The 288,358-nt window shown below is 46.8% G+C and overlaps 5 protein-coding genes across 8 annotated transcripts in view; 3 read left to right on the top strand and 2 right to left on the bottom strand.

The window, feature by feature from the left end:
• The first annotated feature begins 89,896 nt into the window (after positions 1-89,896).
• Positions 89,897-253,904, top strand: FAM169A (family with sequence similarity 169 member A). Of its 4 annotated transcripts, none has more exons than XM_075325404.1 (13): positions 89,897-89,958; positions 161,356-161,492; positions 169,880-169,979; positions 174,344-174,429; positions 186,211-186,382; positions 192,178-192,357; positions 198,104-198,232; positions 202,902-203,035; positions 213,063-213,117; positions 214,075-214,186; positions 216,908-217,085; positions 226,153-226,350; positions 253,049-253,904. In XM_075325404.1, exons 2-13 carry the CDS (start codon positions 161,358-161,360, stop codon positions 253,580-253,582), a joined length of 2,013 nt encoding a protein of 670 aa, XP_075181519.1. In that variant the 5' UTR covers positions 89,897-89,958; positions 161,356-161,357; the 3' UTR covers positions 253,583-253,904. The 4 variants fall into 4 exon arrangements, with proteins under 4 accessions (XP_075181519.1, XP_075181525.1, XP_075181531.1 ...); XM_075325410.1 differs by lacking the exon at positions 89,897-89,958 and adding an exon at positions 90,194-90,268; XM_075325397.1 differs by lacking the exon at positions 89,897-89,958 and adding an exon at positions 90,233-90,380.
• On the bottom strand, positions 174,476-184,531 carry LOC142303504 (uncharacterized). Its single transcript, XM_075344905.1, has 3 exons — positions 184,288-184,531; positions 177,882-179,051; positions 174,476-174,484 (listed from the first exon to the last, which is right to left on the bottom strand). The coding sequence occupies exons 2-3, from the start codon at positions 179,043-179,045 to the stop codon at positions 174,476-174,478; spliced, it is 1,173 nt and encodes a 390-aa protein (XP_075201020.1). The 5' UTR covers positions 179,046-179,051; positions 184,288-184,531.
• Positions 243,407-244,600, top strand: ROPN1L (rhophilin associated tail protein 1 like). The gene has a single exon (XM_075325421.1). The coding sequence runs from the start codon at positions 243,495-243,497 to the stop codon at positions 244,152-244,154; it is 660 nt and encodes a 219-aa protein (XP_075181536.1). The 5' UTR covers positions 243,407-243,494; the 3' UTR covers positions 244,155-244,600.
• Positions 253,905-269,700: 15,796 nt separating the features above from the next.
• On the bottom strand, positions 269,701-276,114 carry NSA2 (NSA2 ribosome biogenesis factor). The gene is made up of 6 exons (XM_075342245.1): positions 275,976-276,114; positions 272,967-273,154; positions 272,728-272,878; positions 272,466-272,645; positions 269,967-270,159; positions 269,701-269,869 (listed from the first exon to the last, which is right to left on the bottom strand). The coding sequence occupies exons 1-6, from the start codon at positions 275,976-275,978 to the stop codon at positions 269,802-269,804; spliced, it is 783 nt and encodes a 260-aa protein (XP_075198360.1). The 5' UTR covers positions 275,979-276,114; the 3' UTR covers positions 269,701-269,801.
• A 277-nt stretch (positions 276,115-276,391) lies between these two features.
• The window catches only part of GFM2 (GTP dependent ribosome recycling factor mitochondrial 2), a 121,693-nt gene continuing 109,726 nt past the window's right edge, over positions 276,392-288,358 (top strand). Inside the window, exons 1-4 of the mRNA XM_075325388.1 lie at positions 276,392-276,435; positions 278,761-278,849; positions 284,936-285,023; positions 287,064-287,109. Coding sequence (XP_075181503.1) covers positions 278,799-278,849; positions 284,936-285,023; positions 287,064-287,109 — 185 coding nt within the window. The 5' untranslated portion in view covers positions 276,392-276,435; positions 278,761-278,798. The remainder of the gene's footprint in view (positions 276,436-278,760; positions 278,850-284,935; positions 285,024-287,063; positions 287,110-288,358) is intronic.

Genomic DNA, 288,358 nt, shown 5'->3' with positions numbered 1-288,358 from the left:
AATTGCAGGGAACAAGCAAATAACAGTGAAACGACAGGTATTGTTATGCAGTATTCTACAAAAATGCAGGAGGGGCTCTTTGTAATAGACCTGAAGGTTAGGGGTAATGCTTCCTCTTTAACCTACACCACACACTCTGCTGACTACTTACAATCTACCAACTAACAACTGCAGCCTCACAATTGACACAGTCCCAAATTGGGGCCCCAGTTGCCGCGGATGTCGGCGCGCTTGCAGTACGTTGGCGCGCTTGCAGTACGTTGGTGCACTTAAAGTAATGAAGGCAGTATTTCCCCAGGGCTGGTCCTATACAAACTCCCAGTTAGTGCAGTCAAAAGTCCTCTCTAGCAAGGCCTTGTAATTTGCTCCAGCACACTTCTCAAACTGTAGAACTGCAAGTCACAGCAATGTCCTACTCACTTCTGTCTGCAGCAGGTCTGTTCTCTCAGACTATTCCACACTGGGGCGTCTGGATTCAATGTCTGGGAGAGAGTTGGTACAGCAGGCAAAATCCTTCTTCGGTGTGGTAAACCTGGAAGGCCGCAGCTCCTACTAATGGTGCCTCCTGTCACTTTCTTAGACAGTCTCTCCTCACCCAGAGTTGCAGCTTCCCGCCTCCAAGATGACTCAGCATCCTTCCACCCCTCCGTCCTGTTTCCTCCTTCCCCAGATTTGCAAGGCACTTTTGGAATTGTAGTATTCTCCAGTTCAACCAAAGAAGCAGCATCTGTAGAGGTGAATGTGGGTGGAACACTATAGATCGCTCCCAAAGCAGGTGTCACACTCTCCCCCTGGTGAGTCGCTGTAGGCTCCCAAGCACAAAATGAAGACTCACCACCTGGAAGGAAATTTTGTGTTAAAGCATCCTGACTAACACCACAACTCGTTACACCCAAATCACTAGCAGGCCACATAGCTGTAGGGGGGAAATAGGGCCACGCATAGTTGGAATAGGGGTGTACTACTCTAGGAACCTCAGTGACTTGCCCCATCTGGTCATATGTCAGCATCATGGGGGGTCTAATGTCCCGTTTTGGACGAGTGTGCACGGCAGGGACAGGGACCCCCTCGTCGACCCCTAGCTCTTGACTTTCAGGCTCTATGACATCAATCTCTTCACTTGGCAGCTCTGCATTTTCTAAACTCTCCCCCGACTGATCGCAACATGGGTTTGGTGCCGGACCACACTCGTCTTGGGACACTTCTTCAGCTGGTTGGTCTGTATGATCTGGAATTACAGAGCCTGTGTCACTTGTCCATCTGAAGCATGGTCCACATTCATCACTGGAATCACTCTCACTACCTTCAGGAGGGACCACAGGATGGGTCGCTTGCGGCGGCCGAAGACTCCTTCGGTGAGATCGGGTGGTTGCATGGGCTTCGGTGCGTTGTGGCGACTGGAATCGGACATTCTGTCCTATAGGTAGCAAATGCTGACGATGATAGGTCTTAACACCCCCCCCCGCCTTTCTCAGGCTTCACTCTGTAGACTGGGATGCCATGCAACTTCTCTACCACCACATAAGGTTCTGAACGCCATCGATCAGAAAGCTTGTGTTTTCCATGGAGGCCCAACTGACGGATGAGGACCCTATCTCCAGGTTGCAGGACTTGGTCCCGGACTCTGCGGTCGTAGTACATTTTGTTTCGCCTCCCGGATCGACCAGAGGCCTCATCAGCCAACTTGTAGGCCTCCTTTAATTGTTCCTCCAGCTGTGACACATACTTCAGGTAGTTCTTCCCAGATGAATTGCCAGGGGACACTCCAAAACTAATATCCACAGGTAGTCTGGCTTCCCTTCCAAACATGAGGAAGTAGGGCGAGTACCCTGTTGACTCATTTTTGGTGCAGTTGTAGGCATGAACTAATTGACTTATGTGTCGACTCCACCTTCCTTTCTGTTTTGAATCCAAAGTGCCCAGCATGTTAAGAAGGGCACGGTTGAATCTTTCAGGCTGAGGGTCTCCTTGCGGATGAAATGGTGTGGTCCTGGACTTCTTGATCCCACAAACCTCACACAACTCCTTAATTAGCCGACTCTCAAAATCTCTCCCTTGGTCAGAATGGATGCGTGCTGACAGCCCATAATGCACAAAGAATTTCTCCCACAAGGTTTTAGCCACAGTGGTTGCCTTCTGATCTCTAGTGGTGTAAGCTTGAGCATATCTTGTGAAATGATCAGTGACCACTAGAACGTTGCTGACGTTTCCTTCATCAGGCTCAATGGAAAGGAAGTCGATACACACTAAATCAAGGGGGCCATCACTGGTTATGTTGACAAGGGGGGCGGACCGAGAAGGTAAGGTTTTCCTTAGGATACACCGCTTACAAGATTTACAGTATTGTTCAATGTCAGCTTCCATCTTTGGCCAATAGAACCGATCTGCTATGAGGCTGGTGGTCTTTTCCACCCCAAGGTGTCCATGATCATCATGCAGTGCCCTTATGACCATCTCACGGAACTGAGCAGGAAGCACCAACTGGACACAAACTTCTCGATTTTGGCGTTTGACCTCGCGGTGCAGCAATCCATTTTTCATCACCAGCAAGTCTAACTGTCGGGTCAAGAGAACAGACTCTTGTGTCTTCAGAGCATTTCTCTCAGGCTTTTGGCCCCTTTTCACCCACCATCGAACAACTCCCACAGAAGGATCTTCCTGTTGAGCCTTTTCAATCTGGTTTTGAGTCAGTTGAGGCAGGGAGCCGGCATCAACGTTGGTCAGTTGACAGAACAATAATGGAAGAGCTTCCTCTGGAGCCCCTAAGAAGGTAGCACAGCCCCCTGATTGAGCAATCCTTCCTTGATGTCGATGACACATAGCTTTCACCTCTGGGGCTGGAACCTCAATCCAGGCTTCTTCTTCTTCATTCACCATCTGCCTGGGCAGGCGGGACAGAGCATCTGCATCGATGTTGGTGGCACCAGGTCGGTACTTCAGGCTGAAATCATATATAGCTAGCGCGGCGAGCCATCTATGGCCAGTAGCATCCAGCTTTGCTGTAGTCTTCACATAGGTCAGTGGATTGTTGTCAGTATGAACTTGGAAATGCACTCCATAGAGGTGGTCATGCAGCTTGTCCACCACAGCCCATTTCAAGGCCAAGAACTCCAGTTTATGTGCTGGGTAACTGCGCTCACTCGGAGACAATCCACGACTGATGTAGTAGACTGGCCGCAGGACGCCATAGTGCTCCTGGTATAAGACTGCTCCAAGTCCATCAAAAGAAGCATACACATGAAGTACGTATGGCTTGTTGGAGTCTGCATAGGCCAGTACAGGTGCCTGGGTCCAGCAGGACTTGAGTTTCTCAAAGGCTTCATCACACTCTGATGTCCATCTCTCTCCGAAAGGCTCATTCACCTTGAAGTAGGTTTTTGTTGCAGGTTTCTTGTAGCGAGCTGTCCCTCGAGGTGGGGGATACCCTTGAGTGAGGGCTGTCAATGGCTTTGCGATCTTGGAATATTGTGGCACAAATCTTCTGTAGTACCCGCTGAAACCTAGAAAAGATCTAAGCTCCCCCAATTTGGTGGGTTTGGGCCACTCCATCACAGCTTCTATTTTGGCTGGATCCGTGGAGATTCCTTCTCGGCTGACAATGTGTCCTACATACTTCACAGATATCTGGCAGAACAGGCACTTGTCGAGGGATAGTTTTAACCCAGCTTCCTCCTGCCGGTCCAACACCTTAAATAACCTCAGGTTGTGCTCTTCCAAGGTGTGGCCAAATACAATCAGATCATCCAGGTAAACCAGGACCTCACGAAAGTTCATGTCTCCCATCACCTTGTCCATACATCTCTGGAAAGTAGCAGGGGCACCGGTCACTCCTTGCGGCATCCGTTGAAACTCATAGAAACCGATAGGGCAAATGAAAGCAGTCTTCTCCTGATCCTCCTTGCTCATGGGTATCTGGTAATATCCACTCCGAAGATCTAACACAGAAAACCACTGGCTTCCCTGCAGGCAATCTAAAGCTTCGTCAATCTTGGGCACAGTATACTGATCAGGCACAGTGCGTTCGTTCAGGGTGCGATAATCCACACACATCCTAATAGCTCCATTCTTCTTCCGAGCGATCACTATCGGAGATGCGTATGGGCTGTTGGACTCTATTATGACTCCAGTGTCCAGTAAACCCCGTAAATGCTTTCGAACATCCTCCACATCGGCGGGAGCCAATCGTCGGGATCTTTCTCGAAATGGCTTCTCATCAGTCAGCCGGATGTGATGCTCCACTCCTCTTGCAAGGCCCAGGTCCCAATTACCCAATGAGAAGGTTCCGGCACGCTTCATCATACCATTTATCACTGACTGCTTTTCCTCCTTCTTCAGATCATTACCTTCAAAACAGAGGTCAAAATGTTCAGGACGTAGTTCCTTCCTTTCCTCTTCCTCTTTCTTCTCATAAGCAGCCAAACAGACAGGATGGATTGTGAGGGCCTGCGAGTATCTATTACCTCCAATTTCGCGACACCACTGAGCAAGAGTACGGAATAGGTTGGCATTTGTCCCTACTATGGCAGGCACTGTTTCCTGGTCTTCATCAGTGTCTGGACAGACTAATGCAATGATGGGAACCTCTCTTTCCACCCCAGCTATAGTCTCTGGGAATCGTAGTGTGACAGCCACGTATCCTTTGTAGGGGTAACTGTTTTCACTCAAACCCCAGACTACAAGTCCAGATAGGGGTTGCAAGGGCACGTCTGACAAGTATTTTCTGTACCACTTCTCAAAAATGATGGACACTTGTGAACCACTATCCAGTAATACAGTGCATGGCTGCCCATTGATACAGGCCGGTACATGTGGTGCTGGTCCTACGAGACCTTTAGGAAATTGCTCTGACTGGACAGGGTTAGATGGAGCAGTAGAATATACCTCTGATTTTGAAGGGGGGCCAGTATAAAACTCTACTGGCCCCCTTTCCCGTTTCCCGTCTGCCCCTTCTTGTTAGGTGGGGGGTCCCGAGATCTCTTCAAATTCCACCTCTTCGGACACTGGCGAGCCATATGATGGGTGCTCCCACAGACAAAACATTCTTCTGGCTTTGTATCTTCTATCAGACTGTGGTCATCACTTGCCACTTGCAAAGGCGGTCTTTGACTCTTGACAGCTGTCTCAACAATTTGCTTTAGCTGGTCAACCTTCAGAGCCTGGGCAGCTAGAAGTTGGGCAAGCTGTTCCCCTTGCCTCTCAATGACCTTCAAGAACTCTCCCTCTCGATGGCTGGATTCAAGATGTACAGGGGCAGCAGCCACTCGCTGGGTCACTTGTTCTCTGGCGGCCAGGAGAGCTTCCTCTTGTCTGACTTCTTTAAGCAACTGATGGAAAGAACAGGGAGTCTGCCCTTTGTCGCAACACCTCAGTCGTTGAGCAATGGGATCGTGAGTCAGAGCTCCTCGGAGCACTTGTTCTAAACGACACTGATCAACTTGTTCGGGCCTAAGTCCCCCCTTGGATACGACCCTATGCACCAATTTGTCCAATCGATAAAGATAATCTGACATCTTCTCACCAGAGTTTTGATAGGTGGTGCGGAGTTGATAAAGGAGATCAGTGGCATCCTCTGGGGATCCAAAAGCATCTTCAAGAGCAGTCATGTAATCTTTAGAAGTTGTCTCTGACTGACTTCTCCAAGCAGCCTGCACCACTTCCATAGCAGGCCCCTTCAGACTCTCCACAATTCTCTGCTTCTTCACTGCATCAGTACACTGCCATTCTTCCAGATATTGCAGAGTAACATCCCTCCATGTGTCATACCCTTCTTCACCAGCTCGGACAGGAGTGACACCCGAGAAGGTTCTCAGACGACGGTAGGCCCCTTCAGGTTGCAATTTTGTAAACTGGGTGACTAACTTCTCCATGGCTGCCACTACCACGTCAACCATCATGGTTGTTTCTTCAGATTTGTCCCGAGTAGGAGTGGAAGGTAGACATCGACTAGATCTCCTAGGCTGTGAACTTGCACCCGAAGATGATGTCCCTGCTTCGGACCTCACAGGCCAGGTGATCTGCCAATGTGGTCCATGTTTTAATGGCACAGCTATGACAGATGGAAAGTACCCTTTATCCAGTGTCCCCTCAGTAGTGATTAGAGCTGCTGATAATGGACTCCCTTTATCAGTCCTTCTGTCAACCACTCTGGGATGGACAACTCCATGAACTTGGTTCACAATCTTCAGTACTTCTTCATCCGGTACCTTGGAGAGTTCACCGCATACTGCAAAACTGTGCTCTTCAAGTATACTTCTTTCCCCACATCATGTGGACACCTGTGCTTCAGTTAAAGCCTCCATGTCAGCGATACCTGTCTTGATCGATCTCAGCAGTGCCTCCACTGTAACACCCCTTTAATTTGCCGCTGGGGCAGGGTGTTCGGTAGTTCTCACCTTGATATGACGCAGTGCCTCCACCCGAATCTTGCTAGGAGCTCTAGTGGAATGCAGAAGGGTCTTTGTCTTCTGCTAGGGGTCGACTCGGGAAACCCCTACCCACGCTCCGTACACACTCACAATAACTGAGGTTAGAAATCTTAACAGGTTTATTTGCAGGAGGATGACAATGGTAATTGCAGGGAACAAGCAAATAACAGTGAAACGACAGGTATTGTTATGCAGTATTCTACAAAAATGCAGGAGGGGCTCTTTGTAATAGACCTGAAAGTTAGGGGTAATGCTTCCTCTTTAACCTACACCACATACTCTGCTGACTACTTACAATCTACCAACTAACAGCTGCAGCCTCACAATTGACACAGTCCCAAATTGGGGCCCCAGTTGCCGCGGATGTCGGCGCGCTTGCAGTACGTTGGCGCGCTTGCAGTACGTTGGTGCACTTAAAGTAATGAAGGCAGTATTTCCCCAGGGCTGGTCCTATACAAACTCCCAGTTAGTGCAGTCAAAAGTCCTCTCTAGCAAGGCCTTGTAATTTGCTCCAGCACACTTCTCAAACTGTAGAACTACAAGTCACAGCAATGTCCTACTCACTTCTGTATGCAGCAGGTCTGTTCTCTCAGACTATTCCACACTGGGGCGTCTGGATTCAATGTCTGGGAGAGAGTTGGTACAGCAGGCAAAATCCTTCTTCGGTGTGGTAAACCTGGAAGGCCGCAGCTCCTACTAATGGTGCCTCCTGTCACTTTCTTAGACAGTCTCTCCTCACCCAGAGTTGCAGCTTCCCGCCTCCAAGATGACTCAGCTTCCTTCCACCCCTCCGTCCTGTTTCCTCCTCCCCGAGATTTGCAAGGCACTTTGGGAATTGTAGTATTCTCCAGTTCAACCAAAGAAGCAGCATCTGTAGAGGTGAATGTGGGTGGAACACTATAGATTGCTCCCAAAGCAGGTGTCACATGTAAAAAAAGGACCTCTAAACTGCGCTGTTCCTTTGCAAATTAGGTCTTGACTAATCGATGGGGCATTAGTTTCCCAGACTAGTCGGCTCGCTTTCCAGGTTATCCCGTCCCTGTCGGTGTAATAACATGATTTTTACGAGCCGGCATCAATGCAGGTCCTGGAAATCTTGCGCATGCGTAAGGCTTTGTTTCCTCACATCGAGCCTCTTCTAGAGCAGGTGTATGCATCCCGGTTTCAGAAAGGCGAACTGCGCATGATTGGAAGCACAGCTTCTGCAGTTTAGCTGATACATAGTGCGCCTCTCTGAAGCCGGAACGCGTATACCCGCCTTCAGAAGGACATCAATATAAGTGAACAAAGCCACGGGCATGCGCAAGATTTCCAGGAGCTGGCGGTGATGCCAGCTTGTGGAAATCATGTTATCACATCCACAGATGGGGAAAGTGTTGCCAATGTATGTAAAGCGCTGTGGAATTAATAGCGCTATATAAATGAATAAAATTATTATTATTATTATTATTATTATATGAATGCTGCTGTGTTGGAGGGCATAGGGGGATCTGACAGGTTCCCTATAAAGAGAGAATCCAAAGATACAAGGCCACAAACTGATTTGAGACAGTACCAGGAATAGGGCCATCCTGAGGCTGAATAAAATGAACAATACTGGTCAGTTGCCTTGGAAGAACTAGAGGTGTGTTGGGCCTGTGCTGTAGAGGTAATTGGTAAGAGCAGTGTGCAAGCATGACAAAGGAGAAGGTGGCAGGGAGAGGTGATGGTGCAGGCACAGATCCACCATACTTCACTACTAGACACTGAATATATTTGTGGAGGAACTTTGCTGCTGTGCAATGTTTAAAATACAGATCAGATGACTGTAAATAAAACCATGCTGAACTGTTCACTGTACACAGTACAGAGGTCACAGTGCAATCTCCACTTACACTCCCATATTATCATCAATCATTCCATTCATTCATGTAGCCTTTCATAGCAGTTTGTTGCACGTCTCACATTTATTGCAGCATTAACATGACGACAATGTAGACATACAGTATATGTATATGCAGTACAGTGCTTTGGAAATGTATTCATACCTTATGAATTTTTCCACATTTTTTCACTTTACACCCACAAACCTAAATGTGTTTTATTGGGATTTTATTTGATATACCAACACAAAGTCGTAAGTATTTGTGCAAAGGAAATGATATATGGTTTTCTAATTATTTTAGGAAGATAAATCTGAAAATTGGGATGTGCATTCAGGGCCGGCCTTAGCCTGAATGGTGCCCTGTGCAAAATTGCCCTTTGGTGTCCCCACCCTACTAATTTTTTTACCCAGTTTCCCAGGAAACAAACGAGGACAGGAGGCCATTTTTTTTTATATCTTAAGAAAATTGATCTCTTGAAATGTACAATAAACTCCAGATTTGTGCTAGAGAATCTGTATCTCAAATCCACATTAATGTCATCACGTCTGATCTCGTTCTTATAGGGGTCTTCTGATTTCAACAATTTATGCTGTATCCCTGGATATTACATCATTGATAGTACATGTGGATCTCACCAATGGGGCCACATGTGTGCCGCCCCGTGCTCGGCAGCCGAGACGCTCGGGTCCTGACCTTCAGTGGGTGGCTCGAGGGTCTCCGGACTTGGGGTCCTGCGGTCACTCCGATCAAAAAGGGGTTGGCGGTTTGGGGACGTAGGTGTACAGCTGGAGCCGTGTTAAGTTCGTGACGCCACCCACGGGATGTGGTGAAGGTGGACACCACCGCTGCAGTTACGGGGCACCCGGGGGAGATGTTGCGCAGCAAGTTGTTAACCCCTCCGTGGGTAGGGATGGTGGCCAAGGGACCCGTTGGGGGAGTTGGGCGGAGCAGGGAGATGGGCGGACGGAGGGCACTGATGTACTCACTAGTAGTAAACAGACGAGACTCTGGTAAACCAAGGTGATGATGGTCGGTGCCCGGGCTGCAGTCTGGTCCCCCACCCGGTTGGTGGTCTCTGTCTTTCTCCCGCACCTGTTTTGTGATGGTGGACTACCTGACCTGCGCTTGCAACTTCAGGAGTCCGCTGCCCGCCTTGTGGTTGCCTAAGGAGCCCTTTGCCCGCAGACGCTGGACCGTGGGATCTCTCTGCCGTGGCAGTGGCTTTCTATCCCCCTCGTTGGGCTGTTGTCTTCAGTCGGGACTTTGGGTGGGACAGAACCTGGCCGCAATCAGTTAATTAGCTAGCCCCCAGTAGCTTCTGGACCTAGCTTCAGGGTCTGAGTACCCCACTTTGTGCTCCGATTTCCAAGTCGATTCCCCGGGTCGGTACCGGCAGGCCACTACCCTGTCCCGGTCCACCTCGGTTCCACCGAGCCGTCTTCCTGGCTCCTGCAGACAGAGGCCTCCATATGGCTCCTACCCTGGCACCTGTCAGTTAGTTGCAGACCTGACACACAGGCCTACTTCCACTTTACTTCACCTCCACTAACAGACTCCCAGACTAAACTAGGAAATAGGAATAACGTTTGGAACACCATTCTGTCCGATCTGGGTGCAAAAACCTAAAAAAACATCACTATGGGGAGATAAGGTATGTACACCAGTGACTATGTAAGGGGAATACATGAAATAGCAGAAACTTCTGTGTGAATACTGACTTGAAAAATCCAATAGCTATATGCAAGAGTGAAAATGTGAAAAATGGAATCTGCATTACTGCCATGAACATATGAATCAAGAGAAATTTAGCTACTGAATTGATCAATGCAATAGAGCCCCAACACTACGCCAAAGTATTTCTCTACGTTGGGGTCCCTAGCTTGTGTGTGTCCTCTCATGCAGTTAAAAAACTTACCGTGTATGGGAAGCTGAGACCCAGGCTATCTATGCGTATGATATGGATTGGCAATAGGTGTGGTTGGGGAGGGTTCACAAACGAAAAAATACTAACAAATTTCTCTTGATTCATATGTTCATGGCAGTAATGCAGATTCCATTTTTCACATTTTCACTCTTGCATATAGCTATTGCATTTTTCAAGTCAGTATTCACACAGCAGTTTCTGCTATTTCATGTATTCCCCTTACATAGTCACTGGTGTGCATACCTTATCTCCCCATAGTGATGTGTTTTTTTAGGTTTTTGCACCCAGTTCGGACTTAGAATGGTGTTCCAAACGTTATTCCTATTTGTTAGTATTTTTTCGTTTGTGAACCCTCCCCAACCACACCTATTGCCAATCCATATCATACGCATAGATAGCCTGGGTCTCAGCTTCCCATACACGGTAAGTTTTTTAACTGCATGAGAGGACACACACTAGCTAGGGACCCCAACGTAGAGAAATACTTTGGCGTAGTGTTGGGGTTCTATTGCATTGATCAATTCAATAGCTAAATTTCTCTTGATTCATATGTTCATGGCAGTAATGCAGATTCCATTTTTCACATTTTCACTCTTGCATATAGCTATTGGATTTTTCAAGTCAGTATTCACACAGCAGTTTCTGCTATTTCATGTATTCCCCTTACATAGTCACTGGTGTGCATACCTTATCTCCCCATAGTCCCAGACTAAACTGACTGTGTTTCCTGCCTCAGGCTCTCTGAACTCCTTAGTGGGCGTGTCCAACCGCCTGGCTCCGCCCCCCGGTGTGTTCATCAAGCACTGAGGGGGGTGACTAGTGTTTTAATGTTTGGCTGATGTCACCTTGTTAGGGGACTGGTGTAATGCGGGGCCCTATCTATAATTACCTGGCCCGGCCAGGGCGTCACACATGTATCTGGAGAATGAGGCTCTGCCGCTCTTCATGGAGAGATGGTATCAGTCCCTGTATACTTGGAAGGGAGTTCCGCATCTCTGTACTTGGTTAACCACAGACCGTCCGCGGGCTGTCCAACCACCACCGTTTATTTTTCTTGAACTAGAAAAAGATAAAAATAACATATTTACAAGTATAATAACATTTATACAATTTTCAAGCATGCTTAGTTTTCTTCCCTTACGGGAGGCATTTTACTTAAACGTTGCAGAACATTTTATTAACCGGGAACGGGACCGGGTCCTTTCCATTTTGCCCACTCAAGCAAACCTAGCCCTGATGCTGCCTCTAAAAACCAGGTCAGCACCCCTTTTCCCCAGTCCAGGAAACAGGTTCGGGTCCGGGTGTTGCCCACACGGGCCGGGTAATAAGTTCCTTACCCGGCAGTCTCTCAGAGGCCCCACGTCCAGGGGACCCCTGACCCGGAGGGTAGTCACCGGTTTCCTTGGTGACGGGACCCCGGCCTCCTCTGCCGCAGGCCCTTCCTCCAACCAGCCTCTCCGGAGACTGCAGGACATGGAAAGGGTGGTCAGGGACTATTTACAAGGCTCAATAGTTTTTGGGTGGCCTGCTAGTTCTCAGCTGTGTCTTTTTTTTGTATAACTGGGGGGTAAACAACAGAGAATCAACAAGTCCAAACGGGGACGGGCAGGATTTTTGCTGCACTAGTGCACCAGGTCGAGCCTCTCTCCCGGCTTGTGGGAGGCGGACTTTCCAAACGAAGCGCCGTACATCCCGGGGTTCAGGGCTTGCACGGAAGTCTGGAGTGGCTCCACAGACGACGCTGTTTTCTCCGGGGGTTGGGCCACCCGGGGTTCACCGGTCTCACCGTGAGCGGGTCCTGCCTCCTGACGGCTCGGCGGGTCTGGACCGGTCTGCGTGGCTCTATCCTGCCGGGGTACTTTCCATGAGGCGGGCCTCTCGTTTGCCCACACCACGGCCACCATCTTCTGCATCTCCTTCTTCTAACCCAAGGCTTGCTGCATCGACTCGACCCATACCTGGATACAGAACTGCACCAGCTTCCGTTCCAACCAAGCCACGGTCCCCGGCGGCAACCGATCCCATGCCGCCTCCGCTCCAGCATCCAGAGCGGGAGCCGCGGCCTCCTTGTCGGCCGTCTCCTCCGATTTCGATCCGGCGACTACGGGGTCCTCTGAGTCGGGCATCGTTCCCGTCGCGGCCGGGCGGACTGCCGGGGCCGACATCCCTCCTGCGGCAGGCGGGTCACCGCCAGCTGTCGCACGGGGAGTCACCACCGGAACCTCAGGGTCCGCCGCTCCTGCGACCAGAGCGGGACCTGCAGCTTCCTCGCCGGCGGCTTCCCCCGTGGGCGCCGCCGCTCCAGCCATAGGCGCGGGGACGGCATCGGGTTCAGGAGAAGACATCTTCCATCTGCTCCCCCTTGGTCTTTTCGCGGCACTCCTCTCGCCGGCCGGTAAGTTTCGGTTTGCGACTTCCGGCTTTGCTTTTGGCAGGGTTACTAGGGCTTTCGCGCTCTTTTCGCGGGGAAGAAGACTCTGGCGGGAATCTTCGTGCCAAAAGATGGCGGCAAGATGGCGGATTTTGAAAATTTTACAACGGATCACTGCTGACTTCACCTCAAGGCGCACCTCCACAAGGTAAGTGGATGGGTAAGTATCCTGTTCGTTACGCCAAAAATCGGGGTGTGCCGCCCCGTGCTCGGCAGCCGAGCCGCTCGGGTCTGGACCTTCAGTGGGTGGCTCGAGGGTCTCCGGACCTGGGGGTCCTGCGGTCACTCCGATCAAAAAGGGGTTGGCGGTTTGGGGACGTAGGTGTACGGCCGGAGCCGTGGTTAAGTTCATGACGCCACTCACGGGATGTGGTGAAGGTGGACACCACCGCTGCAGTTACGGGGCACCCGGGGTAGATGTTGCGCAGCAAGTTGTTAACCTCTCCGTGGGTAGGGATGGTGGCCCCGGTACCCGTTGGGGGAGCTGGGCGGAGCAGGGAGATGGGTGGCCGGAGGGCACTGATGTACTCACTATTAGTAAACACACGAGTCTCTGGTAAACTAAGGTGATGATGGTCGGTGCCCGCAGCCGGCTGCAGTCTGGTCCCCCACCCGGTTGGTGATCTCTGTCTTTCTCCCGCACCTGTTTTGTGATGGTGGACTACCTGCGCTTGCAACTACAGGAGTCCGCTCCCCAGCTTGTGGTTGACTAAGGATCCCTTTGCTCGCAGACGCTGGCCCGTGGGATCTCTCTGCCATGGCGGTGGCTTTCTATCCCCCTCGTTGGGCTGTTGTCTTCAGTCGGGACTTTGGGTGGGACAGAACCTATAGTCCTGGCCGCACTCAGTTAATTAGCTAGCTCCCAGTAGCTTCTGGACCTAGCATCAGGGTCTGAGTACCCCCTTTATCCTCTGGTTTCAGAGTTGGATCCTCGGGTCGGAACCGGCGGGCCACTACCCTGTCCCGGTCCACCTCGGTTCCACCGAGCCGTCTTCCCGGCTCCTGCAGACAGAGGCCTCCGTATGCCTCCTAGCAAAAGGTACCAGGGCTCCTACCCTAGCACCTGTCAGTTAGTTGCAGACCTGACACACAGGCCTGCTTCCACTTTACTTCACCTCCACTAACAGACTCCCAGACTAAACTGACTGTGTTTCGTGCCTCAGGCTCTCTGAACTCCTCGTGTGCATGTCCAACCGCCTGGCTCCGCCCCCTGGTGTGTCCATCAAGCACTGAGGGGGGTGACTAGGGTTTTAATGTTTGGCTGATGTCACCTTGTTAGGGGACTGGTGTAATGCGGGGCCCTATCCATGACTACCTGGCCCGGCCAGGGCGTCACACATGTATCTGGAGAATGAGGCGCTGCCGCTCTTCATGGAGAGATGGTATATGTCCCTGTATACTTGGAAGGGAGTTCTGCATCTCTGGACTGAGAGCGGCGGAGGTCGTGGATCAGCATCTACTGTACAAATCCTGCGGATAAAAGTACCAGATGATGCCAGACAAGGCACCATGGAGCCGGTGGCCGATGCTGTGTGTACTCCGGACTAAAAAGTCCAAAATACAGATGTTAAAGGGGAGTGTAAGAAATTAGAAAAAAATCTCTGCTTTCTACATAATAAAGTCCTCTGGTTATATGTGTTGCTGCATCTCAGCTCCACTGACCTGAACATACTGAGGTGCAGTACCACATACACACCATAAGGATGGGGGCGCTGTGTATGTGTCGCTGCCTCTCAGCTCCAATGACCTGAACAGACTGAGTGCAGTACCACATACACACCATAAGGACGGGGGGTACTGTGTATGGAAGAACACTCCTTGGCTAGGTCCTTCCCAGAGGGATATCTGGCTATTTTCTGTGTCAAGACTCCTAGCAGAGGCTCCACAGACCTTTTTTTATTTGTATACTTCCCAGGGGGCAATGCACCTAGGATTTCACTGTGTTGAGCGCCTTTGTTGGCTGCCGGCAGTGTTTTCTCTGGCTGGTCTCCCCAAGATCAGTGATTGTTTTGTCTTGCTGGTCTACTAGGCATTGCTCCCACCTAACCAGAATCCTACTCTACACTGATGAGGGGCAACACCCCGAAACAGCTGTCTGTGGATGGATACTTGGCCATGGTATTTCCCTTGTCATATCTATAAACTCATCAAAGAGTTGGATATTGACTTAAAGGGCCACTTAATATGGTGGTTATGGTGGTCTCCTAAAAAGAGCCACTACTTATCTAAGTCCTTCCAGGAGGGATATCTGGCTATTTTCTGTATCGAGACTCCTAACAGAGGCTCCACGTACCATTTTTGATATGGAAGAACTATGGAATTTATACTGTAATCCCTTTATTAATCAGTCTGGGCTCACACCAGCTGGCAATGCTGCAAATAATTTTGTTGGAAAATTTGTAAGATTAATGCACACCGAATCATGTGATATTCTGCAGAATATTCTGCTTCTCTCTGCTCTCCTGCCCTAGACTGACCAGTGTCTCCCCTGGGTTTGACATTCTGCCCATTGACTGCCGGATCTCCAAAGTGCATACTATGTATACGCTGTCAGGATTGTATTTGCCAATTTAAGTGGTCATGTGATTACTCACAAGTGATTTGCACACACGGGGTGATCTGCAGAATGACGTCTCCTCCTCCTTCTCTCATTGTTATAATTTTCAATTTGAGAGAAACAGGAGGAGACGTCTTTCGGCAAATGACTACACATTGCAAATCGCATGTGAGTGATCAGATGACAACTCGAATCGGCAAGTGACATCCTAACAGAGAGCATATCACACACCTTTAGAATATGGCAGGTCAATATTCAGAATTCCATTACATTACACACTATACGTGACAGATTCAGGGCATACAATTAGGTCCAGAAATATTTGGACAGTGACACAAGTTTTGTTATTTTAGCTGTTTACAAAAACATGTTCTGAAATACAATTATATATATAATATGGGCTGAAAGTGCACACTCCCAGCTGCAATATGAGAGTTTTCACATCCAAATCGGAGAAAGGGTTTAGGAATCATAGCTCTGTAATGCATAGCCTCCTCTTTTTCAAGGGACCAAAAGTAATTGGACAAGGGACTATAAGGGCTGCAATTAACTCTGAAGGCGTCTCCCTCGTTAACCTGTAATCAATGAAGTAGTTAAAAGGTCTGGGGTTGATTACAGGTGTGTGGTTTTGCATTTGGAAGTTGTTGCTGTGATCAGACAACATGCGGTCTAAGGAACTCTCAATTGAGGTGAAGCAGAACATCCTGAGGCTGAAAAAAAAGAAAACATCCATCAGAGAGATAGCAGACATGCTTGGAGTAGCAAAATCAACAGTCGGGTACATTCTGAGAAAAAAGGAATTGACTGGTGAGCTTGGGAACTCAAAAAGGCCTGGGCGTCCACGGATGACAACAGTGGTGGATGATCGCCGCATACTTTCTTTGGTGAAGAAGAACCCGTTCACAACATCAACTGAAGTCCAGAACACTCTCAGTGAAGTAGGTGTATCTGTCTCTAAGTCAACAGTAAAGAGAAGACTCCATGAAAGTAAATACAAAGGGTTCACATCTAGATGCAAACCATTCATCAATTCCAAAAATAGACAGGCCAGAGTTAAATTTGCTGAAAAACACCTCATGAAGCCAGCTCAGTTCTCGAAAAGTATTCTATGGACAGATGAGACAAAGATCAACCTGTACCAGAATGATGGGAAGAAAAAAGTTTCATAGTACAGATGGACAATGACCCCAAGCATACAGCCAAAGCTACCCAGGAGTTCATGAGTGCAAAAAAGTGGAACATTCTGCAATGGCCAAGTCAATCACCAGATCTTAACCCAATTGAGCATGCATTTCACTTGCTCAAATCCAGACTTAAGACGGAAAGACCCACAAACATGTAAGACCTGAAGGCTGCGGCTGTAAAGGCCTGGCAAAGCATTAAGAAGGAGGAAACCCAGCGTTTGGTGATGTCCATGGGTTCCAGACTTAAGGCAGTGATTGCCTCCAAAGGATTCGCAACAAAATATTGAAAATAAAAATATTTTGTTTGGGTTTGGTTTATTTGTCCAATTACTTTTGACCTCCTAAAATGTGGAGTGTTTGTAAAGAAATGTGTACAATTCCTACAATTTCTATCAGATATTTTTGTTCAAACCTTCAAATTAAACGTTACAATCTGCACTTGAATTCTGTTGTAGAGATTTAATTTCAAATCCAATGTGGTGGCATGCAGAGCCCAACTCGCGAAAATTGTGTCACTGTCCAAATATTTCTGGACCTAACTGTATATGTATCTATTACCTCCGACATATGCGCTGCACCCGCCACAGCTTCAGTGCCCACTGGCATCACGTCACAGGCTCCCCCTGATGTCATTACACCTGTCTGGGATCCACAGCTACAGAGCAAGTGCAGAACAGGGAGCCAGTGGCCATCTGCTCCTCAATGGTGTTCAACCATGCATCCAAGGAAATAGCAATGGCCCCCATCACCCACAGACCCAGTCATTTTTCCACTGCATAAATTACATCATATACATGACACACATAGATACTATATAAAAGATAAATGGATGCAGGGTCGGACTGGGGTGTCTGGGGTCCACAAGAGTTAAATCTAGAGGCCACACCACAACTATATGCAAATACCTGCAGGAGCCCCCACACAGCCTCCTATGCACAGCAGGAGCCCCCACACAACCTGTAGCAATCTGAGGCTTAGGATACGGGCAGTGATAGATTATGAAGGTCTTGCGCCGTGCTTTGTCAGAGGATTGAACTGTATCAGGGCAACGCGATGCCGACACAGTTCAGTACGGTGGTTGCAGAAGATTCAGGGCTTTGGGCAAGACGTTCTGGGCTGGAGCCCCGCAAGATGCCAGCGGTGCCCCTGCCGGTGGGTCCCCTCTATGTTCAGTTGGAGAGCCCACCGGGGCATTCACCAGTATCTCAGTGTGCCAGACCGACGCTGTATAGATGATAGACAAATACATATCAGACAGACAGATTGATAGATAATAGAGCGATAGATAGATACATAGATAGATAGACAAGATAGATAGATAAGATAGATAGATATAGATATAGACAGATAGATAGTTGGATAGACAGACAGATGGATAGAAAGAAAAATAGATGGATAGATATATAATAGAGAGATATATGGATAGACAGATAAATAATGGAGAGATAGATAGATATATAATAGCGAGATAGACAGATAGAAAGATAGATATATACCGTAACAGAGACATAGATGAATAGACAGATATATAATTGAGAAATAGATAAGACAGATAGATTAGATTGATAATAGATAGATATATCATACAAATACACAGATAGATACAGTATAGACTGATGTATAATAGAGAGATAGATAAACAGACAGATAAATAGCAGGTACAGTAGATAGATAATAGACAGAGGGATAGAGAGATACAGTAATATGTAGATAGATGATAGATAGATATACATAGACAGACAGCCAGAATGGATGTATAGACAGACAGACAGTTAGATATTGCACAGTATAGAGGACACACGCATGTCATACATAACACATACAGACAGCACATAATACATTACAGATATGATACACACAGCACGTTACACTCACATACACTTACTTTCTGGCTCCAGGATTTCAGTGGGGCTTCAGCAGCATCTCCAGCCATGTAGACACCCTTCCCCCCTCTCTCTCTGGTAAAGACGGGAGAAGAGAGAACCCCGAGCCCAGAGGAGGAGAGGGCATACCCTGCTGTACACTGTGCAGAGTGGGAGGAGACCAGACACAGGGCAAAGAGGAGGGGAGGATGCCGACTGCTGGAGGGTGTGCAGAGCGGGAGGAGACCAGACACAGGGCACAGAGGAGGGGAGGATGCCGACTGCTGGAGGCTGTGTAGAGCGGGAGGAGACCAGACACAGGGCACAGAGGAGGGGAGGGCTCCTTCTGCTGGAGGCTGTGCAGAGCGGGAGCAGCAAAGTGAAAGTGAATTGCTGCTCCCTGGGTGCTCCCTCTGCATTCTGCCAGCCAGCGCCCTGTGCAACCGCACCAGTCGTACACAGGTAAAGCTGGCCATGCGTGTATTTGTATTGAGTCAATACTTTATAGGAACATCTTTCACTGCAATTACTGCTATAAGGCTATGTTCACACGTGGCATCTTTTATGTCACGGCATCTTGAGTGCATCTTAAAATGCACCAAAAATACACCGCTGCAAAAACGCATCAAAAACACAGGGTGTTTTTGACACGGTTTTACCGCGTTTTACCCAATGCATTTTTTAAATCAAATATATTGATTGGAGGGCTCAAAAACGCTGGAAACACTCAAAAAGAATTGACATGCGGCATCTTGAAAAATGCAGCCAAGATGCAGACAAAAAAAGATATACAGTGTGGACAGCATATTAGAAATCTCATAGACTTTGCTGGGGGAAGGAAATGCATGCATATAGGTGCATCTTTGTGACCTCAAAAACACACCAAAAGATACACTGTGTGAACTTAGCCTAAGGGGCACTTTGCACACTGCGACATCGCAGGTGCGATGTCGGTGGGGTCAAATTGAAAATGACGCACTTCCGGCATCGCATGCGACATCGCAGTGTGTAAAGACTGGATGATACGATTAACGAGCGCAAAAGCATCGTAATCGTATCATCGGTACAGCGTCGGCGTAATCCATAATTACGCTGACGCAATGGTCCGATGTTGTTCCTCGCTCCTGCGGCAGCACACATCGCTGTGTGTGAAGTCGCAGGAGCGAGGAACGTCTCCTACCGGCCTCACTGCGGCTTCCGTAGGATATGCGGAAGGAAGGAGGTGGGCAGGATGTTTACATCCTGCTCATCTCCGCCCCTCCGCTCTGATTGGCCGCCTGCCGTGTGACGTCGCAGTGACGCCGCACGACCCGCCCCCTTAACAAGGAGGCGGGTCGCCGGCCACAGGGACGTCGCACGGCAGGTGAGTGTTTGTGTGAAGCTGGCGTAGCGATAACTTTCGCTACGCCAGCTATCACCACATATCGCTGCTGCGACGGGGGCGGGCACTATCGCACTCGGCATCGCAGCATCGGCCTGCGATGTCTTAGTGTGCAAAGCCCGCCTAAGTCTTTTGGGAATGTTTCTACCAGCTTTGCACATCTAGAGGCTGAAAATTTTGCCCTTTCTTCTCTGCAAAATATCTGTAGCACAGTGAGATTAGATGGAGGCGTCTGTGAACTGCATATTTGAAGTCTTGTCACAGATTGTCAATGAGATTTAGGTCTGGACTGTGACTGGGCCATTCACACACATGAATATACTTTGATGTAAACCATCCATTGTAGTGATGTCGGTATGTTTAGAGTCACTATCCTCCTGGAAGATGAACCTATGACCCAGCCTCAAGTGTTTTGCAGCTTCTAACAAGTTTGGTGTTTTCAGGGTGATGTGCAACGTTAGATTTTCACCACACATACCATTTTGCATTTAGCCCAAAAAGTTCTACTTTGGTCTCACCTGACCAGAACACCTTCTTCCACATACTAGCTGTGTCCCCAACATGGCTTTTTGCAAACTGCAAATGGAAGTTATGGCTTGCTTCCAAAAATGTCTTTCTTCTTGCCACTCTTTCATAAAGGTCAGATTTGTGGAGGATAGAAGTAAAAGTTGTCCTGTTGACATATTTTCCCACCTGAGCAATGGATTTTTACAACTCCTCCAGAATGATCATGGGCCTCTTGACTGCTTCTAATACTTTCCTTCCTTGATATGTCAGTTTAGGTGGACCGCCATGTCTTGGTCTGTGCAGTTGTGCCATACTCCTTCCATTTTTGGATGATGGATTGAACAGGGTTATTTTTTTATAACCTGACCCTACTTTACTCTTCTCCTCAACTTTATCTCTGACCTGTCTGATGTGTTCCTTGGTTTTCTTGAGGCTGTTTGATCACTAATGTTCTCAAACAAACCTCTGAGGCCTTCACAGGATAGATGAAGTTATACTGAGAATAATTACATACATGTGGACTCAGTTTACTAACTAAATGTATCATCTTCTTTACACTTCACAAATACATGTTACTTAGTGTTTGTATATCACATACAATCCTAATAAAATGCATCTATGTTTGTGAGTGTAGCGTGAAAAATGTGGAAAAGTTAAAGGATATGAAAACTCTTTCAAGGCACTGTATATCATAGGGCACAGGAGTGCCTAACTGAACTAAGTATGATATTATACAACAATAACACATTGATGGCACACATAGCATCATACATCACATTATTTGGCATATAGCAGCATAACTATGACATTAGAACCATACTACAGATGACCAGGTGGTATCTCCACTGCACCACTCATGGTACCACAATGCATTGTACTATAAAAGCAAACAGACTATATTTCCTATTTTATTATGTAAAAAAAATAGTAAAAAATAATTGATATTCCATTGCACATTCCATATGACATACATAAATGTTATAGGGATGACGTGGGCAAAGGAGCTGTGGCTTTCCATGTACAACATAAGCCGGCAATGTGCATTCCTGGCCAATTAACTCCTTACGTGCCGCTCCCTCTGTCAAACCATTGACATACCTTACAGTGAGATTTCAAAGCACTAATAGATCTTACCAAAAGCTGGGGTTTTACCAATAAGCTGCCTGTCAGTATAACACTAGTAGACAGATATAATACACTCAATATATAAGTAGTGCAGTGTACTATCTAAGCAATCAAGTATCTTTGTGAGACATAAATAGTGCGTAAAAAAAAAGGTTTAAGGCCTCGATTCATCAAACCAATTTTGTCAGAATTCTTCTGTAAATTCCTTTAAAAAGTCACTAAATTTTGTTGCAACTTAAAGTTGTGTACAAATTTAATGACCTATCCTGAAAGTTTCTTCAGGATTCGCCAAAATGGGCTGAGCTGGGTTATGATGGTTGTGTGATGCCACGGTTCATCTAATTTACAGCAAGCTGTGGAGTTTATGCCAGAAACCTTATACCAGTCATCATATGGTGTAAAATTTCTGTCTTAGTGCACAGGGGTACATGGCGCTTGTCAGATGCTCCCGATTCTGAGCGTCTGTCTCCACTGTCCCCTCATGAAGACTGGCAAAAAAAAAAGTCACCAATCTTGAGAAATCAGTGCCATTGTGTAAAAAAAAACACCTATAAAATAACCACACATACTTATTATTGACTCAGCACCAAGTTTTATTATTTTTCCTGGATGATGATCGCCATAATATTTATCCAACCATGCAAAAAATGGAGTAATAGTTGATCAAAAAATCGCAAGTACCCAAAAATAATACCTTTAAAAACTACAGCTTGTTCTACAAAAAAAGGAAGCTCTCATAAAGCTTTGCAAACAGGAAAATGAAAAAGGTAGGGTTCAAAGATACGATGAACAAATATTTCTTAAAAAAAAAAAGAGCGTTATGATGAACTGGATGTGAATGCCAAAAGATTAGTTCATTCATTTCATGCTGCCCATCTGGATAGGCCTGGTCCTGAGTGTCCTAAGACCACTTGTAAAAGGGGGGTACTGTCACAGTACTGTAGTGTCCGGCAACAGGAGGTCACAGTATTTGCCTATGCAAAATGCTCCATGACTTTCTATTGTTCCTGCTGTCAGTATTCAGTGTACAAAGAAGCTCCTCTGCTGCGCTCTCACTCTTTTCCCTTTAAGACCCAGTGGAGCCCATCTTCCCTTCAGCTGTTAATCATCTGTATTTCCCCTTGGGTTTAAATACTCTCCATTTCCATGGACTGGTGCTGGTGATATTCCGTTCATTCAAGCTCTGGATGCAAGCAGATGGCCTGCACTCTTCTGTGGTATTGTTGCTGAACTTCTACCAGAGTCATCTATGGATAAGTAGTTCATGCACTATTTCCCTTGTGTGTCCTCCTTGTGTCTTTTTTAATGTTTAGCGGGGTTGACGAAGAGTTCATCCCACCCATTCCCTATTTAGGGCCCAGCACTAGGGATACCAAGGGTCGGCTCGGCGTCTTGGTGCAAAACCTATCTTGGGTGGTGAGGGACCCCAGGCACCTGTAGTAGGCTTGGTTAGGGGTCACCACCTCCCCCTTCCCTAGACACAGGGTGTCCCTTTCTTTTCACCGTTTAGTACTCCATACCCAGTGGGACATGAACAAAGAAAATAAAATCCGATTTAGAGCTTGTACAGATCAACGTATATTCGATGAGTGTGTTCTCTGTGTGCTCAATAGACAGAAGATTGAGCCATTAATAACCTCTGTGCCAGTGCTCAAGGGAGATTTTTTTTATTTGTAAGGACAGATGGTCCCTATGAAATAAAGTGCAGCTTACACTTGTACAGTCCGTTTTACAGACCCAGACACCTCGTACACCCATCTGCCACATGGGAGAGCACAGGGAGCAGTACAAAGAGCCGGTCACGTCTGCAGTGCGGATGTGACTGGCATGATTTTTATTATGGCCATATGAACCCAGCCTTGAAAAGTGATTCTTGTGTGCAAAGGTAATAAAACTGGGTACCTCTTATCATGCACCAGAATAACATTAACTTATCAAATATATTGCATGATGAGCACTGCAACAAATAAATACAAAAACTATTCCGGTTTCATTTTTTTTTTTATCCTTGGTACCAAAAAAAAATGAACTAAATGGTACTAATGAAAGCTACAAGGCAAGCCCTGATACAGGTCCATTTACAGAGACGTAAAAAAAAGTTTTTATTTGCACAATATGCCAACCCCCCCAAAAAATAGTTATTTATTTCAAAAGGTAATTTTTTGTGCTATTAAATAAAATGGAAAAAAAAAAATCTATAAATTTAGTATTGCTGTAGTAATAGTGACCTGCAAAATAAAGGTAAAGTAAATTTATCTGAATGGTGATGTGTTTAAAACTGATGTAATCCAGAACTGAAGATTTCTTATTCATTCTGCCTCACAAAAAGTATAATAAATAGTGATCAAAAAGTCGGATGTCACACAAAATGGTACTAATGAAAAATACACTAAAAAAAGAGAAAAGCCTGCACACAGCTTTGTTGTTGGAAAAAGATAAAAATTCTGGCTCTTCAAAAATGATGACACAAAAACAAAATTTATTTTTTTACACTCTATTTAACCCTTCAAGGCATATATGTGTCACGCTCCCCGGTTGTGGGGAGGTGGCCTGGGGGGGTACTGTCACGCTCCCCGGGTCCCGACGTCGTTCCTCACTCACCGCTCCGGTCCCCGGGTCCCCTGCCTCCAGCCACACGTCCTCTTCGCACCGCTCCCTGCTCTGGCCTCCGGCACCCGGGCGTCGTGCATGCACATTAGGGAGCACGCACGGTCACTGACCTCTTCTTATAGACCCAGCACTCCCTAACAGGATATTGCATCAGTCAGGGTCAGGTATATTAGGAGCTTCCTGCCTGGAGGGCGTCGCCTGTTCTACGCATTCTATAGCTAGGAGTCCAGGTCCCGCTTGCTGTGTCTTGCATTAACACTGTGTCTTCCACAGAACCAGTTCTACCAAGTTAACCTCGTCCTGTCCACAACCTGTCCGAGAGGTCCTGCGGGGACTGTCAGCTGAGACTCCACCATCTTCTCCAGCCTGAACCCGCTTCCTACCCTCGGCTTCACCCGATGACCCCTGCCTCCTTCTGGTTGGACTCTGCTCACGTCTGCCGACTCTACCTGGCACCAGTACCTGGGCACTGGCATCTTACCTGGCACCAGGAACCCTGTGTCCTCAAGGACTTCCTCATTCTTGCTTCTAGAAGGACTCTGCCCTTGCCCCGCCTTCTGCTCCAGCAACCGTGTCCCTGGTCCCTCTGGTGGGATTGCAGGACTATCCCAGTCTAGGGGTAGCTCTAGCTGCTTTGCCGGAGGTGACAGGGGCACGGTCCAGAGGATCCACCACGCGGGCGTAACAGATAGAACAGGCCATGGATCCCGCCAAAGCATTAGCGCCCCAGTTGGCCGGAATGCAGCAGGAACTGGTCCGACAACGCGAAACAGAATCTCGTATGCTGGCTTTCATGACATCAGTGGACACCCGCCTAAACACGCTGCAGATAACCGCCACGTCCCTGTCAATCCCGGCCATGTCCACGAACCCCGTAGGAGCCCCCCCGGGGCCTCAAAACTCTGGCTTCTCCGCCCTGGTACGCCGGGGATCCCAAGACCTGCCGGGGGTTCGTGAACCAGTGTAGCTTCACTTCAAGCTGCTGCCGCACCTCTTTGCTTGTGACCAGGCCAAAGTGGCCTTTGTAATGTCCCACCTGGAGGGCGATGCACTGGCGTGGATGAATCCCTTGTGGGAGAAGGAAGATCCCGTAACCAACAACATCTGGGACTTCCTACATACCTTCCGAACCACCTTTGATGAACCCGGATGCGCCTCCGCGTCGGCTTCCTCGCTACTCAGACTACGACAAGGGACTTTGACAGTGGGACAGTATGCTATCCGGTTCCGTACCTTAGCCTCTGAGCTAGGGTGGAACAATGAAGCCTTGACTGCCGCCTTCTGGGAGGGGCTTACCGGTCGTATCAAGGACGAGCTGGCCGGCCGAGACGTCCCCTCCACCTTGGACGCCCTGATCGCCCTCGCAACCTGGATAGACCTCCGCTTTCAAGAAAGGTCTAAAGAAATGTCATGCGAGCGTTGCCCTGTAAGGCTCTCCGCTTCTCCACAGAAGCCTATCCTCTCCTCATCCGCGCTCTCTGGCGCCTCCATCCATGAGCCCATGCAAGTGGACCGGCTACAGTCCTCCGAGCAGCGTCGAGCGGAACGAGCCGCCAAGGGTCTCTGCTTCTATTGTGGAGATGGCGCACACCAGGTGCGTGCTTGCCCAGAAAAACCGGGAAACTCCAAAGCCTAGGGTTGGTAGGAGAGGCCACCCTAGGTACTGGGAAGCTCTCTGACCTAGTGACATGGACTGTATAGGTGACAACAGGAGAAACGCGCTTCACGGCAGAGGCGTATCTTGACTCTGGGGCAGCGGGTAACTTCATCCACCAGGCCACAGTGGACAAGTACCAGGTACCTGTCACCCCGCTGCAGACACCCCTTGTGATATCCTCTGTGGATGGGGAACCCCTCTCTGACACCGTCCTGTTCGTCACCAAACCTGTGAAACTGCGTATCGGTGTGCTACACACCGAAGAAATCGCCTTCTATGTTCTGCCACGCATGTCTCATAGGCTTCTGCTGTGTTTACCCTGGTTACGGGTACATGAACCTACGGTCAGCTGGCGTACTGGAGAAATCATCCGCTGGGGCCCGTCTTGTCATGAGAACTGCCTCCAGTCAGTCTAGCCCGGCTGTCATTCTTCAGTCCTGGACTCCTTACCTGGCCTTCCTCCAGCCTATTGGTCTTTCGCAGATGTGTTCGATATAAAGGAGTCGGAGGTATTGCCTCCACATCAACCCTACGACTGTGCCATTGACCTTCTGCCAGGAACCACACCCTCTCGGGGACGGATATACCCTTTGTCCCCTGCTGAGACCCGGGCCATGTCTGACTACATCACCGAGAACCTGGCACGGGGGTTTATTCGAAGGTCCTCGTCCCCGGCTGGTGCAGGCTTCTTCTTTGTCAAGAAAAAAGAAGGAGACTTACGACCCTGTATCGATTACCGGGGACTGAACCAGATCACAGTGAAAAACAAATACCCCCTGCCTCTCATCCCTGAACTCTTCGATCGGCTCCGGGGGGCCCTTATATTTACCAAATTGGATCTCCGTGGGGCCTACAACCTGGTTTGCATACGCTCCGGGGACGAATGGAAGACCGCCTTCAACACACGGGACGGGCACTATGAATATTGCGTGATGCCCTTCGGTCTTTGCAATGCCCCGGCAGTCTTCCAGGAGCTGGTGAACGACGTGTTCAGGGACCTCCTCTACGTCTGTATAATCGTATACCTGGACGACATCTTAATCTACTCCCCAGAACTACGGACCCATAGAGAGCACGTGCAGATCGTGCTACAGAGGCTGAGGAAGAATCGCTTATACGCCAAACACGAGAAGTGTGTGTTCGAACAATCATCCCTTCCCTGTTTGGGCTATGTGATATCGGACACCGGTCTGCAGATGGATCTCAGGAAGGTCACTGCGATCCTTGACTGGCCTACTCCTACTGGACTAAAAGCCATCCAATGTTTCTTCGGCTTTGCTAACTACTATCGCCAGTTCGTCCCTCACTTCTCGACCCTAACTGCTCCGCTCTCTGCCCTGACCAAGAAGGGGGCCAATCCGAAGGCTTGGACACCCGAGGCTGAAGCCGCCTTCTGCTCTCTGAAGCAGTCCTTTGCTTCTTCTCCCGTCCTTCACCGACCTGAGTTGAACCGCCAATTCACCCTGGAGGTTGACGCCTCCTCCGCAGGGGCTGTACTTATGCAGAAGTCCGCCACCGGGAAGATGGTCACCTGCGGCTTCTTCTCCAAGATCTTCTCAGCCCCAGAACGCAACTATACCATTGGTGATCGAGAGCTCTTGGCTGTTAAGATGGCGTTGGAGGAATGGCGAAATCTCTTGGAGGGAGCGGTTTACCCGGTGATCATCTATACTGACCACAAAAACCTGGAGTATATACGCTCTGCTCAAAGGCTGAATCCGCGCCAAGCACGTTGGTCTCTCTTATTCGCCAAGTTTGACTTTCTGCTACACTACCGGCCCGCGGACAAAAACGTGCGGGCGGATGCCCTGTCTCGGTCCTTCATTCCGGTGGACCAAGAGGAGCCAAACCAGCCCATCATCTGTCCTAGCAAGGTCATCCCGGTGGCTCCCGTCTTTCTGGCACAGATCCCTCCTGGGAAGACTTACGTCACGGAGACTGACTGACTCAAGGTCCTCCAAAGGGGACACTCCTCGAAAGTGGCCGGACACGCCGGCCAGAAGAAAACCTGGGGCGCCATCGCCTGTCACTATTGGTGGCCGTCTCTTCGTACGGATGTCACCGCCTTCGTCTCTGCATGTTCCTCCTGTGCCCGGAACAAGACGCCTAAGCATCTGCCCTTTGGTCCTCTTCTCCCTCTGCCGACTCCTTCCATTCCATGGCAACACATAGCCATGGACTTTGTCACGGACTTGCCCTTGTCCTCCGGTCATACGGTCATCTGGGTCGTGGTGGACCGGTTCTCGAAAATGGCTCATTTTGTTCCTATGGGCGGATTGCCCTCTGCTCACGAGCTCGCGGACGCCTTCATACAGCACATCTTCCGGCTGCACGGCTTTCCTGCCCATATTGTGTCCGACAGAGGAACCCAATTCACCTCACGCTTCTGGAGGGCTCTCTGTGAACACCTGGGGGTGTCTATGGACTTTTCCTCTGCCTACCACCCTCAGTCAAACGGACAAGTGGAACGAGTCAACCAGATCATGACCACCTTCCTTCGTCACTACGTCAACGCCCACCAGGACAACTGGTCCACACTCCTTCCTTGGGCTGAATTCTCTCATAACCACCAGGTCAGCGAATCCACCTACAGTTCTCCCTTCCATGTTGTCTATGGTCTCCAGCCTTCTGTGCCGTTACCAGTCTCTCCAGCTTCCGATGTACCTGCAGCAGATGTCCTAGCCAGAGACTTCTCCGCTATATGGGTCTCAGTCAAGACCTCCCTGGGACATGCTGCTGCACGAATGAAGAAACATGCGGACAAGAGACGTCTTGATCCTCCTTGCTTCTCTCCTGGGGACTTGGTCTGGCTTGCCTCTAAGTCCATCCGCCTCAAAATCCCATCATACAAGCTGGGTCCGCGGTACATCGGTCCCTTCAAGGTCCTCAGGAAGATCAACGAGGTATCCTATAAGTTGCAGCTTCCGCCCTACATGCGGATTCCCAACTCCTTCCATGTGTCCTTGCTGAAACCTGTTGTCATCGGTTCCTTCTCCTCTGATGCCAGTCCTCCTCCTCCCATAGCCGATGATGACATCTATGCGGTGAGAGATATCGTGGCCATGAAGACCGTCAGGGGACGGCAGTACTTCCTGGTTGACTGGGCAGGTTATGGTCCCGAGGATAGGTCCTATGAACCCCGGGAGAATGTGGGTACTTGTCTGATTTGTGCCTTCATGTCCCGGTTGTGGGGAGGGGGGCCTGGTGGGGGGTACTGTCACGCTCCCCGGGTCCCGACGTCGTTCCTCACTCACCGCTCCGGTCCCTGGGTCCCCTGCCTCCAGCCACACGTCCTCCTCGCTCCCTGCTCTGGCCTCCGGCACCCGGGCGTCGCGCATGCACATTAGGGCGCGCGCGGTCACTGACCTCCTCTTATAGACCCAGCACTCCCTAACAGGATATTGCATCAGTCAGGGTCAGGTATATTAGGAGCTTCCTGCCTGGAGGGCGTCGCCTGTTCTACGAGTTCTATAGCTAGGAGTCCAGGTCCCGCTTGCTGTGTCTTGCATTAACACTGTGTCTTCCACAGAACCAGTTCTACCAAGTTAACCTGGTCCTGACCACAACCTGTCCGAGAGGTCCTGCGGGGACTGTCCTGCCAAGCTATCCTGGCCTGGGCCACAACCTGTCCGAGTGGTCCTACGGGGACTGTCAGCTGAGACTCCACCATCTTCTCCAGCCTGAACCCGCTTCCTACCCTCGGCTTCACCCGGTGACCCCTGCCTCCTTCTGGTTGGACTCTGCTCACGTCTGCCGACTCTACCTGGCACCAGTACCTGGGCACCGGCATCTTACCTGGCACCAGGAACTCTGTGTCCTCAAGGACTTCCTCATTCCTGCTTCTAGAAGGACTCTGCCCTTGCCCCGCCTTCTGCTCCGGCAACCGTGACCCTGATCCCTCTGGTAGGATTGCAGGACTATCCCAGTCTAGGGGTAGCTCTAGCTGCTTCGCCGGAGGTGACAGGGGCACGTTCCAGAGGATCCACCACCCGGACGTAACAATATGATGTACATTTACATCATATGTCGTGTCCCTGACTTTGATAAAGGCTTGCATGCCGAGCCCACATCTTTCCCAGCAGACGATGGCTGAATTATTCAGCCATCATCTGCTCTACCCGTGGTTTTTTACATGTTGAAAGCTCCTGTTAATTTCTGACAGCGGCATTTAAAACGCGAGATGGGGGTGCGTCATCCCACTTGCCATCGGCACGTCTGTGATGTTATCACAGCGTGCTGATGGGTTGCAATGACAGGCAGCGGTCTGCTGAATAGCCCCAAGCTTGTCATGGCAGTTTTCCTGTGAAAGCCAGCATTTAGTTGGCATTCATAGAAGACTGTGATTTTCTGCACTGTTGTGTATAGCACAATTGATCTGATGATCGCAGGTTCAAATTTGCTTGGGAGACTAACAAATGCAGTAAAAAGTTAAAAAAGTTTTTAATACTTTGAAAAAAAAAATATAACAGTACAAATCACTCACTTTTTGCCTTATTAAAACTAAAGTAATAAAAAAAAACATATATTTGCTGTTTCGGCATTCGTAAAAGTCAAATAATAATATTTATATAGCACCATTGATTCCACAGCGCTTTATATACATCAGTAACACTGGCCACAATGTAAAATCACTATCAGGATGTCTTTGCAGTGTGGGAGGAAACTGGAGAAACCCACACAAACATGAGGAGAACAAACAAACTCCTTGCAGATGTTGTCCTTGGTGGGGTTTGAACCCAGGACCCCAGTCCTGCAAGACTGCAGTGCTAACCAGGGTTGCCATCAGGGCATTACAACCATAACTGGTGTACCGGGCCCAGTGAAGAGAGGGGGCCCGGTCGGACTTGGGGTAATTACTTAGCTTCACAGGGCCCACGGTGGCACTGTACATTTAAATCTTCCTGTCTGGCCACTTCAGACGTGGCTACGCAGCACATGCGTTGTCAGGTCCTGGCAGATCAGCTGTGTGAAGGGTAGATGCTAGAGTGCATAGGCTCCAGACAGGTATGACGTAACTTGTCATGTGATAAGGCGTGTTCAAAGTGCAGCCTAATGTTTCCAGCCCAACCTTTCCAGACAGAAAAACAATGTTTATTCTCAGTCAGCGGGGGCATAGAGTTAATCAGGATAGAAGCGGGGGTCTGGGGGTAAGACTCTCAGATGGGGGGGTACAGGGGGAGGCGAAGCCCCCTCTTACATGATTACAGTGGACAGGAAAAAACATCATCACGCCCCCAACCAAGCCAGTCACGCTCATGACCTGACTGCAGTCTGTACATTCTAGGCTCAACCCTGTGTGAAGAGGATTCCCGGCCTCTTCTCTGCTACAGAGCAGGACCTGTGGAGCTCAGTGCAGGCTCCGCCCCCTCCTCCTCCTGTGCTGTGATTCATGGCTTCTCTCCTCGACATGGAGCTCTTGGCCAGTCAAAGGCTGGTAAGATGGATGTGTGGTGACAGCTAGTGACAATGGTCTGAGTCTGCTATACTGTGCACTGTGGTGAGCTGGATGGAAGACTAATAGAGGGGTTTTAACTGTGTATATTATTAAATGGGGCTGGGGGCCTGAGCTGTGTATATTATTATATGGGCTGGGGGGCCTGAGCTGTGTATATTATATGGGGATGGGGGGGTCTGAGCTGTGTATATTATTATAAAGGGCTGGGGGGCCTGAGCTGTGTATATTATTATATGGGGCTGGGGAGTCTGAGCAGTGTATATTATTATAAGGGGCTGGGGAGCCTGAGCTATGTATATTATTATATGGGGCTGGGGGCCTGAGCTGTGTATATTATTATATGGGGCTGGGGGCCTGAGCTGTGTATATTATTATAAGGGTCTGGGAGGCCTGAGCTTTGTATATTATTATATGGGGCTGGGAGGCCTGAGTGGTGTATATTATTATATGGTGCTTGGGGGGGTCTAAGCTGTGTATAGTGTATATTATAAGGGGCTGGGGAGTCTGAGCTGTGTATATTATTATAAAGGGCTGGGGGATCTGAGATGTGTATATTATTATATGGGGCTGGGGTGGTCTGAGCTGTGTATATTATAAAGGGGTGGGGGAGTCTGAGCTGTGTATATTATTATAAGGGGCTCAGGGTGTCTGAGTTGTGTATATTATTATATACCTATATACCAGGAGGAGTACATATATACATACCAGGATGGGCCCAAGAGGGGGACATATATACAAGGAGGGGGACATGACATATATACAAGGAGGGGCAGTGAGTGTGTGCATAGGGGGATAGTATACAGAGTGGTAGTGTGTGGGGAGTGTTAAACAGAGGGGCAGTGTGTGTGGCAGGGTATATATAAAGAGGGGCACCTTGTGGGAGAGATATTATACACAGGGGCAGTGTGTGGGGATATTATACACAGGGGCATTGTGTAGGGATATATTATACAGAGGGGCAGTGTGTGGGGGATATTATACAGGGGGCAGTGTGGGAGAGATATTATGGAGAGAGGCAATGTAGAGGGTGTATTATGGAGAGGGTTTTTTGTGAAGAGGGGCGGTGTAGGGGTGTATTATTGTATTATGGAGAGGGGTGGTGTAAGGGGTGAATTAATGTATTATGGAAAGGGGCGGTGTAGAGGGTGTATTATGAAGAGGTGTGGTGTAGGGGGTGTATTATTAATTTTCTGACCAAAATACTTCATTTACTGGAACAACTTCAAGGGTGCTAGTACTTTTGACTGTGTGTTTGTGTGTAAGGCTGAGCACACACGAGTAAAATGGAGCGAGTGGAATGCGATAAAAAAATCGCATTCCACTCGGACCAATGTTACTCTATTTCCCCATTCCCATGAGCAATTTTTTTTTTTCTGAACATTAATTGGACCGAGAAAACAATCGCAGCATGCTGCAGGTGGAATCCGATTCGTTTTCACTCTCACCCTTACAAGTCTATGGGTATGAGAGAAATATCGCATTGCATTCGCATTATACTGATGTAACGCGAGTGCAGTGCGAGAATCGCATCAGCTGACAGTGGAGGAGATAGGAAGATTACTCCCTCTCCTCTGCAGCGCCTGCCCTGTCCTCCGTGACTGTGCTGTGATCGCAGGATTGCATCACAGTGGCATGACACTTGCATAACACTCGGCTTACATGCCAGCAGAGCGGGAGCCGAGTGTTATGTAATTGACTTGCAATAAAACCCTTGTGTCCCCAGTTTAAATGTATGTATACATATATACACACACACGCGCGTTTTTCCAAGAGTGGCGGTGATGCTGTGGAAGGTTTAAGAGGTAGAGGCAGAGCTGGGGTGGAGCCTGGGCGGAGTCTCAAGGGTGCCACAAAATGTTGCCATTATGGGCCCTGAAACACCTAGTGGCGGCCCTGGTGCTAACCCTTGAGCCACCATCTATCAAAATCTATATACTTTGGAGTTAGTGGCAACTTCCCTAACTGATCTCCGCTTGCACTTTATTATTGAAGCTGTCCCCTGAATGAGATCTTGTTATGTTATTGATTATATATAGTGTGATGCCTGCTTTACATGAGTCGACCGATCGTGCGATTTCACGATCGATCGTATCCGCCTCCGTCGTTTGTGCGTCACGGGCAAATTGCTGCCCGTGTCGCACAAAGTCGTGAAACCCCCATCACATTTACTTACCTGCTGAGTGACCTCGCTGTGGGCGGCGAACATCCACTTCCTGAAGGGGGAGGGACGTTCGGCGTCACAACGACGTCACACAGCCACCGGCGAATAGAAGCGAAGTGGCGGAGATAAGCGGGACGTAAACATCCTGCCCACCTCTTTCCTTCCACATAGCCGCCGGGAGCTGCGGGACGCAGGTAAGCTGTGTTCATTGTTCCCGGGGTGTCACACGGAGCGATGTGTGCTGCCCCGGGTACGATGAACAACCGGCGCCATTTTAATTAAACAATTTTTTAAAACTGAGCGACGAGTACACGACTCATGATTTGTGTGTGATACTGTGTCGCTTGGAGGTGTCACACGAGACGACATCGTGAACAATGCCGGATGTGCATCACGAAAACCGTGACCCCCGACTATGCATCGCACGATAGCTCGTCTTGTGTAAAACCCGCATTAGTGTAACCCCAGCCTGGATCCACAGACTCAGGCTGTAATAAACAGGCTAGAGGGAAGCCACTCACCAAGCAAGACCCCTAGAACCCTGAAACCCTTTAACCCCTATACAGGGATTTGGAATTACACAGGGCCCAAGGTGATCACTACCTGTGGAAGGCTGCAGTCCGATGAGAGTAGTAGTCAGGCAGGGTCGAACTGGGAAATGCAAAACAGGGACAGAATCGTAATCAGAAAACAAAGCAAAGGTGAAATCCGGATCGGGCAGCGAGGTACATAAACAGCATGCAGGAGGGTAGTCAGGAAACAAGCAGAAGTCAGAACACCAGAATAACTAAACAGAACAGGGCAGGACAGGAACCAGGAATACTGAACTATCTCTGGCAGTGGTCAGCAGACAGGAGGGGAAATAAGAAGGGTGTGGTGTCTTCCCATTGGTTGTAGCTGAATGATGGTAACTTCAGCTAAAAGACACATGCCACCTACAGTCAGCCAGTGGTACTGCAGATCTGTTACGTCACCGCCGGAGTCTGCTCCAGCGACTTCTGCTCCGATCGCCAGGCGACGCCGTGTTCCTGCCGTGGATGGTGCTGGTGATGGAAGAGGAGTTGATGCCAGCTGTGGGCGCAGGCTCGAATCATCCACTGGGCTGGGATAGCTTGGGATCTGCAGTACCGCTGGCTGACTGTGGGTGGCATGTGTCTTCCAGCTGAAGTTGCCAGCGTTCAGCTACAGCCAATGGGAAGACACCACACCCTTCTTATTTCCCCTCCTGTCACATGACCACTGCCAGAGATAGTTCTGATTTTCCTGGCTCCTGTTACGTCCTATTCTGTTTGGTTATTCCTGTGTGATGACTTCTGCGTGTTTTCTGACTACAGTTTATGTACCTCGCTGCCCAATCCGAATTGACCTCTGCTACGTTTGCTGACTACGTCATTGCCTGCCGATTTTTGTCCCTGTTCCGCAATTCCTGGTTTGACCCTGCCTGACTACTACTCTCATCAGACTGCAGCCTTCCACAGGTAGTGATCTTCAGTTCCCTGTGTAATTCCAAATCCCTGTAGAGGGGTTAAAGGGTTTCAGGGTTCTGGGGGTCCTGCTTGGTGAGTGGCTTCCCTCTAGCCTCCCCTTTACAGCCCATCTGAGTCTGTGGATCCAGGCAGGCGTTACATTATCTCTGGCCGTCTAACTAGGAGAGAAAAAAAAATGGATTCTCTCCATGCTGTGCTAAATCAGGTGCACACCCTTTCTGGCCTTGTACATGGACTTACACAGCAAGTGCAGGATCTCAGGTCTGCTCAGGTCCAAGCCCCTGCTGCAGCACCTATCTCAGCATGTCCAGAGCCCTGTCGACTGCAAGAGAGCAGATCACGTTGTGGAGCCGAACATGGAGTGCCTGGATCAGAAAGGCAATCGCTTCCAAGGCAGCAGCACCACCTGAGCGGACCCCAGGATGCCCGCTCAGGTGCCCAGGTACTTCCTGCAGACCCTATGAGGTTAGTTACCTGTCTCATTGTCTCACCAGGGAAAATCTGTACGGCTGCATACCTTTGTTGATTGTGGCTCTGCTGCTAATGTTATAGACACTATTGTAGCAAAAGAGCTGGGTTTGACTTTGCTAAAGTTAAATGCACCTATTCGAATATCTGCTATTGATAGCACCCCTCTCACTCAGGGTGTGGTTACTTTTGTAACTCCAGAGATCTCCATGCTTGTTGGTGCTCTGCATGTAGAATCAGTGTCATTTTTTGTTCTTGAGAACCTGATGTCAGCAGTGGTATTGGGCATGCCATGGCTGCGCAACATAACCCGGTCATAGACTGGCACCAGGGTGAGATTGTGCGCTGGAGCCCTGAGTGTCAGGAGACATGCATATCTTTATCTGTGAACCTGACTAGAGCTGAACCTATCTTCATACCTCATGCATTCAGGGATTTTGCTGATGTGTTTTCTGTATCGGAATCTGAAAAATTACCTCCGCACAGAGATTATGACTGCCCCATAGATTTGGTCCCCAATTCCCGACTCCCCAAGGGTAAAATGTATAATCTTTCTGGTCCGGAGCGTCAGGCCATGAAAGATTATATAGCAGACAGTCTGCAGAGAGGGTTCATCAGACCATCCAGGTCACCAGTCGGCGCTGTATTCTTTTTCGTTGATAAGAAAGATGGTGGCCTCAGACCTTGTATTGACTACCGTGAACTTAATGCTATTACTGTAAAGAATCAGTACCCTCTGCCACTCATCACCGATCTGTTTAACCAGCTCATAGGAGCCCGGTGGTTCACCAAGCTGGATCTCAGGGGAGCATATAACTTAATCCACATCAGAGAAGGAGATGAGTGGAAAACAGCGTTTAATACTCCAGAGGGACACTGAGTACTTGGTAATGCCTTTTGGATTAAGTAATGCGCCGGCTGTGTTCCAGAACTTTGTTAATGACATTTTCAGAGATATCTGTGGTCTATATTTGGTGGTCTATCTGGATGACATCCTGATTTATTCTCCTGATGCTACGTCACATGTCCAACATGTACACACTGTACTCCAGAGACTCAGGGAGAACTCCCTATTTGCTAAATATGAGAAATGTGTTTTTTTTGAGGCAGAGGTTAATTTCCTGGGTTATATATTGTCTGCAGAAGGCTTCCGCATGGATCCCTCTAAGCTTCAACCGATTAAGGAGTGGGTACAACCCAAGTCTCTGAAGGCCTTCCATCGTTTCCTTGGGTTTGCTCATTATTACCACAAATTTATTAGAGATTTTTCCAAAATTGCCAAACCCCTCACCGATTTGACTAAAAAGGGGGCTGATGTGGTTAATTGGAAGCCAGAGGCGATCTATGCCTTCTCAAAATTAAAAGAATGTTTCTCCTCAGACCCGATTTCTGGTTCAGCCTGACCTTACGCGTCCGTTTATTGTGGAAGTTGATGCATCCGAGGTTGGAGTGGGAGCAGTGCTATCACAAGGTACTCCGTCTCTCACTCAGCTTCGTCCTTGTGCCTTCTTTTCCCGCAAGTTTTCTCCCACAGAGAGAAATTATGACATTGGTAATCGTGAGCTGTTGGCAATTAAATGGGCCTTCGAGGAATGGCGCCACTTCCTCGAAGGCGCCAAACATAAGGTCACAGTCATCACAGACCATAAGAACCTCACTTATCTGGAATCTGCTGAGAGACTCAATCCTAGGCAAGCTGGGTGGGCATTGTTCTTCTCCAGATTTGATTTTGTGGTAACATTCCGGCCCGGTACCAAGAACACCAGAGCTGATGCACTTTCCCGTAGCTTCTGTTCCTCTCAGTCTGAAAACTCTGAACCAGTGCATATTTTAGCTAAAGGCATTATTATGTCATCTGTTTCCTTAGATTTGATAGAAGAGGTCCATAATACCCAAGACCAAGCTCCTGAAACCACTCCTGTCCATAAACTGTTTGTTGCCCCCTCACTTCGCCTACGGGTACTCCAGGAATCCCACAATTCTGTGCTGGCAGGTCACCCTGGTATCGGCAATACCCTCCGATTAGTAACCAGGAATTTTTGGTGGCCAACCGTAGCGAAAGAGTGTTAGGAATATGTACTGGCTTGTGAAACTTGTGCTCGAGCCAAGGCACCCCGTAACCGCCCTGCCGGATTTCTCCAGTCCCTATCTACTCCAGTAAGCCCTTGGACACATCTCTCCATGGACTTCATCACTGACCTTCCACCCTCAGAAGGGAAGACCTATATCTGGGTAGTAGTGAATAGATTCAGCAATTGTTTATTAGGCATATTGTGCGGTTACACGGGGTTGCGAAAAATATTGTTTCTGACCGAGGAACACAGTTCGTCTTGAAATTCTGGAGGGCGTTTTTTAAAAAGATCAATATAGAGCTATCTTTTTCATCTGCCTACCACCCAGAGACCAATGGTCAGACCAAACGTTCCAATCAAACGCTTGCACAATATCTCCGGTGTTGTGTGTCTGACTGTCAGTCTGACTGGGTGGAATATCTGCCGCTAGCTGAGTTCGCTATCAATAATCAGTATCAGGAATCCATCAAGACTACCCCTTTTTTCTGCAATTTAGGGTTGCATCCACGTTTTGGTTCTTTTTCTTCCGCTGTGGTGGATACTCCTGAGGCTGAATCAACTGTGGACAAATTGAAGGCTATCTGGTCTGAGGTGAAAGAGAACCTGAAGAAGGCAAAAGTTGGTCAAGCCTCCTCTGCTAATAAGAGACGTTCCAAGGGCCCTAGCCTTGGAGTTGGGGACAAGGTATGGTTATCCACACGGAATATTAAACTCAAGGTCCCTTCTGCTAAGCTGGGTCCGAGGTTTATTGGACCTTACGAGATAATCGAGGTAATTAATCCCACAGCTTTCCACCTGCAACTCCCTCTGACGGGGTATGCAACAGAGCAGTGAGGGACGCCAGGCCAAGGAACAATCCAAAGGGCTTTATTGGAACCACAAAGATAAAGCAGCAAACATAAATATAAATCCTTCAAATCTGCAAGGAGTCCACAACAAAAAAACAAAAGATCCAGGGGCACCGCCTGGTATTCCGATGCCAGGGAAATTAGGGCAATGGTCCTTATATGAGTTCCTTGAGTCCAACAGGGTGAACAACAAAACACAATCCCACGTGGCCACTGATCTCCAGTCTGTAACAGTCCACACACACAGACCCCAGGATCCAGCCTCAGCTATAGATCCTAGTACGTCTCCAGCCGAGATCCAACTAACTGAACTAACATGTTGTTCTCTCCTGGGATCAGCCCCTTAGGTGGGCACACCTCCCCCTGGCCATTGGATGCATGAATGGACTTTAGACTGCTGGCTCTGTTCTGTTTACCAAGTTGTAGATTGGAGAAGTCCCATGCTGAGAAGAACAATATATATATGCAACCCCCACCAAATCAATGACAATAGCTACTGCTGAAGCCTGATTGCAATATGATACAGGCTGGGGGGAAGGTATGGTCACTTACATCCCAAGACATTTCAAAGTGTTCAGTAAGTACAACCAAAGGAAAGTTACATCACATCCTGACATAGTATTACAGCAAATACAGTGAGAAGGTAAAATACATCACATGGCATCTTATACAAAAAATATTGGATGGAGAAAACTACATACATCATGACACTCCCCCCATCCTTTAAGATATCGAATGTGTTCCATAAGTCCCTCCTCAAGTTATATCGTGTCCCCAATCACCCAGTCAGTGACCCTCCTCCTCCTGTTTTGGTTGAAGGTAACTTGGAGTATGAGGTACAGAGAATACTTGATTCCCGTATTGTCAAAGGGGCGGTCCAGTATTTGGTGCATTGGAGGGGTTACGGCCCTGTGGAGAGGTCATGGGTCCCTGCGAGCGATATTCATGCTAAGGGTCTGGTCCGGCGGTTTCACCTCCAATTTCCTGAGAAGCCGGGTTTTGAGGGTCCGGAGGCCCCTCGTGGAGGAGGGGGGTACTGTTACGTCACCGCCGGAGTCTACTCCAGCGACTTCTGCTCCGATCGCCAGGCGACGCCGTGTTCCTGCCGTGGATGGTGCTGGTGATGGGAGAGGAGTCGATGCCAGCTGTGGGCGCAGGCTCCGATCATCCACTGGGCTGGGTTAGCTTGGGATCTCCAGTACCGCTGGCTGACTGTGGGTGGCATGTGTCTTCCAGCTGAAGTTGCCAGCGTTCAGCTACAGCCAATGGGAAGACACCACACCCTTCTTATTTCCCTCCTGTCACATGACCACTGCCAGACATAGTTCTGATTTTCCTGGCTTCTGTTACGTCCTATTCTGTTTGGTTATTCCTGTGTGCTGACTTCTGCATGTTTTCTGACTACCCTTCTGCCTGCAGTTTATGTACCTCGCTGTCCGATCCGGATTTGACCTCTGCTACGTTTGCTGACTACGTCATTGCCTGCCGATTTTGTCCCTGTTACGCAATTCCTCGTTTGACCCTGCCTGACTTCTACTCTTATCGGACTGCAGCCTTCCACAGGTAGTGATCTCCAGTTCCCTGTGTAATTCCAAATCCCTGTAGAGGGGTTAAAGGGTTTCAGGGTTCTGGGAGTCCTGCTTGGTGAGTGGCTTCCCTCTAGCTTCCCCTTTACAGCCCATCTGAGTCTGTGGATCCAGGCAGGCGTTACAAGATCCCAAGGAAGCCCAGCCCAATGGATAAGCGGAATCTGCGCCCACCAGCGCTGCTGGCATCGACTCCTCTCCCATCACCATCTACGGCAGGAACACGGCGTTGTCTGGTGATCGAAGTAGAAGTTGCTGGAGCGGACTCCGATGGGGACATAACAGTTTGTGACCTCATTTAGCTTTGACACTTACAGCCAATTGAGAGACTGATAGTATTTTATACTAAATTGCTTTATGTGCGTCAGTTTTAAACTAAAATGATGTAATGATATAAAATAAAATGATGCTGAAGCATCAATCTGAACAGCAGAGGTGATCGCACTATACAGGCATATATAAACGTAAAAAAAAAAGTTTAAAAAAAAAGAACTAGAAATTAAAATCACTCCCTTTTTGCCCCATTGAAAATAAAACAAAAAAATATATGAAAATCATATATGAATCTTTCCCCCTAATGAAGCGGTTTACTTTGTGAGCACAGTTCCTGCACTACATGGGTATGTGATCACAATAATTTGTTATTGCACTGCTTTTCTTCCATGTGATATTATTATAAGTACAGTGGAACCTTGGTTAACGAGAACAATCCGTTCTGGGAGTGTGCTTGTTAACCAAGTTACTCGTTCAGCAAAGCAAGATTTCCCATAGGAAATCATTGCAATGCAGACCATTCGTTCCACAACTTGTTAAATGTCCCATCCTGGTCCCCTATTGTGCCATCACACACACGTACAAACACACACAAACTCACACAAACACACACAAACACGCATGCACACGCACATATTATGCTCACCTTACCTTCCGTTCCATCGCCGGTCTCCTGGCACTTGCTGTTCGCTAGTACGGGCTGTGTATCGGGTAACCATCACAATGAGGGAGGAACTTCCGCTGCCAGAGCGCTGACGTCAAAGGCAGGAGCCGCTTACCTTTGATTAGCCAGAGTGCTGCCTTTGAGTAGCATCTGACAGCCGAAGTTCCTGCCTTGTTGCTATGGTTGCCGATGAACAGCCTGGAGCGGTGAACTACAGGACCCAGGAGACCGGCGATAGAACGGAAGGTACACATATTATGCTCACCTTACCTTCCGTTCCATCGCCGGCCTCCTGGGTCTTGTAGTTCGCCGCGAGGATTCCTCCCTAGTCGCGATGTACCGGTGGACTACAAGAACCATGAGGCTGGCGATGGAACAGAAGGTAAGGTGAGCATAATACTGTATGTGTGTGCGTGCGTGTTTGTGTGTGTTTGTGTGGACTGCAAGAGCGGGTTAGAGCGCGGTGGATGTACGGAACCGGAAGTGTGTGCGGTGAGGATTTTGCTCGTACAGCAAACCTTTCTCGTAAACCGAGTTACAAATTTACAGAAAGCTTTGCTTGTTAAGCAAAATTCTCGTTAAGTGGGTTACTCGTTAAGCGAGGTTCCACTGTATTGATTACACTGGCACTTTTATGCATCAGGAGGTTTAACAGTGCACTTCTGTATTCAGGGGCTTTTGCTATGGAATCTCATTTCATATCCTCTGTCCTTGTGTTTAGTGTTTGTTTATTTTTTATGTATGCACTTTGATTACTCAGCTTTAATAACAGTTATTAGATTCAGGTGTTAACTCTTGTGGTTCTCAATTAATAATCATATGTGCTTAGAGTTGCTTAGCCAGGTGTGGGTATGATTCCCTACTTCACCCTGGTCACTTCTACCTAATCCTCATGGATAGATGTAAATTAACATATTTGGTATCGCCACCTTCAAAATGCCCGATCTATCAAAATATAAGATTTACTAATCTGATCAGTAAGAGGTGGCAAGGAAAAAAATCAAAACGCCAGAATTACGTTTTTTGGTCGCCGTAACATTGCACTAAAATACAATAACAGGCGGTCAAAACATTGCACCTAACCAAAAAAAGTATAATTACAAACATCAGCTGAAGACGCAAAAAATAACTGAGCCCCAGGTCCCAAAAAATAAGACTGATACGGACCTCGGAAAATGGCCACAAAAGCGTACTTTTTTTGACAGATTACTGATTTTTTTTTTTCAGCAATTATATAAATGTCAAACTATACATGTTTGGTATCTACGAACTCGTACTGAACTGGGGAATCACTTTGTCAGATTAGTTTTACCATATAGTAAACTTGGTAAATAAAAATAATAATACTAATAACAATAATAATAATAATAATAATAATAATAATAAAAAATAAAAAAATTCGTGCACTTGCACTTTTTTTTGCAGTTTCACCACACTTGGAACTTATTTCCTGTTTTCCAGTACAATATTGGGTAGAATGAATTGTGTCGTTCAAAAGCACAACGCGTCCTGCAAAAAACAAGCTCTCATTTGGCAATAATGATGGAAAAATAAAAAAGTTATGGTTCTTGGAAGAAGGGAAGGAAAAAACGAAAACAGAAAATCACCGAATGGAAAAGAGGTTAAATCGTATCTTTTGCCAAACCATATTTTTTTATGTAATACTCTCTGGACATTTAACATGTGTCTCATGTTGTTTTATGTAGTTGAAATAAAATATTTAACTTTTTAGCAATTGGTGTTACAGGTCTGCCACTAGGAATTTCAGGACCCCTGATTGGCATAATTTTGGGGCCCCCTTGAGATTCCACCCCAGCTCCGCCTCCATCCCTTTCTGTAAGCCCATAAATGAAGCGTGACGGGGCCCCCTTCTGTTGGGGCCCCAGACTAGAGTCCTGTTTGTCCCCCCCTGGTGGCGGCCCTGGGTGTTTTTTATTACTATTCTTGGCTAATGGGATTTGTTTTTTGTTTTACATGCACAGAATGTCTGTGGTTAGTTCTCCAAGATGTTTGGAATTATATATTATGCAGCACTCTGTTGTTATAGGACCTTTATCGCTTTATTATATGTGCAATATAAAGAATTTATTGTAGTTTAATATCAAAACACAGTGATGCTAGAAGCCAGTTTTGGATCACTAATCTTAATGACTGTATACTTTTGTGAAGATTGGGATGCTTTCCTGTCAATTACATACTGTTTGATGAATTTGGACAGCAGATGGATGAAATGCATGGATTTGGGCCTCTTTAGTAATTTTTGTAAAACGTGTACAGTACTGTATGGTTATTATTAGTGTATGCTGCCATCTAGTGGAAATACAGGAGAGTTTATTTCATTGTAAATTCGTATACATATAGTATACCTGTAAACTGAAAATTGCATATACGGTCAGTACAGTGTTTCACATTAGACACTGCCTAGGGTGGAGCTAGGACCAAGACTTCAATATACAGTGGAACCTTGGATTAAGAGTAACTTGGTTTGAGAGCGTTTTGCAAGACAAGCAAAGCTTTTTACAAATTAGAAACTTGATTTAAGAGCAATGATTTGCGAGAAGAGCAAATATTCACCGTGCACACGTCTGGTTCTGTCCTTTCACCGCATTCTGAGCCGCTCTGGAGGTAACTTTCTGTACATATGTGCTGTATAATGTACACAGTATACCATATATACTATTTAGCATGTCTATATATTTATGGATACAGTATTGCACTTTCTTTCTGCTAACCAGTACAGCATATTGCTTGTATTGTACCTCTCACACCAACAATTCTATTGTAAGCTAATGTACAGTTTAATTTGCTTTATATGTGTTTACTGCACAGTATGTTGTATTAGTGTATTGTAATTTATATGAATACAGTGCATTATTTTGTATTACTGTAACAAGTTTGTATAAATACAGGAAATATTTTTGGGTTGTGGATCGAATTGTCTACGTTTCAATTATTTCTTATGGGAAAATTCGCTTTGATATAAGAGTAACTTGGTTTAAGAGCACACTCCCAGAATGAATTATGCTCGTAATCCAAGGTTCCACTGTATATATTTTTTATTTTAAATCTCCCCTCCTCCAGACCCCATAACAAAACCAGCTTCTTTGTGAAGGGGGATACATGCATTCATTTGTATTTGCATTTTTAAGACGCAGGGGTGTAACGACTGCGGTCACAGAGATCGCAATTGCAACCGGGCCTTGCAGGGTTAGGGACCCGACGCCCACCCTGGAGAGAAGCAGCCAGCTCCTCTATGTGAGAAAGGAGCTGTGCTGTTCAGTGGCAGACCACGCGGCCGCTAAGGGGCCCGTGAGTCAGGGGTGTCCGGTGTCAGTGGCAGCACCAGGTCCCCTCGCCCGTCCTCGCACACAGCAATAATTAAGGATGAAGTGGAGCGTTTGCTCCATCCTTCCTCATTCTCCCCGTGCCTGCACTCGACATCTCTGCCGATGGGCCCCAGAACCAGCAAGATGCCTATGCTATGTTTCCCTGCAGCTCTCTGATCTGTTCAGTGCTCTGCAGGACACTCTACCCATCCTCCGACTAAAAGCGCATTGGAGAAAAAGCCGTGACTAACCACTCTGAAGAAGATGGAGGCCGTAGCCAAAGAGGAGCTGTGTGGAGTTGATTTCTGCAGGAGTGGAGGGCAGAGCTGAGGGGGCAGCAGGAAGATGGAGACCGTACAGCTCCACATCCACAGCAGGAGCCAAAGAGCAGTACAAACTCCACAGGTCATCAGCAACTTATGAAGAAATAGAAGTGAGTATATACTTTTTGGATCTGTCTCTTTGTTTCTACGTACATACCTATGTTGCTTGTACTGTCGCGGGCGGGGAGGAGGGTGTCAGCACACCGCGCTCACCCCTTCTGCTCGGGTCCGGCAGCTGCTCCTGGTGGCTCGAGCTGTGGGCCGGATCCCGGGGTTTCTCGAGCGACACTCCTCGCCCGTGAGTGAAAAGGGGGTGTTTGTTGGGTGTGGGGATTGTTATAGTTCGTGACGCCACCCACGGTTGTGGTGATTGCACCACCGCTGCTCAGTGTGGGGGTCCCGGGGATGGTGATGCGGAGCAGCCAGGTGTTGTGTTGCCCCTCCGTGGGTAGGGGTTGGTGATCCCGGGGCCCGGTGATGAGATGTAAAGTGTAGGGCCTGGAGGGCGCAGGGACGCGGGGGCAGCGCTGTGCCTTGCGGCACTCTGGTACTCACTCAGCCTGACACACGGACACAGTTTGTACGGTAAACCAACGGCTGGTAGGACGGTCCCACAGACGGCTGCACCTGCACTCCCGGTAGGTGACGGTGATGTCCCTCTTCCTTGCACCTGTGTTGACTGATGGTAGCGGTGGATTCCCTCCGGTTACCCGCTCCCCGGCTGCAATCTGGGCCGGAGGAGCTCTACACTTTGCCCGCAGGCGCTGGCCCTGAGAAACTGGTGCCGTGGCGGTGGCGGTGTCTCTCCAATACGGGTTGGGCTGTTGCCTTCAATCGGGACTTGGTTGTTGGGGGATCTGCGTCCCCGTCACTGACGGATTTGGCAAATCTGGCGACTCCTAGCCTTGCCGGGGTCCGAGAGGCACCTGCCCTGGTGCTGACTGTCCTTCGGAACACTGCTCCAGACCACCGGGCACACAGCCAACGGGGTCCTTCCAGGAACTTCCAAACGGTCCCCCCTCCAGACAGTCACCGCCGTTGCTGACCTTGCTGTTCTGGCCCTCACAAAGCTGGACCCTTCAGGCTGTCTTTCTCTTCTGTCACTTTACTTGCTTTTCCTCCTTTACTACTTTCACTTTCACTTTCTTAACTCCTCCACTTTAGCTCCTCACTCCTACTCCTCCCTGAGCTATCTGCCTGGTTACTTCCTGCCTCCAGAGCTGTGAGCTCCTTGGTGGGCGGAGCCAACCGCCTGGCCCACCCCCTGGTGTGCATCATCAGACTCCTGGAGGAAGGCAACAAGGATTTGTGGTTAGCTGTGATGTGCCTACCTGGAGTGTGGGGTGTGGTGGTGTTTGACCTGTGTCCCCTGGCTTGCCCAGGGCGACACAGTACTGTATATAATTGTGCATGTGTCTGTGTGTATATATAGTATATGTGTATGTGAATGTATATATGATGTGTGTATGTGCATGTGTGCATACAGTATATGTATCTCTGTGCATAAATAGTATGTGCATATGTGCCTGTGTGTATATATAGTGTGTGTGTGTATATAGTATATGTACCTTTGTGCATAAATAGTATGTGTGTATGTGACTGTGTGTATGTGTATATATACATATATATTCTGTTGTAATCTTTTTTTTATGCTCTTAGTCTTGTGCTAGGGAAAAACTGTAAATTCAGGGTCACATATCCTCCTCAGGACCAGCAATTCCTCTTTGCATGATGTCATGACTAAAACACGTGACTGCTGGAGCCAATCACTGAGCTCAGCCGTCACATCAAGGTAGATGACGTCCGTTGCGGAGCCCTGTGATTAGCTAAAGTGGTCATGTGTGACATTATCACTGCAACCTGTAAATATACACAGAGCAGCAGAGAGACATCACCAGACCAAATGAAAATGAGTAACTCTGATTTTATTATTTTTTCCCAGTGCAAGATGATGAGTACAATAAAACTGAAAAATGGTAAAATGGAAGACCCCAAGAAGCCGGAAGGAGGTGTTAGAGGGGTTCAGAGGGGGGAGGGGGGGACATGGTCAATTCTTGCACAGGGGCCCTTTGCTCACAGTGTTTCAGTGTCCGCCCCTGGAGGACTTATTTTTTTTTTAATCAGTGAGTATACGGTGGTCAGAGGCCTATGGGGGTGCATTAAAGGGTTTGGGGGCTGCATAATACAATATGACAGACACCTTATACATACTTTGGGGGTGCATGTGTGACACCGCTGGACTATCAGGTCGTCACAGGGTATTGTGCAATCTGCCCTTCTGTGCAATATCCACCTCCTCCTTGGTTATGGGTCCCCAGCTGTCCTACATCAGTCAATAAAATCCTAGGTACACTCTGCACCACACCCACCAGACACACCAGTGGATGGCCTGAGTGGAATAGGGTCGCTCACTTGGGGGGTTGGTTAAGGAGAGGTCAGGAGTGTCAGGAGTAGTTCAGTTGGAGAGTGGAAAGTGAAGTGTAAGGAGTGAAGGAGAGAGGAGGTCAGGGGTCGGGCTCCTTGGAAGCAACTAGGTGGCAGACGGTGGTCTGGGCCTAATAGAAGCAGGACCCCCGTATGCAGAGGATCATGACAAGGAGCACGGAACTTCCGAGGAGGACAGCTGGCGACCTTGTACTATCACCGGGCTGGGACCAGGGCACGACGCCGTACATGAACCCTAGGTCAGGGAGTAGCTTCAGGCAACCTGACAATTTACCCAACGAGAACAGAGCCTTCAAGATCCGTTCTCCACCCGCTCCAAAATCGGGGTACTAGCGCAACGAGGGGGATAGGACTTTCCACTAAAACGGTCCAGCAAATCCCAAGCGTGTACCCTGAGAGCAAGCTCCCACAGTTAGCCAAACTGGGGAGTGGGACCCGACTAGTTTTATGCTACCGGGGCCAACTAAGAAGAGAACTAATTACAAGAAAATAGAGGAAAACGGACCTCATTATTACATCATTGGGTCACTCCCATCATACACATCGGACATCAAAAAGGAAAAAATTGAGAGTTTATGACCCTTAAATAGTTGCAACAGTATAGGTAAAACTCATACTCAAGCTGTTTAATAATTTAGTAAATTTTATTCATCACAAAATTTCTAAAAACAGTTCATTGTATCAAGCATACTGAATGCATAGTCAACAACCATAATTCAATACATATCCAAAAAATTGACAGGAAAGAGTGTGGACACTTAAAAAGCCCAAACTGGGGAGGGGACCGGACAACAGAGCGTACACTGGCCCAAACCAATACTGGGGTAAGAAATAAATACGTATTATAATCGTATCTGGGGCACTGATACAAGTATATAAAGCAGTGAAGCAAAATCAAAGCTGTTTGACCGAACAGACACTGGGTGGCGCTCAAGCACAAAAAACACACCAGTCAGTCTGTGCATACAGCAAAAGGTCTAACCGCACAGTGCTCCAGACTCACCCATATTAAGTATAGCGACGCTCAGTCACCGGGTCCCTTCCATCACCCGACGTACGTTTCGAGGTAGATCTTCTTCGGGGGCCATAAGGGAAATGAAGAAAGGTGTGTGCTTAAATAGGGTTCCCTGTGGTGAGCGCAGGTGGTGGGCGGTATTCCGAACATATGATCAAAGCCGTCCGACCATTCCAGGAGAGGCATGGGTTGGAGGAAATCCTCCTGACGTCATTAGACCAATGCCTCTCCTTTTAAGGAAGCGTCATCGGGCAATGTCAGAGTAGGAAAACCCACCGGATGCGCTCCGGGCCGCCATGTCAGTTATGGGCAAAAGAAAGGGCAGCTAGATATCATGCAATAAATGCATATTAGCGCTGGGGAGAAAATCGGGAGTATATTCAGACAACCATAAATAACTATAGAGACAGATAGATATTATGAGAAGGATCCCACAACAAAACAGAAATATGCACTCTCCAAAAATGTATCATATATACGTTCACCCCGGAATTCATAAGGGCGGATGTACTCTATTATGACCCCACCATCACAAAAATATGTGTATTTATAAATTATTTATACATGTCATGGGAGGTGTAGATCAAAATAGGGAGAGGCTCAGTTTTGTATTATTCTCCATATCTGGATTAATTCTTCTCAATTATATTTTCTCCACTTATTACTTTCTTTATCCCTCCATCCGATTTATAGGCGGACAGCATAAAAAATCATCACAGAGAAACACCCTGGAAAAAGGAAGAAAAAGTAAAGAGGAAAAAGGTATTTAATAAAAATAATTAAAAACACACAAGTATGATGAATAACAGGGGATCCGTTACAGTTATAAGAATGGAGAGAATGATAATTTCTCATTCAAACCGTGTGGGGCCATTGTCCCCAAACGCACGATCCAGCGGCACTCCATCTGCGCCAAAACTCGTTTTTTGTTTCCTCCCCTTGATCCAAGATGAACTTGGTCAATACCTCTAATTTTGAGGTTCGTGGGGTCGCATTGATGGCGCAGTTTGAAGTGGCGCGGGATCGTCCTAAGGGATTCTAGGTCTTTTACTTCCCTTGCCGCAACTATATTCCGGACGTGTTCCCTGGTGCGGACGCGCAATTCTCTGGAGGTTAGCCCAATATAGACCAAGTTACAATCACACGTAGCATAATAGATAACATACGTAGTATTACATGATATGTAACTTCTGATTTTATACTCCCTTGAGCCATCCGCAGCAGAGAACACGCCCGTACGTACAAAATTGCGGCATGCTAGGCAAGAACCACAAGGAAAGAAACCTATTCTCGGGTTGCCACTTCCAAAAAGAGTGGGGATCTTTGGTACATAATGGCTTGATACCAAATGATCTTTCAGATTCCTACCCCTCCTAGCCGTAATAATCAGTCGATCAGTAATAGCATTTCTCAAAGATTGGTCAGTTTGTAAAACTGGCCAGTGCTTTTTGAGAATGCATCTTATTGCGTCCCACTGATTATTATACGTTGAGATGAACCGTATCTGGGAAGACCCTGATTCATCTCTCCGTACCCTGGGCAGTAATTCAACCCGTGAGGTATTCCTAGCTCTCTGGTATCCAGCCTTGATACACCTCCGGCTATATCCCCTATCCAGGAACCTCTCACGCAGTCCACCAGCCTGGTGCTCAAAAAGATCATCATTGGAGCAAATTCTTCTTAATCTCAAAAATTGGCCCGCTGGAATAGCCCTAATGGTTGGGACTGCGTGAGATGATGAGGCATGTAACAGGGCATTCACTGCCGTTTCTTTCCTGAAAAGGTCTGTTTGTATACACCCACCCCTAGTATTTAGCACCCTGATGTCTAGAAAATCGATCACGTCACCATCCGCCCTATGAGTCAACTTGATGTTAAATGGGTTATCATTCAGGTCTGCCATGAAGCTGTGCAATTCAGGAACGGTACCCCTCCAGATCATAAAGATGTCATCTATATATCTGTACCAGCACTGCGCATGGGCTGCGGCCGGCACGCCGTCGCCGAAAACCCCCCTCTCCCAGAAACCGAGAAAGAGGTTTGCGTACGACGGCGCGCAGGCCGCGCCCATCGCAGTACCCCGTTCCTGGAGGAAGTACTGGTCCTTAAATAAAAAGAAATTATGTGTTAATATAAAACGCAACAGCTCCAAAACCAGACACTGAATGGATTTATCCCAGTTGCTCATGGACAGATAGAACACGGCCGCCGCCAGACCATCAGGCTGCCTTATACAGGTGTATAGAGTCTCAACATCTGCCGTTACCAACAAAGTACCTTCGTCCACAGGGAGCCCATCAAGTCGTCGTAGGACGTCCGAGGTGTCCCTGACATAGGAGGGCAGAGTTTCCACAAGTGGATGGAGATAGTATTCAATAAATTTACAAACTGGATCACTCAGCCCTCCAATGCCAGAGACAATCGGACGTCCCGGGGGGCATTCCAGATTTTTGTGGACTTTTGGTAAAAGATAAAATGTTGGCACGACAGGATGCTGGGAAAACAGACCCTCAAAAACCTTTTTGGTGATAATACCCTGTGTTAAAGCCTCATCTAAGATCCTGAAAAGTTCCGCCGAGTATTTTTCCAGAGGGCTACCAGGGAGTTTAGAATAGGAATCCTTATCCCTTAATTGTCTGAACGCCTCGCGTTCATACATAGATGTAGGCCAAATCACGATGTTCCCCCCCTTGTCGGCAGGTTTAAAGACTACTCCCTCCATACTCTTCAATTCCTCCAAGGCTTTCCTCTGTTTGCCCATAACTGACATGGCGGCCTGGAGCGCATCCGGTGGGTTTTCCTACTCTGACATTGCCCGATGACGCTTCCTTAAAAGGAGAGGCATTGGACTAATGACGTCAGGAGGATTTCCTCCCACCCATGCCTCTCCTGGAATGGTCGGACGGCTTTGATCATATGTTCAGAATACCGCCCACCAGCTGCGCTCACCACAGGGAACCCTATTTAAGCACACACCTTTCTTCATTTCCCTTATGGCCCCCGAAGAAGATCTACCTCGAAACGTACGTCGGGCGAGGGAAGGGACCCGGTGACTGAGCGTCGCTATACTTAATATGGGTGAGTCTGGAGCACTGTGCGGTTAGACCTTTTGCTGTATGCACAGACTGACTGGTGTGTTTTTTGTGCTTGAGCGCCACCCAGTGTCTGTTCGGTCAAACAGCTTTGATTTTGCTTCACTGCTTTATATACTTGTATCAGTGCCCCAGATACGATTATAATACGTATTTATTTCTTACCCCAGTATTGGTTTGGGCCAGTGTACGCTCTGTTGTCCGGTCCCCTCCCCAGTTTGGGCTTTTTAAGTGTCCACACTCTTTCCTGTCAATTTTTTGGATATGTATTGAATTATGGTTGTTGACTATGCATTCAGTATGCTTGATACAATGAACTGTTTTTAGAAATTTTGTGATGAATAAAATTTACTAAATTATTAAACAGCTTGAGTATGAGTTTTACCTATACTGTTGCAACTATTTAAGGGTCATAAACTCTCAATTTTTTCCTTTTTGATGTAAGAAGAGAACTAAGTGCCAGGAGGAAGGTCACATATAACCAGGCAGCACCATCGGGGACGGGACCCAAACTAGCTCCCCTCAGCGGCAGCGGAGTCCAGAACTTTGGTTTATCCAGTTGTCGGTGTCAGTTTTGTGAACTGTGTGAGTACGAAAGTGACCCTCTTCGCTTCCCACGGCACCCCCCAGCTCCCATCACCGAGTCCCGGGGCATCCCCCCTACCCGTGGAGGGTTCTAACATCCGGCTGCCCCACTCCATCGCCCCCGGGTGCTCCCAACTGCAGCAGTGGTATTCCATATTACCACACACCATGGGTGGTGTCACGAACTCTAAATATACAATCCCCTGTAAATACCCCCCTTCATTTGAGTGAAGGCGTGAGGTGTCCCCCGGGCCCGGACGCCCCTCGAGCCACCACGGATCCAGATCCGAGCAGCCCGGCTGCTGACACGGGGGCGGTACACATGATAATACATGTAGGCCTATAGGGAGCATTAAATGGTATGGGCGCTGCATAATATAATATGAAGGACTCTGAGCCTGCATTATAAAACATGGAGGACTGTGGGGCTGCATTATAATATATATAATATATACTAGAAGGTGGCCCGATTCTAACACATCGGGTATTCTAGAATTTATTGTGTAGTTAATTTATGTTTTTTGTTATATATATCGATGTTGTTGTGTGTAGTTGCCAGTGTTTGTGTAGGGCACTGTAAATGTTCTGGGTGTTGTCTGGGTGGGGGTGTGTGAGAGCGGTGTTGTATGTGTGTTGCGTTGTGTGTGTTGCGTTGTTTGTGGAGCGCTGTGTGTCTGCAGTGTTGTCTGTGTGTGGTGCTGTGTGTATTGCGTGGTTTGTGTGGGTGTGGAGTGCGTGTGTGTGTTTTGGGGGAGGTATGTTTTGTGCAGTGTGTGTGTTGCGCGGTATGTGCGTATATTTGTGTATGCCGCGGTGTTTGGGTGTTGTGTGTGTGTGCGGCGTTGTCTGTGTGTGGGTGTGGGTGTCTGTGTAGGGCAGTGTTTGTGGTTCAGAGTGTGTGTGTGGTGTATTGTGCGGTGCGCGTGTGGCGCTGTGTGTGTGTTTTGGGGGGAGGTGTGCACCCCCATCGTGGTCCATCCCCCATGCTGCGCACCCCCCATCGTGCTCCATCCCCCATGCTGCGCACCCCCCATCGTGCTCCATCCCCCATGCTGCGCACCCCCATCGTGGTCCATCCCCCATGCTGCGCACTCCCCATCGTGCTCCATCCCCCATGCTGCGCACCCCCCATCGTGCTCCATCCCCCATGCTGCGCACCCCCCATCGTGCTCCATCCCCCATGCGGCGCACCCCCCATCGTGCTCCATCCCCCATGCGGCACACCCCCCATCGTGCTCCATCCCCCATGCTGCGCACTCCCCATCGTGCTCCATCCCCCATCGTGCTCCATTCCCCATGCTGCGCACCCCCCATCGTGCGCCATCCCCCATGCTGCGCACCCCCCATCGTGCTCCATCCCCCATGCTGCGCACCCCCCATCGTGCTCCATTCCCCATGCTGCGCACCCCCCATCGTGCTCCATTCCCCATGCTGCGCACCCCCCATCGTGCTCCATCCCCCATGCTGCGCACTCCCCATCGTGCTCCACAGTCACACATCAGACAGTATACACGCACACATCTGATCGCATACACTCACACCCCACTTCTCCCTGTGCCCTCCGGTGGGCAGTCCCAGCAGCTGTGCTGCACGCCGTGCTCCTCTGCCTTGTGCCGACACTCACACATCCGATCGCATACACGCACACATCCGATCACATACACGCACACATCCGATCGCATACACGCACACGTCCGATCGCATACACGCACACGTCCGATCGCATACACGCGCACACACACACACTGACGATATCGCACATACGCGCTCACACACTCACAACATCCGGAGATACCACATGCTTCCGGCCATGTGATCCTCCGGCAGGTCCTGGAAAGGTCACTGCACGCACAGTGTCGCCGCCGAGAAGTAAGCGATATCACTGGATGTTGTGAGTGTGTGGATGCGATCTGATGTGTGTGTGAGAGTGAGTGAGTGTGATCTGATGTGTGTGTGTCTGTTATTATGTGTGTGCGTGTGTGTGTGTTCCGCCGCTGCAGGACCTTGATGCGCTCACCTGCTCCCGGTCGGCGTCTGGTGAGTATGACTGCGGGGTCTTCTTTCTTCTGTCTTCTCTCTTCGGGGGGTGCCCGCTGCCTATAATGAAGTGTCTTGCAGTGTCTTTAACTCTTTCACCGCTGCATTATTGACCGCAGCATATGCCGGCTCCCTGCACATGTGTACCGGGAGCCGGTGTTCGCTGGTAACCATGATACACATTGGGTAACTAAGGGAAGCGCTTCCTATAGTTACGCGATGTGTATCATGGTTACCAGCGTACACCGGCTCCGTTACGATCCCAGCATCGCAAGGTTATGTCCGCCGGGGGCGGGGCCGAGTGTGCCAAAGTGTGGCGGGGGTGAACGGGCGAGGCGTCAGCGTATGCCGGCTCCCTGCACATGTGTACCGGGAGCCGGTGTACGCTGGAGCTGGCGATGCGTGCGGAGGGCTGCGGCAAGCAGCTAATCTATGCGGGGGGCGGGGCCAGGCAGAGGCGAGCGGCCAATCCGTGGGGGGGGCGGGGCCAGGCCGAGCCCAGCGGCCAATCCGACAGTTGTCACTGAAATGACACTGTCACGGTGACACAATTTTGGAGCAAGATAGACAGACAGAATAAGGCAATTATATATATACTAGAAGGTGGCCCGATTCTACGCATCGGGTTTCTAGAATTTATGTATTGTGTAGTTCATGTATGATTTTTGTTATATATATATATATATATATATAGATGTTGTTGTGTGTAGTTACCAAGTGTTTGTGTAGGGCGCTGTACATGTTCTGAGTGTCGCGGGGGGTGAGAGCGGTGTTGTATGTGTGTTGCGTGTGTTGCGTTGTTTGTGGAGCTCTGTGTGTCTGTAGCGTTGTGTGTGTGTGTGTGTTGTGCGGTTTGTGTGGGTGTGGTGTGTTTTGGGGGGAGGTATGTTTTGAGCAATGTGTGTGTTGTGCAGTATGTGCGTATATTTGTGTGTGCAGCGTTGTCTGTGTGTGTGGGTGTCTGTGTAGGGCGTTGTTTGTGATTCCTAGTGTGTGTGTGTTGTGCAGTGCGCGTGTGTGTGTGTGTTGGGGGGAGGTGTGCACCTCCCATCGTGCTCCATCCCCCATGCTGCGCACCCCCCATCGTGCTGCATCCCCCATGCTGCGCACTCCCAAACGTGCTCCATCCGCCATGCTGCGCACTCCCAAACGTGGTCCATCCGCCATGCTGCGCACTCCCAGACGTGCTCCATCCGCCATACTGCGCACTCCCCATCGTGCTGCATCCCCCATGCTGCGCACTCCCAAACGTGCTCCATCCGCCATGCTGCGCACTCCCCATCGTGCTCTATCCGCCATGCTGCACACTCCCAAACGTGCTCCATCCGCCATGCTGCGCACTCCCAAACGTGCTCCATCCGCCATGCTGCGCACCCGCTATCATGCTCCATCCGCCATGCTGCGCACTCCCAAACGTGCTCCACCCGCCATGCTGCGCACTCCCAAACGTGCTCCATCCGCCATGCTGCGCACTCCCAAACGTGCTCCATCCGCCATGCTGCGCACTCCCAAACGTGGTCCATCCGCCATGCTGCGCACTCCCAAACGTGCTCCATCCGCCATGCTGCGCACTCCCAAACGTGCTCCATCCGCCATACTGCGCACTCCCCATCGTGCACCATCCGGCATGCTGCGCACTCCCAAACGTGCTCCATCCGCCATGCTGCGCACTCCCAAACGTGCTCCATCCGCCATGCTGCGCACTCCCAAACGTGCTCCATCCGCCATGCTGCGCACTCCCAAACGTGCTCCATCCGCCATGCTGCGCACTCCCAAACGTGGTCCATCCGCCATGCTGCGCACTCCCAAACGTGGTCCATCCGCCATGCTGCGCACTCCCAAACGTGCTCCATCCGCCATACTGCGCACTCCCAAACGTGCTCCATCCGCCATATTGCGCACTCCCCATCGTGCACCATCCGGCATGCTGCGCACTCCCAAACGTGCTCCATCCGTCATGCTGCGCACTCCCAAACGTGCTCCATCCGTCATGCTGCGCACTCCCAAACGTGCTCCATCCGCCATGCTGCGCACTCCCAAACGTGCTCCATCCGCCATGCTACGCACCCCCCATCATGCTCCATCCGCTTGGGAGTGCGCAGCATGCCGGATGGTGCACGATGGGGAGTGCGCAGTATGGCGGATGGAGCACGTTTGGGAGTGCGCAGTATGGCGGATGGAGCACGTTTGGGAGTGCGCAGCATGGCGGATGGACCACGTTTGGGAGTGCGCAGCATGGCGGATGGACCACGTTTGGGAGTGCGCAGCATGGCGGATGGACCACGTTTGGGAGTGCGCAGCATGGGGGATGCAGCACGATGGGGAGTGCGCAGTATGGCGGATGGAGCACGTTTGCTCAGCCTCTCTCCTTCCAGCCTCCCTCAGCATCAGCCTCCCCCTCCCAGCCTTCCCCAAGATCAGCCTCTCTGCTCCCAGCCTCCTCCAGCACGCCGTGCTCCTCTGCCGACACTCACCCACACAACCGATCGCATCCACTCACACACACCCGATCGCATCCACTCACACACACCCGATCGCATCCACTCACACACACAGACACTGACGATATTGCACATACGCACTGATACTCACAACATCCGGGGATATCACATGCTTCTGGCCATGTGATCCTCTGTCAGGTCCTGGAAGCTCACAGCACAATATCGCCGCTGAGAAGCAAGCGATATCCCAGGATGTTGTGAGTATTTGGATGCGATGTGATGTGTGTGTGTGAGTGAGTGTGATCTGATTTGTGTGTGTATGTGTGTGCTGTTATGTGTGTGCTGTTATGTTATGCATGTTCCGCAGCTGCAGGACCTTGATGTGTGGATGCGATGTGATGTGTGTGTGAGGTGTGTGTGAGAGTGAGTGTGAGCCGGTGTACACTGGTAACTATGATACACATCGGGTAACTAAGGGACCTTAGTTACCCGATGTGTATAATGGTTACCAGCTTTCACGGCCTCCGTTAAGATCCCAGCATCGCAAGGTTATGTCTGGCGCTGCCGGGATCCTGACGGAGCAGGTGTAGAAGCAAGCGATATCCCAGGATGTTGTGAGTGTGTGGATGTGATGTGTGAGAGTGAGTGTGAGAGTGAGTGTGATCTGATGCGTGTGTGTGTGTACTCACCTGGGAATCGGAGCCCCGTGTCAGTTGGGCCACAGCGAGCGTGCATTGCGTGAGGGGGGCGGGGCCTGCAGAGAGCCGGGGCGAGAGGCCAATCCGTGTGGGGGGGCGGGGCCATGGCGAGCCCAGCGGCCAATCAGCTTTGTGTCACCGTAAGGACACAATTTCGGAGCATGACAGACAGACAGACAGACAGATAGACAGACAGACAAACAGACAGACAGACAGACAGAATAAGGCAATTATATATATAGATATTAGCTGTAAATACCAGTCCACAGCTGCCCAGAATTGTCATATCTATTAGATGTGCCATACCTGGCTCATCCCAATTTCCCTGGTGCAGTGGCAATCGGGGGAATATGAGGGGTTATTGACAGCTGTGATTTGTCAATAAATAACAGCTGCCATCAAACCCCAGATTAGTAATGGGTTACATCTATGAGACCACCCCATTACCAATTCTGTAGGTAAAAAGAAATAAATCGAACTTCCTGTTCCTGTCCTGGCTGAGGTGGAAGCTTAGAGGAGAATCTCCTGCCACCCCTCACAGAAACCGACTAAAAACAGACCCCCCGGACGAGCCACCAAACAGAGAGCAGCACAGGAGGTTACCTAAAGCAGACAGCTATGGAAAGGTACCTCCTGAGAAGTGCTGGGAGCGGTGAATCAGCCTGGAGAAGCTTTGATATGGAAAGAGGAGAAGATAAGATAATGGCGCCGAGCCTGATGGGGGAGGAGCCTGAACGCATGGTGAGAGACACAGAAAAGCAAACACAGAGCTGGAAGGGGAGAGATAAGGGAGATATGAGCGAGGAGACAGGAGATAAGGAAGATATGAGCGAGGAGTCACAGGAGGACACAGCAGGAGAGAGGTGGATGCAGGGGACTGATGATGGTGGATCGCAATGGGAGGATGAAGGAGATATGGAGGCAGAGGGGAGAGAGGATGCAGACAAAGCAGGGCAGCTCAAAGACACAGCAGTGTTGGAGTATGAAACTGACAAACAGCACAGGGAGATTAATCCCACTCAGACTCACAGGAAGTCAAATGCAAGAATTCATAGTACCCCTTCCAAAGGAAACAAAAAGCAGCCTACTACACCAACATCACAAGCCTGCAAGCTATTGGGGGATGGAGGTGGTGGCCCAGTCCAGACAAAGAGAACTAAGAAAACAGCACCACCTGCAGGCCAAGACAAGTACACACAAAAGCTTAATGTGGACTATAAAAAACTGGCTGAAGAAGTGACATCACACTTGTCAAAAGAGGTTAAAGTGGCTATTGAGGCAGCCATACAAACATCATTAGCTAATATGCAAAAACAGATAAATGCCCATGCCTCTAGACTGGCAGAATCAGAGCAGAGAATATCTGACTCCGAGGAGACAATACTGGCTATGCAGGCACAAATAGCAGCTCTAGCAAAATCTAATGAATACTTGAAGGATAAAGCAGACGATTTGGAAAACAGATCGAGACGAAACAACCTACGTATAGTCGGGTTGCCAGAGTCTGTATCGATTGGACAGTTGGATAATATATGCGAGTTGGAGCTACCGCAGGCCCTGGGCATAAAGGCGAAATTCAGAGTTGAAAGAGCCCACAGAGTGGGTCCACTGAGACACCAGGAGGCGAATAAGGGAGAGGGCCAAAACTCAAACAAGAATACCCCGATAAGAGCCAGGCAGGTGATTGTCAAATACCTTGATTATAAGCATAAGGAGGAAATATTGAGGGCCTTTAGAGAACGAAAGCGTCCACTACAATATCAAGGCAACAGACTGCTAATTTTTGGGGATTATTCAGCGGAAGTATCCAGAAGGAGAAAAGAATTTACCAAAATTTGCTCATTTCTGTACAACAAAAAAGTAAAGTGCCAGCTATTATACCCTGCTACACTGAAAGTTAGAAACCCCAATGGCTCGTTTGTATACTACAAGGACTACAAAGAAGCAGAAAACATTCTCATGGCAGAGCTCGACAATACTAGGTCAGAAAGGCAAGAAAAAGGAGCTAGTGGAGAAGGGAATAATAGAAGAAGATCCCCCACAAGCTCAGGAAGAGATGTGGGACGTTTTGGGGGACAAAAGCAAGTCGAGACCAGGGAGGAAAGGAGGCCAAGCCCGGGTCGACAGCATAATTCTCGCCTGGAACACAGGAACCAACCCTTGGAGAGAAACCATGATACCTGAACTGGAACTCGCTCATTGTTTTTCCTTTTTTTGCCTGTTTTTTTTTTTTCTCTCTTCCCAAACAGGGAGAGGCGTTGAGGAGGATGCATTACGGAGAGAGGGTTGGGGAGGTGAGAGGAGGAGGGGGAAGGGAGAAAAGAGAGGAAAACATCCCAAAGCCTGGGTCCTCTTCCCCCCCCCCTCTCTTTTTTTTTTTTTTTTTTTTTTTTTTTTGTTCTTCTCCTTTCTTTCTCCATCTTCTCTCCCCTTGGTCTTTTTTTTTTTTTCTTTTTTTCTTTTTCTCCTTTGTCCAGGAACATCATCCAAATTCAAATGAAGTGGGCCTGTTCTGGGCGGACTGATGGCTACCTGGAGTCAGAGATAAGTAGGACTGGAGAATCTTGCTGAGGTTTTGACATACTGTGCTAATTTTTGCATAATTTTCAAAGGCTTATTCAAGTTAGTCCGGGGATAGAACATATATTTTTTGGGGGGTGATTAGGGAGCTACATATTTTGGCTAGGAATAGGGGAGCTCACCAACGTGGCGGGAAGCGCCGTGGATTTCTCGGAAGGGAAAATATGTTTTACAGTTACATGCTTTTTGTTGTATTTGTTATATTTGCAAGGTGGGGAAAGGGAGTGTCGATTTTGTGGTACCAACTGTGATTCTAGTGTCGAACATCTCGTCTTCCTTGATGCAGGGGCCCATAGGGGAGGGAGTAGTAAAAGCAGAATACACAGGTTAACATGATACAGATAACTACGTGGAATGTTAAAGGGCTGAGATCACCTAACAAACGAGCAATGATATTGAGACATCTGAAAAGACTAAAGACAGACATTGCCTTATTACAGGAAACCCACTTGGGGGGGGAGGACTTTTTCCGCATGAAGAAACATTGGGTGGGCACCGTTTACGGGGCAGCGGCACAAGGTAGAAAAGCGGGCACTATGATTCTAATAAATAAACAATTCAGTCATGAGGTAGTGGCACATGAGGCAGACGACCATGGAAGGTGGCAGCACTTAACAATCGTTAGTCCAGCGGGTAAACTCAGTATTTATAATGTCTATGGCCCAAATTCACAACAAATCACATTTCATGATGACATAAAGGCCACCATATTAGCAGATGGGGAGGCTAACATTATAGTGGGAGGCGATTTTAACACTGTCCCAGACTCAGCTGAAGATAGGAGGAGGGGCGAGGAAGGGACAGCTAATGTGGGCAGGAGTTTAGACAATAGGGATGTAACATTAGAAGACGTAGGACTGAAAGACATCTGGAGACTAACTCACCCACATGACAGAGAGTATACACACTTCTCTCACCCTCATGATAGCTGGTCACGTATTGATCAGTTCTGGATCTCGCAAGACTTACTGAGTGGAACGCAAGATTGTGTGATAGAGAATATGGTGATCTCTGATCATAGTCCGGTGAGATTGGGCATTAGAGAGAAATTCAGGAGAGGTACAGATATCATATGGAGATTCCCATCGTTCCTTCTCAGGCAAGATAATTTCCATAAGGTGCTACAGGAGTGGTGGGGAGAATTCGCAGAGGACAATAAGGAACATAGAGAGTCCCCAGTGATATTTTGGGAAACGGCAAAAGCGGTCCTAAGGGGCCGTCTGGTGGGGTACGCAGCCATGATCAAACGGAAAACCAATGAGAATTATAATTTCCATAGTGAAGCAGTACGGGTAGCATATACAAATTATGTGACAAATAGATCTCCCATGACAAAAGGCAGATGGTTGGAGGCAAAAGAGGGATTTGACGAATGGGCCAAAAAAAAGGAACAACTATTCTGGTCGCACAAGGAGGTTGACTTACATAGGTTTGGCAACAAGGCGGGAAGGATGTTGGCCAATCTGGCAAGGGGCAGCAGAAAGATGACAGTGATCTCTAAACTGAAAACAAAGGGGGGAGAGGTGACTACGGATCCTAAGGACATTAATAAACTGTTGGGAGATTACTATAGAAAACTATATGGGTCAGGGAATAACGACATGACTGATGAGGCAGAGTGGCTAAGACAAGCCCAAATGCCTAGCTTGACGGAGGAAGATTTGAGTGCCTTAAACACAGATATCACAGTAGAGGAGGTGACGAGAACAATTGGGGAGCTTAACACCAACAAGGCACCGGGACCTGACGGTTTCAATAGTGAATTCTATAAGGCTCTGAAGGATCTGATCTCGCCGGATCTAACCTCAGTCTTTAATGCTTTCCTGGGAGGGGCGGAAATACCCAAAAATTCCAACATAGCATATATTAAATTACTCCCCAAGGGAACCAAGGACCTGGATGATCCCTCTAGTTATAGACCTATATCGCTCATAAATCAGGATTTAAAAATTATGTCCAAGATCATGGCTAATAGACTGGCCGAGATCTTACCTAGGATCATTACGAATCACCAGGTGGGGTTTATCAAGGGGAGAAATGCCGTTACCAATATCCGAAAGACAATTCTAGTGGTAGACGCGGTTAGACTGGGTCTCACTGAGGGAGGGGCTAGACCTGCCCTAGTTACACTTGACGCAGAAAAAGCGTTTGATAATGTAAATTGGGGGTGGTTAGACAGGGTAATGGAGGCCATAGGGATTGTAGGCAAGATGAGACTTTACATTAGAAACCTTTATGCCAACTCGGGAGCTAGGGTACACACTCTGGGCTTTCTATCAGACGTGTTCCCTTTGATGAAGGGAACAAGACAGGGCTGCCCATTATCTCCTCTTTTATTCAACCTGGCAATCGAGCCGTTGTCAAGAATACTACAGGGACAAAATAGCTTTAAAGGAATCAAGATAAGGGGTTCAGAAGTAAAGACAGCGCTTTTTGCTGATGACATCATACTTTATATGGGGGACCCCGGTGCGGATTTGCCACAGACTCTTGCCTTGATTGAAAAATTTGGCTCATTCTCCGGTTTCAAACTGAACAAAAAAAAATGCGAGATCATGTTCCTAAAGGGGCATCATGGGACAATGGGGGGACAAATAAGGGATGGCTGTCTATGTGGAATTCCTATAGCACAATCTTCAATTAAATACCTGGGAGTGCATATAGGAAGATCGGTGGAAACAATCTATAACTTGAATTATGGACCGCTAATCAGGAAAATTATAGTTCAATTAAAGGGATGGAAAGGTCTGCCACTTCCATTACTGGCAAGATGCCACCTGATAAAAATGATGAGCTTTCCTAGGCTGCTGTATCCCTTCCAGACAATCCCGCTATTGCTAAAACTAAAGGATGTGAATAAGCTCAACTCCGCGTATACAGAATTTCTGTGGAGGGGAAGGAAACCCAGAATAAAGCTGCGTACGCTGATGAAGTCAGCAGAGGAGGGAGGTCTAAACTTTCCAGATGTCCAAGGGTATAATCTTGTATGTATCATGAGGCATGTAATTGATTGGGTGAGAGGAACGAGTAGGCACTCAGATCATGCGATGGAAACTAAATATGCGTCACCGTGGGATCTGACGTCCATTCTGCACTCCCCACTATCCAGGGTTGAAGGGCACATAAGGAACTCAATTATATTCCGAGACACCATGCTAACATGGAAGTCGGTAAGGAAAAAACTGGGGCTCTCATGGAAAGTGTCCAAGTACTTGAACCCCTGGGCATTCCCAAATTTTCCCCTGGGACGAGAAAACAAGCTATTTACTAGATGGAAAGAGAGGGGAGTCAGGAGAATGATAGATGTTATGAATGTGGAGGACAGGAGGTGGATGACAGGTCGGGAAGTGTTGGATAAGTACAACCTTAATAGCTCACATGTCATCCAGTATGAACAATTGAAACATGGAATAATAGGAGACCTGGGTGTGGTTGGAAGAGAGCTGAACAGAAGTTCGATTGATGAGTTACTGGAATGTGATGTAACAAGTATAAATGTCTCTAAAATATATCGATCGCTAAGGGGGGTGCTTATCTCACGGGAGGATAGTCGGACTTTAAAAGCGTGGGGGAAACAATTGGGAAGGGAAGAAGTGGTGGATGATATACTGAGAGGATGGGTACAAGTGCGGAAACATATTACCAATGAGAGATGGAGAGACACTCAATTCAGAATTCTACATAGGGCCATTATAGGTTTCAACATACCAGGTAGGGATAGGTGGTGTCCTAAGTGTCAAAAAGAAAAAACGGATATGCTGCATGGGCTATGGGAATGTGAGACAATCGCTAGGTTCTGGAACCAAGTCAGACTATTTGCCCAGTCAACATGGGGAATTTTCAGCAAACTAGACTTAATGGTGTGGATTTTCCACTCCTTTGAGGGAGGAGTAGGAGGAGGACCGAGCACGCAGGAAAAGAGGAAATACGCAATAATGCATGACATAGCCATGATAGCTAAGCGTTGCATCTTAAAACACTGGATTCAAAGGGAGGGCCCATCCATAAAGGAGGTTGTGGGCGAACTACACAACCTTCTGAAGTGGGAAAAACTAGAAGCGGAGAGGGATAAAGATGGGTTGACAGCCAAGTTTTTTGTGAGATGGAGACATTTTATTGAAAGCCAATTCACACAGGGAGAAATAATTAACCTGATGGCACCTTTTGTTCACTCGGAGTGGTATATCCTGAGCGATATCCAGGACAGCCTGGGTAAACTGAGAATCACCTAGGAGGGGGCTCTGGCGGGAGGGGGAGACGAGACGGTTGGGAATACCAAGACACGCTAGCAAAATTGAAATCATTCAGGGACGACACAGAGATTTAACGAATTGTATTGCATATGTTATATTATATTTCATTACCTATGTTTTGGTTTAATGTTACTGTATACTATCTTAAATCGAACAGCAACATGGAACTCCAAATTGGGGTATCACCCACCTCTATGTCACATTTTGTCAGACGAATGTTCTTCTTTTGCAATGATACTTGTCATGTTTTTACAAATTTGAAAAATCAATAAAAAACGTTTTGGAAAAAAAAAAGAAATAAATCACAAATACGGAAAAAAATATTTGTTTGAAATAAAATACACACACCCTTTCACCCCTCTATTAATCCTAAAAACACCCCCTTTTTTTACAGTGATTTCCCTGGCCAATCACAGTCATGCCAATACTTGGTATGGCTGCGATGGCTCCGGAATTGCCCACAACTGAAAAGCTTGCTGATTGTCTGCTCTGTAACCTATCAACAAGCTTTATTCGGGAGATAAACCTGAACAGGAATCGGGTGTACAGTCAAAAGTCTGTGTCTGGTGCTTAACACCGAACACAAGGTAATCGGTAAGGACCCAGAACTTCACAGTTCAGGTTTCCTCATCCCTACTTCCAAGCTTTTCAGATGGAAGATGGTTTTGGATACTCTGGTGTCTTTTGTCCTGAATCGACTTTTTTTTGGCTCTTATCAGTCATCTTTTCTGATATCTTTGGCCATATCAGAAGCGCACTCCACCCAACAGGTGCTGCTGATTCATGAAGAGAAAAAAAACCAAAACAAAAAAGTGATCCGGAGTATGAGTTGGTGCACATGTAACTTGTAAGCTCATGTTCACACTGGCCATGAGACCTAAAAAAACAAAGCAGAAAATAATATAAACATATACCCTGCTGTAACTAATTAAAAGCATTGTGCATATAATTGAACATAGGGGACTTAGTAAACACTATTTTTGATCAAAAAAACATAAAGCCATCCCACCGCGACAAGGTGTACCCAATCGGGACAGTACCTACACTCTTTAATGTTAAAACCTCACTATGTCTCAATAGACATCAATCTGAAAAAGGGCAGATAGTGACTGGGTCCTCCTGACTTGGACACACAGCCATGGGAAGCAATATAGATGAAATGCCCAGCTCACTGAGAAGGGGGCCGCACCCTATTTATACTGAGTACAAGAGACTACAAACAAACAAAAAAGTGAGGCGGAGTATGAGTTGATGTACATCTAACTTGTAAGCTCATGCTCACACTGGCTATGAGACGTAAAAAAGCAAAGAAGAAAATAATATGAACATACTTTTATTTCGTTACAGCAGGGTATATGTTCATATTATTTTCTTCTTTGGATTTTTACGTACCATGGCCAGTGTGAACATGAGCTTGCAAGTTACATGTACACCAACTCATACTCCGGCTCATTTTTTTGTTGTTGTTTTTTTTTTTTTTTGTAGTCTCTTGTACTCAGTACAAATAGGATGTGGCCCCCTTCCCAGTGAGCTGGGCATTTCATTTCATCTATATTGCTTCCCATGGCTGTGTGTCCCGTCGGGACCCAGCCACTCTCTGCCCTTGTTCAGATTGAGGTCTGTTGACACATAGTGAGGTTTTAATACAAGAGAGTGTAGGTACTGTCCAGATTGGGTACACCTTGTTGAGGTGGGATGGCTTTATGCTTTTTTGATCAAAAATAGTGTTTATTAAGTCCCCTATGTTCAATTATATGCATTATACTTTTATTTAGTTACAGCAGGGTATATGCGTTCACATTATTTTCTTCTTTGGTTTTGATTACTCCACCATGACCCTCATCAAGACCATCAAGAAAATCACCAGACTTGAATTGGACAAATGTGTCCAATGGACCCTGCTAGGAATTCTACATTATGTGGGTCAGAAATTTGTGATAAAAAACTCTCCTACATTCTGTGTACTTGAAAGTAAAGGGTGCTTTACACGCTGCGACATCGGTAATGATATATCATCAGGGTTACGTCGTTAGTGACGCACATCCGGCGCCGTTAACGAAATCGTTGCTCGTTGTCACATCGCTCATTTCCTTAATATCGCTGCAGCGACAGGTACGAGGTTGTTTGTTGTTCCTGCGGCATCACACATCGCTGTGTGTGACGCCGCTGGAACGACAAACATCTCCTTACCTGCGTCCACCGGAAAAGGAAGAAGGAAGGAGGTGGGCGGCATGTTCCAGCCGCTGATCTCCTCCCCTCCTTTTCTATTGGGCGGCGGTTCAGTGACGCTGCTGTGACGTCGCTGTGACGCTGAACGAACGCCCTTAGAAAGGAGGCAGATTGCTGGTCACAGCGACGTCGCAGAACAGGTATGTGTGTGTGACGCTGCCGTAGCGATGATGTTCGCTATGACAGCGATCACCACATATCGGCCGTGCGACGGGGACGGGTGCAATCGCGCTCGGCATCGCTAGCATTGGCTAGCGATGTCGCAGCATGTAAAGCACCCTTAAGGTAACTGCTTCAATGGCATTGCAGTCTCTCATGCCACTTGTTACATCTAGAAGACCGAGCATGTCCATTCATTACTTGAATTGCAAGTTTAATTGCAATGGGCTAAGTGTAATGATGCATTTCTCATTTGCTGCCATGCCCACAACTGATAGCTGTGTGATCTGCTTTATGTTTACAGGCTCTTCTAATAAAAAATTATTCAAAAAGCAGACATGCTTTTTAACTTAGAGCAATTATACACTGAGCCATTTTCATAGCTCGTGTTGCCCTAAGCACCAAAAGCCCATTTAAACGGATCGATAATCAGGGAACGAATGCAAAATGCTTGATCAAATTGCTTTTGTGGCAGCTCGTAAGTAGGGTTTCCGAGGACAGACTTTGTGTGAATCAATCTGCTTAGCTGGTCCCTGGGGAACTTTGGTCTTCACCCTTTAAAACCAATACAGATGTCGGGACTTACAACAGGCTCCTGTGGGTTGCATCCATTGTGTTGGACAGTGGAGAGACAGAGGATTAGCTGCGTTAAAACCAAAGAGGGCAGGGGCAAAGTTAGGAGGTAGATCAGTGGCAAAATTATAAGGTAGGTGGAAAGAAAAGTCACTGCAGGGGTGGAATAAGGGTAGCAAGGGCTCTGCACAGTTTGAAAGGTGGCTCCCTGCCAGACCTCACTGTCCAGCCTCGCCCTCTGCACACACATTCCCTGTCAGTATTCAGTCTCAGCACTGACCTGTTATCACTACAGCATTGCAAATAACAGCCCCACATCAGGCTCTGCACCCCATACCACATCGGGCTCTGCACCACACACCACATCAGGCTCTGCACCGCACACGCACACATATGGCTCTGCACACCACATACACACATATGGCTCTACACCACACACACGCACATATGGTTCTGCACCACACACATGCACATCGGACTCAGCACCGCACACGCACATCGGACTCAGCACCGCACACGCACATCGGACTCAGCACCGCACACGCACATCGGACTCTGCACCGCACATCGGACTCTGCACCGCACATGCACATCGGGCTCTGCACACCACACGCACACATATGGCTCTGCACCGCACACGCACATCGGGCTCTGCACCGCACACGCATGGCTCTGCACCGCACACGCACACATATGGCTCTGCACCGCACACACACACACACACATATGGCTCTGTACCGCACGCGGCGCTCTGCACCGACCCCCCCCATCCCCATCCCCCATCCCCATAGGGAACACATGTAGGGAGTACATACTCACCCGTCCTCGGTCCCCGCCGCTCCTGCAAGGTCGCGCGCTGTCTGTGCTTTGGCCATATCAGCACAGTAGTGACGTCACCGCTATGCTGAAGAGAGCACAGACTGCACGAGCAGTGATGAGAAGCAGCGCTGCGCTGCTTCTCATCAGCACTTTCAAATGTACCGGCATCTGTGATCTGCGATGCCGGTACATTTGAATGTGCGCTGACAACGCGGCAGCCGCCGCCAGGCCCCTCCCCCAGGGCACGGACCCCACAGCAGTGCAGGGGGAGGTTGCGGGGAGAGTAAGAGGTGCGGGGGAATGTGTGGGAGGGTGCAGGGAAGGGGGGCGGGGCTCATTGCACTGTAGCCGCCCCAGCAGGGAGGCGACATGCTGTTCCAGATTTGCATGTCAACATGGCCCTGCCCATGTTGACATGAAATGACCGGAAGCAGCAAAATCGCGGCAGGAGTGGTCACATGACCACTCTGAGCCGGGGGAGAGGGGCTGACAGCAGGGCAAGTAAGTGCTCTCTATCTACTTACCTGCCCCAATGTAGCCCAATAGGGTAATAAAAAAAGTCAAAAGAAGCCAGATAACCCCTTTAAGTATGCTGACAATCCCCCATATACAGTATTTGCCCACACACAGTCCCCCTATATACAGTATGAGACCTCACATAAAGCTCTATATACAGTATGAGCCAAAACAAAGCCCCTCTATATACAGCATGAGCCCCCACATACCCTCTATATAAAGTATGAACCAACATACAGCCACAATATATAGAGTATGAGCCTCTAAATAGCACTTATGCATGAGTCTCCTCACAGCCTCCTATACACAGCATGAGCCCCCACACAACCTCCACTATACAGCATGAGCCCCAACACAGCCTCCTATATACAGCATGAACCTCCACATAGTCTCTTATATACAATATGATATACACATGCCCTTATATACAGTCATGGCGAAAAGTTTTGAGAATGCTACAAATATTAATTTTTTTAAGTCTACTGCTTAAGTTTTTCTAATGGCAATTTGCATATACTCCAGAGTGTCATAAAGAGTGATCAGCTTAACAGCAATTACTTGCAAAGTCAATATTGGCTAAGAAAATGAACTTTAACCCCCAAAACACATTTCAACATCATTGCATTCCTGCCTTAAAAGGAGCAGCTAACATTGTTTTAGTGATTGTTCCATTAACACAGGTGTGGGTGTTGATGAGGACAGGCCTGGCGATCAATCAGTCATGATTAAGTAAGAATGACACCACTGGACACTTTAAAAGTAGGCTGGTGCTTGGTATCATTGTTTCTCTTCAGTTAACCATGGTTATCTCTAAAGAAACACGTGCAGCCATCATTGCTCTGCACAAAAATGGCCTAACAGGGAAGAGTATCACAGCTACAAAGATTGCACCTCAGTCAACAATCTATCGCATCATCAAGAACTTCAAGGAGAGATCTTCCATTGTTGCCAAAAAGGCTCCTGGGCGCCCAAGAAGGACCAGCAAACGCCAGGACTGTATCTTAAAACTGTTTCAGCTGTGGGATCGGACTACCAGCAGTGCCGAGCTAGCTCAGCAACGGCAGCAGGCTGGTGTGAGTGCTTCAGCACGCACTGTGAGGCGGAGACTCTTTGAGCAAGGCCTGGTTTCAAGGAGGGCAGCAAAGAAGCCACTTCTCTCCAGAAAAAACATCAGGGACCGACTGATATTCTGCAAAAGGTACAGGGAGTGGACTGCTGAGGACTGGGGTAAAGTCATTTTCTCAGATGAATCCCCTTTTCGATTGTTTGGGACATCTGGAAAACAGCTTATTAGGAGAAGAAGAGGTGAGCGTTACCACCAGTCTTGTCTCATGCCAACTGTTAAGCATCCTGAAACGATTCATGTGTGGGGTTGCTTCTCAGCCAAGGGAATCGGCTCACTCACAGTCTTGCCTAAAAACACAGCCATGAATAAAGAATGGTACCAGAATGTCCTCCAAGAGCAACTTCTCCCAACTGTCCAAGAGCAGTTTGGCGCCCAACAATGCCTTTTCCAGCATGATGGAGCTCCTTGCCATGAAGCAAAGGTGATGATCACTAAATGGCTCATGGAACAAAACATAGAGATTTTGGGTCCATGGCCTGGAAACTCCCCATTGAGAACTTGTGGGCAATCATCAAGAGACGGGTGGACAAACAAAAACCAACAAATTCTGGCAAAATGCAAGCATTGCTTATGCAAGAATGGACAGCTATCAGTCAGGATTTGGTCCAGAAGTTGATTGAGAGCATGCCAGGGAGAATTGCAGAGGTCCTGAAGAAGAAGGGTCAACACTGCAAATATTGACTTGCTGCATTAACTCATTCTAACTGTCAATATAACCTTTTGGTACTCATAATATGATTGCAATTATATTTCTGTATGTGATGTAAACATCAGACAAACACAATTAAAAACCAGAGGGCAACAGATCATGTGAAAATATAATTTTGGTGTCATTCTCAAACCTTTTGTCCATGACAGTACAGCGTGAGCCTCCACATAGCCTCCTATATATACAGAATGAGCCCCAACACAGCCACCCTATATAGAGTATGAGCCCCTACATAGCCGCACTACAGTATGAGCCCCCATATAGCCCTCTATATACAGCATGAGCCAACACAGCCCCCCTAGAGTATAAGCTCCTACATAGCACCAATGCAGGAGCTCCCACATAGCCTCCTATATACAGCATACAGCATAAGCCCCACACATAACTCCCCTATATATAGTATGAGCCCCCCACATAGCCTTCTAAATTGAGTATGAACCCCCATATAGACCCTCTTATATACAGTATGAGTCCCCACATAGTCTTCTAAATACATTATGGGCCCATACACAGCGCCCCCTATATACAGTATGACCCTTTGCATAGAACCCTGTATACAGTATGAGCCCAAATGCAGCACCCACTATATACAGTGAGCCCCCACATAGCCCTTATATACAGTATGAGCCAAGACACAGCCCCCTATATAGAGTATGAGTCTCTACATAGGACTTATGCATGAGCCCCCTCACAACCTCCTATATACAGCATGAGACCCACACAGCCTCCTATATACAGCATGAGCCCCAACACAGCCTAATATATACAGCATGAGCCCCCACACAGCCTCCTATATACAGCATGAACCCCCCCATATAGCCTCCTATTTACAACATGAGCCACCACAAATGCCCTTATATAAAGCATGAGCCTCCACATAGCCTCCTATATATACAGCATGATCCCCAACACAGCCTCCTACATACAGCATGAGCCCCAACAAAGCCTTCTATATACAGCATGAGCCCCAACAGATGCCATTATATACAGCATAACACCCACATAGCCTTTAATATACGGCATGTGCCCCCACACAGCCTCCTATATACAGCATGAACCCCCACATAGCCTCCTATATACAGCATGAACCCACACACATGCACTTATATACAACATGAGCCCACACATAGCCTCCTATATACAGAATGAGCACCCATATAGCCTCCAATATACAGCATGAGCCCCCACACCTCCATACAGGGGTCTCCCCTTCGTGCCAGGGAATTCAGACATACCCAACCACCAGGGGGCACACTGACCTTTTCCGTGAGTGAGAGCTTCCTTCTGTTACTGTTAGCAGACACCAACGCCAGACCCCCAACTGTCAGACTAAACTCCTCTCCGTGGGTGACGCGGTTCAATAATCCATCCAAGATCCTGTGTATCGCAGCCATGAGGGTGACCCATAGGGTCAGGATTTGTTACTTGGAACATCTTACATCTACATCTCCCTGGTGACTCGCCCTCTCCCCCTCCTACTGTCTCTCCCTTATATATTTATCCCTATTCTCCTCCTCCTGCCTACCCAGATGCCCGGACATAGCCAAAGCAACACTGCCACCTGGTGGCGAAATAACACAAGCAAGTCATTTACAGTTACTACTGCTGGGTACAGATGTAGGGGTGGGCCTAACCCTTAACCCCCCTACAAGACAGTCCGCTTTATCTCTAAAAAAAAAAAAAAAGCCCAGTTCTTTCCAGTGACTGGTCACTAAGGCCATATGTACCTCTGGAAGGTGTGAGCATATAAAAAGCAGGTTAGAAGAGAAGCATGTGTCGCGGGCGGGGAGGAGGGTGCCAGCACACTACGCTCACCCCTTCTGCTCGGGTCCGGCGGCTGCTGCTCAGTGGTGGCTCGAGCTGTGGGCCGGATCCCGGGGGTTCTCGAGCGGCACTCCTTGCCCGTGAGTGAAAAGGGGGGTTGTTGGGTGTAGGGATGTTTATTGTCCGTGACGCCACCCACGGTTGTGGTGATTTCACCACTGCTGCTCAATATGGGGATCCCGGGGATGGTGATGCAGAGCAGCCAGGTGTTGTGTTGCCCCTCCGTGGGTAGGGGTTGGTGATCCCGGGACCCGGTGATGAGATGGGAGATGCAGGGCCTGGTGGGCGCAGGGACGCGGGGGCAGCCTTGCGGCACTGTGGTACTCACTCAGCCTGAGACGCTGACACAGTTTTACGGTAAACCACACGGCTGGAAAGACGGTTCCCACGGACGGCTGCACTTGCTCTTCCAGTAGGTGACGATGATGTCCCTTTTCCTTGCACCTTTGTTTCTGTGTTGGTAGCGATGGGTTCCCACCGGTACCCCCGCTCCCCGGCTTCAAGCTGGACCGGAGGAGCTCTACTCTTTGCCCGCAGGCGCTGGCCCTGAGAAACTGGTGCCTTGGCGGTGGCGGTGTCTCTCCTACTCTGGTTGGGCTGTTGCCTTCAATCGGGACTTGGTTGTTGGGGGATCTACGTCCCCTTCACTGACGGATTTGGCAAATTATGGCGACTCCTAGCCTTGCCGGGGTCCGACAGGCCCCTGCCCTGGTGCTGACTGTCCTTCGGTACACTGCTCCAGACCGCCGGGCCACTACCCGTCCGCGGTCCTTCCAGGAACTTCCAAACGGTCCCCCTCCAGACAGTCACCACCGTTGCTGACCTTGCTGACCTGTCCTGCACACAGCTGGACTACTTCAGGCTTCCTTTCTGTCACCACTCTTGCTGCCCTCTTTTACCACTTTACTTCTTTCTACTTTCACTTCCTTGACTCCTCTTAGCTGTTTACTCAAGCCCTGCCTGGGCTACTCTGTTGTTCACTCCTTCATGTCCCTCACTGGACTCCTCACTCAAGCTCTTCCCTGAGCTGACTGCCTGGTTTCTTCCCGCCTCCAGAGCTGTGAACTCCTCGGTGGGCAGAACCAACCGCCTGGCCCACCCCCTGGTGTGAATCATCAGCCTCTGGAGGAAGGCAACAAGGATTTTTGGTTAGCTTTGGTGTTCCTAACTGGGATGTGGGGTGTGGTGGTGTGTGACCTGTGACCCCTGGCTTGCCCAGGGCGTCACACATGGATAGCCAATTAACGTTTCTGGAAAAGGCCATAGGACCTAATGGCGCACAAGAAAAGATATCAAACGGATTCCCACAAATCAAGGAGCTGGGATGGTAAGGAGCTATCCATAACTTTTCAATATCTGTCCATTTGTTAAATGTGTTTAGAGTTGAGCAAGAGGCCAAGGGGCGTAAGTGCATTGCATAATAGTATAAAGTGATATTTGGAAATGCTAGGCCCCCATGTGACTTGGACACATACCTAACTGAATTAGGGATGCAATGCCTTCCAGAGTGCCACACAAACCTCAAAAGGAACATGTGAATTTTCTTCAGGGTTGTCAATGGGATTTTAATCAGTAGGGTTTGTACCAGATGTCTGCCCCACATTTCTACACCAAATTTGCAACTCCTCCACATGGCCGGAGCTTACGTCATTTTTTAATTTTTTTTTTTTTTTATTACGCTACTATACAGCAAACTAACCAATCACATACGCAGACACAGAGTGGGGGGGCGTGTATAGCAGTCTGCAACCAATCACAGACACTGGCACAGAAGGTGGGTGGGGTAAACAGTGAATATTCATTAACTTTAATTAGCAGGAGAGAGTCTTGAGCATGCACTATCAGCGGCAATGCAGGGAGATCATGTCACCTAGCACTCCCTCAGACATTAACTATATCGGAACTGTGCATGCTGGTATAGTTAACAGTAATGTAGCTCTAGGTAGGCCCCTGATCACCACGGGGATAGATGAGACCACACCCTCTGCTTTTTGTACGTCCAAACAAAAATAGTGCCCCTAATAAAGCCCCTTAGTTCCCACACCATTTAATAATCCCTTTATGTCCTCTTTGCAGTATGCCGACCAAATATGCCCTCACAAACGTGGATACCTCCCCATTACCATCTTGTGCACAGTATAGTGACCCCCCCCACACGAATTTTGAAATCTCTGTAGACCAGTTGTGGCTTGAAGAAGTTGTTATGTCTGTCTGATGGAAAAGACTGGAAAAGTGACAATTCCATCTGAAAGAACGTCAGCTGTAATATGTATATGTGCTGCAGCACCGATATCTACCACTATATAGTCACTATATAGCGGTAATATCAGTGTCATCTGCTGAGGTTCCCCTATACCCACTGTAGTTGTACACATGGTTACCTGGTTAGGGGCCCACTCAGATGTTTTGTTCCCCCCCCAAGCTGAACCTCTAGCTACGCCTCTGGCAAGGTTAACTGTTTGGTTTAACTCTCAAAAGTGTCCCTGTTGTTTGCTCTTCAGAGTTGGGAGGTCTGTAATATCCACTAGGTGGCGCTCACTGCATACAGAATTACACAGACGTCATATCGAATGCAATACATTCCAATACAGAAAGCTCCCCCTAGCAAGGGCGGGCTGGGCTGGGAGGCAGGTGGGCAATTGCCCCCCAGGCAGGGCCGGCTCCAGGTTTTTGTGGGCCCTGGGCGAAGGAGTCTCAGTGGGCCCCATCCACACATAGACATGCACAGATACATACACATACAGGCATACGTACACATACTTATTTAAAGGGAAATTCACAAAAACACTTATAAATAGACAAAAATCTATACACAGTCATATACACTGACATACATTTATACACATCATACATACACACAGACACATTAGAGAGATTTCTAATATTGGAAAGCCGGCAACAGCCTCATTCACCTCCCCGCTTGTCTCCATCCAGCTCCTCCTGGGCATGTGTCTGTGCCACGCTGATTGGTGGTCATCACTAAAGGCTGCTTTACACGGTACGACCGATTGTGCAATTTCACAATCGATCGTACCCGCCCCCGTCCTTTTTGCGTCACGGGCAAATCGCTGCCCGTGGCGCACAAAGTCGGTAACCCCCGTCACACATACTTACCTCTCGTGCGACCTCGCTGTGGGCGGCGAACGTCACTTCCTGGAGTGGGAGGGACGTTCGGCGTCACAGCGACGTCACACGGCCGCCGACCAATAGAAGCGGCGGGACGGAGATGAGCAGGATGTAAACATCCCGCCCACCTCCTTCCTTCAACATAGAGCCGGCGGCTGAAGCGGGAAGCAGGTACGCGATGTTAATCGCTCCCATGGTGTCACACGGAGCGACGTGTGATGCCACGGGAACGATGAACAACCGTCGCCCGATTTCAGGACCGATATTATGGAACCTAGCGACCACTACACGACTCACGATTTGTGAGCGATACTGCGTCGCTAGGAGGTGTCACACAGGCCGGCATCGCCAGCGATGCCGGATGTGCGTCACAAAAACCGTGACCCCGACGATCTATCGCACGATAGATTGTCTAGTGTAAAGCAGCCTTTACAGACATGGCCGCACATAGAGAACACTAAGGGTATGTGCGCACTAGGCGTTTTTTTCCACGCTGCGTTTTTATGTGCATTTTTGTCTAAAAAAACCGCACCCGCGGCTAAAAAAACGCGGCAAAAACGCATGCGTTTTTGCCGCGGTTTGGTGCGTTTTTTGCTGCGTTTTTAATCAGTGCACAATGCCATTAAAGATTGTTGATGAAAAAAAAAAAAAAAAAAAAGGTCTGATGTCATTTCCTTCTTCAAAATGTTCATTGTATGCAGGAGAGCAGACAGCAGCTGCAGAACTACAAGTCTCAGCATCCTCCATTCACTAGTGTATGCAGGAGAGCAGACAGCAGCTGCAGAACTACAAGTCTCAGCATCCTCCATTCACTAGTGTATGCAGGAGAGCAGACAGCAGCTGCAGAACTACAAGTCTCAGCATCCTCCATTCACTAGTGTATGCAGGAGAGCAGACAGCAGCTGCAGAACTACAAGTCTCAGCATCCTCCATTCACTAGTGTATGCAGGAGAGCAGACAGCAGCTGCAGAACTACAAGTCTCAGCATCCTCCATTCACTAGTGTATGCAGGAGAGCAGACAGCAGCTGCAGAACTACAAGTCTCAGCATCCTCCATTCACTAGTGTATGCAGGAGAGCAGACAGCAGCTGCAGAACTACAAGTCTCAGCATCCTCCATTCACTAGTGTATGCAGGAGAGCAGACAGCAGCTGCAGAACTACAAGTCTCAGCATCCTCCATTCACTAGTGTATGCAGGAGAGCAGACAGCAGCTGCAGAACTACAAGTCTCAGCATCCTCCATTCACTAGTGTATGCAGGAGAGCAGACAGCAGCTGCAGAACTACAAGTCTCAGCATCCTCCATTCACTAGTGTATGCAGGAGAGCAGACAGCAGCTGCAGAACTACAAGTCTCAGCATCCTCCATTCACTAGTGTATGCAGGAGAGCAGACAGCAGCTGCAGAACTACAAGTCTCAGCATCCTCCATTCACTAGTGTATGCAGGAGAGCAGACAGCAGCTGCAGAACCACAAGGCTCAGCATCCTCCATCCAGGACTGTATGCAGTTTTTTGCCCAAAAAGAAAAAAAAAATGACATGGGCTTCGCCATATTTTTGTATGCTAGCCGGGTACAGCAGGCAGGTACGGGCTGCCCCCAACCCCCAGCTGCCTATTTGTACCCGGCTGGGAACCAAAAATATAGAGAAGCCCTTTTTTTTAATTATTTCATGAAATAATTAAAAAAAAAAATTACGTGGGCTTCGCCTAATTTTTGAGTCCAGCCGGGTACAACTAGGCAGCTGGGGATTGGAATCCACAGTGCAGGGTGCCCAAGCTTTCTGGGCACCCCCACTGCGAATTGCAGTCCGCAGCCACCCCAGAAAATGGCGCTTTTATAGAAGCGCCATCTTCTGGCGCTGTATCCAACTCTTCCAGCTGCCCTGAAGCCGGGTGGCTAGCCGGGTAATAATGGAGTTAGGGCTAGCTGTATATTATCAGCTAGCCCTAAGCCCGAAATTCATGGTGTCACGCCAATATTAGACATGGCCACCATGAATTTCTAGTAATGATAAAAAAAAAAACACAACACACAGAAAAATATTTTTATTAGAAATAAAACACAACACAATTAGTGACTCCATCTTTATTGAAATAAACCCCCCTCCGCAGTAATCCTGGGTTAGGGTCCCGCGCCGTCCAATCAGGATCCAATATCATCTGATCGGTTTGCTGGAAGGCAAAGCGATCAGATGATGTGACAGGTTAAAGGACCTGAATCCCATCACACATCAGCTGATTGTATAAAAGCCGATTATACAATCAGCTGATGCATCAGTAGAAAAAAAAAAAATAATACTCACGTCTGTGCTGTGCTGATTATTACCGGCAGCTCCTGGAGCGATCGATTGGACAGGAGTCTGATCCTGTCCGATCGCTGCAGGAGCTGCCGGTGATCAGCTGATGAAGTCCCCTGACGGCAGGATCAGCTGATAGCCGGCCGGGCGCGAAAAAGCCGGCGACACCGCGATCAGCTGATGCGTCAGGTGACTGCATCAGGTGATCCACCGCCAGGTCCTGCAAGCAAGGTCCTGCCCCGGGGAGACTGCACACAGCCAGAGCGGCGGTACCGGGAGGAGCTGGGAGCGGACATGGCACCGGGACCCTGCGGACAGGTGAGTATATATGACATTTTTTTTTTCTACTGTTCACTTTGGTTTTCGCCGCTGCCTCCACCTCCCGCCCAGACATGGCGCCGCACGGAGCTGACATGCACAGGACGGGAGGTGGACGCAGCGGTGACGGTACCGGGAGGATTCCTGCTTCTGTGTTTACCAACAGAAGGAATCCTCTTCCTGTACACGTCACTGTACTGCCCACCCCTTGCGTTTATAGCTGCGTTTTTAGTCATAGAAACGCGGCTATATGCGTTTTTCATTGCGTTTTTAACATCTCATTGAATTCAATGAGTGAAAAACGCAGTGGAAAACGCAGAAATAATTGACATGCTGCGTTTTTGTGGTCACCACAAAAACGCAGCTAAAAAAAAACGCTGTGTGAGGACAGCACTTCTGAAAACCCATTGACATTGCTGGGGAAGCAATGTCACTGCGTTTTCAGCACAAAAACGCGGTAAAAAACGCCGCTAAAAACGCGGCAAAAACGCCTAGTGCGCACAAGGCCTTACACTTCTGTCTTGTGATGACAAGAGAGGCTGGGGACATACACATTACTGGGGGGAATACATACAGTGCCTATAAGTAGTATTCAACCCCCTGCAGATTTAGCAGGTTTACACATTCGGAATTAACTTGGCATTGTGACATTTGGACTGTAGATCAGCCTGGAAGTGTGAAATGCACTGCAGCAAAAAAGAATGTTATTTCTTTTTTTATTTTTAAATTGTGAAAAGTTTATTCGGAGGGTCATTTATTATTCAACCCCTCAATCCACCAGAATTCTGTTTGGTTCCCCTAAAGTATTAAGAAGTATTTCAGGCACAAAGAACAATGAGCTTCACATGTTTGGATTAATTATCTCTTTTTCCAGCCTATTCTGACTAATTAAAGGCCCCGTCACACTAAGCAACATCGCTAGCAACATCGCTGGTAACGAACAACTTTTGTGACGTTGCTAGCGATGTTGCTGTGTGTGACATCCAGCAACAACCTGGCCCCTGCTGTGAGGTCGTTGGTTGTTGCTGAATGTCCTGGGCCATTTTTTAGTTGTTGCTGTCCTGCTGTGAAGCACAGATCGCTGTGTGTGACAGCGAGACAGCAACAACTAATGTGCAGTGAGCAGGGAGCCAGCTTCTGCTGAGGCTGGTAACTAATGTAAACATCGGGTAACCAAGAAGCCCTGTCCTTGGTTACCCGATATTTACCTTTGATACCAGCCTCCTCCGCTCTCACTGCCTGTGCTGCCGGCTCCTGCTCTGTGCACATGTAGCTGCAGCACACATCAGGTAATTAACCCGATGTGTGCTGTAACTAGGAGAGCAAGGAGCCAGCGCTCAGTGTGCGCTGCTCCCTGCTCTGTGCACATTTAGCTGCAGCACACATCGGGTTAATTAACCTGATGTGTGCTGTAACTAGGAGACTGGGGGCTGGTCACTGGTTGCTGGTGAGCTCACCAGCAACTCGTGTAGCCACGCTCCAGCGATTCCTGCCAGGTCAGGTTGCTGGTGGGATCGCTGGAGCGTCGCAGTGTGACAGCTCACCAGCAACCTCCTAGCAACTTACCAGCGATCCCTATCGTTGTTGGGATCGCTGGTAAGTTGCTTAGTGTGACTGGACCTTAAGACCCTCCCCAAACTTGTGAACAGCACTCATACTTGTTCAACATGGGAAAGACAAAGGAGCATTCCAAGGCCATCAGAGACAAGATCGTGGAGGGTCACAAGGCTGGCAAGGGGTACAAAACCCTTTCCAAGGAGTTGGGCCTACCTGTCTCCACTGTTGGGAGCATCATCCGGAAGTGGAAGGCTTATGGAAGTACTGTTAGCCTTCCACGGCCTGGACAGCCTTTGAAAGTTTCCACACGTGCCGAGGCCAGGCTTGTCCGAAGAGTCAAGGCTAACCCAAGGACAACAAGGAAGGAGCTCCGGGAAGACATTGGTTTCAGTCAATACCATAAGTAACATACTCCACCGCAATGGTCTCCGTTCCAGACGAGCCCGTAAGGTACCTTTACTTTCAAAGCGTCATGTCAAGGCTCGTCTACAGTTTGCTCATGATCACTTGGAGGACTCTGAGACAGACTGGTTCAAGGTTCTCTGGTCTGATGAGACCAAGATCGAGATCTTTGGTGCCAACCACACACGTGACGTTTGGAGACTGGATGGCACTGCATACGACCCCAAGAATACCATCCCTACAGTCAAGCATGGTGGTAGCAGCATCATGCTGTGGGGCTGTTTCTCAGCCAAGGGGCCTGGCCATCTGGTCCGCATCCATGGGAAGATGGATAGCACGGCCTACCTGGAGATTTTGGCCAAGAACCTGCGCTCCTCCATCAAGGATCTTAAGATGGGTCGTCATTTCATCTTCCAACAAGACAACGACCCAAAGAACACAGCCAAGAAAACCAAGGCCTGGTTCAAGAGGGAAAAGATCAAGGTGTTGCAGTGGCCTAGTCAGTCTCCTGACCTTAACCCAATTGAAAACTTGTGGAAGTAGCTCAAGATTAAAGTCCACATGAGACACCCAAAGAACCTAGATAACTTGGAGAAGATCTGCATGGAGGAGTGGGCCAAGATAACTCCAGAGACCTGTGCCGGCCTGATCAGGTCTTATAAAAGACGATTATTAGCTGTAATTGCAAACAAGGGTTATTCCACAAAATATTAAACCTAGGGGTTGAATAATAATTGACCCACACTTTTATGTTGAAAATTTATTAAAATTTAACTGAGCAACATAACTTGTTGGTTTGTAAGATTTATGCATCTGTTAATAAATCCTGCTCTTGTTTGAAGTTTGCAGGCTCTAACTTATTTGCATCTTATCAAACCTGTTAAATCTGCAGGGGGTTGAATACTACTTGTAGGCACTGTATTACTGAGGAAAGGGATATAGAGCAATGGGGGCCATACAGCTCCAGAGCGGGGCATACAGCTCTAGAGGGGGGCAGTGGCTCTGGGGTGGGGGGGACAAACAGCTCTGAGGTGGGGAGGTGACATGCAGCTCTGGAGGTATACACAGCTCTGAGGGGGTATACAGCACTGGGGTGGAGGTGACATACAACTCTCATGCACCTTCATGTAGTATACAGGCTGCATATAGTGTCGCGGGCGGGGAGGACGCCGTCGCTGCTGCGCTCTCGATAACGCTCGGGTCCGGCGCTCCTGCGGCTGCTGCTCGGTGGCTCGAGCGGTGGGCCGGATCCGGGGACTCGAGCGGCGCTCCTCGCCCGTGAGTGAAAGGGGTGGCTGGTTTTGGGGGATTTAGTCCGTGACGCCACCCACGGGTCGTGGTGAAGATAGGCACCACCGCTGCTGATGACGGGGATCCCGGGAGCGATGGTAAGGAGCAGCTGGGATGTTGTTTTCCCCCTCCGTGGGTAGGGGTCGGTGGTGCCGGGGCCCGATGATGTGACGGGGAGGCAGGGTTGGTGAGGTGTAGGGTTGCAGGGACTGCGCGGCACGGTGCCGGATGGCACGGGTGTACTCACTTAGCAAGAAAGGTACAAAGTTCTCAGTAAACCAAACGGCTGGATGGACGGGTCCCGCAGCCAGCTGCAGTGCTTCTCCCCGGACAGGTGATGGCGGCTGTCTTTCCCTGCACCTTAATGTTCTCTTTCTGACTACTATGAATTATGGGTACCGGAGGAGCCCGTTTGCCCACAGATGCTGGCCCTTGGGTCTCTAGCCTTAGGCGGTAGCTGTATACCCTCACGGTGTGGGCTGTTGCCTTCAATCGGGACTTTTGCTGTTGTGAAACCCCTGGGGTTCCAGTCACATTCGGATCTGACTATTGTCGGTGGCTCCAAGCCTGGTCGGGGTCCGATGGCCCTGCCTGTGTGTGCTGGCTTCACTTCACTTCCCGGTCGGTACCGGCGGGCCATCGCTTGTCCCCGGTCCTACGGTTCCGCGTTGCTCCACCACTCCTGCAGACGGCCACCACCGTCTGCCAACCTTGCTGTCAGTGCCTGGGCCACAAACCCAGACACCCAAGTGCTTACTCTTCACTCCTCAAACTCCAAACTCTATCTCTCACTTTTCCCGCCTCCAGGCCTGTGAACTCCTCGGTGGGTGGGGCCAACCGCTTGGCTCCACCCCACCTGGTTTGGACATCAGACACTGGAGGGAGGCAACAAGGGTTTTTATTTGGCTGGTGTCCCTGTCTAATGGGGGTGGGGGGTGTTTGTATGTTATTTGTTTATTTGTGACGACCTGGCTAGGCCAGGGCGCCACAATAGCACAGTGCTGACCCAGATAGCATTATGCACCTTCATGTAGTATACAGGCTGCACATAGCACAATGCAGACCCACATAGCATTAGGCATCCTCATGTAGTTTACAGCCGCCATATAGCATAATTCAGACCCATATAGCATTAGGCACCCTCATGTAGTATACAGCCACGAAATAGCACAGTGCAGACCCAGATAGCATTAGGCACCCTCATGTAGTATACAGGCTGCATATAGCACAATGCAGACATACATAGCATTAGTCACCCTCATGTAGTTTACAGCCGCCATATAGCATAATGCAGATCCAGATAGCATTAGGCACCCTCATGTAGTATACAGCCCATATATAGCACAGTGCAGGCCGAGATAGCATTAGGTACCCTCATGTAGTATAAAGCTACCATATAGCACAGTACAAACCCAGATAGCATTAGGCACCTCCATGTAGTATACAGCACCTATATAGCACAGTGCAGACCCACATAGCATTAGGCATCCTCATGTAGTATACAGCACCTATATAGCACAGGGCAGATCCTGATAGCATTAGGCACCTCCATGTAGTATACAGGCTGCATATAGCACAGTGCAGACCCACATAGCATTAGGCACCTCCATGTAGTATACAGGCTGCAAATAGCACAATGCAGACCCACATAGCATTAGGCACCTTCTTGTAGTTTACAGCCGCCATATAGCATAATTCAGACCCAGATAGCATTAGGCAACCTCATGTAGTATACAGCCCATATATAGCACAGTGCAGACTGAGATAGCATTAGGCACCCTCATGTAGTATAAAGCCGCCATATAGCACAGTGCAGACCAAGATAGCATTAGGCACCCTCATGTAGTATACAGCCAATATATAGCGCAGAGCAGAGCCAGATAGCATTAGGCATGTCCATATAGTACACGGCACCTATATAGCACAGAGCAGACCCAGATAGCATTAGGCACCCTCATGTAGTATACAGCCGCCATATAGCACAGTGCAGACCCTGATAGCATTAGGCACCTCCATGTAGTATACAGCACCTATATAGCACACTGCAGAACCTGATAGCATTAGGCATCCTCATGTAGTATACAGCACCTATATAGTACAGGGTAGATCCTGATAGCATTAGGCACCTCCATATAGTATACAGGCTGCATATAGCGTTCAGAGAGGGGGTATCCAGCAATCCAATCCAAAGCGATTATTTCTTAAAATTGGAAACTCTTTATTTCAAATACATATTAAAAAGTATATACCGACCCTGGAATGGACTTTTTAATATGTATTTGAAATAAAGAGTTTCTAATTTTAAGAAGTAAAATATATCTTTCTACCGTGTTAGCCAGTAGAGATAAAAAAAATTGTTTAAAAGAACTGAGAGTCCTCAGTGGTTGATACCTTTTAATGGCTAACTGAAAAGATGGTAATAATTGCAAGCTTTCGAGACTACTTACTTGTATCAAAATGGAGGATACCAGAATGTACCGCATCTTTATGGAACTAAAGACACTTCTGAATGAAGAGACCTGAGTAGTCTCGAAAGCTTGCTATTATTACCATCTTTTCAGTTAGCCATTAAAAGGTATCAACCACTGAGGACTCTCAGTTCTTTTAAACAATTTTTTTTAATTTTAAGAAATAATCGCTTTGGATTGGATTGCTGGATACCCCTCTCTCTGAACGCTATGTGCAAAGGTTTGCCGACTTTTTTCCTTCCGTGCACGGTCCAAAGCATAGTGGTCGCCTTCTAAGCAGGTGAGCCGGATAAACACTTTTTTTCTCCAGGCTCCATATAGCACAGTGCAGACCCACATAGCATTAGGCACCTCCATGTAGTACACAGCACCTATATAGCACAGTGCAGACCCAGATAGCATTAGGCACCCTCATGTAGTACACAGCACCATATAGCACAGTGTAGATCCTGATAGCATTAGGCATCCTCATGTTGTACACAGCACCTATATACAACAATGCAGATCCTGATAGCATTAGGCACCTCCATGTAGTATACAGCAGCTATATAGCACAATGCAGATCCTGATAGAATTAGGCACCTCCATGTAGTATACAGGCTGCATATAGCACAGTGCAGACCCACATAGCATTAGGCACCTCCATGTAGTACACAGCACGATATAGCACAGTGCAGAGCCAGATAGCATTAGGCACCTCCATGTAGTACACAGCACCTATATAGCACAGTGCAGACCCTGATAGCTTTAGGCTTCTCCATGTAGTATACAGTCCCCATATCATTTAATGCACCTCCATGGTCGTCTGGCCACCACGATTACATAAATACTCACTTTTCCTCGTTCCCCCGCTGCTCCGGTCTCCTCGGCGCGTTCACCGCTATCGCTCTGACCTCTCAGCAGGCACGCAGTGATGACATCATCGCGCTCCGCTGCTGAGCTGTCAGAGGCTCAGAACGCCGACAGTGTCAGACACAGTGGGGAGAATGGTGAGAGAGGGAGCGTGCCGCTCCATCTCTCATCATTGCTTTCAATTGTATCGGCAACTGTGATGCCGACACAATTGAAAGTGCGATCCTCAGCGGGGGGGAAGCCGGTGACAGCACAGGCACCGGACCCCCCTGTCACCGCGAGTGGTCCCCCCGGCAGCCTAGGGCCCCGGCATTTGACAGAGTTTGCCGGGTGCTGACGCCGGGCCTGCCCCCAGGCTGCTCTCCCAGCTATTGTAGAGGGCCGGCCGCCTGCTGCATAATGTACACACATGGCCGCGCACAGTGAATTGCACGCGGCCGTGTCTTTTGTACTGTGATGTGGCCGGGCACATTGAGACATTAGGGGCAGACAGTGCTGACCGGTCGCATAATACATGAGACACGGCCGCACAGTTCACAGTGTGCGGCCATGTGTGTTATAATGACGTCATGCAGCTTACGTTGACTCCACCCAGCCGAGGAGCATCACACAAGGGTTGCGGTTATCCAAGTGGCTAGGAGCTGCCTGGGTAGTGGGCGTGACCAGCTTTGTTAGTGGGCGTGGCCATGTTTCCTCCCGTCCACTATAATCATGCAGGCTGTGCCCGTCCCCCTCTCCCCCTGCGCCTCCCCATCTGGAGGTCTTACCTCAGTCCCCCGATTCTATTATTCTATTCTTTCTGTTATCAGCTGTGTTGCTGAGGCCCCGCCCCCTCTGATCACATGGGCGTGACGTCACCACAGGTCCTTTAGCCTACAGGGATTTACCAAACAAGTCTGTGGCCGCGCGTGAGAGAAGAAGAGGAGAGAAGTGTCCCCCCATCATCAAAAGTAAAAATCCCCCCAGTATGTGTCTGTGTGTCTGTCTATGTGTATGATTATTTGTATGTGAATGTTTTCAAATATGTATACACGTCTATGTGACTATATCTGTGTATGTGTCTGTGTATATTTGTGTGTATACATCTGTACGCAGGTGTCTGTATGTGTATACGGCTGTACGCAGCTGTCTGTAGGTGTATTCATCTGTACGCAGGTGTGTGTATGTGTATACGGCTGTACGCAGGTGTCTGTATGTGTATACGTCTGTACGCAGGTGTCTGTTTGTGTATATGGCTGTATTCAGGTGTCTGTATGTGTAAACGGCTGTATTCAGGTGTCTGTATGTGTATACGGCTGTACGCAGGTGTGTGTAAGTGTATACGGCTCTACGCTGGTGTGTAGGTATATACGGCTGTACGCTGGTGTGTATGTGTATACGGCTGTACGCTGGTGTGTATGTGTATACGGCTGTACGCTGGTGTTTGTAGGTGTATACGGCTGTACGCTGGTGTCTGTAGGTGTATACAGCTGTACACTGTGTGTACACATCTCTGTACTGTATGTTTACATGTCCGTGTTTCTGGGGTTGCATATGTTTGTAAGATGCTTGTATGTATGGCTATGTGCCCACCATCAGGGTTCATAGTGTGTTGGATTCGAAGTGTTTTCGCTGCATTGTACAGAACAAGCACAGTGGATGGGATTTCTAGAAATCCTATGCCCATTATTGTGTGTGTACTGCCCACAGCAAAAACTCACCTGTGGTGCGGCTTCCCAAGCCCTGGGATGTCAATTTATTGGTGTGTAGCCACAAGTGTCTCCACAGAGAGAACAGAAGAGAGAGACCACAGCGACCCGAACCCTGACTGTGGGCACAGGCCGCTGTGGTTCTTGTGGAGAGCACTCGTGGCACCGCAGAAGAGGACATGCTGTGTCCAGGACACACCATGTCCAGACCATGGGCACGTAGCCTAAAGCGGGCTTTACACGCTGCGACATCGCTAATGCGGAGTCGTTGGGGTCACGGAATTTGTGACGCACATCCGGCCGCATTAGCGATGCCGTTGCGTGTGACACCGATAAGCGATTTTGCATCGTTGCAAAAACGTGCAAAATCGCTAATTGGCGACATGGGGGTCCATTCTTAAAAATCGTTACTGCAGCAGTAACGAAGTTGTTCCTCGTTCCTGCGGAAGCACACATCGCTGCGTGTGACGCCGCAGGAACGAGGAAGCTCCCCTTACCTGCCTCCCGGCCGCTATGAGGAAGGAAGGAGGTGGGCGGGATGTTACGTCCCGCTCAGCTCCGCCCCTCCGCTGCTATTGGGCGGCGGTTCAGTGACGCTTCAGTGACGTCGCTGTGACGCCGCACGGACCGCCCCCTTAGAAAGGAGGCGGTTCGCCCGTCACAGCGACGTCGCCGGACAGGTATGTATGTGTGACGGCTGTTGTGCGGCACAGGCAGCGATTTGCCCGTGTCGCGCAACAGATGGGGGCGGGTACCCACACTAGCGATATTGGGACCGATATCGCAGTGTGTAAAGTAGCCTTTAGTGTATTGTGTATGTGTAAAACATATGTTTAGGGCACAACACTAAAGGCCCTGTCACACACAGAAATAAATCTGCGGCAGATCTGTGGTTGCAGTGAAATTGTGGACAATCAGTGTCAGGTTTGTGGCTGTGTACAAATGGAACAATATGTCCATGATTTCACTGCAACCACAGATCTGCCAAAGATTTATCTCTGTGTGTGATGGGGCCTTAAATCTATAAGGGTGAGTGCCCATCTTCAGGCGCCCTCACGGTCTGGACGCAGCATACTTTTTCTGGTGGAGACGCTAGTTTCTTGGGCGGGAGATCGCGCTGTCCGTGCACACCACTGTCAGCGGATATTCGCTGTATTCTCCCGCTCGGAGCACTAGCATCGCTGTTAGAATAAATTGACATTCTGAGGATAGGAAAGCAGCGGCACAGGTCAGTTTATGGAGGGTCTAAAAGAAGCCCAGGGGGCCGGAGATTTCTATAAATCCATCCACTGTGCCTATACTGTACAATGCATCATTTTGAACTCAGTGAAAACACTTTGCGTCCAAGACGCTGCTGACACTGATTGTGGGCATGCGCCCTAAGGGCTCACTCACATATGTGTTAGGGAATTTCATTTGTCTTTCCATTTTTATGAAAAGAAGTGAAATTAACCCCTGCACTGTGACGTAGCTATGTGACCACCTTATGGCCTCCTTCACGTGTCTGTGTATGTGTTGTATCCGTTTTTTCACGGTTACCACGCGTACTCATTATAATCTATGGTGCTGCTCACATGTCCGTGTGTTTACACAGACCGTGTGTGATCCCTACAGAGACATCTATTTTTTTTCCCAGCAGCGCACATGACAAGGGCCAATAGAAGTCTATATGGCCGTGAAAAACACACACAGCACACAGATGGCATCAGTGTATAGTCTGTGTGCTAGCCGTGTTCCATACGAGTTTAACATTGAAAATATAAGATAATCTTTGTAATTGCTGTATATGTAGTCAGCTGGGTTATGGTACTGTATCTATGTAGCAAGTGTGGTTTTGCTCCTAAATCATACAGTAATACAGTAAGCTCAGTTATGGCACAATATTTAAGCAGTAAGCTTAGTTCTGGTACTATGTGTATGCAGTAAGCTTATTCTGTTCCTGTAGCTATGTAGGAGGCTTGGTGTCCTGTTGCTGTTTCTATGTAGTAGACTGAGTAAGGCTGCTTTCACACATCTGGTTTTTGCAGTGCATCTCAATCCGGCTCAAAAACCTATGCAACGGATGCGGCAAAAAAACTGATCCGTTGCATATGTTTTTCCATGCGGCCCGTCCGTTTTTTGACGGATGCGGCTTGATACTGAGCATGCGCAGTGCAAAAAACTGCATCCGGCGGCCATAGTCTTGCATTGTAAATCGCGCCGCACCGCGCTGGATTCGGCGCGATGCGTTTTTTTCGCCAAACAAAAAAAAGTGCCAGGCAACGTTCCATCTGGCCACTGTATGGGCTAAATATGCCGCATCCGGCAAAAAACTGACGCAATGTAAGGCCATGCGGCCCAATACGGCGCTAATGCAAGTCTATGCAGAAAAAAACGCAACCGGCGGCAAGAAAAAACGGTTGCGTTTCTTCTGCAAAGCGCCGTATTGTGCCACTCAGCAAAAAACGGATGTGTGAAAGCAGCCTAAGTACGATTTTGTTCCTGTATGGGTACAGCAAGCTCGGTTCTGCTCCTGTATCTCTGTAGTAAGTTTGGTCCTGCTCTCGTATCTCTGTAGTAAGCTTTGTTCTGCCCCCTTATCTCTGTAGTAAGCTCGGTTCTGCACCCTTATCTCTGTAGTAAGCTCGGTTCTGCACCTTTATCTCTGTAGTAGGCTCGGATATGTTCCCATATCTCTGTAGTAAGATGGGTTCTGCACCCTAATCTCTGTGGTAAGCTCGGTTCTGCACCCTTATCTCTGTAGTAAGCTCGGTTCTGCACCTTTATCTCTGTAGTAAGCTCGGTTATGTTCCCATATCTCTGTAGTAAGCTGGGTTCTGCGCCCTTATCTTTGTAGTAAGTTTGGTTCTGCACCCTTATTTCTGTAATAAGCTCGGTTCTGCACCCTTATCTCTGTAGTAAGCTCGGTTCTGCACCCTTATCTCTGTAGTAAGCTTGGTTATGTTCCCATATCTCTGTAGTAAGCTCGGTTCTGCTCCCTTATCTCTGTAGTAAGCTTGGTTCTGCTCCCTTATCTCTGTAGTAATCTTGGTTCTGCACCCTTATCTCTTTAGTAAGCTGGGTACTGTTCCCTTATCTCTGTAGTAAGCTCCTTGCAGTTCCATATCTATGTAATCATCTTGGTTTTGTTGCAGTATCTATGTAAGCAGTAAGCGCGGTTCTGTTCCCATATATATGTACCTGTTTGTTCATAAAGTCTGTTACCACTGCTGCTTTAACCCCTTCACGACCTTGGACGGATCTATCCGTCAAGGATCGTGTCCCGTTAAGCCCCGCCCCCTGCCGTGGGCAGGCGGCGGCGGTCGGCACACATATCAGCTGTTTTCAACAGCTGACATGTGTGCCTGCATGTTGCGAGTGGAATCGCTTCCACTCGCAACATTTAACCCCTTAAATCTCGCTGCCAAAGTCTGGCAGCGAGATCTATATGCGCGCGGCCATGTTTTTTACTTACTGCCGCCCCCACCGGAAGTCACGTGAGTGATCACGTGACGTTCGGTGGTTGCCATCGTAGCGCAGGGTCATGTGATGACACCTGCAGCTACGAAGTTTCACTTTCGTTATTCCTCGGCACGGAGCAGAGGGAAACCGGAAGTGACTGAATCTGCTGTTGTTACAGCTGTATAGCTGTGATCAGCAGATAGATAACAGCAATCGGATTGCTGATCGCTATAGCCCCCTAGGGGAACTAGTAAAATAATAAAAAAAAAACAACCTAAAAGTTCAAATCACCCCCCTTTCCCCCCATTGAAAATTAAAGGGTTAAAAAATAAATAAATATACACATATTTGGTATCGCCACGTTCAGAAATGCCCGATCTATCAAAATATGAAATCAATTAATATGATTGGTAAACGGCGTAGTGGCAAAAAAATTCCAAACGCCAAAATTACGTTTTTTGGTCGCTGCATGTTTTACGCAAAATGCAATAACAGGCAATCAAAACGTAGCATCTGCGCAAAAATGGCACCATTAAAAATGTTAGCTCGAGACGCAAAAAATAAGCCATCACTGAGCCATAGATCCCGAAAAATAAGAACGCTACGGGTTTAGGAAAATGACGCAAAATGTACGCCACTTTTATTGGACAAACTTGTGAATTTTTTTTAACCCCTTAGATACAAGTAAACCTTTACATGTTTGGTGTCTACAAACTTGCACCGACCTGAGGCATCACATATATACATCAGTTTTACCATATAGTGAACACGGTGAATAAAACATCCCAAAAACTATTGTGCGATCACACTTTTTTTGCAGTTTTTCCACACTTGGAATTTTTTTGTTGTTTTCCAGTACAATATATGGTAAAACCTATGGTTTCATTTAAAAGTACATCTCGTCACGCAAAAAACAAGCCCTCATATGGCAAGATTGACGGAAAAATAAAAAAGTTACGGCTCTCAGAAGAAAAGGAGCAAAAAACAAAAACGGAAAAACGGAAAGTGCCCGGGGGCTGAAGGGGTTAATGCAGCGGCCAGAGATAAACAGGCCAAAGGTGGGCCGACGCAACTTGAGGGCCACTGCCTTATGATTGCCCCCAGGTCTAAAATGTGCCAGCCCCTGCCCCCTAGTGGCTTATGCTGGCATAATAAATGCTTATTCAGTGTTGGATCAGTGAACCTGGAAGAGCAAAGAAGAATCCGAGGAGAAGGATTTAGGTAAAAGGTGAGCGGTGCAGAGAGGAGGGAAAGCCATCAGTGCCGGCTCCGGTGCTGCCAGCAGGGATCCCCCGTGCTCATCCTGTGCGGCTCCTATGCTGATTCCCTCCGGGCATCCATTGCATTGTCCAGCAGCAGCAGATGCGAGTCCCCAGTGCAGCGGATAAGTGATGCATGAGCATGTTATATAAGCTATAGTACCGCCGTGCTCCTGCAGGGGGCAGTGCGCGCTAACGACAGAGCGGCCGGGGCAGCAGACAGCGGTGACCAGCGCTCTGCCAATCATCCCAGCACCAGGGAGGAGCCACCGTGTGGAGGTGAGTGAGACAGCTGGCAGTGCCCCACTGTGGACCATCACCCCATCATCAGAGAACCCCGCCTCAGCCCGGGCGCATCAGCTGCTGCGGGTCCATATTGGGAGGGAATAAGGTAAGGAGGGTGATGGCAACCCAATCACTGACTCAGGGCATGTGGCCTCATGTTATCTTATAGCCTCCTGCACAGATATTACTGCCATTGTTACTGCTGCGTGGATGTGGCCACTGAAGCATGATGTCAGTTATGCCCCCATCATCTGTATGTGTAAATGCATCATGCATGTGTAAGAAAATACGCGTCATATATCTGTATGGATCATATGAATATATGCATTATATTATGTGTGTATATATATATATATATATATATATATATATATATATAGATATATATCATGTATTTGTATGTATATGCATCATCTATCTGTATGTATATATGTATCATGTATGTTTATATGTATATGCATCATGTATAAATCGTATATATACATTATGTATGCATGTGTATATGCATGTCGTATGTGTGTATTCATCATGTATTTGTGTATGTATCATGTATGTGTATGTATATATGTATCATGTATGTCTATATGTATATGCATCATGTATAAATCATGTATATATACATTTTGTATGTGTCATGCATGTTGTATATGTGTATGCATCATGTATTTGTATATATATCATGTATGTATGTGTATGTATCATGGATGTGTATGTTTATATGTATCATATATATGTATATGTATCCTATGAGTATATGCTTAGGCATAATTTATGAATCATGTATATATTTATCATGTATGTGTATATGTATCATGTATGTGTATACACATCATATATGGATCATGTATATATGCATTCTGTATGTGTCATTTATGTGTATCATGAATGTGTATGCGCATCATGTATCTATATGTGTATCCAGTATGTATCTATGCATTATAAATGTATACGTGTCATGTATGTGTATCTGTATATGCATGTTGTATGTGTGTATGTGCCATGTATGTGGCTGTGTTGCTGGCAGTGCCCTGGTGAAGTTGCAGGGTTCCTTATAGTCTTTGTTATGCTGGGAACTGATCTGATTTACATTCTCTGATTTCTGGCTTTTGGATATCCTCGTATTGTGCAAACATCCCCCGGCTCCAGCAAACCTCCATTTTAGAAATGTTGCAGGCAGATAAATGTCCTTTGTAGGATGTAAGTGACACTATATGTTACTGGAGACTGGCATAGATGCCATGACCTGGGTACGAGCTGGGATTTATCTCAGTATTTATACTCGTGGGTTGTTTGTGTTGACTTTTCCATGTTTTATAAAATCGTTATATGTTTATTATTACATAACAGCTGCCCACTGAGGCTGGCATCATATGAAGTGTTACTGTCTGCCCATCTGATTGCACGGGCATCATATAAAGAAGTGATCATATTTGTCTATAGTTCATGACATTTGTATCATGTATAGAAGTGCCACCACCTGCATCGTATATAGAAGTGCCACCACCTGCATCGTATATAGAAGTGCCACCACCTGCATCATATATAGAAGTGCCACCACCTGCATTATATATAGAAGTGCCACCACCTGCATCATATATAGAAGTGCCACCACCTACATCGTATATAGTAGTGCCACCACCTGCATCGCATATAGAAGTGCCACCACCTGCATCATATATAGAAGTGCCACCACCTGCATCATATATAGAAGTGCCACCACCTGCATCATATATAGAAGTGCCACCACCTGCATCGTATATAGTAGTGCCACCACCTGCATCGCATATAGAAGTGCCACCACCTGCATCATATATAGAAGTGCCACCACCTGCATCGTATATAGTAGTGCCACCACCTGCATCATATATAGAAGTGCCACCACCTGCATCATATATAGAAGTGCCACCACCTGCATCATATATAGAAGTGCCACCACCTGCATCGTATATAGTAGTGCCACCACCTGCATCATATATAGAAGTGCCACTACCTACATCGTATATAGTAGTGCCACCACCTGCATCGCATATAGAAGTGCCACCACCTGCATCATATATAGAAGTGCCACCACCTGCATCATATATAGAAGTGCCACCACCTGCATCGTATATAGAAGTGCCACCACCTGCATCGTATATAGTAGTGCCACCACCTGCATCGTATATAGAAGTGCCACCACCTGCATCGTATATAGAAGTGCCACCACCTGCATCGTATATAGTAGTGCCACCACCTGCATCGTATATAGAAGTGCCACCACCTGCATCGTATATAGTAGTGCCACCACCTGCATCATATATAGAAGTGCCACCACCTGCATCGTATATAGAAGTGCCACCACCTGCATCATATATAGTAGTGCCACCACCTGCATCATATATAGAAGTGCCACCACCTGCATCGTATATAGAAGTGCCACCACCTGCATCGTATATAGTAGTGCCACCACCTGCATCGTATATAGTAGTGCCACCACCTGCATCGTATATAGTAGTGCTACCACCTGCATCATATATAGAAGTGCCACCACCTGCATCATATATAGAAGTGCCACCACCTGCATCGTATATAGAAGTGCCACCACCTGCATCGTATATAGTAGTGCCACCACCTGCATCATATATAGAAGTGCCACCACCTGCATCATATATAGAAGTGCCACCACCTGCATCGCATATAGTAGTGCCACCACCTGCATCGTATATAGAAGTGCCACCACCTGCATCATATATAGAAGTGCCACCACCTGCATCGTATATAGTGCCACCACCTGCATCGTATATAGTAGTGCCACCACCTGCATCGTATATAGTAGTGCCACCACCTGCATCATATATAGAAGTGCCACCACCTGCATCATATATAGAAGTGGCACCACCTGCATCGTATATAGTAGTGCCACCACCTGCATCATATATAGAAGTGCCACCACCTGCATCATATATAGAAGTGCCACCACCTGCATCGTATATAGTAGTGCCACCACCTGCATCGTATATAGAAGTGCCACTACCTGCATCAAATATAGAAGTGCCACCACCTACATCGTATATAGAAGTGCCACCACCTGCATCATATATAGAGTGTAACTACAGTATGTGCCCGCTGCTGCTTACACTGGCATCATATATAGACGTATTCCCATGTGTCTACAGCTCATTGCTCAGTATGGAATCGTATGGTAAATAGTTCCTGTACGCCCACAGCTCAATGCCTTAGCATCACATGGGGACGTTTTACTATACATCTACAACTTATTACTCTGGCATCATATATGCTGTTGTAGTGGTTTCTTGGGGTTGTTGTGACTGGCCTGACCCAGCTCCATTGCCCCATCGGCTACATGAAAAGACAAACAGGTGTCCAGTGTAAATGGAGATGGAAGGAGGGCGATGGGTGCCTGGGAAGCATGTCGCTGGTTGCAATGACGACTGGGTCTCGGCCTCCTCCGCAGACCCTTCCTGCGACTTTTCCTCTCCTAGCACGGTGTTGGATGGGAATGGGGGATGCTTCGCACACCACCCGTGGTGTGTGGCCAGGAATTAGCCGCCGCTGCAGTCTCTCTCCGGGGCAGGTGTTGGGTGCAGCCAGGATGGTATCACTCCCCACAGGCAAAGCGGAATTATCCCGAGTGGTTGGTGAGAACGGGGCGGCAGTCTACGGGAGCGCCCGGCAGCGGCATTTACTCACAAAGTCACCTGGTGCGGGTTCCAGATGCTTTTATTCTCTGGTTAAGATAGTATCGCTCCCTAGGTGCTGGTCCTTGCCGTCGGAGACCCTGGTCGATCCCAGGCAGGTCAGAGGTCCGGTCCGGTAATCAGTGGGCTTTCTCCTCCATGCACAACTCTGTACTTGATGGGTTCCCGTGGCCTGAGGCGTCTTGGGATCCCCTCCTGCTCTCTCTCACTCTCTGTCTTGGCCCGTATGGCAGGCAGCTTGAACCTCTCTATGGGCTGGACCGCTGTCCCTGTTCCCGGGTTCCCTCTTTGCTGCTGTGCCCCGGACACTAACATTGGTAAGGTAAGGTCCTTGATAGTCCCCTCACCGGGCAGTCTTATCAGTTGAGCCTGAAGTGTCTTGCTCTTGCTCTGTACCCCGCCTGTGCAAAGCTCTGGGAGTACTCACACCGTACTCTCCCTGGCAACTGTACTCCTTTTGCCCACAATTACTGGTACCGGGTCCCGTCTCTCCAGGTGTTACTAGCCCCCCTCTGCAGGAGACTCCTGCAGAGGTCAGTGTGGGGTTACATCCCAGACGGTTCTGTTCTGCCTCCCTGAGGGATGCCTGGCAGCAACTCCTCAGGGAGCTGCTCCACAACATGTCTGCTCTCTCTGTCTGACTGGAACTGACTCTACTTCCTGTCTGCTCTGTAATTTACTCCTACTCCTGCCCCCCACCTTTGCAAAGATCCAGATCGTTGTTATGGTGACCCGGAGTTCCCCCAGTGCCTGGGTCTGCTAGGAACTGGCTGAGTCTCTTCCTGAGTGTGTTTAGAAGAGCTATGTGAGGTGTGTGTAAACTTACCGGGTTAACCTCTTTCTGCCTGGGAAGGATATATTGATATACCCTGTAGCAACCAGTCTCAGGGGCACTACACTGTGCTTCCCTCAAAATAAGACATTTTTTTTTGGGGGGGGGAGGTGGACAATTAGGACATGTGTATTGTGGCTTTTTGGTTTCTATGCATGCCCCTGCTGGCTGCTATGATGTCTCCCACACAGAGTACACAGAAACAGAAGGCCTGGAGGAAATTGTACTGCAGTACTGCGCAGTGTGACTGTGGATCCTGCACTGACTGAAGGCACATTTGCTAGAAGCTACAGCACAATCTGCCTGTGTGTGACTGGTCTCTCACTGGGCTGAGGGTCCTCACTCCTCCTCCCCTCTCCTCTACATTGAATATGATTGGTGTCTGGCACCTCAGAAAATGGCTTTGACCTAAATGGCATTTAGTTGTTTCTTTCAGAGCGAATGGTGAGTTCAGGAGGAAGGGGGAAAGGAAGAGGTACCAAAGTAGCAGAATTTACACTGGACTCAGACGTCAGTATATATTTTTTGACCCATGTACAGTGGTTGGCATACAAATGGCATATATCAGTTTTTAGAGAGCATGAAAAACCTACATGTAATGTTCAATACTTCAAAATCTCCAACAGGGCTTCCAACTTTATATATAGTATAGTAGTATTAATAGTATTTGTCTTTCCTAAGGGACAAAATGACTGTTTGGGGTCCGACCGGGTGCAACTGCATCCCTTGTATATCCTGTGGTTATACCTTGCTTAAGAAGTCTGATGAGGCTAAAGGCCCCGTTACACGCAACGACGTATCTAACGATATATCGCCGGGGTCACGGATTCCGTGACGCACATCCGGCATAGTTAGCGACGTTGTTGCGTGTGACACCAGCGAACGACCGTTAACGATGGAAAATACTCACCAAATCGTCCATCGTTGACACGTCGTTCCTTTTCAAAAAATCGTTGATTGTTGAGGACGCAGGTTGTTGGTCGTTCCCGAGGCAGCACACAGCGCTACATGTGACACCTCAGGAATGACGAACTACAGTTTACCTGCGGCCGCCGGCAATGAGGAATGAAGGAGGTGGGCGGGATGTTACGGACGCTCATCTCCGCCCCTCCGCTTCTATTGGGCGGCCACTTAGTGACGCTGCTGTGACGCCGCACGAACCGCCCCCTTAGAAAGGAGGGGGTTAGCCGGCCACAGCGACGTCGCTAGGCAGGTAAGTCCATGTGACGGCTCCTAACAATATTATGCGCCACGGGCAGTGATTTGCCCATGACGCACAAACGACGGGGGCGGGTACGCTCACTAGCGATATCACTACCGATATCGCTGCGTGTAAAGCCCCCTTAAGACAACAGCAACAGCCCTCACAACTCTGTGGATTTTTATTGCTTCACTTTTTCCTGTCTTCTGCCCGTGGAATAGGCGTGAAGAATTTACTGTCTAGGCATCCACTGTCAGCATGATTTAACCCCCAACTAGCCGTTTCTTTCCTCCATTACTTAGAAATCATTGTTCAAGTTGATATGCAAATAAGACTGGAAGGGAATCTGTCAGCAGGTTTTTGCTTCTTCTTCTGAGAGCAGCATATTGTAAGCAAAGAGATTCTGAAACTAACCCTGTTTAACCCCTTTATGTACTAGTACGTCTTTGGTCATGTAGCGATAATCACCGCCGACTGCTGCTGTGAGCCGGCGATGATCCCCGCACTTGTCTACTGATTTGATCAGCACACATGTGGGGTTAACAGGCGAGGGTGGATCCACGATCCACCGGCACCTGCTTACCGCTTAGATCGCGCTGTCAAAATGTAACAGCGCAATTTAAATTGCCGCAGTGGGTTTGCACTGTTCCCGCCCCGTGACGTGATCACAAGGAACCGATGGTTGACAGGGTATCTAGGGGTCATGTGATAACCCTTAACATGACCATGACGTATTTTCTGTAAGAGCCAACAGAGCATCGGGTCTCACAGGAAAGCTGCACTTCTGCTGATCAGAGCTATGCAGCTCTGATCAGCAGATATGAAGATGTGATCAGACTGAGTAGGCATAAACTTCCCTAGGGGACTAGTAAAATAACTAAAAATATTAAAAAAAGTTTTTAAAAATATGAAAATAATAAAAAAAACCTGAAAGTTCAAGTTACCCTCCATTTAAAAATCAAACAGTTAAAAAAATAAAAAAAATACACATATTTAGTATTGTTGCATTCAGAAATGCCTGATCTATCAAAATATGAAATCAGTTAATCTGAGCTGTGCACGGCGTAGCAAGAAACAAATTGCAAATGTTATAATTATGTTTTTTGGTCGTTGCTAATTTTTTTGGGTATGAGTGAACATTATCTCCCACATAGATAAGAGAAATGCAGATGTCTTTTTCTTTTTTAACCCCTGCAGCATGCTGTCATCAGTTTACATTGCAAAATCCTGGTGAAAGATTTTTGAAGATCTGTTTGCAAATCTGAAGCCTCTGTCACTCCAGCTCTATTCCCCTCTCAAAGCCGCTTCTTCCTCGACTAACAGCGGCTCCTTTGCATGAAATCACACAGCATAGACACTGTCAAATAAGTAGAAGGAAGCGGCAGGTGTTGAGTGGGGAATAGAGCTGGAGTGACAGAGGCTTCAGATTTACAAACAGCTCTTCAGCCTCATTTGCATATCAACTCGAACAATGATTTCTAAGTAATGGAGAGACGGACCGGCGATATAAAGTTATTGCAAAACTGGTCTTTGAAAGAGCTACATGCGTATATAAATAGTTTGGGAGGGGAATTTTGCTGACAGCCTCCTTTTAAATTGTGCAATAATGGTTTACAGACAATTAATAGTGCAAGTACTGTACTAAGAAATTATTGTCAGCATCCTCAGTGATTGGTGGCCTGGTGACAACTTTAGTTACAAATTTGTGATATGGTTGCCTAACACTGGCCTCCGCCTCCCATATATTGTAATGGCATCTGTTTAACAAATAGGGCATGAAATAGCTCACAATGTATCTATGAAATGGATATATTAGTCTGCGGTGTCAAATTACTCTTAGGCATCTGTCACAGTCTAGTTTAGAGCAGTTGTATGATGTATATGTTAAACAGTTATTGTTCAGGCATTTCTTTTATTTTTTTTGCATATGAGAATAAATGGACTGTTTTTCACGTATTTTTTCATGTATTTTGACGTGTGTTTAGGATCCTTATCCCTCTGTAGACGCTATCCTCTTTTCAACTTCAGGGTTTTTTTTTACACATGGTGTTTTGTTTGCATCAAGAATTTGTTCAAAGTTCATTGAATCCATTCTTCCCTCTACCTATGAAATTTTCCCTGTGCGATTGGCTGCAACACAACCGCAAAGCAGTATTGATCCACCCACATGCCTAATTGTTGGCGAGATGTTCTTTTCCTGAAATTCTGTGCAATTTTTTCTCCACAAATATCTTTGATCGTTGAAGCTAAAGAGTTGTATTTTAACCTCACTGGTCCACAGGACTTGTTTCCAAAATGCATGAAGTTCGTTTACATGTACTTTTGCATACTTCTGATACTGAATTTTATTGTGAGGACACAGGAGAGGTTTTCTTCTGATGATTCTTCTATGATGTCCAGATTGTGCAGGTGTCTCTGTGTGAAGCCCCACAGGTGTTGTGTCGGTGCATTACCTTCAGGGACTCCACTCGGCTGGATCTGGTCACAGGTAGGAGATCTTCTTCTTGTCGTGACGCCACTCTCAGTATTGCGGTCAGTGGGGACCGCCACTGCAGATTAAGGGACGCCTGGGGCTGATGATATGTGCAGTTAGTTGGAATAGCCTCCTGAGAGTGAGGCAAGCCCCAGGGCCCTGTGTAGGTGCGTAGTACCACAAGGCGCAGAATGACTCAACACAGGCAGGATGTCTTTCAGGGTTTTTACTCACAGTTGATGGCAGGGTGAGTGACCCGGGCGTAGCTGGGATGAACCAAGTGGGAACCAGGTGTCCTTCAGGCTGACTTGTGAGGGTGACTACTAACTCGCCTTCCTAAGCCCTTGGTGGTTTGGGGTAACCCCGACTTTGAGTCCCTATGGGGGTCACCCAGGGAAGATGCTGAAGCCTCTCTCCCCTTCGTTTGCCGTGTGCTTGTCGCCTGGGCCAGGCCACTCCAGCTGCTTGCCTCCTGTGACCTATGGGCCCTAACTGTGGCTACGTGGCTGCGGCTTTTAGGTGTTGTGGTGTGGGCTTTGAGGGCCCCACACCGGCAGGTTTAGCAAAAGAAAGCTGGATCTATCTCCGCTTCGGGATCTGCCGCCCGTTTGGGCCTGGTACTCTCCAGCAGTCTCCTTACTTCCCACTCCGTGCTCTTCTCTCTAGCTGAGATGGGTTTCGGGTAGCACTCCTAGTTGACCGTTCTCCCCCGTCGGTAGCCACTGCGCGGACGCTGTCAGACTACAGCAGCCCAGGGGAAGGGGTCAGCTCTCCTCGGAGCTCCCTGGACTCTGCTCTGAACCGGCTCACATCTGGGACCTTCACTGCTGCTCCTGTCTGAGCTTCACTTTCCTGCTCCTCACTCCTCCACACTCTGCTGCAGACTGTTTACTCCTCCTTCTCTTTTCCCTTTTGTGCCTGCCTACGCCACCTAGCAACCAGACTCTCTTACCACACCCCTTGAGAGGAGATGGAGGCTTTTGGCCCCCTCCACTATTCCAGTGAAGGTGAAGGCTTTTCCCCCTCCTGGGATCCCCAGGGGTCCTCTCATGGGTACATGTGTGAGACCTGATCACTATGCGCCTGTGTTCCACACCCCGGTCAGCCTTCTGGATTACCTGTATTGTACTGTCCCCAGCATGGGTGCAGTACTCAGTGGTGCCTGACCAGGTCAGGGGCGCCACATTCCCCCTTAGTTATCACCAGCACGTCCTCGGGCTGCAAGACAACATTTTTAAAATGCATAAAACATTAAAACATGTTAAAACTTTTAAAAGCACCAGGTACCATACATCACCACCCTCCACCCACAAGTCCGTTAACCCACCCAAAACCCTTTCACGTTGGCCGCGACTTCAGCCACTTCTGGCAGGATGTAGAGGCGGCTTTCGTGGTCTGGTGGTCTTCAGGGTATACCTGGCCTGGTGGAGCCGCGCCTTCAGCCTCTTCTGGCAGGATGTAGAGGCGGCCTCCACAGTTGGTGCTGACCAGGTACCCTCTTTGTGGTGGAGAGCCAGGCCCCATAAACAGGCATGCTCTCTGGTCGCAGGCGAGCCAAGGCCCTATATACGGACGGGCTCCTCCTGGTTGCAGACGAGCCAAGCCCCTAAACAGGCTGACTCTGGTGGTGGTGGTGCCCTCTGGTGTAACTATTTACACTGCGAGAGTTTGTGGCTATAGCCAGTTCATAGCCTTAAGGTTCATTTCTCACATTAGTTTATGTGGGCACATACTTAAACTTTAACGTTGCAAAAAAAAACTTCAAAACTGGTAACTTGCTTTACTTTACATGAACTTTATGCAGACTCCTCCTCACCAGGGCTTGGGCCTGTAGGGCTGCGGCACCTGTTGGTTTCTTGACCTTTTTCCTCATCTGTAGTGGTCTCATCATTAGGTCTTTGGTCTTTTCTTTCTTTATTACTGTCTTTCCTTTCTTCTTTGGGACATGGTACTACATCTAGCGCGTACCAGCCTCTTTCGCCTCGATGCAGGGTAAACTGTACGGAGTCTCCCATTTTTAAGTTTCTGCCAGGGTGTCCTCTGGGCAGATGAGCTCTCACATCTCTTCTATTGACGAAGATACCTTCTTTGATACCAGGTGCAACAATGAACCCGTATCCTGACTTTAGGCTGAAGTCCTCCACTACTCCTCTACAAAGGGGTCCTCTGACCTGGGCTTTGGACCTTCTCAGGAACCGTTTTTCTTGTAGGTCTCTAGCCGTGACTTCTCTCTGCTCTGGGGATGGCGGTGCAGGGAAAGACTGGGTTCTACTGCGGCGCTGTGTCTTGCGGGCTGGATTCTGCGAAGTGCAGCTTACAAGCTCCCAGGTGAGGCTTTGGGGCAGATCTTCCTCAGCAGAAGGTGTCAGGTCTTCCTCGTCCCAGCGGGAATATGGCAACATCTCTGGCTCGGGGCATGGATCCACTGCTGGTGGCTCCTGAGTCAGCTCCTCAGTTTCCTGGCCTCCTCTCCCCCTTAGTTCTTCTTGGCACTCCTTTGGTGGCGGTGCTGGGGATGAACTTCCTTCAACAGGCCCAGGCGGGGGACTCTTTGGCGTGGTTGCTGCAGGGGTTGCCGGAATCCTCTTGGGGGTGTGCGGAGGGAGCATGTACTGGTCCACCAACCATTGTGGAAACTTGACCTCCATGTCAGCCTTCAGCTGCCAGTATGCGGGGTCCTCCCCCAGCGTGGGCTTTCCAGCAGGGACCTCTTTGGACTGGGGAGCGGTGTCTGCTCTGGCCTTGCAGGCCGGGGTAAGTGGTGATGCAATCTCTTGGCGGGCCGCGCCCTGTATGGCGGCGGCCTGGTCTTGGCGGGCCGCGCTCGGCATGGCGGCGGCCTGGTCTTGGCGGGCCGCGCCCTGTATGGCGGCGGCCTGGATCGGCGTCGCAGCTGCGATGGGATCTGTGCAGGCTGGGCTGGGCGTCGCTGCAGGGACCGGGTCTTGGTGGGCCGAGCAGGGCATCGCTGCGGCGGCCGGGGCTTGGCGGGCCGAGCAGGGCATCGCTGCGGCCTGGTTCAGCACCTCACTTGCGGCGCGGACGAGCGTTGCTGCTGCGGTGGGGTCTCGGCGGGCCGGGCCTAGCAAGGCGGCGGCCTGGGTCAGCGTCACACCTGCGGCGTGGATGAGGGTCGCGGTGGCAGCCGGTTCTTTGCGGACCGGACTGGGCGTTGCTGCAGGGACCGGGTCTTGGTGGGCCGAGCAGGGCATCGCTGCGGCGGCCTGAGCTTGGCGGGCTGCACCTGGCGTGGCTGCGGCCTGCTTCAGCGTCGCCGCGCCGGACGCCTCTTCAGGGACCGCGGACGTGACAGCAGGGGTCGGGGCACTCGCGCTGGCAGGGGCATCACTGGACTCACCCATCGGTGGCAGCATCGGGGTCTGAGTCGTCACCGCCCGGTCTGGCACTCGGCGCGCGGCTCTCTCTTCATAGGCCTGAACCGCCGCGGTCATTCCCAGGAACTCCGCACGTCCCTCTCTGATCAGCCTTCCGACCCTGGCCTCCAGTTGATCGCAGAACTCGGCGAGCTCCCGACACCACCAGGCAGCGGAGCCTGGCTCTGGGTCTCTGCATTCAGACGCCATTTTCTCTAACAACAAGCTGCTGGCTTCTTTTCCGTTCCGCCGTCTCTGGACGCTTCCGCTCTCTTCACAAGCGAGGTCAGAACTCTGCAGGGGATCTCTGGGTAGCCACACCTCTTCGTGGGCGGTAACTTCTCCCAGCGCGGGCTGCTGTTGTTTTTCAGCGCGCTTTTCATGGTGGCAATATGGCGGCGCTTCCAATTTTTCAAGCGGACCGCCCAGGCACATGGTCACCTGTCTGGACAGGTCTAGTCCTTATCCTGTTCGTGACGCCAGATGTGAAGCCCCACAGGTGTTGTGTCGGTGCATTACCTTCAGGGACTCCACTCGGCTGGATCTGGTCACAGGTAGGAGATCTTCTTCTTGTCGTGACGCCACTCTCAGTATTGCGGTCAGTGGGGACCGCCACTGCAGATTAAGGGACGCCTGGGGCTGATGATATGTGCAGTTAGTTGGAATAGCCTCCTGAGAGTGAGGCAAGCCCCAGGGCCCTGTGTAGGTGCGTAGTACCACAAGGCGCAGAATGACTCAACACAGGCAGGATGTCTTTCAGGGTTTTTACTCACAGTTGATGGCAGGGTGAGTGACCCGGGCGTAGCTGGGATGAACCAAGTGGGAACCAGGTGTCCTTCAGGCTGACTTGTGAGGGTGACTACTAACTCGCCTTCCTAAGCCCTTGGTGGTTTGGGGTAACCCCGACTTTGAGTCCCTATGGGGGTCACCCAGGGAAGATGCTGAAGCCTCTCTCCCCTTCGTTTGCCGTGTGCTTGTCGCCTGGGCCAGGCCACTCCAGCTGCTTGCCTCCTGTGACCTATGGGCCCTAACTGTGGCTACGTGGCTGCGGCTTTTAGGTGTTGTGGTGTGGGCTTTGAGGGCCCCACACCGGCAGGTTTAGCAAAAGAAAGCTGGATCTATCTCCGCTTCGGGATCTGCCGCCCGTTTGGGCCTGGTACTCTCCAGCAGTCTCCTTACTTCCCACTCCGTGCTCTTCTCTCTAGCTGAGATGGGTTTCGGGTAGCACTCCTAGTTGACCGTTCTCCCCCGTCGGTAGCCACTGCGCGGACGCTGTCAGACTACAGCAGCCCAGGGGAAGGGGTCAGCTCTCCTCGGAGCTCCCTGGACTCTGCTCTGAACCGGCTCACATCTGGGACCTTCACTGCTGCTCCTGTCTGAGCTTCACTTTCCTGCTCCTCACTCCTCCACACTCTGCTGCAGACTGTTTACTCCTCCTTCTCTTTTCCCTTTTGTGCCTGCCTACGCCACCTAGCAACCAGACTCTCTTACCACACCCCTTGAGAGGAGATGGAGGCTTTTGGCCCCCTCCACTATTCCAGTGAAGGTGAAGGCTTTTCCCCCTCCTGGGATCCCCAGGGGTCCTCTCATGGGTACATGTGTGAGACCTGATCACTATGCGCCTGTGTTCCACACCCCGGTCAGCCTTCTGGATTACCTGTATTGTACTGTCCCCAGCATGGGTGCAGTACTCAGTGGTGCCTGACCAGGTCAGGGGCGCCACATCTGAACAGTAGAACATTGTATCACAACTCCAGAGTCTGCTAATGTTTCCTGAAGGTCTTTTGCAGTCAAGTGGGGGTTCTAATTTGCCTCTCTAGCAATCCTGCGAGCAGCTATCACACAAATTTTACTTGGTTTTCCAGACCTTAACTGCCATTTCTTAATTACATTTCGAACGGAGGAAAGGGCAACTTGAATTCCGGTTTGCTATCTTCTTTTAGCCTACCTTGTTTATCTCCACCATTTTCATTTTCAGAGTGCTAGGCAGCTGTGTAGAAGAACTCATGGCTGCTGTTTTTGGCACAAGGCTAGAGGAGGCTGAGTTTTTATAAAGCTGTGAAATTTGCATCACTCAGCCTTTCCTAACAATGGTAGTGAACAAGCCATAACCCTAACAGGCTAATTAAAGTCTGAAACCTTGGTCAAAGTTATCTGAGCATACAAACTTCCAAGGGTGCCCAGAGTTTTACATCGGCCCATTTTACTTTTTGCAATTTTAATCTTTTACCCTAAAAACCAAAGGAAATGTGTCATCTTTAACTTGATACCTTTTAGAGATCATTTCATCTTCAACCTGCTTAACTGTGCACAATAACAGTAATTTTGACCAGAGGTGCCCAAACTTTTACATGCCACTGTAGGTCTGGTTTTCACGATCCCATTGATTTGAGTTTGCGAGTTTGAACTGTGACTCAGATCCAAATGGACTTGAGACCATTCTTTTTCAGGGTGAATGGGGATAATACAAAACACTAACATGAGCAACGACAGAGTATAATCAGTACATGGCTATATATATATATTGTTAAATCAAGTTTTACTAGGGTCTAAAACCTACAAAATACACAGACATTAAAGTAAAATAGTGCAAAATTGAGCTATAAATGCAGCCGGTAGGGCTTTTATAAGGATTTTGTGGGGCAGGAATTGCAGAGTCAAATACAATGTGAAATAAATACTCTTCCCTAAGTTATTCACTTTTACTAATTGTGGAGGTTGGCACCCTGATATTCGATGTGGCGCACCCACTCACCGATGGCTGTCCCTATAATGGGTGCCTCTTCTGTGAAAAACACACATAAAAGGTTTGTCTGAATGAGGTCTTTAATGTAGGCCAGGGGTCTCAAACTCGGCTGGGTGTATGGGCCGCACAGAGGAAAAAAATAATTTGGGGGGCCGCATTCTTTGCAGGACAAAGTGACATTTTTATTGGTACCATATATATTTTTTTTACACACCTTTGTATGACTGATTTTCAACATTTTTCACTTGTTTATTATAACAAATGTGCACATTCTTTGGTTAAATCTAAAAAAAAAAATTGACGTTAAAAGTCATGCCTTATTTTGTTTTTTTTTTACATTTTATCCCTTTCTTGTAACTAATAGTGTTACAATTATCACTATATAGAAATTTTGGCCAACATCTTTTAGTAATGTTCCCCATCCTATAGTAATGACCCCAGCCTTGTCCCTATTCTATAGTAATGTCCCCATCCAATAGTATTATGCCCATCTTTGTAATGTCCCCATCTTTTAGTAATGTCCCCATCCTATAGTCATGTGCCCACCTTGTCCCCATCCTATAGTCATGTGCCCACCTTGTCCCCATCCTATAGACATGTGCCCACCTTGTCTCTATTCTATAGTCATGTGCCCACCTTGTCCCCTTCCTATAGTCATGTGCCCACCTTGTCCCTATTCTATAGTAATGTGCCCACCTTGTCCCTATTCTATAGTAATGTGCCCACCTTGTCCCCATCCTATAGACATGTGCCCACCTTGTCCCCATCCTATAGACATGTGCCCACCTTGTCCCTATTCTATAGTCATGTGCCCACCTTGTCCCCATCCTATAGTAATGTGCCCACCTTGTCCCTATTCTATAGTCATGTGCCCACCTTGTCCCCATCCTATAGTAATGTGCCCACCTTGTCCCTATTCTATAGTCATGTGCCCACCTTGTCCCTATTCTGTAGTCATGTGCCCACCTTGTCCCCATCCTATAGTCATGTGCCCACCTTGTCCCCATCCTATAGACATGTGCCCACCTTGTCCCCATCCTATAGACATGTGCCCACCTTGTCCCTATTCTATAGTCATGTGCCCACCTTGTCCCTATTCTATAGTCATGTGCCCACCTTGTCCCTATTCTATAGTCATGTGCCCACCTTGTCCCCATCCTATAGACATGTGCCCACCTTGTCCCTATTCTATAGTAATGTCCCCATCCTGTAGTAATGGGTGGTGGGGGCAGTGGTGGCGGGTGAAAGGTGATAATTTACCGATCGCTCTCGGCTTCCACCCACAGATTCCTGATTGAAGCTGAGGGGGCGGTCTCTGGCCCCAGATCCACAGTGATTGGACAGATCGGTCACAAGGCCGGTCTCTCCAATCAGAGCTGGGGGCGGGTGAAACAGAGCTCACCCAGCTCCAGCCAATGATCGGTGCTACAGCTGCACTGATCAGGGCTGGATTTCAATGTTACAGCCATTTTCAATGACTGAAACATTACAGTGGCTGTGATTGGCTGACGAACGCCGCAGAGCCAATCACAGCCTCCGTAGGTCCGGGGAGGAGACACCACCCCTTGTGAGGCTTCCTCCTCCCCGAATCTAAGGTATTTGCTATTTGCAATGCAAACAGCGATCGCAGCCACCGGGGCTGCGATTTCGCCATGACGTACTGGGTATGTCATGGATCCGTAAGTACCAGGGAGCCATGATGTACCCAGTATGTCATAGGTCGCTAAGGGGTTAATGTGCCGTCCTTCACATACACAAAAAATAAAAAAACACCATTCTTCTCACCTGTCCCGCGTTCCCTTGGCTCCTCACCTCTGCTTCTCGCTGTCTGCAGGCCGTGCCCCGGTGACTATCGCGGCCGGTGCAGAGGCCGCAGCCACTGGCAGCGATTTATGTCAGATCAGATGGTTGTTTTGCCGGCGCTGCGCACGCATAGTCCTTGCCTCTGAGAGCGCAGTGCCGGCAAAACACTCATCTAACAAAGTACAGGCAGTGGCTGCGGCCCCTGCACCGGCCGCGATAGTGAACAGGGAAACAGGCCTGGGGGCCGCACCAAGCAGCCTGACGGGCCACATGCGGCCCGCGGGCCGCGTGTTTGAGACCCCTGATGTAGGCCATAAAACACAGTGTGAACTCTGACTTATTTGCCAGACTGTTCTGAGACGAGCGTGCGTTATGTGATATCATCTTACTGTCTCCTCAAGAAAAATACCAAATCAATGCTGAGCCCTTACTGTGGGAATCACAGTATATTTGTAGACATACAGACTCACTGCGCCAAATAACAGTTATCAAGATCACATGACTACTGACTATGAGGCGTATAGAAGAGTATTGTACGTTATAGCCTTGTTACTAGAATTATGGGATAGTAAAGACAGAGCAATAATAGACTTGACACTCAAGGCTGAAGTTATTACCGTATATTCTTTAGTCTTGAGGCCACTAGAGCAGATAATGAGCTTCCACACCTATTTTTAACATCAGGCCTTTTGTGCATTGATATATTATGTGCTGAGTGCAGGGACCTGAATCACTGTGTTTGCTCGCTGATCTTTTTTCACATGGTTTCCTAAATTTAATCACCAATATTACTGTATTCACCAAGTAGTGACCAAATAATGAAAAAATGTTTATATAGAAACCCAGCCTTCTTTACCTGGACGTATTTAACTGTGAGACATGGATGGGCATAAAAGTATTACACATTACAATTAAGGGTTTATCCCAAAATTACATCTTAAACCCTATCCTTAATATAGGGGATAAATTATGGATCCTAAGAATAGATCTCCGGAGCTGCATAGCCCCATCCTGAACGGAGCGTAGATTGCAGATACTCATCTTCTGCCCCATGCATTGTCCATGGTACTGCCAAAGAAGCCCCTCGACAGTAATGGTATGTGCGCACAATGCACATTAGGTGCAAAATTTTCTGCACCAAAAACTGCACTTTGTGGCAGAAAAACACACCAAAAAATGCATGCGTTTTTGGTATTGAAAAAGAAAGAATATCCAGCTCACCTGTCATCCAGAACCATGCAATTCCCTGGGGTAATCGTGGTCCGCCGGCCAGTCCACACCGGTATAGTAGAGAAAGGGAAGAGGAGTAATATGGACCCAGCACCAATCCAGTAAAAAAATGTAAATCCTTTATTGGTGCGCTTAAAAAATAAGAAAGAAAACGTACTGTACAAAATCACATCACAGGAAGAACTTTACGTGTTTCGGACTTAACAATTAAAAGCAGAAAAGTCCTTAATCATAAGTTACCTGTGCATGGCCACAGACGGAGTATATATGTGTTCTAAATAGGTATGGGAATTCAAGGGGGAGGGGGGAAAGTGTGTTACCATCACAGATGTTTAGAAGATACAATCAAGATCCTGCAGGTCAGAAAAAAAGGGCCAATGTATCATGAAAAAATAATAAAATTAAATAATGAAATCCATAAAATTAAATTTGCAATGCACACATATAACTACCTCATTTTTATAAATATTAAATGGTTAGGATAGATACTCATGATTTTAGTGTATATAATTTCAATATAGTGTAAATAAATTAAAATGAGTATCGTATGTATGATAAAAGAAATGTCATGTATTATGAAATATTATATAGTATATATATATATGTATGTGAAACCTAAATTATGTAACGTAAATCCGAACGAAAATTAAGACCAGCTAGTTGTCTGGTATCCAATTTTAGAATCCACTTGGCTTCAGCCTGCAATAAAGCTGCAAAGCCTCCTCTAGGGGGTCTGGGAACATGCTCTATGCCCATTACAGCCAAGGAGGAAAAATCTCCTCCATGCAAATCCAGAAAGTGTCGGATGAGACCTGATAGGGAGCGTTTCTAACTAGTCTCTATGACTGGTGTGAACGGGGTTGAAGATGTAGACCTCGTGTGCTCGGATATGCGTATTCTGAGTGACCTAGAGGTACACCCTATATAATCTTTATTGCAAGACTGGCAAGAAGCCTTATATTTGATATATGTAGAAGAGCAATTGATGAAAGATACTATTTTAAAAATGTTGCCATTGGTTCCCTGAAATGATTGGGTACTCCTCATGTATCGACATAGGCCACATCTTTGTGACCCACACCGATATGACCCCGTGGTACTAAGCCATGTCTGTTTTGTATTCTTGGGGGTGTAAAGGCTGGGAGAAACTACATTGCCGATGGTTTTAGCCCGTTTGGCCACTACTTTAATGCCACGTGAGAGAATCATATCCATATCTTCATCCTGCTGTAAAAGAGGAATACATTTCAAAAGAGTGTTTTTAATAGCAGGAAAATCTGAACTGTACGGGGTAGAAAAAGGGATGCGTCCTGAGTAATCCTGTGATCTGGGTTTGCCCCTCAGTAAAGCCAATCGTGGTTTACTGTTGGCGATATTATGTGCTCTCCTTAAGGAGGAATCTGTGTACCCCCTCTTCGTAAGTCTATTGCTAATATTATCGGCTTCCATAGTAAAGGAATCTTAAGAAGAGCAGAGCCTCTTGGCCCGCAAAAATTCACCAACAGGCAAGTTTTGTATTGTGAGGGTAACATGGCAACTATTGGCATGCAAAATGGTATTGCCATTAATAGCCTTGCGATATAAGGCTGTATCTACAGTTAGGTCCAGAAATATTTGGACAGTGACACAAGTTTTGTTATTTTAGCTGTTTACAAAAACATGTTCAGAAATACAATTATATATATAATATGGGCTGAAAGTGCACACTCCCAGCTGCAATATGAGAGTTTTCACATCCAAATCGGAGAAAGGGTTTAGGAATCATAGCTCTGTAATGCATAGCCTCCTCTTTTTCAAGGGACCAAAAGTAATTGGACAAGGGACTCTAAGGGCTGCAATTAACTCTGAAGGCGTCTACCTCGTTAACCTGTAATCAATGAAGTAGTTAAAAGGTCTGGGGTTGATTACAGGTGTGTGGTTTTGCATTTGGAAGCTGTTGCTGTGACCAGACAACATGCGGTCTAAGGAACTCTCAATTGAGGTGAATCAGAACATCCTGAGGCTGAAAAAAAAGAAAAAATCCATCAGAGAGATAGCAGACATGCTTGGAGTAGCAAAATCAACAGTCGGGTACATTCTGAGAAAAAAGGAATTGACTGGTGAGCTTGGGAACTCAAAAAGGCCTGGGCGTCCACGGATGACAACAGTGGTGGATGATCGCCGCATACTTTCTTTGGTGAAGAAGAACCCGTTCACAACATCAACTGAAGTCCAGAACACTCTCAGTGAAGTAGGTGTATCTGTCTCTAAGTCAACAATAAAGAGAAGACTCCATGAAAGTAAATACAAAGGGTTCACATCTAGATGCAAACCATTCATCAATTCCAAAAATAGACAGGCCAGAGTTAAATTTGCTGAAAAACACCTCATGAAGCCAGCTCAGTTCTGGAAAAGTATTCTATGGACAGATGAGACCAAGATCAACCTGTACCAGAATGATGGGAAGAAAAAAGTTTGGAGAAGAAAGGGAACGGCACATGATCCAAGGCACACCACATCCTCTGTAAAACATGGTGGAGGCAACGTGATGGCATGGGCATGCATGGCTTTCAATGGCACTGGGTCATTTGTGTTTATTGATGACATAACAGCAGACAAGAGTAGCCGGATGAATTCTGAAGTGTACCGGGATATACTTTCAGCCCAGATTCAGCCAAATGCCGCAAAGTTGATCGGACGGCGCTTCATAGTACAGATGGACAATGACCCCAAACATACAGCCAAAGCTACCCAGGAGTTCATGAGTGCAAAAAAGTGGAACATTCTGCAATGGCCAAGTCAATCACCAGATCTTAACCCAATTGAGCATGCATTTCACTTGCTCAAATCCAGACTTAAGACGGAAAGACCCACAAACAAGCAAGACCTGAAGGCTGCGGCTGTAAAGGCCTGGCAAAGCATTAAGAAGGAGGAAACCCAGCGTTTGGTGATGTCCATGGGTTCCAGACTTAAGGCAGTGATTGCCTCCAAAGGATTTGCAACAAAATATTGAAAATAAAAATATTTTGTTTGGGTTTGGTTTATTTGTCCAATTACTTTTGATCTCCTAAAATGTGGAGTGTTTGTAAAGAAATGTGTACAATTCCTACAATTTCTATCAGATATTTTTGTTCAAACCTTCAAATTAAACGTTACAATCTGCACTTGAATTCTGTTGTAGAGGTTTCATTTCAAATCCAATGTGGTGGCATGCAGAGCCCAACTCGCGAAAATTGTGTCACTGTCCAAATATTTCTGGACCTAACTGTATTTTACCCGTATTGGGATTACCTGAAAGCAGGACATCTAGGAAAGGTACAGAGTTTTGGAAGTGACTAACGGTAAACGATAGATTGAGTTGGTTGTCATTCAGGTATGCATTTAAAGCAGGAATTAAATCTTGTGGATCTATATCTCCCTGGCCCTCACAGATGAGAATATTTGATCATCAATATATCTCGCGTACCACCGGATATGTCTGAGAAAGGGGTTGCTGTCTGTGTGGATAAATTGTTCCTCCCAGTAAGACATATATAGATTGGCTAAAGCACATGAGAAACTAGCTCCCATCGAACAACCTGAAATTTGAAGATAATAAATGCCATTGAACTGAAAAAATTATGTTTCAACAAAGACCGCTGTATCTCATCTTTTTAGACTCGCTTGTAACAGGGTTGGTGCCTCAGGATTGGAGGATTGCTGATGTGGTACTGATATTTAAGAAAGGTAAGAGGGTAGATCCAGGCAACTACTGTCCAGTAAGCCTGACATCAGTAGTATGCAAAGTTTTTGAGGGCATTTTAAGGGATGACATGCAAAAATATATTGCAGAAAATAATATGATAACTGACAAACAGCATGGATTCATAAAAGATAAGTCGTGTCTAACCAACCTGTTGGGGTTCTATGAGGGGGTAAGTGCAAACCTGGATATTGGTAATGCAACTGATGTGATTTATTTGGACTTTGCAAAGGCATTTGATACTGTACCACATAATAGCCTTATACTAAAGCTCCAGAAGCAAGGACTAGGGGAAACTATATGCAACTGGATAAGAAATTGGCTAAAAGATAGGAAACAAGAGTAGTCATAAATGGTACATTCTCTAAATGGGCTATAGTCAGCAGTGGGGTGCCGCAGGGATCTGTGCTAGGACCGATTCTTTTTAATCTCTTTATTAATGACCTTGTGGATGGGATTGATAGTAAAGTGTCAGTCTTTGCTGATGACACCAAACTATGTAGGATATTAAAAACTGACCTTGATAGTACAATATTTCCAAAAGATCTGGATAAGATGTCAGAATGGGCAGATACTTGGCAAATAAGATTTAATGTTGATAAATGTAAAGTAATGCACCTAGGACGGAGTAATCCTATAACTGAGTATACATTAAATGGAAGTAATCTCGGGACTACAGAACAGGAGAAGGACTTGGGTATTCTCATTACAAATAAGCTGAGCAGCAGCTCTCAATGTCAAGCAGCAGCTGCTAAAGCAAACAAGATTTTAGGGTGTATAAAAAGAGAGATTAGATCCCGTGATCCCAATGTATTGTTACCCCTCTATAAATCACTTGTAAGGCCACATCTGGAATATGGGATCCAGTTTTGGGCTCCACAGTTTAAAAAGGACATTCAGAAGTTAGATTTAGTTCAAAGGCAGGCAACTTGACTACTACAAGGAATGGAGGCCTCCCATATGATGACAGGTTGAAAAAGTTAGATATGTTTAGCTTAGAAAAAAGACGTCTCAGAGGAGATCTCAGTTATATGTATAAATACATGTGTGGTCAATATAGGACTGGCGCATGACTTATTTCTTCCAAAGACAGTACTAAGGACCAGGGGGCATACACTGCGAGTGGAAGAAAAGCGATTCCGACAGCTAAATAGGAAAGGGTCCTTTACATTTAGAGCAGTCAGACTGTGGAATACACTACCACAAGAGGTAGTAATGGCAGATACTATAACAGCTTTTAAAAAAGGGCTGGATGATTTCCTCAGTACACACAACATTGTTGGTTATAAATGACTTAAGCCTGCTTTACACGTTGCAATTTCGCATACGATTTCGTATGCGATTTGCAACGCCTCCATCGTATGTGTGGCACGTTCAATATGTTGAACGTGCTGCACATACGAGTAACCCCCCGTCACACGTACTTACCTGTCCATACGACCTTGATGTGGGCGGCGAACGTCCACTTCCTGGAGTGGGAGGGACGTTCGGCGTCACATCGACGTCACACGGCAGCCGGCCAATAGAAGCGGAGGGGCATAGCTGAGCGGGATGTAAACATCCCGCCCACCTCCTTCCTTCCGCATTGTGGGCCAGGAGCCGCAGGACGCTGGTAAGATCTGTTCATCGTTCCCGGGGTGTCACATACTGCAATGTGTGCTACCCCGGGTACGATGAACAATCTAACGTGCAATTCTAGAGACAGGTACGATGTGCATGCGATGAACGTTTTAACGTTCATTTGCAATCGCACGTACCTGTCACACACTGCAATGTAACTTACAATGCCAGATGTGCGTCACTTACGACGTGACCCCGCCGACACATTGTAAGATACATTTCAGCGTGTAAAGCGGGCTTTAGTGACCAAATGTAGAACTGGTGGAGGAAGGTTGAACTAGATGGACCTAGGTCTTTTTTCAAGCTAAGTAACTCTGTATGTAAATAAAAACTGGTTATCATGAGAATGAACTCCTTATGGATACAATCCAGGGAGCTATATTTCTCCAAATGAAAAAATAGTGCTTGTAATGCCTGATCGTGAGGAATACTAGGGTAGAGTGAAATGACATCGCTCGTGACCCAGAGGGAACGTTCAGTCCATTCAATTTCATGTAAACTCTGCCCTGGAATATAGGACATATAGGATTGTCAATCATAAGATATTCCTGTACCTTTCTACTCAAAATCCCCCAGTCAAACCCCCTTTGCAAAATATTTTTTAATTTGGTTGAAAAAACACTAGTCGGATCACCACTAAGTCGTTTGTAGGTGGAATCATCACTAAGGATATTCATGATTTGTCTCTCATATAAAGTGTTGTCCAGTATAATGTTTTTGGTGCTTTATTTGGTGCGTTTTTATGCCATGCTTTTTTTTTCGTGAAGCCATTGTCTGGATGTGCTAACAAAATGCAGGAAAAAACACACAAATAATTGAAATGCTGCTTCTTTTTTCTGCACCCAAAATTGCAAGGAAAAAATTATGGAACGTGTGCATAGCACTTCAGAATTGTTATTGACTTTGCTGGCACAAGGATAGACATGCAGATTTGGGCAACAAACTGCACCAAGAAACACATAAAAAAATGCAGCTTGTGCACAAGGCCTAAGTGGAGCAGTGGCCAATTCAAGGTGGGGCTCTGCAGCTTGTTACAAGGGTTCCAGAGTCCTGTTTTCAGGATCGCTGGGACCCCCAGCAATTATCAAGTTATCCCATTTTTTGTGAATAGGCACAAACTCGCAGTTTTGGAAATTGATTGGGGCTGTAATCTTAGTACCCCCACTGATCAGTATTTGGAAGGGCTTGTTAGAGAGCCATGACCATTTTGTTTACTATTGACACCACTGTACTTGAAAGATTAACCATCATTTTAATTTTTGTTTCATAAAATCAACTTTGTAATGTATTTTATCAGTGAAATGTGCTTCGTTTTCCAGTTGGACTGCTCTGTCACTCTCAATTTATAGATAAAATCTGTAAAACCTTCCATTAAAACAAGCTGAGCTGTAAACAGTTAAAGGGAAACTATACAGTTAGGTCCAGAAATATTTGGACAGTGACACAAGTTTTGTTATTTTAGCTGATTACAAAAACATGTTCAGAAATACAATTATATATATAATGAGCTGAAAGTGCACACTCCCAGCTGCAATATGAGAGTTTTCACATCCAAATCGGAGAAAGGGTTTAGGAATCATAGCTCTGTAATGCATAGCATCCTCTTTTTCAAGGGACCAAAAGTAATTGGACAAGGGACTCTAATTGCTGCAATTAACTCTGAAGGCATCTCCCTCGTTAACCTGTAATCAATGAAGTAGTTAAAAGGTCTGGGGTTGATTACAGGTGTGTGGTTTTGCATTTGGAAGCTGTTGCTGTGACCAGACAACATGCGGTCTAAGAAACTCTCAATTGAGGTGAAGCAGAACATCCTGAGGCTGAAAAAAAAAAAATCCATCAGAGAGATAGCAGACATGCTTGGAGTAGCAAAATCAACAGTCGGGTACATTCTGAGAAAAAAGGAATTGACTGGTGAGCTTGGGAACTCAAAAAGGCCTGGGCGTCCACAGATTACAACAGTGGTGGATGATCGCCGCATACTTTCTTTGGTGAAGAAGAACCCGTTCACAACATCAACTGAAGTCCAGAACACTCTCAGTGAAGTAGGTGTATCTGTCTCTAAGTCAACAGTAAAGAGAAGACTCCATGAAAGTAAATACAAAGGGTTCACATCTAGATGCAAACCATTCATCAATTCCAAAAATAGACAGGCCAGAGTTAAATTTGCTGAAAAACACCTCATGAAGCCAGCTCTGTTCTGGAAAAGTATTCTATGGACAGATGAGACCAAGATCAACCTGTACCAGAATGATGGGAAGAAAAAAGTTTGGAGAAGAAAGGGAACGGCACATGATCCAAGGCACACCACATCCTCTGTAAAACATGGTGGAGGCAACGTGATGGCATGGGCATGCATGGCTTTCAATGGCACTGGGTCAGTTGTGTTTATTGATGACATAACAGCAGACAAGAGTAGCCGGATGAATTCTGAAGTGTACCGGGATATACTTTCAGCCCAGATTCAGCCAAATGCCGCAAAGTTGATCGGACGGCGCTTCATAGTACAGATGGACAATGACCCCAAGCATACAGCCAAAGCTACCCAGGAGTTCATGAGTGCAAAAAAGTGGAACATTCTGCAATGGCCAAGTCAATCACCAGATCTTAACCTAATTGAGCATGCATTTCACTTGCTCAAATCCAGACTTAAGACGGAAAGACCCACAAACAAGCAAGACCTGAAGGCTGCGGCTGTAAAGGCCTAGCAAAGCATTAAGAAGGAGGAAACCCAGCGTTTGGTGATGTCCATGGGTTCCAGACTTAAGGCAGTGATTGCCTCCAAAGGATTCGCAACAAAATATTGAAAATATAAATATTTTGTTTGGGTTTGGTTTATTTGTCCAATTACTTTTGACCTCCTAAAATGTGGAGTGTTTGTAAAGAAATGTGTACAATTCCTACAATTTCTATCAGATATTTTTGTTCAAACCTTCAAATTAAACGTTACAATCTGCACTTGAATTCTGTTGTAGAGGTTTCATTTCGAATCCAATGTGGTGGCATGCAGAGCCCAACTCGCGAAAATTGTGTCACTGTCCAAATATTTCTGGACCTAACTGTATATATAAATGTACCGCCCCTGCAGCAGTCGGACTGCTTGGATCCGGGGTTGCTGTGGCTTGAGGGTCTCTGGACCCGGGGGCTTGCGGACACTCTAAAATAAAAGGGGCTATTTACAGGGGGGCTAGTGTTCGTGACGCCACCCGTGGTTCACGGTAAGGGGGAGTACTGCCGATGGGAGTACCCGGGGGTAGATGGTGCGAGGCAGCCAGATGACGTTCCCTCCATGGGTAGGGTGGGCCCTGGTACTCTGGATGATGGAGGTGTAGGGGAGCGTGGTGCAGGCCAGGCGGGCAGACTCATGGGAGATTAGCGTACTCACTCAGGGCGTGTGGATGCTGGTGCGACCATTAAGCAGACTCTGACACAGGAGTAAACCAAGTCTCTTAGTGCCGCTGCCACTCAGGGGAGCTCGTCCGGGAATCCGTCCCCGTTGGTATTGCTGATGGTTTTGGCCCTGCCTCCATGCACGATATTTAGACGTTTCTGAGTGACCCCTCAGCCTGAAGCTTTCAGGATCCCGCTCTCTACGATTCGTTTTAGGAGCTGTGCTCTCGATGGCTGACACTTGGGATTTCAGTGGGCCGCATAAGCTGGAAAGCCCTATCCCCCTCATTCTGTTGCTGCCTTCGATCTCTGAGCTCTTGGGGAAAGTTCATAAAGAGACTATCCTCCACAGGTTAATTATCAGGATGCATAAAGCTACTCCCTGATCTAGGGTCCAGTACCCCACCGTGCTCGGTACCAGTCCGGTTACTAGATTTTTCGGTGCCGACCGTTCTCCAAAACTAAGTCTGGGCACCCTTCTCTAATACCCTGAGACCAAGTCTCCGACTCCTCCAGTCCCAGACCACCATCTGCGACCTAGCCAAAGTCTCCCAGGGAGCTTCAACTCCCTCCAGCTCCTAACTCTCTGAGGGCTACTACTCAACTGACTATGTTCGTGCCATCAATCTATCTGACCCCTAGGCGGGTGGCCCTTTTCCAGCTAGACCACCCACTGGTGTGCCTGACGGGTGTGGTGTGATGTGTGGTTAGGATTTGAATGCTGATGGAAGCAATACCAAGGGTTGGGATCCCAGAACCATGGAGGGTGAGTTCTGCACCATAAGAGAAAGGAGTGCAGTTCCCTGTGACACCCTGATTAGGTCAAGGGCGTCATAAAAATACTCGCTCAGATTAACGAACTGTTAACAAAAGGAAAAAGCTCTCATCTTTCCATATAAATTGCTTTGTTTATTTATTTTCTCCCTGTTACCCCATGCAATCACCACCCCTAATTTTTCCTTCTGTATCCCCACACGTTCCTAGTTTATACCCTTCCCTACATTTGAAAATCAATAAAAACTATTTGAATGAAAGGGAAGCTGTCAGGTTCCCTATTCCCTCCAACCCAGCAGCATTGTAATTTGTATGCCCATATTCCCTCCCTATCCAGCCCTATAAACTGCTGTTCACTAATATGACTGTTTAAAAAAACGACTTATAAACGGCTTTGTTCCTCGGCTAGTTAGGCCTGTGACTAGTCATAGGGGCGTTGTTTCCACAGACCAGTTGGCCCTCTTTCCATGTGGGTGGAATAACATGATTTCCACAAGCATCACTGCAGCTCCTGGAAATCTCGCTCATGTGTGGCTCATTTTGGCCTTGTCAGTCAGCCTCAGAAGCAGGGTGGACGTTTTCTGGCTTCATTAGGCACACCGCGCGTGACTGGAAGTTGAGAAAATGGCTCACATACATGTCTTCTGAACTCTCGGTCATGCGCAGTGCACCTAATGAACTTTCATTACTGTCCATTGTGAGGTGGCTTGATTGGTAGAACAGGAAAAACGCTTTACATTTCTGAATAAGGTTGTATGTATGGTTTTTGACTCGCATAAACTACCATAGTGCTCTGGAGGATTACTATCCTCTCCTCAGAGAATATAATCCTATGGAATCTATTAGAGATAGAGATTCTAAACAGGTAATAGAGTTAAAGGGGTATTCCTGTCTCCAAGATCCTACCCCAACATGTAGTAGATGAAATAATACTAATAATAATATTGCAAATAGTTTAGGTATCCATGGTTACGACCACGAGATACCTAATCTGTAATACCCTGCACATGATGTAAGAGACATCAATACCTCAGTATTTATTTGTAAGCCAAAACCATAAGTGGGTAATAAATACAGAAGTGGTGCCCGTGTTTCTTTTATACTTTTCCTCTGATTGTGCCACTACTGGTTTTGGCCACAAATACTGAGGTAAAAACTCCCCAAATACTGAACATGTGCACGTGGCCTTAGGGCTCATGCGCATGTAACTGATTATTCTGCAGCGATTTGACAGCACATGTGCGCGTCAAATCACTGCAGAAACACTGCATAATGGATGCAGTTTTTCTGTACAAAAAAAGCCGATTTCATGCGCTATGGCTGCTGCCCCCACCATAGACAGAGTGGAAGCTGCATCCAAAGCGCACAAATTAATTGACATGCTCATTTTATGAACGCATGGATTTGGGTCAAAATTTTAGCACCCAAATCGCTGCGTTCAAAAAAGCAACATGTGCACGTATCATGCACAATCTACATAGATTGTGCAGGGGACGCAGGACGCATGCATTTACACTGCAGTGCAATATGCAGCGTAAATGCATGCAATTACGCAACGTGCGCACACAGTCTTAGGATTTGTGCACACTTTACAGAATTTTCTGCATCTTCTGACAGGAAATACTCTGCGGCAAAGACTCTCATTTTGCCACAGTTTTAATGCCTTAGTTTCATTGCTTTCAATGATAAAAACACAGCCAAAAATGTAGAAATAATTGACATGCTGCAGATTTTTTTCTGTAGTCAAATCTGCAAGGAAAAAATCCCGAACGGGTGCACACCATTTCAGGATTCTCATTGGCATCAGGATTTCCCTGCAGATTGTGACAAAACTGCACTTAAGGGTGGATTTACATGCTGCGATATCCTGCCCAATATCGCTATCATGAGACCCGGCCACATCGTTTGTGCGCGACGGGCATATCGCTGCCCGTTGCGCACAAAATCGCGCACCCCCATCACACATACTTACCTGCCCTTTGACATCACTTTGACCGGCGAACCGCCTCCTTTCTAAGGGAGCGGTCCGTTCGGCGTCACAGCGACGTCACTAATCAGCCGCCCAATGACAGCGGAGGGGCGGAGATAAGCGGGACATAACATCCCGCCCACCTCCTTCCTTCCACATTGTGGCCGGAGGCAGGTAAGGAGATGGTCCTTGTTCCTGCGGCGTCACACGGAGCAATGCATGCTGCCGCAGGGACGAGGATCAACTTCGCCCCAGTGACAGCAGCGATAACTGGCAGTCCGCATAACTGGCAGTCCCATGTCAGCGAGGAGCGATTTTGGCCGTTTTTGTAACGATCCAAAATCGCTCCTAGAAGTCACACGCTACGACATCGCTACAGCGGCCGGATGTGCGTCACAAAATCCGTGACACCAACGAGATCGCTGTAGTGAAATCGTAGCGTGTAAAGCCCGCTTAAGGCTATGACCGCACTTTGCGTCGTCCTACTTGCAGTTCTAAACGCACGTTTTGGACTTTATTGATTTAGCGAAAGTTGCCTTTTCCAGAAATTTAGCGCTAAAACCGCGTTTAAGATGCGTTTTCAGCGCTTTTTCCTTGCTTTTTCACCTGCGTTTTGACAGATGCGTTTTGAACATCAAGACACTGCTAAATAAAGATTAAATAGTCAAACATCATGAAAAAAGAGAAAAAAAGAAAACATAATTTTGGAATTAATAAAGAAAATATTTAGATTTCATGAAATTATAGCGGTTTTATAATATTTAATGTTAAAATAGCAATAAAATGAAAATTTTCTTTAATTTCATTGTCGGACTATGTGTGTGTAAAGGGACATATTATTCCATTATTTTAATGTCAGAAAAGCATGCGTTTTTGAAGTCAAAAAGGCATGTTTTCAGCACCTAAAAAGCAGGTAAAACGCAGGAAATTTGAAGTTTCTTGGTTTTTGCCATTTCTCATTGACTTCAATCTTAGCAAAACGCACCCAAAATGGCAAAAACAATTGACATGCTGCTTTTTTGAACGAATGGTTTTTGCCACAAAATATGCAAATTAAACGCAGTGTTTTAAAACGCAAAGTGCGGTCTAGAAATCCCCATTTTCCATAGACTTTGCTGTAAAATCAAAACGCATGCCTTTTGGCATGAAAAAGGTGCATCTCAAAACGGACCTAAAAAGCACCTGAAACGCAGGTGGAAACGCAAAGTGCGGTCTTAGCCTAATAATGCAATTCTGACTTTGATCCGACTTTCATATGAATAGCACTATAGACTATCACATTCATGGTAGGACCATTATGATTATCTGTGGCCATGCTGCCTATTATGATCTAATTCATGTCAATCTTATATTGCTTGTATCCTATAATTGGGACTATCACACTATTTAATATACCGTATGAGATTCAAGTAGATCAGTTATATTTATAATGTTGCTCCAATATTCACTCATGATGAACATTTTATGGTGTTAGGTTTTCTCTCTTATACTTCATACTTAGTACTTATTGTATGAAAACAAATGTATTGAAGCTGCTCTGCATCTCTTTGTAAATACTTGTAATTATTTTTTGTACACTTACCGTATATATTGTCTCTTTTTCTAGTGACTATTTGTGAACAAGACCACACTGGTCAAAATGTTAAATGGAACCTGTCACGAGGATTTTCCCATATAACCTTCAGCCACTACCAGTGATTCCTTATATACAGCATTCTAAAATACTGTATTTAAGAGCCCAGGCCACTCTGTATAATGTAAAAAACACTATTACACTCATCAAGGGGGCAGTCCGGTCCGATGAATGTAACTGCTCTCGGTCCGGTGCCTCCTCCATCTTTGCGGTCGCCGTCCTTCTTTTCAGTCCCGTGTGGATGACGCATCCTTAGTCGTCCACACATGCCAGCATTGTGGTCCTGCACATGCGCACATTGATCTGCCCTGCTGAGGGTAGATCAAAATATTGTAGTGCACATGCGCCGGTGGTCTTTGACCTTTCCTTGCGCCTGCGCATTACAGTACTTTGATTTGACCTTAGCAGGACAGATCAAAGTGCACAGGAGCGCAATGCCGGCCTGTGTGGATGACGTAGGGCGTGTCATCCACACGGACCTCAGAAGAGCAGTGGTGAATGTTGAACTGTGATAAGGGGTAAACCACAACCCATCCAGTAGCACCTCGGATTCATTCCCATGTGCACACCAAATTCTGCTCTATATATATCATGCTTATGAGTGCTATCCGTGAAAACCTTGGATAGCACTCATATGAGGAAATTGGACAGGTGAATGAGACCTAACAGAGTTTATCGAAAAAGCCTTAAAAAAGAAGCTATTTGTCTACCTATACTACACTGTCAGACTGTGTCAGTGCATGTCGAAAGAAGGAATTGGCGCAGACCATGCCTGGGGAAACTGTGGAAATATCAGTGAACTCACCTTGTGAATACTTGTATGCGGCTTCGGGCAGTAGACAGATTTAGGTGCATAGTACAAGACATTTGTGTAAGACATACATGATTAGTTTTTCATTTTTGCCCCTCCCAAGTCTTAACTAATATAGATGGCTGGAATGTGTGAGATGTAAGCCTGAGATTTAATGTGTTTCTGTGAAAATTGTTGATTGGCTCTTTCCTCATTGCTGTCGGTGACTATATAACACAGGCATCAGAGCCCCGAGAAGCCTCGCTGTAAACAGGGTCCGTCAGGCGTCGTCGATATGTATCAGATCAGATAAAATACTATGAAGAGAAGACATTCTACAGATGTTTGTGGTCATTTAAGAAAATTTCTCAAATATTGAATTTGAGTCTTATTAAAGCGGTTCTCCATATTTAATTGCTTTTTTATTTCATAGGATTGCTATCTAAAAATAAACATTAATCCCTTTGCTCAAATTCTGTTGACTGCCGCTGACCCCTATTTTAATGCAATGAGCATCGTGATCTGAGAATTATTGGAGAATTATGCTTTTTTTCCACCTATGAGACACTTTTTCCCCTCCCCCGCTGCCTCCTGAAATCATAATTCGTCATGGTAAAAACAAGACAGCTGACAGCTCACTGAGGTGTCAGATCACAGCTAATTATCAAATTCTATGGAGAAGAAATGGATGATGAAGAGGAGCAGAGTGTGAGAGAAGCAGAGCGAGAGTGCTGCTGTTTTCTATTGTCTTTCTTACCTCAGTCCTAGTTTGAAGAGGACTTTTACCAAATTTTTCATATTGAACTGAACACACAATGTAATAATGATTGTAAAAAAATAAAATAAAATCTGTTTTCTGTTTTTTTTTGTTTGTTTTTTTAAAAGGGAAACTTTCAGCTGTTTTTTGCTACCTCATCTGAGAGCAGCATGATGTAGGCAAAGATGCTCTGAATCCAGCAATGTATCACTTAGATTACTGACTGCAGCCGTTCTGATATAATCAAAGATTTTAGATTTAGCATGTAGTAGAGCCCATACAGCTGCCCTCGCCTACACCAGGCTTTCAGTGTACATTTCTATAGACAGAAGCTACTAATCACAGAAGGGGATGGAGTTGGACCTGAGCTCAGGCGCTGCTGAGTCCAACTAATGCTAAAGCTAGGAAGCTTAAGTTAACATAGCAAGTAAAGGAAAACACACTTTGTGCTAAGAGACGCCTGGCTGAATTCTCTGTTTTAACTCTTACAGCATGCTGTCTTCAGATTACGTACCAAAAACCTGCTGACGGATTCACTTTACCGTCACCGCTGTGTTGTGGAGATATTAGCAATCAATGTATTTGTTAGCTAATGAGTTAATTTTTGTTAAGGTGAAGTGGGTGTCATCAGACTTAAAGGTGTGAGTAATTACACTTATCTCTGTTGGTAACTTGTAATGGCTCTGCAGTAAGATCAGATTGTCTGTCATTATATGTCTCACAATGAGAAACTTGTAAATTATATTGGTGGCATGTTCTTTTTTCCCTTAATTGTTGCTGCCTGTTTATGACTGTTTAACATCATACAGGGGATAGAAATGCATGCCCACCATTGAAAACTCTCAGATAACGCCCACTTGGACTTAATGAAAATTAGGAGAGTTAGAAAAAATAAAACAAAAAAAAACAATAAAATGTTTTGTTCAATTTTGCACCCACTATTACATCTTTGTGTTATCATGGCTTGACCCCAGAGCTCACTGTTGGCCTGTTTTGTCTTTGGCCAAGGACTTATAGTTCTCTTGTCTTTGCTTTTCTTTTCTAGGTTTACCTGTTTCACTTCTATTCAGGTGTTTTCACGTCCTCATTTTGTTTGTCCTATCACATTTTAGGAGAGGCTATTTAGACTTACCATGCACATACATTTATTGCTGGCTATAGTCCAAGATAGATGGATATTTGGAGTCCCAGCTATTGCTTTTCCCTACTGTTTGTGAGTTTCTTTTCCCAGTACTCTTCCTATTCTGTTATGGTTAGGTTGTGGGGGGTTTCCACGTATTCCTTAAGTCCTTTGGGTTCCTTCGTTTTCCTCAATCTTCCCTGTCTGATTGTGTGAACACGTTCTTTTCCCTGTGTCTCATCCTTTGCTTGTATGCACATTTTATGGTTATTGTTGTTTTATATTACACTTTGTTTATAGTTGATGGTGCAGTTAAGGACACTCACGGTCAGCCGGCATTGATAGGGGGCACCATTGCATAATCTTAGGGTGCCAACCTGCACGGTCAGGAGGGACAAATCAGGGTCAGATTTAGGGTTTCTCCTAGTCTTAGGGACCTGTCTATTGCCGGATTTACATCTCTCCTGGTTTGTCCATTCCCGTGTGAGTGGTAGGGCTCAGTAACATGTGCCAAGTTCAATGTGAAAAATTTGTTGAAAGATCCTTTTTATACTAGTTCCTGCTCACATAAATAAATACTAATCAATAATACCACCATACAGTGACTAAATACCAGTGGTGATCTAGCTTTTTATATTGTCACACTGCACCGAATACAAGACTGCTTAGATGAAGTCACATAACAAATGTCATATTGAGACAATATCATAAATTTAATTCACATCAGTAATTTTTGGTGATTGCACCATCACATCAGTATTTTTAGATACATACAATTTCTAATACACCTAAACTTTTTATAAACTCAAGCTTCATTCAGCAGGTAGATATAGGCATTGATGTGTCTACAGCTCAGATAAAATATTTCAGGTCTGTGACGACAGCTAGGTGAAAATGTTCATCTGCAATCATTTATGATGACCTGGAGAGTATCTGAGATCACAGATATTAAAATCTAGAAGGATGTACCCAGCAGATTCATACATTAGAATCCAAGTATGGCTAAATTCACACATTCATGTTTCTTAAAGGGGTTGTCCACTACTAGGACAACCCCTTTTTATTTCACATGTTTGCCCCAATTATAATAAAAAAGCCTATACTCACATCCACTACTAGTGCTGTTTCAGCGGTGTCAGCGCTCATGTGAGATGGTTATGTCATGCGAGTCTCAGAAGCCACACCCATACCATACTTGTCCTTGCACAGATTAGAAAACCCTTAGCCACACCACTAAAAACACCAACTCGGACTTGTCTCCTTAAAAGGCTGTTGAGAGGTTTCCTGTACCACCTGAGTAACCAGAGGGGAGATCACTATGCACAGCTAACCAGGAGAGGGAAAATATGCAGAGGTATACGGGGGACCTAAGACAAGGAAACTTAAAGAATGTGTACAAAGGGGAAAAACTTATAATAAATTAAACTAGAATAATCTCCCACCAAACTAACTGAGGAGAAATAAAAGGTGTTTGGAAGGCGGACAAACACACAGCATGAATTCAAGCTGTTTGCCTAGCAGGTAAAATCCCTTGACCAAAGGGCTAGAACACCTTAGCACTAATCCACCTAGAAGTATAGCCAGCAAGGAAGTGTAGTGAAGGGAGAATATTTCATAGCCCAACCCAGACTGTGATAAGATAAGCTAAAATGGGACAATAGAAATCATCTGATGACAAGCAAGCCCAAAAAGGACAAATAAAGGCAATAGGAACCACCAGCATTAAGACAGCAAAGAAAGGGCTATAGGGGAGCCAACCATGGAGCAAGAGGTCACCGGATCGAATTCACAAATCGAGCCATGAAAATTTAGTTGAACACTGGTTCCCAGAGTCAATGTTAATGGTTGGCCCTTAGCACCCAAGTCTGACACTGCCTTAGTATAAAGGCTACTTTACACGCTGCGATATCGGTCCCGATATCGCTAGTGTGGGTACCCGCCCCCATCTGTTGTGCGACACGGGCAAATCGCTGCCCGTGCCGCACAACATCGCGCAGACCCGTCACACATACCTGCCCGGCGTCGTCGCTGTGACCGGCGAACCGCCTCCTTTCTAAGGGGGCGGCCCGTGCGGCATCACAGCGACGTCACTGAGCGGCCGCCCTATAGAAGCGGAGGGGCGGAGATGAGTGGCCGGAACATCCCGCCCACCTCCTTCCTTCCGCATTGTGGCCGGGAGGCAGGTAAGGAGAGGTTCCTCGTTCCTGCTGTGTCACACATAGCGATGTGTGCTGCCGCAGGAGCGATGAACTACATCGTTACTGCTGCAGTAACGATAATCAAGAATGGACCCCCATGTCACCGATGAGCGATTTTGCATGTTTTTGCAACGATGCAAAATCGCTCATCGGTGTCACACGGAGCAACATCACTAATGCGGCCGGATGTGCGTCACAAAATCCGTGACCCCAACGACTCCGCATTAGCGATGTCGCAGCGTGTAAAGCCCCCTTATCTCAAATGAAATGAAAACGTGATCATGAACTTTCCTATACGGAAAAGATTTTAAGTTGATTTGATCCAAAGGAAAACTGATAAATAGGTCATTTACCCTATCGATGAATCTGAGACTGGCATACTATTTGTATGCACCAGTATTATATCCCTATTTCTAACCACCATGTAGCCTTAACCAAAGGAAAATATTCGTTCATGATTGGCTCTTTGACCTCTTCTAGCAGTTTGCACTTGACAGGTGTGCGTATTTGTGGGTTTACAGAATAATCTGTAGACATATGGCAGAACATACAATATTCCAAACATCCCCATAAATAAAGAAAAAATGAATAAAAAATCAACATTGCACCAAGAATGAAAATAACATTGAAAGCATAAGTGGAAAGCTTTTCATCCATTCATGTACAACTAAGAATTGTGTGACAGAGAAACAGGGAATTTCCTCCTCTGGGTTTATTTGTAAGCCAGTTTTATTGAAAAATTCTCCTGGCTCGAACTGCTGCTGTAATGTAGGTCAGTATATGCCTGTTGTCTTGATACGGATAAGCCGGATTACATTAGTGGCCATCAGATTAACTCTGAAAATGTTGACCACAGTGAGCAGAGCTAGTGTCACATAGGGCAACTTTGCCACTATTTTACTATACAGAAACAATAAATTAGGATAAAAAATTCCTTTTCTCAACAAGAACACGAGAACGCCCAAGTTGAGTTAAAGAAGGTTGTGTTCAAATTACATTACATATTTAAAGGGAATCTGTCAGCAGAGTTTTGCTACTTCATCCGAGAGCAGCCTGCTGTAGGCAAAGAGATTCTGAAACTAACCAGGTTTAACTTAGATTACTATGTGCAGCCGTTCTGACATTATCAAAGAATTAAGTTTAGCAGAGCTGGGAGCTGTATCCACCCATACCAGGCTCTCAATAGACATTGTGCATTGACTGTGAGGTGTCAATAACAGCAGGGGACGTGTCTGAGTGCCATAGAGGAGCCAAGGAGTCACATCAATGTTAATCACAGAGCAATAAACCCTTTAGATTAGTTATACAACAGCTCACACACAGATAAGAGAAACACAGTTGTATTTTCTTTTTTAACCCTTGCAGCATGCTGTCCTCAGCTTACATTGCAAAATCCTGGTGACAGATTCTACTTAAGAGGACTCTTTAATAGCTCTGTGGACATATCTGATTCACAAAATAATTATGTTAACTATAATGAAATAATTCTGGAGACTATTTTTTAGAAAGGACAAAAATCAAGCTTTACGGTGCGTGGATAGCCTAGAAATGTATTGAAAGTCCATCCAAAAGTAAAATATAGACTTCAATGTCAATAGAAAGATTGAAAAACTATTATGGGTTTCGAATTATAAACATTCTTAATCATGATTAAGAAGGTTTATTATTCGAAATGTATAGTTCTTGAAGGGGATTATTCTCTTCTGACGCTGAAGGGCTCTGTATGGAGTCTGAAATCTATTCTAGAAAATTCTGTGCTCTAAGAGTTGAATAGCGCTGCTTCCTTCCCGAGTCTCACCATGTGGCTCAGCAGTACTGTACAGTCACATGTGGGGTATTGCCACCTTGAACAGAAATTGTGTGACAAATTCTGGTGCCACTTTTAGCCATTTCCTCATGTAAAAATGTAAAATCTGGGGCTAAAACAAAATTTTTGTAGTAAAAATGTAATTTTTTTCTTCAACACTCAATGGTATAAAGTTCTGTGAAGCACTTGTGGTGTTAATTTGCTCACTGCACCCCTATATGATTTCATTGAGGGGCGTAGTTTGTAAAATGGCATGACTTATGGGGGTTTTGCTGTTCTGGCATCTCAGGTTACATGCTAATGTGACATGGCACCCCCAAACCATTCCAACAAAATTTGAACTCCAATGTTGCGCCCCTTCCCTTATGAGCTTTGTCTCAAAAGTAGTTTTCAACCACATATGCGGTTTCGGTGTACTCAGCAAAAATTGCACAATAAAATGTATGGTCCATTATATCCTGTCACCCTTGTAGAAATGAAAAATTTTTGGAGGAAAATTCATTTTTTTCATTTTCACAATTTGTTATAAAAATCTGTGAAGTACTTGAGGGTTTAACCTCCTAATGACCGTGGGCCAAACTGCTATGTCTTAAGCCATATAATTATAACCACCTGCGGCTGCTGCGGGCAGCCGCTGGTGATTCCCACACATGTCAGTTGATTTGAATTGCTGACATGGGCCTCACAGGCACGAGTAGATCCGTGATCCACCCCCACCTGTTAGCCCCTTAAATCATGGTGTCACAATTTAAATGCCCACCGCAGTAAAGGTTCACTTACCTGGATCCATAGGTGGCGCCGTGATGTGATCACTGTGAGCCGATGGTTGTCATGGTAGCACATGGTCATGTGATTCCTCCTGTAGCTCACATGACTCACTTGCTGTTTCAGCTAGCCGAGTGCTGCTTGTTAGAAGAGATGAGCATTTCTGGTGATCTCAGCTGTGTAGCTGTGATCAACAGAAATGAATGAGCGATCAGACTGCTGATCTTTATATTTCCCCAGGGGGACTAGTAAAATAAAAAAAAGTAAAAAAAAACCTTAAAAGTTCCAATCACCCATCATTCGTCCCATTGAAAATTAAAGGGTTAAAAAAATATACACACATTTGGTATCGCTGCGTTTAGAAATCCCCGATCTATCAAAATATAAAATTAATTATTTTGATTGGTAAACGGCGTAGTGACAAAAAATTTCCAACCTTATGCCACTCCTGGTACAAAAATGTAAGCAGTTCTTCTTTGTTTGATGGCTTGTGACTATCCAGTTTCCTTTTGATTACATTCCAGAGGTTTTCAATGGGGTTCAGGTGTCTGGAGATTGGGCTGGCCATGACAGGGTTTTGATGTGGTGGTCCTTCATCCACACATTGATTGACCTAGCTGTGTGGCATGGTGCATTGTCCTGCTGGAAAAAACAGTCCTCAGAGTTGGGGAACATTGCCTAAGCAGAAGGAAGCAATTGTTTTTCCAGTATAACCTTGTATGCGGCTTGATTCATATGTCCTTTGCAAAGTTTTATTATTTATTATTCTTCCACTCCCGTCTCCAAGACTTCTCACGAGCTGCGCCACTTTTCTGGAATGCACTACCCAGGACAATTAGTGTAATTCACAATACCCACAGTTTTAGACGAGTCCTAAAAAGGCATTTCTTTAGATTACTTTATAACCTCAACTCACTTATCTAACAATTACCGTTTTGCCCTAGATTATATTCTTCTAAATCTAGTCCTTTTTATCATCTGTTTACACTCTCCATGCACTTATTAGCACTTTGTACCTACACTTGTACAATTACTGGCTGGTGACCGATTGATGCAACGTTATTATTATCTTATTTATTATATGTATGCCTTGAACATACAATACAATTTACCTTTTGTGCTTTCCCTTATTTCCTCATAGATTGTAAGCTTACGAGCAGAACCCTCACTCCTCTTGGTATCTGTTGAATTGTTATTCTGTAATGTAAGATATTGTCTGTACAGTGGATCCTTGGTTAACGAGAACAATCCGTTCTGGGAGTGTGCTTGTTAACCAAGTTACTCGTTCAGCAAAGCAAGATTTCCCATAGGAAATCATTGCAATGCAGACAATTCTTTCCACAACTTGTTAAATGTGCTATCCTGGTCCCCTATTGTGCCATTCCAAACATGCACAAACACGCACACACACACACACACACACACACATATTATGCTCACCCTACCTTCCGTTCCATCGCCGGTTCTCCTGGACCATCGCAACGAGGGAGGAACTTCCGCTGCCAGAACACTGACATCAAAGGCAGGAGCCGCTTGCCTCTGATTGGCCAGCTCTCTGCCTTTGAGTAACGGCTGAAAGCGGAAGTTCCTCCCTCATCGCGATAGTTACCGATACACATCCTGTAGCGGCGAACTACAAGAAACGTGAGGCCGGCGATGGAACGGAAAGTAAGGTGAGCATAATATTTGTAAGTGCGTGTGTTTCTGTGTGTTTGTGTGGACTGCAAGAGCGGGATAGAGCGCGGTGGATGTACGGAAACGGAAGTGTGTGTGGTGAGTATTTTGCTCGTACGTCAAAGCTTGCTCATAAACTGAGTTACAAATTTACTGTAAGCTTTGCTCGTTAAGCGAAATACTCGCTAACTGGGTTACTCATTAAGCGAGGTTCCACTGTACATGTCCCCTCTGAATTGTAAAGTGATGCGGAATGTGTTGGCGCTATAAAATGAAACTGATTAGTACTATTATTGCACAGACAGTACATATCTGTGTAATACTGAATGAGCCCTAACGGGGATTTAGTGGCTTCTGTTTTTATTTGCTGTACAATCTGACATCACAACTCAGCGATGGGAGCCATAATGCCAGTAGTATGGTACGTGACTGCTGAGGACATAGATTGGCTACAGTGGTCACACGTCAGCAGTTTGTAAAGACTTGTAAGATTGGGGGAGTTCCTTGGTGTCTGTGATGAATCATGTGGAAAAGGAAAGTATTAGGCCCCTTTCACATTGCATTTTTCCCTATGTCCACAGGTCCCGTCGGGGCATCCGTCTGGACCGCCCCTCCCCCATTCTGAAAAGCGTGCTCCGGACGCATGCGCCCGACAGGGCCATTCACTGTTATGGAGCGCACTGCGTTAGCGTGTGCTCTGTTTTGTGCCATTTTTTGCACATATACGTTTCTCCTCTACGTTTGGGTGTCCATCTGCAGAAACGTATATGTGCAAAAAATGGCACAAAACAGAGCATACGCTAATGCAGTGCGCTCCATAACAGTGAATGGCCCTGTCGGGCGCATGCGTCCGGAGCACGCTTTGCAGAGTGGGGGAGGGGCGGTCCGGACGGATGCCCCGACGGGACCTGTGGACGTAGGGAAAAATGCAATGTGAAAGTAGCCTTATTGATTTTGTTTTGTTTTACTTCTCCTGCTGGTTTTATTCATTTTTTTTATTATTGTTTTGTTAGCACTGGTAATATTTGATGATGGTGAGGTGGACGTCGGGAGTTGTTGACGTATATCCATTTATGATAACATAGATACAGTATATACAGTAGATCTCTATGAACATATGTAAGTAGGTGGACTAGTCATTGCGTTCCTTCTGAAGACCCCAATCAAGTTTATGTTATGTAATGTGAATTAGGTAATGCGTTAATGTGAAGTGTAATGTGTATTGTTTACATGTCTAGTGATATGTAATAAGGTATAATGCATAGTGATAGGAATAAAATGAGCTATAACATGTGGCAATGTTATTAGAATATTTATGTATGTGAAAGGTTAAGTCTTCTAGGCAACAGACTGCAGTGACAGAATTAGTTAACTGTTGGGATTAGCCCATAGAAAAGAAGCTAGTGCATAGGGAGAGAGACCATTTCTGTTAGAAATGTCAGATAGGGCAAAGCCCGTGACAGAGACAGAGCTCAGGTCTAAGTTGCAGCGGAGTGGCATGACGTGGGTGTCATGAAGAGGAGACCATTACACAGGATAGCATGACCAAAGAAAAGAGGTAACAATTGAGAAAGAGAAGGAGGTGACCATGACACTGAATAATCTAGTGGAGCACAAACTCAAGGAACGAATGACCGAGAGAGATGGGTCCTGGCGCAAGACAGAGCAAGACAAAGAATAAAGTGAGTGTCTTGAGCAGGTGTCTCCTAGGTGTCTTCAATAGTTCATAGCTCAGTTTGGCCATATTGGCAACCTCACTCTAAGAGGGGCAAGACGTGGAACTGGTTGAGGAACAAAATGTCTTCCAAGAACTGTGATGTACTACTAGGCTGAGTAATGTTGGACAGAAAAGGACTTATGGGTTGGAACAACTGAAGTGATCGCTCTGTGACAATGAAACGTATGAGAAGATTTCTTTCCGCTATCCAATGTACTGTACATTGTTGTATTCAAGTTTATATTCAGTACAAATATATATTTTATGAACTTGTGGTCTCTCTCAATAAACTGTGCACTATCTGGTCTTGGCTAGCAGAAACCATCGGCAACACATGACCTGCATAGGCATATCACCTCCGTAGTGCAACAGCCCACACCCAGCCAGGACCTCCATCTTCATGCAGCTTGCCGGGGTGGGGCAGATGACTACCTCACCCACGACAAGCACCCCGCACCGTGCTATGCATATAATTTAATAGAGCCCCAGCAACCGGCATAGACAAGTCTATAATTCATTTTTATTTTCCTCCTTTTTTTTTTTTTACCTTTTTTACTAATCTAATTAAATAGGTAAAGACTTGTATCACATCATATCAAGAAGGATTTAGCTCCTTTTCAAATTTGTCGATATCTTTATAGATTATATCGACATAGGCCACAATAGTGGTATTGCTGCATATTCATTAAAGCACCACTCCAGCGGTTTTTCTGTTATTGCAGTACTGTGGGGGTGCTTTAAATCTAAATCCCCTGCCCCTGGTCATATACTCATCCTCCGGCATCCACATCTGTTTTCAGCGTCGCTCTCGTTCTCCGTTTGTGACCTGTGATTCATGGAGCGAGCCAGAGGTCACATATCAATACAGTCTATGAGAGCCTCATTCCTGTATTGAGAGCTTGTGACATAACGTCTGACTTCCGGCCAGTCAGAAGTTACAGTCACAACGTGGCGTCTTGGCGCTGATGCGGAACCAAAAAAAGATGAAGACACCAGAGGATAAGTATAAAACCTGGGGCAGGGACTTGGGTTTAAAGCACCACTCCAGTGCTGGAAAAAAAACAAAAAACAAATGCTGAAGTGGTGCTTTAAATGGAATAAAACTGGGGAATACAGAACAAGATATAATATCTACGATATAGATTAAGAAAGGTTGAACTTGATGTTTATGTGCCATTTTTAATCTATGAAACTATGGAATTTGCCAGACATCCCAGTGTTTACTTTTTCAGGTGGTTTTCAGAGCAAAATCCATCTGAAAAAAATGCCATGTGCATATACCTTTATAATACATAAGGAGACGCCTCCAGCAATTCTACAATAAAATCCAAAGCAAAACTAGCATACACATTTTGTTGCAATTTTTGTTGATTTTGCTTTGAAATCCAAGGCCAATTAGTTCTTAATTTTTTAGGTGTAATGAAACTTTCATCGGTAATACCCCAATAGCTGAATTGAGAAAAATGATGCTTGACTTGGACAGACATTTATATAGCAAATATTGAAAGAAATGTCTAAATTGGCAATTCACATTTATGGATGATAATTTTCAAATGTCGATAGCTAGCCTAAAGTACATTTTTCACCACTGTTCAAGATATAAACTGCATGCATAGTAAATAAATCTCTTAAGCCTGCTTTACACGTTGCAATTTTGCATACGATATCGTATGTGATTTGCAACGCCCCCATCGTATGTGCGGCACGTTCAATTTGTTGAACGTGCCGCACAAACGATTAACCCCTGTCACATGTACTTACCCGTCCATACGACCTCGCTGTGGGCGGCGAACATCCACTTCCTGGAGTGGGAGGGACGTTCGGCGTCACAGCGACGTCACGCGGCAGCCGGCCAATAGAAGCGGAGGGGCAGAGCTGAGCGGAATGTAAACATCCCGCCCACCTCCTTCCTTCCGCATTACCAGCCGGGAGCCGCAGGACGCAGGTAAGATCTGTTCATCGTTCCCGGGGTGTCACACACTGCAATGTGTGCTACCCCGGGTACGATGAACAATCTGACGTTCAATTCTAGAGAAATGAACGATGTGTATGCGATGAACGTTTTACCATTCAATCGCAATCGCACGTACCCAGGGCTGTATTTTGCCTTCATGCTGCCCTAGGCACTTTAAGTGGTCGCGCCCCTTAGTGACAACGTAAAACTGAGTTTTCGCACACGACATCTGTTTAAGGCAGATCTACTCTGTAGCACACTTTAAAAAGTATCAATAAGAAACGAACCCCCCCCCCCATGGGAATCACCACAGGCACATCAAAACATAGCATGAGTATAAAATATTCCCACCACACCGTCCCCACTTATATACTGTGACTGTGACACTGCCCCTAATAAACACCACACTGCCCTCCCTTATAAACTACTGTATATGCACCACACCTTCCTCGATTATGAAATATGATCTGTACATTGTGAGGAGGGAGCAGCATGATGTGAGGACAATGTCCCATGCATGCTACCCCCTCCTCACAATGCCCCATGCATGCTGCCCCCTCCTCACAATGTCCCATGCATGCTGCCCCCTCCTCACAATGTCCCATGCATGCTGCCCCCTCCTCACAATGTCCCATGCATGCTGCTCCCTCGTCACAATGTCCCATGCATGCTGCTCCCTCCTCACAATGTCCCATGCTTGCTGCCCCCTCCTCACAATGTCCCATGCATGCTGCCCCCTCCTCACAATGTCCCATGAATGCTGCCCCCTCCTCACAATGTCCCATGAATGCTTCCCCCTCCTCACAATGTCCCATGAATGCTGCCCCCTCCTCACAATGTCCCATGCATGCTGCTCCCTCCTCACAATGTCCCTTGCATGCTGCCCCCTCCTCACAATGTCCCATGCATGCTGCCCCCTCCTCACAATGTCCCATGCATGCTGCCCCCTCCTCACAATGTCCCATGCATGCTGCCCCCTCCTCACAATGTCCCATGCATGCTGCCCCCTCTTCACAATGTCCCATGCATGCTGCTCCCTCCTCACAATGTCCCATGCATGCTGCCCCTCCTCACAATGTCCCATGCATGCTGCTCCCTCCTCACAATGTCCCATGAATGCTGCTCCCTCCTCACAATGTCTCATGCATGCTGCCCCCTCCTCACAATGTCTCATGTATGCTGCTCCCGCCTCACAATGTCCCATGCATGCTGCTCCCTCCTCACAATGTCCCATGCATGCTGCTCCCTCCTCACAATGTCCCATGCATGCTGCTCCCTCCGCACAATGTCTCATGCTTGATGCTCCCTCCTCACAATGTCCCATGCATGCTGCTCCTTCCTCACAATGTCCCATGCATGCTGCTCCCTCCTCACAATGTCCCATGCATGCTGCCCCCTCCTCACAATGTCCCATGCATGCTGCTCCCTCGTCACAATGTCCCATGCATGCTGCTCCCTCCTCACAATGTCCCATGCTTGCTGCCCCCTCCTCACAATGTCCCATGCATGCTGCCCCCTCCTCACAATGTCCCATGAATGCTGTCCCCTCCTCACAATGTCCCATGAATGCTGCCCCCTCCTCACAATGTCCCATGCATGCTGCCCCCTCCTCACAATGTCCCATGCATGCTGCTCCCTCCTCACAATGTCCCTTGCATGCTGCCCCCTCTTCACAATGTCCCTTGCATGCTGCCCCCTCCTCACAATGTCCCATGCATGCTGCCCCCTCCTCACAATGTCCCATGCATGCTGCCCCCTCCTCACAATGTCCCATGCATGCTGCCCCCTCCTCACAATGTCCCATGCATGCTTCTCTCTCCTCACAATGTCCCATGCATGCTGCCCCCTCTTCACAATGTCCCATGCATGCTGCTCCCTCCTCACAATGTCCCATGCATGCTGCCCCTCCTCACAATGTCCCATGCATGCTGCTCCCTCCTCACAATGTCCCATGAATGCTGCTCCCTCCTCACAATGTCTCATGCATGCTGCCCCCTCCTCACAATGTCTCATGTATGCTGCTCCCGCCTCACAATGTCCCATGCATGCTGCTCCCTCCTCACAATGTCCCATGCATGCTGCTCCCTCCGCACAATGTCTCATGCTTGATGCTCCCTCCTCACAATGTCCCATGCATGCTGCTCCTTCCTCACAATGTCCCATGCATGCTGCTCCCTCCTCACAATGTCTCATGCATGCTGCCCCCTCCTCAGTGTCCCATGCATGCTGCCCCCTTCTCACAATGTCCCATGCATGCTGCCCCCTCCTCACAATGTCTCATGCATGCTGCCCCCTCCTCAGTGTCCCATGCATGCTGCCCCCTTCTCACAATGTCCCATGCATGCTGTCCCTCTCCATGAGCTCCTAATGCTGCCTTCCTCTTTTCCATAATGAGACCTTCATGTTGCCCCACTCATGCTAAGACCACCACACTAACGCTTATGCTGAGACCCCCCCCCACACACACTACCTCACTCTTGATATTGACTCCCCTACATTGCTCCACTCCATACTGATCCCACACATGCTGCCCCTTCTTCACAATGAGCTCCCAATGCTGCCCCCTCTTATTCTGAGTCCTTACACTCCCCCCACCCAATCGATTTTGTCATTGCACTATCCCTCATCCCTTGTCCTCTGTCTCTAGCATTAGCCCCTCTCTCCCACTCCCCCAACATCAGCCTCTCTCCCCCAGCATCAGCCTCTATCTTCCCTCAGCATCAGCCTCTCTTCCCCAGTCTCAGCCTTTGCCTCCCCCCAGCCTCAGCCTGCCCCAGTCTCCGCCTCAGCCTCCCTCCAGTCTCAGCCTCAGCCTCCCTCAAGTCTCAGCCTCAGCCCCCTCCAGTCTCAGCCTCAGCCTCCCTCCAGTCTCAGCCTCAGCCTCCCTCCAGCCTCCCCCCAGTCTCTGCCTCTGCCTCCCTCCAGCCTCCCCCAGTCTCTGCCTCTGCCTCCCTCCAGCCTCCCCCCAGTCTCAGCCTCAGCCTCCCTCCAGTCTCAGCCTCCCTCCAGCCTCCCCCAGTCTCAGCCTCTGCCTCCCTCCAGCCTCCCCACAGTCTCAGCCTCTGCCTCCCTCCAGTCTCAGCCTCTGCCTCCCTCCAACCTCCCCCCAGTCTCAGCCTCTGCCTCCCTCCAGCCTCCCCCCAGTCTCTGCCTCCCTCCAGCCTCCCCCCAGTCTCTGCCTCTGCCTCCCTCCAGCCTCCCCCCAGTCTCTGCCTCTGCCTCCCTCCAGCCTCCCCCCAGTCTCTGCCTCCCTCCAGCCTCCCCCCAGTCTCTTCCTCTGCCTCCCTCCAGCCTCCCCCCAGTCTCAGCCTCTGCCTCTCTCCAGCCTCCCCCCAGTCTCAGCCTCTGCCTCCCTCCAGCCTCCCCCCAGTCTCTGCGTCTGCCTCCCTCCAGCCTCCCCCCAGTCTCTGCCTCTGCCTCCCTCCAGCCTCCCCCCAGTCTCTGCCTCTGCCTCTCTCCAGCCTCCCCCCAGTCTCAGCCTCTGCCTCCCTCCAGCCTCCCCCAGTCTCTGCCTCCCTCCAGCCTCCCCCCAGTCTCTGCCTCTGCCTCCATCCAGCCTCCCCCAGTCTCAGCCTCTGCCTCCCTCCAGCCTCCCCACAGTCTCAGCCTCTGCCTCCCTCCAGTCTCAGCCTCTGCCTCCCTCCAGCCTCCCCCCAGTCTCAGCCTCTGCCTCTCTCCAGTCTCAGCCTCTGCCTCCCTCCAGCCTCCCCCCAGTCTCAGCCACTGCCTCCCTCCAGTCTCAGCCTCTGCCTCCCTCCAGCCTCCCCCCAGTCTCAGCCTCTGCCTCCCTCCAGCCTCCCCCCAGTCTCAGCCTCTGCCTCCCTCCAGTATCTGCCTTTGCCGCCTCCCCCCCCCCCCGCATGCGCAGATCTCCGGTCTGCATTAGAGACACTCCCACGCTCCTTATGAATCCACTTACCTGCTCCAGTGCCCGCCGCCATCTTCCTGGCTCACGTGAGTATCCTCTTCTGACACCGGCTTCCATCACGTCCTCCGCAGCGTCCTGCTGTGAGCTCTGCATGTGACGTCCACACAGCAGTGGACGCAGCACAGAGGAAGGAGCTGATTGGCGCGCGCCTGTGACCCCGGAAGTGCAGGCGCCGGCAGTTCCGGGGTCAATCAGCTTCCTGTGCTCGGCGGCCACAAAAAAAAAAAAAATGTGAAAAAAAAAAAAAAAAAAAAAAAATTTTTTTTTTTTTTTTTTTGCTGCCAGAAGGTGCCGCCCCTCACAATCTGCCGCCCTAGGCACCGGACCACGGGTGCCTAATGGTAAATACGGCCCTGCACGTACCTGTCACACACTGCAATGTACCGTACGATGCCGGATGTGCGTCACTTACGACGTGACCCTACTGACACATTGTAAGATACATTGCAGCGTGTAAAGCGGGCTTAAGGCTATGTGCGCACTTTGCGTCGAGGTAGTTGCAGTTCTAAACGCATCCTCTGGCAGAAATGGTCTTTGTCAAATTTGGTTTTGACCACAAAAACGCTATAAATACGCTTGCGTTTTTACCGCATATTACATGCTTTTTCATTGCTTAAAGTCAGATGCGTTTTGAAGACAAATACACTGCTAAATAAATTTTTAAACATTCAAACACTATGAAAAAAAGGGAAAAAAATGATAACAAATATTATGAATAAAATCATACACAAAATAGCTGTTTTTATTAAAATGATAACTTTGTGTTAATATTTATGTATAAAATAACGTTCATTTATTGATTTTCATAAATTTAATTGTCGGACTATGTGTGTGTGTGTAAAGGGACATATCATGCCCTTAATAACATGTCAAAAACGCATGCATTTAATTTGGCAAAAACGCATGTTTTCTGCTTCAAAAAAGCATGTTAAACGCTAGGATTTTGATTTAGGATGCGTTTTGCAACTTCTCATTGACTCTAATGTTAGCAAAACACTGCCAAAATGGCAAAAACAATTGACATCTTGCTTCTTTAAACGCTGAGTTTTTGACAACATTTCTTCATCCAATATGCTGTGTTTTAAACAGCATAGTGCGCACCAGAAATCCAAATTTCCCATTCACCTTGCTGGAGAATCAAACCACATGCATTTTGGCATTAAAACGCTGCAGTTGAAAATGCTGCGGGAACGCATGGAAAAACGCAAAGTGCGCACATAGCCTTAGACCTGACATGTATGTTGAAAATCCATGTCAGATAATGTCTATATAATATGTTATGATAGTGTGACGCCCCAGAGCTATGGGGTACTCGTTCCCGGGCCGTATATGTACGGGGATACTGTGTCACGGTTGTGTAACGGCAGATGCCTGGTTCCGTGACCCTTGGGGTCGCTTTTTAAAGGGGGTTATATACAGGGGAGATTAAAGAGTTGATATCGTCGTGACGCCACTTGCGGGTTGCGGTTATGGTGACGGAACTGCCGCTGCACAGTCTTTTACCACTGTTAAAATGGCTGGTGGTGGTGGCAGCCTGGATGGTAGACCCTCCGCAAGTAGGCCCGGGCCCCAGGGAGTGGATGCTGGGATCCGGTGCAGAAAGGAGAGACCACTTGTTGGGGATACAGTGCAACTGTTGTTTTACTCACAGAGCTGTTGATGTTGCTGCGCTGAGGACGGCTGGTTCAGACCACTGGTCCCTGTAGTCCCAGTGCCAGTGTGGTAACCTGGTGGCCTCTTTCCCCGGCACCTCTCACTAGTTGGTGGAATCCCGTAGCTTGGAGTGTCTGTGGGTCCCTTAAAGTCTGTTGACAGTCTCTGGTCCGTACTGCGGGCAGTGTGAACCCTGTAGAGTTGGTGTTCGGTTCCGGTCTCTGGCTCAATCTTTACTGCTGGTGCCCCCGGATTCTTGGGTCAGTGAGGTCCCTTAAGGTCCCCTCACTGTGCAGGTATTTGTCAGGTTGTCTGAAGCTTTCGCCTGACCTAGGACCCTGTGCCCTGTCGGTGCTCTGGTTCCAGGGGTACCTGACTGTACCCTCCCTGGCAACCACTCTCCTACGCCACCTAGGTCACTGCTACACAACCCCGTCTGGAGACACGTCCATCCCCTTCAACGGTCACTACCGGACTCCTCTGTCTTTTTTTGTCTGTCTGTCTGTCCCCTCCCACCTGGTTGTTGTCTAGTGGACTGGACTGGCTCCACCTCTGTGCAGCCATCCATTGGGTCCCAGGCTAGTCAGTCACCCTGGTGGGGAGAGGGAAACTGGGGATGTTTATGTGTTTTAATGTTACCGGCACTGGTCTTCCAGGTCCCTGGGGGTAGGCCCTTCATCTTTGACAGGATGCAGTACCTAGTAGTGCCCTGAAGGGTTCAGGGGCGCGACAATAGTTAAACTCAATCTCCACCCACATCGCCTAATTGACACCCTGCTGCAGCTAAGATCTCACACTTATCAGTACAAGCTGCAGCTGTCAGTCAGGCTGAATGGACAGAAAACAAATACGCTTGGACTGATGAACTATTTCATTTTATAGCTGGCCTTTTTGGCATGAAGTTTAACATTAAATGGGTTGTCTGGGACATTTACATTCATAACCTATCTATAGGAGAATTCATCGATATCTGATCGGTTGGGATGCAACACCTGGCACTCCCACTTATCAGCTTTTCTGACAATGGGTGGATTTGCTCAGTTGCGGACCTGCACAGTACAGATCTTTCATCTGTATAGCAGTTGTGGCTGGATACTTTATATTGTTTTGATTGGGGAGGATATGCAGTATCTAGCCATTGACACAATACAGTTGACAGAGCTGTGCTGTATAGCTCTGCTACTGATTGTTGTGGGTGCTAAGTGCCACACTCTCACTGATCAGGTAATGATGACCTTACATAAGGATAGACTGTCAATGTAAAAGTAATTGACAACCCCTTTATATACACCAGGTTCTATTTTATAAGGTATACAGTTAGTATTGTGAAATCTGGTGACAGATCCATTTTAACAGTATGGATATAACTTGTGTGCACAACATTTGGTCCAAGGGCCACATTATCATACTGGCCCAATCCCAAGGTCCACAAAATTTTTATATGGATGTCTACATGAATACATCATCAGAACCCCTGTCAGTATGTGAATACAAAATCAGATCCAACTTTTGATGAGCTGTTTTTTTTTTGTTTCTTTGTTTTTAGGAGGAGGGATTTTCTGCTCTAAAATCTTAGTGTGACCACATCCTTACTAACACTGAACTTTTGGAGCAGGAACTGGGAAGAAACACTCCATATCCGTCTCATAATCTCAAATGTCCAATTGTTGCCTTTTAACTTAGACATATCGCATGTCATTTAACCTGTTATAGATTGCTATATTTGTACAAGATCAGAACTACTGTCAGTACATGAATGCATCACCAGAACCACAGTCTGTAAATGAATGCACCTCAGAACCATCATCGGTACATGAATGTGTGGCGCCCTGAACTAGCCAGGTCGTCACAGGTACTACAACACACACCCCCACCCTGAGACAGGCACATCAGCCAGACACAAAATCCTTGTTGTCTCCCTCCAGGGGCTGATGTCCACACCAGGTGGGGTGGAGCCAGGCGGTTGGCCCCACCCACTGAGGAGTTCACAGTCCTGGAGGCAGGAAAGGAAGTGAGTTCAGTTAGGGAAGTGGAAGAGAGAGGAGTGAAGTGAGGAGTAAGAAGGAGAAAACTGACCGTGTCTGGGTGTGTGGCCCGGGCACCAAGAGCATGGTTGGTAGACGGTGGTAGCCATCTGCAGGAGAGGCAGATCAACACGGAACCGTAGGACCGGGGTCGGGCGGTGGCCCACCGGTACCAAACCGGGGAGCGAAGTGAAGCCAGCACACACAGGCAGGGCCTGCGGACCCCGACCAGGCTTGGAGTCGCCATTAGAGGTCAAATCCGTCAGTGACCGGAACCCCAGAGATTTCCTAACAGCCAAGACCCGATTGAAGGCAACCGTCCGACCAGCAAAAGGAAATACAGCTACCGCCACAGCTAGAGTTCCAAGGGCCAGAGCCTGCGGGCAAAAGGGCTCCTCCGGCACATATACACGCTGGGGAGCTGGTTACCGGTGGGAATCCATCGGGACCGAACATACACAAAGGTGCAGGGAAAGGCAGCCACCACCAACTGTCTGGGAGAAGTCACAGCAGCCGGCTGCGGGACCCGTCCGTCCAGCCGTTTGGTTTACCAGAGACTTTGCGTACATTTGTGGCTGAGTGAGTACAACCGTGCCGTCTGGCACCGCGCTGCGCAGGTAACCCAGGCAACCCTGCACCTTGCCAACCCTGCCTCCCCGTCACCTCACCGGGCCCCGGGACCACCAACCCCTACCCACGGAGGGGGGAAACAACATCCCAGCTGCTCCCTACCATCGCTCCCGGGATCCCCGTCACCAGCAGCGGTGGTGTCCAACCTCACCACAACCCGTGGGTAGCATCACGGACCAAATCCCCAAACCAAACTACCCCCTTTCACTCATGGGCGAGGAGCGCCGCTCGAGCCCCCGGATCCGGCCCACTGCTCGAGCCACCGAGCAGCCATCGCAGCAGCCCCGGACCAAAGCGTTAGCGAGCGCAGCGCAGCGGCGTCCTCCCCGCCCGCGACAAATGCAGCACCAGAACCTCCGTCAGTGCATAAATACATAAATGTAGCACCAGAACCACCATCGGTACATCAATTCAGCACTAGAATTACCAACGGTGCATGAATGCAGCACCAGAACTATCGTTGGTACATGAATGCAACATCAAAATCATCGAAGGTACATGAATGCAGTACAAAGCTTTGTATAGTGATCAATTTTAGTTTCAGGTCAGCCCCATATGCACTTGTATTGCATACACCTGCAAGTCCCAGTATGTCCTTAACAATGGTAAGGAGATGCTGGGAGTTGTTACCAGCCATCATCAGACTGCAGGTCATCCAGAAACCACGGAACTGATAAGTTGCTAGCAGTATCACAAATAAACATTTACATCTAGTTACCTTATGAGTGAATCCCCGATTTAAGTCGTTCTCATCGCTTTTTGTCTCCCATGGGGTACTCAGTTTGGGTTTTCTGTATATTGCAACATTGTTATAATGCAGTATAGTAAGCAGTCCATTGATTAAAAAAAAAACTACATAAAAAGTGAAAAAAAACTGAAAAGAAAAATAAAACTACTATTTGTATCATCCCTCTTTTCCACCTTTAAAAAATAATGATATTAAGAAATAAACCATATTCTGTATTGCTGCATCCATAGCGATACATACTATCAAAATATAACATTATTTAACACAAACAGTAAATGCCGTAAAGAAAAGAAAAACGAAAGGGAAAGTCCAATCTACTAAATGCCTTTTTCACTACAATTTTTAGACCGGAAAATGCCATGACAGGTGACATGAACAGAGATACCATAAATTCCCCATTAAATATCATCTGCTTAACCCAGCAGGAAGAAGGGCACCACCTCAAAATCACTAAATTGGTCAAATCCACTGGCCTGGATGGCATAAACCCCCCAAGTATTCCATAACAACAGAGTATACCACAGGACTGGCACATAATGAATGTGGAGCCAATATTCAAAACGAGTCAAAATCTAAGTCCGGAAATAATTGGCTGTTAAGTTTAACTTCTATTGTGTGTTAAAATCCTTAAAGGTTTTCTAAGAGATGCTATTCTGGAGTATATCAATAAAAATAACCCCTGAACTGACAGCAGCATGGGTTTATGAGGGATCGGTTCTGTTAGACTAATCTGATCAGCTTCTATGAGGAATTAATTTCGAAACTGGACCGACGTAATGTAATGGATGTTGTCTATCTGGACATTTCAAGTGTTTGATACAGTGTCACACAAAAGTGTGCAATTAATAGGAAACAAAGGGTAGTCATTAATGCAACACACTCAGATTGCATCACAGTTAACAGTGAGGTACCACCAGGGTCAGTATTGGGCCCTCATCTTTTTAACATTTATTAATGACCTTGTAGAGTGCATACAGAGTCGAATTTCAATATTTGCCAGTGATAATTAACTCTACAAGGTAATCAACAGAGGAGAATAATTTAATATTAGAGAAGGATTTTTGTAAGCTGGAGGCTTGGGCTGAGATATGGCAATTGAAGCTTAATATAGATAAATGTAAGTTCATGCACTTAGGCAGAGGAAATTAATTATATAATTATGTGTTAAAGGGTAAAACTCTGGGTAAAACTGTGACTAAAAAAGTCTTGGGCATATGTGTGGATAGCAAATTTAACTTTAGTGACCAGAGTCAGTCAGCTGCTGCCAAGGCAAACAAAGCAATGGGATACATTGAAAGGAGCATAAATGTTCATGACAAGAACATAGTTTTGCTTGTATACAAGTACAATAGTGCGTTCACACTTAAAATACTGTATATAATTTTGGGCTCCAGTGTAGAAGAAGGACATAGTTGAACAAGAGTGAAGGCAGGAAGAGCGACTGAGGTTATTAGGGGAATGAGAAGACTGCAATACCAAGATAGGTTATCAAACCTAGGGTTATTCTGTCACGCACAGAGTGGGGAAGGTCTGGCGTGGGGGCGAGACACGACAAACGGGTTCGCCACAACAAACAAGAGGTACACCAGGGACACTTTAACAACGGTGGGCCCTGGTTCTAGTGAGGGGGGAAGATGGGACACCTCCTGCACTCCCTAGCCAGTCCCTATATAGGTTCCGCACCTGTCGCTGAGCAGGATACCTGAAACCCTGCAGTAAACCTGGCTAGTGAGCTGACAGGTAAGGATCACTAGTCCCAACACTGCACTAATACAAATGAAGAGGAAAGTACAACAGACAGGGGAAACAACAAAAGTATAAAGCCCAGCTTCACAGCTGCAGTCAGACACCATGGCTGCAGCCTACTCTGCTTCACAGCAACCAGGGCTCCAGCAGCTCCTCCCACCTCAAGGCCTAGCTACAGAGTGGATTCAGAATAATTGGCACCTTCTACTGGGAGATGTGACCATATATAGGGGAAGGGAGTGGTCACCACCCGGAAACACCTGAGGACTGGAGTCAGAAGGTGCGGGAAAGCAAAACTGACATAAACCCTTTCAGCACCAAAGGAAAGGGAATATGTTTAATGTGAGGAGTCTCAGATGTCAAAGAGAGACTCTGGCCAGATCCTGTTACAAGTCTCTAGTAACAGAGAAATGGACGTGACATATTGGTTCGGAAAAACATAGACTTTTGAGGTTATATGTCTTCTTGAAAAAATATATTATTATGGGTTATGAGTATTAGATTCTGTGATGAGACGTTGATCCAGGGAACTAGTCTGATTGCCGTATGTGTAATTGAGAAGGATTTGTTCTGGTTATTCGGGGTTATTGGCATCTCCCTCAGGATTTTTTGCCTTCCTCTGGCTCAATATATTAAGGTTATAGGTTGATTTCGATGGTCTACTTTTAACCTTAAAAACTATGAAATACCAGAATTTCCATTTTTGTCAGTTTTCACACCTGTGCAAAAAGATAAAATAAAAAATGATCAAAATTATGTAGTTAACACAAACTAGTTACAATAAATATGCATTCTTCCCTCATATGCCCTCTCATAGCTCAATTGTCAGAAAAATAAAGTTACAGGTCTCAGAAAATGTCGGCACAAGCCATTTTTTCCATTTTCCAAAAAAACCCCAAAACTATACAAGTTTGGTATTGCTGTTTTGTACTTATCTGGAGAATTATGTTGCCAGGTAATTGTTATCACACAATGAATGCCATACATGAATATATTTTTTACAGGTAAAATATATCTTTATAGAGATAAAAAAAAATTGTTTAAAAGAAGTGAGAGTCCTCAGTGGTTGATACCTTTTAATGGCTACCTGAAAAAAATGGCAATAATAGCAAGCTTTCGAGACTACTCAGGTCTCTTCATCAGGCTCAGAGCAGGAATGAATGTGTCACATGGATTTATGTCTTTTTACATTGATTAAGAAATGTGCTCCTCAGAGCATCTGGGGGCATCACAACTCTGGACCAGACCCTAATCAGAGGACAATAAAACTTTCACACTCCTTATCTATGAACTGCTGCAATATTTATGGCCACAACAGTTTGTCTCCTTGCCATAGTGATAGTTTTACTTTCTTGCTATAGTGATAGTTCTGCTTCACATAACTTGTTTTATTTACTGCTGCATTCTATGTCCTGTTGTGTATAAATATGTGACTCTTCAGATTTTGTGTTATACTGAGGCTTATGTAGAGACCTGAGTAGTCTGGAAAGCTTGCTGTTATTACCATCTTTTCAGTTAGCCATTAAAAGGTATCAACTACTGAGGACTCTCAGTTCTTTTAAACAATTTTTTTTATATTTTTTACGTCATCAGTTCACGTTCTTTAGTTGTTTAGTTGCTGCTCTATTCAAAATGCATTTTTCCCAGCTCTGATATTTTGCACAATGTCCATGTTTTTGCATAGTTTTGGTTTTCTATTTTCAGGGAAGCGACGAGGGCACATTTTTTGTTTTATTTGGACATTCTTTTCCACTTCAATATCCTTTCTGCATGAGAGTTTTAATGAGTCCTTTGCTCAAGGCTGTATAGAATGTGCTCATCCATGCGGAAGCAGCCATTGCCGATGAGAGGAAGTTTGGCTTCTAGTTCTGATGATGTGACACGTATCTAAACTGACAAGTTGGTGGACAGTAACAACACATAGTCACATAGTCACATAGATCAATAGCATCATTCCCAATGACTAGTGAAAAGGGCAACCATTCCTGATCAACCTAGCAACTTATTATGTATGTCAGCATCAATGTGCCATGGATGAAACATACCTTGACTGTATTATTTAGTAGACAAGTAGTACATGTGCTGTACTTGTGATGATCAGTGGACACTAACTAGAGAGCACCTGTGTGAGCATCTAAGGTACTATAATGTACTTGCTCATCCTAGCTTTTCATTGGTGGGTAAGCTGCTTACGGTCTGGTGGGCTTGTGCTTATACATAGTAGTCAGTCTGATGAAAAAGATCTACAGTATCATGAATCATGTGCGGTATGAGCCTTTCTTAAAAGAAGCATTAGATTTCATCTGTTGCATAACCTGTATGCAGCCAACCCCGAATAAAATACATTTGAAACTACCACTAATTTGTGAATGGACAAGCACCGAACATGTTCAGTCCTGAGAAATCCTAAGTACATCTTGTTGATTTCCATGATTTTACGCATCAGAACATAAATAAAACAATAGGAAAATACAACCACAATGTCATGCCTCAGATTTGATCCGGCTGCCTCCTCCACTCTCCAATGGACGACGGTTCGGTTCTGTCACTATCCGGGTTCTGAACAGTTTGTCTTTGAGTTTACACCTGTTGTATTTATTGACCTTCTGCCAACAGGTGCTTCTTTTATGTAATTTGGTCTGTTATATCACTCGGCAGGTGTAACTATTTAAAGCCGCCCCACGCTTCCATTCCCCGCTGGTGATATTTCTAAAGTGGATGCTGCTTGAACTACAGCCTGTTGGATTTGTTTTTTGCCTTGTTTATTATTGCTTTTGGTTTATCTTGTTTTACTCTGCACCTTCCCCCAGTTAGAGAGAAATTGGTCCCAGTGGTCATTTGAGTTATCCGGTTATGGTGGTTTCAGTTTGCACAGGGGCCATTAGGGACAGTGCAGCCAGGACTACTAGTCTGTAAAAAAAACCTCAGGTGTAATAGTCATTGGTAAAACCTTATTTTTAATTATTTACCATGTGCGCATAGCACCCAGATGATCAAGAACACATGACAAATTTCACCACGTCATTATTTACCATATCTAAGCCAAAATGCAGAAGCAGTTTGGAAAAATTAAGTACACCCTTACTGCTTTCATAAAATATAATTAGGTAAGTAGCGGCTTACTACTGGTAATCAAGTACTCTTAATTAATTGTTCAGCGAGTGTGACCACTTCATAAAAGCAGACGTTTTGGCAGTTTGCTGGTCTGGAGTACTCAGGCATATGTTTGTGTGCCAATGAGGAAAGGCTGATGACTCATGCACAGGGCAGATCAAAGTGCGCCTGCGCAAGACCTCAATGCTGGCCTGTGTGGGTGACGTAGGAAGCGTCATGCACCCAGGCTTCAGAAGAAGGAGGACAAAGATGGCTGAAAGAGGAGGCACCATACCCGGGGAACGGAGATACCAATCTGACCTATCTACACTGCACCGACCATTTAGGTAAGTATTATCAAGTCATTTTTACGTTCTACATAGCGGCCTGGGCTCTTATATACAGCATGTTAGAATGCTGTATATAAGAGCCCACTGGTGGTGGCCACAGCTTATAGGCCCCATGATATCCATCATGGAGCAGGTCAGGTTGTGTAGGGCAGCTTAGTCGCTGAGCTCGCTCCATGCACGGTAGATGCCAGCTAAATAAATTACCAGGCATCTGTGTGTCTAACATCTCTAACAGTGGCATTTAAATGAAATGTGCACCCGTGCTAGCGTGTATCGTATCCCTGCTATGTCATGGAAACTGATGGGTTACCAAGGCAGCCTGGGGCCTATTGAACTGCCATCTTGGAACTCCCATGAAGCTCAGCCGCATACTGAGCTTCATAGTATACCGTATGTAAGAGTTAGGGGTACTTTACACACTGCGACATCGCATCCGGAATATCGTCAGGGTCACGTCGTTAGTGACGCACATCCGGCGCCGGTAACGACATTGCAGCGTGTAAATCCTAGATGCGCCGATAAACGATCGAAAAAGCGTCGAAAATTGCTGATCTGTGTAGCGTCGGTCATTTTCATAATGGGGCGACCGCAGGTACGATGTTGTTTGTCGTTCCTGCGGCAGCACACATCGCTGTGTGTAAACCCGCAGGAGCGACAAACATCTCCTTACCTGCGTCCCGACGGCAATGCGGAAAGAAGAAGGTGGACGGGATGTTATGTGCCGCTCATCTCCGCCCCTCCGTTTCTATTGGCCGGCCGATTAGTGACGTCACGGTGACCGAGCAGGTATGTGCGTGTGAAGCTGCCGTAGCGATAATGTCACAACATATCGCATGTGCGACGGGAGCGGGTACTATCACGCTCGGCATGGCTAGCCGATGCTAGCGTTGTCGCAACGTGCAAAGTACCCCTAAGGGTATGTGCACACGTTGAGCTTTGATTGCAGAAATTTATGCACCATTTCTGCATCTCTTGGCAGGAAAAATGCAGCTCAAAACACGTGTTTTTGATGCATTTTTGCATGCATTTTTTAATTAAATTCAAAAAGTAAAAAAACGCTGATAGATTTTACATGCTGCAAATTATTTTCTGCACCAAATCTGCAAGGAGAAAATACTCAGTTTTGTAACAAAATCACTCAAAAACACATCAAAAATCGCAATAAAAATGCATTTTGTTCACACAGCCTTAAAAATAGTTTGTTAAAAAAAAATAAATCTCCCTATTTTTCCCTTATTAAAAATAAAATAAAAAATTGACGTGTAGTATCTCCACATCTGTAATAGTATGAACTATCAAAATAAGGCCTTGCTTTAATTTAATTTAATTAGAATTTGGCATCTGATGCAAGAGAATCAGATGTGATATGCTAATGACCCTCGGCTCAGGCTCTGCTGTGAGCATGATCTGAGTGTCATGCAGCTGTGATCCGATCCTGCGATCAGATCACAGGTGCAGAGAAGATGGAGATATTAATTTCTCCATCTTCTCCACTACCTTTCTCTGCATATATTGCACTGCACTTGAATGACATCCCAGTGCCGTCCGATGTTACACGCATTTCCATCAACTTGTAAATGTGTGCATGATCAGATATACGCTGCCAAATGTAGCATGCTGAGATTCTTTTCTGATGCCGATTTGGCATGAGAGAAATATCAGGCAGACTCGGACGTCGATCTGCTGTGTGCTGTTTCATAGGCAGGCTAGCAAGAGTTAAGCGGGCTTTACACGCTACGATATCGTTAATGAATTATCGTCGGGATCACGTTGTTTGTGACGCACATCCGGCTTCATTAACGATATCATAGCGTGTAACAGTCATGTGCAACCTAAAACGATCGCAAAAGTGGCAAAAATCATTTGCCGCGGAGAGGTCGTCCTAAAACAAAAAATCGTTCACCTCTCATTAGCGATGTTGTTCCTCGTTCCTGCGGCAGCACACATCGCTATGTGTGACACACAGGAGCGAGGAACATCTCTTTACCTGCCTCCACCGGCTATTCGGAAGGAAGGAAGGAGGTGGACGGCTGCCGTGTGACGTCACTGTGATGGTGCACGAACCGCCCCCTTAGAAAGGAGGCGGATCGCCGGCCAGAGCGACGTTGCAGGACAGGTAAGTCCGTGTGACGGGTGTAAGCGAGGTTGTGCGCGACGGGCAGTGATTTGCCCGTGTCGCACAACCGACAGGTGTGGGTTCAATCACTTGCGATCTCGCTAGCGAGATCTCAGCGTGTAAAGCCCGCTTTAGTGTCTGCTGGTCTGCTTGATCTTTTGATCACATGTTGTGGGGAGACCTATCATATCTGCTTTCTTCCTATTTACTGGTTGAATCCTTCCACCCATGCCAGCTATAGATTGTTCTATGTTGGTCTGTGAGGTATGGTGTCCCAGACTGTCTAGTAAAAGTTGTGCTTATTTGCTTGTAGTGGATATGGAGTTTACCCCTGTGGTTTTATACTTCCTGTTACTTACTTCCTGCTCTTGTTTTCCTCCTGAATCTCTTATTGTGTTATGCTGTGTATGTGGGTGCGCTTTGTGTTTTGGTTTTCCCTTGTCTGTCTTTATCTGTGGGTTTCATCACACTCCTTTACTGTCTCTCCCTGGGGGAGGCAGAATCAGATCAGGACTGGTTAGGAGCAGGGCCAAGAAGGAGAATCAGGCATCTCCACCATCAGAAGTAGCTCTGAGATTAGGGGTAGCATAGGGTCCCTGTAGCTTGAGGCACAGATAAGGAGCCCCGGTTCCCTGCTATCCCATAGTCATTGGGATACATCTCCATTCTGTAAGTCAGCGGAAGTCAGACTGCACTCAGATATCATCATGGAGTGCAGTCTAACGTTTTCCATGCACCCACAGGCTTGCACTGCTAAATGCTATACAAATATTAGATCAAACTTGGACATGCAGCGTTTTTGTTCTCCACACATACAAGTCCAAGGAAAAAATGTAACATTAGTCAGAGGCCAATCCGATGTTTTGTCAGATCGCACTCAGACCGAAAATACGTCCGTCTGCCCCTGCCCTAATTGTGTATCAGTTTGTTCAGATGGCAATAGTTCCACTTCCTAACCTATGTGTCCTATGTCTGGTATTCGTCTGACAGCTAATTCAGTGATTTTCGCCATCAAAACGCTAACTCAGCTTAGGCCAACGTGCTTGTTTGTTTCAATAGGGAGAAACCCCTGGTTCCTGGTACCTAATCTGTTAGGGTTTCCATTGAAAACATACAGTATAAACAGTAGTTGGGAACATATATCACCAAGTGGTATCGATACTCGTTTAGTTACCAGGGTTGGGTAAAACTACATTCACTTATGTAATTTATGGCTTTTGATAGACATGGACTTGCACTTAAGGGTTCGTATGGAGCCCTTCAGGTGCGGTGCAGCAGGGTACTACCCTTAGGGACTCCACGGGATGGAACGGTCGGGTCACAGGTAGGGAACCTTCGTTTTGGGATTTGCCGTGACGCCACTCTCAGAATTGCGGTCAGTGAGGACCACCACTGCAGGTTAAGGGATGCCTGGGGCTGATGGTGGGTGCAGTCAGTATAATAGCCTCCTGAGAGTGAGGCAAGCCCCAGGCCCCTGTGTATGTGTGTGGGACCACAGGTCGCAGAATGACTCAAACACAGTCCAAGTAGTCTTTTAACGTGTTTACTCACTGTTTAGAGGTCACGGTGAGATGCCCGGGCGACACTGTGATAACCAGGTGGAACCAGGAATTCCAGGAGGCCGTTCTGAGGGTAGCTGTCCACTCGCCCTCCTTGCACTCTTTCTGTTTGGGAGGATCCCTTGCCTGAAGCGTGGTAGGACTCCTCCAGGGAAGCTGTTACTACCCTGCTCCCCTCTCTGGCCCGTCTGCCGGCAGCGTGGCCTTGGTGGGATGGCTTCTGGCCCTGTCCCCTTATGGGCCTGGTGATTGCTGCTTGGCTCGAGCTCTGTGTAGTCGTGGTGAGGGCATGAAGTACCCCCCCCACCTGTAGGTTAAGCAGCTCTGGATGATTTGCTGCCCGTACTGGGGATCTGTTTCCCCTTGCAAGCTCGGATACCAGGATCTCCGTACTCAGCCACCCCTCTCTCTGGATGTCTTTCAGGCCGACCCACGGTGCCCTTTCTCCCCCGCTTTCAGCTACTGCACTCCTCAGGACCTGTCTTACACGAGAGCCCCTCTGCTCCCTTCCACACACCTCAACCTCCAGCTCCCGACTTCCCTCACTTCCTCTCTGCCCTGCTTCCTAGCAACCAGCCTCGGAGCACACCCCTTGCTGGGAATTGAAAGTTAACCCCTACTGGCTACCCAAGGGTCCCCTCTAGTGATGTGGGAGACCTGGTCACTATGTGTTTGTGTGTGCACCTCATCCTGGCCTTTGGAGATTACCTGGAGGCATTGTCCCCGCATGGGTGCAATACTCTGTGGTGCCTGACCAGGTCAGGGGCGCCACATTCCCCCTTAGTTATCATCAGCACGTCCTCGGGCTGCAAAGACAAGAGAAAAGAAAAAAGGTAAATACAAACTTTTCCCACACAGAGGCAATTATTTACATTTAAACATACCAGGTACCATTCCACCACCAACCACCCACATGTCCGAACCCCACCCAAAAACCTCCAGGAGGTAGGTCGCCGGTCCTTTTGGTGACCAAGGCTGGGCCATCACATTCCCCAGACCTTTCCTCCAATCTTCCTCTCCTGAGGAGAGTGGTGTAAGGTAGGCCCCATAAACAGGCGTACCCGCTTCCGAGTGTTGGAGGGCAGGCCCCATAAACAGGCGTGCCCCCTTGTTGGTGCAGAGCCATGCCCCCTAACAGGCAGACTCTGTGGTTGATACCAAGGAGGCAACTTTTTACAATGCAAAAGTTTGTGGTTAAAGCCAGTTCATAACCGGTGGTCCATTTTTTTTTAAAGTGCACGTGAACTAGTGCAAAGAAAACATTTTAAAGAGGTCTCACAATAGTCCTTGTGGGCACATTTCACTTAAACGTTACTTAACTGTAAACAGGTTAAACATTACATTTCATACCGTCACTTTGAACTAAACTGTACTTTCTCTATAGCGTAATGGGAGCTGACCAAAGTTGCTGCGGGTTGACCTACGCAGTACTATACTGTCACCTGTCTGAGGTTGTATCCTCCCACCCGATGTATGTGTCTCAATGTGAATAATAGGTGTACTAGGTATTGATACCAGTGTGTGGTCTTCTGCTTCAGCTACATTTGGCTCTTCCAGGTTCTGAACAGGTTCTTCTGGGTCTCTTACTTCTCCAGATTGAGGGAATGTAATAACCGGAATAACTACTGCTCCATTGTATTGAGGCCAACTTGCTGGAAAATCTCCAAGTACAGTATGGATCATCTTTTCTTTTGGTTCTTGAACTGGCAAAGGGTTGGGACTTTCTTCAGGGGTTCTTAGTTGTTCAGGACATTTCTTTAAGCGATCTCTAGAAACGACAGCTGTTGTTTTTCCTCCATCCTTGCTGATACGGCATGTCTTTTCATTGCTAAGCGTCGATGGTAACACAGTATAGGGTTCTTCTTCCCAGTGATTGTCAAGTTTATGATGTCTCCTCTTTCTCTTGAGAACTATATCTCCTGGCATCAAAGGAACAGCAGGTGCTTTTCGATTGTAGGCCTTTTCTTGTTTCTCACGCTGCTGAGTCAGGCTTCGCTCCACACACTCTTGTACTTTCTTGTATTGGGCTTGGCGGTTGGAATCCCAATCAGCACCTTGTAGATGGTCTTCAGGGGTCTCAACTCCCATTTCCAGATCTACTGGCAATCTCCCTGGTCTGGCCCTCATCAGGTATGCCGGTGTGCAGTTCGTGGAACTCACAGGGATGTTGTTATACATGTCCACTAGATCGGGCAGTTTTTCCGGCCACCGACTTCGTTCTTCTAATGGGAGAGTCTTCAGAAGGTCGAGAATGATGTGGTTCATTTTCTCACACATGCCATTGGTCTGAGGATGGTAAGGTGTGGTACGGATCTTCTTGCAGCCGTAAAGGTTACAAAACTCCTTAAACACTTCAGCTTCAAAGGCTGGTCCTTGGTCAGTGAGCACTTGGTCTGGATAGCCATGTGGTCGACAGAAATGTGTCTGGAATGCTTTGGCTGCAGTCTGACCGGTCAAGTCCTTGACTGGTACTACCACCAGGAATCTGGAGTAGTGGTCAACCATAGTGAGAGCGTAGTTGTAGCCTTGTCTGCTGGGTGCCAACTTTACATGGTCCAGGGCCACGATCTCCAGGGGCCGTTTAGTTTGGATTGGCTGGAGTGGTGCTCTCTGGCTGGGCTGGTCTTTTCTTCTAAGATTGCAGGGCCCGCAGTTTCGACACCACTTCTCTAGGGCAGATCTCATGCCCACCCAGTAGAATCTTACTTTAAGTAGGGCCTCCAGTTTCTTCCAACCAAAGTGGCCTGCACCATTGTGATAGGCTTCTAGCACCATCCTCGTATCCTTCTGTGGTACAATCACTTGCCACACCTTCTCATGCGTCCTCGGGTCAATGATGCTCCTGTAAAGTTTGTCTTGATAGATGAATAATCGACCCCTCTCCTTCCATAGGTACTGTGCCTCAGGTGGGGCTCCTTTGTCAAGGCTGGCGCCAGGCTGGTTGATCAGTTTCTTTACCAAGCCTACCGCTGGATCATTTTCCTGGGTCTCCTTCCAATTGTAGTGAGGTAGTGGGTTCAGGGTCACCTCTTGGCGGTTGGCACGCAACTGCCGACACTGTTTTGCTCCATGGCGATGGAACGCTGGCAGCTCAATCTCTTCAAGATCATCTACATCTTCACCCTCGTCTGCTAGGTGAGGCATCCTGGACAGAGCATCTGTGTTGCCGTTCTTGCGGCCAGCTCGATACTTGACAGTAAAGTCATAATTCGCCAGTCGGGCTACCCAACGCTGCTCCATGGCACCCAATTTAGCAGTATCCAAGTGGGTCAGGGGGTTGTTGTCCGTGAAGACAGTGAATTTGGTGGCTGCCAGGTAGTGTTTGAACCGCTCTGTGATAGCCCATACCATGGCCAGGAACTCTAGCTTAAATGAGCTATAATTTTCTGGGTTTCTTTCAGTAGGCCTGAGCTTCCTGCTGGCGTAAGCAATCACACGCTCTTTGCCTCCCTGCACCTGTGAAAGCACTGCTCCCAGTCCCACATTACTGGCATCTGTGTACAGTACGAATGGCAGACCGTAGTCAGGGTAGGCTAGGATCTCTTCACCCGTCAAGGCCCCTTTCATTTGTCTGAAGGAGTGTTCTTCTGCTTCTCCCCAGTGAAATGGCGGGCCGGAGATCTTTCCTTTCTTCTTTGGGTGGCCTACCAGGAGCTCTTGCAAAGGCGCTGCCATTTTCGTGTAGCCCTTGATGAACCTTCTGTAGTAGCCTACCAAGCCAAGGAACTGACGTACCTCCCGAACGGTAGTAGGTGTGGGCCATTCCTGGATGACTGTGACCTTCTCTGGGTCCGGTGCTACTCCTTCTGCACTGACCACGTGACCTAGGTACTGGACCTTTGGCTTCAGTAAATGGCACTTGGATGGTTTCAGCTTCATTCCATATCGGGATAGCGCTTCAAAGACTTCAGCCAGGTGTTTCAGGTGGTCCTCGTAGGTCTTGGAGTACACGATGACATCATCCAGGTAGAGCAGGACGGTCTCAAAGTTGAGGTGCCCTAGGCAGCATTCCATAAGCCTCTGGAAGGTCCCGGGGGCATTGCAGAGTCCAAATGGCATGCTGTTGAACTCACAGAGGCCCATTGGGGTGGTGAAGGCCGTCTTCTCCCGATCTTCCTCTGCTACAGATACTTGCCAGTAGCCACTAGTAAGATCTAGGGTAGAAAAGTAGTTGGAGGTTTTTAAGGCAGCGAGGGATTCCTCTATCCTTGGCAAAGGGTGGGCATCCTTGTGTGTTATCTGATTTATCCGTCTGTAATCCACACACATCCTCATCGTGCCATCCTTCTTTCTCACCAGGACCAGGGGGGCCGCCCAGGGGCTGCAACTGTCCCTTATGACTCCTGCCTTCCTCATGTCCTTCAGCATGTCCTTTGTGCGCTGGTAATGGGCTGGTGGAATAGGCCTATGTCTTTCCTTAATGGGAGGATGACTGCCTGTGGGTATGTGATGTTGCACCCCTTTGATCCTACCAAAGTCTAGTGGGTTCTTACTAAAGACCTGCTCGTATTCCTGCACGACCCTGTAAACCCCATGTTTCTGGTAGACGGGTGTAGAGTCAGTCCCCACGTGTAGTTTCTGGCACCAGTCCTCTAACTGCTTTTGGGAGGTCTCATCCTCTGTTGAGTCAGCTTGTGTCAGGGGACCTACAGGTGTTATGGCGTCATCTGAGCATGTAAACAGTTTGGCTATGGTAGCGTACCTTGGTAGTCTGGCTTCCTCCTCCCCACAGTTCAACACTCGTACAGGCACTCGTCCCTTGTGTACATCAACTACCCCCCTGGCTGTCAGAATCGTGGGCCAGTGGTCTGAATGAGTGGGCTCTAGTACAGCCTGGTAATCTTGTCCTCTGAGACCTACCGCTGCTCTACACCACATCATCATTTCACTCCGTGGGGGTATCACAATGGGGTTAGCATCCATCACCCGTACACTACCAATCTCACCGCCAGTCTGTTTTACCTGTTGCTTCCTCAGAATGATTCGGATCTCCTTTTGCAAGGCTCTTTGCGACCTGCCCTCAGCACCTTCAACAATCTGGTGAAGCAACAACAACACTTCCCCTAGGCAATTTTCTATGACATTAGTGCCTAAAATCATTTGCGGGTTCCTTTCTCTAATATCAGTGTCCACAACAATCAGTCCTTGTCCCTTCATTTCCTGCCTTCCCACCTTTATGGTTACCTCTTTGACTCCAATCTGGCCTATAGGTTGTCCGTTGGCAGCATAGATGGTGAGGGAGGGGTCCGGGGGTCGGAGTTCGTCGTCCGACCAAAACCTACGATAAAGGACATACGGGATCGTAGTTACCTGAGAGCCGGTGTCCAATAATGCCGGGGTAGGGATCCCATCCAGGACGATGGACAGGACAGGACGTCCACCCACGTACTGATCACGGCAGCGACCTGGGCCTGATCTTCTTAATCCTGAGGACTGGCCTTCGGCCCCAGGTTTGGCTCGTTTAAAGGGCAAGCCCTTGCATAGTGACCTGCCTCCTGGCAACGACGACAGATGGGTTGTCCAGATGAGTCATAGCGATCACTGCTCCTGCCTCGGGTTGTAGGACCTCTTCTCCTCCGCATCCACGGGACGTCCTCTGGGCTGTCAGCTAGCAGGATCCGATGAGGGACTTTGGTGTCTGAGGGCAACTGCATTGCTTTCAGGATTTGTGCGACGTCCTTAGTGAGCTGTTGCACCTGGGAGGATAGTGTATTTATGGTCTCTGCTGGCGTGTTGAGTCCTTTTGCAGTTATCAGGGCCTGCGAGGAGGATTCCGCTCCTGCAGCCGTGGAACTGGCAGGCCATGCTGGTGCGACGGGGTCTGTGTCCACAGGAGGATGGAGTGCTTTCACTGCCCTGTCTTTCAGAATGGCAAAGTCCACGTCAGGGTGTTCCAGGGACCACAGCTTCATCTGCTTCCCATCCTCAGGAGAGCGCAGGCCCCGCAAGAATTGTTCCTTCATCATCCGGTTTCCTTCCTGATCACTGACAGGGTCCACCAGCTTGAGAGCCCGTAGTGCAGCCTGCAGCCTGAGGGCATAGTCTCTTATACTATCTTGGGGCTTCTGATGGCAGTTATAGAAGTCGGTCCTCAGCTCTCCCTCTGTGCGGTGTTCAAAAGCAGCTGCTAGTTTGGCAAAGATGGTCTCAACAGAGCCCCGGTCATCATTGGTCCAGGACTCAGCTTCCAATTCTGCTGCTCCAGTCAATTGTCCCAGCACCACAGCGGCCCTCTGCTTACCAGTCATCGCGTGCATGTCTAGCAGGGTGTTGATCTTCTTCTTAAACCCGGTCAGCGTGTCTATTTTACCGGCGTATTGGGGCAGCCATTGCGCTCCTGGGACATACAGTAAGGAAACTGGCATTATGGGGGAGATTTCGGCCGGCGCAGCTGCGACCGCGGCACTGGCACCAGGCGCTGCTGCGTCCAGCGCGACGGGGGCTGGCATCGCTTGGGCTGCGTCGCCCTGACCAGGGGCATTACCTCCTGCAGCGTCCATTTTTCTTCAAAAAATCTGCGCGCTCCCTTTTCCACTTCCTGGGTCAGTACGCTCTCTGAATTGTGGGGATTCTGGGGCGGCCACACCTCTTCGTGGGCGGTGCTCTTCTCCCTCGCGCGGGCTGCAGCGCGCGCTTTTGAAGATGGCAATATGGCGGCGGTTCAATTTTTGCGGTCGGACCTCTGAGGCACACGGTCACCTGTCTGAACAGGTCTAGTCCAAATCCTGTTCGTGACGCCAGATCTGTGGAGCCCTTCAGGTGCGGTGCAGCAGGGTACTACCCTTAGGGACTCCACGGGATGGAACGGTCGGGTCACAGGTAGGGAACCTTCGTTTTGGGATTTGCCGTGACGCCACTCTCAGAATTGCGGTCAGTGAGGACCACCACTGCAGGTTAAGGGATGCCTGGGGCTGATGGTGGGTGCAGTCAGTATAATAGCCTCCTGAGAGTGAGGCAAGCCCCAGGCCCCTGTGTATGTGTGTGGGACCACAGGTCGCAGAATGACTCAAACACAGTCCAAGTAGTCTTTTAACGTGTTTACTCACTGTTTAGAGGTCACGGTGAGATGCCCGGGTGACACTGTGATAACCAGGTGGAACCAGGAATTCCAGGAGGCCGTTCTGAGGGTAGCTGTCCACTCGCCCTCCTTGCACTCTTTCTGTTTGGGAGGATCCCTTGCCTGAAGCGTGGTAGGACTCCTCCAGGGAAGCTGTTACTACCCTGCTCCCCTCTCTCTGGCCCGTCTGCCGGCAGCGTGGCCTTGGTGGGATGGCTTCTGGCCCTGTCCCCTTATGGGCCTGGTGATTGCTGCTTGGCTCGAGCTCTGTGTAGTCGTGGTGAGGGCATGAAGTACCCCCCCCACCTGTAGGTTAAGCAGCTCTGGATGATTTGCTGCCCGTACTGGGGATCTGTTTCCCCTTGCGTGCTCGGATACCAGGATCTCCGTACTCAGCCACCCCTCTCTCTGGATGTCTTTCAGGCCGACCCACGGTGCCCTTTCTCCCCCGCTTTCAGCTACTGCACTCCTCAGGACCTGTCTTACACGAGAGCCCCTCTGCTCCCTTCCACACACCTCAACCTCCAGCTCCCGACTTCCCTCACTTCCTCTCTGCCCTGCTTCCTAGCAACCAGCCTCGGAGCACACCCCTTGCTGGGAATTGAAAGTTAACCCCTACTGGCTACCCAAGGGTCCCCTCTAGTGATGTGGGAGACCTGGTCACTATGTGTTTGTGTGTGCACCTCATCCTGGCCTTTGGAGATTACCTGGAGGCATTGTCCCCGCATGGGTGCAATACTCTGTGGTGCCTGACCAGGTCAGGGGCGCCACATTCGCTTACATCTGTGTGTAAAAATCGCTCTGATTTTTATCCAGAAAAGTTGGACAAGTTAAATCTGTTTGGTATTCCATTTGTCATGAGAGTGCTATGCGATTTTTTTTCTCCATATAACATGAGTATTTTTTCTTAGCAGCTAGTGTGGCGATCGTGGGCTTCAGGCACCACAGGGTATTACAACTCCTTTAAGCGGTAATATCCATCCCGGGTTAGGACGGGGTTAACTGCCGGTGCCTTCACAAAACAACACACACAAAACAATAAGGTGCTTTCCCACAGGGGTTGGACTAGGGCAGACAGGGTGGTTAGCCATCACGAAGCATGGGACTTCCCCAGTCGCTAGAACAACCACTGGGGGCGGGCACCACTTGGGGTAAGAAGTAGGCGCAACCATCTCACTAGAGCAGACTTTCCTGGGCACAGTTGGGATAACATCTCGCATAGACAACAGGAGTCGAGTGTTTCTCTTTCTTTGTGGGGCCTGTGGCTTGGAGCTGGAGGCTCGGCCCAGGTTCCGAATAACAACTGGGAGACACTTCACTAGAAAGACTTCCACGGGCATCAGTGGTGACTGCCGACTATCCGGGATCGGCTGGAGCCCATCGTGGCAGAGACCGGTACTCTGGGGCAGCGCCTGAACTACCAGTGAGTAAAAGACCTGGAACCGCAGCCCCTGCCTCTGCATCTCATTTGCCAATGGGGACTACCACCACCCCCTTCCTCTTCCATCATCCTCCCCTGGGTAACCCCGCTCTGCCAGTGGGGAGCGACACCATCCCGGCTGCGACCTTCACCATCAGCCCTGGAGAGCAGCACTCACAGCAGCGGCCCATCTCTGGCCGCGGACCACAGGTGGCATCACAATCTAAAAAGACTTTCCTCACCGTCACTACCACCCCTATCCTCCATCCTTTCTCCCTACTAGCAATCAACAACCATTTACAGAACCATTTACACAGTCCTATGCTACAAAATGGTAATCTATCAGTAAAAATTGGACGGCATATGGATGGTCCGTGTGACGACTGATTTTTTTTTCTCGCACCCATAGACTTTCCTTGGCCGTTTTACGCGACCATACGAAGCATGCTGCAATTTTTTCCTCTTTCCTAATACAGCTTAGGAAAAAATCGCAGAATAGCACTGACTTATTGAATAACATTGGTGCGAGTGAATCCAATTTTTTACCAGGTTGTGCTCAGGGTATTTATACGCAGATGTGAGTGAACCCTAAGGCGGGCTTTGCACATTGCGACATCGCAAGCCGATGCTGCGATGTCACACGCGATAGTCCCCGCCCCCGTCGCAGGTACAATATCTTGTGAAAGCTGGCGTAGCGAAAATTATCGCTACGCCGGCTTCACATGCACTCACCTGCCCTGCGACCGTCGCTCTAGCCGGCGACCCGCCTCCTTATTAAGGGGGCGGGTCGTGCGGCATCACTGTGACGTCACACGGCAGGCGGCCAATAGAAGCGGAGGGGCGGAGATGAGCAGGATGTAAACATCCCGCCCACCTCCACCCTTACGCATATCCTACGGAAGCTGCGGTGATGCCGGTAGGAGATGTTTCTTGCTCCTGCGACTTCACACACAGCGATGTGTGCTGCCGCAGGAGCGAGGAACAACATCGGACCGTCGCGTCAGCGTAATTATGGATTACGCCGACGCTGCACCGATGATACGATTACGACGCTTTTGCGCTCATTAATCGTATCATCTAGGCTTTACACACTGCGATGTCGCATGCGATGCCGGATGTGCGTCACTTTCAATTTGACCCCACCGACATCGCACCTGCGATGTCGTAGTGTGCAAAGCCCGCCTAAGTCTCGTTATACCAAAAGAAAAAATGCCTAATACTTTCTGTGCCGACACACATAGAGTACATAGAGGGCTTGGTAAAATCAGACTCCAGTGACATGTATGACCTTGCACTTGTTTGCCCCCACTTTCGTTTCATTTCTTGGATTTCCTTCCGTGGAGTGGGTGATCATCTAGATTAAATTTTCTAGTGACCCCATAAGAGGGACGTCTCATCCATTGTACATTGTATATAGAGTTTTTGTAACAACCTGTGTACAAGTTATTTTGATTTAAGTATATCACTTATTAGATTTTTCTTTACATGTGATGTATGTTTGGTTTTACTTTCAGGAATGGCCTTCCCTGCCGATATCTTGGAGAACTGCAGCCATGATGAGCTGGAGAGCCTTTCGGAGGATTATTTGTCTTATCTCCGATGTGCTGACCCTGATAATCCAGAGTATTTATCATCAAGGGATGGAAGAGAGGTAATTTATACATAGACTACGTACTATAGATGAGAGATTTCACTTTAGATCACAGGAATTCTGTCAGGGGGTGCTAAGCTAGCCCTAAGATGGTGGGCTCTGTGCTCACCCTGACCATAGAGGTACCCTTGATGGTAGGGAAGTCCAGGTCACCACCTTGGCTCTGTCTCCTGTCCGGCCCTGCCCTAATACCTCTCCTTGGACCACCAACCCTGGGATGGGCAGGACACAAAATAACAACCTCCCAAAAACACAGACGAGGGGATAAACTGAAACACATTCACACCACAAATGACCACAGAGAAGAGACAAAATGACACCTGAGGGAAAAAACCAAAAGGGGTAGCAGTAATTCACACTAGGGAATTTTCAAACAGCGACTTTTTCTGTGGCCCCCGGGCTGATTCCCGGGGACTGCAGTGCTGGGGCGGCAGCCGCATCCTGGTGGCTTCTGGCCCTTTAAAAGCCCACACAGCGCGTTCAATGCTGAACGCTGCATTTCCTATACCTGAAAGACTACGTCCCCACGCTGGCACTGCCTATGTGAGGACGTACTTTGCAGGTGGGTTCGGCGTGAGGTGCGCTAAAATCAAACAGGAGAGGATTGACTGCCAATCATCTCCCAGGTCTTACTGTGCCAGGCAGCGGCTCTCCATCTGCCTGGCGGCTGCGGCGGCTCCCTGTGCCCGGCGGTTGCAGCGGCTCCCTGTGCCCGGCGGTTGCGGCTCCCTGTGCCTGGCAGTTGCGGCTTCCTGTGACCGGCGGTTGCGGTGGCTCTCTGTGCGCGGCGGCTGTTTGTGCCCGGAAGCGGCTGCTCCTCTCTGTGCCCGGCGGCAGAGCTCTTCGTGCCCGCAGCCACCTCCAGCGCTCAGTGATCCCAGCCTCCCCCAGTTCTCTAACTACCTCCAAGCTCACCCGTGTCTGCCTGTGCCCCCAGCGCTCTGTACCTCCAGTGCTCTGTGCCCCCCCCCGGTCTCCTCAGTGATCTGTGCCCCCCAGTCTCCCCAGTGATCTGTGCCCCCTCCCAGTGATCTGTGCCCCCTCCCAGTGATATGTTACCCCTCAGTCTCCCCAATGATCTGTGCCCCCCCAGTCTACCCAGTGATCTGTGCCCCCCCAGTCACCCCAGTGATCTGTGCCCCCCCCAGTCTCCCCAGTGATCTGTGCACCCCCAGTCTCCCCAGTGACCTGTGCCCCCCCAGTCTCTCCAGTGATCTGTGTGCCCTCCCCAGTGATCTGTGCCCTCCCAGTCTCCCCAGTGATCTGTGCCCCCCCCAGTCTCCCCAGTGATCTGTGCCCCCCCAGTCTCCCCAGTGATCTCTGTGCCCCGAGCCTCTCCCAGGTCTGTCTGCGCCTTCAGCCTCTCCCATCCTTCTCTGTGCCATTTGTGCCCCCAGCGTCCCCCTGGTTTGTCTGTGCCTCCAGCGCTCTGTACCTCCAGTGCTCTGTGCCCCCCCGGTCTCCTCAGTGATCTGTGCCCCCCAGTCTCCCCAGTGATCTGTGCCCCCTCCCAGTGATCTGTGCCCCCTCAGTCTCCCCAATGATCTGTGCCCCCCCAGTCTACCCAGTGATCTGTGCCCCCCAGTCTCCCCAGTGATCTGTGCCCCCCCCAGTCTCCCCAGTGATCTGTGCCCCCCCAGTCTCCCCAGTGACCTGTGCCCCCCCAGTCTCCCCAGTGATCTGTGCCCCCCCAGTCTCCCCAGTGACCTGTGCCCCCCCAGTCTCTCCAGTGATCTGTGTGCCCTCCCCAGTGATATGTGCCCCCCCAGTCTCCCCAGTGATCTGTGCCCCCCCCAGTCTCCCCAGTGATCTCTGTGCCCCGAGCCTCTCCCAGGTCTGTCTGTGCCTTCAGTCTCTCCCATCCTTCTCTGTGCCATTTGTGCCCCCAGCGTTCCCCAGGTTTGTCTGTGCCTCCAGCCTCTCCCATCATTCTCTGTGCCCCCAGGGCTGTCTTTGTCCCTCTGGCATCCCCCAGGGCTCTCTGCCCCCGTCTATGTATATAACCCCAGCAATGTTTGTACCCCCCAGCTATGTCTGTGCAACCCTGTGATCTGTATATACCCCCAGTGAAGTCTGTGCCCTGCAGCTTCCCTAGTGATGTATATTCCTCCCAGCCGTCCACAGCAATGTTTATGCCCCCCAGCTATGTCTGTGCTCCCCATCAATGATGTATGTATCCCCCATTGATGTATGTACCCACTTGATGTATATGCCCCCAGCCTCCCCAGTGATCTATATTCCTCCCAACCCTCCTCTGTGATGTATATACAGCAGTCCCAGCCAACTCAAATCTGGAAAAGCAGTTGTGAAAAGCAACAAGATCAATATCGCCTAATATTACAGCTGCACCAAAGAGTAGAAGCTCCAGCCACCACAGTGAGTTAATTGTTTGACCAAATATATTAGGTACATTTTTAAGTTGATAATTTTGTGCGGCCCCCGAAGGTTGGTAGAAATTTCCAAATGGCCCCCGGCAGAAAAAAGGTTCCCCACCCCTGAAATAGAGGAATGCCTCGACGCCGGGATTACGCAGCTGAAAGCAGAAACTATTGTCCGCGATGGTACAGAACACTCCCCAGATTCAAGTAGGAGGAGACCAGCTGGAAATGGTGATTAGCAAACCTGGTTCACTGAGAAGCTAGCCACTGCTCCAGGAGGCATTAACTCCTAAAGTGCCAGAAGCAGAGATGAATAAAACAACCGATGCCTGACAGAACAGAGCTACTTACAGAAACCAGGTTGCTTGTTGGAAGTGTGTACGGAGTCCAAACAAGTAGTGATCCGTAAACGTGGATCTGCACCGTGCATGACAAATTCACAGTATAAAGCCTGCCATAAACAGCTGGCTGTTAAACGGAGAGCTGTTTGGCATGGCCAACTCTCACATACACAGGAGCGCTCCTATGTTTACTATGAGACAGCCACTACCAGACATGTCTAGAGGCGGCTTAAGACATAGAGCACAAAAGGTTCGCCAATTCGAAATCAGAGATGCCAAATCTTGAATTCTTGAAACAATCCATTGTCCGGGACCCCATAGACATTAGAGTGTCGTCTGAACCCATCGATCTAGATCAATATTAGTCTAATATATATGGGGGCTTAAATGCTTTTATAAAAGTCGATCTATGTAACTTCAGACTTGTGAATCCTCACATTGCAAACAGAGAGCGCTGAGAGGATTCTCTGGTGCCCATGACGAGACCAAGCGGTCATGCAACTTCAAGTATGCAATATGCATACTCCTGGCCAAATTGCAACTAGACGTGCACGGTCTCACACAACTCACTTGTACTAAGCAAAGCTGTACAAGTCTAGTTGGAATGTGCCCTGGAATATGAATATCACATACTCAAGGATGGGTACATGACCTCTCGGCTTGACTGTTGGCATTGGATAAGTCTGCAGCTCTGCAGGCACATAGAGTGACACATACAGTGACTGCAGTCTTTTGTAAGTAGCTTGGGCAACCACTTTAAGGTCTCGTTCAGACATCTGTGAATATTGTAAGTGTTCCATCTGTGTTTTTCATGAATAGATTGTGTAGGAACTGAAAAGGCAAAAAGGCACAGAAAGTGTCTTACTCGGGTGGGGGTAAAATTCTGTTGGGGCGAGCGTCTTTCAGCTGAGGTAGTTGTGAAAGTTACAATTACTATAGACAAATGAATATAGACTATTCGGCTGCCACAATCCCCATAGAAGATAATTAGGATCAGTTGTGGAAATGAAAGGGTTAACACTGCTCTGCGGTGCAGGAACAAAAACTTCAAATTGTTCATTGAGGATCAAAAGTATTTTTTTATTCTACGCGTTTCGGAGCAGAAAAGTTCCTTCTTCAGGGCTTCTGTGATTTAGTTCTGAAGAAGGAACTTTCCTGCTCATAAACGCGTAGAATAAAAAAATAACTTTTGATCTTCAATGTACCTTTGAAGTTTTTGTTCCTGCATGGCAGCATGGTGTTAACCCTTTCATTTCCACGAGCGATCCTATTTTTCACAGATAGAACATGTATCCATTATAGTCTATGTAACTGTTCACATGTCTGTGATTTTTAGCTTACAGTGCGGTCTGCAAATTAAGAGACATGTCCATTCTTGATACGAGACACAGATCATAAATATCCATACAAGTTTATGGGTCCGTAAAAAAAAAACCGACAGCAAATGTTGCCATCTAGAGGCAGTTTGTGTGCTGTCCATTTTTAACATTATAATAATAATAATCTTTATTTCTATACCGCCAACATATTCCGCAGCGCTTTACAATTCAGGAGGCTCATATACATATACATATCATATACATAAACATATACAAACAAGTAACAATTATAGAAGATACAATATTTAAAGGGAAAAATGGCAACCCTGCTCGTTAGAGCTTACAATCTACAATGAGATATGGGGGGAGAGGCAAGGTACAAGTGCTTATTTACAATAACAATCCAGCCATCTCATGGGGGATAGATAATGGCTTCCTGGACCAGTTGGCCAGAGCCTTGAGATGCATTTGGGTGCCATGGAGTTTGACGTGGGGTTATGTTCTGAGAAGTTGTAGAGGGATTAGGTGAAATTAGTTTGGCTAGGGAGTGTGATAGGCCGCCCTAAAAAGATGCGTTTTTAGGGAGCGTCTGAAGCTGAGTAAGTTGTGATTTGTCCTAACTTCTTGGGGTAGAGCGTTCCAGAGGTTTGGTGCAGCTCGGAAGAAGTCATGGATTCGGGAGTGGGAGGTTCGAATTAGTGTGGATGTTAGTTGAAAGTCATTTGCAGAGCGTAGAGAACGGGTGGGATAATAGACAGAGAGGAGGGTGGAGATGTAGGGGGGTGCTGCACTGTGGAGAGCTTTGTGGGTGAGAACAAGCAGTTTGAATTGGATCCTGTGATATATGGGCAACCAGTGCAACGACTGGCAAAGAGCAGAGGTATCCGAGAAGCGGTTAGCCAGATAGGTGACCCTGGCTGCTGCATTAAGGATGGACTGTAGAGGGGAGAGTCTAGTTAGGGGGAGACCAATTAATAGAGAGTTACAGTAGTCAAGGCGAGAGTGGATCAGGGCCACGGTGAGGGTTTTTGTTGTTTCCATTGTGAGAAAGGGGCGGATTCTAGAGATGTTCTTGAGGTGAAAGCGGCAGGTGCGGGCAAGAGATTGTATGTGGGAGGTGAAGGAGAGATCGATGTCAAGTATAACACCCAAACAGCGGGCCTGCGGCCTAGGACTTATCGTTGTGCCACACACAGAGAGGGAGATGTCAGGTTTAGGAAGGTTGTGAGATGGAGGGAAAAGCAGAAGTTCAGTTTTGGAAAGGTTAAGTTTCAGATAGAGAGCAGACATGATGTTGCAAACTGCAGTCAGGCAGTCACTTGTGTTCTGTAGTACAGCGGGGGTGAGCTCAGGGGATGAGGTGTATAGCTGTGTGTCATCAGCATAAAGATGGTACTGAAAGCCAAATCTGCTGATGGTCTGTCCAATTGGGGCAGTGTACAGGGAGAAAAGAAGAGGGCCAAGGACTGAACCTTGAGGGACCCCAACAGTGAGAGGAAGAGGAGAAGATGTGGAGCCAGCAAATGATACGCTGAATGAGCGGCCGGAAAGATAGGAAGAGGACCAGGAAAGAACAGTGTCCTTTAGGCCGATAGAATGGAGCATAGAGAGAAGGAGATGGTGGTCAACAGTGTCGAAGGCAGCAGAAAGGTCAAGAAGAATAAGCAGAGAGTGGTCACCATTACGTTTTGCTGTCAATAGGTCATTGGTCACTTTGACAAGGGCAGTTTCTGTTGAGTGTAAAGGGCGGAAGCCAGACTGTAAAGGATCTAGAAGAGAGTGAGTGGAAAGGTAGCGGGTGAGACGAGAGTAGACCAGGCGCTCCAAGAGTTTAGAGATGAAGGAGAGATTGGAGACTGGTCTGTAGTTGCTTGTGCAGGACGGATCAAGGGAAGGTTTTTTTTAATAATGGAGTAATGATAGAGTGTTTGAGGGAGGAAGGGAAAATACCAGAAGAGAGAGAGAGATTGAAGATTTTATTTATGTGAGTGGTGACAACCGGAGAGAGTGTCTGGAGTAGGTGTGAGGGAAAGGGATCAGTAGGGCAAGTGGTAGAACGAGAAGAAGAGAGGAGCCTGGAGACTTCCTCCTCTGTGACTGGGTGAAATGTGGAAAGTGAGCTGGATGGGATATGGGGAGGGATAGGATTCACAAAGCTTGGTGTCTGGGAGCTGAACTCTCAGCGGATGTTTTCTATTTTCTCTGTGAAATACGAGGCCAGGTCATCAGCATGAAGGTCTGTGATAGGGGTCTGTGCTTTGGGACTGAGGAGGGAGTGAAAGGTATCAAAGAGCTTTTTTGGATTGTTGGCTAGTGAGGAGATCAGGGTGGTGAAGTAGGTCTGTTTGGCGAGGTGAAGGGAAGAGTTGTAGGTCCTTAACATGATTAATAATTATTAAATAATTAAATAATATTAATAATAATAGGAGACACTTTATTTAATAACAATTTATTAATTTATTAACAATTTATTTATTTTTGAATAACTTTAAAATCACTGATGATATACATTGTGTGCAGAATTATTAGGCAAGTTGTATTTTAGAGGATTTTTTTTATTATTGATCAACATCTATGTTCTCAATCAACCCAAAAAACTCATAAATATCAAAGCTTAATATTTTTGGAAGTTGGAGTGTTTTTTTTTAGATTTGGCTATCTTAGGAGGATATCTGTTTGTGCAGGTAACTATTACTGTGCAGAATTATTAGGCAACTTAATAAAAACCAAATATATTTCCATCTCACTTGTTTATTTTTACCAGGTGAACCAATATAACTGCACAAAATTTAGAAATAAACATTTGTGACACGCAACAACAAAACCCCAAAAAATTAGTGACCAATATAGCCACCTTTCTTTATGATGACACTCAACTCCCTACCATCCATAGATTCTGTCAGTTGCTTGATCTGTTTATGATCAACATTGCGTGCAGCAGCTACCACAGCCTCCCAGACACTGTTCCGAGAGGTGTACTGTTTTCCCTCCCTGTAGATCTCACATTTTATGAGGGACCACAGGTTCTCTATTGAGTTCAGATCAGGTGAAGAAGGGGGTCATGTCATTATTTTTTCATCTTTTAGACCTTTACTGGCCAGCCACGCTGTGAAGTAGTTGGATGCATGTGATGGAGCATTGTCCTGCATGAAAATCATGTTTTTCTTGAACGATACCGACTTCTTCCTGTACCACTGCTTGAAGAAGTTCTCTTCCAGAAACTGAAAGTAGGTCTGGGAGTTGAGCTTCACTCCATCCTCAACCTGAAACGGTCCCACAAGTTCATCTTTGCTGATACCAGCCCATACCAGTACCCCACCTCCACCTTGCTGGCATCTGAGTCGGAGTGGAGCTCTCTGCCCTTTACTGATCCAGCCTCTCCCCCATCCATCTGGCTCATCAAGAGTCACTCTCATTTCATCAGTCCATAAAACCTTTGAAAAATCAGTCTTAAGATATTTCTTGACCCAGTCTTGACATTTTATCTTATGTTTCTTGTTCAAAGGTGGTCATTTTTCAGCCTTCCATACCTTGGCCATGTCCCTGAGTATGGCACACCTTGTGCTTTTTGATACTCCAGTAACATTGCAGCTCTGAAATATGGCCAATCTATTGGCAAATGGCATCTTGGCAGCTTCACGCTTAATTTTCCTCAATTCATGGGCAGTTATTTTGTGCCTTTTTTGCCCAACAGACTTCTTGCGACCCTGTTGGCTATTTACCAAAAAAACGCTTGATTGTTCAGTGATCAAGCTTCAAATGTTTGGCAATTTCAAAACTGCTGCATCTCTCTGAAAGACATCTCACAATTTTGGACTTTTCAGAGCCTGTCAAATTTCTCTTCTGACCCATTTTGCCAAAGGAAAGGAAGTTAACTAATAATTAAGCACACCTATATAGGGTGTTGATGTCATTACACCACACCCCTCCTCATTACAGAGATGCACATCACCTGATTTACTTAATTGGTAGTTGGCTCTCAAGCCTATACAGCTTGGAGTAGGACAATATGTATAAAAATTATCATCTGATCAAAATACTCAGTTGCCTAATAATTCTGCACACAGTGTACTGATGGTAAAAACTGACACTCAGAAAACAATGATAAAACTAGACAGTTTATTTGCATATTTTAGGAATCACAGACGTCTGATGAGGCCTAACTCTGTATGATGTTGCATTTGTGTTCTTGCTTTAGTGGCCAGGTATTTTGCTTTGGGTTTTTGTCAAAAAACCTTTATCAAATTCGATTTTTGAAAAGTATATGTGTGCAGAAGCAAGAAATCATAGAAAACAGTTATAGTAAATCATTCATTCATTATGATCATTACTGGATTTTTTTTTTCCAGGTACCAATCACTCTTAGTACAGTAGGGTATGTGCCACTTTATGGAGGAGATCAAACACACAAAATTCTGGCTCTTTTTGCACCAGAAGATCCACTGACGGGTAGGTAATTTATAATGAATTTTTTCAAAAATATTTTGAATAGAAATTTTATGTAAGCCACAAAGGTTGGCGCTGCCTTCTCCCTCCCTGAGGAAGCCGAACTTGAGCACGGGGTTCAAATAGGCGAAACGTATGTTGGTGGGGTAAGGGGGAGCCTCTTTTTTGCATATTCAGGATCATGCACTGGCCACTTTAAGATGCACTGGCCACTTTACTCTGTTTATGCTGCCTCACTTAAATGATTGGACCAGACTCTATTTATGCATTGGGGGTGTCTGAGCGGGCTACTCATATGTATTTATGCACATGCACTTTATATGTATTGTCCCTTTAATATTCGCTCTGACATTTCCCCTGTATGTTCTATTTATGTAACTGGTCATCCCTTAATACCATTCATTTTGGCGGTCCTGTTTATGTTTTTTCACACCCCTCTGTGTTTTTATCTCCTTTTTGCTGGTTGCACATTTATGATTGTAACAATAAAATTATATTCACTTTTTGGCACCTTTTGACTCTCGTTCTCCTGCTTATATAAGCCACAAAGGTTGTAACAGTTAGTGACAAATTCACAGATCACACAGAAGCCATGAGGATAATAACTAATCTGCTTTATCTGTAAATAGAAGGCAGGTTATATTTTAAATTGGTTGTCCACTACTTTTACATTGATGACCTATCCTCAGGATAGGTCATCAATGTTTTATTGGCTGGGGTCCGACACCCCGCACCACCGCTGATCAGCTGTTATCGGTCCCAGTGGCAGCAGCAGGCAGCTAGAAACGCTCAGTTCTGAAACTGCTCCGTCATTTGATAGCGGGTGCAGCCGGGTGCTGCACATTTACTCCCATTCAGATCAATAGAAGGCAGATGTACAGTACCCGGCCACTATCAGAAGATGGAACAGCTCCAGAACTGAGCATTTCCGGCCGCCTGCCAGGACCTAAAACGATCAGTGGGGGTGTGGGGTGTCGGACCCCGACCGATCAGACATTGATGACCTATCCTAAAGATAAGCCATCAATGTAATAGTAGGAAACAACCTCTTTAAAGTTTGAAGTGCTACTTTTTGCAGATGTTTGGTAAAATTTAGTAAATGTTACATTCAGCTACTTCTATAGCCCTGATTTATCATTTGCATTTTTTGTGTTATGGTTTTCGTTTTTTTATTTTCATACCAAATTGCTCACTCTAAGGCATATGTTTCATGAATTTAAAATACTAGATGGTCTTCTTTTAGACCCTTTTTGCTACTCTTTATGTTTTGCAAAGTGGCACAAAATTTACACCAAAAAACTGGAGTACATAAATTAACTTCAGGAGGACCTAGAGTACATTTGGGCCAAAATTTGCGACCTTTTAAAAGTTGCATTTCATGAATCAGTCTAAAGGGTACTTTACACGCTGCGATATCGGTACCGATATCGCTAGCGAGCGTACCCGCGCCCGCCCTTATCGGTTGTGCGACACGGGCAAATCGCTGCCCGTGTCACACAACGTCGCTTACACCCGTCACACATACTTACCTGCCTAGCGATGTCGCTGTGACCAGCGAACCGCCTCCTTTCTAAGGGGGCAGTTCGTTCTGCGTCATAGCGACATCACTAAGTGGCCGCCCAATAGCAGAGGAGGGGCGGAGATGAGCGGGCCAAACATCCCACCTCCTTCCTTCCTCATTGCCAGTGGGACACAGGTAAGGTGAGGTTCCTCGTTCCTGCCGTGTCACATATAGGAACGACAAACAACCTCACTACTGACCAGACAACGATTTTTGGTGTTGGAGCGACCTTTCCAATACCAACGATTTTTACCTCTTTTGCGATCGTTTTAGGTCGCTCAGAGGTGTTACATGCTGCGATGTCGCTAACGATGCTGGATGTGCGTCACAAACACCGTGACCCCGACGATATATCGTTAGCGATGTTGCAGCGTGTAAAGCACCCTTAAGGCCCTGTGCGCACTAGAAAAGTATTTTTCTCAAGAAATTTCTTGAGAGTCTGAAAGATTAGCGCACTTGCATTAAAAGAATGCACCAATAAAGCACCGAAAAACGCATGCGTTTTTACTGCGTTTTTGATGCGTTTTTTCTGCAGGTTGGTCCCTGCGTTTTTTTACCATTATCTATGGCAAAAAACGCAGGTACCTGCAGACAAGAAGTGACATGCACATTCTTTTTCTCAAGAAATTTTGCAGAAAGAATGTTCTTGAGAAAAAAACGCAGTGTGTGCACAGCTATTTTTTTTCCATAGGTTCTGCTGGGGAATGTCTGCAGAAAGGTTACAACCATTTTCTCAAGAAATTTCTGCAGCAAAAACGCAAAAAAACCCGCAGGTAAAAACGCAGTGAGCGCACAGGGCCTAAAACATCTGAGAAAATCCGCATTGATGTAAAAATCTGAATACTGACTGAACTACAAAAGACAACATTAAGGGATACTTTGCACACTACGATATTGCAGGTGCGATGTCGGTGGGGTCAAATCGAAAGTGACGCACATCTGGCGTCGCAGTCGATATCGTAGTGTGTAAATCCTTTATGATACGATTAACGAGCGCAAAAGCGTCATAATCATATCATCGGTGTAGGCTCCGACATTTCTATAATGCCGCTGCAGTGACGGTACGATGTTGTTCCTCGCTTCTGTGGCAGCACACATCGCTGTGTGTGAAGCCGCAGGAGCGAGGAACATCAGCTTACCTGCGTCACTGCGCCTCACGCTGGCTATGCGAAAGGACGGAGGTGGGCGGGATGTTTACGTCCCGCTCATCTCCGCCCCTCCGCTTCTATTGGCTGCTTGCCGTGTGACGTCGCTGTGACGCCGCACGACTCGCCCCCTTAGGAAGGAGGCTGGTCGCCGGCCAGAGCGACATCGCAGGGCAGGTAAGTGCATATGAAGCTGCCGTAGCGATAATGTTCGCTACGGCAGCAATCACAAGATATCGCTGCTGCGACGGGGGCGGGTACTATCGCGCTCGGTATCGCAAGCATCGGCTTGCGATGTCGCAGCATGCAAAGTACCCCTAATTAAGGAGAAAATCAATTGATGAATTTGTTGCAAAACCAAAACTCCCTAATTGAGAGGTATTGATGCCAAAATACTCACGAAAATGCAGTGATGAATCGAGCCCTATATTTATATTACATCTCTCAAGAACATCAGGGGTTCTGTCACTTCACGGCAGTAATAGCGTTAAAGCCTCATTTTTTGCATCAACTAGATGTATAAAAGGATGGATAAAGGGGGCTTTACATGCTACGACATCGCTAATGCGAACTTGTTGGGGTCACGGAATTGGTGACGCGCATCCGGCCGCATTAGCGATGCCGTTGCGTGTGACACCTATGAGCGATTTTGCATCGTTGCAAAAACGTGCAAAATCGCTCATCGGTGACATGGGGGTCCATTCTCAAAAATCGTTACTGCAGCAGTAACGAGGTTGTTCCTCGTTCCTGCGGCAGCACACATCGCTCCGGAGGTGGGCTTGATGTTCGTCCCGCTCATTTCCGCCCCTCCGCTTCTATTGGGCGGCGGTTCAGTGACGCAGCTGTGACGTCGCTGTGACGTCGCTGTGACGCTGAACGAACCGCCCCCTTAGAAAGGAGGAGGTTCGCCGGTCACAGCGACGTCGCAGGGCAGGTAAGTATGTGTGACATGTCTGGGTGATGTTGTGCGGCACAGGCAACGATTTGCCCGTGTCGCACAACAGATGGGGGCGGGTACCCACACTAGCGATATCGGTACCGATATCGCAGCGTGTAAAGTAGCCTTAAGGGAGGATTGCGTATTTTGGATTTTATCAATCCTTTTTCCACATGGAGGTAAGTTAAGTTATCTAGCAAGATTGTTCCTTTCCTTTTTTTAGGGCAAAAAGTATACTTGCTTAAAGGGGTATTCTCTTCTCCAAGATCCTATCCCAATATGTAGTACATGTAATAATATTAGCGAATACCTCCAATTAGAAATGTAGTATAGTTCTCTTATGTCACTTACCTTATGTGCAGGCTTGGCAGTAGCTTAGGTATCCATGGGCAAGTGGCATAGCCAATCAGGAGAACTATACTACATTTCTAATTGGAGGTATTTGCGATTATTATTATTATTATTACACCTACTATATTTTGGGATGGGATCTTGGAGATGGGAATAACCCTTTTACCATTCCAAGAATACGTGTGCACGTGCGAGATAAGGGAGATAGTTCTTGGATTTGGTATCACGCATCATTCAATGAAAAGAGTGTCCTATAATTGAAAAAAATATAATAATGAGGCCAAATATCAATAGGGAATAGGGAAGATCATTACTATGGCTACCATGATGTACAGAATAATGCACAACAGTATATATTGCTTTGTCTCTACAGCTGTGGCACTACATCTTGCTCACCAGTGGTGGACAATTGAGGACATTGTTAGGACATCAAACCCTTCCCGAGAGGGCCTTCAGCAGGTAAGAGCAGGGACATAATCTACAAATCACATCAATATATTTGCCTTTAAAGGCACTGGTTAGTAACAAAACACATATTTTTATAGAATTCCTTAGGTAATGGGGTGGTTGAGTTATTCAAGGATTCCTTCATTTAGGACTCTCATCTATAAGGAATGACTGTCATCACTCTGGAGGATCCAATATTGCTTGGACAGCCCATTCAGTTTTATAATTGTTATAGAAGCATTGCAATTCTTAATTTACCCTGTGGTGGCGCTCTATGTTAAAAATAATCTGCTGCTGGTACGACAGACATATTCTATATGACTAATGGAGCTTTAAGCAGCAGGAGACACAATTATCATGGTGCCTATTTTATTCTTAAGAGGAAATAGACTGAGATCTGTACATTGCACAATGCTTGAGGTTATCCAGATTATTCATTATTGGCTTCAACCACAGAGGTGCCAGAGTCAAATATTTTTGCGAGGGTCCATAGGGGTTTTAGGAGAGTCCACCCCAGTATATTTTACTATGGTGTTATTCTGGGGGGCAGTTCAGTGTTACTCATTATAAATATGAATGGAATCAACTTTTCCCAAAACAAAAGTCAAAAGAAAGAGTAACATTAGGAATAAGATGACATTTAGATAATATAAGGATGGTTAGGACATTCAGATGCATAAAAATATGAAGATTCCATTATCCAACATTAAAGGGGTTGTTCAGTCACAATATATTGATGATCTTTCCATAAGTACCAGATTGGTGGGAGTACGACATCCCACTGATCAGTTGTTACAAGCTCTGGTGGTCACTAAATATAAACACATGGAATGGCGCTGCACTGCACAGCTCCATTCATTGTGCAGCGGCTACCAGGTTCTGTTGTACCTGGGAGCAGCCATTAAACAATGAATGGAGCTATGCAGTGTAGTGTCATTACATGCGTATACACCTGGTCGCTACCAGAGCTTGTACAGCTGGGCAGTGGGGGTGTCGGAACCACACCGATCAGATATTTATGACCTATTCCATGGTTCCATGATCACAGGACCCGTTTGTTAAATAATGGGTTTACGGCGACAACTGCATAGCCAGTATATAATGATTGGAGCGAAGATAGGTCAAAAACATATTATGGATTTATTCAGATAAGAGTTGGAGGGTTACAGTCATTAGAGAAAAATAACTGTCTTGGCTTGAGTTAATAGATGGAGACAGATAGAAAAAATAACAGTTCATATCTCTTACATAGCTGTGATGTAGTAAGCCGTCTCTCTGTCTGTAGATCGTCTGGTCGGGTTGGTGAGTCCGTCTTTCTCCTCCCTCCTTCTCCACTACCTTTGAAGTGTGGGCTTCTTTTATAACCCAAAACCCCTCCTCCTGATTGTCCTTATCTCTTTACATGGTAACACAAAAACTAACTATCCTTATTTTAGTTTGAGCATTACATCATGTCACGTGGTACATTTTACCCGCGAAATAAGTGTACTTGCGCACTAGAGACCTGTAACAAAACCTACTTCAGTCTTATTTATAATTCCTTTGAAGCTCGCTGAGCTTTGACCTCAGTGTAACAGTAACTTACAGAAAGAAGTTTCTCATGGCTATTTCAGCCCTTAGCCCAACATTCTAAACAATATATAGCACTACTTTGACAACTTTGACAAACAATGTCAGATGGCTTTGATGGACGACTAACAGATGAGCTTGGTTCTTACCATCTCAAACTCTTGGTTTAGCATTTTCCAACACACAGGCATCCTTAAAGGGATGGGCGATAATATACATATATTTATGAATATATGTAATCCAGTCTATGAATCAATCTCCATAAACTCACTATTTTACAGTCCCCCCTTATATGGAAGTTTGATGAACCCCGGGAAACCCTAACTCAATCGTGTCATCATTCGTATCACATACATTCTTGTTGGAAATTCTAGACCAATATTTGACTTGATAAACCAATCTGCAACTTTCTGTCAAAAAGTCATCTTGCGATTTAACATTCCTCTAAGAATGTTATCTTCCTTTTTCATTTCTATTTTTATGTTCCTATATATCTTCTGAATTCTACACATCACAAAAACTTGATATATAATACACATCAAAACTAATAAAAATATGATTATGATGGGATTAAATAAAACATTACCAACCGCTGACTGAAAAGATGACTGAGACCAGGAATGTACAGATTTACTAAAACTCTTCCACCAAGTTCTACCTGACATTCCATTCCATTCGTGTTCAATATCACTTAATTCACCTTGTTCATGTCTGAATATAATTTCTGCTTCCTTTAACTGTTTCGTTAATAAATCTAACAAACCCTTGTCTTTCTTTATTTCACTTGTCCACATATCCCAAGGAAAATCATTTATCTGTGATAAATTGAATTGTATCGGAAATGCCGTTAAGTTTCTCTTTCCTATAGAAGTGATATTAAAACTTTCTTCCTTCTTTGAAAGAGATCTCACATCTCCTTCTATACAATACAAACCCATAGGTAGGTTTTCCTTATGTACACAAGTAGAATAGTAAACAGAAACCTTCTCTGTCTCAGACATGACCTGAAAACATATCTTAGTTGGACTTACTGGAGTCACCAGATCATGTAGTGTCTGTACAGTCTCTATTCTCGCATGACAAGAAGAATGATTATGAAAACATGAATGATAAATCACCTTATCCTGTCCAGGTAAACACATCACCTTAGAAACAAAATGCAAACATGAAGAAATGTCTACTTGTTCAGTGTTCACTCCATCAAATGCAAAATCTGTGTACTGCAGTTGATAGAACACTTGTTGTGTGTTGCTCACAGGTATACCCAAAACTGTAACAGGAACAATAGTCCCCTCTCTTCCAATCACCGGGATTAGCGATGTGCCAACACAAATGTTTCGTTCACATCCTAACCACTTATTTACCCACAAATCCGTATGATTCAATGCAAAATCATACTCTACAGGTAAATTTCGCAGTATTCCCAGTGGAGTAATTCCACTCTGTAAAGCTTGTGCAATCAACTTTAAATTAGAAGAGTACTCTACCTGTATCTCCAGGCACGCTTTAGCTACTTGTGTTTCGTGTGTGCTTTCCACGAGAGCTAATGTAGCATCCTGTAGATGTGACACGGAAGAGCCTAGTACAGCAGCTGTATTCATTACCATCTTTTCAAGAAGTTGATTCAGACTCTTCTGAACCTTTACACCTTTTCCTCCAATAAAACCAATATTATCCAAATCTGACTTAAGTGTCTGTATATCTATGGCATTAGTCAGACTTCCCACTGTCCCAATTCCTCCCAGAATTCCTTCTAACACTCCTCTCTTACTCCTAGTCTGAGTAGTTCTTTTCCCAAACCACTGTTCTATCCCCATCTCCATGTTTATGAGATGTGATTGACACTGAGGAAACCTGGTAGAGATCTTCCAATGAGACATATTGAAAATCCACACCATTGTCATAAATTCTCCATCCCTTAATAAAGACTTGGACTGAAATTGATTAATTTGGAAAGGAGAAGACGGCATGAACCTCGTGTCTGTGCATGCACTATCTGCTGCTGACCAAATATTCACACTAACGTCTTTACAATGTCTGTAATGTGTCTTTGTTTCAACGCAACACTGGTAAATTCCAGAGTCCCTGGAAGATGGATTCTCTATGGAAAAAATGAACGTATCATCCATCCACCTGATATTACCAATCTGACCTCTGTGAATGACATTAGTTGGACTGTTTAAAAAACTTCCCAAAAATGATGAATTTTTGGTCCATGTCAACAAAGACTCAGAAGGCAATTTCAATCTTGTGTTACATTTTAACATTATGGGTAATGTATTTACTTTATTATGTACTGTCTGTGGTGAAACCCTTATTTCCGGAACTATAGTGTTAGTAGCGGTAAACACTACAGATACCTGAACTTGCACAGGTTCCCGTGTTATCTGGAAATTCCATGTTTTGACCCAATCTTTATCTCCTTCTGTGATGGAGAGTAAAGAAGGATCCAGAATTTTCCCAAAAACCTGAGTTTTTAACAAAATTTCTGTTTTGGATCTTCCAAACTTTCTCCTTGCAATCATGTCATTTGTAATATCACCGGACCATACAGCAGGTTCATCACCTCTGATCTCTATGTTCCAGTATAGTACATCTGTAGGAGAACATTCCCATGTACCAGTTTTATTATTGTGTACATATTCTCCTTGTAATTGTGTGAATCTAGTTTTAGGTCCTGCAATCGCATGTAATATTATGTCTGTGTCGTGTATGAAATGTAATTCAATGCAACATTTTGTTCCATATCCCATGCAGATATTTCCTGTTATCTCCACAGAATTGTCCGTGATGTCCTCTGTCAGTAAGTTCCGTGTATCTGATCCTCTTGGTCTTCGAGAATGTTGAATCTCTCTAGTCTGTTCATTCACATCATTGGCGATTGTTCCTTGATGTAACATGTAAACAATGACGAAAATAAAGCAAAGCAGCAGGAACGTAGATCCCATCACGTAGAAGCTTGTCTTGAGCTTGGGAAGATGTTCTTTCTCTAGAAGGCTTGATGTCATCTTTCCTTCACAGTCTTTAGGTTCTTTATTCCAGTTCGTATAGGAATCCATTTCTTCCTGGAAAGAAATGCAGTATCATTATTTTGTCACAAATATTTTGCACTGGTCAACGTGAACCCACACTTTTTGTGTTTTCCGGGTCTTTTTTACCACATTTGACACTCGGTGCACAAGAATCATGACTTGTCCCATAGTCTCAAGGACTTCAAAAGGACCTTCCCAATTACACTCCCATGGTCCACTCTTGCGAAAGGTTTTGATCATCACTAGAGCACCTTTCTTGAACTTGGACTCATAGGGTGGCTCCATTTTCTGCATTCTTGATGCCGCATATGGCAGAATCGCTTTCAGGTTCTCCTGCAGCGATCTCAACCATTGGGACCTTGAGATAGCATCTTTTTGTGGAGTGGATAAAAATGGCTCATGTGGAAACCACAATGGCATTTTTCTTCCCGTCATCAACTCAAACGGAGTGAATTGAGTTGTAGAAGAGATTGAACCTCTTATACTCATCAGTATGAAAGGAACCTTGTCAACCCAAGTGTTACCTTTGTCCAAAAGCATCTTTGCAATTCTGGACTTGATTGTCCTATTCATTCTTTCCACAATTCCCGCAGATTGTGGATGATAGGGGACATGAAATTGCTGTCGCGCCCCTAGAATAGCACAAGCAGTTTGCATGATTTTACCTGTGAAGTGGCTACCTCGATCGGAGGTAATCATCCTTGGGATCCCCCAAGTACAAAAGACATGTTGTACCAATTCCCTTGCTGTGGACAAAGCATCATCTTTCCTAACAGGTAATATTTCTACCCATTTTGAGAACACATCTACCACAATCAATGCATACCTGAGACCATTTTTACCTGAGGGTAAAGGACCAATATAGTCTATCTGCAGTGTAGACCATGGACCATCTGCAGGTGCGATCCGTAGAAGTGGTGGCTTCTGTCCTTTAGGTCTTGGATTTATTTGGGCACAAATGAGACATGATAGTACAACACTTTGAACTGTTTCGTCCATTTTTTCCCAATAAAATTTCTCCTTGAGAATGACTAACAATTTCTGTTGTCCCAAGTGACCTAAACTCTCATGGTTGTATCGAGTGAATTCTACCTGTAGATGTTTTGGTACAACTGGACGCAATTCTTCATTTGAATTGTGACACAAAACCCCATTTTCACAGATGAAAGGAGGTTTTGGATCATCCAGAAAAATAACAAGAGAAGGATCTTTTCTCTGTTCTTCTGCAAATGAAGGTATGTACGTGTCTGCTCTCTGAACCGCTGAATTCTCAGAAGGTTCAGAGTCAAACACTTCCTCTCCTGTCAGGGCAGCTTCTTTGGCTAGAGCATCTGCGGTTGCATTTCCTACAGATAACTCATCATCAGATCTTTGATGTGCAGCGACTTTCACTATAGCAAATCTATTTGGGGCCCTAGATGCCATCTCAAAAATTGATTCTAGAGTTTCGCGGTGCAACAAGGCTTTGTTGGACGAGTCCACGTAGCCTCTCCTTTCCCAAACAGGCAGGTAATCGGTTAGGGATCTGACAACATAGGAGCTATCACTGTAGATTACCATTGGAGTTTGATCATCAGCTTCATTCAGCTGTAGGACCATTCTTACCGCTTCTATCTCTGCCCTTTGAGCTGAGAAATGACTCGGTAACTTGTGTTTTACCACTTGTCCTCGCTTGGAATAGAAAATTCCATATCCTGTGTGATAGTGTCCTTCCAGAAAAAATCTAGAACCGTCTACAAACACAGGTTCATCTGCGTCTTCCGACTGTCGTCTGAAGAGAGATGGACTTGGTTCATGGAACGTTTCTATGCAATCATGGGTTTGTCCTTCATACTGCATCAATTGAGGAAGAACATACTTGGCCTTATAATCTACCTCAATTTGATTTGGAGACAATGAGAGCAACCAATGGGCAAATCTCTGATTTGACACACCTGGGATGTTTTTCTCAAAGAGAAGTTTCAGTGTGGAATGTGGCGTTTGGAGAATAACCTTTTGGAACCCGATGATGTGTTGAGTGATTTTTATTGCAAAATACACTCCCACCAGGTGTCTTGCGCACACCTCAAACCCCCTCTCAACAGGTGAGAGAAGCTTAGAGAAGTACCCCAAGATTCTCCATTCCCCCCCTTGCAGCTGCAGCAAAACCACAGAGATACTTGTCTCTGAAGTGTGTGCTTGAAGCGCAAAAGGTGCGTTCTTTTCCACCATACTTAACGCAGGTGCGTGTTGTAGATCATGTTTCAATTGTGTGAAGGCTTTTTCCTGTTCGACACTCCAGGGACCAAAATAATCATCATTGTCACCTTTTAAAAGATCATACAAAGGTCTGGCTTTGTCAGCAAAATTTTCAATGAAATTCCTTGAGTAATTTACAAGCCCTAAAAAATGTCTTAGTGCCTTGTGTGATGTTGGAATTGGAAGAGATGCAATTGCCTCTATTCTGTCCTGTAAGGGTCGCCGTGTACCTGGACTTAGCAGAACTCCTAAAAACCTGACCTCAGTCTGCATCAGCTTGACCTTTTTGGTATTCAGTTTTAAACCTGCATCATGCAGCAGCTCAAACAATTCTGTAAGCAAGATCACGTGCATCTCCTCATCCTCCGTGCTCAACAAGATATCGTCCACATATTGCAATAAACATTCCGGACGAGAAAATTTCGACAAAACGTTCGCCAGCGCCTGATGAAAAATGCTTGGCGACATACTAGCCCCCTGAGGAAGCCTACAGCATACATATTGCTGATCGAGGTGGTTGAATGCAAATCGATATTGGCAACTTTGCTCAATCGGTATACTGAAAAAACCATTACTGATATCCAATACTGAGAAATACCTTGCCTTAGCATCCAATCTCGACATCATGTCATGTGTATCAGCTACAATCGGTGCTACATTAGGAGTACACTTATTGAACATCCTCAAGTCCAACAACATCCTATAGCTACCATCGCTTTTCAGAACACACCACAATGGATTGTTACAAACCGAATTTGCCTTTCGTATTACACCTTGAGCCAACAATTCCTGTATAATCTTCGACATCGGAGCAACTGACTCCGGAGGCAACTTATACTGACGCTGAGGAGGTGGGTCTCGGCCTTCAATTTTGACAATTACATCCTTCATTGTTCCAACCTCATTCCTGTACTGAGCCCATAAAGAAGGAAACCGCTGTACTAACTCAGTCAATACTTCGTCACCACCAGTTTCAGGCCACAAATGATCTGCTGACACTACATCGGTCAAACAAATGGTCCCGACATGACTATATTCATCTGGATCAATAACTACCGCCTTACAACCGTTAGAATCTTTCCATACTGTTTTGTTACCCAAATCAATAATCCAGCCATGCTTTTCCATAAAATCAGTGCCAATTATATTCTCAGTATCCTGACAACACCAAATATCCATTTTCGTTTTCAAAAAACCAGGTATTTCCAAAGAAACATCCTGCGCTAAAGTCACCTTTGTTCCATTTTTACCACTGAAACCAACAATTGTGCATACAGGGGAATCTGGCTTTAAATGTAAATCAACATTTGTGACACTCAATTGCGCACCTGTATCAAGGAGAAATGTTACTTCCTGACCTTCAAGATTTACCTTTAAAAATGGTCGACCACAGCTATCCATTGAAACTCGAGTGACGAATTCCAGTGGATGCAGCCTGGGGACCGGCTTTGCCAGTCAGGATGATGGAGAAGGGAGAAGAGCAGCAGGTGTCTTGCCCCTTCCTTCCAATCCCTGTATGGACATTTCCCTTATCTGTCTGGTCAGAGGTGCATATGGTGATTGGTTATTTCTGTTGTCAGTATGAGTGGGCGTGTATGGTGATTGGTTATTTCTGTTGTCAGTACGAGTGGGCGTGTATGAAGGTGGAGGTGCTGAAGATGGGGGAGGGGCACTGGATGTGTTTGGCATCAGTCCATTCTCCTTACCCAGCCTTTCCTCAACTCCCGCCCTCAGGAATTTCTTGCATTCCCACTTCAGGTGTCCGGGTAGGCCGCAAAAAAAGCAATGAATTGTGCTTTTCCTGTTACCCCCCCCTGAATTCTTGTTTTTAGAATTCAACACCGGTCTTTTGTTGTTTTTGATCTGTTTTTCCTGGGATACTAATGTGTCAGTGTTCCCTTCTATCATGGCTATTTTTGATTTTACCTGATTTTGCTTCATTCGTCTACGTATTCTATCAATAAATGACGTGACCTCTTGTAGACTTTCCATTCTAGAAGCTATTTCGAATGAAGCAGGGTCCAAATATTTAAACTTTTTAACAAAGGCCTTGATCATGGAAGGCGGTTCTTGATCAGATCCGATTTCCATTATCATTTTGTAGGCCTGTTCAAATTTGACTACAAAGACGAATGGATCCTCCTGTATGTGTGTCTTAAGGTTTTCTAACAATTCGACTGTTGGGGTAGACTCTCCTGTGGTAAAGAGAATCAACTGTCTCAGCCTATCTTCCTTTGTGTCATGGATCAGGTCATTGTGTTCGTCAGTCCTAGGTGTTGCTTGTAACCTTTTTGCCATGTGGGAGGGAAGCCATACCCTATAAATCTTGTTTCTCTGTTCATTTGTTAGATTATATTTATCGGAATGTGACTCAAAAATGTCCGCATTATGGAAGGCGTCCATTTTATCATCATATTTCGGTATGTCCTTAATGATTTTCATTAATTGGTCATGGATTTTAATGTTAAGACGGGCAGCCTTATCATGTAACTTCTTTTTCCGAAGTTCCTCCTCATTCAGAGTCTCGTCCTCGGCCGTATTCAGCCCGTCCGGTACGTCTGAACCTAAAGCTTCTGTCTTGTTCTGTCTCGTATTAACAGATACATATTTAATATCTTTCCGTAGTTTTGATATTAAATCTGCTCTTGTTTCCAACTGATCCTCCAGATGTTCGATATGTTCTGCTAATATCGAACAATTTGGACAATCTGTTGTCTCTGAATCTGTGACGTGTGTGTCTGTTGTATTGGACGTGCCTGTTGTTATGGGTGTGTCAGTCACCATGCAGATAGTGTGTGCATATGGCTGTGCCCCACCCACCATGGAGTTGTAAGTGTATACCATACCCAATACATTCTGTATCTTTTTCTGTAACCGATTTACAGTAAAAAACTTTTTATCTAGCTTAGAATTCTCAAGTTCACATTGCCGGTACAGATTTGACCATAACTGTGCGTCACTATGTGTATGATCAAAAGAATACTCTACATGACAGTTACTAAAATAATCATGAATAAAATCCATTTCTCACCAGTATGTGATGCTTGTCCTTGAATGGCTTCAACCGTCTGTTGGATGGATGGTCCTCAGAATGGCTTCAACCGACTGGATGGATGGTCCTGAGAATGGCTCCAACCGTCAAGGCTTGACACATACGACCTCCTTGCAGCTTGTCACGTTAACCCTCTCTTAGGCTCGTGATGTGGACACAGTGTATCGTCTTTGCCTGCAGCACTTTGGACAGAAAGATTACTCCCAAACTCACAGACCCCCCTTCTTGGACAAAGGGCAGGGAATGTCGTGAGAAAGAGAAAAAGAAAAAAAAAAAAAAAAAAAAAAAAAAAAAAAAGTCCTTCTGCAATAATAGGCAGCGTGAAAAAAATCACCTTTCACAGAAAACAGCTGTGGTTCACAATCATTCAGGCTGGTGCTCGCCAAATGTTAAATAATGGGTTTACGGCGACAACTGCATAGCCAGTATATAATGATTGGAGCGAAGATAGGTCAAAAACATATTATGGATTTATTCAGATAAGAGTTGGAGGGTTACAGTCATTAGAGAAAAATAACTGTCTTGGCTTGAGTTAATAGATGGAGACAGATAGAAAAAATAACAGTTCATATCTCTTACATAGCTGTGATGTAGTAAGCCGTCTCTCTGTCTGTAGATCGTCTGGTCGGGTTGGTGAGTCCGTCTTTCTCCTCCCTCCTTCTCCACTACCTTTGAAGTGTGGGCTTCTTTTATAACCCAAAACCCCTCCTCCTGATTGTCCTTATCTCTTTACATGGTAACACAAAAACTAACTATCCTTATTTTAGTTTGAGCATTACATCATGTCACGTGGTACATTTTACCCGCGAAATAAGTGTACTTGCGCACTAGAGACCTGTAACAAAACCTACTTCAGTCTTATTTATAATTCCTTTGAAGCTCGCTGAGCTTTGACCTCAGTGTAACAGTAACTTACAGAAAGAAGTTTCTCATGGCTATTTCAGCCCTTAGCCCAACATTCTAAACAATATATAGCACTACTTTGACAACTTTGACAAACAATGTCAGATGGCTTTGATGGACGACTAACAGATGAGCTTGGTTCTTACCATCTCAAACTCTTGGTTTAGCATTTTCCAACACACAGGCATCCTTAAAGGGATGGGCGATAATATACATATATTTATGAATATATGTAATCCAGTCTATGAATCAATCTCCATAAACTCACTATTTTACACCGTTGAAGCACTAAGTGTGCGAAACGGCTCGCCGTTGTCTGGTGCTGTAAGCCTCTTTCACCATTCCCTCCAATTGTACCAGTCGTCCGCATGAATTAATAAAAGCCGCATCTGAAGCTTCGGTGAGTACTGTCTTTCTCTACCTCCCTCTGGATATTATTATATGGACTTTCTTCTTTTGGATGTGCACCCGATACATGCGGTATAAGAGTGATCTAACAGCGATCCATCAGAAGGATTAGCAGTGCCCGTTTTTTTCTTTTTTTGTCTTCCATGGATTGATCATCAATATATTTTGACTGGACAACCCCTTTAAGAAATAAATTAAAAAATGGTTACCACTATTGTAAAATAGCAAAAGCAAACATACCCCAATCTCTCCTCCAATGATCCACTGACCGACTGCTGCAGTCACATACCGACCCAAAGACTGGGAGTGCCGTAGGAGGGTTAGCGCTAGAGAACGAGGGTGCACCATATAATGCTGCTAAATAATCGGGTGCCCCATCATGCAGAGAAGAATAAAGTAAGCAAAAAAGAGGTTTGGGGCTTGATCACTGCGGGAGAGATTAGGGAAGTAGGGTTGTTTTGGGTATTTTACCATAGTGGCAGTAGGTTTTTTTTAATCTTATTTCTTCCCACCCTTTGAGGTGAAGCACTTATGAAGATAAATCTTGACGAATGCAACGTTATATTCACATTTGATGCATTTTATTTGCAGGTCAGGTCTGTGGGAGAAAGAATTGTTTTATACGTGCTTAATCGAATTATATATCGAAAGAAAGAAATGGAGAGGAATGAGGTTCCCTTCTTGTGTCACAGCAGCTCAGACTATGCCAAGATTTTATGGAGGAAGGGGGAAGCCATTGGATTCTATTCTGTGAAGCCTTCTGGTCAGTTTTTCTTTTTTTCAGGTGGACTATTGATATTATGTGTTTTATTAAGATTTTTCTTTCGATCTGTGGACTTTAGTACTGAAGAGATCTGTGACACCTCACTATCAGTACGAGATCCCTCTAAACCTACAGCCAGTCTGTCTTGTAGGGTTAAAGGGCTATTCCCACATTGACAACCCCTCCTTAAATGAAAGCCCCATTCTGCTGCTTCTAATACTTCATTTTCGTTTCAACAGCTCTGAAATGATTGCAAAGATGGCTATTAGGCAAAAGGATGTATTTTTGCAAAATAAAATATTTAGAACGGGTGAACTAAGTACCTAACATGTCACTAAAAAGTTGCTATTGACATGAATTTATCACCAGATGTCAGTAACACCCCATCCAATCCACACAGGGAAAGAAATCAAACCATAGATGTCCATAAATTAAGTTATGTGTAATAATGAGAAATTATACAGGAAATAGTATTGAACACGCTTATTGAAATTTATTTAAATCGCCATACCAGCGTTTGTTTGTCCGGTCTTAGGCTATGTGCCCACGGGACCTTGTTTCTGCGGATTTTGCCACCGAAAACCTGCGGATTTTTCTGGATTTTCCAGATAAATCCACAAGCTTTAGCATGTACAGTCAGTCCCCATGTTATCCTATGGGACATGGGGAGTACTGTGTCCACGCTGCGGAAAGTGCGGCTACCGACCATGCCTCGGATGTAGGCAACTGCATGTATAATTGCATGTCAATTATTCATGCGGAATTACCTGCGGATGTCCCGGCCCTCCGCTATGGAGATAAGAGGCCGGGACGTCCGCAGGTAAGCCACATGAATCTCCACATGTTTCCCGCAGCTATTCCGCTGTAATTTAGCAGCTAAAAATAGCTGCGGACGCCGGCGGGCAGCTGCGGGAAACATGCGCTCGTACCTGCGGATACATTCGCAGGTACGAGCGCCCGTGGGCACATAGCCTTAAACTCACCTCCCGTCTACTTCATCATTTTCCAGTGCCGCTTCGGTCAGTTTCCTGCGATTTGTGACTTGCCGGCAGCTCCAGTGTTTCATGCAGCCATACAGAGGTCACATATCAATGTATTTCTATGAGCTCCTCATTCTGGCCTCGTTCTGCCTCTGATAGAGTTGCACTGAGCACTTGTGACATACAGTGCCTACAAGTAGTATTCAACCCCCTGCAGATTTAGCAGGTTTACACATTCGGAATTAACTTGGCATTGTGACATTTGGACTGTAGATCAGCCTGGAAGTGTGAAATGCACTGCAGCAAAAAAGAATGTTATTTCTTTTTTTATTTTTTTTTTTAAATTGTGAAAAGTTTATTCAGAAGGTCATTTATTATTCAACCCCTCAAACCACAAGAATTCTGTTTGGTTCCCCTAAAGTATTAAGAAGTATTTCAGGCAAAAGAACAATGAGCTTCACATGTTTGGATTAATTATCTCTTTTTTCAGCCTTTTCTGACTAATTAAGACCCTCCCCAAACTTGTGAACAGCACTCATACTAGGTCAACATGGGAAAGACAAAGGAGCATTCCAAGGCCATCAGAGACAAGATCATGGAGGGTCACAAGGCTGGCAAGGGGTACAAAACCCTTTCCAAGGAGTTGGGCCTACCTGTCTCCACTGTTGGGAGCATCATCCGGAAGTGGAAGGCTTATGAAACTACTGTTAGCCTTCCACGGCCTGGACAGCCTTTGAAAGTTTCCACCCGTGCCGAGGCCAGGCTTGTCCAAAGAGTCAAGGCTAACCCAAGGACAACAAGGAAGGAGCTCCGGGAAGATCTCATGGCAGTGGGGAGATTGGTTTCAGTCAATACCATAAGTAACGTACTCCACCGCAATGGTCTCCGTTCCAGACGAGCCCGTAAGGTACCTTTACTTTCAAAGCGTCATGTCAAGGCTCGTCTACAGTTTGCTCATGATCACTTGGAGGACTCTGAGACAGACTGGTTCAAGGTTCTCTGGTCTGATGAGACCAAGATCGAGATCTTTGGTGCCAACCACACACGTGACGTTTGGAGACTGGATGGCACTGCATATGACCCCAAGAATACCATCCCTACAGTCAAGCATGGTGGTGGCAGCATCATGCTGTGGGGCTGTTTCTCAGCCAAGGGGCCTGGCCATCTGGTCCGCATCCATGGGAAGATGGATAGCACGGCCTACCTGGAGATTTTGGCCAAGAACCTCCGCTCCTCCATCAAGGATCTTAAGATGGGTCGTCATTTCATCTTCCAACAAGACAACGACCCAAAGCACACAGCCAATAAAACCAAGGCTTGGTTCAAGAGGGGAAAAATCAAGGTGTTGCAGTGGCCTAGTCAGTCTCCTGACCTTAACCCAATTGAAAACTTGTGGAAGGAGCTCAAGATTAAAGTCCACATGAGACACCCAAAGAACCTAGATAACTTGGAGAAGATCTGCATGGAGGAGTGGGCCAAGATAACTCCAGAGACCTGTGCCGGCCTGATCAGGTCTTATAAAAGACGATTATTAGCTGTAATTGCAAACAAGGGTTATTCCACAAAATATTAAACCTAGGGGTTGAATAATAATTGACCCACACTTTTATGTTGAAAATTTACTACAATTTAACTGCGCAATATAACTTGTTGGTTTGTAAGATTTATGCATCTGTTAATAAATCCTGCTCTTGTTTGAAGTTTGCAGGCTCTAACTTATTTGCATCTTATCAAACCTGCTAAATCTGCAGGGGGTTGAATACTACTTGTAGACACTGTAACTTCTAACTTCTGGACATCTGGACAGTCAAAAGTTACGGACACAAGATGGTGTTGCAGGACTGGAATAGTGCCGAAAACTGATGAAGCTGACGGGAACTTACAGTGCCTTGCGAAAGTATTCGGCCCCCTTGGATTTTTCAACCTAGTCCCACATTTCAGGCTTCAAACATAAAAATAAAAATTTTAATGTTCTGGTGAAGACTCAACAACAAGTGGGACACAAATTGTGAAGTTGAGCAAAATTTATTGTTTATTTTAAACTTTTTAAAAAAATAAATAACTGAAAATTGGGGCATGCAATATTATTTGGCCCCTTTAAGTTAATACTTTGTAGCGCCACCTTTTGCTGCGATTACAGCTGCAAGTCGCTTTGGGTAGGTGTCTATCAGTTTTGCTCATCGAGAGACTGAAATTCTTGCCCATTCTTCCTTTGCAAACAGCAGGAGCTGAGTGAGGTTGGATGGAGAGCGTTTGTGAACAGCAGTTTTCAGCTCTTTCCACAGATTCTCGATTAGATTCAGGTCTGGACTTTGACTTGGCCTTTCTAACACCTGGATACGTTTATTTGTGAACCATTCCATTGTACATTTTGCTTTATGTTTGGTATCATTGTCTTGTTGGAAGACAAATCTCCGTCCCAGTCTCGGGTCTTTTGCAGACTCCAACAGGTTTTCTTCAAGAATGGTCCTGTATTTGGCTCCATCCACCATCCCATCAATTTTAACCATCTCTCCTGTCCTTGCTGAAGAAAAGCAGGCCCAAACCATGATGCTACCACCACCATGTTTGACAGTGGGGATGGTGTGTTCAGGTTGATGAGCTGTGTTGCTTTTACGCCAAACATATCGTTTGGCATTGTGTCCAAATAGTTCGATTTTGGTTTCATCTGACCGGAGCACCTTCTTCCACATGTTTGGTGTGTCTCCCAGGTGGCTTGTGGCAAATATTAAACAACACTTTTTTTGGATATCTTTGAGAAATGGCTTTCTCCTTGCCACTCTTCCATAAAGGCCAGATTTGTGCAGTGTACGACTGATTGTTGTCCTATGGACAGACTCTCCCACCTCAGCTGTAGATCTCTGCAGTTCATCCAGGGTGATCATGGGCCTCTTGGCTGCATCTTTGATCAGTCTTCTCCTTGTTTGAGATGAAAGTTTGGATGGACGGCCGGGTCTTGGTAGATTTGTAGTGGTATGATACTCCTTCCATTTCAATATGATCACTTGCACAGTGCTCCTTAGGATGTTTAAAGTTTTGGAAATCTTATTGTAATCAAATCCAGCTTTAAACTTCTCCACAACAGTATCAAGGACCTGCCTGTTGTGTTCCTTGGTCTTCATGATGCTATCTGTGCTTTAAACAGAACACTGAGACTATCACAGAGCAGGTGCATTTATACGGAGGCTTGATTAAACACAGGTGGCTTATATTTATTATCATCAGTCATTTAGGACAATATTGGATCATTCAGAGATCCTCAATGAACTTCTGGAGTGAGTTTGCTGCACTGAAAGTAAAGGGGACAAATAATATTGCACGCTCCACTTTTCAGTTATTTATTTTTTAAAAAGGTTTAAAATAAGCAATAAATTTCGTTCAACTTCCCAATTGTGCCCCACTTGTTGTTGATTCTTCACCATAACATTAAAATTTTTATCTTTATGTTCGAAGTCTGAAATGTGGGAAAAGGTTGAAATATTCAAGGTGGACGAATACTTTCGCAAGGCACTGTAGGTTTAAAGCACCACTCCTGCAATTAAAACCCACCCATTTGAGTGGTGCTTTATTACATTGTACAAAATCCTGTGCTGGTGATGACAGCTTCAAGATGTCTCCTGGATGGTGAATCTGGTCGTATGCATTGCTCATTTGTAATTTTGCTCCATTCTTCCACACAAACACTCTTCAAAATCCTGAAGGTCCTGTGGGCTTCTTCTATGAACTCTGAGTTTTAGTTCATTCCATATATTTTCTCTTGGATTCAGCTCTGGTGATTGGCTCGGGCAATTTCTAGCCACTTTATTTTTTAGTTTCCTTGGCTGTGTGTTTGGGGTCATTATCTTGCTGAAATGTCCACCCTCATTTCATCTTCATCATCAAGGTAGATGGTAGTAGATTTCTTATCAACAATGTCTCAGTACATTTGTCCATTCATCCTTCATTCCAGTACTGTATGCTGAAAAACAGCCCACACTATAATATTCCCACCTCCATACTTCATGGTTCTTTGGTGTTTTGAAGGTGTTTTGTGCATGTTGGTCTCAAAGTTGGTGTGTATTATGGCATCCAAAGAGTTCAATTTTGGTCTCATCTGACCAGACTATATTTTCCCTCTCTCTCACAGCCTTGTCTCAATGTTGAGCAGACTTTATACGCTCTTGAACATGTTTTTTATTTTAGTGCACACTACATCCAATCACGCTGATGTTACCCCCAGTACGAGCAATTTAAACCAGGCAAGCGGCTCACACTGGGCTGAGCACCATGCGTACCCGAGCCCAGCGATGCTTACATGAGTGGTGCCCATACGTAAAGCACCAGAACTCCGAACCTGAACTCTGTTTTTTTAAAAAAACAGTTGGTGTTTGGATGAAAACCGAACACCGAATCTTGGGTTTGCTCATCTGTACTGATAATATATGATATGCCATAATTAAAAAACATATCAGAGATTATACTTATTCATATATTGTAAAGTGATTATCATTCTATCCTATAAGAAACAATTTATTTGATGATGCAAAAAAACTCGTCTTTTTAATCTACATTATAGAGCAGATTATACTTTACCATGTATGAAAAATAATAATTCTCAGCAACTATACATTGTTACTGGACTACATCACCCTATGGGTCTGTAATGCGGAAAAACCACACAGAGCCGCTGTTTTTCTATTTTGCAATAGTATAAACATCTTTTTAGCAATAAAGTCAACTTTACTAAAATGGGTTATAAATGATGTCTTCTTCTATCAGATACGAGAGTTATATATGAATTCCCTTTAATCTGATTTTTTGTGATTAATTTCCCAGGAAGTATGTGCGCAGCATATCTGACGCAAAGCTACACCCTCCCAGTCCTGGACACCATGTTTGTTAGGAAGAGATATCGGGGTAAAGACTTTGCACTACAAATGCTTGAAGACTTTGTAGACTGTTTTACAGAAGACTCACTTGGACTGAGATATCCTCTATCATCTGTAATGTATACAGGTAACGAGCTGCTAATTACTCTATAATTGGTGCACTTTACTTTCACTTTATGAGCATTGAAACGTTTGGTGCTAATTGGGGCTACCAGAAAAAAAGCAGTAAGTGCAAGACAGGTTTAGCTGAGCTGTTGCTGGTGATTAACATTGTATTGATACCTTTTTTGCTGGTGAAGTTGCTATTGTGCCGCCTCCGGTAGACCTCTGATGTCATGATGGTGGCTCCGAGTGACGATGTAGTCTTACTGGGTGCAAGAGACAGGCTTTTGTAATGGGTTTTTAAAAATAATATTAAAAAGAGAGAAAATACAATAAACAAAGAATTTGTGACGCCAGTTGGGATGTTCGGCTTTGGTATGGCCGAGCACTGCTGAAGGGCCCCAGGATTTAAGTGGTGATGCGCAGTGCCAGAGGGTGGTCCTCTCGCCCCCCCACCAACCCCAACTAGAGCTGGGCCTGGGGATGTTGAGGTAGAGATGGCACAGCAGGGATAATTCAATCAGAGACAGGACAGGACAGGAAGGCTTTTACCTTTTACTTGAGCCCTGCAGAACATTTCTCACAGCATTCACAATCCTATCACTACTTCCCTACCTGGGAATAGGTATCTTGTAATCCTGGGATTTGCAAGACAAGTGAACTCTGGATCTTTAATACCTTCCTTGAATCCTCAAGGAAAACTCACTATTTCTTCTATAAGTTTCCAGACTCAAATGTGCCACTGTGGTCCCAGGCAATTCACTGCTCCATATATAAAGGCTAATAGCAGTCTCTCAGTTTGCCACTGACTTTGGAAGTCCTGGTGGCCTAGGGACTGATACCCTTCCAATGTGTAGCTGGCCCCTCCAGATGTTTTAGCAGTTACCTCAGGACAGGACCGTCTCCATATTACACTCCTCAATTCACCTCACGTGGACTTCTGTCTCTGAATTTACCTCTTTCTCCTTTTAGGCCGCACATACACGCTATGTTATTAGCTCAATGGAACAGCCCCAGTAAATGAGTGTGGGCAAATGCGTGTTTGAAGGGAACAGCAAAGAAAACTAAAGCAAAGCTGAAAATATTATTTCTTACAGATTGAAATACACATGTAGCTATTATTTGTGGCGACTAAGTACAGGGTGCCACATTGACTCTGAAAACAACTCCTGTCCTTAAAGAGCACCTCTCACCAATCTGTAGCTTTCCTTTTCAGTTATGAAAACAATCAGCAGTGGGAAATTGGTGATCCTAGTAATTAGTATCTATTAAATAGTAACTGTCTATTGCTCAAAAAATTGAGCTAAGTACTTTGTAAAAATCCCTGAGCTTCTCTGATTCTGCCTCTTTTTTTTCCATTGGCAGGGCTGTACTGAGCTGTCACTATAGTGATGGACAGTTCAGCCTTCCAATCTCAGGCGGGGTGTGCTTAGCTGTAGGTATGGTGATGGACAGTTCAGGAGCCCAATCGGAGACTGGGATGTTCCGGGTTTTCTCCATGTGTCTCCTGTTTGGAGTGATTACCTGGCTATTTAGCTAACTTCCTGCCTCCAATTACTGACAGTTGTAGCTTTAAGCTCAGTGGTGTCTACATGCCATGTTTTCCTGTGCTTAGTTTCTGATCTATTGTTACCCGACCTTGGACCTTTCTTCTATCTATTCGCCTAGCCCCTTTGTCTTTATCCCTTACCTTCTTGGAATTCTGTTCTTAAGGCCCAGTCACACTAAACAACTTACCAGCGATCCCAACAACGATCAAACCTGATAGGGATCACTGGTAAGTTGCTAGGAGGTTGCTGGTGAGATGTCACACTAAGCGACGCTCCAGTGATCCCACCAGCAACCTGACCTGGCAGGGATCGCTGGAGCGTGGCTACACGAGTTGCTGGTGAGCTCACCAGCAACCAGTGTCCCAGCCCCCAGCCAGCAGCGCCACGTGGAAGATGCTGCGCTTGGTAACTAAGGTAAATATCGGGCAACCAACCCGATATTTACCTTGGTTACCAGCGCACGCAGCTACACGTGCAGAGAGCAGGGAGCAGCGCACACCGCTTAGCGCTGGCTCCCTGCTCTCCTAGTTACAGCACACATCGGGTTAATTACCCGATGTGTGCTGCATCTACATGTGCACAGAGCAGGGAGCAGTGCACACCGCTTAGCGCTGGCTCCCTGCTCTCCTAGTTACAGCACACATTGGGTTAATTACCCGATGTGTGCTGCAGCTACATGTGCACAGAGCAGGAGCCGGCACTGACAGTGAGAGCGGCGGAGGCTGGTAACAAAGGTAAATATCGGGTAACCAAGGACAGGGCTTCTTGGTTACCCGATGTTTACATTGGTTACCAGCGTCCGCAGAAGCCGGCTCCTGCTGCCTGCACATTTAGTTGTTGCTGTCTCGCTGTCACACACAGCGATGTGTGCTTCACAGCGGGACAGCAACAACTAAAAAATGGCCCAGGACATTCAGCAACAACCAACGACCTCACAGCAGGGGCCAGGTTGTTGCTGGATGTCACACACAGCAACATCGCTAACAACATTGCTGCTACGTCACAAAAGTTGTTCGTTAGCAGCGATGTTGCTAGCGATGTTGCTTAGTGTGACGGGGCCTTTAGGCCGTGAGCTGACTAGACCTTTGTCTTACCACTTTCCTTATGATGAGCCTTCTTGGTATCTGACCTCTTGACTATCAAGCCTCATGTTTAGCCCGTGAATACTGACTGGCGTCACATCAAAGAATTTGCTTCCAATCTTTGAGCAAGTGACAGGGCCTCTTTATGAAAAATGATAGCAAGTGTCCCTAATTCTTCCTCAAGGGACCCAGCTTTATAGAAAAAAATAATGTCCACACTTCCAGGTTGTGGGATCTCGACATGGACAGTTGCTGCCAAAAGTTTTGACACTAACACAACTTTTGTTTTTTACAACGTTTGCTGCTTGAGTGTTATTTGATCTTTAAGTCTACATGAGTGTCACCATCCAAGAGAAATGTTCCAATTTTTTCTCTCGACATCCTAGAAGCACCTTAGTTTCTTACGTTATTTTGTTCTCATTCGTTTTTTTTTTCACTGAAGCAGGTGTGCTGTCTGATCTTTTTTTTTCCCATTGACTCTTACCAATAGATCAGTCAAAAAACGGATAAAACGCAGATGAAATGCTGAAGTACAAAGTGCGTCTTTAGTGTGTCATTCTTTTTACACAGATCACCATAGACTCTAAAGACAGAGTCTGATCTACAAAACAGATGAGAACAGGCCAATATCGAAGTCTTACAAACTCTAGACATTGATCTGTTTTTAAAACAAATGTGTGTGTTGCTCTTTGAAGCTTTATGGAACAATGTCCTGTCTAAGGAAAAAAAAGGGCAGCAAAAGGACATGTCACACAGATGTGTGAATGTATGGTGTATACCAGCTTTGGGCCAAATCCTGATTGATAACAGCCCATTTTTACCAACTCAGTGCTTGGAGTTTAGCACTAATTCAGTGTTTTTGTTTGTCCACCTGCTTTTTGAGGATTGACCAAAGGATCTCAATGGGATTTTGTTCTGGGAAGTTTCCTGGCCATGGATCCAACATTTCAATGTTTTGTATACGACCCACTTAGTTACCACTTTTGCCTTGTGACTAAAGGGTACTTTACATGCTGCGACATCGCTAGCGATCTCGTTTGCGATGTGAAATTCGCAAGTGCGATCTTTCGGGATCGCACATAGGTCATTTTACGCATGTGCGATCTTTCGAGATCGCACTTGCGATCTAAAATTTCACATCGCAAACGAGATCGTTAGCGATGTCGCAGCATGTAAAGTACCATATAGTCTCCATAATGGTGTCAAAAACATTGTTCATCACCAAATTACTAATGGTTCTTTGGGAGAAGTTTCTTTTGGAGGATGTTTTGATCCCATTCTTTATTTATGGCAGTGTTCTTAGGCAAAATTATGAGTGATCCCACACTTATACTTCTATATACATAATTATTTTCTTCTTTTACAAAAAAATGGTGAATGGTCAACCTGAAATTCTTATACATTTCCATCTTCTAATAGCCTAAACAATTCTCATATTTCCACTTCAGTGTATGGTGCTACCATAATTCCTGGACAGTACACCCACTGTTTAGATCATCCCTTCTCCAACCTATCCTGCATGCAGCAGCTGGATCCCTCATTTGGCCTACTGTTACAATGATGCCCTTATCTTGCATTATTCATTGCACTGATTGATGACCACTTTACAATACAATTTAAACAAGTCACTCTCACAATGCTCCTCACACTGCCGCAACTTCCTAAAATTCCTCCTTCATCTCCATCTACCACCATCCTCATTCTCTCTGTGTTGTGCCAATGATCTAAGGGGTAATTTGCACGCTGCGACATCGCAGGCCGATGCTGCGATGCCGAGCGCGATAGTACCCGCCCCCGTCGCAGCAGCGATTTCCTTGTGATAGCTGCCGTAGCGAACATTATCGCTACGGCAGCTTCACATGGACTCACCTGTCCTGCGACCATCCCTCTGGCCGGCGACCCGCCTCCTTGTTAAGGGGGCGGGTCGTGCGGCGTCATAGCGACGTCACACGCCAGGCGGCCAATCGGAGCGGAGGGGCGGAGATGAGTGGGATGTAAACATCCCGCCCATCTCCTTCCTTCCGCATATCCTACGGAAGCCGCAGTGACGCCGGTAGGAGATGTTCCTCGCTCCTGCGGCTTCACACACAGCGATGTGTGCTGCCGCAGGAGCGAGGAACAACATCGGACTGTCGCGTCAGCGTAATCATGGATTACGCCGACGCTGCACCGATGATACGATTACGACGCTTTTGCGCTCGTTAATCGTATCATCGAGCCTTTACACACTACCGTGTCGCCTGCGATGCCGGAAGTGCGTCATTTTCAATTTGACCCCACCGACATCGCACCTGCGATGTCGTAGTGTGCAAAGCCCGCCTAAGACTAACCAAAGACTAAAGGGGGCTTTAGACACAGCGATATCGTTAACGATATGTCGTTGGGGTCACGGAATTCGTGACACACATCCGGCGTCGTTAGCAATGTCGTTGCGTGTGACTCCTATGAGCGAGTGCTAACGATCAAAAATACTCACCTAATCGTTGATTGTTGACACGTCGTTCATTTTCAAAAAATCGTTGCTGGTGTTGGACGCAGGTTGTTCGTCGTTCCTGAGGCAGCACACATCGCTATGTGTGACACCCCGGGAACGTCGAACAGCAGCGTTCCTGCGTCCTCCGGCATTGAGGTGGGCGTGTCGTTAATGCGGCTGGTCTCTGCCCCTCCGCTTCTATTGGCGGGCCGCTGTGTGACATCGCTGTGATGGTGCACGAACCTCCCCCTTAAAAAAGAGGTTGTTCGCCGCCCACAGCAACGTCGCTAGGAAGGTAAGTACGTGTTCCGCTTCCTAGCGATATTGTGCGCCACGGGTAGCGATTTACCCGTGACGCACAAATGACGGGGGGCGGGTGCTTTCACGAGCGACATCGCTGCGTGTAAAGCGCCCTTAAGACTATCCTCCATAATCCGAACCTCCCATTCTAGTCTCCAATTCTTTTCTCTATGAAGACGACTTGCATTACTTAGATTTCAAGCAGACACCCTTCCAGGCCCTCTAATAGCATTTTTAACATTGCCAGTAATATATAAAGATTTGTTTTGTGTTACATGGAAAAATTCACATAGCATGGATGTGTATTGTTTCTGCTTTGTTTCTACCGTACGGAAAATTTCCTTTAATAATACTTTTTTTTTTCAGCCTGCAAGCAGTATATAGACAAGTATCCTGGAGACCAAGAGCTGCTTTGGGAAGTTGAAGGAGTTGGTCATTGGTTCCAGAGAACTCTTATCACAAGTATTATACAGAAGGAATCACAGAGATTATTGGGTAAAATATATCTATAACTCAATAGAATATTTGTTTACTTTATTGAATATACAGTAGGTGAAATAAGTATTGCACACGTCACCAATTTTTTTAAGTAAATATATTTCTAGTGCTATGAACATGAATTTCTCACCAGATGTTGGCAACAACCAATCCAATCCACACAGGCAAAGAAATCAAACCATAGATGTCCATAAAATTAGTGATGTGTAATAATGAGAAATGACACAAGGAAAATAAATATTGAACACACTTACAGAAATGTATTTAATAGTTTGTACAAAAGCCTTTGTTGGTAATGGCAGCTTCAACTAGTCGCATGCATTGCTCAGGTGTGGTTTTGCCCCATTATTCCACACAAGATGGGCGTAACTAATCGACTACCAGGTTCTTCACTAGAGATTCTGATGGTGAGGTTAGGCTTGCTTCTGCTGGTAGCCGCGAGGTAGCCCCCCATGGGAACTCTCAGTACTGTAGCAGCTAACCTAAAAGAGTCAGGGATGCTGATAGCAGCTGACTCCAAAGGGTCAGGGATGCTGGTACAGATTCGGGAGCCAGACAGAGCAGGACCACAGGCAGTAGAGGATTTGGGTGCTGGTACTGACAGGATGGATGGTGCAGGCTAGTCAGGTTCTGGTTTCAAGTCAGAGACCAAACAGGTACAGGTGCAGGCACAGGGGGAACAGCCTGGTGTAGGATACAACCACAGGACATGAATAGAGGATACTGGATACCAATACTGGGCAACGACACAGGAAACGATACTGGATACAGATGTGGAATACAGGACACAGGTACAGGATACAAAAACAGGTTACATGCATAGTATTACAGGGTCAGGAACCTTGTTGCAAAGGCACCTCCCTAAAGGAGAGGGTGGCCTGAATACATAATTCCTCCCAGCGGTAGATAAGAGGCCTAACCTAATTGAAAGCGCTGACCCTTTAAGAGGCATGAGGTATGCACACGCCCTAAGCGTGCTCCCGGGAGACCTGCGCTGTGGACATGAGACATGGCGAAAACTGGACAGCCAGGGAGGTGAGAGTGGCAACGTCTCTACTGGGAGGACAAAGTGGGACAATGCAGTGGCACTACTGCTGGCATTACAGCTAGAAGCTTTATTTTCTTTTTCTGAAACCAATTGAGAGTTTCCTTGGCTGTGTGTTTTGGATCATTGTCTTGCTGAAATGTCCACCCTCATTTCATCTTCATCATCCTGGTAGATGGCAGCAGATTTTTATTAAAGGGAACCAATCACCAGCATTTTTGTATATAACCTAAAGCCAGTGCTATACTGGCACTATAAGGCTGATTCTATACATACCTGTAGTGGTCAGCTCGGATGTTTAGGTTTTGAAATCCAAAAAAGTAAAGTTTATTAAATTAGCGGCTTGTTGAGTGGCAGATGCAAAGGAGCAGATAATATATTCATAGTTATCCCCTCCCCCTGTTAGAATTAGTATATGTATTGTACAAACGATTCACTTTATCTGTTGCAGGACCTGTGTGAGGTCATACCCATGTGACCAGAAGGGGCGGGGCCTCAGCCAACAAAGCTGGATACCAGGTCACATGGGTATGACCTCACCACAGGTCCTGCAACAAAGTGAATTGTTTGTATAATACTTATGCTAATTTTAATAAAGGGAGGGGATAACTATGAATATATTATCTGCTCCATTGCAAATGCCACTCAAGCAGCTGTCGATTTTTTAAACTTAACTTTTTTGGATTTCAAAACATAAACATTGGAGCTGACCACTATAGGTATGTATAGACTTAGCCTGATAGTGCCAGTATATAATTGGTTTTAGCTTATATACAAAATTCCTGGTGATTGGTTCACTTTAAGCATGTCACACTACATTGATCCACTTCCTTCAATATGAAATTTGCCAGTGCCCACCTTGAAAATTCACTTTTGGTATGGTGTTTTGGGGGTGTTTTGTGCCTTTTGGCCTCCAAACATGGTGTGTATTTTGGCATCCAAAGAGTTCAATTTTGGTCTCATCTGACCAGACTATATTCTCCCAGTATTTCACAGGCTTGTCTAACTGGCCATGGAGGTTGAGTGCTTTACTTATTATTTTCTTTGAAGCCATTGTACCTGCTGATTCCAGGTCTTTCTGTAACTTTGCACAGTTGGTCTTTGGCTTTGTTGCTCATTAAGCTTTTTTGCATGAGCCAATCTGTGACTATTATTTGCCTATGGTGGTATTTTTGTTGCTCACAATGAGCTACTTCAGCAAATGGGGTTGTCCGGTATTCTGATTAAAATCTGCAGTTATTCTATGTGCCATCAAAATTCACCGGTGATGCTGGCGAGAGCAATTTATGTGATTTACATACTTTTGGCTATATTCCGACTTGACGTGCTCTGTTTCGTTCAATTTACTTGTATTGAGTGAGGCCAAGCACGTTCAGTTGGGATGTGACTGCATGTAGGCAAATTGCATACTTGCATTCACATGACGGCTGTCTGTCGCCAGCTATAACGAAGAATCCTGACAGTATGATATAGAGTGACTGCAGACATTCATCAGAGAATCGAGCAACCACTTTAATTGGCCAAACCTGTTAATTAAACCCCTAAAAATTGAAATTTCAAAACCCAGAAAGAGCAAGTCAAAGATTTGTGAAAATCCTAAGATTGATAGATATGTTAAAAATAAGATAAATAAGATAAAAATGATGAAAAAAATGAAAACAAAATTTTCAAAACATCTCGATTTATTTAGCATTGAGTATGAGCACCACAGAAATGCACGCACACCGTGGCTGCTATCAATGAGGTTATTAATGGTTGTCTGAAGAATGTTCTATAACGTTGAATGAACTTGGGCAGATCATCAAGATCCGCTTGGTGGCAGCTCCCTTTGAAATTGCTGACCAATGACGTCCCAGATATGTTCGATGGCAGACAAGTCCGAAAGCTGCAAGCCATTGTATCAGATTTAGACCATGCAGGCTGCTCAGACTAGCATGTGCAACAGGCAGCCTGGTGTTGTTGTATTGAAAAATGGCTCCTGGGAGAGTGGAGAAATGGCCGTATCAATGGTTCCACCACCAAATCAATTTAACGCCGAACTGTTAGTGTATTTTGAATGAAATCCAGTGGAGTATGTCTATTGTACATTATGACCATATTATAATCCTAGGAGTAGGGCCAGTGTAATATTCTCTTGTGAATATTTCTTTATGGTGGTACCCGTGCGGTGTCATCAAATTAAAAAATGGAGTGTTGTGATCCATTATAGTACTACTACTGCAAGTGAAATGGAATGTCACATACCAATCTTAAAGCATCAGTGTCTCCAGAAACCATCAGAAGGCGTTTGCATGACATTGGGCTACGTGTCAGATGTCCAACTGAATGTGTTCCATTGATCTTCCTGCCACCACTCTCAAAGGCTATCATGGTGCAGAGCAGGAAGGCAATAGAGGCTGAAGGAGGTCTATCTCTTTTAGGGATAAGTGCCGCTTTTGTCTTGAAAGCAATGATAGCCAGAAATTGGAATGGGGACCTTGTGGGCAACGTGATAATTAGGCCTTCACGAGGAAATGGGAAAGTGACCCAGGAGGCATTTGTTAACACAGCACCAGGCCACATGTTGTTTGATTACAGTCTGCAGCTGCCTGCCCAGCCTAAAATTGCTACCATCACAGCATCTCCAGACTTTTCTCCCATCCGGCATATTTGGGACATAACTGAATTGTTGCAAAGAGAGCTGCCAGCAGTGGATCTTGATTATTTGCCCAAGTGCATTCAGCATGGCAGAACATTCCTCAGACAACCATTGATAACCTCTCTGAGAGTAGCCAAGGTGTGTAATTACGGGGATGTCTGCTTATGGCAATGATACGTGATACTGAATATGTGTGATGAGCTGTTTGTAGATCCTATGGCAGCAGGAAGTAAACAGTGCATGGAGATGTAGCACCAGCTCCCCCTACACTATGTAGTACTATTCTATAGGACTGTAACTCAACTCTTTCACTTCAATAGGATCTGAGCTGCAATACCAGAAAACAGTCCATGCACAATATATAAAGTTGTGTTGTTACAGCTCCATAAACTGTTTACTGCACTGTCACTGTTTATCCATTACCAATATCAAAGTCCTGAACTATCCCTGAATGTCTCCTGAGGCTTGCGTGACATTGTTATGCCACAAAGCTAATGGGCAGCTCCGCTTCACTTTCACTACCGTTCTATGAACCTCAGATGTCTGAAGACGTCATGAGAACTTTAGCCCATTTGTGACCTCTAATTGACTGCAGTGCTCACGGGACATAACATTGTCATATGAGCTTCAGGAGACTCAGCACCAATGTTGCTACAGCAGCGCCGGTGCGAGAGTTGTAAGGAGCCTTTTTTGGGGAATATAATAATTTATACTGTAGGTGTTGGCCGAGTAGTGGACAACCCCTTTAATATCTTAATCTTAATCTAGAAGGTAAGAATTCTGTGTCTGTCCTGTATATAACATTGCAGTAATGTATTTACTGCAGTCTGTGGATTTGTTTTTTACATTCTTATACAGTTTACAGAATATGAAGTCATTGAAGTTGTGAAGATCTTGAATGCACGGCTCCATGATAACTCGTAGATCTCCCCTGTAATAGAATTGCCATATAATCAGATTTTTTATTTTTGTTATTCTTCCAGATAAAGAAAATGCCAAAGATGACTCAGTTCCTCAGTCTACAGAGCAACAATCATTGCAGCCACCAGCCGAATTACACGTAGAACACTCAGAGGAAAAAGAGGATATTCAGATAGTGACTACAGAGGACACACAGGTGGGATTATAGGTCTCTATCAGTGGTCCCAAAACTCTTACCTTGAGCGCTACATTAAGCACTAAGAGAGGTTCACAAAACACATCCAGAGCCCCAAGAGCAATGACATTAAAATTTTGCCATCCCACCCCACAGTAGAGACATTCACAACTTCCATTACTAGTATAATGAACGCTAAAGCTGTCACACGAAGGCAGTATATTTATATCCAGGGATGCCCATCTTAACCCCATTTTTTATTTTCTCTTCAAGCACTCCCCCAACACTATTGCATCCAATTTGATGCACTCCTCAGGATGGAGAGACTGCCAGGACCCAACCACCACCATTTTTTCCCCCCTAGAAAGACACGACACCGTTCTCTTATAAATTAAAATACTTTTATTTGAATTTTCCATTTTGGAGAGAGGCATGGAGAAAAAACCACTCTCATCTTTTGGCTTAAAATTTGGTCGCAGCTTTTAACCAGGCATTAACTTGCCAACATCACGGGGTTCAGGTAAATGTACCGCCTTCCGGCCGTCCGGCGCGGGTATTTCACCACCACTTTTTCTACCCCTTCCGCTGCTGCGACTTAAACACAGAAAAACTCAATCAACTTGGAAAACAAAAGGGAGGGAGGATGGGAAACAGGTCCGGGTCCTGCAGCAGAGAGGCCGGAAGCAGGGCAGCACAGTGATATGTATCCAGGAGGCGGGGCTTAGGCCAGTCACACCACAGGAGGTGGGGCGGCAGGTCAGTGTCTTTCTAGGGGGAGACCTCTATTTTAACATGCATAGGGGCCAGCAGTCAGGGGGCAGCATCTCAAGTTTCTGGCTGCAGTGCCCCTCAGACTGCCAGGACCCAACCACCACCATTTTTTCCCCCCTAGAAAGACACGACACCGTTCTCTTATAAATTAAAATACTTTTATTTGAATTTTCCATTTTGGAGAGAGGCATGGAGAAAAAACCACTCTCATCTTTTGGCTTAAAATTTGGTCGCAGCTTTTAACCAGGCATTAACTTGCCAACATCACGGGGTTCAGGTAAATGTACCGCCTTCCGGCCGTCCGGCGCGGGTATTTCACCACCACTTTTTCTACCCCTTCCGCCAAGGAGCAGCACCGCGCCAGCAAGCTGCGACCCCCCCCAAAAACTGAAATACCTGAGCCGTCCCAGGCATTTCCGAAACCACCATATCCATAACATCATCATTTGGGGTGTACCCATCCGAGCTTAAGGACAGCCAAATATTGCCTTCCAGCTGGCGGTGCCAGACCAACAACCTCTTTTTTTTTTTTTTTAAAAAACACTTTATTAACAGCACAACTTGGGTAGGCCCCGATCGACCATGCGCCAGGAGAGATCCTTATCACCTTCTTCCATAGCTCCAAGCCCCCTGGGCCAGAGGGTAACCTTCGACCGGATCGTTGTAACACTCTGCACTAAAACAGGGAAACTTGTACCTCTCTGACCGGATAAGGGTAAGAGGCCTAGCTAGACGGCCTTGGACCAGATACTTGAAGCCTATGTGTATCACCAAGTCGATTGTAGAAAAGAGAGCTCACGCAATCTTGGTCCCCTCCGATAAACCCACAGCTGAGCCAAGCCCCGGCAACCTCTCCAATTACTTTCACTGTAACAGGAACAAAGAACCGACCACCAAGGCGAAGACGCGAAGATCCGCTCTCCTCGCAGCCAACATATATGGAAGTAACCTCGGACCCAATCACTGGGCCGACTTGGATCTGAAAGGCAAAAACACTGTCAGAACAGGGAATTCTCGTAACCGTCAGACACCTCTTCTCTCCAAGGTGGTACTGACAAAACTTTTTTTTTTTTTTTGGATAAACAAATCACAATCATATCATTTTACATTAGCCCTGTACGCTGTTCTGAATCTCCTTACGTGTCGAATAAAAACCCGATTTCAAAAAAGAAAACCAACTCCGACCTGTCGTCCCTCATAATGCATTTCCATTGTCGTCACCTGATCCACTGAAACTGTGCTCATGTATGCTGGCTCCTGAAGCCTTGTAGCACCCCAACTCTGGGAGAGTACGTGCCGGGTACCAGGCTGGCAAACACCAAAAATAACGAATGAGTAACCGTCGCATTACCAACCAAAAACCAGCCCAAAAAATGAAGGACAAACTACGTGACGCTAAAATGAAGTGCCGTCGTCATGGGTAAAAACTGGTCCCATACTCCCGCTCGCCTAAGAGAAACAACCGACAACGTCGGGACACCCGCCGAGTGAGAGAAAAAGATCCAAAATATCAATGTATAGATTTGCAATGGGGCGAACAATCCAAACCACCCCTTTTTTTTTTTTTTTTTTTTTTAAAAAACAAAACAATCTTCGGCTAAAAAAGAATAGGCCTACTGTGCTCCACTCGCTTACCATAATCATCCAACCCTTCAATACCTTTCACCCCACAAGACCCTCATCGCTTCAGTACCGTTCCGCAATTTAAATTTGGGAAGACCGACCTCGTAACAGTTTGCTTGCAACCGAAAATGGTGCACATTCGCTGACTACTGCAGGGCGTGTAATACTAGAGGGTGGCTTGTAAAATCGTCACGCACATCAACCACCAGAGCAACACCCGCTGAATAACGTACCATAGAACCGTCAAGTCCATGCAAAATGGAGGCCTGGATCATAGGCCTAACTTCACCACACACCCCACCATCTGGCTGAGAACTCCAAACCTTGATCCTGCTGGTGGGTTGAGTTACCAAAATACCTGAGATTGGGATTGCAATAAGGTGCCCGATGCTAACCCGGAACCCAGATGCCTGTTTTGTCTTCAACCCTGCATTGACCCATAAGCATTCCAAGCCACAAAAAACCTAATTAGCCTGATTACTTATTCGAGGAAAGGGCTGTAGTTGGTTAAGGCTTTTACCCACCGGCACCGTCGGACCACTGGTCATTCTCCTATTTCCCAGTCCACCCCCCCTTTTGTGTAGCTGGAACCGAAATAGGGGAAAAGGCGCAATCAAAGTTAGGTTAATGGACCATGCCCCCCCCCCCCGGGCCCAGCATAAGGAGCATTTTTTTTTTTTTTTATATATATATATATAACTATATAAACCCTTTGTATCGCAAATGATCTCAAAACAGCTGGCCCTGCAACGCCGTAATACTCCATCTACAAATCTGTCTGTTCCTGCTCTTTAAACTATTATGGCATGGCACGGTGGCTCAGTGGCTAGCTGCAGCCCTGGGGTCCTGGGCCCAAATCCCGCCAAGGACACCATCCGCAAGGAGCCTGTACGTTCTCCCCGTGACTGCGTGGGTCTACTCCGGGCACTCTAGCCTCCTCCCACACCCCCATAAACATACAGGTAAGGAATCCAGACCGTAAGCCCCAATGGGGCAGCGTCCCCAATCCATGCAACGCACCCAAAAACTAAAAGTGAATTTATACCTTTTAGAATATTTATGTGGAAGTAATTGTCCAGAAAATATTAGCGAGCCTAATTATTCTGCGAATAGCTAACCTTGCCGGTTTTCCCATCTCACTTGTTTATTTTCGGTTCCTACGGTAAGGAAAACCAATTAAAACATACGTAATTAACCAAAGAGGGAAAATCTAGTACAAAAGGATGAAAACTACTTCACTACAAAAGAGAAGCAATTTTAGAAAAACAATCAAACCATGCAACTGTACAGAAATATACTTCTCACATTTCGATAAAACTATCTGTGGCCAATATAGATCACTTCTTTCAATTACAGCATGAAATTAGGGGTATAACAGGGGTGTGAGATCCCGTGATCCCATCATATTGTCACTAATCACTAAATCACTTGAAGGGTCAGTTAACCGGTGGCAACAAGATTATTACAAGGAATGGAGGCCGCCTGTATTAAACTAAGGTTGAAAAATAAGATATGTTTAATTTTTGAAAAAACGTCTCAGAGGAGATCTCATTCGTACCTCGTCCGACAGGCCTACAAGCTGCCGTAACCCTCCGTCTGATACTGCGCCGCACAATCAGCTCTGCCCTCATCTACTGTCTCCTCACCTATCCCCTGTAGACTGTGAGCCCTCGCGGGCAGGATCCTCTCTCCTCCTGTACCAGACTGCGCCTTGTATGGTCTATGATTAGTATACTGGTACGTATTTTGTAAAAACCCCCGTCCCATGCAAAGCGCCATGAATTATATGGCCCTATAATAAATAATAATAATTTGTATAAATACCCTCGTGGTCAATATAAATAAACTGTCACCAAACTTAATCCTCCGAAATAGGGAAAGCTTCTTTACAGTTAGAGCGGGTAGATTGTGGAATGCTGTCTACAAGGGGTAGGAATGCTAGATACCATCACAGCTTTTAACAGAAACGGGGGAAGGGCGATTCCCTCAGCACCAATAACATTGTTTGTTATAAATAACTTAGTGACAACATGTAGAGCTGGGCGGGAAGCCTGTTACCTGTGACATCACGTTATCCTCCCAAGGGGGACTTATCCCACCCCGCATTCCCCATCATGGTACTCACCTGGTGATTCAGGAAATGACAAGACGACTGGATCTAGATCTACCCACGTAACGCCTGCTACGACGACGCTCACACCTATCCAAGGGTTAAGATGACAGACTCCGGACATGGTGGCTACCCATGCCAAAGCTTGCTACCGTGACCCCTGCACATGACCGTACAAGGCGATGGTCGGCACCGAACCCACCGCCGCCATAACATGCTGAAACCACTGTGTGACAACGGTGAGGGGCTGTTAACAGTCACCATTGTCATAATGTCAAATGGAGTGTGTTTTGGCCTGGGAGGGGGCTCGGTGTAGGTGTGGTATCAGCAGGAGGGAAAACATGCCACCTGCTGACTGTTGCTTCTTGCCCCTGTTCACTACCAGCCCCCCTCAATTTGAACAATGAAGTCCTAACAGAATCCCTTAACCCGCCCGCTCACTGGGAGACCCACATGGTACCTGGTTCATTCCCAGGCTAGCCCCCTTGGCATTCCCGGGGCATACAAACGGAGGGGAGGGGAAGTTCAGTGCGTGTGGGATGGGATGATTTGAACTCTTGCAGGTTAGTGCCTGCATACTACATTCCCCCCTACCGTGCCTCCAACCTGCGCTGTGACAGGGACTGCACTGAGTCTGCACTTCAATTAGGCTGTGTGCGTAATTCATGCGTCCTGCGTCCCCTGCACAGTCTATGGAGACTGTGCAGAGGCCGTACGCACGTTGTATAGTAGAACGCAGCGATTCAGCTGGGGCCCGAATCCCTGTGTTCTAAGAAGTGACATGTCACTTCTTCCGTGCGCTCCGCCGGCAGCTCCTGCTCTGTCTATGGCAGGAGCTGCAGGCTGAGCGCACGTTCTCTGCCAGCACCATGCGCCTCATAACGGAGCTTTTCAGCTGCGCTCTGAGGCACACCTTTTCGGTGCCGTGCAGAGCGCACACAGCCCTACCCTGCTCCTTCTCAGTTCTGGCGGCGGTGGCTGGGCGGCGGTGGCTGGGCGGCGGGTAGGCGGGGCCAAAGACAAAAAGCGCAAAGCGCTCTTTTTTTAAAAACTTAATGGCGGCTCAAGCTGACCGGCGGGCGGGTAGTTTCCTCAGAAACGCCGCTCGCCGGCGCCCATAGCTTGAGCCTCAGCATGGAGGGAGCCGCTCACAGCTAAAAGCGCCGTGAGCAGGACGCTTTCCTCCATGCTGATTTTTGGGGAGGCTGGAGGGAGGGAGGGGGTTAAGGGTGTTTAAAAAATGAAGAGCACAAGCGGACCAGCGGGCGGGTCGTTCCCATAGAACGCCGCGCTCACCGGCACACACTGCTTGTGCCTCAGCAGAGAGGGAGCCGCTCACAGCTAACAGCGCTGTGAGCTGAAACGCTTACCTCCCTGCTGATAGCTCTCATTCCGCATCCAGGAGCGGGTCCCTGTGTCCGGCTGTCCAAACAGGTCCGGGTCCTGCAGCAGAGAGGCCGGAAGCAGGGCAGCACAGTGATATGTATCCAGGAGGCGGGGCTTAGGCCAGTCACACCACAGGAGGCGGGGGCGGCAGGTCAGTGTCTTTCTAGGGGGAGACCTCTATTTTAACATGCATAGGGGCCAGCAGTCAGGGGGCAGCATCTCAAGTTTCTGGCTGCAGTGCCCCTCATTGAATGATACTGCTAGTTAAACATCCAGATATGCATGCCTACTCATAAAAGTCATCAATTAGAGACCTGCTCTTCATAGCTGTTTGCTAGACCTGGTGAAAATCCAAAAAGCTGGAAGTCAGGCATGAGTCACATATCACAGGCCCAAGTCACATGTCAAAGGCCTGAGCCACATATCACAGGCCCAAACCACATATCACAGGCCCGAACCACATATCACAGGCCCGAACCACATATCACAGACCCGAACCACATATCACAGGCCCGAACCACATATCACAGGCCCGAGTCACATATCACAGGCCCGAGCCACATATCACAGGCCCGAGCCACATATCACAGGCCCGAGCCACATATAACAGGCCCAAGCCACATATCATAGTCCCAAGCTAGATATCACAGTCCTGAGCCATATATTACAGGCCGAAGCCACATATCACAGGCCTGAGTCACATATCACAGGCAGGAGCCACATATCACAGGCTCGACTCACATATCGCAGGCCCGAACCATATATCACAGGCCCGAACCATATATCACAGGCCCGAGCCACAAATCACAGTCCCAAGCTACATATCACAGGCCTGAGCTATATATTACAGGCCCAAGCCACATATCATAGCCCACAAACCACATTTGGCTCCATAATAAGATTGTGGAGCCCACAGGGGCGTGATAACTTGGGGGGGAGGACCAACTAGTCTGGGGAAACTAATGCCCCTTCGACTAGTCAGATCCCTTATTAGCACTAAAAAAGCTTATGAATACTTTTTAATAAAACATGGATTTAAGTGACTATCAATGTATATACGAATGCTGCTGAGTTGGAGGAGGGCATGACAAAATATTTAATTATTCAGCCTATTCGATAAACATCATAGAGGAAAATTAAAAAAAATCACCTCCCAAAGTAATAGAGCAAAAAGTGATTAAAAATTCCACGGAAACACAAACACTATAATTGCTCTGAGGAAAAAAGACTTTATACGCCTCCATTGACAGAACCATACAAAAGTTATAGGTCACTGTTGTGCCAACCTTATGCCACTTCTCGATGACATCTCCACAGTGTTCTATAGTAGTACTAATACCCTGTAAAAACTGTTGCATCCCACTGACTGATAACTTTGAACGAGATCCTTCTGCTGTGTTGTAAGCTTTTTTCAGACATGACTTTTACTGTACAATGCAACTAAGACAAAATCAGGAAAATCCTACTAGAAAGGCTAAACTTTATATGGAGTTAATTAGAATCACTGTAAATGATGGCAGCTGTGTACTGACTTCTAGGTTATATGAGTGGAAATGTGATTGGTTAATTCTGTACACAGTCACATTACCAATTATAAAAAGGTGTTCACACTTATGCAACCACATCATTTTAGTTTTGATATTTTTATTTTCTCCCTCACAAATGAACTGGATTTGTACAGATTATGAATGACATTAAAGGTAGAAAAAGTTCTGAAACAATATAAGGCTATGTGCGCACTGGAAAATGGAATTTTCTCAAGAAAATTCCACAGGTATTCAAAGATTACCGCACCCGCGGTAAAAAAACGCGGCAAACCGCACCCGAAAACCGCATGCGGTTTGCTGCGGTTTTACCACGGTATTGTTCGCGGTATTGCCGCGGTTTTGCCGCGTGCGGGTTGGGATGTGCTTTATTGCATTCAATGCAATAAAGCACATTGAAAAAAAAAAAAGTCATTTCATTCTGAGATAGTAGATAGATAAAGAGACAGAAGAATAGATAGAGGGATAGATAGATAGACAGATGGATAGAGGACAGATCGCTGCATTTCCCACGGTCGGCAGTGAGTTCACATTAACGGCCGTGGGAAATGACCGGTAATTACCTCTGCTGTGTCGCAGCGAGACAGCAGAGGTAATTCAGCGCTGTGTGTCAGTCGCGGCTGGATGTAAGCAGCGCAGGACGCCGGAGCTGTGGATTACGCCGGAGCTTTGTTTCGGGAGGGGTTAATAAAATGGTGAACGAGGCTTGTTTGTTGTTTTAAAATAAAGGATTTTTCTGTGTGTTTTATTCACTTTACTTACGGGTTGATCATGTCAGCTGTCTCATAGACGCTGCCATGATCAAGCCTGGAGTTAATGGCGGCGATCCGCCACCATTAACTCCTTGTATTACCCTGACTGCCACTGCTACACGGCTGCAGGAAGAGCCGGGGACACGCCAGTACTGCCGCATAATGGATGCGACAGTTCCGGGGCAGCTGCGGCTGATATTCTCGGCTGCGGGAGGTGGAGGGAGGCGGGGGACATTAACCCTGCCCCTCTCCCTCCCCAGCCTGAGAATACCGGGCCGCCGCTGTGTGCTTACCTCGGCTGGATGGTAAATATGCAGCGGAGCCCACGTGCTTTGTTTTCTATATTTCCGTTTTCTTTCTATGTGTGTTCTATGTGTCTGTGTCTGTGTTCTATGTCTGTGATTTCTGTGTGTGTCTTTGATGTGTTTGTTTACTCTCTGCTCCGCTTCCTCTTCCTGTAATGACATCACTTCCCTGCAAAACCGCAGACAAGCGATGTACATTACCGGAGGTAAACCGCGAAATACCGCAGGGAATAACGCAGGAAAACGCAGTGAACCGCACAGAATTTGCTGCCTGCGTTATTCCCTGCGAGATTTCACGATTAACATTAGAGTCAATGTAGTGAAATCCCGCAGTGACGTGCGGAAAAGAATTGACATGAAATTGTTTTTGCTGCGGGAATCCCGCAGCAAAACATGCAGCTGTTAAATTCCGCCTAGTGCGCACAGGATTTTTTTTGCCCATAGGTTTTGCTGGTGATTCACTGCAGAGATGTTATGAACATTTTCTGCAGCGAAACATGCAGCAGAACCGCAAAAAATCCGCGGCAAAATCCGGTAAGTGCGCACATAGCCTTAAAGAGAATCTGTCAGAAGGTTTTTGCTATATAGCCTGAAGGCAGCATGCTGCAAGGGTTAACACAAATAATTCAGGGATGCCTGTTTTGTCAAGATCCAATCTGTTGTTTATTTGTTTAGGCAGCAGGACTTATCATTGCTCAGACTACAATGTCACAGGCACTGCAATCCAATACACCCCCTCCTGTGATTGACATGTCACTGTCAATGTGCAATCTCTATAGAGAGCCTGGTGTGGTTGGGGACAGCTTACTCAGCTCTGCTGCATTGCTAAATCTAAAAATTCTGATTCTGTCAGATCGAAAGCACCCAGTAATCTATGTGATACAACGGTTAGATTCAGGATCTTTTTGCCTACATTGTGTTGCTTTCAGATGAGGTACAAAAATCTGTTGACATATTCCCTTTAATGGTGATCTATAAACAGCATTTTAAAAAAAACAAACCAAAAAACAAAAAAAACATTCTAAAATAATGAGAAATTATTTTGTTCTATCACAGATGGAGCTGTTTTTTCATATCTCATGATATTGGCAATCTTTAGCCAAAGTAATGTGTCCTCTTCTCTCCGAAGGCCTACTGGTGTTTCATTCAACCCATCCACAAGTTTTCATGTAGTGTTGAACTTTCGCCAAATTTCCAGTGTACTCCAAAAATTACCCTGATCATAGCTTACCCCTATACATTAAAGATAATACTTTGTCTAAATGGCTTATTTAAGACAGGACCTTTAGGCCACATGCACACAATGAGTATTTGGTTAGTTTATTGCCTCAGTATTTGTAGCCGAAACTAGGAGTGGGTGATAAATACAGAAGCGGTGCCCGTATTTCTATTATACTTTTCCTCTGATTGTTCCACTACTGGTTTGGCCACAAATACTGAGGTAAAAAACTGACCAAAGTCTCAACGTGTGAACGTTTAAAAGTGACTTAATTTGCACAAATGAACATATGCTTTGTTCGTTTATCATAAGATGTATTTTATTCTCTTTTACTTTAGGTAGAACCAGATAAAGAGAAATCCATCATAAATGCTGATGACGACACAATTGAGGGTAAGGGACTGCTAAACTTATGGTAAGGCCAGATTCACACTTGCGAGAGACTCGCGTGAGTCTCGCATCGCATCACCCGATACGGCCGCACACTCTCCTGACAAATACATGCAGTTGAGACGTTCCTGTCAGGAGAGTGTGTGGTCGTGCCGGGTGATGCGATGCGAGACTCGTGAGAGTCTCTCACAAGTGTGACTCCAGCCGAACCCATTTACCAGTCTGTGTAATAGTTCAGCAGACTAAAATGAAACTAGACAGTCTTAAGATGCACAGTCGTTGATGCTGAATGAGAAATCTGTTGCAGTGTAGGTCTGACTATTCCTATTACACGGATTGATGGCACATGTGAAATAAATTGCAGCATGCACTAGTCTTGTCCACCTTACAGATCGGACTAGTGCTCATCAATAATAGGCAGCTCCTGCACTCGTCCGCTATATGGATGAGCACCCATAACTGCACACAAAGCCAGTGGACGTGACCAGCCCACGTTTTATTACTGGCATCCCAATCTAACCATAAGTCACTTTTTATGCCAAAGAATGGAGAAAACCTTTAGTAAATTTGGAATAGTTTGGTATCACACTGAGACATCTGCTTTTCTAGACACTTTCTTAAATGTCATTTGAGATGAAGAAAGGGTCTTCATGAGGCTGAGGCTCCACAGCAGTGTGTTGTGCGGCATTGAAATCACATGTCATAATGCTACCTCGCCTCCATTGAATTATTGATTTCCTGTGGTTTTGGTCACAAATGTTCCCAAATGTGATTGTATTTTTTTATTCAAGTAACATAGTTACCTTAGACTTCATTGCAAGTCACATGCAATTGTAAAGGATAACGCATGTCTCCACATCATATTTTGGAAATACACTTTAAGACAGTGTGTCTCAGAAAATACAGCATGGTCCTTGTATGAGCAATTAATCAGACTTGTTAATGTCACCTTTATTCTAGAATACGATATAACCCCTGTCTACACTCGCACTAGAAGCGGTCAGTTGAAGAGGCCGAGGATTGGAAGGAGAGTTGTCGAAGCAGCAGAGGACAGTGTTAATGCATCCATGAAGTAATGGTGGTTTTATGTGTACACCCAATGTTATTTAGTAGATCATTATCTAAAGGGATTATCTGGTGAAAATGTACCATATAAGTGAATAATGGGATAATACAGGGAGAGTGGGTGTCCATACAGACGGTACATGTCTTTCTGGAGAACCCAATGTGTCATTGGACAGTCCATTGATTTCAGTGCAAACTACACTCCTCAAGATTGAAATCTACTTATTCAGTATGGAGTATGAGTGCCACACACAGAAATCCCCGCATATACACACCGTGATGGCTATCGGTGAGATTGCTAATGTTTGTTTGAGGAATGTTCTGCCACATGAATGTACCTGGGTACATAAATCATCAAGATCCGCTTCTGGCAGCTCTCTTATTAGTTGACGACCAGTGACGTCCCAGGTGTACTTGATGGGAAATAAGTCCAGAATCGGTGCAGACAACAGAAGCACGTTTAGGACATGCTGATTGCTCACAGTAACACAAGCAACTTGTGTTCGGGCTTTGTTATGTTAAAAACAGCTCCTAGGACACTTTGGAGAAATGACTTCCACTGGCTCTACAACCAAATCAATGTAACGATGAGCTGTTAGTGGACATGAAGATTAGAGGGGTCCGGGCTACTGTATATATATGCCACCTCACCCCATAATTCCGAGAATAGAACCAGTGTTACATTCCTTTGTGAAAGCCTCTTTATGGCGTTGTCCACTTGGTCTTGTCAGATTTGAAAAATGGCGACTAGTGATCCATTCTGTACTGTATGTGAAATGAGACTTCATATACCAAGTCTAAGGATCCACAGAGTGTCTACACAAACCATCAGAAGGCATTTGTACCTGAAACTACTGTAGGTGTCCACTTATAGGTGCTCCATTGACCTCACATCACCACACTCAAAGGCTATCATGACACAGAACAAGACAGCAATTTTGTCTTGGATACAATGATTGTCGGAGATTGTTCTGGAGACTACGTGGTTTACATCATGAAGATGCCTTCAAGAAGGAATGTGAACGTGTTCCAGAAGCTGTTTTTCAACATGACAGTGCCAGGCCGTGTGGGCAGCTTGCTTGGCCTAAACATGCTATAGTGGCTGAAAGTGTCTCTGTATTTGTCTCCAATCGAGCACATCTGGGATGTCTTTGGTCATCATTTGCAAAGGGACCTATCGTGGCATTCAGCATGGCAGAATATTCCTCAGACAACCATTAATAACCTTCAGTGATGGAGCCCAAGGCGTGCAAGTGCGGTGATTTCTGCTTGTGGTGCTCATACTCAATATTGAACAAATCAAGATGATTAAAAAATGTTGTTTCATCATTTATATATCATTATCATGTCTATCAGGACTGTGATTTTCATGATGCCAAGACTTTTCCTTCTTGGTGTTGCAATTTCAATGTTGAAAAGTGTATGCCATGCTCCATGTCTCCTGTAGTAGAAAACTTTCTGACAGTTTCCATTACAAATTACATCTGAATACTGGGGGCTTTAACAGGTCATTAGTGATGACCTTATTCTTAAGAAGCTCTTCTAACAAAAAAAGAACTTGAAAAGTGGATATCCTCAACTTAGTATTTACTTTACAGATCACAATGGTAAAATTTGTTTGCTTAGACCGCCACTTCTTTTTTCAAAATTGGGATTAGCACAAATCAGTCATTGTCACTTTGAGATAGAAAACACGTAAAATCTCACACACATTCTAAGAAAATGGCCTTTTGAAACACTAGAGCTTTACTTAGTATGTTGTTCCTCAGATGAAAATTTAGCTTTTGGTCCGGCAAGCTTCTTGCCCTTAAACTTAAGCTCGTTTGGGTGTAGTTCTTAGCAGTGCAGCTGTGAATCCTGCACTAGGATGAGATAAAACACTTACTAGAAACTGCAGCACTGTTTTTTTTTGCCTCTGACTCCTTCAAGCAGCTCCCTATCTTTTCCTTAGTGTTCTATGGGCAGTATGTAATGTAATACTTAAGCAAGCTCATAATCTTGTTTCTCAAGATGGATTTTACTAGTAGGTTGAAAGTAAATGACTAGTTGAGGCACGGGAACGAGGAGAAGAAGTGACTTATTGGTGGATGAAGAACTGTATTTCTATCATAAGCTATATACTGTAACTTTTTATGTTCCCATGAATTGCCGAGAGACCAGTTATGGTAACAGTTTTGACTTTCACAACATTTTGACGACATAGGCATGGCATGGGTCAGTAATACATCGGTGTGGGGATCGACAACCTATATTTTCCCCACTATTCAGTTGTTTTTTGCCTCAAAGACCACCAGTTGTACAGTCTAAACAAGGCTGCAAAGTGCAGTTCCATATAATGTGTAGTGGCTGCTGCCGGGTGCTGAAGAACAGCTCCTATTCATTCAATGAATGGAACTACACTTTTCAGAGTGGTTATTAGAGCAAGTTACAGCTGATCGGTGGGGTGCCAGGTCTTTATATACATATTTTGCAGCACCTGGAACAATTTTTCCAGTTATAAATATTCCCATTTGCTATGATATGAAACTCTTCCATGTTCCTTTCAGGGCACTGTATTTTTGGAGTGTCAGATCATTCTGAAATCACTGTGACCGTGTGTGAATGCACTTTTATGGATTACTGACTGTTTTTCCTAATTAGTTGAATGATTTTGGAGCGGAAGAGTGTGCAGTTTGGAATGACCTTGTGGCTTTTTGGTAAATTTTTCATTTTAATGTTTTGGTTACAGAATGGAGTCTAAAGAACAGATAGTGGAGAACTTCAAAGAGCTGATCCAGCAGCTTGCAGAAGAGAAGGATGAGAATGAGATGACCAAGCTCCAGGAGCAGATCTCCTCCCGGCCTATGGAGCACATGTTATCTGACAGCATGGATCCTGAGAAAGAGGAAAAGAGCGAGGACAGACAGGTACTGGAACCCCATGTCTAGTTAAAGCTCTTTACAAATATCTTATGCAGTACTCTACTCCACAATCTAGTGCCTAAAGGCTACTTTACACACTGCGATATCGGTCCCGATATCGCTAGTGTGCGTACCCGCCCCCATCTGTTGCGCGACACGGGCATATCGCTGCCCGTGGCGCACAACATCGCCCAGAGCCGTCACACATACTTACCTGTCCGGCGACGTCGCTGTGACCGGCGAACCGCCTCCTTTCTAAGGGGGCGGTCCGTGCGGCGTCACAGCGACGTCACTGAACCGCCGCCCAATCGCAGCGGAGGGGCGGAGATGAGCGGGATGTAACATCCCGCCCACCTCCTTCCTTCCGCATAGCGGCCGGGAGGCAGGTAGGGAGTCGTTCCTCGCTCCTGCGGCGTCACACGCAGCGATGTGTGATGCCGCAGGAACGAGGAACAACCTCGTTACTGCTGAAGTAACGATAATTGGGAATGGACCCCCGTGTCGCCGATTAGCGATTTTTCACTGTTTTGCAACGATGCAAAATCGCTAATCGATGTCACACGCAACGGCATCGCTAATGCGGCCGGATGTGCGTCACGAATTCCGTGACCCCAACGACTCCGCATTAGCGATGTCGTAGCGTGTAAAGCCCGCTTAAGTCTATTGAGGCCCCATTTGTTCAGATTTTTTACCGAGGCACACACAATTTTTTTCACAGATTAACCTAGAATTTATGTGAATGAGGAGGTATCATATTCCATTGGTGGAGGTATTCATAGCAATAATACTACGGAAGAGCAAAGTGTCATCGGTTGGCACAGAGACAACCTAATATAGGCTGCTCACCTCCATTCAGGATCATTGCACATGGCATCACTGGGATCATGCACTCTTAAGGCCCCATCACATGCAGCGATATCGCTAGCGAGTGTACCCGCCCCCGTCGTTTGTGTGTCACGGGCAAATCGTTGCCCGTGGCGCACAATATTGTTAGGCGCTGTCACACGGACTTACCTGCCTAGCGACGTCGCTGTTGCCGGCAAACCCCCTTCTTTCTAAGGGGGCAGTTCGTGCGGCGTCACAACGGCATCACTAAGCGGCCGCCCAATAGAAGCGGAGGGGCGGAGATGAGCGGCCGAAACATCCCGCCCACCTCCGTCCTTCCTCATTGCTGGCGGCCGCAAGTAAGCTGTAGTTCGTCGTTCCCGAGGTGTCACACATAGCGATGTGTGCTGCCTCGGGAACGACAAACAACCTGCATCCACAACAATCAACGATTTTTTGAAAATGAACGACGTGTCAACAATGGATGATTAGGTGAGTATTTTCCATCGTTAACGGCCGTTCGTTGGTGTCACACGCAACGATGTCGCTAACGATGCCGGATGTGCGTCACGGAATCCATGACCCCGGCGATATATCGTTAGATACGTCGCTGCGTGTGACGGGGCCTTTAGGATATGTAAATATATGTCAAATTTGATGCAGACATTTCTTATTTTTAACGCAAATTGTTTACAGAGAAGCATTATAGCTATAAGACTCCTCACTGGCAGCCAGATTGGTTTGTCAGTCTCCTCAAGGAGAAAAGTTTTCTCCTTAGACCCCATTATAGCTTCTCATACAGCCAAATCAGAGCTCATACTTTGCACTGACGAGGGGCAATCACCCCAAAACACTGTGCCTGCAAATTGAGGTTCTCATCTGGCATAAATCCTAAGCCATATGACAAGGCTCGTTGGACAGCCTGATTTTTAGGATTGCTACTTCCAATAGGTGGCACTAGAGTTTGTCTCCTTCCTCCCTGAAGAGACAATTTGCATATTTCACAAAGGAGCATTGCAGTTGTAAGATTCCTCACTGGCAGCCAGATTGGTTAGTCAGTGTCTGCAAGGAGAAAAATTTTCCCATTAGACCTAACTTTTAACAGATATTTATCACTTTTCCACATGGTGGTAGATAAATGTCTGATTGCTGGAGGTCCCACTGCAGGATCCATAACAAATCACTAAAACAGGGATCGGGATTAAATACAGCAACAAGATCGTGCATGACTGCTCTCGCTCTATTCATGTCTATGGGACTGGTGGGACCCCCGTAATAAGACATTTATACATTTTCCTGTGAATACTGAAACAACAAACATGGAGATAAGTAACGTTAAGTAAATGTACCCCTTCTGTTCAGAGCTCGGACAAGGGCTCTGACATGGCCTTAATACAGCACACAAAAATGAAAACGTCCAGCTCAATGAATAGGTTCTACTTTATTTTCTTGAATGTTCAAACATGGGACATTACATTATTTTCTAAGAAACGCATCCACCCGACTCGCGACACCCTGGGATCATCACATGGGCATGCCATGGGTGCGTGGAATGATGCGCCCCCTCTGCCTGTGCATGTTAAATGCCATTGAGAGAGATTGACAGCCGCATTTAACAGGTTATCAGTTGTGGTTGGAACCCCATTCCACCCGTCCCTGTTAGAGGTTGATGATGGCATCAAAGTCAGGGACCTGACACATGACATAATGATACGTTATTGTAACGCCTGCCTGGATCAACAGACTCAGATGGGATGTAATGGACAGACTAGAGGGAAATCACTCACCAAGCAGGACCCCCAGAACCCTGAAACCCTTTAACCCTTATACAGGGATTTGGAATTACACAGGGCCCTGGAGATCACTACCTGTGGAAGGCTGCAGTCCGATGAGAGTAGTCGTCAGGCAGGGTCAAACCAGGAATAGCAGAACAGGGACAGAATCGGCAGGCAAGGACGTAATCAGAAAACTTAGCAGAGGTCAAATCTGGATCGGGCAGCGAGGTATAAAAACAGCAGGCAGAAGGGTAGTCAGAAAACACGCAGAAGTCAGCACACAGGAATCACAAAACAGAATAGGGCGGACCAGGAGCCATGAAATCAGAACTATCTCTGGCAGAGGTCAGCAGACAGGAGGGGAACTAAGAAGGGTGTGGAGTCTTCCCATTGGCTGTAGCTGAACGCTGGCAACGTCATCTGGAAGACACACGCCACCCACAGTCAGCCAGCCACTGCAGATCCCAAGATAACCCAGCCCAGTGGATGATCGGAGCCTGCGCCCACCGTTGCCGCTGGCATGGACTTCTCTCCCATCACCAGCACCATCCACGGCAGGAACACGGCGTCGCCTGGTAATCGGAGCCGAAGTCGCTGGAGCGGACTCCAGTGGTGATGTAACAGTTATATGTTGGGAACAGGTTAAGTGCTAAGAAAAATAATGTAAAAAATTTTTTGAGTCATGAGAATGTTTTTTTTTTATTAAATACTAACGTAAGCATTAACTTAAAGGTGTATTCCTAATAGCCATTTTTAGTATATTAACATAGGTATACCATAAATGTCTGATAGTTACTGATCCCACACTTGGGATTGCAACTACAGTGCTCTGTAAATGAGTACACCCCGTTTGAAAAGTAAGATTTTATTCAATATCTCACTAAACACAAAAACATGAAGGTAAGGTTAATAGTATAACTTTCATTACTAAATCTTCAGTTTCCCTTAAATGAGATGACGCACTGTGTAAGACGATTCTATAACCGCAGTGTCCTCCATATAGCAATGGATTGAAAAAGATTTCGCCAAATCAATCGAAACATCCCAATTGTTGCAATCAGGTAGCACTATTGAAATATTAATTGATACTTGCACTACATGAATCAAATTTACACTTCTGCACGAATATTGTGAGCAGTGAATGTCCTCTAATATTTCTGAAGAACAACGGGGTAAAAGTCATTCAGTGGCCAAGTGTTTACTGATGTGGACCCAACCGAATACCTATGGGGATTTCTGAAGAGACAAGTTGTCATCACTCTCCATCCAGTACCCAGGCTCTACAAGAGGTCGTTCTTGAATAGAAAAAGATAGATGTTGCAATATGTCGCTAAATTGCTCATTCCATAACATGTATTCGTTTTTGCATCAACTTTTGGAATAAAAGTGATTTTATAATGAAAGTTATAATATTAACCTTACTTTCATATTAGAGGGTTCTATAAATCTTAATCTTATCAAAATGATGGATGTTGTTCTTGTATTTAGTGAGATAGTGATTAAAATATTACTTTTCTAAGGGGGGTGTATTCATTTATGCTGAGCACTGTATTTTGAAAACGTAGTCGCACCTTGTACCTCCATGACTGGAGAGGTGATTATCAGATGTCTATGGTATGTCATGTGCATGAGTCAATGTTTAACCCCTTCAGCCCCCGGGCACTTTCCGTTTTTGCGTTTTTGTTTTTTGCTCCTTTTCTTCCAAGAGCCGTAACTTTTTTATTATTCCGTCAATCTTGCCATATGAGGGCTTGTTTTTTGCGGGACGAGTTGTACTTTTAAATGAAATCATAAGTTTTACCATATAGTGTACTGGAAAACGGCAAAAAAATTCCAAGTGCGGAAAAATTGCAAAAAAAGTGGGATCGTACAATAGTTTTTGGGATATTTTATTTACGGTGTTCACTATATGGTAAAACTGATGTGTGGGTGTGATGCCTCAGGTCGGTGCGAGTTTGTAGACACCAAACATGTATAGGTTTACTTGTATCTAAGGGGTTAAAAAAAATTCACAAGTTTGTCCAATAAAAGTGGCGCACGTTTTGCGCCATTTTCCGAAACACGTAGAGTTCTTATTTTTTGGGATCTATGGCTCAGTGATGGCTTATTTTTTGCGTCTCGAGCTGACGTTTATAATGGTACCATTTTTGCGCAGATGCTACGTTTTGATCGCCTGTTATTGCATTTTGCGCAAAACTTGCGGCGACCAAAAAACGTAATTTTGGCCTTTGGAATTTTTTTGCCACTACGCCGTTTACCAATCAGAATAATTGATTTTATATTTTGATAGATCGGGCATTTCTGAACGCGGCGATACCAAATATGTGTATATTTATTTATTTTTTAACCCTTTAATTTTCAATGGGGGGAAAGGGGGGTGATTTGAACTTTTAGGTTTTTTGTTTTTTTTTTAATTTTTTAAAACTTTTTTTTTACTTTTTTTATTTTATTTTACTAGTCCCCCTAGGGGGCTATAGCAATCAGCAATCCGATTGCTGATCGCTATCTGCTGATCACAGCTATACCGCTGTAATCAGCAGATTCAGTCACTTTCTTTCTTCCTCTGCTCCGTGCCGAGGAAGAATGAAAGTGAAACTTCGTAGCACCAGGCGTCATCACATGACCCTGTGCTACGATGGCAACCACCGAACGTCACGTGATCACTCACGTGACGTCCGGAGGGGGCGGCGGTAAGTAAAAAAGATGGCCGCGCGCATGTAGATCTCGCTGCCAGACTTTGGCAGCGAGATCTAAGGGGTTAATGTTCCGGGTGGAATGCGATTCCACTCGGAACATGTAGGCACACATGTCAGCTGTTGAAAACAGCTGATATGTGTGCCGATCCACGCCGCCTGCCCGCGGCAGGGGGCGGGGCTTAACGGGACACGATCCTGGACGGATAGATCCGTCCAAGGTCGTGAAGGGGTTAAGATTGAAAAACCTTTCAATGTTACCTGAAAACAGGACAAATTAATCTCATATAGCCTCAAATACCTACTGTGTCCGAAAAATAAATAGTTATGGCAGACCGAACATGAGGCACAAATGTCACCTGTATTCTCAAGCCATTTATTACTCAGTACAGATAATGTATTGGGGCCTAACTTACGGTACTTGTGTGATGATCCTATTGTGATCACCTGCTCTACTGGTTCTGTTATATACAGTGCCTACAAGTAGTATTCAACCCCCTGCAGATTTAGCAGGTTTACACATTCAGAATTAACTTGGCATTGTGACATTTGGACTGCAGATCAGCCTGGAAGTGTGAAATGCACTGCGGCAAAAAAGAATGTTATTTTATTTTTTTTTTAAATTGTGAAAAGTTTTTTCAGAGGGTCATTTATTATTCAACCCCTCAAACCACCAGAATTCTGTTTGGTTCCCCTAAAGTATTAAGAAGTATTTCAGGCACAAAGAACAATGAGCTTCACATGTTTGGATTAATTATCTCTTTTTCCAGCCTTTTCTGACTAATTAAGACCCTCCCCAAACTTGTGAACAGCACTCATACATGGTCAACATGGGAAAGACAAAGGAGCATTCCAAGGCCATCAGAGACAAGATCGTGGAGGGTCACAAGGCTGGCAAGGGGTACAAAACCCTTTCCAAGGAGTTGGGCCTACCTATCTCCACTGTTGGGAGCATCATCCGGAAGTGGAAGGCTTATGGAACTACTGTTAGCCTTCCACGGCCTGGACAGCCTTTGAAAGTTTCCTCCCGTGCCGAGGCCAGGCTTGTCCGAAGAGTCAAGGCTAACCCAAGGACAACAAGGAAGGAGCTCCGGGAAGATCTCATGGCAGTGGAGACATTGGTTTCAGTCAATACCATAAGTAACGTACTCCACCGCAATGGTCTCCGTTCCAGACGAGCCCGTAAGGTACCTTTACTTTCAAAGCGTCATGTCAAGGCTCGTCTACAGTTTGCTCATGATCACTTGGAGGACTCTGAGACAGACTGGTTCAAGGTTCTCTGGTCTGATGAGACCAAGATCGAGATCTTTGGTGCCAACCACACACGTGACGTTTGGAGACTGGATGGTACTGCATATGACCCCAAGAATACCATCCCTACAGTCAAGCATGGTGGTGGCAGCATCATGCTGTGGGGCTGTTTCTGAGCCAAGGGGCCTGGCCATCTGGTCCGCATTCATGGGAAGATGGATAGCACGGCCTACCTGGAGATTTTGGCCAACAACCTCCGCTCCTCCATCAAGGATCTTAAGATGGGTCGTCATTTCATCTTCCAACAAAATAACGACCCAAAGCACACAGCCAAGAAAACCAAGGCCTGGTTCAAGAGGGAAAAAAATCAAGGTGTTGCAGTGGCCTAGTCAGTCTCCTGACCTTAACCCAATTGAAAACTTGTGGAAGGAGCTCAAGATTAAAGTCCACATGAGACACCCAAAGAACCTAGATAACTTGGAGAAGATCTGCATGGAGGAGTGGGCCAAGATAACTCCAGAGACCTGTGCCGGCCTGATCAGGTCTTATATATAAGACGATTATTAGCTGTAATTGCAAACAAGGGTTATTCCACAAAATATTAAACCTAGGGGTTGAATAATAATTGACCCACACTTTTATGTTGAAAATTTATTAAAATTTAACTGAGGAACATACCTTGTTGGTTTGTAAGATTTATGCATCTGTTAATAAATCCTACTCTTGTTTGAAGTTTGCAGGCTCTAACTTATTTGCATGTTATCAAACCTGCTAAATCTGCAGGGGGTTGAATACTACTTGTAGGCACTGTACACACTGACTAACATACAGTTAGGTCCAGAAATATTTGGACAGTGACACAATTTTCGCGAGTTGGGCTCTGCATGCCACCACATTGGATTTGAAATGAAACCTCTACAACAGAATTCAAGTGCAGATTGTAACGTTTAATTTGAAGGTTTGAACAAAAATATCTGATAGAAATTGTAGGAATTGTACACATTTCTTTACAAACACTCCACATTTTAGGAGGTCAAAAGTAATTGGACAAATAAACCAAACCCAAACAAAATATTTTTATTTTCAATATTTTGTTGCGAATCCTTTGGAGGCAATCACTGCCTTAAGTCTGGAACCCATGGACATCACCAAATGCTGGGTTTCCTCCTTCTTAATGCTTTGCCAGGCCTTTACAGCCGCAGCCTTCAGGTCTTGCTTGTTTGTGGGTCTTTCCGTCTTAAGTCTGGATTTGAGCAAGTGAAATGCATGCTCAATTGGGTTAAGATCTGGTGATTGACTTGGCCATTGCAGAATGTTCCACTTTTTTGCACTCATGAACTCCTGGGTAGCTTTGGCTGTATGCTTGGGGTCATTGTCCATATGTACTATGAAGCGCCGTCCGATCAACTTTGCGGCATTTGGCTGAATCTGGGCTGAAAGTATATCCCGGTACACTTCAGAATTCATCCGGCTACTCTTGTCTGCTGTTATGTCATCAATAAACACAAGTGACCCAGTGCCATTGAAAGCCATGCATGCCCATGCCATCACGTTGCCTCCATCATGTTTTACAGAGGATGTGGTGTGCCTTGGATCATGTGCCGTTCCCTTTCTTCTCCAAACTTTTTTCTTCCCATCATTCTGGTACAGGTTGATCTTTGTCTCATCTGTCCATAGAATACTTTTCCAGAACTGAGCTGGCTTCATGAGGTGTTTTTCAGCAAATTTAACTCTGGCCTGTCTATTTTTGGAATTGATGAATGGTTTGCATCTAGATGTGAACCCTTTGTATTTACTTTCATGGAGTCTTCTCTTTACTGTTGACTTAGAGACAGATACACCTACTTCACTGAGAGTGTTCTGGACTTCAGTTGATGTTGTGAATGGGTTCTTCTTCACCAAAGAAAGTATGCGGCGATCATCCACCACTGTTGTCATCCGTGGACGCCCAGGCCTTTTTGAGTTCCCAAGCTCACCAGTCAATTCCTTTTTTCTCAGAATGTACCCGACTGTTGATTTTGCAACTCCAAGCATGTCTGCTATCTCTCTGATGGATTTTTTCTTTTTTTTTCAGCCTCAGGATGTTCTGCTTCACCTCAATTGAGAGTTCCTTAGACCGCATGTTGTCTGGTCACAGCAACAGCTTCCAAATGCAAAACCACACACCTGTAATCAACCCCAGACCTTTTAACTACTTCATTGATTACAGGTTAACGAGGGAGACGCCTTCAGAGTTAATTGCAGCCCTTAGAGTCCCTTGTCCAATTACTTTTGGTCCCTTTAAAAAGAGGAGGCTATGCATTACAGAGCTATGATTCCTAAACCCTTTCTCCGATTTGGATGTGAAAACTCTCATATTGCAGCTGGGAGTGTGCACTTTCAGCCCATATTATATATATAATTGTATTTCTGAACATGTTTTTGTAAACAGCTAAAATAACAAAACTTGTGTCACTGTCCAAATATTTCTGGACCTAACTGTATATGGAGTAAGACAGGTTGTGATAGTCCCTTATATCTCAATTTTAGGAACCGGAATTAGAGACGGTGAATGGTGATATCGCAAAGGAAGTCTTTGAGCCTCAATTAGTAGATGCACATGATGTAGCAAGAACAGCGTCCGATACAGAATCCAATGTAGAACTTGGAGACAATAATGAGAAATCTCTGACCACTCTGGATTCAGTTAACATGGAGAAATCCTTTCAAGACTCAATTCCAGATCAGGTAAGAAGAATTCTTGAGCATCTTTATTACCATGTAATGGCTGGATGTGATTGACGTTCTCTGAAGAGGTTCTCGGGGCATGGGAAGGATACCAATGAATCTGGGGCCATACACATCTGGCTTCATTGTGCATGCCCACGTTACAAAGGTGTTGAGTGACATTCTCAGGACTAAAGGGGGCTTTACATGTAACAACATCGCTAACGAGATGTCGTTGGGGGTCACTGAATTCGTGACACACATCCGGCCTCGTTAGCGTCGTCATTGCGTGTGAAACGTACGAATGACCGCTAACGATCAAAATTACTCACCTAATCGTTGATCGTTGACACGTCGTTCTAATCCCAAATATTGTTGCTGGAGGCAGGTTGTTCGTCGTTCTTGAGGCAGCACACATCGCTACGTGTGACACCCCAGGAATGAGGAACAACACCGTACCTGCGTCCTCCGGCAACGAGGTGGGCGTGTCTTTCAGCTGCTCTCTGCCCTTCCGCTTCTATTGGACGGCTGCCGTGTGATGTCGCTGTGACGCCGCACAAACTGCCCCCCTTAGAAAGGAGGTGGTTCGCAGGCCACAGCGACGTCGCTAGGCAGTTAAATATGTGCGACGAGGACTAACGATATTGTGCGCCACGGGCAGCGATTTGTCCGTGACGCACAACGGACGGGGGCGGGAACGATTGGCAGCGACATCGCTACCGATCTCGCTGCATGTAAAGTGGCCTTAAGGAGAACAGCAGAGAACAAAAATCACACCCATAATAGTGAGAGAAACTATGCAGCTTGAATTTGCAGAAATATGTACATTTTTATGGAACATCAAAAACATTATTTTAATGGAGTAATAAAGCTCTCGATGTAATAATGGTCGTTTAGGGACCCAATAGGTTCCCTATTAAATAAGATCTCCTCCTTTCCCCCAATACTTAACATAGCACCTCCAGATTCCACTTTCAGTAAGAGGTCCCATTCAAGCTCTACTCACAGCTATGTGCCATTTACAATAGTTTTCCACTCCTCAAAAATAGAGATCAATGCTGGAGTTAAGTATGTTTCATTTTATAGGGAAAAAGTTGCTGCCAGACACGTCTTAAGGGGGCTTTACACGCGACGATATCTCTAACGATATGACGTCGGGGTCACGGAATGCGTGACGCACATCCGGCCTCGTTAGCGACGTCGTTGCGTGTGACACCTATGAGCGAGTGTTAACGATCAAAAATACTCACCTAATCGTTGATCGTTGACACGTCGTTCATTTTCAAAAAATCGTTGCTGGTGCTGGACGCAGGTTGTTCGACGTTCCTGAGGCACCACACATCGCTACGTGTGACACCCCGGGAACAACAAACAGCAGCGTTCCTGCGTCCTCCGGCAACGAGGTCGGCGTGTCGTTAATGCGGCTGGTCTCCGCCCCACCGCTTCTGTTGGCGGGCCGCTGTGTTACGTCGCTGTGACGGTGCACGAACCTCCCCCTTAAAAAAGAGGTTGTTCGCCGCCCACAGTGACAACGCTAGGAAGGTAAGTACGTGTTACGCGTCCTAGCGATATTGTGCGCCACGGGCAGCGATTTGCCCGTGACGCACAAACGACGGGGGCGGGTGCTTTCACGAGCGACATCGCTAGCGATGTCATTGCGTGTAAAGCAGCCTTTACTCTCCTGAGAACAAAGGATTTGGCATGCTTAATCCAAAATGGCCAATCATTATCCCTATATATATCACATGGCTTGACAATCTCACTGAAGTCCACACGTTTGGCCAACAATTGTCCATAAATGGCAACTCTCCCGGAATTCCTAAAAAAGTTGGCAAATATCCTAGGCCACGCCAATGCTTTGGGAAGTTTCTTGTGCATGCTGGGATAATAATATTTAGATTTATGTAGCGCCAACATATACCGCAACACTTTACATTTCTGAGGTTGCGTTTACAAATAGTATCGGACAGTACAGAATAACACATCATTCACCAATTCAAGAAAGAGGCATGAGTGAAAGATGCGTTGTCATTAGATGGCGTTTTGGCGTCCAAGCAAACAATCTGGGAGTGTGGTGAGGCAAGGCCTGGGAAAGGGATGGCATGGGTCAAGGGAACATTTTTTTACTGCCCATCATGAATATCAGTTTTCCAAATATTAACTTTTCCTGAAAGTTGGCATATATGGTTCTGTCTGATGTGTATGGACAATTACCCTACAACAAATGGGCCTAGTAAATGCCAAACAGATGAGTAAGTAGGGCCACCACCTGGCTGATAAATTATTTGCACAGCTGGTATTTGTTGCGCGATGCTGGTAAAAGTTACCGTAAGTATTTTTACCAGCCATGGCAAGTACCGGTATTTTTACATGATAAACCTTGACATCCTTGTGGCCATTTTCAGGCTCTATACATTGCTATTCAGTTTTACTGCTGCAAAAGTGGAGTCTGCTGTGCTATTCTATACAAAGGTTCATGACTGATGGACTAGTGAATTGCGCTCCTGGTAACCTAATAAATAAGACACCACACACTGCGTGACATGGATTAAAATTTTGGCCACAGCAGCCCTTTATTTTTTATAAGAAAAAACATCAACAAGAAAAACAAGATTATCGGCCCAGAGATGTGGTTGTTATAAATCCCAGCCCCATATCCCCCTCCGCCGTGTACACCTAGCTCAAGGGGGAATCTGGGTATACCCCTTGATCATTTTCCTTGTGTCCGCTGAGCTCCTCCCCAGGGACCCATCTATTCCACTGTCCACTGAGCTCCTCCCCAGGGACCCATATTCCACTGTCCGCTGAGCTCTGGCCCAGGGACCCCATTAAAAACATAATTCTCCAACCAACAAAGAGGGGGTTTAAACAACCACATCCCGCCGCCAAATGCTGCTGTAACATACAATATTAAAATGTTAATACAATATTAATATGTTGATATGACATTGTCAATTTGGATACATTACTGATAACAATTGATACAATACTAATAATGTTGATAAAATACCGATGATGTTGAATACCAAAACATTGTTAGAATATTGACAGTGTTGCAATGTCCTGATATTGATACATTTCCCTTTATTATAGGGAGGGTGGGTGGGACAACTGCTGGTTCAGTCTTTGAGTCCAGGACAAAGGAATGACACCTTAACATGGGACCTATTTCTTATATGGCCCCTGCCCCCCATCTCTCCTCCTGCTCGCTGACCCCCCACCACATTCCTTAGGTAAAAACCCCATCCCTTACTCCTTAACCCTTTCCTGGATCTATCACTGCCTCAGTCATGTACGTTACGGCTATCTGCCTTCACTCTGCTTGACTGATGGACTAGTGAATTGCGCTCCTGGTAACCTAATAAATAAGACACCACACACTGCGTGACATGGATTAAAATTTTGGCCACAGCAGCCCTTTATTTTTTATAAGAAAAAACATCAACAAGAAAAACAAGATTATCGGCCCAGAGATGTGGTTGTTATAAATCCCAGCCCCATATCCCCCTCCGCCGTGTACACCTAGCTCAAGGGGGAATCTGGGTATACCCCTTGATCATTTTCCTTGTGTCCGCTGAGCTCCTCCCCAGGGACCCATCTATTCCACTGTCCACTGAGCTCCTCCCCAGGGACCCATATTCCACTGTCCGCTGAGCTCTGGCCCAGGGACCCCATTAAAAACATAATTCTCCAACCAACAAAGAGGGGGTTTAAACAACCACATCCCGCCAAGACTCGCTCTTGTGACACCTTACAAGAGTGAGTTCCTCCACAACTTAATGGCTCGTTCTACTCCTTCTTGTATTCCCAACATCCATATATCAATGCCAATGTCATTAAGATGTACCTTATCATCTCTCCAAAATTGTTCCTTTGTATTTTCAAGCATCTGGTGACGTATGGCCACCCCTCCGTTTTCCAACACAAATTTTGTAATTTTTTTATTAACCTTTATCCTTGTATTATTGATGCGAGCCACTGATCGCGCTGTTCTCCACATTTGTCTAGCTACTATATCCGACCAGACCACCACTGTTTCTGGGTAAGACCTCCATAAATTCAACATATCAAGCTTTATGTTCCTAACTAAATGTCTTGATGTTCTTATTGCTAAATCATTACCACCTAAATTGATAAGTAAGACGTCCGGGGGGCGGTAGAACTCCACATGATACTGGATTTCTTTCAACAGCTGATGCCACTGCATTCCCCTCTTTCCTATCCATGTCACCCGTGCCAAGGAACTGGGCAACCCCAACTGTTTGCCATTAGGCCTGACTGCTGCACGTAAGGCCCCCCAAAAAACAAATGAATGTCCCATGATCCAAACCAGGCATTGCTGTTCAGCTAAAACAAAAACAAAAACACAATTATCACACAATTGTCTAAATGAAGACACAACTACTATAAGATTACCAAAATGTACACATATATATACATGTACGCCATTTATAATAAATGCAATCTAATGTAACTCTTAAATCTGCTCGATTCCCATCTCCCGATTTTTTTAACTATGTCAGGCTCTAAGCCCCATCTAGCAGCTTCTGTGGCTGCTCCTATCCTAAATGAGTGTGAAGTGAATGCATTTGGAGACTCTCCCAATATTGTCAGGCATTTTTTAAGAACTGCTGTTAATTGAAATTGTGACAATGACTTACAATCCTCATGAATTAGTAATGAACCTTGGATATTTGGCCTTATTGAGACATAGTTTCTAAAACAGATGACCGGGCAGGCCCTGGAACCGCTTAAAGGAAACAATGTGATCCATTTTCCTCTACCCTGTTGATCAGTTTTTGACTTTGCCAGAAAACATTCCAATCTGTCTGTGTACTGATGCATGTCCTCAGCTTGTAGACCCCCACTTCTGGTGGAGCTACTCGACACTAACTCGCTGATTCTAAAAGCTCCAAAAAAAGGCCAGTGTGAATGCACAACTAAAGAGTAACACTTCAAACGGACTGCTACAGACTCGGCCTAGTACACTCAGTATCTGCTGCAATAACTGGAAAGAAATCGGACGCCGTTTATCTCTGCTCTTCTTACAACTTTTTCTGTAACCCTTTAGGGCCTGCTTAACTAAAAAATGCTTTGTGTAATCAGTGAAGTCGTGCAACTTAAACCAAAAGGCTAATCCAGACATTTTACTATCAATACTGGACAATGAAATACCGTCCACAAAGGCCCTGCTAATGTAAAATAACAACAAGGAAACATTGTCATGTACACTGGCATCATGTGCCACTAGAGCACACAAGTCTTCCCATTCCCTCCATGCTGACTGGTACCTCTGCCATGTGCTTACACCCACAGACCGTTCTATCAGAGCGTATGCGGTGTCACTGGCAGTGACCACTGAAAATCCGGACACTTCTTGCCTTGTACCTCTGCCATCGGGGCTAACGAACGGAATCTGTCACACTGAAAACGAGACAGAGCATCAGCCACAGAATTGCAAACACCGGGGACATGCACAGCTGTAATCTGACAATTTGACTTTAAACAGCGCAGCACTAGATGACGCAGCAACGTAACAACAGGCAGGGAAGAAGCTGATTGTTTGTTGATGACTTCTACAACTCCCAAATTATCACAATGAAATCTCACTTTTCGGTTTTGGAAAATATTGCACCAAATTTCACAAGCAACCACTATGGGGAACAATTCAAGGAGTACTAAGTTTCGTGTTAACCCATTGTTTCTCCAACTCTCTGGCCACCTATCTGCACACCACTGTCCAGAACAATATGCACCAAAACCAGTTGACCCCGCTGCATCAGTGTGGATGTCTAGATCAAAATTTGAAACCGGTGGTCTGATCCACAATGACCTCCCATTAAACTCCATTAAGAACTGTTCCCATACCGCCAGATCGTCCTTTAATGTTCTAGCCAGCCGCACAAAGTGATGTGGAAAGGTTATGCCTGAGGTAGCTGCAGCTAGGCGCCTACAAAAAACTCTACCCATTGGAATAATGCGACACGCAAAGTTCATTTTTCCTAACAGCGATTGTAGATCCTTTAATCTGATCTTACGGTGAGATCTAGCTTCTCTGACTGCCTCCAGCAGATCACTGACCTTGTCATCCGGTAATCTGCACTCCATTGTCTCACTGTCAATCAAAATTCCTAAAAACTTGATAAGTGTAGACGGGCCTTCTGTTTTATCTGATGCTAACGGTACTCCGAAACGCTTAAAAACCGACTGAATCGCTGACAATAATGAAGCACAAACAAATGACTTTGGTGGACCTATACATAGGAAATCATCTAGATAATGCAGGACAGAACGCACGCCGGCTTCCTTCTTTACTACCCACTCCAAAAATGTGCTAAATGATTCAAACAAGGAGCATGAGATGGAGCAGCCCATCGGTAAACACAAGTCTACATAAAACCTTCCCTGCCACTGACAACCCAAGAGATGGAAGCTTTCTGGATGGACTGGTAAGAGTCTAAAGGCAGCTTCAATGTCTGTTTTTGCCATTAAAGCTCCTCTGCCGTACTTCTGTACCCATGCAATCGCTGTATCAAATGAAGTATACGAGACTGTGCAAAGTTCCTGATCGATTCCATCATTAACTGAGCTTCCATGAGGGAAGGACAGATGATGGATCAGCCTAAACTTATTGGGTTCCTTCTTTGGGACCACTCCCAATGGAGAGACTCTTAAGTTTTCTATTGGCATTTTGGTGAATGGGCCTGCCATGCGGCCCAGGTCAATTTCTTTGTTTAGTTTTGTGGAGACAATGTGAGAATATGTATAAGCTGAAGCAAGGTTACGAGAACAGGTTAATGGGCCTGAAGTAGATGGGATCTTAAAACCTTCTGAGAAACCCTCCTCCAGCAATTGTGCTGCTTTTCTATCTGGGTACCTGCTTAGATAGCCCACCATCTCCCCGAGTCTAATTGGGGTTTTCCCCTTTTTGGTTAATCTCTGCTGTTGGGGTTTTATTTCGTTTAAAGCATTTTGATAGGCTATGGTTTCCACTACAGAAGGTGCATTCATGTCTGTACCTGCATGTGTTTCCGAATCTGCACTGGCTATCATTGAACTGCCAGCAGCAACCTTTTCTGTTTGCTGCCGACAATCCGATTGCTGATGATCTGCCGACATAGCCCTGAAAGGGCTGATTAACCCCACGTGGCGCTGTCATGAGACGCATCCATAAACCAATATCTTTGTGATCCCAACGAATCCCTTGGCGACCAGCCTTTCGTTGGCGAAACTGCTCATCATAGCGCAGCCATGCTAAACCTCCATACACACGGTGCGCCTCCCCGATAGAATTCATGTAACAAAATAAGGCAGAGCAATGTTCAGGAGTTTTTTGGCCTATTACACTTGCTAATATGCTAATATGGCAAAAGCCTGGAACCAATTGGCAAATGTTTGGGGGATGAGACAATACCGTCTTTCTTGTTCCTCTCTTTTCCTCTCATCAAACCTTACTCTATCCAAGTTATATTTTTCTAAGGGCAATAATGAAAATATTTCCACATATTCGTCGGCCCAAATCTTCTCCCTAACCTCCTGTTTCAAATGAATTCCTAGAGGACCCTCAAAACATACATATAATTCTCCTTTTGCTGCATCAGATAATGTAACCCCTTGTGAAATTACTGCGTCCTCCTGTGTCTCTGGATCAGCACACAACTGACTTACCACCTCCGATGTCCGGCGACCATTTCCACACCATGCAGCAATAGGAGAAGAAGTTATGGGTAAGCTAGACTGACTCAAAGCCTCCTTAACCCCTGACACTAATTGCTGTACTACTGAATTAAGATCCCATCCTACATTGCCGGGAACTGTACCCCCAACTGCGCCCACTGGACTCATTACAGGTGTTGTTACACTAGATATAGGACAAGAAAAAGTGTTCTCACCAATACCTGGCTGCGTCCTAGGTTGACCAGCCGTCCGTGACGTATTAGTTATAGTCTCTACAGCCCCTTCATTATTGAAGTGCTGCGTGCTGCTGCCCTCTAGTGGGGAGTCGTTATCTGTGTCATAGTCATTGTCTGGAATCTCTTCTGAGTCTTGTAGCTGTAGATTTATTGCTTGACTCACATCCTGAGCCGGCCGATGAAGTCTTTGTCTGGTTAAAGTACTTTTGCGCAGTTGTCTTTTTGGATTCCTACCACTCCTCGTGTAATGAGAACCCGGATCCGGAAATGTTGTGTGTCCTAAGCCCATCCCCCCGTGTTGGTTCAGTTCCTGGGGTGAGGCCGTATGATGTCCTCTAGAATGATGCAAAGATTGTTGAGGAAGTTCTAAGGATTCATGGTGGGCTGTCGTCACGTCAGTTGTAGCTTGTGTGGCTGCTTCTCTGGCTGGCACCTCAGTAGAGCTGGACTTTCTCCTTGCACTTCTTGGTGTCTCTCTGGTTAGATGATCTGGCTCTTTTCTCTGTACCTTGTTATTCTTGTACTGTAGTTTCCTTCCTGGTTTGTAAGAAGGATCAGAGGCCGTGCTGCGCTTTGCTCTTTTCCTAGAAGTAACAGAAGGACTTATGATCCTATTGTGAGTCCTATTGGCCATTTCAGAAGTTAGTCTCTCAGGAGGTCTTGATCTTCTTAAAGTTTGATGTTCAGAAAGTTCAGAAGGGACAGATGCTGTATCCCGGGCATTCTTCAGCAATTCGTCTAGCTGGGCCTGAATCCATTCGGGCCTACACGTCAAAGCCGCAGCCTGAACAGTCTTCAGCAAGGCATCCATACTGCTGGTTCAGTCTTTGAGTCCAGGACAAAGGAATGACACCTTAACATGGGACCTATTTCTTATATGGCCCCTGCCCCCCATCTCTCCTCCTGCTCGCTGACCCCCCACCACATTCCTTAGGTAAAAACCCCATCCCTTACTCCTTAACCCTTTCCTGGATCTATCACTGCCTCAGTCATGTACGTTACGGCTATCTGCCTTCACTCTGCTGGAACTGAGCTTGCTTCATACAAGGCAGGTGTCGGCTGTGTATTGTTAGGCTACTTTCACACTTGCGTTGAACGGCATCCACCACAATGCGTTGTGTAACGCATGTGACAGATGCCTTGCAAAAAGTGTGATAATAAAGGCAACGGATTCCAGTGCAATAACGCGTTGCATTAAGTTTTCTTTAGCCGAGAGAGAGCCCTCATCATCACTGCACACACCACGACACTACTGCCCACATTATCACCACACACATCCTGACACTACCGCCCACATCATCACCGCACACATCCCGACACTACCGCCCACATCATCACCGCACACATCCCGACACTACTGCCCACATCATCACCGCACACATCCCGACACTACTGCCTACATCATCACCGACACACACGCACTACCGCACTCATCATCACCATCATCACCGCGCACACACCGGCACTACCACACCCATCATCACCACACTCGCAGGCACTACCGCACCCATCATCACCGCACACACACAGGGATTACCTCAGTGACGTCCCCGCTGACAGCGCGATTCACTTCAGTTGCTGCGTGGAGCTCACAGGAGCGGCGGTGTTCTACTGCCGCTCCTGTAGCAGAGCTGGATGCTTCGCGGGACCTCGTGTGGATTACGCCGGACCTGGAGGAGTATTTGGGGATTTTAATAAAGTGGTGAAAGAGGGTGTTTTTTTGTCTTTTATTCCAAATAAAGTATTTTTTCGGGTGTATGTGTTTATTTACTTTCACTTACAGGTTAATCATGGAATGTGCCTCATAGACGCCTGCCATGATTAACCTAGGACTTAGTGGCAGCTATGGGCTGCTGCCATTAACTCCTTAGTACCTCGATTGCCACCGCACCAGGGCAATTCGGGATGAGGCGGGTAGAGTCCCAGGACTGTCGCATTTAATGGATGCAGCAATTCCGGGTGGCTGCTGGCTGATATTTTTAGCCTGGGGGGCTCCCCATAACGTGGGGCTCCCCAGCCTGAGAATACCAGCCTTCAGCCTTGTGACTTTACCTTGGCTGGTATAAAAATTGGGGGGGAATAATGAGCGGCCGGCATTTTCAAAAGAGGAAAAGCCGCCGGAGCTTTTCCGCCGCTTAGCGCATAGCGGCAGAATCCGCCACCATAGACAATCATTAGACACCTTGGCGGATTCCAATGTAATCCGTCAAGGTGCGTTATTTTAACGACCCAAAAAACGCTAAATGTAGCGTGTTACGAGGGGGACCCGGGGAGACGTGCCAAGATGGGAAATGGACAGCTTCCGCCGGTCAAGGTCCACTGTGCGGTGTAAGGGACCGCTGCTATGGTCAGGAAAGAGTGAGCGGGTTGCTACTAGTGATCGTCTGGAATGTCACAGACGATCTATGTACACCGGTCCGCCCTAACCAGTGAGGGTTGTATGACTCGGGGCTTCTCGTTCGGTGTACCTGTTGCACGGGGACGCACAGAGGTGCCTACGCACGTGTGCCAGCAGGAGTCACAGGAATATGGCACGAGGGTAGCACAGAGGTGCCCACGCACGTGTGCTTCAGAAACAGGTGAGTCCAACAGAGACTCAAGGAGCTCACCTGGGACAGGAACACAGCCTGCTAAACGGAATACTGCCAGAGCAGCAAGGCAGGGGCAGGACCTGCAAACCAGGTGCTGCCTGAGCAGCAAGGGCAAAGCCCACAAAAGACAATGACGTCTGTACAGTGGCGTGGCAGCACACTGCCAGACATCCAAACATAGGACAGTCACGCACCGCCATGAAGGCAGGGGAAGCTTTTAAGGAGGCGTAGCTCCACCCAAGGGCGGGCGCGAGATGGGCGTGACCCAATCTGGATTCAGCACATCACCAGCCTCGTTATCGGGCTGTGTGATATCAGTGAGCGAATCAGAAGACGTCACGTGGGGCACATGCTCATCTTCCTGCCTCTGGGTCATAAAGGCGGGATCTTCGGTTTCACAATGTGCAGAGATAAGGGAAGTCTTGCTGCTTCCCTGAGCATCCATCCTTTGCACACTGTGCAACCTCTCAGACCCTCTGTGATGCTGAGCAGGAGGGCCTGTGGCAGGCAAGGGATGGGAGACCACTCCATTCTTTGCAAGGGGAGAGCCACTAGGTGTCACCCTTCCGCTGCGTCTCCGAGGAGGCAACTCCTGCAGACCGTGCAGTCTCCCAGACCTTCGGCGCTGCTGAGCAGGAGGGCTCGTGGCAGACAAGGAATGGGGGACCACCTCATTCCTTGCTACAGGAAAGCCACGAGGTGTAACAGTAGCGTTCCTTCCGCTCGACGCTGCGTCAAAATAACGACGCAGCGTCGTCCAGTGGATGAAACGCAGACACTTGTGTTACAGTGCGTCGTCAATACAAGTCTATGGAGAATAGCGCAGTGCGTTAACGGACTGCTCTATTCTCCATAGTGGCGGATTGCCCTGAATGCAAGTGTGAAAGTAGCCTTAGCATCTGCCTGTAACAGCAGTGACTTGAGCAGTCTCCAATCTCTACTGCTTTACTATATAAACTGTTCTGTTAATGTCTGATAGGGGTAATTGAATGCACAATTGCTGTGTTCACTTGTTCTTGTGCCCATCAGACTACCCTGGCAGTGTGTGTATGTAGCAGATCTGACTGTGCATGTACCATATGTGGCGCACCTGAGGCTTCAGTCGCCACAGAGGTACTACACCTCAACCTGAGGTGTGGTATTCCATCCTGGGAAAGGAGGAGGTCAACACCGGTTTACACAAAAGCACGACACCCAGGCTCAGAAACACCTCATCAGACATGGCTGAGGGTGTGATTATATCCGAAGCCAGGCTGGGGGGGGTGGAGTTGTAGGAGTGGGAACACAGCAGTAAAAAGTGGGGACACAGTGTGTAGAGTGTGGAGGAGAGAAAGAAGAGCAGTGGAAAAGCTAAGACCTGTGGCCTGGAGCAGGTACCGCTTTGCCCGGGCAAGGACAGAAGGGATCCTAGAGATCACAGGAGCTCATCTCTCGTGGCCTTATTCCATATATAATCTATCGGTGGAAGGACTTGGCTGCAACATGGGGACTGGACTCTAGGCTAGGGGAGTATAACCCACAGGCTCCGCTAGCAAAACCAGCAGCTGAGGTGTCTGTACGCACCGAAGCTACCACCTCCACAAATTCACTGGAAAGTGACGCTTCACGCCACCCCACAGGGTTTATGGGCACTGATACAGAGTTCAGTGAGCGAAGGCGCAACGCAGGAGGGAGAAACAAGCACAGGAGTCCGCCAGGAAAGGGTACACTTTAGAAAGGTGCACCAGAATCTACGCAGGCGTGTCACATGCATGTAGCAGTGTTGTGTAGATAGTGCACATAATGTGCTGCTGTGACGCTATAAGTATAGATACACATGCTGTGATGAGAAACATCATACTGTATATACATACCTGTACAATATTAAATAGAAGTAATCTATATATATATATATAATTGCCCTATTCTGTCTGTCTGTCCAAGAAATTACATTATACGCTGAAACCACCTAAAGCACGCCCACACAGCTCCAACAGGCCGAACACCCCCCCACACACCCACTCCTCACTCCACCTCACCCAATCAGCAGCAGCCCTGCATCACATCCCCCACACACCCACACCTTACTCTACCCACACCCAATCATCAGCGACGACCGCTCAGTTAGGACACGCCCACTCGCCGAAACCCAGACAACATCCTCACTGCACATACACCGGCACTACCGCTCCCATCATTACCGCACATACACCGGCACTACTGCAACCATCATCACCGCACATACACCGGCACTACCGCACACACAGGCACCACTGCACATACACCGGCACTACCGCTCCCATTATCACTGCACATACAGTACACCGGCACTACTGCACCTGCACCCATCATCACCGCACATACACCGGCACTACTGCACCCATCATCACCACACATACACCGGCACTACTGCACCCATCACCACCACACATACACTGGCACTACCGCACACACGCAGGCACTACCTCACTCATCATCACCGCACAGACCCAGGCACTACCGCACCGATCATCACAGCACACACACCGGCAATACCTGAGTGATTTCTCCGCTGACAGCGCAATTCACTTCAGTTGCTGCCTGGAGCTCACAGTGAGAGGCGGTGTTTTACGGCCGCTCCTGTCAGCTTCAAGTAGCAGAGTCGAAAGCGTCATGGGACCTCTGTGGATTATGCCGGACCTGGAGTGGTATTTGGGGATTTTAATAAAGTGGTGAAGGAGGGTGTTCTTTGTCTTTTATTTCAAATAAAGGATTTTTTCGGTGTATGTGTTTATTTACTTTCACTTACAGGTTAATGATGGTGGGGTGTCTCATAGAATCCTGCCATGATTCACCTAGGACTTAGTGGCTGCTATGGGCTGCTATTAACTCCTTATTACCCCGATTGCCACCGCACCAGGGCAATTCGGGATGAGCCGGGTAGAGTCCTGGGACTGTCGCATCTAATGGATGCGGTAATTCCTGGCGGCTGCTGGCTGAAATTTTTAGACTGGGGGGCTCCCCATAACGTGGGGCTCCCCATCCTGAGAATACCAGCCTTCAGTCATGTGGCTTCATCTTGGGTGGTATCAAGATTGGGGGGGACCACACGCGTTTTTTTTTTAATTATTTATTTATTGTACTGCACGATATAGACGCGCCCACCGGCGGCTGTAATTGGTTGCAGTGAGACAGCTGTCACTCAGCGTGGGGGTGTGTCTTACTGCAACCAATCATAGGCCCCGGTGGGCGGGGAAGCAGGGAATACGAGATGGAATAATGAGCGGCCGGTATTTTCAAAAGAGGAGAAGCCACCACAGTGTGACAGCTGTGCAGTGCCAAGTCGGTGATCGGTGAGTATGAGAGAGGGGGCGAGAGGGAGAGACAGACCGTCAGAGAGAGAGAGAGAGAGAGAGAGAGAGACCGACATTGACAGAGACAGAGAGATAGAGACTGAGAGAGAGACCGATCGACAGAGAGAGAGAGAAAGCGAGAGACCAGGAGTGCTTTTAACGATTTAGAACGTTCTGCTGGACATGCTGAGCATTCTCAGTAGAACGTGATGCAATCCTGCACTGGAATCCGTCGCCAAACACATGGCGACGGAATCCAGCACCATAGACATTCATTATGCCTCTTAACGGATCCCGACGGAATCCTGCGGAGTGCGTTTTTTTACAGCAACAAAAAACGCTATATTCAGTGTTCCTTACGCCCGACGGGCACTGACGGTCACCGATAAAACAACTGATGCAGGGCGGATGCAACGCAAGACCATCCGTTGCAATCCGCCCTTAATAGAAGCCTATGAGGAATAAACGGATTCCTGCAATGGATACCGTAATTCCTCAAGGCGGCGGATTGCAATGGATGTCGTTCAACGTAAGTGTGAAAGCGCCCTTAAGCCCCGACCCACAGGAGGCCCCAAAGCGCAGATCAGTGACCCAACTATGCCACAGAGACACAGAGGGATGGAGACCGGAGGAGACGCAGCTGCGGCATCGCAGGGCTTCCCCGTGACACAGAGACACACAGAGGGACGGGGACCGGAGGAGACACAGCTGCGGCACACTAGGAACCCAGCACTCCGGGACGCAGCTCTCCCACTAACCAACGATAAATGCAGGGGAAGCACATGGCTACTTAAAGATTAACACTGCTGTGAATGTTAAGGAGCCGCTCATTACTCATTCATGAGCGGCTACTTAACATTCACTGCAGTGTTAATATTTAAGTAGCCATGTGCTTCCCCTGCATTCATCAGTGGTTAGTGGGAGAGCTGCATCCCGGAGTGCTCATGAGCCAATCATTACTATTCATGGCCAGCGGGAAATGAAGCCACACACACACACCACAACTCCCACATAGTCCAACACATACACACACACACTGGCACACACAAACCACCACGCACACACACAACCCCACTCATATCAAACACCGCCCACAGACACATATCAAACACAGACACCCACATACCAGGATGGGGGCCATACAAGGATGGAGACTATACCAGGATGGGACACAGACCAGGATGCTGCATACACAAGGATCCTACCTATACCACGATGGGGGCACATGTCAGGATGGTGGCTACACCAAGATAGGGGCACATACCAGCAAGGGCTACATCACAGCATCAGCCCACATACCAGGCCAACCCACACCTCCCAACGCTACAGCCTGCAACTCACCGCTGGCCACATTATATATATATACACACACACACACACATATACAGTATATCAGTACAGACCAAAAGTTTGGACACACCTTCTCATTCAAAGAGTTTTCTTTATTTTCATGACTCTGAAAATTGTAGATTCACATTGAAGGCATCAAACTATGAATTAACACATGTGGAATGAAATACTTAACAAAAAAGTGTGAAACAACTGAAAATATGTATTATATTCTAGGTTTTTCAAAATAGCCAACTTTTGCTTTGATTACTGCTTTGCACACTCTTGGCATTCTCTTGATGAGCTTCAAGAGGTAGTCACTGGAAATGGTTTTCACTTCACAGGTGTGCCCTGTCAGATTTAATATGTGGGATTTCTTGCCTTATAAATGAGGTTGGGACCATCAGTTGTGTTGTGCAGAAGTCTGGTGGATACACAGCTGATAGTCCTACTGAATAGACTGTTAGAATTTGTATTATGGCAAGAAAAACGAGTGGCTATCATAACTTTAAGAAATGAAGGTCAGTCAGTCCGAAAAATTGGGAAAACCTTGAAAGTGTCCCCAAGTGCAGTGGCAAAAACCATCAAATGCTACAAAGAAACTGGCTCACATGAGGACCGCCCCAGGAAAGGAAGACCAAGAGTCATCTAAGGATAAGTTTATCCGAGTCACCAGCCTCAGAAATCGCAGGTTAACAGCAGCTTAGATTAGAGACCAGGTCAATGCCACACAGAGCTCTAGCAGCAGACACATTTCTAGAACAACTGTTAAGAGGAGACTTTGTGCAGCAGGCCTTCATGGTAAAATAGCTGCTAGAAAACCACTGCTAAGGACAGGCAACAAGCAGAAGAGACTTGTTTGGGCGAAAGAACACAAGGAATAGACATTAGACCATTGGAAATCTGTGCTTTGGTCTGATGAGGCCAAATTTGAGATCTTTGGATCCAACCACTGTGTCTTTGTGCGACGCAGAAAAGGTGAACGGATGGACTCTACATGCCTGGTTCCCACCGTGAAGCATGGAGAAGGAGGTGTGATGGTGTGGGGGTGCTTTGCTGGTGACACTGTTGGGGATTTATTCAAAATTGAAGGCATACTGAACCAGCATGGCTACCACAGCATCTTGCAGCGGCATGCTATTCCATCCGGTTTGCGTTTAGTTGGACCATCATTTATTTTTCAACAGGACAATGACCCCAAACACACCTCCAGGCTGTGTAAGGGCTATTTGACTAAAAAGGAGAGTGATGGGGTGCTACGCCAGATGACCTGGCCTCCACAGTCACCAGACCTGAACCCAATCGAGATGGTTTGGGGTGAGCTGGACCGCAGAGTGAAGGCAAAAGAGCCAACAAGTGCTAAGCATCTCTGGGAACTCCTTCAAGACTGTTTGAAGACCATTTCCGGTGACTACCTCTTGAATCTCATCAAGAGAATGCCAAGAGTGTGTAAAGCAGTAATCAAAGCAAAAGGTGGCTACTTTGAAGAACCTAGAATATAAGACATATTTTCAGTTGTTTCACACTTTTTTGTTAAGTATTTCATTCCACATGTGTTAATTCATAGTTTTGATGCCCTCAATGTGAATCTACAATTTTCAGAGTCCTGAAAATAAAGAAAACTCTTTTAATGAGGTGTGTCCAAACCTTTGGTCTGTACTGTGTATATATATATATGTATATATATATATATATATATATATATATATATATATATATATATATATATATATATATATATATATATATATATATATGTCATCTGTATTTAGGATACAGTTGATGTAAGTCTGTATCTTCTGTGCCCTGGTCACGCTTTCCTGTGTATGCTGCAGTTCCGCTTTCCGCCAGGTGGTGCCGCTAAAGTGGCTGCAGGTCTCTTCCACGTGACCTGACGCAAGTAACGTAACCCTGTTGCCTTGGCAGTTGTTGCCTGGTAACAGGACGCTACACTGACCGCTGAGTCCTCCGTTGCTGGCTGTGCCGGTGTTCCTCGCTCCGGTGTGTGCCGTTATCCCGCCATGCCTCTCCCGGAGCCCATGTTCTGCCCGCAGCAGATCGCCGTCCCTCCCGAGCTCCCGGAGCTGCTGAAGCAGTTCACCAAGGCGGCGATCCGGACGCAGCCGGCGGACACGCTGCAGTGGTCGGCCGCTTACTTCCGCAGCTTGTCCCGCGGAGAGCCGCTGCCGGTGAAGGACCGGGTGGAGATGCCGGTGGCCACGCAGAGGACGGACAGCGGGCTGAGCCCGGGGCTGCTGCGGGTGCTGCACAGACAGCTGGGCGGCCGGGCGCTGGTGCCGGCGGAGGAGCTGGAGCAGCGCTGGCGGGCCGTGTGCTTGCCCCAGGCCCAGCTGCTGGCCATCCTGGCTCTGGACGATCCTGGCCGGGAGGTGGAGTGGATGAAGTTCCTGGCTCTGGCCTGCAGCTCTCTGGGGGGCAGCATCACCACCGCCCTGAAGTTTGCCTGTGAGATCCTGAGTGAGGACCCTGAGGGGGGCGCCGCCCGCATCCCATATCAGACCTTCGTGTTCCTCTACAAATACCTGGCCCAGGTGGATGGCGACATCGCAGACAGCACCATAGGAGAGGCGCTGAGCGCCCTGCAGGCCGAGGCGGGCAAACAAGGCGGCATGGTCCAGCCCCGCAACTTCCTCAGCCCCCAGTGCCCACCGCTGTCCTAGAGACGTGACCATACGGCGGAGTCATTGTATCCGACTACTAATAAATTCTAATATATCAGTAATGTCGGTGTCCGTGTGCTGAGGTCGCCAGAGTGCACCAGCCGCCCCACCGGGGTCCAGCGGAGACGGCTTCTTCCGATTCCTCCTTACTTTCCGCCCTTAGCTTTGTATCTCCTGGAGCTTTTCCCATCTCCCTCGTGGATCCATAGTCATGGGTCCGTACCACTCTGATCACTTCTATTTGTGGGTGAGACAAAGTCTCCAAAGATTATCAGCGATTCCGCCAATTCAGTTCCTTCCATTTGGTGTTCACTTTATAGAATAGACGTTATCTGACGCTTTATTCAGACATAAAAAATATATTCATTTTTAGTTATTTTTTCTTAAGATTTATTTGCATTTTGAGAAGGAGGGGGGTGCAGTTACCAACATAAAATAAAATGTAATATTTTTTTTTTAGATTTTTTATTGGTCCTGTTAAACCTGTGATGATCTGCGATGTTACTGTGGGTTGTAAAATGACTGATCTCCTGTGAAGCCCGTCCAAGCGCTGTATCCCCAGGTGTACACACATGGGCAGCCGGGGAGGGCATGGTGGAGCCAACGGGCCATGGTTTTCAGTCCTTCGTCTGTCTTGGTCTGTGGGCCAGAGTGGAACAGGCAGAGGGCCGCACGTGGCCCACGATACCGAGCTAGTGTTCTACTACAAATGGAAAAAAATATCATTTTCTGTATCCATGATAAACGTCTGATTGGAAACTGTAGACATTTCTGTCCTGCAGCTGCATCAATTATAAAAGCAGCTAAACCAGTTCAAGATTAGGCCATTTTCCACTTTCCCCCTTGGTGATGGCTTCCTAGTCGCTGATACCCCACTGAGCGTGAGTAAAGGATGTGAAATGCCCCATTAACTGAGAGCGTTGGCCGCACATGCTCGGCCATTTGCTCTAGTCTCATAGACAGTACATTGAGTGGTGCGGTACTTTGGGTCCATCACGCAATTTTTGGGCATCTCAATGTCCTGTTGTTGGAGAAAAGCTGTGGAAAGAGAGCACAAATAGGGTCTTACCCCAATATGTGCGGGGTGGGGGAGGGGGGAGTAATGCTACTCACCAGATGTAGTTGTGAGAGTCGCAACTACTGTAATCGCATATAAAACTTGACCACGGCTGCAGCCACCCAAGCGGCAGATAACAGAGAAAAGTAGAGGGGGGTGTTCAAATGCCGCGCCAATGATCACTGTTCAGAGGTCAGATTAATGTATCTTTATTTTTTTGCACAGGTCTATGCGTTTTTGGAGACTCAGCTCCCTTTCTCAGGACCGTCAGGCACAAAGAAAAACAAATCACTTTGATGTTTTTCTTTGTGCCTGACGGTCCTGAGGAAGGGAGCTGAGTCTCCAGAAACGCGTAGACCTGTGCAAAAAATAAAGATACATTAATCTGACCTCTGAACAGTGGTCATTGGCGCGGCATTTGAACACCCCCCTCTACTTTTGTCTGTTAATGTCCTGTTGTTGGAATCGGTGGAGGTCCCGGTGTTCAGACATCCAGTAATCAATCAATTATCACCCCGTTCCATGTTGAGCTTACATTTTCTCTGGACTCTGCGCTGGATCACAGACATGGCTGCTGGACCAGAGCCCTACACACCTTTCTACCTGCCGCCATCCCCGTGTGATGCAGGCATGATGGCGTCCTGGGCCTTCTAATCCCAGGAGCTGAGGACGCCGGCAGGTAGGACAAGGCTCACAGGCTGTGCCCAGCAGCGACTGATTTGTACCTCTCGGGTGTTTTTGCTTGATTCTAGTTATAAGTAAATAAATGTATAAATAAATCATGTTTTTCACACTTTCTTTTTGGCAGCATATAGCGCTGTGACTAACATTACAGTCATAGAGGATGGAAAGTTTTGGGTCGTCAGGGGGGTCACAGCTCTGTTTTATTTTGTTGGGTTTTTTTTACACATTACGCCCCTCTTTAAGCTGATAAGAGAACTTATAACAATATTTTTGTGTATTTTGCTTCTATTTGAAGCTGACATTACATCTCAAGTTACAGGGGAAATACAGTCTTCAGACCTGCAGAGTTATTGTGAATCTGACTGGAGTAGATCAGTAAACAGCATTGCTGGAATGGTAGCGGCATACTCCACAGCTCAGTGCCGCTATATATACAGATAGGCGGATTTAGATTTTCCAACACCAAAATTCCAATTCCGCTTGCACCCCCTCCCCCCGCTCAAGTGGTTTGAGTAGTCGTTGTGACCACTCATTAGGCCCTGTGTGCACTAGAAAAAGGATTTTTCTCAAGAAATTTCTTGAGAGTCTGAAAGATTAACGCACTTGCGTTCAAAAAACCGCACCAATAATGCATGAGTTTTTACCGCGTTCTTGATGCGTTTTTTCCACAGGTTGGTCCCTGCGTTTTTTCACCATTATCTATGGCAAAAAACACAGGTACCTGCAGAAAAGAAGTGACATGCTCATTCTTTTTCTCAAGAAATTCTGCAGAAAGAATGTTCTTGAGAAAAAAACGCAGTGTGCGCACAGATATTTTTTTTTCCATAGGTTTTGCTGGGGAATGTCTGCAGAAAGGTTACAACCATTTTCTCAAGAGATTTCTGCAGCAAAAACGCAAAACAAACCGCTGGTAAAAACACAGTGTGCGCACAAGGCCTTACTGTCACATGCCAACAAGCTGCTCTTCATGGTTCTCCCAACTGTCAGTGATAGTGACAGCCCCTGATTCTGCTCCCAATTGTCATCACATGACCACTCGTGATTTTTATAACTTGTGGTCATGTGACAACTAAATGCTCTTCCTAAAGAATTTTGTTGTCACATAACCACAAGTCCTCAGTTCAGAATACTGAGCATGCTCCTACACTTGATGCGAAAAGCCTCTTTCCTCAGGTACTTGGACTTCGTTCTGTGTCCAAGTCCTGTGTTGTGCCTACTGATAGTCTTATTTCTGAGATTGTCGATTGTTCAGGCTACTGAGCATGCTCAGACACTTAGTGCATCAGAGGCTTAAGTCCAGTAAGGACTTCACTGGGTATGTCCGTGAGGTGGCAGGCCCTGATAGGCTGGATAGCATTAGGTTTCCTGATGATGTTACCACTCAAAACTGGCTCACGGAGGCCCGCCCCTATGACCTGGCACCCCATCATTGGTCATCAGACGATGACTGGTAGGATGTTTGGGGCGGTGCTGCCATTGTGTCATCAGTGACGTGGCGGTTTCGGATAGTCCTCTGGTGACGCCACTGATGAGGTGGCACTCCGCTATTGGCCCCTGGAGGTGCCATTGTGGCTCAGACTGGGTTTGGGGCGGATTCTAAGTATTAAAAGGGCCTGGAGACTGCACCATGGTGCGCAGTCTTCATATGCATATGCTCTTATGCACATGATAGAGCCACAATGCGCCTACAGCCACTAGTTCTGGAAGCGGTAGTAGGGATAGGCGTCCGGTGCCTGTCACGCCAAGATTTGTGACTCAGCACCTTAGGGGCAGGTGCCACGCTTTCCCTCATATCGTTCCAGTCCTGTTGTAGCAGCCCAGCGGAGTTAACTGGGCTGCGGCTACTGCGCCTACTGTTCCAGTGTGCCCCCTACGCACATGGACAGTGTACCCCCAGGACCCCTGTGATGCTAACAGGGGAGGTCCTGGTTTGGGTGTGTGGACCCTGTGGTGTTAAACACAAAAAATACAACAAAAATACAAATGTAGTAACACTTAATTGGCATATGGCAGAATACTTTATCAACATGGCCATATATCACGTTACAAGTTATGGATTGTTACACATGTACAGGATCAGAACCAATAAGAGCAAAGGATTTTATTAACAGAACTACCAGCAGTAAAGAAGTACAAAAGTCCCATCAGTGCAGAAATATATCACCAAAACCACCAGCAGTACATGAATACATCACCAGAACCACCAACATTACAGAAAGACATCACCAGAACCACTATCGTTACATCAATACAAGAATCAAGCTTAGTACAGGATAAATCAATTGTAATGGCAGGTCAACCCCATATACATTTGTATCTCATGAACCTACAACTCCCAGTATGTTCTTAACAATGGTAAGGAGATGCTGGGAGTTGTTGCTATCAGTCATCATCAGACTGTGGACCATACAGGAACACAGTACTGATGAGACATAGTCAATATCTAATATATAAAGCTGAATGTATGTGTGTATGTCCGGGATTGGCATTTGCACCGTCGCAGCTACAGCCACAAAACTTTGCACACTCACATGTCTGGACCCTGAGAGCGTCATAGGCTATGTTGTGAGGCGAAATTTTAACCCCGCGTGTTCCAATTTACCAATCAATTTTGCACCTATCTACATAATGGGGAAAAAGTGAAAAGAAAAGTGTATCTGCACTGTCGCATTTACAATCACGAAAACTTGCACAGGCACCCTGTGAGCCAGGGAACGTCGTAGACTATGTTTTGACAGGAAAATTTAACCCCGCGCTTTACAGTTACTCTCCAAAAAACATGCCTCCATTAAAGTAAATGGAGCCTGGAACTACAGGTTATTAGTAGGAGCTGTGATTGGTTGCTATAGGAACAAAAGACATTCATAGTATAAGAAGCTTATATGTGAGGTAATAAGATGTCGGTGGGGAGATGGATAGAGAGAGACAGACAGAGAGACAGATAGACAGAGACAGAGAGATAGAGACAGACGGTGAAAGAGACAGACAAAGACAGACCTGGAAAGAGACAGACCTGGAAAGAGACAGATGGGGAAAGAGACAGACAGACATGCAGACAGGGACAGAGACAGGCAGACGGAAGGAGGAGACAGCCAGAGAGACAGACAAAGATAGATGGGGAAAGACACAGACCTTGATAGAGACAGACGGAGGAAGAGACAGAGAAATAGAGACAGAGAGAGGCAGACAGGGAAAGAGACAGACAGGAAAAGACACAGACAAAGAGACGGGGAGACAGACGGGGAAAGAGACAAACCTGGGAAAGAGACATCTAGAAAGAGACAGATGGTGAAAGAAACAGAGAGATAGAGACAGACAAAAAGACAGACGGGGAAAGAGACACACCTGGAAAGAGACAGACGGAGCACATTACTTGGCCAATTTAGTTAAATCTGTGTGGAATATCTGTGGTGTTGAAATATATGTTGTGAAATGCTTCTATTAGCTTAGTTTTTGCCTTTTAATAATTACATTTCTATCTATTTGTTTTGTGGTTTCTGTGTACAGAATACATTTTTGTTAATACATTCTATTTTGTTAACAGTTATTAACCCGGGCGAAGCCGGGTAGTACAGCTAGTCACAAATAAACATTTACACCCGGGTACCTTATAGATGGCAACTTATCCGATTGGAGTTGTTCTCATTCTTTTCTTCACTTTCATCTTGTCCAGACGTCATGATGACTTTGTACATCTACAGCTCATCTCTATAGATGTACAGTATGTCTTGCAGGTCTGCTGCAGCACATCACGACCCGGTGCTCTTACAAATAGCTACATGATTATAATGCTCCTGAATAAAAATATATGTCCTACACAGAGCCACTGAATAAATTGCCCCTCACTGTGTTCCTTGCACAAAATATGACACCACACTGTCCCTCTTATAGTACATGCCCTACACAATGCCCTCTCGTTTCCATACTGAGCCTCCTCTTCACATTATCCTTTCACTCTGTGTTTCCCCTATAGTGCCCAGTCTCTATTCTGTGCCTTCTTATGATGCTCCCCATCTTCAGCATACTGTCTCCTCTTTGCTGTGCCCTCACATTGTCCCCCCCACTACCTAGCCTCTATTTTGTGCCCCCTTACTTTTTTCCCCCCATACTGTCTCCTTACACTTTTTTCCCCTCTTTTCTCATACATTTCCACTCTTCATTTTTCATATGTCTTCTCATACACGCTCACTCCCCATACTGTTTCTGCACCCATTTCCCTCCTCCACGCCTCACATATACCAAACTCCCCATACTGTCTCCTCACAGACCCCCACCACTCCCCATATTATTTCCATACTCATTTTCCCTTTCCCTATCCTCATATACAGTGTGTATGGAAAGTATTCAGACCCCTTTAAATTTTTCACTCTTTGTTTCATTGCAGTCATTTGGTAAATTCAAAAATGTTCATTTTTTTTCTCATTAATGTACACTCTGCACCCTATCTTGACAAAAAAAACCAGAAATATAGACATTTTTGCAAATTTATTAAACAAGAAAAACTGAAATATCACATGGTCATAAGTATTCAGACTCTTTGCTCAATATTGAGTAGAAGCACCCTTTTGATCTAGTACAGCCATGAGTCTTCTTGGGAATGATGCAACAAGTTTTTCACACCTGGATTTGGGGATCTTCTGCCATTCTTCCTTGCAGATCCTCTCCCGTTCTGTCAGGTTGGATGGTGAATGTTGGTGGACAGCCATTTTCAGGTCTCTCCAGAGATGCTCAATTGGGTTTACGTCGCGGCTCTGGGTGGGCCAGTCAAGAATGGTCACAGAGTTGTTCTGAAGCCACTCCTTTGTTATTTTCGCTGTGTTCTTAGGGTCATTGTCTTGTTGGAAGGTGAACCTTAGGCCAAGTCTGAGATCCAGAGCACTCTGGAAGAGGTTTTCTTCCAGGATATCTCTGTACTTGGCCTCATTCATTCATTTTCACTGTTGGTATTGTATTGGGCAGGTGATGAGCAGAGCCTCGTTTTCTCCACACATACCACTTAGAATTATCACAAAAAAGTTTTATCTTCATCTCATCAGACCAGAGAATCATATTTCTCATAGTCTGGGAGTCCTTCATGTGTTTTTTTCAAACTCTATGCGGGCTTTCATATGTCTTGCACTGAGGAAAGGCTTCCGTCGGGCCACTCTGCCATAAAGACCCGACTGGTGGAGGGCTGCAGTGATAGTGACCTTGTGCAACTTTCTCCCATTTCCCTACTGCATCTCTAGAGCTCAGCGACAGTGATCTTGGGGTTCTTCTTTATCTCTCTCACCAAGGCTCTGCTCCCATGTTTGCTCAGTTTGGCTGGATGGCCAGGTCTAGGAAAAGTTCTGGTGGTTCTAAACTTCTTCCATTTAAGGATTATGGAGGCCACTGTGCTCTTAGGAACCTTAATTACTGCAGAAAATATTTTGTAACCTTGGCCAGATCTGTGCCTTGCCACAATTTTGCCTCTGAGCTCCTTGGGCAGCTCCTTTGACCTCATGATTCTCATTTGGTCTGACATGCACTGTGAGGTCTAATATAGACAGGTGTGTGCCTTTCCAAATCAAGTCCTATCAGTTTAATTAAACACAGCTGGACTCCAATGAAGGAGTAGAACCATCTCAAGCAGGATCACAAGGAAATGGACAGCATGTGACTTATGAGCATACGAATGTCTGAGCAAAGGGCCTGAATACTTATGACCATGCGATATTTCAGTTTTTCTTGTTTAATTAATTTGCAAAAATTTCTACATTTCTGTTTTTTTTCTGTCAAGATGGGGTGCAGAGTGTACATTAATAAGAAAAAAAAAATGAACTTTTTGAATTTACCAAATGGCTGCAATGAAACAAAGAGTGAACAATTTAAAGGGGCCTGAATACTTTCCATACCCAGTGTAGCTTTCTCACAAATTCCACACTCCCTATATTATCTTCTTACAGATCCCTCTTGCTCCCCATAGGTCCCCCTTGCCTGTCAAACTGCCATACTGTCTGCTCACAGGTCCCTCTCACTCTCCATACTGCCATACTGTCTCCTCACACATTCCCTTAGCTTTCCATACTGCCACACTGTCTCCTTACAGGTCCCCTCTGCTTTCCATACTGCCATATTGTCTCGTCAAAAGTCCCCCTTGCTCCTCAAACTGCCAACTCACAAGTACCCCTCCTTATACTATTTCTGCTTCAATCACCCTCTTCTCATAGTGTTTCCTCACATGTTACACTCCTAATATATTGTTTCCATAAATCTCAGCCCTCCCTGTTATATTTTTAGTTTCTCAAGCTCTAGTAAAGGGCTCAGCATACCAACATTCACTCCTCTTCTGCGACGCAGCAGAATGATGCCAGTTGCATGATCAGATTACTTGATCACTCTGCTGATGTTGCCGTGACCCAGAAGTGCTGGTGGTGAGGGCTTCAATTGTACTTGTGCCTAAAAAAAAACACAAGAACAGGTGATTGCTGGGAGCCAGCATGTTACACCTTCCCTGAATCGTCTGTCAGCTTGACAACCGGTTCGGAGAATGGCCGACTCCCACTTCGGGCCGGGGAGCGGCAAAATACAGCCGCCTGGGAGAAACATCGGACACGGCATTATGCGGACCGCGAGACCTTCTCCTGGAGTACCCCTGGTATATTTGCCACTCCTATGTACAGTTTTGTGTATTTAGTAATGATAAACTATGCAGTAGTAAATGACGGCAACAGTAATAAAAGGTTTCTGTCTTCTCAGTGGGGAGTCTGCCATAGGCTGCCTATTCTCTACACTTGCAGATACACATTACTCTGCAGCTGCACATCCTAGTATGGGTGGTACAGCTCCATTTTGATGCTGCAGAACTGGTTAGGAGCTTATTCTGTTATCATATCGAACCCTTGGAACTTATACGTAATAAATATTTTCCCCTATAATTAGACCATATGGAAGTAATTACAGAAAATATGTTACCACAAACAGCAATTTGTACATGCTAAATACTGAATGATGCCATACTTTCCTTTAAGTGTGCGGGAGCAGACAACATTAGACAGGCTTAACACATCTACATTACTAAAACTGTAGAGCCAAATTATCAAAACTCAGTGAATGGCTGAGGTGGTCACACCTGACGTGATCTGTACATGAGGTGGCCCCTGTAACTTTTACTTTGTGTAATCTTTTACAGGTCCTTAATCCGGTGGAACTGGAGACTTCCTTGCATGAAAACATCATAACTGAAGATGAATCAACAGAAATACAAGATGAGGAATTAAAAAAGAAAATGGCAGCAACATCCCCTGAGGCAAGTCTACCAGTTGAGGACCCAACAAATAATGGTCTTCCTGGTAACACCGAGGGCAATTCTGCAGAAGTGTGTCCAGACACCGATAGAACATCTACCCTGAACATCGAACAAACAACCGTTCATGTTTCTGCAGAAACATTGCCTCTTCTCCGGCAAGGTCCTCATCTTGTGGTTGAACTTCAGGATGTAGCATTGAAGCCACAATCTGAAGGACAGAGGAGTATTTCTGGAGAACAGTCTGAAGGATCCGTGGAGAACGATCAGTCAGCTCAGAAATATATAGAGAGAGGTGGTGAGAGCAGCTCAGAGGAAGCGGAAACAGAGGTCCCCAAAGTAGACAGGAGAGGTGGCCTGCGCAGGAAGACCAGGGCTTATAGAGGACCACCCAAGAGAAGAGCCAAGTTATCAGCTTAGCTGTTTGTAGTATACGACATACATGTTCTCCCTCACACAATTTGTAAAGCAGAATAAATCTAGGTTGTTTTTTTTTTTATTCTATAAAGTTGTGGTACATAGTTCACAGGCATTTGTATCTGTTCAATTTTAAAGTTTTCTGGTTCATGTTATTTTTTTCGATTTGTGTTTTGTGTTTTACCCAAGTCCCATATTTCTCACACATTGGCACCGAGTTGTTGACAGCTAGCAAAAAGCACAGTGATACATAATGGAAGCCGGCGAGGAGTCCATGTTATGGAACATTTTCCAGTTTATTGAAGTAAAACCACTTTTGAATATTTATATTTCCCTTAAATTGTGTATTCCTGACTTTAATGTTATGCCACAAATGTATTTTATCCAGTATATTCTGACTGTTGGAAAATCTCAGGCTCATTATGGGACATAGGACATACAGGTAGGAAACTGGAGTTGGACCCGTCACTTAGGACATCGGCCGATACCAGAAGCTCCATCTCTGGTAGACTACATAGAACTCCTGCTACAACGGACATGTGTGGTTGATCGGGCCATTACCAGGGTGCACCAGATTAGGAGAAAACACTGATCAGATTGACTGATCATAAAATCAGTTTGATGCCTTCAGGTTGAATAAGGCCTCTTTCACACGTCAGTGAAAAACACACACGTTTTTCACGGACGTGTTGAAGGTGTGTATGTCCCTCCATGTGCTATGATTTTGGCACACGTGTGTTCTCCGGAACAGGAACTTTTTACTCACCTGTCCCCGATGCTGCTATCCGTAGTATGGACACTCCAGCGCTGTGGTCACACTTGCTTCCGGGTCCGCAATGCAGTGAATATGCAATGAGCATAATGAGCGGCCCTGAAGCAGGAGACAACAGCGCTAAAGACAGCATCGCTGGAGACAAGTGTGTATAGAAATTAATTTCATTTCAGACACGTGTTTTCTCCGTAATGTGTTACACTGATCACATTGTGTGGTCCGTGTGACATCAGTGGAGCCAGAGAAACACAGACTTGTCTCTGTGCAGAGCACACGGTTCGTGAGAAGTCACTGATGTGTGCACAGATCCATTGATTTGAATGGGTCTGTGTATGTCCGTGATTCCGGTACGTATAAAAACGGCATCATATGTACCAGAATCACTGATGTGTGAAGGAGGCCTAAGGTTGAATTCAGACATTGCATTTTGGTACTGTGATTGTGGTAAAGCTGGAACACTTTGGCCAAATTTTTTTTTAAAATTGCAGCAAAGTAGTACATGTTTGTCCCAGTCGAGACAGAAAAAAAATGCACCGTGGCCACAACGTGGGAAGGCAACCATCAATCAAACTGCTTTTCGGTGCAATCAGATTAAAAACTGCACCACGTGCCAGCTCGGTTTTAGCTGCGATGTAACTGCAGTGTGTAGATCATGTGCAGTCTTTACGTTTTCCCAATAATCCACGCTATAGGGAACGTTCACACAAGGCGAACATGGAGCCGATAATCCACTGTGTATTCCGGTACCAACATTATGACTGAGATGTCGAGAGATGCTGCAAATAAAATCCAGTCTACATTCCCTGCAGCTACAGACCCAAAATCATCTCCATTCATACCGCAGATATCACCACAGATTTCTGATTCAGCGCAGAGTATGAAAGCGAGTGAGAACGAGCTGCATTTTTTCCTGCAGTTTTACCAAAGTATGCAATAACAAACTGCTCTGCATTTTTTGTTGCAATTTTTTGGGCTGCATTGGCCATGTGGGTCATAGGAAACTGATTAAAATGAAATATTGATTTTTGCAATCCAATGTCTTATTCCAGAGATATTCAGATTTTTCTTATGTATAAATGAGCTGTTTAGATCTATGGGCCAAACACTCATCTCCCTGAAAATCTGCCTACAGAGATTATTTTAAATAAAAGGGTGAGTTACCAGTGTGAGACATGTAATGACTGACAACCTGCCTGCCTGATCCACATGTCACACTGGTAGTGCTTCCTTTCCTTTAAAATAAGCTCTGGAGGCAGATGCAAGGGAAAATCAGGGTCTGGCCCATAGGTGTTAAAGGGAACCGGACAGCTGATGCATGCTGCCCAATCCATGGGCAGCATGTATCAGCCACTGGCGGTATGAGCTAAGTGAGATGTTTAAAAGATTGCGGGGTTTAAGAGGAAAACATACTTTAATAGTTGACCTGGGACTGAGCACAAGATTAGTTGGACAGGTGGGTCCCCAGTGGCTTCGCTCCGCCTGCTAACAGTGATTGACAGGTCTCTGCCTATGTGCGCGTATAAACAAAGACATGTTAGTACAGGGTAGAGGTTGGGGAGATACCGCCAGGGACCTGCCTGCTCAACTGATCTGCTGTGCAGCTTGGTCCCTGGAGGCTACGTTTTCCTCTTAAACACTGCAGCGACTCAGAGTGAAACATACTTGACAATAATCATACAGCCAGCGTCTGACGCATGCGGCCCATGGATTGGGCAGAATGTATCAGCTGTCAGGTTCCCTTTAACAGCTCATTTAAATACAACATGGAATGCAAATTACAATCCCGGAAAACTGACGCGGTGTCACTGATGAGTAACGTCAAGGATTGTTGGTTAATGTTGCAAAGCCACAGGTTTTTCCCGATCGATATGTTTATACCTTTACGGTCTATTTTGCGCCCACAATGCCCAGCCTAACTCATATATGCCTATTAGATGGTAACTTCAGGTCAGGAGACCCACGATCGGGCAGAACACTGCAGCAAGAACCGTAAACCACCGTCGCATGAATGCACCTTTGGGTGGGTTTCACAGCACCCATGTTCCTGGTCCAAGTATGGACTACATTTTCTGCACAGTCCATAGGTCTTCTTCCCTGGACTCAATAGTTTCATATCTGCCTATGAGGCCATTGTTTGTATAGTCTGTATTTTAGTCATTAATATTGCAAATCGTGTCTTCAGTAAACAAGTAGACAAACTCTAGTGCCACCTATTGCATGTAGGAATCCTAAAAGTCAAAAGTGACCCTTTAACGAGCCTGGTCATATGACTTAGGATTTATGGCCGATCAGAACCTCAATTTGCTGACAGTGTTTCCAGATGGTTGTCCCTAGTCAGTGGAAAGTTAGAGATCTGATCTGGTCGTATGAGACAGGGTCTAAAGGGGAAGCTATTCTCCTTGCGGAGACAGACACACCATTCCAGTGAGGAGACTTTAAGCTGCAATGTCATGAATATTGAATGTGTGAAACCGACCTAGGTCAGACGGCTGTATTATAAGGTCCGGATAAGAGCACAAGTCCCAGCGGACGGACCATACTTGAAACTGACCTTACAGCCTCTGAGAGAAGACTAAGGTGTGCTTATCCCAAGTATAGGTATATTCACACTGCACAGATATATTGCAGTTATCTGCAACTCTTCTATACATTTAAGATATGGTGAACATAACTTTTCATCTTACCACATATATCAGTTCACTTTTACTCCAAAACAAAGCCTGTAGATACGAGTCCCGATTTATCATTGCATCAGCTCGTTTTTTCTGTCTAGGTTTTTAGCATTTTCCCCCCTCCTTTTTCCATTGCACCTAATTCTTCTTTTAATTTTCACCTTTTTTAAAGCCAATTTTGTGTATGATAGTCTGCTTTTTTTTTAATTTATTCTGTTCAGTAATTTGGCCAGAGTTTAGCGTTTGCAGAGGTTTTTACCCAATTAGTTTGCGATTTTTCCAAAAGTCTCAACATTTGCCGCAAATCTACTCCATCCCCCGGCCCGGAGTGATTTTATGTACGCCTGGTATTCTGGCTCAAGTTTTGCACCATTTTGCAAAACGTGCTACTTTTTTGGAAACACTGCAATGAGAAAAATAAAAACGATTGACTTTCTGCAAAATTCATGAACCATGTGCGCCATTTTGAAGAATTTGATGCAACCCCCCCAAACCCAGCAACAAATACCAAAAGGCAAAAAGTTACGTAAACCCCAAACGATGAATGGGGGGGGCAACTGTTGTTATATGCCTGGAGCCTTCAGAACATTAACATAATGCTAGGGTGGACAATTAATTTTCCCGAGGGAGCCAATTAAGAGACCATAACTGCTGTAGAGGGCCAAACTAATGGACTGTAATTAATTCTATTCAATATTAGTATATTATAATTATTATACCACTTAATATTCAGCAGAATTAAAGGGAACCTGTCGTGTGGAAAAATACTATTAACCTGCTGATATGGGGGTAATTGGCAGGTTAATAGCATCTGAAACCTGCCCGGCACCTGCACATTGAACCCTGCTGCTGAGAGGAAATGAACTTTAATTCCCCTCCCCCACAACGTTTGTGTTTCAATTAAGGAGGCGGCATAAGGTCAGTCATCACTGTGTGTATGGAGAGCGACGGCCCCCCGCACCGACTGACTGCACTCATCATAAGAGCCAACTGTCAGTCAATGAAGGGGGATGTTACAGTCACCGCTCCCTATCCACAGAGCGATTACTGAACCCAGGCCGCCCTCGTGATGCTGCCAGGGGGAATTAATTTCCTCCCAGCAGCGGGGTTCAAAGTGCAAGTGCCGGGCAGGTTTCAAATGCTATTAACGTGCAGATTAACAGCATAGCTGCAGGTTAATAACATTTTTACAAGTGACAGATTCCCTTTATGCGGACATGCTCCTATATACAGCATTAGCTCCCACACAGCCCCCATATATAGTGTGAATCCCCACACAACCCCCTACATACAGTATGAACACTCACGTTGCCCTCTATATTCAGTATGAGACCCTACACCGCTCCCCTGTAATCAGCATGAGCCCCCATATAGCCCCTCTATATGCAGTAAGATCCTATATACATTATGAGTCCCTCACAATCTCTTAAATACAGCATGAGCCCTCACATAGCCTCCTATATCACTGGCAGACACAGAAAAGGGCCAGTGTACAAGAACAGTATATGCGCCCTTTTCAGTCCAATAACTCATAAAAATGCTCAATTCCACCTACTTTGCAATTCTCTGAACGGTTGCACCAATGATATGTCCGTCACTGCCCTATCTACATTCTAATCCCCATCTACATACACTAAAAAGACACATCTGCGGATTTTTCTCATTATCTAACATGAAAGCAGAATAAATCTTTCCCGTTTTAGGTCAATTAGGAAGCAAAATTATTTAGATTTTCCAAATGCCAGAATAATGAGAGAATGTTTTAGGTCCTGTGCGCACTAGAAAATGGAATTTTCTTAAGAAAATTCCGCAGGCTCTGAAAGATTTCCGCACCCGCAGGGAAAAAAACCCCAAAACACCGAAATCCGCATGCGTTTTGTTGCGGTTTTCCACAGGTTGGTACGTGTTTTAATGCATTCAATGCAATAAAGCACATTGGGGGGAAAAAAAAAGAAAAAAAAAAAAAGGTAATTTCCTTCTGAGACAGTTAAAGAGATAGATAATGGATAAATAGATAGATAATGGATAGATAGATGGATAAAGGGGATAATCAATAGAGGACAGATCAATCAATAGATAGAGTCCCTGTGAGGACACACTGCAGTTCTCACGAGCGGTAATGTGTTCACATTACCGACCGTGAGAAATGACCTGTGGTTACTTCTGCAGGCTCGTTACGAGGCTGCATTAAGTACAGTGTATCAGACGCGGCTGCAGAAGTCTGCAAGTGTCGTGGGACCTGCGTGGATTACGCCGAAGCTGTGTGTTGGGAGAGGTTAATAAAGGGGTGAAAGAGGGGGCTTTTTTATTTAAAATAAAGGATTTTTCGGTGTGTGTTTATTCACTTTACTTACAAGTTAATCATGAAAGCTGTCTCACAGACGCTGCCATGATTAAGCCTGGACTTAAATGGCAGCGATCTGCTGCCAATTAACTCCTTATTACCTGGATTGCCACCGCATCACGGCAATCTGGAAGAGCCGGGGACACTCCGGGACTGTCACATAATGGATGCGACAGTTGCGGGGTAGCTGCGGGCTGATATTCTCGGCCGCAGGGGAGGGGGGCGCATTAACCCTGGTCCTCGCCCTCCCCAGCCTGAGAATACCGGGCCACCGCTGGGTGTTTACCTCGGCTGGACGGTAAAAATATGGCGGAGCCCGCGTTTTTTTTTTTTTATATGTACGTTCGATTTGTATGTGTATTCTATATGTCTGTGTTTGAGTGTGATGTGTGTGTGTTTACTCTGATCCGCTTCCTTTTCCTATCATAATGACATCACTTCCCTGCAAAACGCAGGCAGTGATGAACATTATGTCCTGAAAAACGCAAAATCCTGCAGGGAAAAAATGCAGGAAAAAGCAATGAACCGCACAGAATTTGCTACCTGCGATATTACCTGCGGGATATCACGATTACATTACTGTCAATGGATTGAAATCCCGCAGCTATCTGCGGAAAAGAAGTGACATGCAATTGTTTTTGCTGCGGGAATCCCGCAGCAAAACATGCAGCTGTCAAAATCCGCCTAGTGCGCACAGCATTTTTTTTTTCCCATAAGATTTGCTGGTGAATCACTGCAGAGACATTATGAACATTTTCTGCAGTGAAACATGCAGCAAATCCGTAGGAAATCCGTGGTAAAATCCGGAAAGTGCGCACAAGGCCTTAACGCATTATTACTGTCTGCAAAGTAAAAAGTTTACATACACGAAGTACAATATCTTGAAACAATATGGGACAGCCCATATGATGATGTCATGTCTTTGGAAGCTTCTGATAGGTTCATTTGCAACACCTGAGTTAGAGACACACCTGAAACACACTGCTTCCTTGTGTAGCATCATGGGAAAGTCAAAAGAAATCAGCCAAGATCTCAGGAAGAGAATTTGCCCTAAAGCGGAAAACGTTTACTCTGATTTCATGTCAGACAGTGAGAAGAACCTGCAGATGTGTCTTTTTAGATTGTATAAACTTCTGATTTCAACTGTACATGCAAACACATACAATACACATTACCTCACATACTCCCCTCGCTCCCATTCCCCTGGTGTTCTGCTCCTGCCGCCGGTGCACTAACGCTCTGCACAGCACACGCAAAGTGATATCATAGCATCTGCTGTACCCCTTGCTAATTGGTTGAAGATGGAACCAGCAGCACTGTCCCTCCACCAATGTTTTCACCGCTGTCTGCAGCCTGTGGATGTAAGGCCCCTTTGGCTAAGTGCACACATCAGTTTTTTGCCATTAGGCACAATCCGGCAAAAAAAAACTAATGCAACTGATCTGTTGAAAAAACAGATTCGTTGCATCAGTTTTTTCCATCAGTTTCTTCCGTTTTTTGACTGATCTGTTTTGATACTAAGCATGCTCAGTTTAAATAAACGTTCCGACATATGACGGATGACGCCGGATCCGGTGTCCATAGGCTGCCATTATAAAAAAACGCCGTACGGCGCTGGATCCGGCGCAATCCGTTTTTTCGACGGAGACAAAAAAAGTTCACTTTAACATGCCATCCGGCCGCTGGAAAAGCAAATTTTGCCAGATCCGGCGAAAGCCGGATGGAACGCAAGGCCATCCGGTGCAATAGAAGTCTATGGGGGAAAAAATGCATCCAGAAGCAACAGACGCCGGATGCGTTTTTTCATGTTTTTGCCGGATTGCACCTGATGGCAAAAAAACCTGATGTGTAAAAGCGGCCTTTCACACAACAGTTTTTTGCCATCAGTCACAATCTGTTTTCTCTACAGATCTGTCGCAGATTGTGGCAAAACTGATGCGATGGATCCATTTTTTTCGACAGATCAAACTAGCTGGGGGCTAAATAATAATTTGCGCATGCCCAGTTAAAAAAAACGGAATCTGGCAACCGATTCCGTCATTTGAAGGATTCCAACTAATCCTGCACCCATAGGCTTCTATTCTACCAAATGACGGACGGTGACTGATTTTTCAACGTAGACAAAGAACGTTACTTTATCCGTCGTCTCCATCCGCAGGAGAATTTTCTACGGATCCATCGGACAGATGAAACATGAGGCCATCCGTTGCATTCCGTCGCTAATACAAGTCAATGAAGAAAAAAAAAAACGGATCCAGCTGCATCAGTCGGACTGATGGCAAAAAGCTGATGTGTGACAAGGGCCTAAATAGCGGAGGCATCAGGCAGCCCGCGGTCCATTGTTTTCAGCACTTTGGCTGTCTCCCTTCACAAGCCAGACTGGAAAAGCCTTAAGGCAGATTGTGACCCGGGGCCGCACTTTTCCCAGCCCTGAATTAATGGGTCTAGTGTTGGCGAGAAGCTTATTCTAGTTCTCCTATACAAATTAGGCTAATATCGGCCAATATCAACGGGTTCAGCCAACGGTAATGTGGATGGGGGCCGCCGATAAGTGATTGTTGAGGAAAGTTAAAGAAGCCCTCCCACATTTTTTTTATTCATTGAGTGTACATGCATCTAACGTAAAATGAGGGTATGCTCACACTAGTGTATATTCTCGGACGTAAGAGAATCGCCACGACTATGCAAATGACACTCAGCTCAAACTCTGCTCAAAGTTTAAGCCAAGTATCATTTTACAGTGATCCAATTCTCACATGCGAAAGAATGGAGCACAGGTGAGAAGATGGAAAGATTTCTTAATCGTCTGTGTCTGTATATATCACACTGCACATGGATCAGAAGAGTACAGTCCGATGTTTTGCACGCACCCATAGACTTGAATGGGAGAATGTCTTCCAGTTTACACTGCCAATCTCCGCATGCAATTTTTTTTTTTCTTCAGTCAAATCGGCATGCAGAAAGAAAGCATTTGTCATCACTGCCTATAGCACAGTGGAGCAAGTGTTATCTGATAAATCGTTGGGATAGCACTCGTACAAGTTGTACGCTAGTGTGAGCATGCCCAGAGTGTGATAATATACTCCTCTACAGCTGCTCTCTTCAGAATCTATTACTGTTTTTCTCTGCTTCTCCCTAATGGCACCAGTCTTCATACTGACTCTTCACTCTAGTCTCTTTTACAATGAAAGCCTATGGAGCATCAGAACAAGGCTACATAGGCTTTCATTGTAAAATTGACTTCTGGCTCCTGCATAGAACATAAGGATCAAGGTAATCAGAATAGTGATGTCAGTAAGAAGCAGAGAAGACCAGCGCTGGACACCAGAGACAGCGGCAGTAGGTATTAATACATTCACACTATATTAGGCCAGTTTCAGAAGTCCGTGTTTAATCAGTTACCAGTCACACGCATTGTTATGGTCACACGTGTGTCATAATGCGTGACATCCGTGTTTGCATACGTGACAGGTACCAGAGAAAACACGTGTCTGAAATTAAAACATTTTCCATATTTACCTGTTGCCTCCCGGTCCTGACTGCCACTCATTATATTCATCAATTATTCACCACACTCAGGACCTTGAAGCCAGAGCATCGTGGGGACAGGTGAGTATTCTGCAAGCACAGTGACATCCAGGAGGTCATTGGAGTCCCCAATGAACTCTGATGACATCCTGATGACCCCCGCGACAACCACGCTACAGCTTCACGGGTTCATCAGAGTTCAATTGGGAACTGTGATGAGTCCCCGCTGCTGTCCCCGTGATATTCCGGCTTCCAGGTTCTCAACACACACACTTATACATTGAGCACATATACACTCACACACGTATACACCGAGCACATACACACACACACACACACTTCCAGCTCCACAGGGCACTGAATATTCAGCGAGTATAATGAGCGGGGGTCAGACGCGGGAGGCAGCAGAGCCGGAGACAGCATCACTGGAGAGGGGTAAATATAGAAAATCTTTATTAAAAAAGACCTGTGTTTTCTCTGCTATGTGTCACACTGATGTCACACGGATCACATCAATGTGCAATCCGTGTGACACCCATGCTACCGGAGAAAAGAAGGGAATTTTGTTTACTTACCGTAAATTCCTTTTCTTCTAGCTCCTATTGGGAGACCCAGACAATTGGGTGTATAGCTTCTGCCTCCGGAGGCCACACAAAGTATTACACTTTAAAAAGTGTAACCCCTCCCCTCTGCCTATACACCCTCCCGTGCATCACGGGCCCATCAGTTTTGGTGCCAAAGCAGGAAGGAGGAAACTTATAAATTGGTCTAAGGTAAATTCAATCCGAAGGATGTTCGGAGAACTGAAACCATGAACCAAAAGAACAATTCAACATGAACAACATGTGTACACAAAAGAACAACCAGCCCGAAGGGCACAGGGGCGGGTGCTGGGTCTCCCAATAGGAGCTAGAAGAAAAGGAATTTACGGTAAGTAAACAAAATTCCCTTCTTCTTTGTCGCTCCATTGGGAGACCCAGACAATTGGGACGTCCAAAAGCAGTCCCTGGGTGGGTAAAAGAATACCTCGATAAAAAGAACCAAAAACGGCCCCCTCTTACAGGTGGGCAACCGCCGCCTGAAGGACTCGCCTACCTAGGCTGGCATCTGCCGAAGCATAGGCATGCACCTGATAGTGTTTCGTGAAAGTGTGCAGACTCGACCAGGTAGCCGCCTGACACACCTGCTGAGCCGTAGCCTGGTGCCGCAATGCCCAGGATGCACCTACGGCTCTGGTAGAATGGGCTTTCAGCCCTGAAGGAATCGGAAGCCCAGAAGAACTGTAGGCTTCAAGAATCGGTTCCTTGATCCACCGAGCCAAGGTTGACTTGGAAGCCTGCGACCCCTTACGCTGGCCAGCGACAAGGACAAAGAGCGCATCAGAACGGCGCAGGGGCGCCGTGCGAGAAATGTAGAGCCGGAGTGCTCTCACCAGATCTAACACGTGCAAATCCTTTTCACATTGGTGAACTGGATGAGGGCAAAATGAAGGTAAGAAGATATCCTGATTGAGATGAAAAGGGGATACCACCTTAGGGAGAAATTCCGGGACCGGACGCAGAACCACCTTATCCTGGTGAAACACCAGGAATGGGGCTTTGCATGACAGCGCTGCTAGCTCAGACACTCTCCGAAGTGATGTGACTGCCACTAGGAAGGCCACCACCTGTGAAAGGCGTGATAGAGAGACATCTCGCATCGGCTTGAAAGGTGGTTTCTGAAGAGCCGTTAGCACCCTGTTAAGATCCCAGGGTTCCAGCGGACGCTTGTAAGGTGGGACTCTGTGGCAAACTCCCTGCAGGAACGTGCGGACCTGCGGAAGCCTGGCTAGACGCTTTTGAAAAAACACGGAAAGCGCCGATACTTGTCCCTTGACCGGGACTTTGTTGTTGTGCCGAGACGCCATGAGGTCGACGTCCGGCGTTCCCCAGCGGCAACAGATCTCTTGAAACACGTCCGGGTGAAGAGACCATTCCCCTGCGTCCATGCCCTGGCAACTGAGAAAGTCTGCTTCCCAGTTTTCTACGCCCGGGATGTGAACTGCGGAGATGGTGGAGGCTGTGGCTTCCGCCCTCAGCAGAATCCGCCGAACTTCTTGGAAGGCTTGACGACTGCGTGTGCCGCCCTGGTGGTTGATGTACGCGACCGCCGTGGCGTTGTCCGACTGTATTCGGATCTGCCTGCCCTCCAGCCACCGCTGGAACGCCTTTAGGGCTAGATACACTGCCCTTATCTCCAGAACATTGATCTGAAGGGAGGACTCTGTCGGAGTCCAGGTTCCCTGAGCCCTGTGGTGGAGGAAGACCGCTCCCCACCCTGACAGACTCGCGTCCGTCGTGACCACAGCCCAGGATGGGGGCAGGAAGGATTTTCCCTTCGACAAAGAAGTGGGAAGAAGCCACCACTGAAGAGAGGTTTTGGCTGCCAGTGAAAGAGACGTTCCTGTCTAGGGACGTCGACCTCCTGTCCCATTTGCGGAGAATGTCCCATTGAAGTGGACGCAGATGAAACTGCGCAAAGGGAACTGCCTCCATTGCTGCCACCATCTTCCCTAGGAAGTGCATGAGGCGCCTCAAGGAGTGTGACTGGGCCCGAAGGAGAGATTGCACCCCTGTCTGCAGTGAACGCTGTTTGTCCAGCGGAAGCTTCACTATCGCTGAGAGAGTATGAAACTCCATCCCGAGGTAAGTCAGTGATTGGGTCGGTGTCAATTTTGACTTTGGGAAATTGATGATCCACCCGAACCTCTGGAGAGTCTCCAGAGCAATGGTCAGGCTGTGTTGACATGCCACCCGGGAGGGTGCCTTGACTAGAAGATCGTCTAAGTAAGGGATCACCGAGTGGCCCTGAGAGTGTAGGACCGCCACCACTGCTGCCATGACCTTGGTGAAGACCCGTGGGGCTGTCGCCAGGCCGAAAGGCAGTGCCACGAACTGAAGGTGTTCGTCCCCGATGGCGAAACGCAGGAAGCGTTGATGCTCTGGTGCAATCGGCACATGGAGATAAGCATCCCTGATGTCGATTGAGGCTAGGAAGTCTCCTTGGGACATCGAGGCGATGACAGAGCGGAGAGATTCCATCCGGAACCGTCTGGTTCTCACGTGTCTGTTGAGCAGTTTGAGGTCCAGAACGGGACGGAATGATCCGTCCTTTTTTTTTGGCACCACAAACAAGTTGGAGTAAAAACCGCGACCACGTTCTTGAAGGGGAACGGGGATCACAACTCCTTCTGCCTTCAGAGTGTTCACCGCCTGAAAAAGTGCATCGGCTCGCTCGGGGGGCGGAGATGTTCTGAAGAAACGAGTCGGAGGACGAGAACTGAGCTCTATCCTGTAACCGTGAGACAGAATGTCTCTCACCCATCGGTCTTGGACATGTGGCCACCAGGCGTCGCAAAAGCGGGAGAGCCTGCCACCGACCGAGGATGCGGTTTGGGGAGGCCGAAAGTCATGAGGAGGCCGCCTTGGAGGCGGTTCCTCCGGCGGTCTTTGTAGGACGTGACTTAGACCGCCATGCAGAAGAGTTCCTCTGGCCCTTCTCTGACCTGTTGGACGTGGAGGAATGGGACCTGGCTGAGGGCCGAAAGGACCGAAACCTCGGTTGTATTTTTCGTTGCTGAGGTCTGTTTGGTTTGGACTGGGGTAAGGACGAGTCCTTTCCCTTGGATTGTTTAATAATTTCGTCCAATTGCTCGCCAAACAAACGGTCGCCAGAAAATGGCAAACCGGTTAAGAACTTCTTGGAAGCAGAGTCTGCCTTCCATTCGCGTAGCCACATGGCCCTGCGGACTGCCACCGAATTGGCGGATGCTACCGCTGTACGGCTCGCAGAGTCCAGGACGGCGTTCATGGCGTAGGACGAAAAGGCCGACGCCTGAGAAGTCAAAGACACAACTTGCGGAGCAGAGGTACGTGTGACCGCATTAATCTCAGACAGACAAGCTGAGATAGCTTGGAGTGCCCACACGGCTGCAAAGGCCGGAGCAAAAGACGCGCCTATGGCTTCATAGATGGATTTCATCAGGAGCTCTATTTGCCTGTCAGTGGCATCCTTGAGCGATGAACCATCTGCCACTGATACTACGGATCTAGCCGCCAGTCTAGAGACTGGAGGATCCACCTTGGGACACTGAGCCCAACCCTTAACTACGTCAGGGGGGAAGGGGTAACGTGTGTCATTAAGGCGCTTAGTAAAGCGCTTGTCCGGAAATGCTCTGTGCTTCTGGACAGCATCTCTGGAGTTAGAGTGATCGAAAAACGCACTCCGTGTACGTTTGGGAAACCTAAACTGGTGCTTCTCCTGCTGCGAAGTCGACTCCTCTATAGGTGGAGTTGGGGGAGAAAGATCTAGCACCTGGTTAATGGACGCTATAAGGTCATTTACTATGGCGTCCCCTTCAGGTGTATCTAGATTGAGAGCAACGTCAGGATCAGAGCCCTGAGCTGCGACCTCCGCTTCATCCTCCAGAGAGTCCTCATGCTGAGACCCCGAACAGCGTGATTAAGTCGGGGAAGGTTCCCAGCGAGCCCGCTTAGCCGGTCTGGGACTGCGGACCGTGTCGGAGTCCTCACCGTGGGACCTAGGTGTCACCCCAGGAGCACTTTGCTGCGCCGACCGAGAGGGGCCTGGGGGCGATGAACTCACAGTGCCCTGGGCCTGTGTTACCGATCTGGACTGCAAGGCTTCTAGGATCTTATCAGACCATTTGTCCATAGACTGAGCCATGGACTGTGAAAGCGACTCAGAGTTTCTCAGCCAAAACTGCAAACTCTGTCCCTGCCCCCTGGACAGTGGAAGCCGGCGGTTCTACCTGAGCCGAGGGTCCCACCAGTGCCCGAGGCTCCGGCTGAGTGAGTGCCACAGGGGCCGAGCATTGCACACAGTGAGGGTAGGTGGAACCTGCAGGTAACATAGCCGCACATGAGGTACAGGTTGCAAAATAAGCCTGTGCCTTGGCACCCTTGCTCTTTGCGGACGACATGCTGTTGTCTCCTCTGAGAGTGATCAGTGAGGGTATATAGCCAAAAGCAAAATAATGCGGCCGAACAGAGAAAATGTATACTATATATATATATATATATATATATATATATATATATATATATATATATATATATATATATATATATATATATATATATATATATATATATATATATATATATATATATATATATATATATATATATACACACACATTATATATATATATATATATATATATATATATATATATATATATATATATATATATATATATATATATATATATATATATATATATATATATATATATATATATATATATATATATATATATATATACACACTTCGGCACCCTAGGGGGCCAGCACCTGGTAACCGGTGTGGCTTACCGACCGCCCAAAGCGGTTGTGTGTCCACCAGATTCCCCGCCTGGGCCTCCCAGAGCTGCAGAGCTCGTTCTGAAATCCTCCACCGGCAGAAGTGATTGTAACAATGGCTGCCAGAGTTCTCAGGGGAGGAGGGAGCCGTGGGCGGTGACTAATAAAGTGCGGGAATCTGGTGCCCCACAGTGCTCAGTGAGGGGGGAGGAGAACACCTAAGTATGCTCCAGCCCTCACTGCCGACGTCCAGTCGACCGTCCCGCCCTTACCCCTGACTGGCAGGCCCGGGGGCGGGAGTTATGGTACTAGGCCGCAGAAGCCGGGGACTAAATTTAATAACGCGGCCGACGAACAGGCGCGGTCAGCGCGGTAGTCCCGGTCGTCACAGAAAAACAGCAGCCGCTGCAGCGTCTGTAACACAGGCGCTCCATGCGCCGTCCCCAAGGGGACACAGAGTACCTTTTAGATGCAGGGCCTGTCCCTGATGATACCCAGTCTCCTGTCCGTCAGATTCCCCCAGGGGCTGCGGAGGGAGCCCGGTCCTAGTGAAAGGTGACCGGTTAGGATCCCACTTCTCCCAGAGCCTCTAAGGGATGGGGAAGGAAAACGGCATGTGGCTCCAGCCTTTGTACCCGCAATGGGTACCTCAACCTTGACAGCACCGCCGACTTAGTGGGGTGAGAAGGGAGCATGCCGGGGGCCCCGTGGGGGCCCTCTTTTCTTCCATCCGATACAATCAGCAGCTGCTGCTGACTAATATGTGGAGCTTGCGTGAATGTGTGCCTCCTTCAACACAAAGCATAAAACTGATGGGCCCGTGATGCACGGGAGGGTGTATAGGCAGAGGGGAGGGGTTACACTTTTTAAAGTGTAATACTTTGTGTGGCCTCCGGAGGCAGAAGCTATACACCCAATTGTCTGGGTCTCCCAATGGAGCGACAAAGAAAACGGACATGCGTGCGGGGTCATGAGAGGTCACACGGTCCGTGTGAAAACACAGACGTGTGAATAACAGCAAATAACATGGTGGCATCTGTTTTAAAAACAATGTCACACGTACCTGAAACACGGACATCTGAAGCCAGCCTAACATGCATATATTCATGAAATAAATAAAAAAAAAAAAGTTAGTTGGAGTGCTTTAAGGATCTGGCATGATACTTGAGGACAGGACTTAAACGGCAGCACTGTATGAAGACAGGTTCAGGTTATAATTAGCCCAAACAGCAAAGGGGAGAGAAGCAGCTGCATTTTCCAGCAAACTGAATCATGGCCTCATAGGGGGTCACATGAAGATAACACCTTTAGAATCAGATGCTGCCCGGTGGTGATCAGCATGGTAGGATTTTACCATTATTGCTGGGGAAAGCCGTTCTGTTCCCATATAAAATTGTTCTCGCTATCTGATTTAAAACTGAATAAAGACCAATAATGCCCACTTATTAACAGAAAACATTTATTACACTGAGCAGAAGGTGATCTCCCAATATGGGCCTGTTACTTCTAGCAGAATCCAGTCCACGTTCAGCCAAAGAGAACGTTATACGAGTAAAACTGCGTTAATGCAGCCATCGTTTTCTGGGTTATTCGTGACTTGTGCATATTTTCCTTAAGGAAGAAAAAAATAAATACAATGAATGTCAATACATTAGCATCATCATAGTATAAAGGACAATCAAATGCAGGTTAGGAATGGACGTCTTACCCCATATAACTTTGCCTCCTTGTGTGACCAGACCAAGCTCGCTGACGTTCACCTCTATGACTGTTCCCTTTGTGATGACGCCTAAGGTGGTGTAGAGGGGCGATGATGGGTTCTTCTTTACACCCAGGATAGGTAAGCAGAATGTGGCCTTCAGTTCAGGATGAGTCACATGAGCCTTTTTAAAACGTAGACCCTGGAAAACACAAGAAATTCTGGTTTGTGAATGATAAAAAAACATCCACAATTATGAATAACTGCTGTCTACCTCCATACACTCGTCCACATTTTAGGTGAGCGCATTTCTGCCTTGCCCGTGAAGTATAATCTGTTAGAAGGACTAATGAATGCTGCATTTTACATTTTAGGGTATGTAAATGGAATATATTTCATCCATCGACACGTTAGATGAGCAGTCACCTGCTAGGACACATTCAGTTTGGTTTACAGTAATCTTTCTAGTGCAAGTCCTTCTACAGGGTAATACATTGTTCATTCAAACTGGCCAACTGCTATAAAGGGGTTAAAATAAAAAAACAAACAAACCATAATTTGCCCATTTACTCCAATGCCAGTCCTGCAGCGATGATGGCATGTCCTTCATTCACACGACTGCTGCAACCTATCACTGCCCATGCAAACGTAACCACTGAGGAGATCAGCATTTGGCCCCAGTGGTCATGAGAAAGATGGATGTGCCATTTAATACGCCCTTTATGGTTATATTAGGATGCAACCAAGAAATGCTACAGCTAATACACCCCCAAAAAAAGAAATTAAAAAGTGAAAGTCCTCAATAGTTGATCTATCTACTGGCTAACACAGTACACAGGTATATTTTACCTGTAGCTAAAACCATAAACCCATTGTGTAGCTCCAGTGTTAAATGGAACCTGTCAGGTCCTGTATGCACCAAGAACTAATAGCGGTTCTTGGCTAGTGGGCCCGCTAACATGCTAATGAATGTGCAGTCAGAGGCATGGTCATGCTCCCCTCTGCTGCCACCGCACCAGACGTTGGATTTTTGCTCAGTGCGCATGATCCCCAGACTTCCGGTCATGTGCATTATGAAGCCTGGTGTACACGTCCCGGCTTCAAACTGGTGTAGCGCGCATGACTGGAGGTCCGGGGACTTCTGTTCGTGCGCACTAAGCCTAAACTTGGCGTCTGAGGCAGCGACAACGAACACAGGAATGCACGTCACCACCGAGGACGCTGAGGAATGGGCATTGAATAGCATGTTAGCCCACCCCTGTGGGTGTGTTAACATGCTTAGAGTGCATGTCAGGAAACAAAGCCCTTGCGCCTAGTCCCCTCGCTCATTAGCATATCATAAAAGATCTTTCTAAATACTTTTTCTAAACATCTCTATCTATGCTAGTGTATACAGGGACGGTTAGGCAGGAATTAGCAATATGCAGCCACAACTGCTCGTGGTTCTGGGTGAAAATTGCACCTGACACGTTCCCTTTAAAAAAAACAAACCACTTTCTTGATGTGCCAGAGTGATGTCTATTCTTTCACACTGCAAGAGCTGTGGCACAAATGTTCCTGTCCAGGTGCAAAACACTGTTTCCCACTCAGAACCCTACTGTCTTATTGATCAGATAATTAACACAACCCATCAGTACATGGCAGGTTATCCATTACAGGCGTCATAAATTGCAGGAATACGAGTGGCCGCCTGCAGCTTCCTCCAGAGATATCAGCTGATTAGCCAGTGTAAAGGGTACTTCTCACATAGCGAGATCGCTGCTGAGTCACAGGTTGTGTGACCTCATTAGCGATCTCACTGTGTGTGACACTAAGCAGCGACCTGGCCCCTGCTGTGAAATCGCTGATCATTTCACGCTGTTCTGGTGCATTTTTTGCTCGTTGGTCTCCCGCTGTGCAGCACACATCGGCGTGTTTGACGGCGGGAGACCAAAAAGCACCGACTAAGCATCGTACACTGGTAACCAGGGTAAATATCGGGTAGCTAAGCAAAGCTTTGCTTAGTAACCCAATGTGTACCCTAGCTACATTTCCAGGGAGCCAGCCCTGGCAGCCTGTAAGCGGTGTACGCTGGTAACCAGGGTAAATATCAGGTAACCAAGCAAAGCACTTTGCTTAGTTACCCGATATTTACCCTGGTTACCAAGTGCAGCATCGTTACACAAGTCGCTGGTGAGATCTGCCTGATTGACAGCTCACTAGCGACCCTATAGCGACATACCAGCGATCCTGACCAGGTCGTATCGTGGTCGGAATCGCTGGTACGTCGTTTAGTGAGATGGTACCCTAAGAAATGTCAGACAGTCTTATTGGCTACAACCTGGTCCTGAGCATGTGTGATGAGAGTTGGGACATTTACAGGTCTGTGGAAAATTACCTGTCACATCAAACGAATTCCCTATTTTCCATGGACTTTAGGGCTCCCAATCTGAGCCTATATTAAGGATGGAGGACACTACAATCCTATGTCCAGATTAGAAAATGGAAACCGTAACTTATCACACTCACCATGGGTCTGATAAATCTTTCATATTTAGGAGGTTTTCGTGTGAATCCATCTCCGACAAAGCAAACTTTGGTGACCATCCTTTTCCAAGCCTTCTTCTTCCTCTTTCCTGTGCGGATGACTTTAAGCACTTCTGTTTCCCCCTGAGCGCGGACTTTGGGGAGAGGAACCTCCCATTTACCCTAAAAATATAAACAAATAATGAGTAAGACTCTAGTACACGGATAGGACACCTGACCAATTTACGAACCAAACGTCACTCACTGCTTTCTCTTTTCGCTTCTGTTTGATCATATTGGAGAGAACTTTGGCTCGGTTTTGCCCTTCTCGGTCCAGCAGATAAGCGGGAACTGCACCTTCTGGCGTCTTCTCGTCATTCTTCTGTTTCGTGTTCCTCTTTTCATGCATTTTAATACTGGATGAAGGAAAAGACATGTGAAAATGCGGACTAATGCCATTCAATGACCTACCATGTTCTATGAATTGCCGAAAGAGCTACGTACGTTTTCTTCATCTGTATCTTCTCGGCATGGCGCTGCTTGTGGTAGAGTTTAGCCTTCAGGCCGATAAGTTTCTTAGCTTTCTGTGATCGCTCATGAGCCTCTCGGCCCTCCTTCTTCCTCTTCTTCTCATGGTAATCCAAGCGATATCCGTACCGCTTACGGTGTAACTCAATGTAGTCGTTCTGAGGCTACAAGTAGAAAAGGAGGAAGCCATAGGGTCAGTAACAGATGGTGACAAGAACTCCGCACCGATTCTACACAATATGAACAGGATAGTTTACTAAAATACAAGAAACTAAGAAAAAACAGATCCTGCCCAGATGGCACGAGTCAGTGTATATTCACACGGCACAGATATGCAACAGGCAATTCTGCAACTGACAATCAGTTCTGCATCTTGTGCTGGAGTGTCTGGAAAGATAAAAGGGGCAACTGTACAAATTACAGGTGATTATACTCTAGAGTGGATACTAAGCCCAGTAAAAACACATCATCACTAACCTGCAGGAGAAGCGATAACTTGCTAATCGGTTGGGGTGTCCGGCTGCAGGGACCTGTGCCCATCAGCACCAGTTTGGACAACTGCCATCTCTATTGCAATATAGTGCGACAGATTGGATACATGAATTCTAGGGATGATCGAATACCTCAAATATTTGGCTTCGCGAATATTTGCAGAATAGGTCGCCGCTATTCAACTATTCGCGAATATTCGATGCGCAATGTAAGTCTATGGGAAACCCGAACAACAACTATTCGGGTTTCGCATAGACTTGCATTACGCATCGAATAATCGCATAGCGACGACCTATTCGTCGGATATTCGCGATGCCAAATATTTGAGGTATTCGATCACCCCTAATTAATTCCCTAAGGGACTGCTTTGAAAAGTTGAGTGCAGCGCTCAGCAGCCACAGATGGAATAAATGGGGCAAGGGTCCAGCATGTGCCCTGAGCTCCATTTTAATGGGAATGTAAGTGCCCCATACAGCAGAACAGTGCCGATCCCAGTAGTTGACACTAGATAGGTGAAAACATTTATTTTTCTACATAGGTTGTGTGAGAATGTGATAAGTAAAATACTTTTAAATATTTAACATTTTTCTAAAGGTCTGTATTCAGCAAAAAGGTATGCTGCATATCCTGCACTGCCAGGATTTTAGATGGCAACTTCCATCTAGCAGTGTGCACCCATCCTCCAACAGACTGCATGAAGAGCGAGAGACATCCTGTCTGCACTAAACCTGTCAGGCTGACTGAGATGGATGTGCATACACCGTCAGCTGAAGAAAGGGGTTTATCTTCTGTTCACTCCATCCAGGCTTCTGTATGGTTTAATGAATAGAGGAATGGGGATTCAGGGTGCTTGACCGGATGCTGCTCTGAAATCTAAGACACTGCACACGGATTTATGGCTGTCGCCATCTCTAAAATCCTGGGAGTGTAATAGATAAAGCAAGACTTTTTTGCTAAATAAAGGGATTTTAAAATATACATTATTGCATTATTTTATAACAATTCTTGAAGAACCCCTTTAACCAGACATCCCGTTCTGATATTTCTGCTGCACAGTATCACTGTGGCTTCCTACACAAGATGAAACTTCTCACCACTAGAAGGTTTTAAAGTTGTCTCTGGTCATATAATATAGACTGCCCCGTAGGATGGGTCATCGCTATCAGATCCTTAGGGGTCTGGCATCCCCAGTGTTCAGCCGTCCTCAGGACTCAGATCAGCTCTCTGCACCATTCACCTGTGGTTGCTGCTGGTTGGAGGTGCTCAGTGTCAGGCTCTGATGATCTTAGACTGACGGCCTATTACCACATGATCCAAGAACACTTTAAAGGGAACCTGTCACCAGTTTTATGGCCTATAAGCTGCGGCCACCACCAGTGGGCTCTTATATACAGCATTCTAACATGCTGTATATAAGAGTGCAGGCTACTGTGAGAACATAAAAACCACTTTATAATACTCACCTAAACCGGTCGCTGCGGTGCTGGTTGGTCCTGTGGGCGGCGCTGTTCTTCGGGACCGGCACTTCCTCTCTCGGCTATCTTGCTCCTCCGTCTTCTGAAGCCTGTGTGCATGATGTGTCCACGTCTTACACACTCGCCGGTACTGAGGTCCTGAGCAGGCGCACTTTATCTGCTTAAAGTATTGTAGTATGCTCAGACCTCAGTGCCGGCGAGTGTGTATGACGTGGACGCATTATGCACACAGGCTTCAGAAGACAGAGGAGCAAGATGGCCGAGAGAGGAAGCGCCGGTCCCGGGGAACAGCGCCACAGCAACCGGTTTAGGTGAGTATTATAAAGTGTTTATGTTGTCACAGCGGCCTGCGCTCTTATATACAGCATGTTAGAACGCTGTATATAAGAGCTCACTGGTGGTGGCCGCAGCTTATAGGCCATAAAACTGGTGACAGGTTCCCTTTAACTATGTTGAAGTCTTCCATTTTCTGATCCACATTTTAAACAGTGAGAAATCAAAATTGTATTGGAAAGAGCCGAGATGAGAAGTAGAATATATAATCCAAGTAGTTTTATTGGGTGTAAGCTTTTTGAATTGATAAACGTCTTCAGGACAAACTACTACTATGGTATCAAAGTAGTGTATGTTCTCTTTGTTTTATTCTGTTAACACTTTTGCCTCTGAGATGAGACCCTATTGAGCTTGTCCTTTTCTTAGCTTTCACTTGTCAATAGTGGAACATGAGGCCCCCAGTACAATGCTCTCCCATATAACAAACCAGAAGAAACCCAGAATGCGGATACGGACACATACGGCCCCGGAGCAGCCAGTGGCTAGAACAGGCCCATCAGCTTTTGTCATCTCAATAATAAAGCGCCCAGTACAAGTGTGAGCCTCCCAGTGAAACATGGTTTATCAGGAGTCAGACTAGGACGCGGTGTAAGAGCCACAAATCTGATAGGCCGCAGCGTGCTCAGTAGGGGTACTACGAGTCCCAGCGTGCCCGCCAGCTATAGCCCGCACATGCCGCGCTCACCATGATGGCGGTCTTCTCCGGTGCGGGACTTCTTTATGTCCTTTACCCCGAGGAAGCGACACGAGATGGAACTTTCAGCCCCGGAGGCCCGGACACCGCCACCGAGCACGATGGAAGTGCAAAAGAAAGGCTCCGCCCACACAGCACGCCTTACGTCATTTCCGGGTAAAACCATTCTCGGTAGCAGCAGAGTTGACTTTATTCACTAGAATTAAGGCAATATTTTATGTTTCCAGTTCCATAGGAATTTCATCCCCAGCTGGTAAAACACGAAAAAAAACCCCTATTATATTTATTTATCAACGGTAATAACCTGAGGGGAATGTGGGTATTGGTGGCGTCCGGGCGCGGAATTCTGGGAAGAAGGTCAGATTTGTTGTTGATCCGCAATGACGTCATTACGCAGACTGTCATCACGTGGGGAGAAGAATAGTCACGTGGGGGTGTGAGCTGCATGCAGGTGAGTCGGGCTCTTGTAGGTCATTAATGTGTGTTCCACCAGCGTATGGCGTCCAAAGCGAAGTGCTACTGACCCTCTGCTCAGGGCCCAGGGTGTGCCCACCATACGGAGAGTCTCTATAAATAAAGCACTACCTGTGTAAAATACAAATATTAGACCCATACCCCCCGGCACCGTCCCGGTCATATTATACCATGTGACTACTACAGCCAATCAGTGACTTCTATTAGGCTGCTGTCCCCACTGAATAAATTTGCCTGGCAGCCTAATAGAGGCCTCTAATTGGCTGAAGTGGTGACATGACATAACAGTGCTGTACGCACCCTGGGTGACCCAGTTCTGACATCGCTGATGCGGGTGGTAACTATTATTTGTATTATTTTACAAAGTTGCCAAGAAATGTGATGCACAGATCCATAACCTCCATTAATAGACAGTGTAATAACGGGCTGGCTGCAGAGAGGAGGAGAGGGCGGAGGGTCACAGTGATGCAGAAGCGAAGGGTATGGGCGCAGAGTGAGGGGTATGGGCGTGCCTGCTGCCTCCTGCTATTATAGGGGTTATCTGCCACTTTTATACTTCCCCATTGGGGCGAACCTGCCATCAGGTCGTAACTGCCAAAATTATGCTATTAACCACCGGTTCCCTGCTGCATTGGGGTATAACCGGCTGCCAATCAACTGGATTAAAGGGTTCCCCCCACAACTTTCAAACTTACTATATGTAATATTTGAAATCTTCCTATTTTGACTCTGACCGCTACACCTAATTTTAGGCTCACACTCCATTTTCTGTACACAAGAGTTTTCAGCAGTCTCATCATCTCAAGGGTACTTTACACGCTGTGATATCGGTACCGATATTGCTAGCGAGCGTACCCGCCCCTGTCGGTTGTGCGTCACGGGCAAATCGCTGCTCATGGCGCACAACATCGCTAACACCCGTCCCACGGACTTACCTTCACTGCGACGTTGCTGTTGCCAGCGATCCGCCTCCTTTCTAAGGGGGCGGTACATGCGGCGTCACAGCGACGTCACACGGCAGGCGTCCAATAGCAGAGGAGGGGCGGAGATGAGCGGCTGTAACATCCCGCCCCCCTCCTTCCTTCCTCATTGCCGGTGGACGGAGGTAAGGAGATGTTTCTCGTTCCTGCGGTGTCACACATAGCGATGTGTGCTGCTGCACGAAGAACAACATCGCTACTGACCAGACAACGATTTTTCATAAATAAACGATCTGTCTCAGACAAACGATTTTTGCCTCTTTTGCGATTGTTTAAGGTCGCTCCTGCCTGTCACACGCTGCGATGTCGCTAACGGCGCCAAATGTGCGTCACAAACACCGTGACCCCGACGATATATCGTTAGCGATGTCGCAGCGTGTAAATGGCCCTCTAGACAGGATTACAGTGACGGATAACACCGCTAAGCATTGTGTTTCTTGCATAGGAGATCAGTGACCCACGATAGATTGCAGCGGTGGCCGGTAACCTTGGCAACAAGCACTAAAAAATGATCCATTCTTGAGAATAGAGATTTTTAATAACAAGTAAATTGCAAAGTTGCTTGTTTTTTTGAGGCACTTCTCAGTGTTAACTATTTAGGATCACTTGACATTAGTGATGAGCAAGCACTACCATGCTTGGGTGATCAGTGCTCGAAATGAGCAGTTGGTGCTCAGATGGGCTGTACTCGTGTACCGAGTTTCCCTTTGACTTCTGTTATGCTCGGTGAACGAGTCGCACCCATCCAAGCGTCCAACTACCGGTTACGAGTACCGTGAACCCTAAGCATTGTAGAGCCTGCTCATTGCTAGTTTTGAGCACCCGAGCATGGTAGTGCCCGCTCATCACTGGTTACGAGTACCGAGCACCTGAGCATGGTAGTGCCCGCTCATCACTGGTTACGAATACAGAACACCCGAGCATGGTACTGTCAGCTCATCTCTAGTTACGAGTACAGAACACCCGAGCATGGTACTGTCAGCTCATCTCTAGTTACGAGTACAGAACACCCGAGCATGGTAGTGCCCGCTCATCACTGGTTACGAGTACTGAGCACCTGAGCATGGTAGTACCCGCTCATTGCTAGTTACGAGTACCGAGCACCTGAGCATGGTAGTGCCCGCTCATCACTAGTTACGAGTATCGAGCACCCAAACATGGTAGTGCTCGCTCATCACTAGTTGACATCTCATTAAACACTGCATCAAATGATGCACATGAAGGTACCAAACATACTAATATATATTGTAATGTGTAGGCTTAGGATTATCTCTTAGCAGCTGCTAAGTTCTATAGAAAGTTAAAGATGTGTCTTTTTATAGGTTTGTACGCAGAGTCAGTAGATTACAAAGCTGCGAGGATGTTTGCGCTGTACAGGTCTGTGCTGGGAGCATCTGCTGTGTACCCAGAGGTAAGCACTGATCTGTGATTTTGGCTATCAGATCGTTATCCTATAGTGGCCACATACAAGCATATTTGATCCCCTAACTTTGTGAAACACTTGACAATCAACAATTATTGGATTCTTCTCATCGTAGCAGATTTTTAGGCAAAAAAATAATTTATCTGTATGCCTCTGTTTTAGGATTATACATTTGTTTTGTATTTTGGACCACACAAAAAATAATTAAGTTGAAATGATTTTATTATTATTATTATTATTTATTATTATAGTGCCATTTATTCCATGGCGCTTTACAAGTGAAAGAGGGTATACGTACAACAATCATTAACAGTACAAGACAGACTGGTATAGGAGGAGAGAGGACCCTGCCCGCGAGGGCTCACAGCCTACAGGGAATGGGTGGTGGTACAATAGGTGAGGACAGAGCTGGTTGCGCAGTGGTCTACTGGACTGAGGGTTATTGTAGGTTGTAGGCTTGTTGGAAGAGGTGGGTCTTGAGGTACCTCTTGAAGCTTTCCACGGTAGGGGAGAGTCTGATATGCTGAGGTAGAGCGTTGCAGAGTATGGGGGAGGCACGGGAGAAATCTTGTACGCGATTGTGGGAAGAGCAGATGAGAGGGTAGTAGAGAAGGAGATCTTGTGAGGATCTGAGGTTGTGTGCAGGTAGGTACCGGGAGACTAGGTCACAGATGTAGGGAGGAGACAGGTTGTGCATGGCTTTGTATGTCATGGTTAATGTTTTGAACTAGAGTCGTTGGGCGATGGGAAGCCAGTGAAGGGATTGGCAGAGTGGCGAGGCTGGGGAATAGCGAGGGGAGAGGTGGATTTAGCGGGCCGCAGAGTTTAGGATAGATTGGAGGGGTGCAAGAGTTTTGGAAGGGAGGCCAGAGAGCAGGAGGTTGCAGTAGTCGAGACAGGAGATGATGAGGGCATGCACTAATGTTTTTGCTGATTCTTGGTTAAGGAAAGCACGGATCCGGGAGATATTTTTGAGTTGTAGTCTGCATGAGGGGAAGAGGGCTTGGATGTGTGGCTTGAAGGATAGAGCAGAGTCGAGGGTTAAGGGGGCTTTACACGCTACGATATCGTTAATGTTTTATCGTCGGGGTCACGTTGTTAGTGACGTACATCCGGCGTCATTAACGATATCGCAGCGTGTGACACTGACCAGCGACCTTAAGCGACCTCAAAAATGGTGAAAATCGTTCACCATGGAGAGGTCGTCCCAAACTCAAAAACCGGTAAGGGTTGTTTATCCAGGTGGTTCATCACTCATGCGGCAGCACACATCGCTATGTGTGACACCGCAGGAGCGAGAAACGTCTCCTTACCTGCCGCCGGCCATAATGCGGAAGGAAGGAGGTGGGCGGGATGTTACGTCCTGCTCATCTCCGCCCCTCCGCTTTGATTGGCCGGCCGCTTAGTGACGTTGCAGTGACTTCGCTGTGATGCCGAACGTCCCTCCCCTTGAGGGAGGGATTGTTCGGCAGTCACAGCGACGCCGCCGACCAGGTAAGTATGTGTGACGCTGCCGTAGTGATAATGTTCGCTACGGCAGCGATTACAAAGAATCGCATGCGCGACGGGGGCGGGTACTTACACGCTCGCTATCGCTACAATTGCGTGTAAAGCCCCCTTTACTCCAAGGCAACGAGCTTGTGAGACTGGGGAGAGTAAGTACCATCAAGTTCGATGGAAAGGCTTGTTGGAGGACATGAGTGAGGAGGAGGAAGGACAATGAACTCTGTTTTGTCCATGTTAAGCTTTAGGAATCGCACAGAGAAGAAGGATGAAATAGCAGACAGACATTGTGGGATTTTGGTTAGTAGAGAGGTAATGTCAGGTCCAGAGAGGTAGATCTGTGTGTCATCGGCATAGAGATGATACTGAAAGCCGTGAGACTCTATGAGCTGTCCCAGGCTGAAGGTGTAGATCAGGGGTGGGGAACCTCCGGCCCGCGGGCCTATGCGGCCCGCGATGACTTTTTCTGCGGCCCCCGGGCTGATTCCCGGGAACTGTAGTGCTGGGGCGGCAGCCGCATCTTGCTAGCGGCTGGCCCTTTAAAACCCCACACAGCGCGTTCAATGCTGAACGCTGCATTTCCTATACCTGAAAGACTACGTCCCCACGCTGGCACTGCCTACGTGAGGACGTACTTTGTAGGTGGAGTCGGCTTAAGGTGCCCTACAATCAAACAAGAGGATTGACTGCCAAATGCCAATCATCCCCCAGGTCTTACTGTGCCGGGCAGCGCTCTGTGCTCGGCGGCGGCTCTCCCTGTTCCCGGCGGCTCTCCCTGTGCCCGGTGGCGGATGCTCTCCCGGCTGCGGCGGCGGCTCCCTGTACCCGGTGTCGGCGGCTCCCTGTACCCGGTGGCGGCGGCTCCCTGTACCTGGCGGCGGCGGCTCCCTATACCCGGCGGCTCTCCCTGCTCCCGGCGGCTCTCCCTGTGCCCGGTGGCGGATGCTCTCCCGGCTGCGGCGGCGGCTCCCTGTACCCGGTGGCGGCGGCTCCCTGTACCTGGCGGCAGCGGCTTCCTGTACCTGGCGGCGGCTTCCTGTACCCGGCGGCAGCTCCGTGTACCCGGCGGTGGCTGCTCCTCTCTGTGCGCGCCGGAAGCGACCTCCGTGCCCGCGGCCACCTCCAGCGCTCAGTGATCCAAGCCTCACCCAGTTCTCTAACTGTCTCCAAGCTCCCCCGGGTCTGCCTGTGCTCCCCAGCGCTCTGTGCCCCTCTTTCTCCCCAGTGATTTGTGCCCTCCCAGTGATCTGAGCCCACCCAGTCTCCCCAGTGATCTGTGCCCCCCCAGTGATCTCTGTGCCCCCCCAGTGATCTCTGTGCCCCCCCAGTGATCTCTGTGCCCCCCCAGTGATCTCTGTGCCCCCCCAGTGATCTCTGTGCCCCCCCAGTGATCTCTGTGCCCCCCCAGTGATATCTGTGCCCCCCAGTGATCTGTGCCCCCCCCAGTGATCTCTGTGCCCCCCCCCAGTGATCTCTGTGCCCCCCCCAGTGATCTCTGTGCCCCCCCCAGTGATCTCTGTGCCCCCCCCAGTGATCTCTGTGCCCCCCCCAGTGATCTCTGTGCCCCCCCCAGTGATCTCTGTGCCCCCCCCAGTGATCTCTGTGCCCCCCCCAGTGATCTCTGTGCCCCCCCCAGTGATCTCTGTGCCCCCCCCCAGTGATCTCTGTGCCCCCCCCAGTGATCTCTGTGCCCCCCCCCAGTGATCTCTGTGCCCCCCCCCAGTGATCTCTGTGCCCCCCCAGTGATCTCTGTGCCCCCCCAGTGATCTCTGTGCCCCCCCAGTGATCTCTGTGCCCCCCCAGTGATCTCTGTGCCCCCCCAGTGATCTCTGTGCCCCCCCAGTGATCTCTGTGCCCCCCCAGTGATCTCTGTGCCCCCCCAGTGATCTCTGTGCCCCCCCAGTGATCTCTGTGCCCCCCCCAGTGATCTCTGTGCCCCCCCCAGTGATCTCTGTGCCCCCCCCCCAGTCTCCCCAGTGATCTGTGCCCCCCCCAGTCTCCCCAGTGATCTCTGTGCCCCCCCCACCCAGTCTCCCCAGTGATCTCTGTGCCCCCCTCTGTCTCCCCAGTGATCTCTGTGCCCCCCCCAGTCTCCCCAGTGATCTCTGTGCCCCCCCCCAGTCTCCCCAGTGATCTCTGTGCCCCCCCCAGTCTCCCCAGTGATCTCTGTGCCCCCCCCCCAGTCTCCCCAGTGATCTCTGTGCCCCCCCCAGTCTCCCCAGTGATCTCTGTGTCCCCCCAGTGATCTCTGTGCCCCCCCCAGTCCCCCCAGTGATCTCTGTGCCCCCCCCAGTCTCCCCAGTGATCTCTGTGCCCCCCCCAGTCTCCCCAGTGATCTCTGTGCCCCCCCAGTCTCCCCAGTGATCTGTGTCCCCCCAGTGATCTCTGTGCCCCCCCCAGTCCCCCCAGTGATCTCTGTGCCCCCCCCAGTCTCCCCAGTGATCTCTGTGCCCCCCCAGTCTCCCCAGTGATCTGTGCCCTCCCCCAGTGATCTCTGTGCCCCCCCAGTCTCCCCAGTGATCTCTGTGCCCCCCCAGTCTCCCCAGTGATCTCTGTGCCCCTCCCCAGTCTCCCCAGTGATCTCTGTGCCCCTCCCCAGTCTCCCCAGTGATCTGTGCCCCCCCCCCCAGTATCCCCAGTGATATCTGTGCCCCGAGCCTCTCCCAGGTCTGTCTGTGCCTTCAGCCTCTCCCATCCGTCTCTGTGCCATCTGTGCCCCCAGCGTCCCCCAGGTTTGTTTGTGCCTCCAGCCTCTCCCATCATTCTCTGTGCCCCCAGGGCTGTCTGTGTCCCTTCGGCATCCCCAAGGGCTGTCTGCCCCCGGCTATGTATAGAACCCCAGCAATGTTTGTGCCCCCCAGCTATGTGTGTGCAACCCAGTGGTGTGTATATACCCCCAGTGAAGTCTGTGCCGCCCAGTAATGTATGTACCCCCAGTGACGTCTATGCCCTGCTGCTTCCCTAGTGATGTATATTCCTCCCAGCCCTCCCCAGAAATGTTTATGCTCCCTAGCTATGTCTGTGCTCCCCATCAATGATGTAGATATCCCCCAGTGATGTATGTACCCCCCAGTGATGTCTATGCCCCCAGCCTCCCCAGTGATCTATATTCCTCCCAACCCTCCCCTGTGATGTATATACAGCAGTCTCAGCCAACTCAAACCTGGAAAAGCAGTTGTGAAAAGCAACAAGATCAACATCGCCTAATATTACAGCTGCACCAAAGAGTAGAAGCTCCAGCCACCACAGTGAGTTAATTGTTTGACCAAATATATTAGGGTAATTTTCAAGTTGATAGTTTTGTGCGGCCCCCGAAGGTTGGTAGAAATTTCAAAATGGCCCCCGGCAGAAAAAAGGTTCCCCACCCCTGGTGTAGATGGAGAACAGCAGGGGTCCAAGAACTGAGCCTTGGGGGACACCGACAGATAGGGGGCGAGATGAGGAAGTGGTGTGAGAGTGGGAGACGCTGAAAGTTTGGTCGGTTAGGTATGAGGATATCCAAGATAGGGCCAAGTCTGTGATGCCCAGAGATGAGGGAACCTGTCACTTACTTGCCTGCAGATACGGTCAGGTCCAGTGGACGTTGCTGCTCTTGGGTCCGGCGCCTCCTTTATCTTGTGTGAGCTCCGTCCTCCCTGCTTGGTGAGGATGACGCGTCCTAGGTAATCCACACAGTGTCCTCCATTGTGCTCCTGTACACGCACACTTTGCTCTGCCATGCTAAGGGTACTGTAATGCACAGCGCAGGTGTTCTCCGATCTTTCCCTGTGCCTGCGCATTACAGTACTTTGCTCTTCCCTCAGCATGGCAGAGCAAAGTGTGCGTGTACAGTAGCACAATGGAGGACACTGTGTGGATTACCTAGGACGCATCATCCTCACCAAGTAAGGCTGATGGTGATCGCAAGGATAGAGGCGGCGCCGGACCCGAGAGCAGCGACTTCCTTTCAGACCTTACCATATTGGACCGTTCCGCAGGTGTGTAGGTGAAAGGCTCCCTTTAACAATGTTTTAGTTATATACTTGTTTTGGTGCCCCCTAGTTTTCTTTTCAGTCTCTTTTGAGACGTCCTCCTTGTGTGTCCTTTGGTGGTGGTCACACATGCTCAGTAGTGCTGCTTGGCGGCTGTATACTTTTATACATGGGCAGCAGACTTATATTTGCTGTCAAACTGGCCAGCCAGGAGAAATAAGTGCACTAGAAGCGGCTCCTTCTCTCCAGCCCTGGACCCAGTAGGTGGATCTGCTAAGAGAGAATAAAAAGAACACCAGGGTGCACTGTAACAAGTATGTAACCATACTATCCAGCCACTAAAGCATTATTCCAAGAAAAAAAACTGTTGCGTCATGCCAAAGAGAATTGTATCAATTGATTGAGACAACCCAGTTTTCTGTTTGTCATCCATTCATTTAAGGGTAACCTCAGGTCACTTGTTGTAGTATTGGCATCACAGTTCCTATTGCTAATATCAGTAGACGATACACAACCGCAGAAGCCATTAATGAAACTTGGGATAAAAATTAATGGTGACGATCGATCACACAATTGACATATCGCTGTTTTCTCCTCCAGTGTGTCCATTGCTGTAGAAGACAAGGTTTACTGTACAGCCGACTAAGACATCATAATGGATCCTCTAGGAGCTACAGCATGCCGGCAGGTATAGTTGTGTATTGGGCAACATTTCTGTGCATTTCATTGTAAGGTACATTATTCTTTAAAAAAAGAATAACCCCTTTCCGTCATCCACTGCAAGGCGGTAGCGGGTGTATAGAGTGGGGTACGGTGCTGAGCCCCCTCTATTCCCAGCATGACATAGTTGTGTTATTCTGCCCTCAACTGCCTCAAACAGCTGCGGGTGGAACATCGCCCTCTATTGTTACGTTTTTAAATGCCTCTGTCAACCATTAGAAATAGCATTTGAAGGGAAGGTGTCGTCCAAAAAAAAAAAATTCAATAACTGAAAAATTGTAAAGTATTCATGTTTTAATTAAATATTATTTGTTTTTAATTGAGCAATATATAATTTTTTTTTTTTTAAAAGTTAGATATTTTCCACTTTTAAACACTAGGGGGAGCAGCTGCTTAAATCCTACTGTACAACTACTGTAGAAGTAGCTCACATTACAGCTGCAGTAAAGTGGCCAGAATCTGCTCTCCTGTGTGTGATGTCACAGCTCCCCGTCCCAATCTGGGTGTTTCCAAAAAGAAAAGGGAAGATGACGTTTAGGATCACAGTGCGGAGCCATTTTTTGGTGACTGCAAAGTGATCCTAATATGTTTAAAGTGTCACCAAGGACCGCTGCATAGTGCTCGCCACATAGCGCTCTGCACGCCTCGTACTAGCATGGCACTCTGCATGCCCCTTACTAGCATTGCTCTGCCGCCCGCCCGCCCGCAATGCTCTGCCGCACGCCCGCACGTAATGCTCTGCTACATGCACGCCCACATATACCACCCCACTGTATACCGTGGTCCGCTGTATTTTGTGCTCTGCTGTATACCGCTCCTCAGTGTACCGCGCTCTGCTGAGCTGAGGCCCGAGGTGAGTACACGAGAGCAGGGAAAGCGACAGGGGGGCAAGAGTGGCATGGGGGGAGTGGCGGTGACGAGGGGGAGAGTGTAGGGAGGTCAGTAACGGTGGCCCGGCACCGGTATTCACACATCCTGAACGGGTAACGGGGAAAGTGCAGCATATCCAGCTCATAGCAGGGAGATTTCTGTGATAAGTATAGGTTTGGAGCCCGTCTATCAGACCCAATGCCCAGGGCGCTGTCGTATTTGATGTGACTGTCGTTAGAGCAAATCCAAGATGGCAGCCCCCAGTGCTTCAGTAAAACTAGAATGAAATAAAAACTAAATAAACAGTGAATTTAATTTTGTATTAAAAATACTTGATTTCATAATCACTATTATTAATACAAAAATAAAAAACGCGACATCTTCCCTTTAAAGCATGAGTAAGTGCGCCATTCCACACAACCATCGCCTCCCTGCCCAAACATGACATGTTTGCAGAGTACCAATGGGTTACATGGCAGCTGTGGGTCTGCTGAAGACCCTCATGTTTGGCATGACAGTGCTCTATTGAAACCTACCCTGTGGTGGGGCTTCTTAGGAGACCATACATGTTACTACATCCTATGGTATCGCAGTACATAGTAGGATAAGTGATTGGACAATCGCAGGGCCATCATCTTTGCTAGTCCATTGTCTTTTGACTTGTGGTGGACTGGTGGAGGGTAAATATTCATCATGTGGAGTAGTGCACAGTTCAGCTCGCTGCGCATGAAAGAAGCATTTGGAGCCCAAACCCTAAAAGTGCGTACGAGTATGTAAGATTTCAGAGGACTGCTTTGCCGTCACCTTACCGAGGAGCAATCAGTCATAAGCATATGGACTTGTGTGCAAAGATGACTCAGTGACTCGGCCCAAATGCTGGAACTCGGTGTAATGTTTTTTCACACCAGATAGCACATGTTAATTTCTAACTATACCACAACAACTAATCATACAAACAGCATTATTGTCATTCATTTGCGTTCAGGAGTGCGGGTCAGATTGATATGTAATTTGCTATGTCAGCTTTCCTTTAAGGTTTGTCTATTTTTCTTCCGATATAAATGTGTATATTTTCACTGTATATACTGCACCAATAGTTAGCACCATAGTCATTCTTTCTTCTACTGCTGTTTTTCAGGTGATGTCAAATCATTGCGGAGTATCATCACCCCTCCTGTCTCCAGGTAAGACGTTTTGGACATTGCTGGTATTCGGTACAAGCTTGCTCCAATTTCCTGAAAGTGTAACTAAGGGAACAGCGCTCCACTCCTGAGATCTCTCGCAGCGGTGTACAGTCTGGATTGAATGTCCGGGGGTTTATCCACTCACGTGCATGCATCCTCCTGCCTGCTAAACTGAGCGCTTCTGCACCGTGATTTACAGGTAGTCTATTAAGTGATTCATGTTGCCCTAATCACGGCGCTCTATGCAAGTCATCAATGTGCAGTTTTATCATCCAGCAATCGCCCCCTCCATGTTTTGGAAGTGTGTGTGTGATTTGCTCTTCTTGCACCTGTGATGCCTCCACTTTAGTGGGGGTTTAGCTGCATCCTGCTAGAGCATTAGTTTTTGGCCTGGGCGATTTACAACTGCAGCCCTATCTTTGCTGTAAGTAATGCTTAATTTTTGGAGGATATTTATTCCTCTTTTTGTTGATAATTTTATATTTAGTGTAGGGACCTACAAGCATGAGGTCCCGTGACGAGGGTTGTAGGCTTCCGTATTCTGGCCATAATACCAACTAAAACCTCATACTTTTTTATACAGGATGCAGCCAGGCCCCTTTCTGTTAGGCCTTGCATATTCGAGTCCTGTCCCTGTATGGTGCACAGATGGAGTACGGCTTGGCAGCCCGCCATATCTAATAGAATGGGAGTCACCTAATAGGCTGCGGGTTTGTGACTATGTGTCTGCAAGGGTGAAAAGCGCTTTATGCAAGACATCAGTGTGCTGTTTTACCATCCAGCAATTTCCCCCTCCATAAGAAAGTGTGTGTGATTTGCTCCTCCTGCACCTGTGATGCCTCCTCCTAGTGGAGGTTTAGCTGTATCCGGCAGGAGTAGTAGTTTTTGGCCTGGGCGATTTACAGCTGATGCCCTTCTTTACTGTAAGTAATGCTTAATTTTTGGAGGATATTTATTCCTCATTTCTTTGTCGCTCCATTGGGAGACCCAGACAATTGGGTGTATAGCTTCTGCCTCCGGAGGCCACACAAAGTATTACACTTTAAAAAGTGTAACCCCTCCCCTCTGCCTATACACCCTCCCGTGCATCACGGGCTCCTCAGTTTTATGCTTTGTGTGGAAGGAGGCACACATCCACTCATGCATTCTCATATTAGTTATGTCGGTTGGAAGAAAAGAGGGCCCCCACGGGGCCCCCAGCATGTTCCCTTCTCACCCCACTACGTCGGCGGTGCTGTTAAGGTTGAGG

This window comes from Anomaloglossus baeobatrachus, chromosome 1 (genome assembly GCF_048569485.1).
Source record: "Anomaloglossus baeobatrachus isolate aAnoBae1 chromosome 1, aAnoBae1.hap1, whole genome shotgun sequence".
In the NCBI taxonomy this organism is placed as follows: Eukaryota; Metazoa; Chordata; class Amphibia; order Anura; family Aromobatidae; genus Anomaloglossus; species Anomaloglossus baeobatrachus.
This window is presented reverse-complemented; position numbering and strand designations above follow the sequence as displayed.

Bases quoted from the DNA above. Each gene is read 5' to 3' on its own strand.
- FAM169A (XM_075325404.1), top strand. From the start codon at position 161,358: ATGGCCTTCCCTGCCGATATCTTGGAGAACTGCAGCCATGATGAGCTG. The intron at 198,233-202,901 runs GTAAAATATATC...TTATTCTTCCAG, and splicing joins GGAATCACAGAGATTATTGG to ATAAAGAAAATGCCAAAGAT. The intron at 214,187-216,907 runs GTAATGGTGGTT...TTTTGGTTACAG, and splicing joins AGTGTTAATGCATCCATGAA to AATGGAGTCTAAAGAACAGA.
- LOC142303504 (XM_075344905.1), bottom strand. From the start codon at position 179,045: ATGGATTCCTATACGAACTGGAATAAAGAACCTAAAGACTGTGAAGGA.
- ROPN1L (XM_075325421.1), top strand. From the start codon at position 243,495: ATGCCTCTCCCGGAGCCCATGTTCTGCCCGCAGCAGATCGCCGTCCCT.
- NSA2 (XM_075342245.1), bottom strand. The intron at 272,646-272,727 runs GTGAGTGACGTT...TTATATTTTTAG, and splicing joins AGAAGCGAAAAGAGAAAGCA to GGTAAATGGGAGGTTCCTCT. The intron at 270,160-272,465 runs GTGAGTGTGATA...TGTGTTTTCCAG, and splicing joins AAAGATTTATCAGACCCATG to GGTCTACGTTTTAAAAAGGC.